Source organism: Notothenia rossii (genome assembly GCF_949606895.1).
Source record: "Notothenia rossii genome assembly, chromosome: 9".
Classification (NCBI taxonomy): domain Eukaryota; kingdom Metazoa; phylum Chordata; class Actinopteri; order Perciformes; family Nototheniidae; genus Notothenia; species Notothenia rossii.
Window position 1 is genome coordinate 65,064,990 of NC_136907.1, and position 288,358 is coordinate 65,353,347.

The 288,358-nt window shown below is 41.2% G+C and overlaps 9 protein-coding genes across 26 annotated transcripts in view; 4 read left to right on the top strand and 5 right to left on the bottom strand.

Moving 5' to 3' along the window:
• LOC307018977 (laminin subunit alpha-3-like) overlaps positions 1–29,461 on the top strand; it is a 63,368-nt gene extending 33,907 nt beyond the window's left edge. For 3 of the 7 annotated variants that reach the window (XM_079649559.1, XM_079649555.1, XM_079649556.1), the window contains 57 exons: positions 48–204; positions 470–617; positions 1,135–1,277; positions 1,750–1,853; positions 2,252–2,408; positions 2,932–3,095; positions 3,234–3,342; positions 3,428–3,525; positions 4,467–4,665; positions 4,810–4,936; positions 5,208–5,356; positions 5,869–5,984; positions 6,254–6,465; positions 6,565–6,769; positions 7,828–7,972; positions 8,072–8,212; positions 8,535–8,696; positions 9,733–9,834; positions 9,927–10,010; positions 10,811–11,041; positions 14,016–14,129; positions 14,754–14,866; positions 14,957–15,037; positions 15,134–15,228; positions 15,356–15,409; positions 15,521–15,672; positions 16,239–16,349; positions 16,452–16,563; positions 16,734–16,901; positions 17,055–17,251; positions 17,544–17,660; positions 17,959–18,113; positions 18,318–18,459; positions 18,559–18,658; positions 18,751–18,867; positions 18,986–19,156; positions 19,314–19,465; positions 19,563–19,757; positions 19,844–19,992; positions 20,154–20,316; positions 20,405–20,532; positions 20,932–21,076; positions 21,191–21,286; positions 21,414–21,568; positions 21,680–21,797; positions 21,902–22,042; positions 22,147–22,277; positions 22,507–22,641; positions 22,746–22,866; positions 25,409–25,542; positions 25,724–25,904; positions 26,055–26,213; positions 26,293–26,458; positions 27,173–27,327; positions 27,537–27,630; positions 27,761–27,880; positions 27,981–29,461. In XM_079649559.1, coding sequence (XP_079505685.1) covers positions 48–204; positions 470–617; positions 1,135–1,277; positions 1,750–1,853; positions 2,252–2,408; positions 2,932–3,095; positions 3,234–3,342; positions 3,428–3,525; positions 4,467–4,665; positions 4,810–4,936; positions 5,208–5,356; positions 5,869–5,984; positions 6,254–6,465; positions 6,565–6,769; positions 7,828–7,972; positions 8,072–8,212; positions 8,535–8,696; positions 9,733–9,834; positions 9,927–10,010; positions 10,811–11,041; positions 14,016–14,129; positions 14,754–14,866; positions 14,957–15,037; positions 15,134–15,228; positions 15,356–15,409; positions 15,521–15,672; positions 16,239–16,349; positions 16,452–16,563; positions 16,734–16,901; positions 17,055–17,251; positions 17,544–17,660; positions 17,959–18,113; positions 18,318–18,459; positions 18,559–18,658; positions 18,751–18,867; positions 18,986–19,156; positions 19,314–19,465; positions 19,563–19,757; positions 19,844–19,992; positions 20,154–20,316; positions 20,405–20,532; positions 20,932–21,076; positions 21,191–21,286; positions 21,414–21,568; positions 21,680–21,797; positions 21,902–22,042; positions 22,147–22,277; positions 22,507–22,641; positions 22,746–22,866; positions 25,409–25,542; positions 25,724–25,904; positions 26,055–26,213; positions 26,293–26,458; positions 27,173–27,327; positions 27,537–27,630; positions 27,761–27,880; positions 27,981–28,123 — 7,933 coding nt within the window. In that variant the 3' untranslated portion in view covers positions 28,124–29,461. Of the gene's footprint in view, positions 1–47; positions 205–469; positions 618–808; positions 948–1,134; positions 1,278–1,749; positions 1,854–2,251; positions 2,409–2,931; positions 3,096–3,233; positions 3,343–3,427; positions 3,526–4,466; positions 4,666–4,809; positions 4,937–5,207; positions 5,357–5,868; positions 5,985–6,253; positions 6,466–6,564; positions 6,770–7,827; positions 7,973–8,071; positions 8,213–8,534; positions 8,697–9,732; positions 9,835–9,926; positions 10,011–10,810; positions 11,042–14,015; positions 14,130–14,753; positions 14,867–14,956; positions 15,038–15,133; positions 15,229–15,355; positions 15,410–15,520; positions 15,673–16,238; positions 16,350–16,451; positions 16,564–16,733; positions 16,902–17,054; positions 17,252–17,543; positions 17,661–17,958; positions 18,114–18,317; positions 18,460–18,558; positions 18,659–18,750; positions 18,868–18,985; positions 19,157–19,313; positions 19,466–19,562; positions 19,758–19,843; positions 19,993–20,153; positions 20,317–20,404; positions 20,533–20,931; positions 21,077–21,190; positions 21,287–21,413; positions 21,569–21,679; positions 21,798–21,901; positions 22,043–22,146; positions 22,278–22,506; positions 22,642–22,745; positions 22,867–23,182; positions 23,431–25,408; positions 25,543–25,723; positions 25,905–26,054; positions 26,214–26,292; positions 26,459–27,172; positions 27,328–27,536; positions 27,631–27,760; positions 27,881–27,980 lie in introns of those variants that run through there. The other 4 variants (XM_079649557.1, XM_079649561.1, XM_079649558.1 and 1 more) reach the window with 3 other exon arrangements.
• Positions 29,462–30,271: 810 nt separating this feature from the next.
• Positions 30,272–39,781, top strand: LOC307019530 (tetratricopeptide repeat protein 39C-like). 2 transcript variants are annotated; one of them, XM_079650526.1, is made up of 14 exons: positions 30,272–30,729; positions 32,517–32,565; positions 33,429–33,557; positions 33,727–33,841; positions 34,527–34,929; positions 35,155–35,323; positions 35,442–35,535; positions 35,617–35,724; positions 35,814–35,923; positions 36,011–36,134; positions 36,243–36,340; positions 36,480–36,584; positions 36,686–36,724; positions 39,033–39,781. In XM_079650526.1, exons 1-14 carry the CDS (start codon positions 30,584–30,586, stop codon positions 39,123–39,125), a joined length of 1,782 nt encoding a protein of 593 aa, XP_079506652.1. In that variant the 5' UTR covers positions 30,272–30,583; the 3' UTR covers positions 39,126–39,781. The 2 variants fall into 2 exon arrangements, with proteins under 2 accessions (XP_079506652.1, XP_079506653.1); XM_079650527.1 differs by lacking the exon at positions 30,272–30,729 and adding an exon at positions 30,744–32,394.
• Positions 39,782–40,278: 497 nt separating this feature from the next.
• Positions 40,279–62,925, bottom strand: LOC307019529 (oxysterol-binding protein-related protein 1-like). 4 transcript variants are annotated; one of them, XM_079650523.1, is made up of 27 exons: positions 62,350–62,925; positions 62,166–62,251; positions 61,476–61,550; positions 61,192–61,303; positions 61,026–61,105; positions 60,426–60,570; positions 60,179–60,246; positions 59,367–59,411; positions 58,855–58,928; positions 58,436–58,499; positions 58,201–58,302; positions 57,491–57,616; positions 57,288–57,366; positions 56,511–56,617; positions 49,022–49,190; positions 47,432–47,618; positions 45,661–45,736; positions 44,857–44,991; positions 44,594–44,691; positions 44,297–44,479; positions 44,102–44,209; positions 43,727–43,816; positions 43,393–43,519; positions 43,184–43,300; positions 42,662–42,785; positions 42,472–42,562; positions 40,279–42,054 (listed from the first exon to the last, which is right to left on the bottom strand). In XM_079650523.1, exons 1-27 carry the CDS (start codon positions 62,474–62,476, stop codon positions 41,952–41,954), a joined length of 2,898 nt encoding a protein of 965 aa, XP_079506649.1. In that variant the 5' UTR covers positions 62,477–62,925; the 3' UTR covers positions 40,279–41,951. The 4 variants fall into 4 exon arrangements, with proteins under 4 accessions (XP_079506649.1, XP_079506648.1, XP_079506650.1 ...); XM_079650522.1 differs by having other exon boundaries at positions 61,026–61,111; XM_079650524.1 differs by having other exon boundaries at positions 61,026–61,111; positions 62,166–62,247; positions 62,350–62,481.
• Positions 62,926–73,309: 10,384 nt separating this feature from the next.
• LOC307019607 (histamine H3 receptor-like) lies at positions 73,310–79,602 on the top strand. The gene is made up of 3 exons (XM_079650608.1): positions 73,310–73,481; positions 74,061–74,227; positions 78,806–79,602. The coding sequence occupies exons 1-3, from the start codon at positions 73,328–73,330 to the stop codon at positions 79,556–79,558; spliced, it is 1,074 nt and encodes a 357-aa protein (XP_079506734.1). The 5' UTR covers positions 73,310–73,327; the 3' UTR covers positions 79,559–79,602.
• An 8,110-nt stretch (positions 79,603–87,712) lies between these two features.
• LOC307017877 (zinc finger protein 521-like) lies at positions 87,713–175,864 on the bottom strand. Of its 5 annotated transcripts, none has more exons than XM_079647770.1 (9): positions 175,187–175,864; positions 168,238–168,294; positions 161,399–161,599; positions 134,176–137,681; positions 133,923–134,004; positions 133,526–133,558; positions 105,669–105,800; positions 99,785–99,900; positions 87,713–89,163 (listed from the first exon to the last, which is right to left on the bottom strand). In XM_079647770.1, exons 1-9 carry the CDS (start codon positions 175,224–175,226, stop codon positions 89,134–89,136), a joined length of 4,197 nt encoding a protein of 1,398 aa, XP_079503896.1. In that variant the 5' UTR covers positions 175,227–175,864; the 3' UTR covers positions 87,713–89,133. The 5 variants fall into 5 exon arrangements, with proteins under 5 accessions (XP_079503896.1, XP_079503895.1, XP_079503894.1 ...); XM_079647769.1 differs by having other exon boundaries at positions 133,923–134,007; positions 168,238–168,291; positions 175,187–175,863; XM_079647768.1 differs by having other exon boundaries at positions 133,923–134,007; positions 175,187–175,863.
• Positions 175,865–199,447: 23,583 nt separating this feature from the next.
• Positions 199,448–208,698, bottom strand: ss18 (SS18 subunit of BAF chromatin remodeling complex). 3 transcript variants are annotated; one of them, XM_079648526.1, is made up of 11 exons: positions 208,515–208,698; positions 207,958–208,034; positions 207,774–207,858; positions 206,779–206,935; positions 205,769–205,993; positions 205,435–205,605; positions 205,046–205,123; positions 204,104–204,226; positions 202,126–202,256; positions 201,636–201,698; positions 199,448–200,944 (listed from the first exon to the last, which is right to left on the bottom strand). In XM_079648526.1, the coding sequence occupies exons 1-10, from the start codon at positions 208,581–208,583 to the stop codon at positions 201,681–201,683; spliced, it is 1,134 nt and encodes a 377-aa protein (XP_079504652.1). In that variant the 5' UTR covers positions 208,584–208,698; the 3' UTR covers positions 199,448–200,944; positions 201,636–201,680. The 3 variants fall into 3 exon arrangements, 1 of the variants encoding a protein (XP_079504652.1); XR_013802412.1 differs by having other exon boundaries at positions 201,636–202,256; XR_013802413.1 differs by lacking the exon at positions 205,046–205,123 and having other exon boundaries at positions 201,636–202,256; positions 208,515–208,696.
• A 570-nt stretch (positions 208,699–209,268) lies between these two features.
• On the top strand, positions 209,269–212,514 carry psma8 (proteasome 20S subunit alpha 8). The gene is made up of 7 exons (XM_079648527.1): positions 209,269–209,467; positions 210,373–210,499; positions 210,704–210,828; positions 211,024–211,146; positions 211,257–211,376; positions 211,865–211,927; positions 212,018–212,514. Exons 1-7 carry the CDS (start codon positions 209,366–209,368, stop codon positions 212,114–212,116), a joined length of 759 nt encoding a protein of 252 aa, XP_079504653.1. The 5' UTR covers positions 209,269–209,365; the 3' UTR covers positions 212,117–212,514.
• A 21,085-nt stretch (positions 212,515–233,599) lies between these two features.
• On the bottom strand, positions 233,600–241,502 carry LOC307018232 (BTB/POZ domain-containing protein KCTD1-like). Its single transcript, XM_079648370.1, is given in 6 exon segments — positions 233,600–234,814; positions 236,833–237,138; positions 238,642–238,786; positions 239,805–239,983; positions 240,773–241,099; positions 241,102–241,502. Coding segments are annotated over 6 exon segments (1,338 nt in total). The 5' UTR covers positions 241,321–241,502; the 3' UTR covers positions 233,600–234,652.
• An 11,099-nt stretch (positions 241,503–252,601) lies between these two features.
• LOC307020481 (aquaporin-4-like) lies at positions 252,602–257,032 on the bottom strand. 2 transcript variants are annotated; one of them, XM_079651860.1, is made up of 5 exons: positions 256,888–257,032; positions 255,878–256,295; positions 255,637–255,801; positions 254,752–254,832; positions 252,602–253,728 (listed from the first exon to the last, which is right to left on the bottom strand). In XM_079651860.1, exons 1-5 carry the CDS (start codon positions 256,959–256,961, stop codon positions 253,477–253,479), a joined length of 990 nt encoding a protein of 329 aa, XP_079507986.1. In that variant the 5' UTR covers positions 256,962–257,032; the 3' UTR covers positions 252,602–253,476. The 2 variants fall into 2 exon arrangements, with proteins under 2 accessions (XP_079507986.1, XP_079507987.1); XM_079651861.1 differs by lacking the exon at positions 256,888–257,032 and adding an exon at positions 256,739–256,881.
• Positions 257,033–288,358: the final 31,326 nt, after the last annotated feature.

Sequence of the window (288,358 nt, forward strand, 5' to 3'; positions counted from 1 at the left end):
ACTGTAAATGTAACAGTTTGAATGTAAGTCTTCCTGCACCTTGTTAGGCCAGCACCAAGCTACTACTTCCCCTCTCTGCACCAACTAAAGTTTGAGCTCGAGGATGGCACCACGCCAAATGCCAGACCAGTGCGCTTTGGTTTTAACCCCAATGAGTTCCCAGATTTCAGCTGGAGAGGTTATGCTGTAATGTCTCCTGCACAGGTTAGTACATATTCACAACAATACCTTGATATATTGGATACACTAATGTGATTGTTCTTATAAATAACAGTATGAGCAGTCTATACTTGGATCTATCTGCTGCTTCAATCAACTTCTATAGCTTCCTTTTTCAGTCTATCCTGATGATTGTTTTGCTTTTACCTCTGCATTGATACTCCTATTTGAGGAACACACTCTCTATTATATCATGGCTGCTGGAGAAGTGGACACCAGCTCTCTTTGAACTAACACCATCTCTCTTCAGCCGGAGGTGATCCTCTCGCTTACCCTTGGCTTTCCTGGCTCTTTCCATATTGTAATGCACTACTCCACCCCTAAAAGAAAAGGAAGAGCACGAGTGAGAGCAAGGATCTTGGTGGTGGATGAAGCTGATTTTCATTCTTGCTGTGACTGTAAGTGAAGGGGCTGCCTTCATTCGGCTGTGTTTTCCTCTCTTCATCTTGCTTGCTGTCTGTTGATTAACCCTCTCACTGCTAAAGATCTCTGCCCATCTGACACTATTTTAACCTTTAACATTAAACCCTCATTGTCTACTCAAAGCCATGCAGATTTAGTCAGCTGTGTGTCACTCTCCTCCCCGCAGAGTGAAGTCAGAGTAACAGTGCATGTTGACCCAAAAGATGAGAAGCAGCACTTATACCGTGTGGTTCTGCGGTTCACTAACCCGAAAGGCACCAGTGTGACCGGTAGCATCAAGGCTACCAATAACAGAGGCACTCAAGGTGAGGCTGCCTCTGATTCAGCTCTTATATTTAATATCATCCTAACTCATCATTGAATACATACAATAAATAACTAATTTCCTGTATTTCATTCATATTCAAGCCCGAGTGTCATTCTTATGCTGATGTCCCAATCGTCAACTGTAGATGTGTCGCATTTAAAACATCCGTGCTTGCTGTTTTCAAGGGTCTGATCAGAGTAAGGAAGTAATATTCCCTGAGAGTCCCTCCCCATCCTTCCTCACCGTCCCAGGAGAGGGCTTCGCTGAGCCCTTTGCAATGACCCCTGGGACATGGACCATTCACATAAGGGCGGAGGGGGTCCTGCTGGTGAGTTTATGAGAAACATCTACAAAAGAAATAGGGATAGTGGTGGTCTATGGATATTGAGGTGCGCTGAAGATCGGAAGGTTGTTAGTTCAAAACCTGCCAGGAACACCACCACTAATGTGCCCTTGAGCAAGGCACTTAGCCCTTAGTTACTCCAGGGAGAATGTCCCTGTAATTCGTCATTGTAAGACGCTTTGGATAAAAGCGTCAGCTAAATGTAATGTAATGTAATGTAGGGCTGTCACAATATTAGATTTTCACTACACAATTGTTGGGTCCAAAATAAGACATAATAGCACTGTTATGGCAATATATTTGAATACAATTGAAAAAATAGTGAGAATGCTTTCAGGTCAAATCAGTTATTTTGTTGTTTTTGGGCATATTGCCTTCTTTATGCTAAATTAAGTCCACCTAAAAAATACTACTGCAATGCACTAAATAGCGTACACATATCTCTCTCCCTCTCTAGGACTATTTAATGCTGCTGCCCCGGGATTACTATGAGGCTCCTCTGCTGCAGGAGAAGATCACCCAGCCCTGCACTTATTTACTCCCTGCAGACAAGGATACAAAGTAAGTCTTTAGATAGTCTGTGACTATAACTTATACCTCCTGCATGGGATAGGAATGTTTTGTTTTTATAGCCATACATCATTTTCTATATACCGCACAAACAGTTCATACAGATAATGGATGGTTCCTAACTTAACACAGGTGTTTTTTTTGGCTAGAATGAACCATAAAATATATATGATTTGCTACACGCCAAAGGAAAAGAAGAAAAATGAACAACTTTTTCAAAACTATGCAGAGGGTATACAAAGCAATCAGTTCCAACATTTTCCTTACGATAACTAGTATGCTAAGCAGTGTTTTGTATATGTTACATTTTCTTTCTTCGAAAACAGCATGATTATATAGATATATTTCATCTCTCCTGCTCACTGCCTCTGCCTGTATGTCTCTCTCAGCTGTCTGCTGTATAAGCATGTGTCCATGGATGGCTTCAGCTCTGCTCTGGGATCACAGGGAATCTTCTCCAGCCGCAACGGGCGCAGGAGGAGGCAGGCTCGTGTGCGCCGTCCCACCCCAGCTCACCCTGAGATGGCCGTTCTCAATGGCCGACAGGTAGGAAAGACTTGATTTACGTACAAGCCCATACAGTACTACAGAGAGTTTTACCCAATCACTTTTGGAGTCCTTATTTTGTTCCAAAATGTTACCTTTAAATCAGGAGTAGGTGGAATACAAAGCTATAAAATAGACTGAGGTAATTTGGCCGGATCTTATTTGTCGTTTCAAAGTCCAGAATAATAGTTGGCTATTGAACATACCATTATAATCTTTACTGATTGCTTTTATGCCTCCCTTAAGCAGTTTTTCTTTTATTGGAGCTGCATAAAGGAATACTTCACACCCAGTGACCTTATCTATATCAATAAACGACCCTGTGTTACAATTCATTTTTATTTGATTGTGTTGTTATTGCATGCCTCTTTGGTGAACAGGTACCTATTTAAGTTTATTTAGTGAGCATATAAATGGATAGCTAGAACTATGAGTAAAACAATGATATACACAGGATCATTTTGGGAGTAAAGTATCTCCTTTAAATTCACTAAACTGACTTTGTATGACCTCTGTCCTGTAGTCTCAGCTCCAACTCAGTCTACGTGTGCCTCGTCCTGGTCAGTACGCTCTTGTCCTGGAGTATGCCAGCGAGGTGGACACTGTCCAAAATGTCAACATACTCATCAGTGGCGAGTCAAGGGGCCAGATCCCAGCCAGGACTAACATTTACAGTTGTGCGTACAGGTGAGTCTGAATTTGTATTTGTTGCTTCACCTTCCCAAACAATTGATGTACAAGTTGTTTTTTGAGCTATGGCTTTGGACACAAAATAAGTGTTTCAAAGCTGGAAGTATATTTTCAACTGTTGTGTGTCGTTTGCAGCTTTTTGTGCCGGAGTGTTGCAGTGGACAGCAGTAATAAGGTGACAGTGGTGCAGCTGGATCATAAGACGGAGGTTCTTCTGCAAACCCCCACTACATCATTCCTGCTGGTGAGGGAAATATTTTCACAAAAGAGTTATAATAGCTCTTGATAGCAGCATGTAATTTAAATGAATATTTGTTTTCTTTCTGTAGTATAAAGTGTATGCAGTCCCTATAGAGGAGTTCTCCCTGGAGTATGTGGATCCAAAGGTGTTGTGTGTCTCCACTCATGGCTACTTTACTGAAGACAGGTAGGTCACCTTGAATAAACTCCATTGCATGCTTTTAATAACAACACTTGTGAAGTAATTTTGGACTAGACATCTGTATTGTGTTGTTGTTCTGGAGCGTGGAGACACACACCTGTTTTCCAGCTGCTGTTGCACACATTCTTCCAGCTGTTTAAGGTCATTTAACTGAGTTGGAACTGAGGGTCAAACTTTCTCTTACTCTCGCTGTCACACTCAATGTACGCTAAAGACTAGGTCACAGTTACAAATGTGTTAACAGCTGTCAGTGTGCAGTCCCGTTATTTTCTACAAGTATGTAGTAATTCACCATGAACAGTGTGGAAAAAAAGCCACCTCAAAAGGGAAACATGTCACAAATGAAATTGTGGGAATTGATTAGAAAATAAAGATACATTTTTCAATTGAACTTACACACAAATAGACATGCAATGATGGCAAAAAGAATGCAATAAACACACTTTATGTTCATGGTTTTGAAACCATTTTTGTTTCTGTGCTTTTGATTAATTTATCTCATGGGTTATTTAAATACTTTGAGTTACATTTCCTATTGTTCAACCATTTCCAATACTTGTTATTGGATCATTTCCAATAACAAGTTCCATATTTACAGAATATTAAATATTCTTTGAAAAGTAGAGAGAAAAAATAGGAAATGTTGTGTTTGTGCAAATTTAATACAACATCTTGAAAGAAAATTGCACACAGGGATATATTATATTATTTATATTACACTATATTTAGTGTGTGATGTCAGGATATCTGCACATTGATAACCAGAGGATTTCAAGATTTAAAAAAGGATTATTGGAGATTATTGTTGTTTCACTAGCAACTAGCACATCTCCTAACAAGTGACATTGTTCTGCTACAATAGCGCTTGGCCAATCCTATCAACAGGCTTTCAGTAACAACCTCTTGTTGCTGTTTACTGTTTCCAGTCGGGACTGTGTTCTGAGGCAATTCGACAAGCCAGCCTCAGCTTTGATACTGTACGCTGCCACTGATGGACAGCTCTCTTCAGCACCGGCTGTTTCTCCCCGACAAGGAGAGAATGAGGATTGGAGATGGAGACGACAGACCGGGGTCTTCCCTGTCTGTGAACCTAACAGTGATGGGATTTTGCTTAAATTCCCTCAGGTAAAAAACCTTGTTGAATAATTTGAGCTTTTCTGGACTGCTGGGAGCTGGAGGAGTTCAATGAGCCACCTCTGCCGTGACATTAATTTTCAATTACACTACGACTGTTTGATACTGAAGCTTCCTTCTTTTTTCCTTCCACAGACGGAGATCAGTTTCACTCCCAATGTGCCCCTCCCGGGCAGGTATGTGGTGGTTGTCCATTATCACCAGCCTGAACATACCTCCTTCCCCGTAGAGGTTCAAGTGAACGCAGGGCGGGAATGGAAGGGTGAGTGTGTGGGAGGAAGTCTTAGGTGGACTCCTGTTAAATGAAATATAATTAAATTATTTATCGGCTCCCATTGGATAGAAGTGTGGTTACTCACAGGGGAATAGGAAAGCCTTCTCAGTGAGGGGGTTTTCCTTCATAAAAGTAGATTAAGTCTCTTGGAGGATCAAAGGACCCGGACACACTTCCCTATATGGCTTTAGTTGCGGGACGGATTATTGTGCATCATCCTCTTTCTCTACTTAACTTAATCTTTGCTTTTCTATTACAGGTTCAATAAATGCCTCTTTCTGCCCCGCGGTCTCAGGCTGCAGGGCGGTTGTGATCGCTGATGGTCGCATTGCCCTTGACTTTGAGCCAAATCCTTGGCAGCAGCCCACCATCTCTGTGATTGTGCCACCTAAGAAGACACTTACTCTGGTCCGTGGTTGAGTCAAACACAGTTCAAATGATTTTTCCCTCCAAAATTAAAGAAATGAATAAAGAAAAAAGAAATAGCAAGACATACTTCTGTGCAAGTCTACAGGTTTGAGGGACAAGTCTGTGTTTTGCCCTTGAGTAGATGCTGTAGAGAGCACTTGGCAATATGCTTAGGTCCTCTTTCCTCAGTGTTGTTCCATATCCCAACAAAAACAATGAAGTGACTGTATTCCACCTGGCAGCCCCTCTCTGCTTTCTTAAAGCTACTCTTCCAACCTCTGTAAAACAGGCGCAGGTTGGGCTGTAGTTGCCTGTTGTTCACTTGCTGTTCTTTCCCTTTGGATAAAATAAAAGACTCATATGTGGCTGCAGGTGAAATCATCTGTTTATCATCTTCTGCACACTGATCCTCACACTGATGTGAATACATAAAGCACATAACAAACAAACTTGAAGTTACTGGTGAGATCTTTTTAAATCATTTGTTGTGCCTTTTTTTTCCTTCTGTGCAGGATTATATCATGTTGGTTCCTGATAGCAGTTACACCCCAGATCTCCTGAAAGAGAAGCCACTGAATAAATCTGCAGATTTCGTACAGCAGTGTCGAGGAGAAGGGTTCTATATTGAGTAAGTATCCACCATGTCTGTATTACAAGCGTGACTCAAATCAATTTCAAATCTAAACATTTAACCCGTTTTTTATTTATCTTTATCTTATCTTACTTTTGATATGCTCTTCTGTCTTTATCTAAGCTTGTGTTGTTCTTTTAGTGCATTTAATTGTTTGGCAGTGCTGCAGTTTCACAATCATAAACAGTACAGTGGAAGTGTTTGAAAATGGTGCCCTCTAGCTGTAAGAGTAGAGGTTAAAACCACATACTCTTTTCTCCCCTCAGCCCGAATACTTCTCCACAGTTCTGCAGAGACGCGGCCCGTTCTCTTGTAGCAGCCTTTAATGACGGAGCCCTGCCTTGCAACTGTGATAAGTCTGGCTCTACACGCACCACCTGTGAGCCAATTGGAGGACAGTGTCCCTGCAGGCAGCATGTCATTGGTCGTCAGTGCACAAAGTGTGCCACGGGATACTACGGCTTCCCCTACTGCAGACGTGAGTCAACGGTTACTTCTGACTTCTGAATGTGAGACTATCTACATGAACCTAAATAGTTTTTAAATGTAATTGAAATCCCTTCTGTCCTTTCTCCAGCATGTGAGTGTGGCCGCCGCCTGTGCGATGAGGTGACAGGAAGCTGTATCTGCCCTCCTCAGACAGTCAAACCTTCCTGTGATGTGTGCCAGAGTCAGACTTTCAGCTATCACCCGTTGCTAGGCTGCGAGGGCTGTGAGTGCTCTCCAAATGGCATTCAAGCAAACGCAGGGCCTGACTGTGACCGAACCACAGGACAGTGCAGGTGAGGGGGAAACATACTTAAAACAAAGCTGTGCACTTATTAAGAGTAATGGTTTGGCTTTCAATAGATACAAAGGTTAATTAAAGAGTGTTCACAATATGTTTGATCTTAATTCCTGCATATAATACAAGGGAATATAATTGGACATGTTTCAGAATTTCTCAATTTACCTAACCTAATGCTTTTATACTGTTTCTGTGCTATTTCATTAATTTATCTCATGGGTTATTTAAATACTTTGAGTCACATTTCCTATTGTTCAACAATTTCCAATATTTGTTATTGGATCATTTCCAATAACAAGTTCCATATTTACAGGATAAATATTTTTTCGGAAAGAGACAAAAAGGAGGAAATATTGTGTTTGTGCCTGTTTTTGTGCGAATGAAATACCAAATCTTGAAAGAAAAGGGCACACAGGGAGGCAGACCAGAAGAAAGTTAGCATGCAACCTGAGTGAATAAAAAAAACCACATTACTTTAAAACTCAATAACCACATGCAATGTTTCTGTTATGTGTGCCTTTTTTTATGTTAACTATAGATTTGCTTTAGTCTACTCCTGGTTGTGTTGTCACTTTATTACAAAAGTTGTATTATTTTATTTCACTTCTTAATTTCTATGACTTATATGATGTGTATATATATATATTTATCTGTAATTTACAATACTTAGTAAACAGCGGCACACAAATTGATTGTCCCTTTCATGCTCTCACTTTTGAGTTACGGGAAAGCTGGAATGTGAGGCCTGAAGCCTCTAACAAAAAGCGTGCACCTTAAAGTTATTAATGAGTGGATCCGTTCACAGACTAGTTATGTTGATCATATTTTCTGTCATATAGATTTGCGGTCTTTAAATCTTTGTTAATAAAGAAACAATGGAAAGCATTCCCAATCAGCATCTTAAAGCAATATACTGTACAGGAATGCATAATGGGATTATATTTAAGGCTATTCAATATAGACTTAAATACTTTTTAAATCTATGAATCATGTTGGTCTGGTTTATCATCCAGATTTTGACTAAAAATAATGTGCATGTGTATTTTTCTGTAGTTGCAAGCCTAGGATTGCTGGCCGGCAGTGTGATCGCTGCGCTGCAGGTTACTATCGCTTCCCTGACTGTGTACCATGTAACTGTAAAGAAGATGGCGTCACAGCCGACATCTGCCACCCAGACACAGGGAGGTGTCTTTGCAAGGTGAGTTCATCCAATTAGCTGATTCAAAAACTCTCTATCGCTTATTATTAGTCTTTCCTTGCTCTGACCTTCTCTTCATTATTGGTGCCATGTTGGTAGAGAAATGTTGCAGGCGTCAAGTGCGAAACCTGTCGGGAAGGTTCCTTCTATTTTGACCCCTCCAACCCTCACGGCTGTACTAGCTGCTTCTGCTTCGGGGCGACTGACCTGTGTCAGAGCTCCAGCAAACGCAGGGGGAAGGTGCGTTTGCTTTTCGTACCCATGCATGTCTATAAATGCCTTTGGAAATGTTGTGCCCTGCGGAGCTTTCTGGCTGATAGCGGTTATATGGTGAAAGTAATTTATTTAATGAAAAGCTAAGCATACAGATGTTCAGTTAAGAATCGACAATTGCATGGTGGTGATTTCTTTGGGATCTGGGTACATTCTGGGATTCATCTCTTGTTGTTTGTAACATGTCTATATGTATAAGATAGAAGACAGCTATCATTTGTTAATCGTGAATACAGTGAGATTTTAGGATGGATTTTTCAATTTACGCCCAAACTCTCCCCGTTATAAGTTTGTTGGGATGCGAGGCTGGCGTTTGGAAAGTCCCGACCAGGAGAAGGTTACCTCTGTCCTGAACACAGCCAGCAATACAGTAGTGGCAGACATCCAGGAGCTTCCCCCAACAGCTCAAACTCTACACTGGGTGGCACCATCGTCCTACTTGGGAGACAGGGTGAGTGATGGAAGGAAGATACCATGACGGAAGAATGAAAATAAATGAGTAACTAAGGTTTAGGTAGGGAAACAGATACAGTATTTCCAGAGTTAGAGCTTTAAAGTAATGTTATGGACCCATCAAAAGAAAAATATAAAAACAATAAATAGTTGTATTATTTTATTTGAGTTCTGGTGTTTCAATAGTTTTCAGAAATCTTACCGACTTAAAAACTAAACTTGTTATTTAAATGAATCATTTTGAAGTTGGATTTTTGTACCGCATCACATCAAATACCCTTGTTCATAGGGATCAAGTTTTGTCAATGCAGTAGAGCATTCTAATGGACACCTCAGTTAACCACCATCCTCCTGTCACACCTTTCACATGTGTTTTCACTTCCTTAGTTATAGGACTCCATTTTAAGAAATGTTGCAATGTTCATAAAATCTTTATATAACATATCATATATTTATATTATTAGATACAATTCTATCATAAATGATAAAAATGTATAATAATGATGGTATTCTTCCTAGTTGTGATATAAGACCCAGGTTATATACTCTAGATCAGGGGTGTCAAACTCAATTTCACCGCGGGCCACAGTCACATAAAGGTTGCACTCAAAGGGCCGGTTGTAACTATATAAATATATAATATATATATAAAATAACGTATTATATTACATTATTGCCTCTGAATTGGATTATTATCGGATAGGATAATAACTTAGTAATTAACTATGTCTGAAGGCAAAAGTCTAGGGCAAATAATTGCAAGTCTCTTCAGTGCGCATTTCACAAAACAAGATGCATTGTGGGACATGTAGTTTATGGGCAACCTGCTTCTGTAAAGTGGCATGTAACCATATAATAAACTTATTATATTCTTTGCAAGCTCTTGCGGGACCACATAAAATGAAGTTGCGGGTCGGATTTGGCCCCGGGCCTTGAGTTTGAGACCCCTGCCCTATATACATACTTTTTCTTTAAACCAATTTCTGTTATTTCAGATTAGCTGACAGATGTGTATTTATGTGTCTTTCTCTTAGGTTTCATCTTATGGTGGATTCCTGACCTATCAGTCCAAATCCTTTGGGATTCCCTCTGAGGGGATGACCTTCATGGACAGGAGACCTGATGTTGTGCTGACTGTGCGTAGTGCTACTGGTTTCTCACTCACAAACCTCTTATTTTGTTATCACTGGCTTATTTATCCATCCTATTCTCCCCCCCCCCCTCTTAGGGTCAAGATATGACCCTGATCCACATGGCTCAACAAGTCCCACTCCCAGACAAGCCGTATCAGGGCAGAGTCCAGCTCTTAGAGGTAAAGTACAAACCAGTTCCTCCATTCTGTTAAAAATAGTGAGCATTTAAAAAATGTATTCATTAAAAAAAAGTTATTTTTATTCAATGGGAATCTAGCTATTATATTTCAAAATGTGTTTTTGTAACTTGTCTGATGTAGATATTGAAAGTGACACTATTTGAATTATTTAATTGAAAAAGGCTTAATCATCTGTGGAGTTTAAATGTGTTAGCGGGAAGTTTACAGCAATTTTGATGAGTGTTCTTACAAATGTTTTAAACTGAGAAAAAAGCTGAACGATCATAAAAAAGGGAAGTTAAATCTTACAAAAGCACTCCCCACTGATTGCCTTCAAACCTTTTTTTTTTTTTTAAATCTTCAATTTAACTTTAAGATCGGAAAAGAGAAACAAATAAACTAATGTTTTGTTCTTCATATGTTTCAATGTAACTCCTTTCACCAACATTTTGATTAGTATTTGTAATTTGAATAAAACATATCTCTCTCTCAGTGACTGTAATTATTTTCAATAACATTAATTTTGTTATTTAATGTTTATTGCTTTTATTTTTTATTCTTATTATCCCTCATTTGTACTATCTGTGTTTCTCACTTATTCTGTTGCTGCTATAACAACTTAATTTCCCTACAGGGATCAATTTGAGGCCCATCTTATCTTATCTTATAAAACGTATACATTATTCTCAAAACACTGTGTATAATATTGTGTACTTATTATGATGTGGAATCCAATGTAATATAATTCTTTGAAATGCAGATTTCTCAGCATTCATCACTAACTGACCTTTGCTGTGCAGGGGAACTGGCGCCATGCGGTCAGCAGCAGGCCTGTCTCCAGAGAGGAGCTGATGACGGTCCTGGCTGCTCTCGCTGGCCTGAGGATCCGAGCCTTGTACTTTACTCAGACCCAGCGACTCAGCCTGGGGGAGGTGGGCCTGGAGGGGGCCACAGAGACGGGGACTGGGGGTCCTGGAAACACTGTGGAGGATTGTTCCTGCCCCTCTGAGTACGCTGGAGACTCCTGTCAGGTGAGGAGTTAAAAGACAGTCAAATATCCCTCAATACTGCTTCCTCTTTATTGGTTCTTGAATAAAAGGTGTAACGGTGTAGATAAATGTTAAATGATTTACACTTCATGTAATTTTCAAATAAGATAACTGTATAGGTTTTAAACACAATAAGGACAAATTAGTAAAACAATATTTAAAGCAACAAACAAATGCAGAGTATTTTTAAAGCGCAGCATGTTTTGAATACTGTCTTGGATGTAGCCAAACCTTAGGAAGGAATTTCTCTTAATTTATTTTTCCGTACTGTAAAAAACTTCCTTACCAATAAAATACTTAAGTGTGTCAACGAACTAGACAGGGGGAATCTTTGATATTTTGTTAAGGTCTGAGAAACAGTAGACATAACAAGCAGGGTGGAGCACAATGTTCATTAAAATGGCATCTTGTCATCTTTGAGGAGCTGGGCCTCCTCCTCATATTTTTGAGGGTGTCCTGACACGCCTGAACCAAGTACCACACCCTTTTCTAAGAGAAATATTCATCAGCGGAGGAGCTTTGTTTGTAATGTACTGGAAAATACCAGCCGTGGATCTTCACAGCCAAATTGTGTAGCCCCAGGCTGGGGAGATGATGCACAATCACGCAGACATGATATCAGTGATTATAAAGCTATAATCACTGGCATAGCTACGGCTCACAGGAACATAGTGCAAACAACGTTGATGTAGTTGGTCAGGAAAGGCTTTACTTGAATTCCCTTTTATCCTGGGAATGATGCTGACTTGACTTGAGTGTGTGCTTCTCAGATCTTTGTATACAGATAAAGAGAAGCAGTTTTACCCACAGAGACTAATTAAAAATGAGTTAGGAGCAAACTGTAATTAACGGGGATTTTATTTTCATGTAACAGACAGCGTTTGTTAGTGTTACTGTGTTGGAATACTGTTGCCATAGATGTGGTTACTTACCTGTGTGTGAATATGAGCAATAGCCTGATCGGGAGTGTTTAGAAGAAGTCGATAATATGTGCCTTGAGGCTATATGACAAGGAACCTTGCCTTGAAACATGGGGTGCGGCATTTGGCAACACACTGTTACTCATAAACACAAGTGCGTTCACCTGAGTGTACGTATGTGTGCCCGGAAGACCCGACACACCTAGTTGTGGTGATGTGTGTTTGAGTAACGTGATTCAGGTGTGAGTTTGTTGTCTGTGTTGTCTGAGGTTGTCTGACTTTCCTTTCAGTCATACAGTATATGCTTGCACAAACTCCGTTATAAACCACACACACTCACACACATTAATAGAATTGAACATGAATTGATGTTTAAGTTGCTTTTTTTAGCAGAGGTTTTATTACCACACCCTTACAGCTATAAGTAAATACAGCAGCATATCTTTTTTGTGACGGTTATTTTCTCTATTATTCAGTAATGCTAATAGTGGATTTCCTGTGTGCGCATGAAAGTACCCAACTGTTATTGATTGTATGTATCTAAAGCAATTGTGTGTGTGTGTGTGTGTGTGTGTGTGTGTGTGTGTGTGTGTGTGTGTGTGTGTGTGTGTGTGTGTGTGTGTGTGTGTGTGTGTGTGTGTGTGTGTGTGTGTGTGTGTGTGTGTGTGTGTGTGTGTGTGTGTGTGTGTGTGTGTGTGTGTGTGTGTGTGTGTGTGTGTGTGTGTGTGTGTGTGTGTGTGTGTGTGTGTGTGTGTGTGTGTGGAGAGAGAGAGGGGGGGGGCACTTGCATGTGTGGGCTTGTGTGTCTATATCCACTCATGCTGATCTGCAAGGCTGACTCAGGTAGGAGGTGGGGCGTTTCCTGTGTGTGTGTGTGTGTGTGTGACTGTATGTATTTAAGAAGCTGAGGCAGGGGAGAGAGCATTATTTCACACGGACTAAACGTTAGGAATGTCAGATACTTGTATGGATAAGCAACGGCGCACAGGGCTTTTGTTACAGACCCTACTATGTTGGACTTTGATTGGACTTTGCTGTGCTGGCCACAGACCCCGAGAGAGAGGGGAGCGAACCCGCTACGCCAGGCATCATGAGAGATGGACTCAGAGGATAGAGTTCCCTTCACTAAACGACCAGGGGACTCAGCGGATAGAGTTCCCTTCACTAAACGACCAGGGGACTCAGCGGATAGAGTTCCCTTCACTAAACGACCAGGGGACTCAGCGGATAGAGTATCCATCTTTGAATGATGAAGGGACCCAAGGGGTACAGGGGAGAGGACAGGCTGTTGTCTTTCCTAATGTTAATGACGGTTCTGCCAATTATGAGAATGAGGTAAAAATCTGGAAATAGTTTTTTTGTTCCTGAAGGGAGGTTTTAGCTTCGCTGTAGGATACACTTCTCAATGCCTCAGGGTGGGTTGACCTAAATATGTTATCTCTGAAAGCAAAGGGCATGCTTTGGGGCTTCTTGAGTTCATTGCTAATCAAACTAAACTCAGTTCAAGTTCATTGCTGTGTGCTCTGTAAATGATCTCACTTCTTAGCAAAGCAAACAGGTGCCGTCTGGGACAGTGTTTTTATTAATCCTCTGCTACGTTAAGTCAAAATTAGAAAGAAATATTGGTATGATATTTACATTACATTTGGAAATGTGTTAGAATTCGTAGGCTTATGAGAAATGTGTTTACATTTGAACTGATGATAATTGTAGTTACAGGCAATGTTGCAAATCATAAGCAGGAGCGCTTTTTTACCAATATTACATTTGCAGGATTTCTACAACATTTTGACATTTTCATTTAAAAAAAAAAAAAAATTGTAAATCAATGATTTGCCAGCAATAGACACTCCTTTCAGGTTATGTATTCTATAAGAAATGTTTTCAATTGAATTGAAAGAAAATACACTCAATATCCAAATAGAGAATCTTAAGTATTTTGCCATTTGCATCAACGAGGTTTGACTAGCTAGCCAGGATTTAACAATTGCCATTTGAAGTTGGTTAATCATGTCTTTATATATTTTTTTTTCCAGAAATGTGCTCCTGGTTACTACAGAGAAGGCAGTGGGTATTTCCTGGGTCGCTGTGTGCGCTGTGAGTGCAACGGTCTGGCTGACGAGTGTGAAGACAAGACAGGGAAGTGCAGGGTAAGAAACACACAACCCTCAAATCTTGATTCATGACCACAGGCGTACAATACACAGACACCATAGATGTCATACAGGAAGTGGACCTAGTCTACGTGACGGCACCCATTTTTGCACCGTTTTGAAGCCTTGAGTTTGGACTTTTGGCCATTACAATCATGTTTTTCTCTTATCAGAAGTGTTGCACTAATAACCACGCAATTCGGAACTAAATATCTTTAGGCCAACAACATGTTACAATGAACTTTCTTGAACTGAAAACTAACTGTAAAAGTATCTAAGACTTGAGCTAATTATTTAGCCCAGCCTCCTACAGTATGGCTCCTTATTCTCCAGGCATGGGGCCCTCCTCACTCAATATTCCACTTGATGGGAGAATGAGCCTTTGTGCAATTTAAAATCCAGCCGTCTCTCTCTGTATTGTTATGCAAGCAATCAAGACCGGGCCTGTATGTGAAAAATATGCAAGGATCCACACCCTAGCAGCTTTAAAGCCAGATGGACACAGATGGTTGAATTACTACTTGAGGTGTTCTTTAATACTTCGACTGCCAGGTATTTTGCTTCTCAACATTTAGTTTCCAAGTGGTAATAATGTAATTAAATATATTATGTCTTTTTCAGAACTGTCAGTATAACACGGCTGGGGACAGATGTGAACGCTGCAAAGAAGGTTACTATGGAAACGCAGCTCTGAGGACATGCAAAATGTGTCCGTGCCCATCCAGCACAAACAGGTGTGGGGAAAAAAATAAAACTCATGTACTCTAAATAAATGTTATTATATATTTCAAGAATTTAATCATGATCTCCTTATCAATTTGCAGTTTTGCAATCGGTTGCAAAGAGGTGTTTGGAGGCTTGGAGTGTATATGCAGAGTCGGCTACAGTGGAGACAAGTGTGAGAGGTAAGTGTCTGTATGGAAATGCAATGATTTTAAAATCCTTTGCAGATACCTTGTAGTGTGCAATACTTGACGTTTTCTCATTTCTCATTCCCTTAGTTGTGCTCCTGGTTTCTATGGTGCTCCACTGACGCTAGGAGGAAGTTGTCAGCCCTGTTTTTGCAACGGCAACAACTGCGATTCCAGGACTGGAGGTGAGATTGTGAACTCCCATTTTGAAACAATTAATTTGTTTACTATTTTATTCTTCACAGTGCTAGCTCATGTTGTTCTATAGATACAGTTCATTTACATTTCCTTTTCTTTTTTCCTTTTCTCCAGTTTGCAAGAACACCCTTGAGCCAAAAGACACAAACACAGATGAGCCCTGCCAAGGTGAATCAACAATAAGAACTGAAGTTTGACGCTGTGACATTGCAGTTTAAAATAATTAGAGTAATTAGAGGGGGGATGCCTTGGCTAATCCAATCCTCTTTTGTGTTTCAGAGTGTGATAATTGTGCCCAGACTTTACTCAATGATCTGGAGAAGCTGGATGATGAGATAGGAAGGATTAAGACTCTACTGGACAACGCTTCTGCCGGTTCCTCGTCTCAGGACAGGCTGAAGAAGCTGGAAAAGCTTGTGGCTGACACCAAGGTAACACGTCATGCAGGCTGTAACCCAGCACTGTCACTCTGAAGGCTACAGACACAGCTGAAGATGAGCAGTAGAACACTAAAAGATATTGGAAAGAGTCATAGATTATGTTCCTGACGCCAAATGCATCATCACAAAACATTAAGATCCATAGTTTTTTTTTTTTTTTTTTTGCATTTTGCACATGTCAGTTATTTTTCACAGAAATACACACGTTTGATAGCACAAGATGGGTGTGCTTGTTCAAACATTCAGGATTCCTGCTGATTAGCAATCTCAGTGTATTTCGTCACACAGATTGAGTGTCAACATGAGTTAGCGACCACACCACCGAATGCCAGTGCTTGCTGCGCCGACTTTTCCTTCCTTGTTTTTTCATAATCTCAGTGTTACATCCGCTTTGTTTGAGTGTGCATCCTTTCTGCATTAACTGAGACACAAGTGAATAGGCACAGCACAATTTAAAAAAACAGCCTCTATCAGCCTCAAGCAATCACTCTGCATACAGCATCTGTATTCTCCTTTATGCAGCTTCATTTACATTCCTGCTACTGTGCTCTCTGCAGATTACTGTCAACAACTTTAACTCTGCCATCAAAAAACAAAAGCCCAAAGTGAACCAGCTTGAAGAAGATGAGAGCAATCTCTCAGATGACATCGACTCCCTGAGAGACAAGGTAGAGTGATGGAGACCGGGCCTACAGTAGCATTTTATAAAAAATATAAGCATGCAATAATACGTGTGAAAATGTTTATGGTCGGTATGTATTTTTATATAGGCAGATAAGCGGGCTACTGATGCTGAGATGGCCATTGCAGATGTTGATAAAACTGACAAGAGGGCTAAAGATCTGGACGCAGAGATTCAAAACATGATGAAGAAAATTCAAGGTAAAAGGAACAAAAATGCACTAACTTTGTCTGTTCTGCCTGTGTCTTAATTTCTTCTTTTTAATATACTAAAGTTTATATTTACAAGTAGTAAAATACTTTCTAATACAATTCACTGGAAATCAGTTCCTAAATATTTGCTTGACTGGTTGTTTTTTGTGTGTTTAAAGCTCTGCTGGAACAACTCAAGGATACAGGCACCAGTGGTGATAAGCCACCAAATGAAGACCTGAGCCAAATGCTAAAAGATGCTCAGCGCATGGTGAAGGAGATGCAGGACAGGAACTTTACTCCTCAGAAGACCGCCGCTGAGAAAGAAAAAGATGCGGCCAAGAAATGTACGAGTCTTACTACATAGTTAGATAGTGGAAAAATCTTTCAAACCGCTCCAAAACTGCGTTATTAAAGCACTGATGTGGTTGTTGAAAAGTTAAACATCACTGCAGATTAAAAATAAAAAATCTAATAACATATTCTATTCCATTTTCTAGTGCTAGAAAACATCAAGACTGATGTAAGCAAGCAGTGTGACCAGAACGAGGTTGCAGCGGAGAAGCTTCGGGATGACTTGAAGGGTTTCGGGGCCAAGCTGAAGGACCTGGACAAGGCTCTGAAGGAGGCAGTGGACTTGCTGAAAAAAACCAATTCCCAGAACGGGCTCAATGCTGAGGCACTGGCAGATCTGAAGGTAATAACTCAAAAGTCAACTAGTAAATCAGTGAAATAACACATGATCTTGATGCTTAATGGGTATTCAGAAAATAAATTGTAATGAAGATATTTGTAACCATACAATTTAGCATTTGTTTCATAACCAATCAACACATAAATAAGGATAGGGGATGTGCTGCTTAGTGGTTTATAACATAAAAGACTGTTTTACATTCATTTGTGTAAGTTATTTGAAGGGAAAGCCCTTTAGGTTGTTATTCTATTGATGGTCATTCTGTACAACTAACTGACTTGTGTGCTCCTTACAGAAACGCATTAACGACATTCAAACAGAGCGTGAGACTGTTAAGGACCAAATGACCATGGCGGAAAATGAGCTGCAGAAGACCGAGGATTTGGTGGAAATGCTATATGACAGCAAAACAGTATGTTGAACAAATTGTTTCCCGCATGTTCTTTTCCTGAAATACTCTCTGTACCTGCATATCTCTTACAGAATGTGTCCCACTTCAGCGTGAGCCAACACATTTTTGACACACTGTAGCTATGTTAAAATAAAATTCCTTTTCTTCGATCTCAATTGAGCAAGAGGTCAGGTCCCAACATGCTTTTCACTCAGATAATGATCAGGGTTTTCGTTTGCTGCGCTTGGAGGCAAGTTAGATGGCATTTCCTGCTGTTGCGAAAAGCTTGTAACCATTCACGTGTCCTTCTCCTCTGTAGGAATATGAACAGCTGGCAGCACAGCTGGATGGGGCCAAAACTGACTTGAATAAGAAAGTGAATGACATTACCAAGGCTGCAAACAAGGAGGACCTTGTGGTGAGAGCAGAGGATCATGCAAAGAAAATGGCAAAGACAGCAAAGGAACTTGAGGAGTAAGACTTTTCTTCATACATTAAAGACCGTTGATCTCATTTGAACCTGAAATGTCATGAATGGATTTAAGTTAAATAATGTCAGATGTATTTTGCTATAAAAGATGTCTGTTTTAGTGCACAGTCTGCTTAGTTGTGTATCATTTGCATTATTCTGTTTCTTTCTTGGGATTCATTTTGTTCCCTTGTTATCCTGCATCCCAGTACGGTGAAGAGCGCAAGTGGACTTACTGAGGTGCGTGATGCCAAGGACGCTATTGACGCTTACAAGAACATCACAGATGCAATTAATGCTGCTGAGACTGCAGCCAAAGAGGCCAAAAGTGCTGCCGACAACGCTTTGAATGTAAGAAACACCCTTGGTACCTTCTAATATTAAGCATCCGTTCGAACCTCTTGGAATTATAGGACAATCCTGCAACCATTTTTTTAACCTTCCGTTTAGAATGTGAAAAAAGAAAACCTCAAAGAAAGAGCAAAAGACCTAATGCAGAATGGTGAGGAACTGCTGAATGATGGAAAGGCGGCTGAGACAGACCTTCAAGGTATTTAGCGCTACTTTCAAAATGTGGTTTTAAAAAGAAAAAAGGAAAGAAAAGAAAAACTGAAGTTATGAATTCTTGTTTTTCTGTAATAGGTGTCAAAGAAGACATCACTGACCTGAAGAAGCGCTTGGCAAAGGCTGACACGAAGAAGAAAACTCTGGCGAAAGACCTGCTTGATGCGCAAAACCAATTAAACGGCATCAAAAGAGGTAATACAAGTCGAGGCTTTAAAGCAATAGCATAGCGCTGTTTTAACTCAAAGCGTCTGAGTGTATTGGCAAACAAAAGATGTATCCTCATTTCTACCACTTCAAATCTTCAAATCAGATGATATTGGTCGAATGATTGAAGAAGCCAAGAGGAAGGCAGCATTAGCCAATGACACGGCCAGCAACACTATGGACACGTTGAATGGCATTAAAGAGGAAATGAAAAGGATCAGTGTCATGCCTGTGGACTCCAACCTGGGCAGTGTGTTGGATGATGTGAGCAAGTCAGGTGAGATTTTGAAAAGATACACATTAGGGTATACCTATTTTTTTATTCTTTATGGTTCGAAATAATACATATTTATATTACTAATGGGAATAATAGAAAAGGATGCTTAATTTTTTTTACACATATCAATTTTCTTTCTCTCATCTTCTACTTCCAGTGAATGACTTGATGAAAACCATCCCATCTCTTAAAGACAAGATCTCCGAAGTGGAAGACCTGACCTCTCAGTTCTCACCCATTAGCAACATTTCTGAGAACATCAAGAATATCAAAAATCTCATTGAACTAGCCCGGGACGCAGCTAACAGGGTGAGCTCCCTCGCTGTTAAAGCATAGCCAAGCACTAATGGATTCCCCTTATTTTTCCTTGACGGGTCTGGTTTTCGTTTTTCATAATTTTCTCCAGATTACTATCCCGATGATGTTTAAAGGCAATGGCCACGTGGAGCTGCGTGCGCCAAATAATCTGGACGATCTGAAGGCCTACACCGCCCTTTCTCTGAAGCTGCAGAGACCTTTAGGCAGGGGAGATGGAGCACGCAGACGTAGACAATCCATCGACAACGGAGACATGTTTGTGATGTACCTTGGCAATAAAGATGTAAGTTACTCCACATTGATATCAATAGTTTAATATAAACATTTTGTTAATGAATATACACAAGGTACTAACAAACTGTCTTGTAGTCTTCTAAGAACTACATCGGAATGTACCTGAAGAGCAACCAGCTGTACGGTGTGTACAAGCTCAATGGTGTCACGCATAAGATAGAAACGGACTTCATCACCACGTCCACGTCTGAACCGGCCAAGTTTGATCAAGTTGATCTACGCAGGTACATTTACATGATAATTATTTTGTATTTCTCCAGTTTTTTCCTCCAATTATAGCATACCTTTTTACATTGTATTTAAAGTAAATCACTACAAAATACCAAGGAAGTTTGTGAAGATGGTGAATGTTGATGTGGATATTTGCACCCTCTTCCGAATATAGGATTTATCAAGATGTAGAGATGTCCTTCACCAAAGAAGTCACGGCAAGACCACCCGGTCCAAAAAAAGAGTACCAGAACAAAGGAGAAGAGGACAAAAACCTTCTGGACATCAGTGCCGATGATTTTGTATTCTACGTTGGAGGCTACCCTGACACTTTCACTGTAAGAACATAAGAAGAGAAATGCCTTTCTTCATTTTTAATTAACATAGATTTGTATTAATATATTTTTATGATTTGCTTCTCCTCAGCCACCACCATCTCTCAACCACCCCAAGTACACAGGCTGCATAGAGTTCTCCTCTTTTAACGACAAAATCGCCAGTCTCTACAATTTCCAAAACGCAGTGGATATTAATAAAGATTCTCCATGCAAGAGGTACACAGTATGAGTAGTATGATTAGTGTTGAGAATCACTCAACTCTTGATGTTTTTGAACTATTAACAGAAACTATTAACATTTCTTATGGTGAAGAGAAACCGTAAGAAATGTGGAAAATATCTTCTGGTATTATTGATTTCTTTGTCTTGATGCCTTGTTTATTAATGACATGTTAACCTGTGACATAATGAGCTCTTTTTACCTGCCTCTTCAGTGGATGTGTAAGTATGCACCAGAACCACTGTGACCCTTAATATGTGGGTTAGAAATGGAAAACATATTTTGTTGTTTGACAGACAGATGAGCAAAGCCTATTTATCCGTAACATCAGACATTCATTCAAGAATCCCATTTTGTAAATACTATTTTCTGACTTATTTATCTTGTCTATCCAGATATGTACCTCCTGTGGTGTCTTTCTACTATGAAGGCAGTGGATATGGAAAAGCGATTATAAAATCAGTCTCGGCAGTCCTCAGGATAAAGATGGATGTCTTCATTCGTTCAGAAAACAGTCTGCTCTTTTTCATAGAGGCAGAGGTAAATAATGTTCATATGGCTACTCTATCATTCTTCTGTATTGATGAATTTGGAATATAATTATGTACGCTATTTGCAAGAATTTGATGATGCTGTTTTTCCCCCACCTAAAAGGGCAATTACTTCACCGTGACGGTAGAAAATGGCATAGTTTTCCTGAATACTAATTTGCCAAATAAACTTGAAACAACAAGCAAAAAACTCTTCCCGGTAAGAGCCATTTTTCGTTTTCTTGCATTAACTCAAATTTTTCTTGACAATTACCATTAAATAACCGGATAACATTTGTTAAGAATCACTAATTCAACTGCATTTTGCTCTGCTTTCCTTTCTTCAGGTAAGTGACTGGGTAGAGTTTTTCCTCATTTTTAAAGCCGGTGAAATCGAGGTCCGCATGGCCAAAGAAGAAGCGGTCAGTGTCGAATGTACTTACAACCACAAGGCATTTAAAGAATTCTACATTGGTGGTGCCCCAACAGAATTGAGGGAGAAGTATGTGGTTATCAATTTTCCTCTTAATTATTGTGTGTTGTGAGTAAATTGGTCAAACTTTCTTCTCCTTTTTATTGATAATAACTTGATAACTGCTTTTACTCTTCACAGATATAACATCACCATGCAGCCCTTCAAAGGATGCATGAGGAACTTAAAGATTGGGTCGGAAAATGAACATCTTGAAGAGCAAGTGGGCATCAGCAACGGTTGTCCACAGGAGTCCTTGGTAGGACATTAACATATGAATATATCACACGTCAAACCAAACGTATAGGCTTACTGTATATGTCAACTAATTAACTGATGCATAATGATCTTGTTCTTTTTTAGGTTTCTCGCAAAGCAGAGTTCAATTTGAAAAGCTCCCTGTCAGCTACCCTTCAAGGTTTCAGTCTGGCTGATGATGTTACTGTTTCCCTCGGATTCAAGAGCACAGAAAACCAGGGTCTCATTCTGCAGGACAAACAGTTGGTCAGTCATTACATACATTTTTAAATATGATGTTCAAATTGTGACTTTTATTAAAGAAGAACTTGGTCAGATTTAAAAAACCTTTTTTTCATTCTGTTTTCCAGGCTAATGAGATGAATCTTAAGTTGGAAAATGGCCATGTGATTCTCAATTTCAACAACAAGATCTGGAAATCAAACAAAGTATATAACGATGGCCTGTGGCATTATTTGACTGTTACCAGTAGAAGTGGAAGGTATGAAAAAGGAAATCATTTTAAATTCAAACACATCCATAACATTGTTTAGACAACTGCACACTTTAGTCTTTGGTTTGATTTAAATGTGTATGCCAAGCAAATTAGTTACACAAACATAATAAATAAACACTTTTAGTGACACCAGTTGCCCAGAAGATACATCTGTTAAATACCCTGCAATCTAAAGTTAGTATACCTAATATACTATGATGTTTTTTCCAAACAGTATTAAGCTTGTTATTGATGACGAGGACAAGGGTCTGGAACAAAGTGGCAGCTCTCCCATACCCAACACACGTGGCGCCATTTTTCTGGGAAAAGACACGTTCAAAGGCTGCATTTCTAACCTCTACACAAGACGGTAATGTTATGCATCATTTTATACAGCTTGTTTGCACACCAAAAATCTCTGTTATTTGATGTATGGTGTTTTAAATTATATTGGTAAATGTTCTCTGTTTGCAGGCCAACAAATCTGTTCAAGGCTGAGGACCTCAGCACCTTCATGCCATCTGGAAATGTAAAGATTGATGTGTGTACTGCTGACACACTCGCTCAACTGATGATGGACCGTGCCTCTAAGAAGGTGAGAGTTTGTTTATTGATTTCTGTAGATAAGTGAAAAAACATTTGGATGAAATAATTTAAACTTCTTTCCAAAGTAAATCCATCTTTATTCTTGAACGACTAGAGCAATCCATCTTATGTTAAGCTTTAAAAACTAGCCTGTTTCTTATAAACATGTTTGATGATTGATTCCACTCTCTATAAGTAAGTCATACCCATCTTCTTAATTCATGTATACAGTGGAGCCATGTTGTAATGCTACTGTTGAAAGCTAATTAAAAATCCCAGTCTTATGTTGACATTGTTTACATTCTACTTTGCTGCCTTATTTCCAGAGATGAAGAAGAAGGAGCCCTGCCTGAGGATGCTGACAAGAATCTAATACTGAAATAAAAACTGTCAGTTTGCACCATAATGTTCTGTTGCTTATGCACAAGCTCATTCATCTGCAGTGTACTTAAATAAACAAGTTGCATGAACAATTCCAATAATCATGAGTTATAAAATGTAATGTATCTATGTCTAATCTATTCAAAATCCATTAATTACAAACAAAACCTTGTGAATAACAAGCTTGAAATCAGTTCATGTCTCTTTCATTCTTTTCATTCTTTCATCTCACTCAGTACTGAAAAAATGTACTAATAGTCATTCACAAGCACGTGACCTCTCACTATTGTCATAACTATTGGAAACACAAAACATGCTTGATTACAAAATGATATACCTTTTAACCTCACTGTAAAATAACATGACTAATCATTAAAGTTAATGCACAACACATTCAAAAGGATCTGCCTCCAAGTTCCCATCATAATTGACTAAGCTCCATGCATTTGATTTGTAGCATGTGATTAACAGACACCATATCAACAAAACAACCTCTTCTTCAGCAGAAATATTGTTGATATAATTATAGCACACTGTTCTATTTTACTTTTTGAGTAAATTATCTCACACATTGTGTCAAAAAGACACAAATTATATTTTAAAGGGTTTGATAAAAAATGTAGTTTTGGGGTAGTAAAGCCTTTCTAAGTAAACTCTTAGAACTGAATGGGATCCCAGCATAAAGGTTGAGAAACACTATCCTACATTGTATTACACTTTGTAGCCAATGGGACATTGGGAAGCATTTCCTAAGACGAAATGTTGGTATTTCAAAGCTAAGCCAGACTTCATGTTGAAATATGTGAGGCGTAGTGGGGCTGACTGTGTTTAGACACATTATCAAAGCATGATTACTTCATTTCTTCAAACACTAGTTCTTGCATGCCCATCATAAATGACTAAGCTCCATTTGATTTGGAGCATGTGATTAACAGACACCATATCAACACAACAACCTATTCTCCAGCAACCCACAGTCCACTGATCCATGCCTTCATGCCGCTGCAATAATCAGTTGATACTACAGTCTGGGTTTAGTGGAAGCATCAAAGCTAAAACATAAGAAAGGTTTTCTTTTTTATTCTGTCATGAAATCTTTTTACACTGTGTAATGAGATTCTTTTCGGTGGTGTTTTGTATATAATAGGAGTCATATAGGACTAAATGAGTCATTTAAAAAAAAACATTTGAGTCTGTTAAAAGTAAAACAAATATCTTCAACTTGCAACTAGCGGTTTGTCCTTGTTATCTTTGAGTGTATGCCAAATTGAATAACCCGAATCCTACAAGCATGTACTTTCCTGCATGCTGCACCGAATAAGGACAATACAAAATTCCTAACTATGTTGAAACCATCCACAGCCTTGAGTAAACAGGAGGTTAATGTGGGTGGTGCTGATACAGGAAACTATGCCTGACCTCAGTGTCACCAAAATAAAGAATCTGATGTGTGTCATTTTGTAACTGTGAATACAAGATTCACTCTGACCAACTTGTAATAACTACTTACTACTTGGGTGATGAAATCATTACTACCATGCATGCTAGACTTGGCTTCTTATCTAAACTATGAAAGGCTGGTTATTAAGTCTCTTCGGGAGAAATGTGTTATGCGTAGAAGCCCGAGTCGATTAATCACAATAGTAGATCCACAGTCATCTGCATTATTTTGATTTGTGTCATTTAAATGCAAGACAACATTTTCAAGCTTCTCAGTTAGACAGGTTTGCTGTTTTTGTTCTTAGATTCTATGATTACTAATTATATTGGGGTTTTGGACTATTGGATGGACATTTTCTGACTGACTGAAATTGTATTTTTAGTCAACCTACACAAAGATTGACAGATGAGTAAAAAATGAAAATAACCAATGGTTAAAGCCCTCCATTTATTTATTCAGTGTGTCCTTGGTGTTGTCACCTGCGGAAAAACTATTTTGTTTCACTATCTGTGAGTGGAGCCATAAAAAAAGCCTATTTATAATATTTGATATACTAACCACAATTGTAGTCATGTTTAGGCTACCGCTAACATTGCCATACCCTCCCATCTTTATTTACTTACAGGGTGGAACCACATTGGAGACTTCCCCAAATGTGAGTTAGCAAACAATAATTGCTAACTTTGAACCCTGTGCTGTGTTTCTCTCTTGTTTGTCTGTGCTCTTTTAGGATTTTGTGATGCAGGCGATAAATGAGAGTCTATCAGCGTGCCGATTACCAACCATGGTTCAAAATGCTTATCGCCTGGGAGGCCCTGTGAGCAGCCTGAGCTACAGTCTTCCACTTCAGGTCCTGCAGCCCAGGTGAGAAACCTGTCCCACGCCACCATTGCACAATACACATACATGTACACACATGTAGTGGTTGATTTTTGGTATAAATATTGTGCTAGGATGAGTCTGTCATCTCAAGAACTATGCCGCAGTTATATTCAAGCCAACAAAAACAAACACTAAAAATGTGGCCTTTGTTCATCCTCCCCAGGCCCCACTTCTCTCTGGATATCAGGACTCGAGCTGGTGAAGGCCTGCTGTTCTTTGCTGCTACCAGAGGGGGGCGCTCTCATCTCGCTTTATACATATCCAAGGGCAGGATTAGACTGTCTGTAGGCAAACAGAAGGAGATCTTCAACAGGGAGAAGTACAATGATGGAAAGTGGCACTCGGTCAGTGGATTTATATCATACTAATTGCAAAATATCATACTAACCACATAATATGTTGCTACTACCACTCAGTCCAGATTATAAAGCAAGGGTCTTGTTTAATAAGTGTTTAATTATTCTTTATGTCTATGGTGACAATATTGCCTGCAGGTCATGTTCAGTTTGGAGAAGAAGAAATTTCGATTGGTCGTGGATGGGATCAGAGCCCAGGATGGTCAGCTGACCACTGCTGAGTTGAATTCCATGCAGCAGTTTGTGTCACCTGTGCACCTGGGCAGTGCTCCAGAGTCCCTTCACAAAGAGCTTAAGGTAAAATGAAATGAAATAAAATGAAGTACTCACTGACCGATTCACACACATATTCAATTTTATTTTTCGTTCTTTTAAGTTGAAGGCTCTTCCAAGACAAAGTGTATCCGGGTGTATCCGCAATTTTAAAATGAATGGATCACCAATGTCAAATCCAACCTCCAACCACGGCGCGGGCCCCTGCTTTGAGGGACAGACACAAAGAGGGGCTTATTTCTCAGGGAATGGAGCACATGTCGTTATCAGTGAGTAAACCTTTCTGTAGAAGTTTTCTGAAGAAGCATTGCTCATCCCAATAATGATCTCCATCAGGTTCTGTTGGAGATACAGTAAGAAGGAATTGCAACCACCCCCACACAATTTGGCTTCTCAACAAGTCAAAACTAATTTTACATGGATAACCGAAAATATATTGTTTTACAGGTCTAGGGATTATTTAATTTTGCCTAGTTGGCATACTTACACAATATTTAAATATAATTCAATTTAACATTTAATATATTTATTTGACTGGGAGAAACCTGGGAATTAGTTAGAACAATTGGCGATGTTATAAAATCATAAACTCATCAATATAATATTAACATACATTTAAGAAAAGATACATTAAACCAAAGTAATGTTTTTTTTTTAAATAATAAATGTACAAATTGACTAAATTCCCTTTTTTTTTTTTTTGTTTCTGCATGTTCAATTTACATTCCGTGCATTGAGTAAATCTTTATATTATACATTACTTGGAATGGATTTATTCATGAAACCATTTAATTGTCTTTAAAGTTATTAATCAAATTAGATTTGAAGACACTTTGTTGGATTTAGATGTTTTTATTTAATTAGATTCCACTTTATTTCATTGCACAGTCTCCTCATTATTCTGATATGCCATGTCCAAATTATGTAATCTATAACAATACCAATGCTACCAAACATGGTGGTATATGTTTTCTGCATTTCAGATGACTCTTTTGTTGTGGGCTCAGACTTTGAGCTGCTGTTTAATATACGTCCACGGAATCAAACTGGACTCCTGCTACATGTTGGTGCTTCCAGCATGAACCAGTATGGGCCTGCAGAGGGTCACTACCTCACTGTGTACATGCTCAGAGGAGAGGTGAGTTCTCTTTAATGCTACCAAACCAGATACTCCTAGCAAAAAAACATGTTTTTTTCTGGAAAATAGACTAAAGATTCAGTTGAACTGGGTCTGAAATAAAAATAAAATTATTTTATTCCTGTTTTGGGGACTTACATTCTATATTTAAGTGTGTTCCCTGACATTGTGACTAAAAGCACTATGTTTGGATATGCTCCCATTTTTAGGTTGTGGCACAAGCAAACAATGGCAAAGGGGAATTCATGGTGTCAGTGAAGCCAAAAGCTTCTTTATGTGATGGAATGTTTCATAAAATTTCAGGTAAATTGCACACAGTCACTTGATGAAAGACATATTTCAAGAAAAACTAAACTGCTTTTAGAATCTTATTAGGACACTGATATACAGTAAATCACCTTTCATGTTGAGTCACTGTCTGCTTGTCTTGTAGTAATCAAAAGGAAAAATGTTGTGCAACTGCACGTGGACACAATGGACAATTACAAGATTGGACCACCATCTTCCACTACAACTTTGACCAAAGACTCTGTGTATGTGGGTGGCATTCCTCGTGAGTATTAATCTGTTCATCTGAGAGTTAATGTACTATGATTTCAGTGAATCTTATTCACACATATCAGGTATTCACCACGTGCTCCTTTCTGCTGCAGAGATGTCAATGCAACAGACGCTCCCAGTCACATCGTCCTTTGTGGGATGCATTCAGGACATGAGGATCAACGGCGAGTCCATCTCTTTCGACAGGTTGTCTGGTGCGTTTGGACCGGTCAATCTCAAAGAATGTCCAGGCTGAACGTCTCCATGCATCATCGTTAAAACAAACCATGGGACCACGTCCACCGCCAACCATGTGCAATCTGTTACCCAGACAGAGAATGTGTTTGTGTGTAAGAATGTATATTTTATGAGGAGTGTGTTTCAATGTGAATGAGTGTGTGAGAGTCTGCATGTAAAATAGAAATATGAGCAGCCGCTTACAGGTTCATATTATTTGCTGCTCGGTTAAGTATTTCTGTATTTATTTTGTGATAAAAAAAAAAGAATCATGTATCAGGGCACCAATTCACACATTTCAACAGTTCTTTTACAGTCTGATGTGTTGGTCCATTCATTTTGATAAATGTTGACAATCAAATGCTACTGAATATGCTTGTGATTGGTGAGGGCTGCAGCAGGAGCAACCCAGCACTTTAAGAAAACAAATAATGCCTTTTGTGATGGTGCTTTAATGGAAATCAACATTATTAGTGGATTTTCTTTGTTTGTTTGTTGAAAGGTTTTTACTAGAAATATTACATTTACACCAAGGGTGCTCGTTTTATTGATTTTTAAGGGGCTGTTTTAATTTCATATCCAAATGCCAGCATGTAGAATCTACATTTGACCTGGTTTAGTAGAGTTTTCAAACAGGCCATGAAATCAAATGGTTTCCCCCTAAACTGTACACGTATTGTTGTGAATCAATTTTCCAGTTTGCATTCCTTTTTCATGCATGGGGATGTTCTGTGTGGCTGTCAATATCAGTTACACAAGAAAACAGCATGTACTGAAGTTTGTGTAGCATTTTCTACGATTTAAAAAACAATATAAATGCAATTACCTTCAAATAAGTCTCACAAGTAATGTTTGGGACCATTTAGTCCATATTACTATAATGCTGTGTGTAACATAACAAAAAACATCAACATGCACATGATGTATTTAAACCCCCAGCAAGTGTTTACCTACTTGTGTTGTACATTTGTGTAAAACAATTGTGATATGAGGAAAAATATGCATGATGATTGGACATGGGGATTGTTATATGCATTCCTGTCTTGTGACCACTGATTTGTAAGCCATTTTGTAATCACTATTCTTTATAAATACTTGTCAGTGCCATACTGTAGGTCTTGATTTGTGATCATGTTGATAGCTGAAACTATTATGGACTGAACCATGCTTTTTCATCACAGAAATGTGGGATTAGTTGTTGAATTGATTGTACGGTTACAGAAATGTAATTAGCAAATAATTATATTTTTTGTAATGCTTTGTATGAATACAGTACATAATGGTAATGTATCTCAGTGTGCCTACTTTTTGAGAGTAGAGTGGCTCAGCTAAATATATAAATATATATATAAATGTATGTCTTGTGTGGAGCAGGCATTGACTCTGATTTAATTTGACATCAGTATTTCCAAAACCATATCTCAGGCCCTAACATCTATCGATCTGGTTGACTACAGCCCTCAATCACAAACCACCACGCCTACTCTGATGCTGCCTTCACGGACTTGGTGAACTCAAGACTTAAAGCTGCAATGTCTTGTAAAAAGGTGCTTCACCAAATGATGTGACCCAATTCAATTGTTTAGCTCATAGGTTTAGCTATAAGCAAATGCCAAAGAAAATGTAACAAATGACGATGCTTCCAAAATATTGAATTGTGTCATTTGAATAATAATTGTTCACATTATGATAGCTGTAATACCCCAATTATTGGAGACGCAAGAATAAACAGTTCGGTAACAGCTATCAATATAAAGTTTGCAATAAAATATGACAGAAAGCGTGCTGTTCTGGTGAAATATCAAAGGGCAAACATTTGATGGGTCAAACATTTTTCATGTGACCTTATTACTCCAAATCAATGCAGCATTGTATTACTTACACATGCCACATTGATGTTAACATTATTGTTATGTAATATTAATATATATGCTCTAGTTGTATGACAAAACTAGCTGATATAGAATACAACAGGTATTAAATACATTAATTAAAATAACAGTGCAGTGTAAGATATGAATGGTTAAATTAAGGGGTGGCAAAAAGAAAAGTATTTAGCCAGGATTTAAAGAGTAAGATTTGCAGCGGACCTGCAGGTTTCTGGGAGTTTGTTCCGAATATATGGAGCATACTAACCGAACGCTTCGGTTGCGATAGTTACGATAGCACCCAAAGGCAGCACATTTCCTGTACACACCGTGCTCACTAACCAGCGTTCACAACACGGAACAGAGACACAACGCTGGGTCAACGGCGAGCACAGACACACACACATATGCATGTAGTTTGTTATTTTAACCTGTTCGTTTATCAGTCTCCTCATGTACCAATGCGAATATGACTGCGTTTGCTAAAAACTGCGTCACTGTGTGAGACTACTCTGCCTGTTAGTAAACTACCGATACCGCTCCCTCCCTCCCTCCTCCTCCTCTCCTCGGTCCTCTCCTCGGCCGCGTTCAGCACCTCACCTCCGGTCTCAATGGCGGACCCCGTAGAACCAGCACCGGGCAACATACAGGATGAGAAGAAAGAGGGTATCAACGACGCAGAGCTGGCACTGAAAGGAATAAACATGCTGCTCAACAATGGATTCAAGGAGAGCGACGAGCTCTTCAAATTATACAGGTCTGTGAGTGTCTGTTAGGCAGACTATAAACACTCTTTCTGTCTATGTTGGTGAAGGGTGGATACTGTGTTCTCTGCAGGGTGTGTTGTTAAATGTTAACTGTTGCTAATGTGTCCAAACTGCTGAGGTTAACCAGCACAAGTGGAAGCTTTTAACCATAGCTTTTAACACATGTTTTCCTTTCAGCAATGTCTTCTTTGCTTTGCTTGCAAAACAAAACCTCAACATCCTTGTCAAGCTTGTCTACTGAGGCACCATTATGATCATATCACAAGCAAATGGTGTTGTAATACCTTGGGCAAATATCCACACCCAATGTAACTTGTGATGCTTAAACAGTCAACATACTTTATTATTAATGTAATATTGCTCCCTTTATATGTTAATAGGATACCTAAAGTGTTGAGAATATAATTTAGAGTCAATATAACAATGGTTAAAGAAGAAAAAATGCTTAACAGGTTAGCATTTATGTAGTACAAGTAGTTGTCTTTGAATATATTTGAGTTAAATCTCTCATTTTAGCCAAGCTAGTGTGTTCATATCACACAACCTTATGTCAATTGTTGGTAGGTGGCACCTGTGTCTAGGCTTCTTTTGCAAAACCAAGTTGACCCAGTAATTTAAATGTAAGCATTACACTTGCAAATTGTTCACTCGTACAGTAGATTCTTCCTATCCTGTGAGCTCATTCTGAAGGGATACAATATACATTTTTTTTTTACTTTAAAGGAAAGCTAAAATAAACCACAATCCTTCGCTTAATAATATTTGCAATATTAATTGCTGCAATTTACAACTATGTTTTATTGTTGATTTATCTGCAGATTATTCACTACTCCAAAGTCTTTAAATACCTTGTTGTGCTTTCTTTGGATTTTCTAAAGATATTCAGAAAAGTAGAATATCTCCATATTTTCTTGCCATTATTGCATGAAGATTACCTAATTTGACTGGTAGCATTATTATTCTTATTTTCTTCCTTCAAAGCTTTCTATAAATAGTCCAATACTCTAAACCTGAATTGTTTTGTTCATGATAATTGTATACTAAAATGTTGATATTGTTACATCCCTATATTGAATTTATTTTGGTTGACCTTCTATAAGCACTATTAAATAAAAAGGAAGCCAAACACTGGTTTAATTAACTTCATAAAGCCTGTCAAGGGTCACTCACTGCACCATAGTACGCTCATTGTTGCCGCATTTGTTATACATTCAATCGTCCTGTGCTGTTATTATAAGGCCTTATCATCTCTAAGAAAGGTTTGCTTTCAACTCGAATGCTGATTCCACAGAAGGTCACGCTCTATGTGTCCTAACCCCTGGTGAAAGCTTAAATGTCACCCTATCCACTAATTACATTTAGCACTAGGGATTATCCTGTTTGATTGCATCAGCAAAAATGATGGAAGGAAGTGAAATATGTGTAATACAGAAACTGAGAATGGGCTTGTGACTGTCTGTATTAACCACTTCCCTCATAAGGTTCCCCTGGCTCTCTGACCCTTGGCATTTTGTGTTGCATTATGGGTATAGGAGAGTAGGTAAACGGGTTCAGTAAGCCTTTCCACATTCCTAATGAATCCAGTTGCTCTTACTGTCATCGTGTGCTTTATGTTGTTCATGTTTTCAGTGTCCTCAATCCAGTGCCTGAGGCAGGTAACCGGCTGAACACATTTTTGTCACTCCACCCATGAACTTTTCATATGACCTTTTTAACCTCTTCCCGCAGTACGTCATTCACTGACTTGTCACCTATTTGTTCTTCGTCCTCTTTTCAGGAACCACAGTCCTTTGATGAGTTTCGGGGCCAGTTTTGTGAGTTTTCTGGTGAGCCTAGAGTACTCTACTGTTTACATTTAAGAAACATTTATATTTGATGAAAGGGTTCAAGGAATACCCCCGGTTTTTCCTATGAGGCGCAATGCAAGACTTTCTTAAATTATTTTTCTGGCACACAAGTAGGTTTCTATTGTGTCTGAGTTAATTGATGCCCTTAGTTGCAATACATACTCAATAGTCACAACATCAACTGTAAGTGCAACCCACATAAAAACAACTAAAAGAAAGTTAAGAGATAAACATAAACTACACATTTGAGCCAGAATTGTTAGCCATGGAAACAGGAGTCAACAGTACAATCTTACTTGCTTTTCCCTTTTAAAAAAAAACGTGTGCTTATTATATTCTACATTACAATACACATGTTTCCTATTTTAACATTTACAGCTCCATTCTGTGGTCATCTACATTTTAGAAACACATCTTTTTAATTTAGCTATGTACAAGCACTGGTCACCTAAAGATTAAATTAAGCTACTTTTTCAGATGGCAAGTTGCCAAGCTGATCCCAAATATATTAAAGGGAAAGACTGGTTTGTTCGTATTAAAGTAAGAAGACTGATTAGTGCAGTTTCATTTTGTTTTTCTGCTTCCTAGTTTAATCCAGGATTAGACGTTTTGCTTAACTTGTAAATCACCAGCATTCATTTTGGAACAGTTGTATTCCGGGTTAAAAATTAACAATCTGTCCGACAACCAAATGGCTTTTGAACGTTTTTACCAGCAACTAAATATGTGACCATAGTTCTTTAGGCTGGTGGGTGACACATGTGTTGCCACTTGCATATTTTACCAGCATTCGGTTGGCAAATGTAAATAAAAGGATTATTTATCTGGCTTCCTTTTTGTAGAATGCCATGATGACGTTTGAGGAGGAGAAAATGCAGATGGCCTTTGAGGATCTCAAAGCTACAGAGCGACTGTGCGAGAGTGAAAACACTGGTGTCATTGAGACCATTAAAAACAAGCTCAAGAGGAGTGTGAGTATCCATTTCAACACTTCATTTAATTGAATGTTTATGAGATAGATAGAACACATTTTATTTGCCTGAAAAGAGAGAACATTTCAGGTTGCACCACAGTCAGGTTTGCTGTTTGTGAGCGTGCCTGTCACACCAGTCTGAAAGAGTGAGGTGTTTGTGTGGGCAGATGCACTCCCAGAGGTCGGGGGTGGCTGCAGTGGACCGGCTCCAGAGGCAGATCATCATCGCTGACTGCCAGGTTTACCTTGCAGTGCTGTCTTTCATCAAACAAGAGCTGTCGTGTAAGGGGACCTTTTTAATACCTGCTGTCAAACTATGAACGCTGCACATTTATCTGTGTGAAAAGAAAATATTGAATTCAGCAGAGGTGGGAAGTACTTACGTTACGTTACTGTACTTAAGTACATTTTTCTGGTATCAGTACTTCACTGCACTACTTATTTTTCTGACGACTTTTTAATTATACTTCTTACATTTTGAACACAAATACCTGTACTTTATACTTCTTACATTTTCAAAACAGGCTCGTTACTTTATTTTTAATCTGCGTTTGGTGGCGTGATCATTATTAGGCATTGCAATGCGTGCCTATTGATTGATCCGTGTATCCATCATTTCCTGGTCTTCTCTAAAGAAGAGCGACCAATGAAAACGTTGTAATCTTTGCCGTTGTTCAGCATCGAAACATTCATTAGCTAACAATTATTGTTCTATTAATATAAAATGAGGTCAGTTACTCTTTAAAACAGACGGTAGTTATGGGTACTTTTTACTTAAGTACATTTCGAAGCCAATACTTCTTTCCTTTTACTTGAGTAAAGAAGTTTAGTCAGTATTTTTAAACACGAGTATCTGTACTTCTACTTGAGTAAAGGATGTGTGTACTTTTGCCATCTCTGCAGTTGTGTAATCTGATTTAATATTGGACCATATGCATATTTCTTTGTTTATTCAATCTCCTGACAGCATACATCAAAGGGGGCTGGATCCTCCGTAAAGCCTGGAAGATGTACAACAAATGTTACAGCGACATCACACACCTGCAGGAGGGCAGCAGAAGAAGAGCCTCCCAGCAGCAAGCGGCGGGGCCTCCATCTCTGTCCTCATCTGACGCGTCACACCACAGCCGCTCCTCCTCCCCTGGGCCGAGCCCCTCCCTCAGACCGGACGGCATCAGCCCCGAGGCTCTGGACCGACTTAAAGGTTCCGTCAGCTTCGGTTATGGCCTCTTCCACCTCTGCATCTCCATGGTGCCCCCCCACCTCCTGAAGATCGTCAACCTGCTGGGCTTCCCTGGCGACCGCCTGCAAGGCCTGTCAGCGCTCACGTACGCCAGTGAAAGTACGGACATGAAGGCCCCTTTAGCTACGTGAGTATGTGAGTGAGTATGTCTGGTTCTGTATTCTGTCTGGAACTGAAACTTGTCTAGTTGATGTACAGAAAAATGGTAGATAATGCTGTTTAGTGATTTTTCAATATGGTTAATCACACTTAATCAACCTGTTAGTTAACAATCATTACAGATTGATCTAATTTCATACCAGATGGTGTTGTCTTTACACTCACTCAGTCTGTGCCCCCCCCCCCCTCACAGCCTGGCCCTCCTGTGGTACCACACAGTAGTGCAGCCCTTCTTTGCTCTCGATGGCTCAGACACACAGGCAGGTCTGATGGAAGCCAAATCCATTCTCCAACAAAGAGAGGCTATCTATCCAAACTCCTCCCTCTTCATGTTTTTCAAAGGCAGAGTCCAACGCCTCGAGGTGAATTTGAAGAAAGAACCCTATGTGTCCTGCTATGTGTCCTTTTCTCCTGCCTTAGTAAATATCATGCATTGCCAATATTGTCTCGTTACTCGGATAACAAAGTTCTTCTCTCCAGTGCCAGATCAGTAGTGCCTTGACGTCCTTCCGTGATGCCTTAGAATTGGCTTCTGATCAGAGGGAGATTCAGCACGTGTGTTTGTATGAAATAGGTACTATATTCCCTCTCAGATTTAAAACCACATTGCTCAGCGCTAGTCTGCATCATAAACATTGATCGTTTAACCTTTTAGGTTGGTGCAGCATGATCGAGCTGAGCTACACAGAAGCCTACAGGGCCTTTGAGCGACTGAAGACGGAGTCTCGCTGGTCCCAGTGCTATTACGCCTATTTAACTGGAGGTGGTAACAGTACAAACAAAGATGGCTTTAATCGCACATCTAAGAGATTGCTATTAGCTCCTAATTCTTATATTGTATGTGTTGATTAGCGTGCCGAGGAGCCACAGGTGATCTAGAGGGAGCTATCACTGTCTTCAAGGATGTGGAAACATTTTTCAAACGCAAGAATAATCAGATAGAGCTGTTCGCTATGAAGAGGGTTAGTATATATCCAGCATATTTTCTGTTTAATATCTCAGGTGCAAAATACAGTGAGATTAAGCATGTATGCACACATTTATAACAGGCTGAGAAGCTACGGACCCCCAGTCTATCCAAAGAGCTCTGCATCCTGTCTGTGATTGAGATTCTTTATCTGTGGAAAGCTCTGCCAAACTGCTCCACCGCCAAGCTTCAGACAATGTCACAAGGTACTCCAATTTTAAAACGTTTCAACCACCAAACTAGTTCCTCTGTGTTGTCTTGCAGATTGTTGTTGTGTCTTCAGGGGTAGCTTCATTGTTATCTTCTTGTTCTAGTGCTGCAGGGGATTGATGACGCCTCATGTGAAGGCCTGAAAAACCTGCTTCTCGGTTCCATAAACAGATGTCTTCATAACACAAACGATGCCATTCAGGTACTCCTACGTCATATTCCTAATAAAATGTATTAAAGTGTGGAATATGAAGCATTGCAGGGTGCTTGTAAAACGGTGTATTATTCACACAGAAGTCAGTACTGTGCTGATAATAGTCTTTTTTCTGCCTGTTTTGCAGTTTTTCCAACTGGCTGCAAGGGATGAGGTTGGCCACCTGAGCAACTCTTATGTGCAGCCCTACTCCTGCTATGAACTGGCCTGTGTGCTGCTAAACACCCCAGAGGCAAGTGTGTGTGTGCGTGCGTGTTAGAAAGAGAGACTGTTTCCTAATCTGAGATGGTGGAAAAGTCATAGTCTAAATAATTTATTGTGTTTTCTTTCCAGTCTGCCGGGAAGGGCAGAATGCTGATGCTCCAGGCTAAGGTACAGTAGCTTTCCTCATTGCATGAGATTTGTGTAATTTGCATAAGTAGATTTTAGCAAGCTTTATCAATACATCTCCTCTAAGATCTGTGATCAAATCGTTTTTTCCACTTATTTTTTGAAATAAGACAATGTTTGTCTTATTTCTGCCCATAGTCAACACTTTGCATCAAGGTCTTGTACGTTTTAAGGATGTTTTCACCCTCCGACAGATCAATACACTCGCTGCCTGATCAGCATTTCAAATAAAGGAGCGGCAGGCTAAATGCTTTAGAGTTAAAGTGGTGTTTTTTTTAATAGTGAAAAAAATGGCAACCAACAAACTCCAAAAGGCCACGGTTATAGATTCTTATTTCTTTTGTCCAAGAGAGGCTTGTCATCCCCTGCTAAGCCCTCATACATGAGGCACAGACCAACAAAATAACTCCCTGAGAAGGAAACCTGTGCAGCAGCTCTGAGAGAGGCAGACGTGTCCACCTTGTAGCTCATTTGAAGGGACAAGGACAGGCAACATTGCCATTGGAGCAGTCAGAGTGACTGGCTGAAGCTATGCCAGGTTCCCATCACTACGTCAATTAGACTTATGCTGTTATGCTGCCCTATGTTGAGGAAATCAGGAATGCTGTGCACCATGAGAGGAGAGTGAGACCTCCTAGCGCCGTGTTGGTTTAGGCTGGAGTATTTGCTTTTTCTAATCTCACTGTGAACAGGAAACAGCAAACCATTCCACACTGAGCTGAGAGTAATCAGGGAGGCATCTGCACATCTTTGGTAATAAGGAAAAATTGTGACAAAACAGATGTTGCGAAAGCAGTTCCTATACGGCTTACAACAGTTTGTTGCTATCTAGTACAGTTTGTGGTTGCATTAACCCAGTGGTTCTCAAACCTTTTCTGTCATTCCCCACTTTGAACAGGTGGGCCTTTTCAAGCCCCACCTGTTCCTCATCGCTCCAATAAAATGGTAGCCCAAGCTTAAAATTGTCAAATGTATCGTTCTATAACAGGGGTCTCCAACCTTTTTTAGGATGAGAGCTACTTTCAAAAAATAAAACAAGTCGTGAGCTACTTTTACTCCTCTTTTTTAGTTTTTTTGCACTGTATATATTTAGCACATTTGAACCTTATTATATGCTGACCTTTAACCTTTGTGTGCTGTTTGGGTCTGTGGGACCCGTTTTCAATGTTTACTAAAAGAAAATGTATGCAATTAGGGGGGTCCGGGGGCATGCACCCCCGGGAAGAGTTTTTTTTTAATGTTGAAGTGAAATGCCTCAATCTGGTGCACTTTGAGCAAAAAATGAATTTATGGATACAGCTCTCAACACACTGAAAGGGAGCTGTATACTTTTCAATAATCCAAACATCTTTAGAATATGATCAAAACCAATAACAAATCATTTAAACTTGTTCATTTTTATCTTACCTAGTTAGCATTTTTTCTTTTTATTTATGCATATTTTACGAATCACTCCCCTTTTAAAACTTTTTTTTTTTTTTTTACTGTCCTATAGTAAACATTGGAATGATTTCTTACTTTATTTTTTACACCTAGGCTATATTAAATAGATAAATGTGTGCTCTCTCTAGCTCTCTCTCTCTGTCTCGCTCGCTCACAGAGGCTGTGTGGCGATGACGGCTTGCGTTAAAAAATTATAATAAACATAGGCCTATTTGTAAAGTGGGGGGACACAAACGGGATTTCGAAAAGTGTCACGGTTAAACTCCTTGTGAAGTGGTGAGGTGCCGCTCCACATTGCTTTTCTTCCCGACTGCAACGCTGTAAATGATTTTGGTTTCAGTTGTGTGAGCAGGCTCGGATTGGCCATTGGGAGATTCGGGACTTTTCCCGGTGGGCCGCTGCCTTTGGTGGGCCGCTGGCTCTGACATATGTGGGCCGTGGACTTTCACAGCGCCGGTACCGCACCCGCCGCCGCAAACACCCGCCGTTGTGAGGCTCCGGCGCTGTGAAAGTCCACCGCCGCTGCGAGTCCCCGGCTGTAACAGTCCACTAACGCCCGCGAGGACCCAGGTTCGATTCCGGCCTGAGGTCCAAAAAAAAAAAAAAAAAACTATTAAAAACTCCCGTTCATCGCGTCCATTAGCGCCCCAACAGTGGGGCGCGCGCCACACTTTGAGAAACGCTGCATTAACCACAGATCATTGTTGTAGGTGTTCTTATAAATAACATTTGTGGGCAGCGAGGGTATCGATATGTCTGAGAGTGCTGACCCCAATGCTTTTTAGAAGGCCTATCTATATATAACTTTTATTTGATTCATTAATTTGCTTTCTCCTTCACCACGCAGGAGGACTTTGCAGGCTATGACTTTGAGAACAGGCTCCATGTCCGTATTCATTCAGCTCTCGCCTCCATGACGGCTGCTGCAGCCCAGCCTTGACATTTTATCCACACCTCAGAAAGAACTGGACGAAGTGTATTTTTAAAAAGCCAAAATACCTTTGGAATCACTAATGTTACACTGTCAGGATTTATTTATTTTTATTTTTCTATTTCCATATTCTGAGCCAATGCATAATTTTAAAGTGTGCAATATGCTGTATACAGTAGGGGTTATAGGAGAACAGTCAAAAGGTATATTATTCATGTTACCGTTTTTTGTACATGTGCAAATCAAAATGCAAGTCGAATCAGATGACAATCTTTAAATACAATTGTGAAAAGCATCAGGCATTGATCCACAGAGGGACTACTTTTCCTCTGATTAGGAGAAAAGTCAGGTTAAATAGGGCAATGGCACAAAGCGTTGACTGACAAAGCAATCAAATTAATGACTCAGCCACCTCAGTGTTGTTTGACAATGTTACATTTGTGATGTAAATGCTTTGCTAATCCATAGGCATGAGTACTAAATGATTTTTTAGCGTAGCCTCTTTTTTACCGGACTTGTTTTTATCAGTGTAAATATGTCTCGCACACAGGTTTTAATAGTTGTGCCAACATCATGTGAGAGGCCTAGGTGCAGCATGCTACTGTAGGCCATACAATGGTCTTTATTTATATGGTTTTAAGATAAAATAAATATTGTAAAATGGATTATGGTTGTACCCTCTTCACTTGATTAGGCATACATTACATGATTAATGCACATACAACAAAGAACTGATGGCAAACTTTATTTTTGTCATCAATTATAAATGAACAACAAGGTGTATCTGGTGCATTCATTAAATACTTTTAATGGGGTTAGTTTAACCTCAATGCTATAATGTCGATGCATAAAATATTAGAACGCCTAAACATGGAAACAAAAATAAATCTTAAGAAAGGGGCTAATTACTGCCAATGATTTTCAAACTTGTTTTTTTTTCTTTCAAGTCCTTTAGGGGTCTAAGGATAAATTGTGAAAGCATTAAGCATTATTTGGTTGTAAATCACCAAAACAGGAAGGCCAAGACAAATGTCATGATTGGTCACCTGGGGCGTAATAAGTAGGATATGGCCAATGGTAGGCCAGACAGTGGGGTTGACACTACCTTGTAAAATATGTCAACGCTTAGCAAGCATGAGAAGAATAGCACAAACCAAAAAAGTTCAATCAACAATAAGCTTTTATTTAGCAACAATAGAAATTCTGTTCTGATACCCAAAAGAGCGATAACAGAATAGAACCTACAGCATCTATCTACAACTTTAGAAAGGGAATATTCAGTGCTTGATTGTGAGGGTAAGGCTTGCACAGTTATAGTGATGCACATGCGTTTATTGTCATAGTTTCATTTTAAATAGATATAGCTAAATATAATCAACTATGGCAAGACTTTAACAAACAAACACATTTCATAAGTGCAGAGCCAGCGTCCCTGCTTTAGTATAGTTAGAAAAAAGTTCTACTGTGTCCAGAGTCAGGTAGACTTATGTGCAACGCTTGTAGTCTCTATACAGTACATAGTTAAGGACTTAATGACATTATATTTAAACATTTATTTAATTGAAAAAGCTTTGTTGTGGTAGTGGATATGATTCTTGTAGGATGTGGTGACAATTTCCTTGCTATTAAATTCACAGAGAAACGGATAGACAGATCTACAACTGATTGCAGGACAACCGAAAAACAATCTGTTAAATTAGTCAAATTACATGCACCATTAATTTAGCTACAAATTGAAAACATAGGGAATGTTTCCAAATTGCCTATTTGCAAACCTCATTGCACTATATAGTATGCAAGCAGTGTCCGAGTTATATCAACTCTTATCAGTGTGCTCAAAATGCATCGTGCGCTGAAGGAAAATGTTTCCAATACCAGCAGGGGTTATCCACAAACAACAAAAAATTAAGGTTGCACTCCATCTATCTTAACACATACATATTTCTAAAATACATTCTAGTTTTTCCAATACATGCCTCTACCATACTCAAGTGGACATGAACCACAATAAATAAGAAAAGGTTGTTGTGCTTCATTGTTCACACATTGAAGAATGTCTCTGGTTTTCAGTCAGTGTTGCCTTCAGACTTTTAAAGCATATTTGTTTAACCCTACCTGGTGTTCTGCAAGAGCTCCATGATATTAAAGTGGTGCAGGGACGACGCATTTTTTTAGGCCGACCTGGAAGTTAGCACTGCATTGGTTCCCATAACAAGAAGTCAATAGGATGTTTCTATCAGGCTTTGGATTAGACTCTTAACTATCTCAATGACAAACAAAAGGTTAAGTACACGTATTGTTCAGAAAGACAATCTTAACAACTTAAAGCCACATCTATTATTGAGGCATACATTCAACCGCCAGGAGACCATAGCTAACTTAAGGCTATAAACAATCTACACAGTTGCATAGCTGAGGTCACCACCACTATGCTAAAGGCAGACTAGTGTTTGGCGTGATGCTGTTTAGTAGTTTAATTTAGCCACTTGTTAGCAACCACCTATTTAAAGACAGGTAAAAGCTTAAAGCGTAGTATTTATGTAGAGCAACAGAACAGTACTATATCTTAAACTAGTGTTAATCACCAACCTCAGTTATTTATATCAAAAGCAAGTCACCAAAAGCATATTAAAAAAAATACATATTGACTTTATCACAAAGGATCCGGAAGTGTTAAATGCTAACTTATTTACAGATTTAAGGATTCATTCCTGCACCACTCTATAGTTGCATCTCCTATGGAGCCCTTGCATGAACCCCAGTAAAGCAGTTAAAGTTCAAAGGTGGTAAAAGAAGACATCCGTTTGTATGCAATTTGTGTGTATTTTCTACATATTAGTAGATTTCAGTTAGATTAGTGTAGTTTCTCCCCCAGTAGCCTTTCGAGTAGAGCCAGTCCTGAGCTTTGGTGTGAGGGTTGGGTCCTTGTTGAAACCACCTGCAGAGTTTTAACAATGATAAACGTCTACTTAATAAGAGTAAAGCACTTTGAGGTAGCAAATAGATTTAAAAGTCACAGACGAAATTAAAAACACACAAATATCACAACACTACAAACATTATACTAGTCCTCCTTGTTCAAACTAAATTCCAATGAAATGTATGAGTGTCTTGTCAAATCCATCAATAACACACAGCTGTAGTTGCATATTTTATCCTGGGGAGGGTGGTGTAGTGCAGCACTTCACATAAGCAAAAAGCAAAGCTTAAAACCAAACCTTGGACCAATAGCAGCGCTCCTTCTCAATTATTATACAGGGTTGGCATAATTGATAACACAAGACAACAGGGAGGCAATTAGTGTAACAAATAGCAATGGGGCAATGAGCGCACAGCATCATATTTACTAACTAACCTGTTTTTCCATTCATCTGTTGATTTGGTGTGATTTTTCCGGGCCATTCTCTGTTTTTCCTCAAGTCTCTTCTTCTCTGCACTTGCCAGATCTATAAAAAAAAGTTATAGATTTAGAAACATGAATACCACCAGGGAAGGTATTTAAGCAGATGTAGTAATGTGGCCTCATTCTAGGTTATACAATGTACCTATATCTCCATTCTCCATGGCGCATATATCAGGTCTGAAGCGACTGTCTGTTTGGGGAATCACTCCCTCCATGCTCTTCTCCAACTCATTAAGGTGCAATGCGAAGGAAGAGAATGCATAGAACTGCAAGACAGAATATATTACCACAACATTTCAACTGTCAGAGGATGTGCAGCAACATACAGGGTTTCCTCACATTTCACATTTCCGGACTTTTCAATAGATTTTCTACTTTTATCTTTTCGTTATGGAAAACAATACTTTTCTTTTTTTGCAATACTCTTTTTTCAAGACATGAAAATCACAAAACATCTAATTCAATACTTCATATAGGATTCCACATCATACAAAAGTCCTAACATTATAGTTTCACTATGTAAAGAAAGCCATAAAAAAGTATAACAAAAAAGACTTCAAGAAGTCCAAGTTGTTATAAAAAGGTCAAAAGTCAAATATTATTATTTATCAGAAAAAAGTCATAACAAGTCAGAGTAGTGTTGTTGTTGTCCTGTCTCCGGTACCTTGGCGGAGTTGTCTGGCCGTGGCGTTATCTTCCAGATGAGCTCGCTGCCGGGGATCACCGTCACCGTCTCAGGGTCAGGTGGAGGAACCTCCTCCGGCTCCTCGTCCACACTGCTCTGGGGTAACGGAGACACACAGACATACTGAACGTTTTACCCAGAAAAAGAGGCAGAACACAGTAGACTTTTAAAGCAATACAACGTAATACCTGTTTATTCCCCTTCTTTTCATCCAGATTCTTTTTGTCACTCTTTTTGTGGGCATCAAAGGCAGCGGGGTCTACTGTGTAAAGGCAATCAGTCCATTTGCCATATATTGCACAGAGCTTCTTTTTGCTGCAAACGTACGAAGAAGAAATGCTATAAAAACACAGCTTTGGATGCCTTTGATATTTCAGTGTAACTGTTCTGAAAGCTTGAGGAGTAAAACTGATATGACAAACTGATTAAATCACATAAGACACAACTGTCATATTCACGTTGCTTTCAGGCAATACTAAACATCAGAAATTCTAAAAAGGTAATCACAAATAAGGAAGATACCTTTTATCCAAGATGAATCCCTCCACTTTATGTAGCTCTTTCCCAAAGAGGCCACATGGTTTGAACGTCATGCTGCATCTCTCTCCGGTCCTGCCACAGAATGACAGACTGTTTACCAATTCTCTTTCACTTTTCTCCTTCTGCACGCTGAGGCTCTCAAACATTCATTATCCTGCTCCTCTATTCTTATGGCAAGTGTCCCAGTTCTGCTTCCATGATCAATAAACTGAATCTCAAAGTAGACCAACACCCCACTGTAGAGCGCAGAGAGAAGAATATTCTCATGCACCCCGGTCTCTGTGCATGCAAATTCACCAGGCGAGAACGCATTTGCAGACAAACAGAGAAGCACAAAGAGAAGGGAATCATTCTTACTTGTGATTTATCACTTCCACACTGCCATACTGCTCAATCCAAAGCTGACCGACAATGATGTTATGGACACAGCAGGTGGGGTTTGTCCAGGTGTAGCTTTCATTATATCTGCAAAAAAGGTAACGATAAAAGACGACGGTTATTCAAAAAGGAGTCAGGGCAGACCTGTAAAGCCGTTTTAAACTGTGCACTCACTTGGGCAGCTCCAGTGTGATGAGTCCTTTGGGCTCAGCTTCTATACTTTTACCCCAAAACTTGAGTTTGGGGTAGATTGAGCCGTGGAAGACAAAATCCTCTTTGAGGCCCTCAGCATGAAAGGCACTGACTGGAGGGTGGTGGCTTACCTGCTCCGACACCCACCTGAAGCCCAGATCGTCTCTGATGGAGAAGAGGGAGGAGTTTGTTATGTTATAAATCTTCAATTCATGTTCAGTTTAATATGACCCATAAAACATTTGTGCATTGAAGGTACCAATGACTCCATTGTCTCACCTGATGAGCTCATAGGTCTCCCCCAGCAGAGGGTTGAAGGGTTTCCCAGTCCTGTCCCACTGCGACGCTACTGCCGACACAGCAAACGCTGCAACACACTACAGAGCACTGGTGTATTATAACCAAATTACAAGTGACTTATTCCATTTTTGATAATGACAACAAATATACTAGGAAAAGAGCTAAAACATAACTTTAATGATAAGCGACAGATGACACTATTTTTTGTGGGGTTTTTTTGTGTAAACTTTGAAGTGCAGTACCTTCATCCTCTCAACGGAGTCTGTAGCTGTGTTGGCCTGGTGGATGAGGTAGGTGTGCTCCATGTACTCTGATAACCGCTGGAGGAAACTCAGAGGCTCATTGAATATCACAGGCATGGCAATCTTTGACAACTCCTGAAAAATATGTTGGAGAAGACAGGATCATTGAAATGTGGAAATACTGTTAAATACAACCATTTTATGACCAACAAATGTAGGTTTTTTAAGATCTGGATGTATGTACTCATAAAATCCACAGTTATATTACATGTTTTGGTTGTGTTGCAAACTGACTCTTTTCTATCTATTCAAACACTCAACTGCAACAACTATGCTTTATCCGACACACACAAACCAAATGCAGTGATTTCAAACAAGGAAAGGAAAAAGTGGTAAAACAATGAATAATTAACTTATTTCTACACAACAAGCACATGATTGCACTCTTTCACAAACTCAATGCGTACCCCATGTCTGTATATCTATCTGTCTGCCCTCTGAATTGCGTATTCATGAATCATTAGCCACATTTAATTGGGGAATAACACATTAATAGACAATATTAAATGTAATTAACTTCAGGCAGGCGCTGGGTGAGGACTAAGCTCCCTTAGGACTTGAAGACACTGATATTAATGACTATGTTCCCAAAGCCATAAATTAGGGAGGAAGTACAAGAGCAATTTATCACAACCCAACAACTTTGAGCAAGGTACATTTCACAAGCCTACTTTGCCCAACAGTAAAGTGAAGCACAACAAATAAAAAGGGTAAATCTGCCTAAGGAAAATAGTCTGTTCTCACCATGCCAATGCATTTTTTCAGGATATTCCAGAGGCTGACGTCATTCCTGGAGAACATGGGAGCCGGCAGTGATGTTCTGTAAAGAGAGGGAGAATAAAGTCAACCTTGAGAGAAAATGTCATTAACGAAGAAGATTGTTTGTTTACTTTTTTGTGTAAAATTCAAACAGCAAAAACTGGCATCTGAGGATAGGACATCTGGTCTCCTCCAAACTCAAAAACAATTGACTTCCATTGCAACAATAATATTTTGCTTGCACTATTTAAAAGCAGACACCACAGCTTGAACCGATGTTTGGATACACAGTCACCTGACACCTGTAAGCTATTGAGCTCTCAGCCGGCCTTTTCAAGCCTCATGCAATACACATGAGTGGATTTACAACTGCATGTGTTGGTTTACAAGACCGGTTATAAGGTACACTCCTTAAATTGGTATTTCATGAAACTTGGCTCAAAACTTGGCTCAAAAACATCAACATTTGCATTTCTTTAGATTCATTGTGGTTGAGCGTTTTAACTCACGCAGTATACACCCAACTGCTTGTCTACTCCCTCTCATATGAAGCCTTTGCTCCTGCACTAAATCCCCTTTGTGTTGTTGTTGAGTTTATCTTCCAGCCTTGCTAACAGCTGTAGTGAGGAGTGTTTTACAGGTATGCTTGCAGATGGTGCCCTTGTTTAAAAGTGTGTGGAAGCAACTACACAAATAAAAGCCATTACTTCAGCTAAATAAACAGAGAGGTTAGGAGTGGGGGTTTGCTCCATCTGTGGGATGAGCAGCGCGGTGATGCATGGCAGACTTTACGTCTGGCCTAGTTTGTGTTCCTCTGCCCAAAACATTTGAAACTGAAACACAGGCCAACTTAAAGTGAGAAAGGACTTTCTATACACGTGGACATGCTATATCCAAATGTTAAGCATTTAGATCTTACCGCCAAAGAGCCAACTGATAAATGCAGACCAATGATCCATTATCCTAAAGAGTGTACAGTATACTGTAGTAAGCAGTCCTTGTAATACAGAAAAGGGAGAGCAGAGAGATGTTGTACAACCCATCTTCAGGCAAACAGGGACAGCTGTATCTTTGAATGACAGGAGCAATTCCAAATAAACAGACACCTCATAAATCCTTAATGCACAACACACACAAGCATACACGTATGCACACAGAGCTAGACAGCCAGTCCCCTTTCCTCCAACTCTGAGCCAGCACTTGTTGAATTATTCATGAATCACTTGTTGGATTAAGGAAGAGAGGCCGAGCCAGAATCAGCATCCACGGAAATGAAAGAGATTGTCGAATCTTCACGGGAATATGAAAAAGAAAACCAGCGCCAATCACCAAGCACTACGTTGATTATTCGCCTGGAGAGTTGGATCTGTCAGGAAAAACAAACCCGGCTATTCTCTGTGGATTGGGTGCTCAAACAAAAACACCTGAATTGAAAAACAGAGCGGCGTGTAAAGCCGGTTTCTCATTACACCGACTGTGCCTTTGTACCTGCCTATCCTCCTGCTTACTGAGATCTGCAACCAGTCATCAGGCACACATACTAAAAAGTCACATTTATGATATTCAATTTAGTTTCAATTCAAAGTTATACACTACTAAATCCAGCCACCAGTAGTGAATATCATCTTAAACAAAGCCTTGCACATAATAAACAGTGAATGGGCTGTATGAAGAGCATTCTGTATTTCCACTTGTCCCTTAGCCATCTTTTAAATCCAGAAAACAAGCATGACATCATAACTGGAGCACATCCCACCTTTGATTCTCCACTCCGTTCTGCTGGGCGGGTTGGTTGCCATGGTTACCCTCCCCTGACATTCCGGTAGGCCCCCTGAGTGCGCTGGGACGGCGGAGACTGCTGCGAAGAGGGGCGTCTCTGCCCTCGTCCTCTTCACAGGAAGGACTGGCCACAGACAGGAAGCCGCTCACCGAGAGCTCCGACTCTGTGGGATGATGAGAGGGGGCAGATGCCAGGTCATGCCAAACACACACACGGACACGGACTCGAGTGGCCGGCTCGGAAAGCTGCACTACACTGTCTGCGAAATAAGCACTTGTGCTCGAGTTCCTCTCTAACTTCCTCCTCCCTGCTGCCAGCCAAACCCCACCTGAGGATTGTGTTCCAATGAGAGGCCACACAGAGGCTTCATTTCCTCCAACATTGTTTGCTCTGTGCTCTCTGGATGCTACTTCTCCCCCATCAGGGACATTACAGGTACTGTCAGTGACACAAAGGGGAGGAGAGGATAGTGTGTACAGTCTAAAGACACAACAGCTGCATGTCTGTGGTCTCTAAACAGTCATCAAGGTTTTATATCTTTACATGTGAAAATATAAATGAGCACAGTTTAGTGTACAGTCAGTGTATCTGGCTAGAGGATAACTCGGGAGACATCTATAAATAATGCAATGATTCCTGACTGGTCAGTGCAGAAACATCATGTAGAAGGAAGTCTAGTGTAAATAATCACCATGGGGAGAAGCTATCTTTGTAGAATCCATTAGAGATGTTGCTGATGTATATGCACATGGTAAACATGCTAGCACTGTACATTTGTTTTGAAAATGATTCACTAAAAGTACTTATGTTGAAAACTAAAGCAGTAAGGCTAATCACCAGCTCATAAGCTCTCAGTAGAAGAGAAGAGGATATTGGCAGTGTTGTCTTGGCAATTTCGGAGACAGATAAGGTGCCAAAGGAGTGTCATTGGGTTCAACCAAATACACACACTAACACAAAAGCACAGTGAAGCTTAATTTCTTAACAGCCTATTATTGTTGTATTTAAGTGAGAATGAAACACTGAAGAAGTTCAAAGCAAGAACAACATGCATTGCTGGAGGTACATGTATGTCAAACTCAATACACAATTACAGTTACAATTCTTAAAGTCACCCTGTGGGGCTTCTTTTTTTTTTTTTATAACCATACAAATGTCCTTTTCTAATAGTTTTCACTGACACACTTATTAAATGCCTTCTTCATTAAAGAATTGCAGAGCAGATTATTTATTTTTTAATGTGCATTGTTTACATCGATGTTTGCAAACCAGCACTCTTCATCCCTGTCCTACTTCTCTGCGCTGTACCGCCTAACTGCTGACAGTTGTCAAACAGCAGAAAAGGGAGAAACCATCGGCAGAAATGTGTGTCCTTTTCCTGAATAAACAAAACAGGGACCCACTAAGAAAACCCTTGTTTTAAGGGAGCTTTACAATCAGAGAATGAGCACGACGTGGCCATGCAACTGTATGAAGAACAAGATATACTATACTAAAGTTCTGATCTAGTTTAACTCCAGTAGTGATATTCACTCCTTTACTTCAGTAACACTCCAGGTATCTCACCTGACACAGCGTCATAGAAGTCATCTTCAGTGAGGGTACTGAGGGTGGACGACCTCCTGCTCTTACTCAGGGACTGCTTGAGTTCGTAGTGGTCGGTTGATAAGGTCTCCAGAGCCTCTGTCAGAGCTTTGTTCTTCTCCTCCTCTTGCTCCAACTGCAGGCTCCACACCTGAAAACACAGGACCACCAAACAGATGAAACGTACACAGACACACATTCAATATATTATGCTTATTTATATATCGCTCTAACATGTGAGCAGTGTATTTGTCATGGAAAATCTGGCAGATTTGTGACTGACTGGTGGTTTGATTGATATGAAGGTATTGATCTGCTTATCTAGCTGCCAGTGTGTGCGTCTTTGTGGTTCTCATGGCAGGTCATTGTTCTGACCCTGCCCACATATCTGGTTTCCTCCAGTCGGAACCAAACACCCCAGTCTCGGACAGCTCTGAAGCCCAGGATTGAGTGTCCCTTCATGGCAACCTGAGCCAGGCCACTGAGGGGCAGACCAGCTGAGTGTTTCCTATTGTCTAACGCTGCCGTTGTACGTCCTTTGCTAACCAAACAGAAGACGGGAAAGTCAACCAAAATCCACAGATGCTCGCATAAATTACATAACATTTGATAATCGCTATAACCACACCTTTTGTTAAATAATTCCAATTAATATAAAAGGAGAGAAAAAATATTCTCAAAGTCAAGAAAGCAATAATTTATGCTCGTAAAGATAGAGGAAAGCCTCCACGGTTTATAAACATTCAGAATCACCTTGGGGAAGGCAGCTGAGAGAAACAGGAGCTTGTAAATCACACTGTAAATCTGAGAATGCAAAGCAGAGCAAACGTCTTCTTTTGAAGACCAGAAGTTTATCCTCATCTCTTATACTGCCTGAATTACTATCAGCTGTGTGCACAGCCATGCAAAGAGAAACACCTGCCAGTGCATCTGCTCGAGGGTAGGGTTAGAATTCATGCCCGTTACTCTAACTCACTGATTTCCTTTTCAGATATTTGGTTTAAACCATCATGGGGGAGACAATGTTTAGGTTATCACCTTCCTCCTTATCACTATAGACAAGATTGTATGTGATCAACAAGGTCCCACAGATCATTTCTAAGATATTAACTGTGATATTCCCATAAAAAGAGTACATCAAATGGCCCTGAGTGACTGTCAGCAGCTCAAACTGTATTTCAGGAACATTAATAGCTCCAGACTCTTGTGGTCGAGATCAGGCCACATGATGGATGAGGAAGTGAAAACTCTGAGGGGCATATCAACCAATTTGCTGATTGTTTTTTTTCTTCAAGGCTGACGATCTAGCTTTTGGTCATAAATATTGATCGGTTTAAATGCACGCATTGTTGATCCGAGTCACACAAATACAAGCTAAGGGTTTATCATGTAAACACTTTCCTGAAATACATTCTGTAGACCTGATTCCTTTTGTGCCGTAGACTTCACTCAGCACAACTTCATCATAGATACAGTAAACAAAGGTGAGAATGACTCATGTGCCACAATACACAGATCATAATTCAGCAACAGAGAATAAAACAGCTCTGGTCCATGGGCTAAAGTTGATATTAATATAAAGCTGAATATCGGAATGTATCCAAAAACACATACTCACAGTTATCCAAGTCCATGCTAAAAAGAATAGACTTAACGTCGCAATAAGATCTTTGCTGTAACTGTGAGAGAAGCTCATTAGCAGCTTCATAAACACGAGACTCAACAGCTGGCTGGCACCTGCAGTCCAGGAGAAACTTCACTGTTGCAGTCATGTCCACAAAAAAATGTATTTTTCCTCCAACTGTGAGATATGTCCTACACACAGCTATATAAAAAGTATGGACACTAATTGGATTTTTATCATGAGGAAAAAATACATCTAGGGAAAAGCAGTATTATCATACCGTTCTAAGTCGTTGCGCAAGTCTTCAAGGAACAAGCTCTTGCTAATGAGACACATTTCACAAAATAGAATGCCCTTGCAAGCCTCCCCAATAACTAAATTCTCTTTTTTTTTTTTAAACGTATGGTTGTAAAGTAAATGAGTCTGCTGTTAGGGAGCTGGTGTTAACACTTCCTGTCCCAGGCACTTGGCTTAAAAGCCCATCCAGAAACAGAACACTTTGTTGTGTAACTATCCCAGCCAGCTCTTTCATTCTCCCAGCATCCTCTCGCCTGAACACAAACAGCGCTATTTTAAGCCCTGCTGAGCCCGGGAGGGAAGCTTCTCCTTGGCCAACACCCCACAGGGGAGAGCATTGTCTTTGTTTTATAAAATGTAACTTTCTCTACTGAGAGGGGAAGCACATTATTATAGCTTTACACACTAAAATATGTAACTGTTTGTTAAACTGTACTTGACTATATGTCGCCTGGAAGCAACTACAACTATTTTAAATCGAGAAATACAGTACCAATTACACAGAAAAACTCTGTATCCCAAGTTTCTCTCTGTACATCCACACCATTGGCTTTAAAAGGTCAGATTCTGATATGAGTTGAGATACGGTTGAATAAACACTTCCAGATGTCGTATGATCTGGATAAGAAGAAGGGCGGTGCCAGGACCAACAGGAACATTTATCTGTGCCCGGTGAAGTCTATCCTGGGGGAGAGATGACACTCAGCAGGTCAGATACCCATGTGGCGATACTTGTTGATGTTAAGGTCAAACGGTACTTTGTGCTTTTTCAAATCCCCAAGGTGTTGTAGGGTGTTTTACAGACTGTTGACAGAAAGCTATGACATACAGCTTAGAAAAAAAATGTTCTGCCAATCTCCTGGCTTCAGAGCAATATAAACTGACAGATACAGTATGTGCATCTTCGTGTCATCACTAAGTGGTTTCACGCTGGAAGCCCCCATTTGTTTTCTTGACAGGTGTGGAAGCCTGCTGCCTGATAAACACTAAGAAAGGATGGGCTTACAAATCTGCGTTGTGTGCATAAAAGTTAACAGCAGAGATTTCTCCACTTTACATTTCGTACAGTCACCAACCAGTCAGTCAAACTGTGCCCAGTATGCACTGTATAAATGTGGCACTCTCACTGGCACTTTTTTCCCCTGCAGCTGCTGCTGAAATGGGTCAGACCACAGATACTCACCGAAGGAGAACACTGCATTTGCTTTGAAACATGCTTCTTTATATCACATATGCCCGGACATCATAGTACATCTGTACTGTACATTACGTACTGTGTAGACAACACATTTCAGTCTAAGTGGCAGCATCAGAAAGGATCTGTGGCAGACAATGCTAATGGGGGATTAGAGTTAACACTGCCTAATACAGCCAATCACAGCAGTGTAGAAAATATAATCCAATAAGTACATCTAGTAGAACCAGTTTAGCATGAGATCACTAGTGGATATAGCGTGCTTGTTAAGACATTTCCTTTTCATTATAATAATCTGGTTGTCAGAAATTAATTGTCTGTCCATAGTTATGATACTTCTTGGATGATGAAGGCTGCCATAAATGTTCTCAGCCTCCCTGTTATAACAGTGCCGAGTTATTCCTTGTGACAGGACAGCAGCTGTTGCCAATTCATACTCACATAATGTGGTTTGGCAATGTACACATCACTGTGTAAACATGCTGCATTTGGGCATTGTTGTGCGATGTTATATCCAGCTGATCCAAAGCAGCATTTGACTGTGTCTGAGGGACATTATGATATCTTCACCTTATAATACAAATACACACACCTGTAGATATGAGAATCCATACACTTATAATCCAAATTGCTGTTTTGCTAGTAGTTTTTTTCAAAGTACACATCATACATTACAGTGAAACACAAAAGACAGCCGCTGTGTTATAATGATTTACAGCCTGGCTAGAAGTGTTACTTTAAATAACACAATATATCCCTCTTTATGCTTTTGTTTTGACAGAAATCATTACACAATGAGAAGATCTCAGTAAAAAGACTCAATGAGAAGTGTAATGCTCAGTACCACTTTAAAAGTGCTCAATTTAACGCTCAGAATTCAGATCATTACATACCTGATAATGACTTCCGCATATTGATGAATACCATACGCATAATATGCCAACGCTCAACAATCAGCCAATTGATTAAAAAGCCACTAAAAACATCAGAATCAATCAATTCAAACACTTCACGCTACAGTGAGGCATCAGGGACCAGCCCATTGCAAGCACAGCCAGTTGCTTAGCCAACAATGAAAAACAACAGATTAGATACAAGAAGAACACCTTTTTGGTTTGTACCTGTGCAGATACTGGATGAGAGTGCCGTCACTGTCTCCTCTTGCTCCTCAGCTTGGATGCTCTGGAATGTGAAAGTGTTCCTGCAAGCGTGTATTTTCACTGAGTGAGGGTGAAAGCATGTATCTCCAGCTGAGCCTGTGAATATGCACGCGCTTCAGTTCCCCCGCTCAATGCACAGCCTTTCCCTAGAGCGGGAGTGTGTATCAACACTGATCTGCAAGCTGAATGCATTGCCAAGCATAAAAGCGGATCTCGCCGGTGTCCTTCCTAGAGTCATGCCACTGATTACCTCACTGTTCCATTACTCTACAGCAAGGACACAGCCCAGCCAATGGGACAGCTGGACAGGGACACACACAAACTTCAAGCCTGCTCCGTATGAGGGAGATAACACTAAAAGGGAGAAGCTTGAGGATTTTGTAATCATTCAATATAATTTACTCAGCCAATAGGAACCGAGCACGTTGGTGAGTATATGGGTATCAATGAGATCTGCATCTAGACCGGGTGAGGACACTATCTAGACCGGGTGAGGACACTACCTATTGACTCAGCAATCATTGTAAGTTATATTCTTGTTTAAATAGACTTCTCTGTTTCATTTATTCCACTCTGTATAATTGTTCTGTAGTTATTGTAGCTAAAACTGCGCTTTTGAGAGATTTTAAATCGCAGATCTGCTCAACTGAACCTGTTACACAGGTCTCAGTGGGTCACGCGCCTCAACCCTGCATTACAATAGGCAGGAACACTCTGCTGTCGCCCATCCGCTGAAAAGAGTGAACTAATTAGAGGGGCGTGGCCCCACCGCTGTGAGAACTCAGCAATCAGGTGTCCATCTTAGGTGGCTCTTTCCTGGAGCGTCAGCTTCAGACTGACAAAGACATTGGAGTCCTGCGGGAGTAAGACTGACAAAGACAATGGAGTCCTGTGGGAGTCACGAGGGAGGCAAAGAGGTGGCAAATCCTACTTTGATTGAGCTAAGTGGTGTTTTATTTTTATTTTATTTGGTTTTCTAGCCCCTCATGCTATAATCATGTGTATTTTCTCCATTCCTGTTTATGTGTCTTCTCGCAATTATCACTGGACCCGTGTATCTCCTAATCAATATAACCGGCCTGCTCTTGTCTATCCCACATGCTCCACTGAGATCCAACATCTCGTTTCAGGGGGCTTGTGGAACTGCCAGTCAGCTGTTCCTCAGGCTGACTTTATCTCTGGCGTGGCTACGCTTCCCTGCAGTCTCTGGATTTCCTTGCCCTCACGGAGACCTGCATTACTCCATCCAACACATCCACCCCAGCAGCTCTCTCCACAGCATATTCCTTCTCCCATACACCCAGACCCTCTGGCAGAGGAGGTGGCACTGGTCTCCTGCTCTTTCCCAACTGGAGCTTTTCCCTCTTCAAGCTACCTAACTTCACTCCTTCCACCTTTGAATTCCATGTCGTCACAGTAACCCATCCTATACAATTAACCATTGTTGTTCTCTACCGTCCACCAGGCGCCTTGGGAGACTTCCTGGAGGAATTAGACAATCTCCTCTCACACATCCCTGAAACTGCCCCTCCCGCTGCACTTCTCGGAGACTTCAATCTCCAGACAGGGAAGATAGCTGAACTAACATCTCTTTTAACCACCTTTGCTTTCTCACTGTCTCCATCCCCACCAACTCATAACGCTGGCAATGTCCTAGATCTCATATTCTCAAGGAACTGCACTACTTCTAACCTCTCTGTAAACCCGCTCCACACATCCAATCACTTCTTCATTTCATTCTCTCTACCCCTTTCCAAACATAACAAACTAATCTCTTCTCATCCTGCACCTGTCCGCCGAAACCTCCGTTCCCTCTCCCCCTCTACTGGTCTCTGTTCTTGGTCCCCTCCTCTTCTCCTTGTACACAAACTCGCTCGGATCAGTCATTAGCCCGCATGGTTTTTCATACCACTGCTACGCTGACGACACCCAATTAATTCTGTCCTTTCCCCGCTCAGAGACCCAGGTCGTCCCACGCATCTCTGCTTGTCTAGCAGCCATCTCTCAATGGATGTCTGCTCATCACCTCAAGCTCAACCTTGACAAGACTGAACTGCTTTTCCTTCCGGGAAAAGATTGTCCCACTCTTGAATCAACATCGGCCCCTCTGTTGTTTCCCCGACTCAGACTGCAAGGAATCTGGGTGTGACCCTAGATAACAAACTGTCCTTCACTGCAAACATTGCTGCTACAATCCACTGCTGCAGATACACTCTGTACAACACCAGGAGGATACGTCCCCAGCTGACCCAGAAAGCGACGCAGGTTCTGGTCCAGGCTCTCGTCATCTCACGCCTAGACTACTGCAACTCCCTCCTGGCTGGTCTACCTGCATGTGCCATCCGACCTCTGCAGCTCATCCAGAATGCAGCGGCTCGTCTGGTCTTCAACCTTCCAAAATTCTCCCACACCAAGCCGCTCCTCTGCTCCCTTCACTGGCTTCTGGTAACTGCTAGAATCCACTTCAAGACACTGGTACTTGCGTACCATGCTGCGAATGGTTCTGGCCCTTCCTACATCCAGGACATGGTTAAACCGTACACCCCAGCACGTGCACTCCGTTCTGCATCAGCCAAACAGCTCGCTGCACCCACACTGCGAGGGGGACCCAAGTTCCCATCAGCAAAAACACGCGGGTTTGCTATCCTGGCTCCAAAATGGTGGAATGAGCTCCCCATTGAAATCAGGACAGCAGATAGCCTCCACATCTTCCGGCGCAGACTGAAAACTCATCTTTTTCGACTCCACTTCGAGAGATAGAATTACTAACAAAGCACTTATATACTAATAAAGGACTGGCTTATCTAAAGCCAGTTGTGTAGCACTTGAAATGTTTGGCTCTATGAAACCTGATGTACTTCTATGATTCTGTTTTCTTCAAGGTCGTATCTTCCTGGTCGATTGTACTTATTGTAAGTCGCTTTGGATAAAAGTGTCAGCTAAATGCCATGTAATGAAAATGAAGCTGAGTGGACTGCAAATTGTCACATTTCTGCATCACAAGGATAACACTGTTTCACGTGCATAAAAACAATAATTACAACAATACACCATATTAGACTAACCTTTGTTTAAATGGCTGCATTTCTTTGTGTGTCAGGAATGGTATGACCCCAAAGGAAACTGTAATCTGTGGAGTCTGTTAGTTCACATGCTGATGCAGGCTAGTTTAGAAAAATGGAAGGTTTCCTATACCTCCTCCTGGTTTGACAGCAGTTCAAGGCACAGATGGAGAGCAGCACAGGTTTCACTGGAGAGCTCACTGGTCTCTTTGGCTTTCAGTAGAAGTGGGGCAGGCAGTGCTGTTTCAAAAACAAAATAAAAATACATATTCAGCGCAGATAAATTGGGCTACAACTGAGTTAGCATTGATTAATTTGTTGTTTTTGTCACGATATGTCAGAAAATAGGGTTAAAGAAATCACAGTGGTGTCTACAAGGCCAACAATCAACACGCTAAAGATTTGCTCATTCAATAAAACAGATTTATGTTTTATGTGTCCATGCTAAAAGATACATTAAAGAGTGAGGGGTTAGGTCACTGTGTCAACTAGCAAAAGGCTAAACGACTCGTGACATTTTATATCCATGCCTATTTGTGACCCCGTCATAAAGGTTGAGCATGTTTATAAACTCAGAAGGTCAAGCGCTGTGGTTCTCAACCTTATCGAGTTTCACCTCCCCCGCAAACAATGATTAGATAAAAGTTGGAAAAAACGTCACTAAAATGTTACCTTCTTTATCGTTCTTTCCACTCACATTTATCCTAAAGCCCCTTGAAAGGACCCGACACCCAGGTAAGTAAATCGCAAGGTTAAGGTTTGGTCTAACAAAATTGTTTTTAAATTCGTTTTTCTATCCATTTACTAAATAATTAATTATCAAATCATTTCAGCACTAGGATGAAATTAACAGAAATAAAAGGACACTGAATTAACAACAATAATACGGGAACAATTCCAGGACTCCTACCACTGTTCTCCTCATTCTTCACCATTGAGAGAAATATTGACACTTCACTCTCCAATTTCTGCTGGGAAGCGTTGGCTGCCTGCAAGAGCAGAAGACAAAAGGGACACTCACTTATTGGAATCCTCCTCCTTAAAAATAGCACTTCCTTCCCACTGCCACCTTATAAAACACCTGATTAAAAAAAGGTCTGACATTTATTTTACCTGAAGGGCTTGTGACAGATTCCTCACTGTTTCTTCAGCACAACCATTGGCATCGATGATCAATTCCTCTTGGGTGCAGTGGCGAGTGCTGTAGGATGAATGTGCCTCAAATGCATCTAACCATCTCTAAGTGCACAAATATCAGAAATATTTACAAATGTCCACCCTTTCGGATTCACTTAGACCAGGGGTGTTCAAACTACGGCCCGGGGGCCAAATGCGGTCTGCGGACCATTTTGATTCGGCCCTCAGCAAATTAAAAAGGTATAATGAAATATGGCCCACAAAGGAAACTTGTGCTTGTCTTATATTACACAGTAGTATTCACATGTTAATAAGACCACTTTTCAAATAAATTCAGTCAATTAAAGTTGGAAACATTTTCTAACATATCTTAGTTGATAAGAATAAAGCCCAATAACTTATTTACATAACAAGCTTGAAATACACCCTTCCTATTTCTCCTTTTTATAATCAATCTGAGGCTTCTGTTTTAAGGGATGAGCTGCCAACACTCACAAACATAATTTTGCTAACTTATAACTGAACTTATGAGGCAATATACCTCTAGTGAGTGGCCCAGCCCTTCGTATATTTTTCTGTATGTGTCCCTCGGTGAAAAAGGTTTGGACACAACTGACTTAGACAAATCAGTCAGATTGTTCAGAGAAGAGATATTGCATTAGCACAGAAGGTGAATATCAACTCACTTTTCTTGTTGCCACTGAATTAGTCTTTGAGGAGACTTTGAAATAATGTACAGTGTCATCAAAACACTTAAGCATGAAGAAACAATGATCCCATGGTTTGACCTAGAATGACACAATTAAATTACTTAGAATCACGCTTGCTGCACGATCTGTCAAACATCACCATGTCATCACAACGGAAACATCCAAGGGGCATTCTTGTATAGTCATGAATGTTCAATCAATTACTACTTACCATGCAGTAGGCTTTTGTTAGAGATTTACACCCTTGTTTTCTGACACCAGCCAGGGCATCAGCCCTGAAAAAAAGAAACAAATGAAAGAGCACATAGACACACTGTATAATAAAACTGCACTAATTGACCAACAGTACACATGTAGAAGCTGTTTAAAGTTCCAGTTTCCCTGAATGCTTTGGGAGCTACTGATGTCGGCATCTCCAAAGATATTTATTTGGAGAAAATTGGATTTACTTTTATTACAGCCACTGCAGGCAACGTCTGGTTAAATGTAGCTTAAAAAACAGAGCCAATCAAGGATAGCAGGAGCAGCTAGAGAGAAACTTCTACCATGACAAACAGTAGGATACATAATGTAATAAAAAACTATATATTTGTTATCTAAACAATTGGCATACAAGTTACTGTATCTCACTTTCTGGGATACCAGGAGAGCGTTCCATCCTCAATGACCACCCAGTGGGATCGCCATCCAAGAAAGCGGGAACTCTATCAGAGACATGTGGAGTAAAATCAGAAACTGTTTTGCAAAAGAAGAAGATATAAATGGTTCAATATATTATAGAACATATAGGTTTGAATATATTTTTAAATCCGTTTTGATAATATTCAAAATAAACTAAGTCATTATATACAAAACAAAGAATAAAAAGGATTTTGAGAAATGTCTTAAATATATAATAATGCTATCGTGTGGCATCATTTATTGTCTTCTGTTTGCGATTGTAGTAATGTGTTATTTATTATTTGCATGTACAGCACTTTGGCTCGACCAAAAATCGTTTTTAAAGTGTGCTATATAAATAAAACCTGATTTGATTTGATAATAAGAAAAAAGTAAAGTCTATACCATCAAATGTGTTTGAAAAAGAATCATTGCCTGACATATTGGAAGTAGAAAAAGAATACACTTCAACATCTGGGTACCTTCCAAAGAGGGCCTTCAATCTTCTTCACCCCACTGCTCTCATCCTTTGTGGAGAACAAAATAATAATTCTCAGACTTGTGTACAGACCACGGTACAGACACAGGCTGATTGAAAGGCTTGAAGAGGTTTTGTTTAGACCAGACACACTCAACTCAGTTTTCCTTTTGTACAGTATTACAGTAAAACCTGCATTGTGTCAGAAGTATATACATTTAAATGTTCTTAGTAGACAAGCACTTGTTTTTTCTTCATCACAATGACTAAGCAATGTTCTGCAGTGAAGATGTGCCAATTACAGTATATTACACATTGAAGCAAAAACAAGGTCGGCTGACTTGCAAGGCTTTGCTCCACAGCCACCAAACCTCAAGTTAACACATTTAGAAATATATGAAAGAGGAGAGTGAACAAATATAGTTGTGTAGACCTTTATCTTGGCCCAGAGTAAGATAGCAATAAGGAGAAAAATACAAACACCTAATAAGGTGCTAGAAATAATTAATTTTGACTCATAGTCAGAAATTACCTCGTGGATAACCCAATTTGGAAATGTTTAATCTACTGGGAGATGTGAAGGAACTTAGTTATTTTTACTGGATATTTGTTTATTAAACTGAGATTTTTCCTAGCTAGATTTTGTCAAATGGTTGTGAAATAGGAGATGCCAGAGGATCACAACAATTCCCTGCTCCTATTAAATGTAAGGGGTGAGAAATGCACTACCTTAACCTTTATATTTTTTTTCCTTATTTTCTTTCAAAAGGAAAACTTCATTACCTTAAAACTGAAAAACGACTTATCTTCACCTACCTTGACTTGATAGGCTGCTAGAATCAGTCTCAGTTCATCACTGCGGGTCAGGTCTAAAGCAGTCTGGTCTGCAAAAGTTAGCCATGCAATAAATTACGTTGCAATACCCAAGCACAAAACTAATAGAACCTACTGTAGTATTTACACAAATGTATATTTAAAAAAAAAGAAATATTAACTTCAAAATGACCAGATTAAACATTATGCACTAAAAATTCATTAGTAAGAGTATAAAGAGATGAATTACCATGGGTGTTTTTAATACTGGGGCTGGCTCCAGAGTTGAGCAGCTTTATAATGCACTGCTTCTGCCCCCTGTAGGCGGCACAGTGTAAGGGAGTGTTCCCCACAGAGTCCCTGCAGTGAATATCTGGAGGTTCTTCTCTACTGAGCTGAAGAACAGAAGACAGGGGGAACAGCAGAAAGCAATTTAACAAAGCATAAAACGCTGACATATACTTATTCAACATGTAGAACTGAGTGTCCACCTTAAGCCAGTGATACAAAACACAGAAAGAAAAGTAAAATGATTTCCCTGATTTGGTTTTCTGGAGAATCTGCTTAGGTCTGCTAAACAATTCAGTAAAGAATGCACATGATATATTGTTTTAGTTGTCTATGATTCAATCTTTTACCTTTCTTCCAAAGCATCAGACATTATTATATTAAAATGTTGGATTTTTGTGACCAGTATCTGGAATGTTAATGTAAACCTGTAGCATAACCCATTCAATCTCAAAACACAGCAAAACCTGTGCAAGGCAGTGGTTTAATGTGAAACGTTCTTTGAGCAAGAAAGAGGCTTTCAAGACTAATATATTCTGCAAAATTATTAGAAAGGTCAGACCAGTTTAGACAGAGTGGAGATGTCCCCCTCTCTGGCTGCTTCCAGAAGCTTCTCCTCCCACCGCCTTGTCTCTCTCCTCTCTGCAGCTGCACAAATCAAACACCATTTGAGAACAAAAGGCAGATGATCCACAGTAATGAGAAGCAATCAGCCTTTAAAAAATTACCCTCCAGCATTGTAATGATTTCATCATCCTCTGTCACATCTTTAGGGATTTGAGCTGTTCCATTGATTATGTTGGAACAGGCATCATACCGCAGCAGCAAGAGAACAATCTCCTTTAAGCAGAGAATAAAAAAAAAAAAATCTGACCATCATTTGTCATCATTTAAAAGTTTGAATAATATCTGGTGGTGTCTGAGACAGTGAATTCAGCTCACAAGTTATAAAGCAGGGCACACCTATATAGTAATGGGCAGGCAAGGCACTCAATGTTATTATTTTTCTTACCTTTCTCCCAGTAAACGCTGCTTTGTGTAGAGGTGTGTCACCCATGTTATTCTGCAAATTTGCATCAGCACCTGCCTGCAAATATGGTAAATGTAGTAAATACAACTGGCTGCAAATACTTACTGCAGATAATATATTTATCTTTTTTTTTTTTTTAATTCTACTAATTCTATATTATAACATACAATCAATGAAACAGACAATCAAAAACAAAATAAGAAGAAATGGGAGGGCAGAAAGCAGAGCTAATTAAGAAAATAGTCCTCCCATTACTCATCCAGTTTTTAACTATTTTGGTCAAGGATCCAAATATTACGGCATAGGTTGGTTTCCATGTATGCAAGTAAAAACACACATAAATAAACAAAATGTTATGTATACAAACACATACTATGTACATGTACTACACACATAGGCCTACTTCAGGTTTCAAAGTATGATTTAAAAAGGTCATTTCCAGGGCAAAAAGGAAATACAATACAAAAATAATGAAAAGAAAAATGAAAAAGAAAGTAGGATAAAGGTTGTTTTTTTTAATCTTAAAGTTTATACTAATCCATGAACATATTACAATACAGTTGAATTTATTATCCTTTTTTTTCTTTTCTTTTTTTAAAAAGGTAAACCAAAACACAAAGACAACACAAAACAAGAAACAAACAAAAGGAGCGTTATATGAACACATCTCACCTTAAGCAGCTCCTGCACAGCTTCCATGTGTCCAGAGCAGCAGGCCAGGTGGAGGGGGGTCCATCCTAAACTGGCTTTAGATCTGGCTTTACAGACACAGAGGAAGTGAGGAACATGATCTTCATACCTGAAGAAGAACATCAGTGCTAGTCGACGGCTAATGGCTAATCTCCTCTATACTTACATCTGCAGTTGATGTTCAGAGAGCTGCTTTGGTTGATTCTCGACTGAAGGAGGCTCTGAATATGAGAACAACTGCCGTCTTTAGCGTAGAGGAGAAGCTTTTCCTCAAGTGTGTTTGCCTCCATCATCACTTCCTTTGGCCCAATAGCAAAGCTAATGCAAATGTTACGGTTGTTACAGATATTGGAGACCAAAAAACCGTTTGATAACTGATGCTAACACAACCAGTAAAGGTGAACAAAGCTTCTGAGTGAAACATTAACACATACAGTCAGTAGCCAACTTAATTTAACGTAGCTTGCTTTCTTTTAGCTTGTGGAGGGAATGTTTAAAACAACAACAAATGTACCCCAAAGGCTAAGGTACAACACGAACAACTTAGCTTGTTGCCTAATGAAATACACGCTTTAGACTTACAGGGAAAGATTTTAAACTCCTACTTTAATCAACTTTCGCGAGTGTGTTTGAGGGTTCAAGCCACAGTTTAAAGATCAACCAACACTACTCGAAATTTGATCATGTCAATCAGCTGACAGCTGTTGGGTCGTCATGTGACCAGGCTGCATGTGTGTGTGTGTGTGTGTGTGTGTCGGTATGTGTGCGAGTGTGGACCAGGGTAAGACAATTCATAAGATATAGAGGTAGGCCTATGCATTAAATAAAAAGTAATGGTAGACTATTGAATGCCATGCATGGAAAAGTGTAGTATCTAATAAAAACATACAAATTAATACAAATGTTCTGAAATATATAAAGTATTACAAGTCCTAGTAAAGTTCATATAATCACTAACAGACATGTTATAGTAGGCCATAATGAATAAGAGGAATTAATTGAAAAAGTCCTAGTATTTTATGTCATAAAAGCATCTTATTATAGTATAAAGTCATAGTGTGCCATAATTAATTTCATTTAGTAATTCTGGTGAACATTTTTTGTATTTTACTTTGTTTTTACTTACTCCTTTACACATCTGAGTAAAGGAATGGTTCATCCTGTTAAGTCATTTGAATGCTTGTATTGCTTGTGCCATAAATGATCACTTCAGATTGAATCTAGCAATGTGTCTTTGTGTCCATATGTCAACATACTACACTGGTTAGAACACTGTATTACTGTATTGATTTTATAGTGTTTATGAAGCCCTCAGAAGACGGAAATTCTTCTTTTGTACACTAGATGGAAGTATTTGCTGCACCAGGTGAGGCCCACACAGGTTAATGATCTGTTTATTTCCTGAGCTCCTGTCAAAGAGACTTGTTCAGGAAAAACATAAAGAAACGTTCACATCGCAGCCACATTTCCATACATACTTTTTCTTTGCATTGAAGGTCAATCCTGACTGAGTGTGTGGCTTTGATGGCCCTGCTTACTTTAAGCATTTAGGTCCCCTGGGATTGACAGAGTGGGTGAGTGAGAGTCATGCTGTAATGAGGGTACAGTAGTGTGAGGGACGACTTCAAAGACCACCTGTGAAAGGAAAGGTGTCTTTTTGAGAGGCTTTTAAACCAGGAACTTCAGTCACAGGCTAGGCTAATAGTCCAGCAGCAAGTCCTCAAACAAGGCTTTAGTTTTCGAGATACCCCTACCCGAGGTAGAACAAATGACAACAATGATTTTTCTTATCTTTAGGGTCTCCCATTAATGAAATTGATTGTTGTCAAATTTTATTTTGGGGGAAAAAATGTTTTTTTGGTTGTTCTTTAGAACTACCCCAATCCCTGAAAGAGAGCCAAATTAGACCTGGCCGAATATGGGAAAGGTGACAAAAAAGCCCATAACTTGAGAATGGCAACTCTATTCCTCTTCAGATTTGCTGAGGTATGAACCAGGTGGCTGTCCTACATCACCAAATGGTCAGACAATTATTTAACTAAAAAAATACTGAATTATAGTCCTGTAAACTTAGCTTTAGTTTAGACGGAAATTGTACTTGGTTGGTGATAGGAACATAGGACTCAATCAATTTTCTCTCACTTATCAGAAAAACAGTAATCCCTAAAAAATATACCATTATTGAATTGTCAAGGGTGCTATTGAACACTAACCAGTAGTTGTATGGAAATATCTGGTACAGTTCTATTGTAAATGAGATTTCTTTAGACATAGGCCTACCTCTTCTCTGATACAGTCAAATTCTGAATGGGGGAGAAGTGGCACAATAGCCAATAAGTTAAGAATGCTCACTCTGATGGTCATTATATTTGGAGAGGGAAATACCAGGTGGCTGAACTACATCACAGAATAGTCAGAATAAGAGTAACCCAATACAATAAAGTGTATTAGTTCTAAATGGCAAGCCTCTAAAACATAGGTGTAAATACAGTAGTACGGGTTTTATTGAAACTGGAACCTTAATTCAAAGTACAGTATACAAATCATCAAATAATTCTGTGAGAGGTCAAGTATATAGATACTAGAATATAATGTTAAATGTCAGGTTCCTCAGAAACGTTAGGGGACACATGTTGACATTCTGCACAGCAGGTGCAGAACTCCGTACAGGGAAGGCCAACAGAGAGGCACTGGCACTTTCCACTCTCTCCACACTTTGCATCTTTGTAATTCAAGTGAGTAATGTCTCTTACTTCGGTGCTGGATTTTTTGTAAATAGCACTGGTTGAATGGCCCCATCTCTGACAATCCACCCCTTGCCAATAGGACTCCATAACAAGGGATTGGGTTTGGCCTTTGACACCATATCGCTGTCGTAAACATTGCATGACCATCAGAGTGAGCATTCTTAACATAGGCTATTATGCCACTAATCCCCCATTCGGAATTTGACTGTATCAGAGAAGAGGTAGGCCTATGTCTAAAGAAATCTCATTTACAATAGAACTGTACCAGATATTTCCATACAACTACTCGTTAGTGTTCAATAGCACCCTAGACAATTCAGTAATGGTATATCTTTTAGGGATTACTGTTTTTCTGATAAATGAGAGAAAAGTGATTGAGTCCTATGTTCCTATCACCAAAAAGTACAATTTCCGTCTAAACTAAAGCTAAGTTTACAGGATTATAATTCAGTATTTTTTTAGTTAAATAATTGTCTGACTATTTAGTGATGTAGGACAGCCACCTGGTTCATACCTCAGCAAATCTGAAGAGGAAAAGAGTGATCATTCTCAAGTTATGGTCTTTTTTGTCACCTTTCCCATATTCAGCATGGTTTAATTTGGCTCTTTTTCAGGGATTGGGGTAGTTCTAAAGAACAACCCAAAAAAACTTTTTTCCCCCAAAATAAAATTTGAGAACAATCAATTTAATTAATGGGAGACCCTAAAGATAAGAAAAATCATTGTTGCCATTTGTTCTACCTCGGGAATCTCAAAATCTGAGGGCCCTTCCTGCTAGACTACTGTATAATACCCAGTAGAGCTGCAAGGGATAGACAAAATAAGATGAACACCCTGTGGGATAGTGCTTAAACACTGAAGCAACTACATCACTTCCACAAACATTACCACAGAGGATTGGGTTTGGAAAGTAAACAAGGCTTGCAGCTGTTAAATTTGTTTAAATCAGCCCTATGTTATACGAATGTTGAAAGTACCACGAGATAACCAGCACAGCTCCAAAGACGCCAACACAGCAGTGCCTCAAAACACACAAGGAATTCAGGGTGTACACAATCATGATGTTTAGGCCAAACAAAGACAAATTGCTCTGACAGAGTTTTTATATCTGGTTGTTGGTTCTAATTACTGCAATGCTCTAGCGCTAATGCTTTGGATAGGAGAACTCTCTTGCATCAATGGAGAAATGGGCAATGTGTCAAAGGTGGTCTTCTCAAGTCATTATGTATAATATGTTTATTTTCATTTTCATTAATTTCTTACTTCATAGTTTATATGACCCGATATGCATATATGCTCATTTAAATTAATTTCTTATTCAGTTTTTCGTTATTTTTATTTGTATCTTTCATTTTATAAACCTGTGTGAATCTGTGCTGTCCTGTTTTTCATCCTTACCCTGTTGCTGTTTGAACTACTGAATTTCCCCATGGGGATTAATAAAAGTCAATTTGATCTCATCTTATTATGCTTAAACTGATCCTAATTTGCTTTATACTCTTGTTGTTTGTACTGATCATGTTTGTATTGATCTTTCAAAAATAATGCTCCTGCACTAGTCCAACACCTAAATAAACCCTATAGGACTTAATACAATTCTGAATAATAGATTACAAGTACGACTACATTATTGGTTTTATATTTAATTATAATATCTGGGAAGTTATGGAAATACAGACATTAATCATAGCATATTCATCAAATCAGGTCTGGTGAGGGAAAGAAGCACACTGGGCTAGTTCTTGCTAATTAGCATGGCAATTATTGTAAGCTGTCACAGTTCTTAAGCAACAGGGTGGACTGTGTGTGCTCCAGAGCGTAATCCCTCACAAATTACAAGATAATAGAGGCAAAGAGAGACCTTCGCTTCAAAAGAAACCAGGAGATAAAATCCCCAGCAGGGACATTTTAGGGACAGTCATGGAGAGAGACGGCGAGTGAGGAAAAGGTAAGGGAAAGAAGGACGGCATGTATTCCCTTCACATAGAGCTGTCTGAATAAGACATGGTTATTTGATTGTGTAGTGAATTGAATGGCTTCAAATGAATCAAATCTGATACGTTTTTCTGCATTTGACACATTATGCTTTTTCTTTCATTGTAATTTACATATTTTAAAGATGATATCTGTCAATATATCCCTTTTAATTCTACTTCATTTCATGTTGTACAGCATCATTTCGCCTAATAACCACAGATCAATAGTCCTCTCTCCTTGTCGCTTGCGGTGCAAAACACATTTTTCAAAGCTCCCTCGAAACATGGATTCAGCTGCTTCTCTTGTCAAGAAGTAAGAAAAAGATAATTGTATAGAAGGAAGGCAGCACTTTGCAGGACAACAGTATGCTGCAGCACAGTATACATTGCTGCCCCATATACAGTTTAACATATGTGGTTTATTTAGCTGTGTCCTACCTTGACTCCCTGCACAGCTACACACCTGCCGTGATCATGAGGTCACCAACCTTCATTAGAAGGATCCAGGTATGGCCTTTCAAAACTGGTAGGTCAGTCAGATTAAGGTCAATCAAGCACCGTCAGTACACACCCACATGGTCCAGACGAGCTCCAATCAGAAAGTGTGGATGGGCCATACTGTATGTGTATCGGGGCACAGTAATAAACATATATAACAAGCACACGGAATGAGTTGTTTTCTGTGTCCTTAAAGTTTTTTTATAGATGGAAATGAAAGTTTATAGTGTTTAATTAACTAACTTTGACATCAAATATGACTCATCTACAGACATCGGCATTGTTTTTCTAAAATGCTCTCAAATGTATTATTTCCTCCTCGAATGAACCCCAGTGGATCTTAATGGTAAGCTATTATTCTAGCAGGTGTGTTGCAACAGCACAGATAGACTTTAGACACTAAATAACTTATTCATGGGGGATAACCATTTAAAAAAATTGCTCTACTGTCTTGAAACAGCAGGATAGATGTGACCACTGTTCTGGGATAGATTACCTCTGGTTGTTTGTCTGCTCAACGTTAGCAAGGCTATTGAAGTAAACAACCTGTTTTCCATGGCATTATTATTGCATTGTTATCACCACAATAGCTGAAATGTATTCAAAAATAAATGAAATAAATGGAAGCAGCAAGTATTCCTAAAACGTCTCCAACGAACCAACCAGAGCTGTGTACATGGTGAAAACAAAATATAAGATATATAGTGTTAATCCATGATTAAATAATAAAATACCACATGTCTTTATTTTACAATACACAGCAGCTCTAAACACGCCTGATACATTTTTTTTCTCTTAGCCTAAACAGGATAAAATAATACATACTTATTACAGTAATAATAACTGCACTGGGATGTTAACAATAATAACCTGCTCCAACTATAAATGTTGCTATAAGGGTGGATACATGGATTACCCAGCTTGGAGCTTTTGAAAACGAAATGAAATATTTAACAAGTCAAAAATACTGTGACGAAGAGGCACACCCAATGCATCTCAATGAGCTTCTGTGGATAGAGCAAAAGGTAAATGCCAACACCCTTCATCTCGCTGCAGCTCTGCTTAAAGGACTGCGACGCTGTGAATCTATCTGACTATGAGTTCAGTTCTCTCCTTTATAATTAGCATTTATTATGTAAACGGAACAGCTCTGATTTGATGTGGAGATGAAGACTACCAGGGGATGTTTCTGTATAGTTCAAATTGCAATTAGCCCATACCCCAGCATATAAAAGCATATTACTCAAATATCACAAGTCAATTCTCCCTCATCCATGATGATGCAGCATTATGTAATGACAATATAAGGCCTTTTTGCCCCAAATAATAAAATTGCATTACCAAAATGATCAAAACTCAAACCTAAAGGGCAGCCTGGTTTCACACATCTTACCGTGGATTTAAAAAAATGCAAATCGAGTCCAGACAGCTTGCTAGCTCACACACAGAATGGGAATCTGCACTGCACACCTAACCTGCTCAACATTCATGCTTAAGGGAGTCTTCTTCTCTTAGTTATTTTTTTAATGTTGTTTTTCCATCATCCACCAGCAAAAGTGTTATTGACAAAATTGTGGGAGCATTTCCTGATTACCAAATCATACTTTTAGTATTTATCAGAGAATTGCTGTAAGTATGGTTGTTAAACAATCAACAAGTTAGGAGGTTTGTTTTTCACCTGTGTTGCCTGACTTGAAGGTCAAGTGTCTAACAAGGACCAGCATTGAAAAAAGCTAGAATAAAAAATTGTATTAGTATGCCAGGAATGTTTTTTTGCAGTCTTGTTTAGCACACATATCTTTCCCTAAATCCTAAAAAGAAAACCTTGATAAAAGAAAATTGTCAGGTTAACAATATAATAGATATCATGAAATACAATGCATCAATTATCGTTATACGTCAAAATACAGTATCTTCCTCAGATATGAAGACAATTTGAAACGTTTTGTACCAAGAATGATGAATACGGCCATGGATATTAAGGATTGAAGGGAGGAACAGGATATTGTCATGTATGTGTTAACATTTAACTTAAGCTGTGATTACTGTGGATAGGCACACTGTTACAGTATGATAGCATCAGTTCTCCAGCCCAGCATCCAAACACAAACACTTCAGTACTAGAGTAATGGAGAGCCGCAGCAGGGCACAGTATAATCAGCAACACTAGAGCCTCTGTGTACCCTCTGTGGCACTGCTTTGTTTCTGAGTGCCCTCCATTTTCAGATGAGTCCCTGCACTTGTATTACCAAATCCAGCGACAATGCACCTGCCAAATTCATTGCTTGCCTGACACACTTTCCTTGCATTCTGTTTAATATGTATGCAGTACATTAACATATTTTACAAAAGGAAATATAATATATTTTGATGATGAACATTGAGCTGTAGATACCATGCTCGACATTTCCCTGTAGCTCTCAGTATGGTATAAAGATCGACTTAAGAATGACCTTTGCAGTAATGATCTAATATTAATGTTGGGTTGGTTGACACACCTGCATGATCTTTATATTATGGCATATATTATTTATTGTTTGTGAACATTTTCAGTCTGGTAGAGGCAAATCAAAATCAAAAGCAAAATCCTTGCTTTACTTATGATGAGGATTTTTCTTGTGAGTTGCACCTCATGATGGCATACATTTGTTTTTTTGGAAAGCATTTGTAAAGCACTGGTGTAAACCTTTATTTGTGTGCATTAGTTTCCATGACGGCACAGCGTGAGTTTCCATGACTACTCTGAGCCTTTGTTGTCCACGACACAATTCAAATATAAAAACCGTGTTTTTCAGTCATCCTGTAGAGAAAAGCAGTTAATCATGCTATTTATGTATCTAGTACACTAAGCTACTACTTTATAAAGTATTTAAAACCAAACTGTATTTCTTAAACTGCCCTTTAACAATCAATAACAAATGTTCTAACATTTGCCGTTGATCAAACACATCTTCTAAATATCAATTTCTAACCATTACTGCCAAAGCTCGACTTCTTCTAGTTCTTTTATGGTTTTTGTATGTTGTTTTCCCATTCGCAATCTGCCAGATAAGGTCTTATAACACAACAACATTGTACATTATGCAGTTCTTGGTTACGTAGTCAACAATTTCAGTATTTACCAGAAATTGCCTTCGGGATGGTTTGTGAATAATTCATCTTATTTTGTAGTTGTATGTTTTTCACCTGTCATGACTGACCTGGTTATCTGTCATGTTAGCCTCTCTCTCTGACAAGGGGCAATATTTAAAAAAAGGTTGTTATTTATATTTAACAAAAATGTTGAATTTGATCATCATTCCCATTTCTCCCATTATAAAAGCACAGAGTCATTTTTATTTTATCAAAAGGAAGAATGAAGATTGCCATGGGTCAGACTCTAAAAAGCGGATTTGAGTTTTCATAATGTAAACCACATTGGTGGATCTGAATTGAAACTCCTACAGTTGCTGTGTGCCTTTTCCTGCACTGGTTCCTCTGGTGCAACTGTGACGTGGCTAACTCTGTAAAATTGCGGTGGCTCCATTTGTGAGAAAATAACAGTAATTCAAGCTGGGCTCCTTTTGTCACTTCTACTATTCTGTAGTGTTTCTCATTTCTCTGGACCACAGCTGGGGGACTGCCAGGATAGTATCAGAATGCAAATAAGGTCTACGGCTTCTTCCACTGTGTGCCACTGGGAGGTTATACACCCACAAGTACCTAAAAGAGTACATGCAATACATACATTCACACATATTGGAGGTTTATAAGGGGCCAAAGGTAAGACTCTTACTGTGATAAACTGTGAATCTAACAAGGAGTATTGATGAGAGTTTCAGTGAGATACATCCAGTATGTGCCTCACACTCACTCCTGTTTTGTCTACCATGCTGTTGCTCTCTTCTTTAGCTTTAAATGTCTGTCAGATTAAAGAAATAAGAGGAAAATACAATATTTATTAGGTGAGAAATATGTCTCTAACTCATCATAAAAATCACAAAAATGGATACAATCTTGAATTTTGATGAAACAAAGCCTTCTCCAATTTCCACGGACTGCAGGAGAGGCAACAACATAATACACAAAGTCTGCTGCACTGTAGGGGATCATAATACCCTGTACAGCGTATACGGATGAGGTTAAAGGGTCATCCCAGCATGCATCATATCTTCTACACCCACGTAATGCTCGGTCATTCTACAGAAAAGGTGGAAGTGCTGTCACTTACTTTTGCAGACACCAAGATACATGACGTTGACCTAATACTCAAATTCATTATATATGTTGAATAAATTGAGATTGTCTTTGCAATGGTACTAAATAAAAAAATGAAAAAAATAGTTTTATATATAAATTGCAATTTATTTAAAATGCCAAGTTCAAGGAACTGCCTTGTCAATTTGATCATACATGGAAGTGGAGCCTATAGTTTTCATTTAAAATATATATTTTTTCAATAAATAAATCTCATTCATATTTACATAACATTACATACATTAAATATAACACTGAAATGGTAAAAAAAAGAAAAGAAAATTATTATTAATAATATCCAATAAATGTCAGTCACCCAAAATTACGTCATTGGTGTTACTGCTACACAAAACGCTTTTTTTTGTTGAAGTAATGTAATGTCTCTGAAGTGCCTCCTGTAACAAGACAAAGACATAAGGAAAGTCAGATACTTCTTACTTTGTTTGTTAATGGTGTCATTGTATCTTCAAATTGTACGTGCGTCTTTCAAGTCTGTCATTAGTGTTACTAATTTCATAGCCCTAGGGGTGAACATTTGAATGGGAAAATGTATTGTGTTGAAGAATTAAACGATTTTGATATTGACTGAAGCCATATTTGGTCTGACACATGGCAGCAATTTTGTTAAAATGGTAGTGTTTTCTCCAAATTGTCACTGGTGTTACCGTCCCTGGTGTTACTTTTCTTCCTGGTAACACGTAACACCAGTGACGTTCCTATGTAAATAAGCTTTGTATAATGTATACAAATAATAAAAATACTTTAAGCTCTACTTGTTGTGGATTAATCAAGTTAAGAGTTAGTTATTGCTATTTAACAAGTTTTAGATGTGTTTAGAAGGAATATATTCCAGCAGATTTGTATCACCCAGATTCCACCTTTTCTGTAGAATGACTGCTTGTCTGGTGATGTGCATATGCAAGCCAATTGTGTGTGTCTGTGGGAATCAAATGAGGATCAGTTAATGGATAATGGCAGGGGAAAATCCCATGGATCAGTTTACCCTGCTGACAGCATTGAGAAAAAAGAAAGAGAGAGAGAATGAAATTCACTCTGACATTTAAAAAAAAGTGCAAATATTAGTGCAAATAATTTCAATCATGAACTTCCAAAACCTATTTTTTTCACCCTGTTGCTTTAATACGACAACTAACTTGTTGATTGTGCAGAAGAGAACACAACTTTTCTGTGGCGTTTTATATTGTAAATCTCTTCGAGCCAGTTGATTATCTCGACAATACACATCGTGTCAGTGTTTGGAATTACTTGACAGCCATAAGATGGCATTACATACAATGTGTGCTAAATTCAGATATTCTTCGCTTGAAGAAGTACATTAACGCTGTACCTTACCTTTCGCTATAAAATGCGTAATTCATCAAGTGTCCAGACAGCGTTTTTTGAAGCGCGTTGTGCGCTCTCTCTTGGATTTTCTTGAACATTGTGCTCAGTTTGAACAGGAAAGCGCAGATCTCAGAGCATGCATGGGGGTGTTGGATGCAGTGTCTATTCGCCTGGCACCTGTTGCAGGCTTACTATTATCAGCGCTGGTCTACTGAGGATATAACGACAGCAGCCTCACCATTATATCAGGACCATGGTGGAACAAACTGAATCCAACTTCAGCGGGTACTATTTCGACAACACCTCAACTAGAGTCCAGAGCAGCTTCGTTTTTTCAGGACCTATGTTTGTCATTTTGATGGTAATGATGGTGACTTTGGACGTTGTGATAGTTTTGGGCAACGCACTGGTCATTTTCGCTTTTAAAGTGGACAAGAGTTTGAGGACACAATGTAATTACTACTTCCTGAATTTGGCAATATCAGATTTTCTTGTAGGTAAGTCAAGCATTTGTTTTTCTGTAGAGACCGGATATTGAGTGAAGTTTAATGCATGCATAATTAGCTATTTCTGAAATAAATACTATTTTCATGATTTGCTATGATGTACCCATGTTGATATATGCCTGATTACTGACTGATTATGCCTGCCTTGGTCCTCCCTGTAGTCTAAATGTGTATACTACTAAGTATAGCTGAGTAGGACTTAATTCATGAATTAGGCAGCTGTTAATTAGTTTAACAGATGGAACCAATATAATAAGTGGAAAGTCTTGGAAACACTTTCCATTGTAAAGCGTCCTTGGGTTTCGTGAAAGGCGCTATAGAAATTGAAATTATTATTATTATTACTTCTTCTCTCTTTCCTTATTTACACATTTTGTAATGCAATATTTCTATGACCTTTCGCATTCACTCACCTTATTCCCTTTAGTTCATAAAGGTAAACCTATTTTAAGGTATCACTTTACTTAAAGGCCCCCCACCACCCCATCCCCATTAAACATTTTTAATGTGCATAATTGAAGACGTTCTGTGTGTATGCCTTGAAATCCCTCACACTAATTGTTTCTGTAGGGGCATTCTGCATCCCAGTGTACATGCCTTACATCCTCACAGGAAAGTGGACACTCGGCCGCGGACTGTGCAAGCTGTGGCTGGTCATGGACTACCTCCTTTGTTCTGCATCTGTCTTCAACATTGTCCTCATCAGCTACGACCGCTTCCTGTCCGTCACCAGAGCAGTGAGTGGAATATCCTGCGCCTCACATCTGTACTGCACACAGCCATTAAAAGTAATTCAGGATTGTGACTCCTGGCGCACTTACCGGCCATATTTATTAAACAATCTGAAATTATGTCATAGTCACATTAAGGTAAACTTACTTGACTTTCCTCGTCTCAGACCGTAATAAATTGCCTTTTTCTTTATATGAGTAAAGGATTCATTCAAAGCATAATATCAAATGTTGAACAGTCCTTTTCTTTGAGCCATATAAATGTTTATTGCTTGTGGCCTGTGGCTTAATTTCTGACTGGTGACCCAGCTAGAAATGTTTGGTTCTAAAAACATTCAGAATGTTACCATTCTCTGTTCTAGGAATGTTTTCAACGGGAAGTTTTCTTTTGGTTCCCAGCGTGTTCTTCTGAAAGGTAGGATAACGTTCTCTAAAAACATCCTTAACATTTTTGGTGATAACTTTCTTAAGATGATTTTGATAACCTTCTTAAGATGTTTTTGATAACATTGTTCAAACATTATGCCCTACTGTTCTTTTCAGCTGGATGTTTTTTGGTTTTTTGGTTCCCAGAATGTTCTTCTGAAAGGTATGATAACTTTCTCTAAAAACATTCTTTTTTTTAAAATGCGACCAGCAGCTAGTACAAGTCTAATGTACTGGAGGGGACCCAGAATCAGCCTCGGAATCAGCTGGTGAAAGTAACATTTGTTTATTAGAAAGGGGAGCTGGGAGTGGAGGTTGGTTATGGCGGCAGTGGGAAACAGTTGTTCCAGGGTGGGTAGAGAGGCCTGGCTGGTCTTAGGAGTGTGGTAGGCCTTGGATTCCTTCTGGGAGAGATATACCAATTAGAGTGAGGCAAAAGCAGTCAAAGTTGTCAAAGAATATGCTGTTAAAAAGCTAGTGCGGCACGCAACAAACCGTTCACGGCAACAATCCGGAAGGGAATGAGTGCAGGCGGCAGGCTTTCAAAGTGTGGCTAATGAGCAGGTTGCAGGTTCATTGGAGATAGCTCACAGCTGTGTAGAGCAGACCAGCGGGCAGGGGGGGGGGTAACGATTTTTATCCACTATGCATAAACAGTGGACACTGTTTATACGCAGCCCTCACAAACCACAAACGGACATATAGCTTATCTAACAGTTAGAACCTACATACGAGACACAACCTTTATAGTCAGAAATAAAGTGTGATTATTTTCTGATATTTTACAAATATGATATTATGAATACTGTGGGCCTACATACCTTAGTGTGATTATAAGTGCATGTGAGTGAATATTGGCTTGGAAATTCGTGTTTATACGTCCTATTCATTATCTCAATGCACTCATACATCTTAAGAAAGTTATCACCAAATATGTTAAGAATGTTTTTAGAGAACGTTATCCTACCTTTCAGAAGAACATTCTGGGAACCAAAATAAAACGTCCCGCTGAAAACGTTTTAAGAACAGTAGGGCATAATGTTCTAACAATGTGATCAAAAACATCTTAAGAAGGTTTTCAAAAACATCTTAAGAAGGTTTTCAAAAACACCTTAAGAGGGTTATCACCAAACATTTCAAGAATGTTTTTAAAGAACGTTATCCTACCTTTCAGAAGAACATTCTGGGAACCAAAATAAAACTTCCTGCTGAAAACATTCCTAGAACAATGAATGATAACATTCTCAGAATGTTTTTAAAACCAAAAATGTCTAGCTGCGAACTCACACATGCCACCACAAACATGCAATATCTGTTTACAGCTTATCATCAATTACATGCTTGTTGTTTTTTTTCAAAAGGAAAATGTGGTGACATCAGATTTTTTAAAACATCCTTTTCAAATGCCACAAGTTTGTTTTTTAAAGCGCTCTAGAAATAAATCTTACGTTGACCATGACTGTGTTAATATTTTTTCATCACAGGAACGTTTTATAAAAAAAGAATAACCTCCTGAAAACATTATCCAAATGTTGCTTTGAAAATGTTCTTCTTTTGTTATCATGTAATATTGAGGGAATGTTTATCCTCAACAACGTCAAAAAAACATCCTCAGAATGTTGCAGGCAAAACGTTCCACCTTTGTTAATACATCACATTAAAGGAACGTTTTATAAAAAACTTTCTGTCATCTCAGGCCTCAATAACATCTTCAAAACATCCTCTGAATGTTGCAGTTAAAACGTTATCTCATAGTTCACCTTAAACCTTATAGGAACATTATTTGAAATAATAAACATCCTAAAAAGGTTCTTTGAACATCAGATTAAAACGTTTCTTTAAAACATTATTAGAACCTGTAGTTAACGTTAGCCAAAGTTGTGAGAACGTTCCCTGCTAGCTGGGGAGCAGGTCATTGGTAGGGGCAGAACCACCTCATTTTCCCAAAAGTGCCCATCTGCAGAGGTTAATCATTCCTGACCCATTCAGGCCCAGTGCCACCCCTAATTATAGCCCTTCCCCATGACGAAGATGAAAAAAGTCACATTTTGACTTTGGACTGCACTATGGCTTACCAGAAAATACGCAGGACGCCAATGGTGTAATATGTATACTAAACTTAAAGGCACAATGAGTACGATTTTCCTAAAAACAATGTGTAGATTAAAAAAACAATACCTCACAACTTTTGTACTTCAGGAAACATAGCAATGAGTGAGGCCGAACATATTTTGTTAAAGGTATAATGGAGCCTTTCTCTAAATCAATAAGCAGTAGAAGTTTGTGGTGGTGTCCGTGATCTCACCTTCTGCCTGTATTTTTTCTTTTCATTTGGTAATATGTGGGATGTGTCTGAGCTTCAACCTCTATAATCAGATGCCACGTCATAAGTATGCATCTAAACTACGAAAATGGGACCGTTCAAAGAACATACAAACATAACAAGACAAAATGACAAAGCTTGTAAAATACGAGAGTAAATCTGACTTGTGATGGGGGCAACTTTGAATGTTGTGTTGACAAACTCAAAATAAAAAAAACTTCTTTTGTGCCTTAAATTACTTATTATTACCGCCTCAGTTGATTCAAATCATTTAATCGATGTCTGTGCAACGCTCCTCCGCGCCATACTTTTTCTGAAGCCCAATTAAATAGCATCAGTTATTATCATTTTCTATTTGCTGCCCGTCTTGGCACATATCTAGTGATTAGCAAACATGTCCAAAACTCTGCAGCTGTTAGCACCTCTCGTTGGGGCTTGTCTGTGCATTAGCTGACTGACTGCATCCTACACACGTGTGTAAACCCAAAGGTGGGATGAGGCTTGGCATGGGAGACAAAGAGAGTGTTCTGTTTCCTTTCACAAGCAAACACTTAACATCAGAGCAATGAATACAAATAACACCAGAGAGATGGAAGCCTCTTCTTTAATTAGCTAGCTTTGATCATAGAGATCCTCGTCCGTGCCATGGTCCTTCCAACCTGGAGAGATCAATCACAGCAGAAACAGGCCACCGGCTGCCAAGCAGCATTTTCCTAAAAGCATTCTCTCTGAACAATGAAAGACAAAGGATCGCCAACAACCACATGACACAAAGTTATGCTTTTGACAGAAAAGACAGAGTCATATTATATGCATATGTTTGTCCATTTATGTCAGCCCATTAACAAACTACACAGTATTATAAAATATATTGTGTATCTCACAATTATAGGATGGGGCTAAAATTAATCCCTATAAGCTCTCAGGAGGAGTCTATATTTTCCTATCCATCTTTTATTATATTCATTTTATAAAGGAACATCTATCTCGAAAATCAATGTCCCCCAAGGATGATTAAAGTACTTCTGATTCTGATGAGCACACCTGATTCTTGTCCATTCAGGGCAACATAACCACATGAACCAGGGGCAATAATGACTGTATACCAATTAATTTATACAAACATAAGTGGAACCATTTTCCATCTTCTTTGTTGGAACTGCACTTCATTTTTTGTCATTCAGAACAGGGGCATAAATTCAAAGCTGGAGAGGGGTGAAGTACGCTGCCCGTTGAACAAGAATGTGGACAGGGACATAGGATGTGACACTAATTCAGACAAGTGTTCATAAGAGGTGTACCATTGACTTAGTACTAATTTAAACACTTTTCTTTAGTGCATGAAGTCAGGATGTTGGAAAGTTCACTTGTTCTGTTTCACAACATGCTATGTGGTTCCACAAACAGATCATTATATTGTGAAACTCTCAGATCAACTTTCTGCTATTTGAGGAAATGTAAGACTTTTACTCCCATGCATTTATCTGCCAGTTACAGTTACACCACTACTTATCATGCTTACAAATTAATGCATCACTATGCGTTTCAAATTTTAGACTGAATTATATTACTACTTTTATCACTTTATTTAAGACAGTCATATTTTGCTGGATACAAATGCACCTTTTTATACTGTTTAACTCCCCTTTTAATTTGAATACCTCTTCAATCGCTGCTGTTAAATGAACATTGTCTACCTTTTTATGGCTAAACACATTGTTATTTTCCCCCATTTCTACAATAATGGTAGGATGCAGCAATAACTAATACAATTGTGGGACCCCCTGGCGGTACCTCTCAGCATATTTTCTTATTTCTCCTTATATTTACTGCAGGTAAGTTACCGTGCACGACAGGGCATGACTCACCAAGCCATAATCAAGATGATTGCTGTCTGGGTGCTAGCCTTTGTCCTGTATGGCCCAGCTATCATATTCTGGGAGCTGGTGGTGGGCAGAAGCAGCGTTCCAAAGGATGAGTGTTTTGCGGAGTTCTATTACTCTTGGTACTTCCTGCTGAGTGCCTCCATGCTGGAGTTTTTCTCTCCTTTCATCTCTGTGGCTTTCTTCAACCTCAGCATTTACCTCAGCATTCGCAAGAGGAGGTTCCACAGCAGGGAGGCCCAGCTCCACCTTCAACTGAGCAAAACTGCCTCTGCCCAGGGGAAAGGTATCCCCCTGTCCCACAACTCCGAGGTTGGGATGAAACTGGCTGTAAGAGGCTCTATCCACTCCCAGTCCTCCTCTCCCAGCTTGGGTAAACTAGATCACTCGACCAGCAGGGCTGCCCATCCTAGCCGCCTGTCCAGGGACAAGAAAATTGCTAAGTCCCTGGCCATCATAGTGTGTGTGTTTGCCATCTGCTGGGCACCGTACACCCTACTGATGATCATCCGTGCTGCCTGCAGAGGGCGGTGCATCCAGCATCATTGGTACGAGGTCACCTTCTGGCTCCTGTGGCTCAACTCTGCTATTAACCCGTGCCTGTACCCACTTTGCCACAGTAGCTTCCGCAGGGCCTTTAGCAGGATTCTCTGCCCAAAGAGGCATAATACTCCCCAATCATCTGTCCTTCGTCTTGGCCAGTGACACGCAGATACCCACAGAAGCATGGGGAATAACAATGTGCCAGAACCAACCATGGAAATATTCTACATCCAAACCCATAAATTACAACGTTCCAGCAGATGCAGATAAACTGTGCATCATAATTTGTCATAATATTTAGTTGACAATTGTGCTTTTCAGTGTTTAAATGTATAAAAGGTTGATGTTGTACAGTAGTGTATGTATTTACTGTGTTTACGTATACAATGTGTAACAGCATGAAAGTAAGTAACTGTCTAGAAATCTGAACACAATAACAAACATATGGTGATTATTAGTGCAGTAGAGTTTTAACATGTGAGAAAAAGTTCTAGATTTGGCATTTGTCTTGATTGAGTGCAATACAGGCTAGATAGTGTCACTTTATTTATGTTGTTGAGTTTATGTTATGCTGCATGTACCTTGTAATTGAAATATATATATATTTAGGATTTGTGTTCATTAAAAGATCTCACTAATACAACCTTGATTCATCGTAACTAAAATAGATCGCTATCACCCTCTACTGTTAGAACGTTTACTATTGATATTACAGAAGCACTGTGATGAAAACAAAAAGTGCAATTAAGTATAAATGTACGTAAATCAAAGTGTTTAATGAAACCTTATATTTCTCTATGTTTGGGGCACATTATTATACAGTAGATAAATAATGGATTTCTCTACAAACTGAGTACTGTCTGCTCTTTAATAATAAACAAATGGATTGGTTGCTGTTCTGTAAAAAAAAACTACATCAATGTAAAAATGTTTATTTTAATGTTTTTTTTCATTCTTTAAGTATGTTTAATAGAAAGTATTAGGCTTTAAATGAGAGAAGTCAAATGTTTACAAACTATTTCAAAATACAATTTACTGTGATCAGCGGATGCATGTTTAAGTATGTGCCACTAGATGTCACCATTAACCTGTACAGCTTCCTGTGTGCGCAGTGCCTGAGCCTGTCTCCAACGCTACATGGAGTGAAGTCAATCTTCGAGATTGGCCACGGTTTCCATGAACAGTTTTACTTTATTGTATTTAATTGAATCGCCAGTTTAATGTGTGTTATATTTCTGCACTAGGACCTTGACTGACTACAATTGTAAAGCATAATGTTATAATATACCTATAAAAAGGGATCATGCTCCCTAACCCATATCCACATTGACAATTTCTCTATCACATACTGTAACTTACTTACTTGAACAGGGACTGTAATTAAAATGCTTTAACAAATTATTTACCTCAAGTGCTGTTATTTTACATATATCTTTGGTACCTGTTGTAACTTAAATATAACGGAAGCGGCATGAATGCTTTCATCTTGATTCAGAGAAAAACTAAACTATAATGTATAATGTGAATATAGTTTTGCCTATTTTAAGTGTATTATACCATGATTAAAAAGATAAAAACATTTTTGTTACTGCTTTAGGATCTTAATGCACATAATAAATAAACAATTTAATCTCTCTGATGTATTTTAAATGTAGATGCTGTCTACCTGATGGCTAATTGGGTCAGTGCCAAGTGCAGAGTAGCTTTTGTTTGATGTGCAGATGAAATGCTGAGAGAGCAATAGCATTTTTAAGTATTGTTCCCTAGTCTGGGTTGGTTTGATTTGATAGATTCGATGAGTTATTTCCAGATGTAGACTTGTTAGACCTCTAATTACGCCATCATGTTAGATAGTGGGGTTATATTTGCAGGTGCCTGGGTCCCACAGGGGACTTACATTGCTCACATTTTTGCTGTTGCCCGTGTGCACATCTGGGCCCCTGGTCAGGTGCGGGGAATAAGGGCACAGCTGCAGGGACAGGCCTCTGCTCCCCCTCCCTCTCTGCCTGTGGCGAGGTGGGGGGACAGAAGCACACTTTGACCAGAGGGATGCAAGCACATTTCCCTCGGGACGATGGAACTGCATTTATCAGCAGAATGGCGAGCCTGGGTTTACTCCCTGTGTATCTAAATGCGACAGCAAGAGCCGTATCACTGTGAGGAAGGCTTGCACTGTGTGCAGTTATGTTAGAGGGACTACTGCAATTGATTTTGTTGATAGATTGAAATGTCATGGCATGCCAGGCTGATGTGGCTGCTGACTGAATATGTTCGGGATCATGCCAACTTAAATTGGTCTTTGATGAGTTGCACTAGGAAAAATACAGATGTGATTTTAATAATGTGCGGTTGCAGAAGTGTGCATTTAAAAAAAAATCCTATTCAGTGTGTAAACGTGAATGTATTTATGGGGGGGTTGGATGTCTGTGACCCCAAGCAATGTATCTAAAAGCTGTGACCCCAAATTGAGCGCACCTGTGCCCCTTAAGTTTATAGAGTCCCATTAGCAGAGACTCAGTCAGTGATCAGAGGGGGGAGAGGGCCTATATAACTTCCCCATGAGATTCTCTGAATAGTTAAACTCTTGGAATTTGCACTTAAGCACTTTGTTAGGAGGACTTAATGCTGAATAACATCTCTGATCCACCCAATGGACAATAAAAGGTGTAATGATGCCACAGTAATATTTGGAATAAGGACAAACTGAAACTACATTTTCACAAACCAGTACACTTTGCAACAGCATATGTTACACAAGTATTTTCAGGTTATGTTGGAATATAAAAGTGAACACAGAGACAAGTCCAAACCACTTTAGTCAGCAGATACAGGTCAAAACAGTGACCTCTTTTCAAGTTGCAGCATCACTTAGTGTACGCCTTTCCCCCGCATAGACTGTTCACTTTCTCAGCTAACTAAATGTAAACCACAGTTTAATATTTGATGAGGTACTCCAAAGAAAAAGAGACTATTTCTGCTTCATTTTTGCCTTTTTCTGTTCTTCCGTTTTTCCCTCTGCTTTTTCCTGCAGTGTACTTCCTGACTAGAGATTAAATAATTCCATTGGAATCCTCTTAGGATGGGTTCCCAGCACTTGGCAATTAAACAATTACATTTAATCAGCATGGGGCGACGCTTCAAGTCACCCTCATTTCAGACGTTGATTAAAAGCAATTCTGCAGTGGTTATTGCTGTCGACTTTGGAAACTGTGGTTCACTTAGGTTTACTGCATCTGTGGGGTCAGGTTGGACAGCAATATGGCAGGTTCAATGATGGTCGAGAGCTGTATCTGCCTGCGGTGGGTAAAACAGTAATCATACTGTAGAACTCATGGCAGACCTAATATTGTCCCTTAAGTCAGAGCTAGTTAGATTACTTAGAGACATGTTGACCCTTCAGCAAAGAAGACTCAACGAACAATAGAGAGGAGAGGGACATTGAGTTACGCATGTGGGGGTCCAGATGTGTGAGCGTGTGTGTGTGCAAATCTTTTCTATGTGCATTTGACTGTGTCCATACACAGCATTTTTTTCTGCATCTACATTTAGGTGCATCTGCAGAGAATGAAATGCACCTTGACATACGCAATTTCATCATGCCATGCAATAACACATCCCTGTGTGATGGCAAACAAGCTGCGAGAGAGCACAGGGGCAGGAAGGCTTTTGTGTGAGCCGTATTTGACATTATGCTTGAGTGAAAGAGTGCTACGTGGCAACGCGCTGGAGCAGACTACAGCCAACCCCCGTGCAACGCAGATGAGTTGTGATGGATACCCGGCCCCCTCTTGTGAAACCCAGGTGCCCCTGTTTCATAAGGCCCCCCACTGGCTCCCCAGCCCTCTTAATTAGCCGCTTCCGTCAGCTGGCACCCAGGCCTTCAAGCACCAGCCACTGGCCTCTGCTGCTGAAACCAGTTCAGTCCAGATCTTCACCTCTTCTAACAGATGGATACATGGGCGGGCTGAGGCATCAAGGTTCTCGCAAACTTGTAAATTATCTGTGAATTTCCAGATCAGATGCAAGAATAAAAGGAGGAGAAAAGGCAGTGGAATGTTTCAGTCAGTGTGTTTCTTTGTATTAATAAATATGGGTGAATGCAGAGCATGGGCCATGGGTTTGAGTCTGCTTACAAGACATGATGATTTTTATATGATAAAGTCAAATATAGATAAAAGGTTTCACCAGGACTGGAATCTAGCCTTTTACCCAGTGCAAAATCACAGCAGCTCAGTAACAATCATCTCTTCTAATGACATTCCCCAAGTAACTTCTTGCCTCTACAAATCCCACGGGGGAAGCGCTACAAAAAGTGATAATTACATGAAATATACATAGAGAATAAAGGGAGCATGTTTACATAACCAGGCCCATAAATATCTGACGGAGAAGACATTGTTCTCCGACTCCTTTTAAGCTGATCTCCCAGGGATGCCATTTTAATGACATGATGGTTTAAAGAGATGCTGCTCCATCTCGTTCCATATTTAATTAACTTTTGCTTTTCTGACGCAGAGGAAAAACAGAATAAAGAACGCTTGATAGAGACAAACACACGATAGCGGGGAGACAATAACAAATAGCTGGGAGAACAGAGAGAGAGGCAGGGGGAACATGTGCAGAGACCTTGTCATGCTTTTGTGAGCTGTTTACAATACAAGAAGATGCAAAGGGGGGAGGGGGGAGGGGGGGGTTGGAAAAACGACAGGGAGAACTAAACTGACATGGGTGAGTGGATGGTATTGAAGGGTGAAAAGACAGGACAAGAATGAACAGGAAATCATGGATTTCTTGAAAAAGAAAGATTACATTTTTAAAAAGGAGAAAAAGAAGAGACGAGAAAGAGAGGAACACCTCAGTGTACGATGCACTAGTTCCCCCATGGGGCTCCATTATGAAGCATGTTTTAGTTCACCACCAATGACAAGGAAATACATGTAAAACCTACAGTGTGTTAAAATGAACTCTAAGATTCACTGAAAAGAAATGCAATACACAATGAAAATGAAATGAAATCTAAAACAAAGCCCTGTTTTTTATTCCACTTTGGCATCCTTCCCCACATTTTCGGCAGCACAGAGCCGTGTTGATCTGCCACGTGTTCATTAAGTAAACACGTGGCAGATGGAAGTGAGCAAAGATTCATCAGTGTTAATAAGTAGATCTGTATACTGAGATACTGAGATTTCTAAACACATTGAAAGCATCGAATTTTGGAGAAAAAGTAGACTGTTCTGCATATTATGGGGTGACTGAAACTAATAGTGCTGAAACACATACATTGGTTTCAGCAGTCACGGTGAACTCAAATCATCTAACCAATGAATTCATGTTCAGCCCAGAATTTCGGTGTGCCCTTCCCCTCTCTCAGACAGTGTGTTTTCCATTTTGACTGTCAGCTGTGTATGTTGTGCGCTGCATTATTGATACTTTCTTTCCCTTTTCTCTCCTCTTGTTAGACTCTTCCCTTGTCCTCATATCATCACATTGGCCACATTGCCTGCAGAGCCTGGAGAGTTGCAGTGAATTTGACCCCACCTGGTCTATATTTTATTGCTTGGTGTTTAATACATTTTTGAAAACCCTCCCACCTCCCATCTACAAAAGAAAAGAATAATCCTGTGCCTTGTCTATTTCAAGTGTTTGTCTTGGTGAGGCAGAGGAAGATGACTGGAGGGGGATACTCACCTTCAGCTCGCCTAGTTCAGCAGACAGGGGGGTTCATTATGAGAGGCTACAGAGGAGGGAAGAGTGGGAATGTGTTTGTCTGTATGTGTTTTAGTATGGTGATGGACTGACGATTCGTTCAGGCTTGTCCAATGTATGCTGGGATTGGCAGATGGGAAGTCCCCTTTGACCCTGAAGATGTTTAGAAAATGTGGGGAGGGATGAAAGACACATTTTCCCTGTATCAAAATAATACAATGCATGTACTAACATTTTCCAGTTTTACAGCTTGAAGTGTAGGATGAAGATGGATATCCTTTGAAGGCGATAATCTCTTCTGTAGATACTTTTATAACTATAACCGGAAAACTGTCTTTTCCATTCAAATATTTGCAGAAAAAGTTTCAGTAAAGTAACTTCGCTCTGATGAGGACTATTTGGGAAACAGCTTTTACAAACTTTTTATAAAAACCCTAACCGTAACCCTTGTTTTTGACATTCCTACAATGACATTTTCAAAAACACAGAAACAGTTTGTATACAAAATTACTCAGGATATAAACAAAAGACAATAGCGAAGGCCCTTAGTGTGCTTCTCCATAAACACTGTGGCAGGGCTACATACTGAGGTTGAGGCGTCCATTTTGCTGACACAGTTCTGAAGTGAAAAGATGGCTCTTTGGATGTGGAGTGCCAGTGTGAGAGATTGGGTTACCCCAGACACTCCCAACGGATCTCCCGGCCAAATGGATCTGGATCTCACGCTTGGGCGCACATATTGAATGCCATAAGAGGTCTCTGAGGTCTCCTTCAAGGGGAGGAATGCACAGCCTAACAATGTGGAGTTTTCACCAAACTACATTTTGCACCAAAGAAAAGTGATAGCAAGGACACTGGATCACAAGGGACAAAACACCGAATGCATACCTACATTACTTCAGGTTGTTCATACCGTATAATGTGGCACACTTTCAGCCTTGTGGGAAGCAACATACTGCACAGGTTGGATCTCATAATTCTTTAATAAAGTCTTAACACAGGCTGCCACATTTCCTCAGGGGGACTGTGGGTATTAGGCTGTCAAATGAAAAAAGCCAAAATGCCATTTCACACACATCCTGAAAAGAACAATGGCATTTCAGCTACTCCCAAACATCTGGCCCGGCTGCCCAGTTTCACCAAGGACTGGCCGGGCTCTTAGTAGCATTGAGTGCCACTCGCATCGAGGTTACGATCACGCGACGACACCGCAGAGGATCAGCCAAGCTAAGTTATCTCTGAACAAGCCATCCATTCTGCTGCTTTCTGATGGAAGAATACTTGGGGGCTGTGTAATTATATTGCTTTAAATGAACCCCTGAGAACGCCCCTGCCAAAGCGCCCACAAAGTCTCACACTTGGGCGAGTGTCAGAAACACATCGCTTGTGTATGCACTCGTGTGTAGCTGTGTGTGTGTTTTGCTGCTTAGGCTGGCGTTAAAAGCGAGGCCACAGTGGTTCTGATACGCCTCACAAGTGAATTTAATTAAATCATAAATATGAGCTGGAGGCCGCCACCCAATTTAATGTAATGGATGATGTGGGCCAGTCCATCTCTGGCAAAGCAAAGTTCTGGACCCATTCAAATGCCCTTGAAGCTTATTAAAAGTGGTTGGCACAGGGAGATGCTAGCAAAGTTGTTTAATGGATGCCCAGCTTGCATTAAGTATGACAGTTAATACTGGGTCGTACCATCTCTGCTTTGGACGAGGGGTTGTGCCTTCACTGTGGAAGACTGTCATAGTAAGATGCCCCCTCCATTCCTCATCAGATCCTTATTATAGTGGTGTTATAAAAGCAAATAGATGACAGGCAACATTCACATTTGATGTTGCACTTAAAATTAGAAACATTGAATAAGAGAAGCTTTAGAAACTCTGATGTTTGACATTTTGTGATGTTAAATGGTCTTTAATAATAACATCCAGTGGGGTCAAATTTATATCGCGCATAACAAATCAAAATGATGGGAATATTATTGTGTCTCTTAGTATTCTCATTTATGACTCAATATTCAAACATAATTGATATTATGCAGTATTTTATATATTATGAAATACAGTATCTTCTGCGTATTTAAAATTAGTAATGAGTTCACAGTAATTTGTTGTTCACAGTACTTACAAGAGCTGCAGCGCTGAGCTTTTTTAAAAACAAAACTGAAAGCTTCGAAAAATGTTATGCTGCTTGCATGTCACCGTTGATGAATCATTTGCTGGGACAGACAGATGTTGTTTCGTGGATTTCGTCCCATCCCGCAAAGGCAGAAGAATCTTTTTCTCCGTCTCCCGGAGTGCTGGATTCTCCCTAAATAGACCTAGCGCAAGGGTGTGTAGAATGGGACCGCACAGGGTGATGGGTAATGGAGTCATTAATAACACAGACCTCCCTTAAGATGCTCAGATGTTTGTTAGCGAGAGCCACAAGGGAGCGAGGAAAAATAGGATCCAATTTGATAAAAAGAAAAAAAGCAGTGTAAGCTTTTGATGATGATCGTGTTTGTGCTGTCAAAGGTCTTGTCTGATGGGTTAATTATGTTCACACACACACGTTTACACACAGATACACATATTTTATACAAAGCAGATAATGAAAGGACAATGAAGCCAGTTCTTCATACAGTTTTTAATATTTCCATCACATGTGCAACACAAAAAAAATGAGGTCTGCCAAATACAGAACTCAATACATTTTAATAACATCTGAGATAACTGTCCTTTTGCTGCAGGAGATGGTGATTTCCTGTAAACTGTGTACGAACAATTCTCAATCAAAATGTCAAAACATTAAAGTTTTATACAAAAGTGCATCTCAGGTTCAATGAATGCAAAACATTTACATAACAGAATGTTTTAAAGTTTCATATGATGCCACAGTGGCTTCCAGCTTGAGCATAGAGCAATGGGACACTGCAAAGAAACAAGGAGTACTCGGGCACTCTCCAGGAGAGCCAGGGACAGAGTTTTGTAATTACATTATATCCCCAGAACAGACTGAAATTATGCTCAGTCTTCATGACCCCCAAATCCAAATGGATTTACTCCCCTACTGCGAAAAATATGTATAGATAACAAAACATAAAAGGGAAAATAATTCCAGTAATCTCCAGGCTTCAACGAGCAGTAAACATTGACAACAGAAATGTACAGGTTGAGTCAGTGGGCCGGAGATTTTCCCCATGCTCTGAGAGCCACATGGGAGCTTCACGCCTCTGTTCACGAGCCAACCAGAGGAACTAGCCTTTTCCAAATCTGTGTCACTGCGTTTGCATATATCAGCATCCTGTCCTGTTTTTCTGTGTTCTTTTTTCTCTCTTTCTTGTATTTGTATTTTTTTGCCTCTCATCTGAACTCCAGCGCAGGCAGTGCAGATTAGTCGCACCACCGTTCTCAGCTGGTCCTCTGGCAGCCACGAAACGACGGACACACAGTCAAGATCTCAGCTTATGCTGGTGAATCGAGCTTTTCTACCCCGTAATGATTGACCATGTTAGGATACATAGTGACATACTGCGCAGTAGGAGTGTCGCTGATGAAAAGAGTCCTCCTGACAACACTTGCGGGATCCTACAGCTTCCTACGCTCTCAGTGGCACCCTGTTTCTCCTTTACACAACTGTGAGTCCCATCTGGTCTGATTGACAATGTCATTGATATTTTTTTCCCCTTCTCTTTTTTTTGGATAAACATTTTTGAACTGTACATTGGCAAATACTGTATAAGATTGCAATATAGCTGTAGTTAAGCAACACATGAAGAATTCTATGTACAAACAAGTTGGCTTTTTCTTTATTTTTGAAATAATGGTTAGTAAAGAACCGGGAGGGTTATTTGATGTTCTTTCCCTCTCTTTCTTTTATTTTCTTAGCTTTTCTTTTTTCTTGCTGTGGCGTGGTTCCTTGTGGTGAAACTGAATCGAAAGTTCAGTGCAAGACAGTCAGTGGGAAACTGCACTGACGGTAATTGGCGGTCCGACATTATTCTCTGCGTCATGTGATCCTTGTTTTCGGCCACGGCGCTGATCTTTGCCATGTTAGCTGCTGTGCTGAGTCAACGAGTGGTTCTGCAAGGACACACAAAGAAACAGGGGAAACATTATGATCACATACAACAAACGCATCTTTCATCATCCTATCCTTTCATTAAAAGTACATTGGGAACAGTATTCATCTTCCATACCAAGGACACTATTGCTTTGCACCTTGAAATGTGTTATAAATGTTATGATAGGCAAGCACTTTTGATTCTGTTGACATTTGAACGTTGCCATTATTAGGCTTTCATTATCCGGATCCAATTAACTTGCACAGGAGTCAAACCTGTGTGCATCAATATCAGCTGGTGTTAGGATTAGGCCTAGATAAATCGTGGTCTAACACAAAGGCACACGACCACTGACAGATAACATTCTGCCTTCCGATCAAAGACTGTGTCCATGGAAACAAATCCATAAAAAGGCACTGGTACACCTGAAGGAATATCATCCTTAGAGTCTTGTTTATTCAGAGTCTACATTTATAGAATCTGCTGCAAACGGACAGTGCAGGGAGGGAAGTTCAGAAATACTTTATGTGCAGGTGAGGCCGTTGACGATTTGATCCTCCACACTTCTGTAAATATGTAACGGTGCACAATTCCCCGTGACAGGATAACAAGCTGACAATATCACTCCGTTTTGCTGTATCTCCCAAATATATGCAGGCACACACACACACACAGGCCGTTGAGAGTGGTTGTAGTGGGGCAGCTGTGCCAGGTTCTTTAAAGGGAGTGTGGACCAGGGGGTGTGTAACTGGTGTCCCTGGTGGGCTGAATCCAGGTCATCTTTTGAAGTGACTGCTAATCCCTTTAATGCAAACTACATGCCCCACTTGCTGTGCTCTGTTTAAAACACGGCCTTGGACTCTCTAAACTGGCATGGACTAGAGACACACCTGTCATGGAGTCATCAACACACACACAAGCACCTCAGTGCACACACACATACACTTTGTTCTGTACACCGACACAGCATTAGGTGCACAAGGTTGCAAAATGACATTTGTACTGCTTAACTAGTTTCAAAATAAAATGGGGGGAGGAGGGGACAAACAATTATTACTGCAACCTCAGTGACAAGGTTTACCAAAGCAGTCACCTTCAGTCCTGTAGGTGCAGAATCCCTCAGGCAGTAGCTGGGCGATGACTATTAGCCCCCCCTTGCATTCATTCCTTCCCTTTTACCCTTTCAGCTGCCTCCATATAAAGCATTTAAACACCTCGACAGCTTTCCTTTCAGCTAGGGCGATTACTTCCCGACAGGTGGGGTAATAAGCTGTTTGACGGGGAGCAGGAGTGTGACCCCTGTAAGGGTTAGCGTGGCTCGTCTGGGCCCTGCTCTCTCTTTTTTAAAGAGGCGGCCCCGGACAGCTCCTCTGCTTCCCTCTCTCCTCTCTCGCTAAAATAAAGCTCCTTTAAGTGAGTCTGGGAGGAGACTCCCCACGGGACGCTCTCTTTCTCTCTCTCTCGCCCCAACTCACCTCCTCCCCCTCCTCACACTCCACCAACCCCCTACCCCCCCGGTGAAGACATCCTTGGTGTTGCTGAGGAGGGACAGGAGCACGGCAACCTTATTAATGAATGCGGCCCATTACTCGTCAGCCCGGCTCCTCGGCGACTCCCAGAAGCCCCTGCAGTACGTGACTTCAAATGGCAGGATATTGACACGAGGAGAGCAAAGCGGCTAGGACTGAGTGTGTGTGCCCGTGTGTGTATGTGTATGTGTATGTGTGTGTGTGTGTGTGTGTGTGTGTGTGTGTGTGTGTGTGTGTGTGTGTGTGTGTGTGTGTGTGTGTGTGTGTGTGTGTGTGTGTGTGTAAAAAGAGAAACAGAGAGAAGAATTGTGTTCAACTGAGTGTGCATGCCTTTGTGTAAGTGTGCCAGTGCGTCTAGGTGTGTGTGTGTGTGTGTGTGTGTGTGTGTGTGTGTGTGTGTGTGTGTGTGTGTGTGTGTGTGTGTCTTTGTGTCTGTGTGTCTGTGGACCCCAAAGGAACGTAGCTCCTTGGATATAATGTAGGGCTCGTAACAGCTATTAGAGGGGAAAATAACCTCTCTGGGGAATGGCTCCCCCCTCTGCTCGTCCCAGCTCTGTCTGACACACACTGCATTCTACCTTTTCCTTAAACATGCCAGGAGTTTTCTCACTGAGGGCTTTCTCAAGGACGGTGTTAAACGACTTCAGTGGCTGTGGCAGCCATGCAGACGAAAGGGAAATAAAGGAAAAGAGGGGGGTAAAAAAAAAAAACGTTAAAGAAAATGAAACTGATACTTTTATCTCTGTGGATACTGAACTCCTCAGAGAAGCTATAAACTGTTCTTTGTATGAGTATTGAAGGGAGGGTGGGGGGGAATTCACTTTCCAATCTTCATCCTTGTCAAGTTCTTCAAGTACCTCTGCAGCGGCGCTGTGTAAGTTAAATACTTATAGTTACCCAACCACAAATGTCAAATTAGAAGTGAAACACATAATTCTCATCTTGTGCGAGAAAATGACTGAAATGTCCAGTGCCCCGGTAAAGAGGATGTCACTAATGGTGTCACACCAGAATCACTGCAATTTAGGATTAGATGCCCTCCATTAAGCCTTTTAGCTCCCATCCTAACTCCCTCCTTCAATGCCATCCTATTCCCCCAGAAACTCTGCCATTCCTCTTATCATCCATTTCCTTCCCTTCTATCCAACCCTTAATCTCCTCCTCGATCCTTTCAACCACCTGCTGGCCACACTGGCCTGCTGCAGGGCCCGGCTACCAGCAGTGTTCAGGTAAACCATTGGAGTCGATTCTTCACTAAATTAAATTTTGCTCTGATCAATAATGCGCACCCGCTTCTCTCTTGAAGACTGGCTGCATTGGCTCGGAGCGATCCTCCTCTTCCATTATCTCACCGGCTTTGTGCCACAGTTAAAACCACCACTTTCATCTGATTACATCACCCTGCTGCAACGCCCTCAGGGGTAGTGGGAGAGGAGGGGGAACATCCGGCAGGGGTCTTGTGTACCCATGCAAACAGGTGCAACACGTCTTAGGAATTAAACATTGCTGCAGAGAGTGAGAGGTAGAGAAAAAAATGGGGAACGATTGGAGAAGAGCAGAGAGCGAGAAACAGCAAGTAGGCTGGGGAGTTGATTTATTAACTAATCATTCTTTATGTCGTTCCCCATTGCTCTGGTCTCCATCGATAGCACCCGGTCTCCAGTGAGGCAACAGAGGTGCATCTCTTACATCAGCTCTGCAAAAGAAGTCCAGCAGACTAGCACACACATTCTCCCTTTCATCTGATCCCGCTGCATTAAAGACAATCTTCACATTGTCCAAGATCACAGAGGAAGGATGTAAAGCTTAATCGCAACTCTAACAATGTTTGATTAGCATGATGTTAATACCTGCAGAGCACATGTTAAGTAGGCTACAATGTGTCTGCACATCTACCTGGTGTTATGCAGCATGTAACATTAAACCCCGGCTTTATCGAGTTGTCAGGCAGCTGAGTGAGCATTAACGACTTCTTAAGCCATGGCCTATTCAAAGCTCCACAATCAAAGCAGTATGCTCTTCGTCTAGAGCTGACCACTGAATTGAACATAATGGTTCACATTAGGTAGCCCTCAAATTCAGTGATGCATCTTTAAATTATAGCAACCCCATATTATAATGATTCATTCATAATACCTGCTAAAATGTATAAAAAGCCAGGCAGGAAGAACTGCAACTATAAGCCAGTTTATTAGCAGTGCGGTGGTACATTTGACAAAAAGATAACTTATGATAAAATATAAAAAAAATACAATTTGGTTAATTATTTTATAAAGTATCATGACATGTCTGTGTGTCTGTTGAAATGCTAGTTCAACAGTAAAGCAATGATTTGATAGTGTGAGTCAAGTTAGTCTTAGTTACAGAAAAGACGCTCATTAAAGAAACTATTTAATTAGAAGAGTTAAGCACATTTATTTTAACCCCTGCAGCTAAAGTGTCTTATTCAGTTTATCTATAATCCAAAAATTGAAGGAACAGTTAAAACTGTAAACATCCCCCTCTAAGCTATGATTAAAATTCTTATCAGTGTGTGTGCCGAGTTTCTCTATTTCGCTGCATGGCTGGCATACGGTACGTCTGCATCTGGAGCACGGGGAGTGTGCACAAAACCATTGAGACCTGTGCATACCCGTAGTCATCACTCAGGAATTTAATTAACACATAAGTCATCAAATGATACTAAAACAGGCTTAGAACCCTTGTATCTTTTTAAGGCTCCAGTCTGCAAGGTGACTTAAAGTAATGACTTGGATATTTAAGCTTATTTATGTTTTTGTGTAATGATTTAAATATAAACTGCGGACAGTAAGGAGCACATTGTTTAATTTTGTGATTAAGAGTTTGAAATGCTTTCTTATCGCTAACACTGCCGTGGCGAAAGACTAGAGTGCTGTATTCAGTCCTGATCTTTAATGGTGTGTTGAACCTGGTCCAGTATTGACTCAGTTTTCCCTTTGTGCCTTCCCTACTGTTGACCGGTCCTCTGAGGGAGTAATCCTTTCCTGCTCTGACCTCAGGCCAGGCTTACTGCTGGCTAGTTTAGCCAATGAAGAACACAATCAAATAAATAAATAAATAAATAATACAGCAGGCGGCATTCTCCACAGTCATCACTTATCAGGCCGTGGGGAAGGTTGACCCCAAACACAGTTGTGCCACTACCGTCCTGGTCACCATGGTAACAGACTGTCTTATTTGAAGTGAGGTGTCCGGGGAGTCGTGGTCATACAGTAACAGCGCTAGGTTAGGGTGGAGTTGACAACAACGATGGATTTCAATGTCTTCCATGTGTGTCGTTTTGCGTCCGGTGATTTGCGCACTGAAAGCTGGTAAGAAATATATAATAAATCCACAAAGCTTGAAAAGCTTTGATTAGATGTCTAACTACCCCAAGCAAATGCTTCTGAGGTGTAACCGGAGATGACGGACCACCCTTTTTGTGGGCCGGTGCTTTGTAGCTCCAAATGATACTCATTACCCTGTCTAAGTAGACAAGTGAATGGTACTAGAAACACACTATGCAGTGATCCCGCTGTTTGACTGAGGTAGCAAAACAACTGCACAACTGCTGTGTTATTATGGGGCCTCATTAAGTGAGGAGAGAGTGGGAGAAGGGGAGAGGGAGCGAGGGAAAGCAATAGAGAGAGGGCCGGTGAGAGGAAGAAAAAAAAGAGAGGTAGAAAAAAAGCAACACAAGAGAGCGATACAAACTGTATTCTGAGGTGATAGCAACACACGGATGCCTTTCCAGCCAAAATGAAGACTATGACTAAAGAACCCAATTAAGGGCTTTCTTAGGGGAGCCATCTTGGGAGGGGGATGGGTCTTCCTGGGACATGAGCCCTGGGCTACATCCTCTAATTAGACAGAGCGAGGGGGGAGGAACTCTGCCTGTCACTGGGAGGGAGATGGGGTCCATGGGGTTCCACATGTCAGTCCCAGAAACAAAACACAATTACTCTCACATTTAACCACTTCAGTCAGGGACAGACTTTGACTAGGGATGCTACAGAGCGTCGCCCCCCCCCCCCTCCCTCTGCTGTGCTGCTAGATATGCCACTTCACAAATACAGAGATTTTTGAGGACTACATTTTCTCCTGCATTTCCACGCTTCTGTGGGAATGTTTTCCGATCGAAATTGAAGAGCGAAACAGAAAATGAGCTTTTAATTGACCAGTATCATTTTATAATACTGAAGAGTTAAATTACTTCCGTGGTGCGATGTGTGAATATGAAATTCGAGAGGGACTAATTGTTCTAATGCTGTTTATTTTGGCCTCTGCTGCATTTTGTTAACATCAACAGCATAATAGACACTTGAAAATCAAATCACTACAGGCAGTAAATTAAGCCTGTAGTGGATTTCCTGAGATGCGCTTAAAATGGCATTTATCAAAGTGGTTGGAAAAGTCAACTAAGAAAAGTAAGAGAGACATGTGTGAGGGAGAGATCTAGAGATGGATTCCAGCACAGCACACCAAGCGTCTCCTCTTTGTTTGGATTTAACTTTCCCCAGTGGTGCAACACAGGCAAAAGAAAAAAAGAACAGCTCAAAGGCTTCTGGGAGTTTTTGTCATGTCTCCCTCCAGACAATGTGTTTGCATGCACATATCAGACCCTGGGAGGGAAAGACACAAAGACAAACACATACAGCACACACACAGATGTGTACACACACACACACACACACACACACACACACACACACACACACACACACACACACACACACACACACACACACACACACACACACACACACACACACACACACACACACACACACACACACACACACACACACACACACACACACACACACACACACACACACACACACACACACACACACACACACACACACACACACACACACACACACACACACACAGTGAGAAATAGAGAATATCCTCCCAGGATCATTAGGTCTGTCATGCTGTCTAATTCTGATCCACCTACAAAACTAGAACACCACTATTGTGATACATCACTAGTCATCTAAGGGTGTTTATGTCCCCATTTACAGTGTGTGTACAGTGTTGAACATAATTATAAATAAGCTTAAATATTAATGATGGCGCTTCACAAGCAGCTGTTTTTTTTTCCTAATGCATTGTTCTTTTATTTTGTAGTGCAACTTTTTGAAATAGTGACAGAATTCTGAGCACCTGGGGTGATGAAGAAGAAAACAAGTTGTCATATAAAAGGAAAAATAAATATATATACAGCTTTCAAAAGCGTTAGGAGCTGTCATACTTGGCAGATCAAGATATTCAGAGAAAATGGGGTGTTTGAGAGTCGCTTAGGGACAAACACATGAAGCTTTGCTTTTGTGAGACACTTTTGGGACGCAGGGCAGTTGGGGCGTTTTTCGGGGCATATTTTAAAATTCATAACAAAATAAAACAAAAAAAGGAAGGTAAACTTCTGGGGAATTAAGTCTCTGTGCTTCATACTGAAGAGTGCCATTCATAAGATCTCATGAAAAGCAAGGGCGGAAAATAAATGTCTAGGATATAGTTTTGAAGAGCCATCATTCACAGAACTTTAGTTATTCCATGCATTATGATATGGATACACACTTTGGATACATTTAACCCATTTCATGGTCTTTCTTCCCTACGCCCTCCAATTCTGCAACTGTCCATCTCTAATTTGTTCTGCCTATTTTCTGGTTAAGATGGACGCCGTGACATGCATAGCTGTTTACACCTGGTGACCGTGAAGCCTATAAATATGCTTAATTAAAACAGTGGAATTGGTCACAGCTTGGCAATAATGGCTATCACACGGGGAGAGGAGAATCTCATTTGTGTGGGGAAGTAGAACATGATGCAGATGTGCTCTTGTCACTTTCAGCACTCATTAAGGCCAGGGATCTCTGGATTGTCTTTGAAGGAATCCTTTTAAAAGACACTCCAATTAAGGTACGTGTCCTGCGGGCATCTGAGGAGAGGGAGAAGTCGTACAGTACCCCAGTCCTTCCACTCCTCTGTCTATCACGGCACAACTTAACACATGGCTTACAATCTTGTGTCACTTCCAAGGAATGATAATGAAATTGGAGGGTGGAGGAGGAGAAAAAAAGACAGCCCAGCTTAAAAGGACCAAGGGAATCCGGTGCGGAAAATGTCATCTTCACTGTTGTGTAACTTCAATCTCATTGTCTTGTCTTTAGAGGCGTTGGGATCATTGGGAGAGATACCTCAGATTGCAGCCCTCCGGTACGCGGCGTCGCTGGAGGAGCTGAACTTGTGTTTTTTTTCAAATGAACTGCACTTGGAGAAATGTCAGATTTAAGCTGTGGCTAATATACTGCGCATCCATCAGTTAATGAATCTGTCTAATTAATCCAGCCTCGCAGCATTGTCAGAGGCTCAGTTCCCCTCGCATTGTTAAAAAGCTACTGTATCTGAAGCCGCCACCGCAGAGGGAAGAGGAAGTTTATTATCAAGTTTCACATTGCAATGTGGCCTTTGCTAGAACCCAGGGACTTTTTTTTTCTCATAAGGGCCAGCTGCTTTAAAAATGACAGGACAGTGGGTATTATTTTGGAGAGAAGATATAGTGAAGCCATGTCTCCCAGTTGCTCAAGGGGTGGGCAGTAGATGAGGGTCAGAAAAAGAGCTGCACAGCCAGCCTACTTGCCCTCCCCATCAGCACCTCATGAAATATCTAGTCTTTGCTCCATATTTTAATGGGGTGAGGGAGAGGGATGCGCAGGGTGGAGGCTGCGTGAGTGTGTGATGGTGGAGGGGAGTCCTCTGGAGAGTTTCGAGGGGAATGGTGGTCTATGTATCTCAGTGCTTTTTTTTTTTTGGTTGTGAAAGAAAGAGGAAAAAGGGAGAGAAAGGGAGAGCAAGAGAGATTATTCTCCTTTGGAATCTGGATTCTGGGGCACACAGGCCCAGGAGTCAGTCAATCTGACCAGTCTGAGGGGGGCGGCTGGGCGGGGGGTCCTAGGAGGGCTGATTAGACGGATGCTCTCCCATCATCCATCTCGACAGGCTGGCGAAAATTGGCTAGCCCCTTGCAGGGTAGAGTTCACGGGGGGGAGGCGGTGGGGGAGGATGTGGTGTGGTGCACTGGATACCTGTCACAGCCTTTGGTCTGTTTCAGGATCTCAGCAGCAAATTAATAAAATATCGTTCCTGCTTCCCTTTACCTGCCGTGGCAGCTCTCCCTCTTGCTGCTCCTTCTCCCAGCTTGCACTGGCCCTTTGACCCCTCCGACTACTGTGAGAGATGAGGAGCCCAGGCAGCCTGCGAGTGGGCCAGAGAGTCAGGGAGAAACGGGGAGAAACTCCAAACTCCAGACCTGGCAAAGAGAGAGAGCCTCCACTTCTCTCGCTGCTGGAAGACAGCTCCACTTCACACAGACTGACAAACGACTGCCCCATGTCAGCGAGACATTTTGAAGTGTGATGCATAGAAAATGGCAACTGCAAACAAACAACAACTGAAAACAAGAGTCCAACGTTCACTCTTTGTTGAAGGATTCAACCATAGACAAGGCAAATCTACCATTACAAAGTAGAGACGTTGCATCTCAAGATAAAGGAAGAAAAAAGAACATGATAAATCTTTGAGTTGGTCACAGTCTAAATAAACGTTGACATGTATTTCTGTGTGAATATAAGGAAGAAAATGTATGCACGGGTTTCTATAAGCTACACATGTGTAAGAGTGAGTGTGAGCATGCACTCACATGGGACTGCCTTTAGAGGATGGCACAGGTTGAGTGTAATGATTGTTTTTATCCCCCGAGCTCATTCCTGCTCTCCTTTCATAACCCCCTGTTTCACAACAAGCCATAGGTCTTTCATGTTTTACTCTTTTCTGTTCAGTGTAAAACAATATAATCATGCATGAAACAACACCGCTGGGAGGGGGAGAATGCTTCAGTCCAAAAAATGTCAAACAAAGAAAGTAGGAAAATATCCCCAGGTTATTTGAGATTGTTTGCAGGCACCTCCAACAACCCGTTCTTTATAGAGAACACTGGTACCAATGAGAGAGGAGCATGCGATAACTATGAGGCCTTGTCATGAATGAAAAGACTCCATGGTGGTAGTTGGTTGAAGGATGAGTGTTGTTAAATAACCTTCTTTGTGGTGGAGTTGCATGTAGGTGGATCAGGACTTGTTTTATTCATGGATGCTGTGCTCAAATGACTAGCAGATAATGATCATATTCACCTTCCTCCTGGCATACAGACGCCTCTGTGTTTACAACCTGAATCTCAATATGAAAATCGTTGCGGATCAATGAGCTGGCCAAGCCCTGGATACTTCCTCTAGCTACCTGCTTATACATAGACCTGCTAATCCTAAATTTCAGAAATGTTGTACTTTGAAGATGTGGTGAGGAGCCTTCGGTTTCTCTATGCGCTTTAAGGTAATTTAGGATTAATTTCAGTGATTGGACTGAACACCACGGTTTAAGACTTAATGTTTTAATGATTCAGTTTCTTAAGGTAAATAGAAAAAAGAAATCTGGATATGAGATGTGCGCCATGTGTATGGAAGAGAATCCCCCAAACAAAACAAAGCTGCTTGAAAACACCACCACAGTGAAATAATATAATAAGGTCTGTTTCATTTTTTCAGGTTCTCCAAGGACTGGAGAAAAAGATTGCTTGAAAATGGATTATCTCTCTAACGTTGCGAGTTCATAAGTCCAACTACTAACTTTGTTGAAGGGCAGATACGGTCTCCCAGAGGACAGAGCTCATATTTAGCCATGAGGCATCCTCTGTGATTAGGAGGGCAGATGCAGGCATATTGACTCAACTGTGTTTTTGCCTCTGCACTGTATGTAATTACCTCTTCAAAAACGCACATTCCACTAATCCTCTAATTCCAGATATTTTAGTGCTCTGCTGGTCTAATAAGCAAATCATATCATATCTGCACATCACAAATGAGTTTTGGAAACGGACTGAAATAATTCCTTCTGAGTCTCTTCTCCCAGCCGAGATGGAGAAGATAGATGGAGAGGATAGACGGAGAGCAGTGAGCTGTGTTTAGTGTTTGTTAAGCTCTCATGTGTGATTAGCGGTCGCAGCTTTTGCTGGTGGCCCTTTTGCTCCGCCAGCCCGAGGCTCACCTGTAACTCTGTCTGGAAGAAGAACTTCTGTGGGCACTGCGAGCAGTCGTAGATCTTATCCTCTTGGCCGTGTGTGGAGAAGATGTGCTGCTGGAGCTTATTGGCCTGGACGAATACTACGAGGAAAGGAGACAAGGCAGAAGAGAAGACATTTATGAAATGTTGTGCAAGACTTTTTAAAAGTGTTTGATACCGCACAAATAGTTTTGATTGTATAACATTGGTACTCTTTGCCTCCCATTGTTGACTGTGGTAAATTAGAGTAGAGCCTTGTTGCATGCATTAAGGGAACAAAGGCAAAATCATAATCGCATCTGCCTGAGTAAAAATTAAAAACAGACTATGTCAAATGGCAAAGGAAATTACTTAATTACAAACAAATGAATGCACTATCAACAATAAAAAAACAACGTTATGAGCTGTATAATTGGAAGAAAAAAAAACAGAACAATTTAGATGTTAACAGTGAAGCTAGAGTGGTCATATTCATGGCACTAGAGCTAGCGCATTCATAATATTTTGGGAATAATTATGGTCTTTATTTAGCACAACTTTAGGGACAACAAGCTAGAAAATAAACAACCACAAAAAACTGGCATGGCTTCAAGTGCAAAACATGGCCTCCATTAGTCTACATCGCTAATTATATTGACAATATAAATATTCATGTTGTTGCACTACTTATTCATGCAGACTGAGACTACACTCACCATCATATAAACACACAACTCGCTGGCACTTAAAACATATACCATACATTTGTGCTTTAATTAAGCCAAAGTCCACACTGGAAAAGACTAAGGGGGAGGCAATTGTGCGTCTTGGGTGAATGTGTCTTGCATGTGTGTGTGTGTCTGCAGTCTCCAAGGAGCACTTCAAACATGCCGTTTGTTATCCCAGACCCTTGTGCTTTAAGGATGGCTGTCTAATCTCAAAGGTCTGGATGCTCTGGAAAAGTTAGCATGTGGGGGCTTCATTTGAATTTCTTAGCTTAAAATAACTTTTTCTTTTAATGCATGCACCGTGGGCCACAAGGAGAGGGAGGAACAACGCACAGCCACAAAAGGTGAGGTTTGTGTCGGAGATGGCTTAGGGGTCGCTGCAGCCCCGTGGCGGGGCTCTGCAACATTAACGTGTCCCAATTTGAGCTCACCTGGGAGAGCGGTTATTAATTATTGAGCTGCGTACACTTGAGACACACTCTGCTTCATTGAATGTCACACTCCTGACCTGGGAAATAAAAGTTAGATTCAAAACAGACACTGCAGTGGTGCTTTCAGACTGCTAATGCCAGGGTGACAGCTGTCTCTGGAACATGTAAGCATGTTAACCCGAAATGAACAAACCTCCTCTAATGAACAAACAACAACTCTATGGTCCATTTCTGAAACTAATGACCACAACAATCTGAAGGCAAACATAATAGCAGATAGATGGCTGGTTTTACAGTTTGCTACAAAACATTGCGCTCAAGGTTAAGGCCTGGGCCATCATGCACAATTGTGTCTCTGTTATGCTCCAAAAACGATGACAATTTTCTTTGTGGGGAATACATGCTCTGAAAGACAAAATGCGCTGATAAACAATAGGTTTTTTCTTTGGCTGCGTTTTGTCTGCATATACTGTACAGAAGCAGGTCACAGCAGCCGCAGGAAGCCTTCATTATGTCTTTGGCTAGCGGAAGAAAAAGTCAATACAGCAAAAATAAAAATGGATTTGAGACTTGGGGGGCCTTCAAATGCTGTACAATAGGGCCAAACACAACTGAGATGTCAAGTTAGCTGATGCTCGCTGTTTACATGGATATTTGGTCCACTTCCAGTAAGAGACACATTTAATCAGCTATGCATTTATCAATTTATAGTGGAAAATGACAGCTTAGTAAAAGGCCCAGATCCTAAAGTGCCAGAGCCTAGAACCCACTAATGGCACTTAGAAATCTCCTGTAAGAAGAATAAATTGTAAATGGACGTATGACATTTGAGGCAAAGATGCAAATGGAATCTCAACTACTTTTTCAGTTATTTATATAGTTGAGTTTTTACATTTTTACAGGCTTGGTTGTATTTATAATTGCTATAGATGACATTTTTAGTTAGTGTTTGCTAATACAAACTGTTGTAGCCTTTTAATTAGTGGTACACATTTCAGTAAAGCCTCTTTTTGTGTCTTGAAGCAACATGTAATAAAATGATAAGCTGCATTGGGCAATGAGGGGACATTGTATTGGTATTTGGCAGAGTGAGTCACATATGAAACATGCCATTGCAATGCCCATTTAGAGGAGGAACAGAGGCATTTCTTCCAAGAGGGTTAAAATGAGGACATAGAGAAATGGGGAAAGAAATAATCCAAAACCACATCCAAACAGGATCAGTGGCTGGCCATTGTGTCTCTCCCTGCTGAGAATGAAAGAGAATAAGGGAGGGAGAGAGAGAGAGAGACACAGAGAGTGGGAACTTTGTGGAGTTTGTTGGCTGTAGAGCCAGAGCAGAGCGGAGCTGAACAGAGCGCTGAGCCGGGTTGGGCGTCAGGGGTGTCAGGGCTGAGGGGGCTGAGGGGCCAAGGTCTCCTCGCTGTGGGGGATATTAAGCCCTCTGATTAGATCTCGGGGGCCGCCCATGGCAGACGTCTCCTTTACTACAGGCCCCAGCTCATCTTTATTTTGGCAGGGTGGTGCTCTCTGCAGGCTGCACTGCACCAATACTAAGCTGTTTGTGAAGGGAGGAAAAAAAGTTTATCCTTTTTTCCCCCTTTCTCCTTTTCATTTATTTATTCGTCTAGCCTACATGTGTTTGCTTCTGCTTAATCCAAGAGTTCACAATGCAGAGGCTGATCCCAGTGTTCTGAGGCACAACACAAACAAGTCGACTGCGAGAGTTGATTTGGAGCCTTCAAGTGATAATTACTAATTTTGAGTCCGTGCTAAGTCTACGTTGTTGTTGTTGTTGTTGTTGTTGTTGTTGCTGCTGCTGCTTTTGGATGTAAGATGTCATAATGGTAACATGCAGCAGCAGATCCGGGCAGCAACGAAACAAAAAGCCAATTAAACCACTGTATTTGTCAAACTCTTGTGGATTTGCATCCTGTAGTTTTTCAAGTTTGTGCTTCACGCTGTGACATAAGTAAAAGAGGAAGCGCACACACAGAGACACACACTTACGACTTTCATCAGGAACACTTTCTTCTGTTTTGTTTGTCTTAAGCACATATTCCCAATCACAATTTCCACACCAGCCCTCACTACTGTTCCTAAGGGTGCAGGCAGACACTTCTAGCTGCAGGCTCCCCCACTTCTGAAACCTGTCAAATCTGTCCTGGGAGAGTCAGCCTCCCTCTCATCATCCAGGGGCTTATGGACCTCTCTCCATTTACCCTCCCTCCCCTACACAGTTCTCTTTTCCTCCTTCTCTTCCCCGCTTTCATCTCACATCCAAACTTGCCAGTTGCAACCTTCTCAGCTTCCACCAAGTTTTGTCTCCTTTTCTCCTCTATTTTGTCTCCCCTCATCTACAACTCACTTTTCCGCATTCTTCCCTCCGCTCTGTTTTTGTTTGGTTTGGTTTGTCCTTTTCTCGTTCCCTTCGGGGCAGATTGAGGATAATCAGGTATGTCAAAGAATGACAATCACCTCCTGCCTCCCACCAAGTTTACTGGGTCGCAGGGGGGTTTATCAAACTAAAATATGGGCATCAAGGGGGGATGATCTTTTGAACAAAGAGTAACCTTGGTAATCAAGTGAACACAATGACCCAGCCATTATTAGTTGCACCACCTAGTTTGATCAAAGTCTTTATAATCAGACTCATCATGTCTGTATGTGTGTCAAAGGGACTCTTTTTCTAAATAATACAAAAAAAGGGTTCTGGAAAAATCAAAGTAACTATTAAAGTAGTACCTTTACTCCTCCCCTAATTTTATATTTTTATACTTTTATATATTGTTCTGGTCAAATGTATTGTATACACACTTTAACTTCGACTCGGACTACTCTATATGTTTTGCCAGTTAAACGTTAAAGGTTTACCAAAGGTTCACATCCTAAGTCCCCTGTGTGGTTAGGTTAACATAACAAACCCACTAGGGTTAATTAAAGATCATGGTTTCGGGTGAATGCAAATAAAATACATCCCGTCTTGTGCACTCTTGACTTTTTCACAATTTATCCGAGACCATATTCGTTCCATAAACTTAACTAATTAGTGTGAGTGCCTGAACTTAACAATTAGAACATTCTTCTGAAGCATTTAGTATCATGTTTGTATAAATTGCCTTCAAATAAATGTGCGTTTGCAAAATAGAGATTTATAAAAGTAATATCCTATCCTATACTAGGAGATATATATTTATATATATATATGAGAAATATATGAGGTACTTTTTATTAAATGTTGGAACTTTGTTTCATTGCTACTTGAACTGATGTTGAATAACTGGATTGTGCTGCTGTATAAGAGAAATTGAACTGATCATAACAAATAAGCCTGCTAACACAACTTATATTTATTGAACAATATACTGTAAGTAAGTGTATGTTTAGCTGTAAAAGTATTGTCTTTTCACTACTTTTCTCTAGGCTTAACTTGAAGAAATATATTCAGAGACAGCTGTCGGCCAAAGTCTCAGTTCCTCCTTTTCCTCCGAGTGCTCTGACTTCAGTCTGCCTGTCCCCTGCATCCCCAACAGAGGGAGGCCTTTCAGCCCATGCAAACTCTCCACAGCCTGCCTGCCCCGCCACACTAGGCCTTCACCCATCTGTCTGTCTGCTCTGCGACCACTGTCCTGAGGGTGTACTCTGTCTCTCCCTCCTCCTCCCCTTCTCCCTCCCAGCATCCTTCTCTCTCATGCGCCGTGATCGATATGGACGCGGAGGGAGAAGGGGGACCTGTCTGTCAAAGCCGGCGGTGGAAAATGAAGGCTCAGATGAAGGAGGCATGCTCTGTATATTAAATGCCCAGACCCCTGCGAGGGGTGGAGGGGGGTTCGGGGTGGGGATATATCAATAGGCTTCTGCTAAAAGAGAGATAAGGCCAAAACAGCTATGAGAGAAGTAGAGCGGAGTAGCGGGAGGTGAGAGGAGAGAAACAGAGATGAGGAAAATGAATAAGGAGCTGAGCTGATGAAGAGGTAAGAAAAACATATATTGACACAAAATCAAAAATGTGAGCGAATGATGTTAATTGGTGTAGAAAATGAAGAAAAGACAAATTCATTTTTTAGGGCGATGGGTGTATTAGGAGGAAGAGGAAGGGGTGCAGGAAGCGCCAAAGAGAGAAATGAGCTGAGGACCCAAAAATTGTGAGGAAGAGTAAAGAGCTGAGAAAGGAGAAAGAGTGAAGAGCTGAAGTTAACGACTTTGCAGATTTCATTATAGAGATAGTTAACCCTGTTGACACTGAAGGAGGGCGCTATCCTCTCAGGAGGAGTCCGGTCCTTCCACCTCCACGCACAGAGACAGATGAGATCATTACAGCTATCAGCACCAGTGCCATCCACAATTAGCACATCTTCTTTTCTTTCAACACTCCTCCATCCCCCCCATCTCCCCTCAGCTCACACTGCCTTCCCCCCTGCTCTCGCCCTCCATCGCCCACCCTACCCACCCTCACCTCGCGAACCTTCTTTGGCCTTGATTTGGAAGCAATTTGACTAAATAAAAAGCCACATGCAGCAAACTGTTCTAAGCGTTAGCAGAGCTGCCGGCTTGACCTCTCCCAACTCATTTAGAACCCATTTGGCAAAAAAAAATGCAAAGCTATGCATTTTTAAATGTAAATGTGAAAATGCATGTAAAGAACAACTTCACCTTCGTATCAGTCAGTTGGGCTAAGAATCAATGACACACACACACACACACTGTAATACACACACACACGATACATACCTGTAAAGCAGACCGGACACTTGAAGGTTCCCCCCATGCCCTCGAAGCTGTGCTCAATCAGGTGGCATTGAAGCTTCGCCGGTGAGTCGAATGACTGACTACAGAGCTTGCATTCATGGTTCAATCCTTCCTCTGCAGAGAAGAAACAACAAAAACAGATAGAAAACTGTAAGAAATCAAAATAAGCAGAGCGTAAATGCCAGAAGTCTCACTCTGCCTTGTTTTTTTTTGTGTTTTCTTTTCTCTCACATTACAGTTTTATTCGACACATTTTTGGCAAAGACCCCTGTCTGTGATTTTCATGAGACAGGAAGTAATATAAAGTGTGATCTGTTCCCATCAGGCATCATTTAGCTGACCAGCCGGGATTCTAACGGCTCAGACGAGGCCTTGCACTTTGAACATGGTGAGCGTCATCTTTTTGATTAACTTGCATGTACAATCATTATTTTTAGAATCTGCAATTTAAAATAGAATTTGAAGGGAGTCTTAATGAAGGAAACATCCAGGTGTGATTTGAAAGGTGATTTAAAAAGTAATAATAGAGAAAGAGTGTTATTACTTAAACTGCAAGGACAAAGGAATATTAAAGAATAGTTTCCGAAACCTTCAGTTTATGTCACAAAATTATCTTAGCACTTCTCCAGTGTGCAATGCCTTTAAGAAGGCCCCAAAACAACTCTCCTTTATAACATGCTCACCTGTCCACATTTCTAATACAGTGATTTGCTGGTATTTAAAGAGCAGGACAGATTCTCAGTTTATCTGCTAGGCTTAGAATTCCCTACACGTCTATCTAAACATTACACTTCCTCAGCCCAGGCCACTGATAGCTTAAATAAATGTCGTTCAGACTGTCAACCTGGACAGTCATTTGCAGCACAGCAATCTGCTGACTCAGGCTTCCAGAAAACTGCCCATCTCCTGTGCGTCAATAAAAGGCCTATACACTCTGCCATGGGGCCAGACTGGTGCTCTATCAAACCCCTGCCAACCCTGACATTAAGCCAGCTTCTGCAGGGGGCAGGGGTACAGTACACTGGGGACTGATCTAGGGTTTATCCCCAGGTCTCTATACAGGCCAGCGCCCACTACATAGGCCCTGGGTACCAGAAGCACAAACACAAAATACCGCTCAGCAGCTGTGCCCGGATCGAGCTATGCCAGGTGGAGGGTTAATCAAAGGCGCTTTAGGCGAATCTGGCAAAATATGTATGTGTGTAAACTGAAACGCAGTGAATATAAATAGGCACTTCTTACTTTGTACGTAGTTACATTGTACAGAGGTATTTGTTTATTAACCACTAAAAGTCAACATAAAACTAACCTTGTGTTTCAAGTAATGTTTATATGTAGGGCAACTGCTTTGTAACTCATGTTTGTTTTGTTTTTTTGGTCTAATTTTCCAGTTTTTAGCAAAAAGCTCACGTTATAAAGGGTTTATTAAAAAAAACATTGATTCTGACTCATAGTGACAACTGCACCCCAATGACCCCTGATGTTCTTAGGAAGGGAGGGAAATGGAAAAATCTCCTTCATTGCCAAAATAAACAGTGTAGGCAAATTGAGTTTTCTCCTGTAACATATTACCACATGTCCTTTTAAAATCTTTTCTCAATAACATACACATATGGCAATGCATATTGCATAATGTGGTGTCTACAGCATCAAGATAAGTAAGTTTTGCATCAGCACAAGCTGACAGACTATGTTCCCCAATGACTGTCTAGTAAAAGCTAAAGGCCGATCAAAGCAGCTTTGAAAGGGACTGAGTTGATGATGTGTTCTGCAATCATGCATTTGACAGATGAGATATTCTGTAGCCTACATGTGCGTCTGAGTGTAGCAGCAGGCATCAGCAAAGAGGGGGAGGAGGGTGGCACGAACGCATCCACGCAGACATGCAGGAAGATCACTACCCTTTTTGATCACCATTCAGCCTGCTATCTGTGTGAGGGTGTACACTAAGGTCAAGCTTTCTGCAGGGTTCATAGATCTGTTTTTCTGCCATATGTGCAGCCCTCATTTGACCCAAGAGTACAACGCTGTCCCTTTGGAGACCTGGCCTGCTTCATTATGCAGATAACTCTGCACCTGCCTGACTGACCTTGTGTGCATACATGTGTGTGTTTAGTTTGTGAGCAGGTGCACCAAGGGAAAATGGCAAAGATATATTTATACAAATCACATTTGAAAAATAAGGCTGGTGTAATCCTTTGTTTTCTTTATTGTCATCATATACGGACAAAGATGGATTCAAATGTGTTTATCTGTCTCTACTTCCCTACCCTGTATATGGCGCTTGTTCCCAAATGTATTCATTCCTACTGCAGAAGTACACTTTTAACAACAATTGCACATTTGAAAAGGCTTCGTGATGTCCTAAAACAATTGGGCATTTTATCTTTTACCAAACATCACTAAAACAGGACAGAACTAAGCATTTGCTGGGCTGGGCCTTTTCGTGTACTGAAACACATTTGTTGTGCAAGTAGGGTGGTGTGTATCTGGGATTGGCTCAAATTAAACTACAGTGCTCATGTTCATTGTAACGTAGGAACATCTCAACCAGTGCACAGGTGTGGCCAAGTGATGCGTTATAATAACTTATGGACTACTGAGGTAGCACAGAGCAATGAGCTACAGTATTTGGCTACATACACACAACTTGTTAGGAGGATTAATTCATGTTTTTAGTCTTGTACTGGGACTCTGAAAGAGTGCCATGTGATGTATGGACAAATCTAGACATACGAGGAGAAAAGAGGCTGAGCGAGCGGTAGAGTGTGACTGTGTGTCTGTTATGAGTAGATTGAGCTCTGTTAGCCTCTGTAATGCAGCCTGTGTAGGCCTGGCTTTGTATTCGGCAGAGTAACAGGGGTTGAATCAAACTGGCAGCCTGTTTCTTAGTGAGAGCCAGGGGAGGAAGTCAGCTCGATCGCCCCTATGGCTGCCTCATTGGGCTGAGGTCACTTCCTGTCGCTCCCCCAGCCCTTCTCCAGGGCTGCCCAATCAGCACGGCCCTGCATGGGCCCCCACCCCTCCCCACGCACTGAGTAGGCTCTGGATATAGTTACAGAGCCACAGGGGACTGTCAGCTCTCTCTCTCTATGCTCTTCTCTTTCTCTCTCCCTCCTCTGTCTCTCTATTTCCGAGTCTCCTGAGTGTTCTCCGCTGCCACCACCCTGTCCCTCTGCACTCCTAAGAAAATCCTTTAGATGAGAACTGCTCCTGTGCTTGCTCCCTCTAAGCATCCCTGACACCAGCAAAGTAAGCCCATCTGCATATCCACAGGGCCTCGCGTTCCTGTGGCTCATGGTTTATGTATTTCGCAGCTCCTTAAAACACAAACGCCTAATATTTCTCCCATGTGGAGGACAGGAGAGGGAGAGGGAGAAAGGAAAAAACTACTCTCAAAAAGAATGGTCTTTATTTCTCCGCACTGTTTACGTTTTTATCCGGGCTGAAGTTCCTGTGCTGCTGAAGGTTGTTTAGGACACTGTGGCTTGCGGGTCTGGCATGCATAGTTTAGTGAAACCTTTATGTAACAACACAGCTGCAGCATATTGAATTCTGTATGTTTAAAGCAGTGGGAAAGATGTCTGTGAATTTGATGGAGACGTCTTGGTTTGCCAACAGTGTAAATGCAGAGCTGACAGTGAGTAAAACACTGAAACTTAAGTAACTAAAGACAGTCTAACGTTCTGGTAATAGTGTGTAGTTAAGTATAACACAGGGCTTTGCTTAATTAAAAACTCTCCCTTAGCTTATTCCTTTTCAACACCACCACCACCCCCCACCACCACTGCCCCTTACCCTATTTAAACAATTCTGCCGAGGAGCAGTTTGAATTGTAGGGGAATTCAGGACCACTTTTAGCATTTGGCTTTAGAAGAGAAAAATCTGATACTTAGATTTACACTCCTCTCTGGGGCATAGTGAATGGTTCTCTGAAGCTCACTCTTAGAGGGACCCATGCTGCTGGTGTCGCCAAAGCAGCACACTCTAACAAATGATATTAAGGACATCAATCAAGGCACTTCCTTGCTGAAAGTAATGAGTAAACAAGAGGGAGAACAAATTGAGAATATTTAGTAGGCAGGAATGGGTTGTTTTGGAAAAGCAGGAAACAGAACAACCGTAGTAATCAAAGTTAGGTCAATGCGATTCAAAGTTCCTTAACTGCCAAACCTTGCCATAAAGCCAGAATTACCTGCATGCAATGATTTTGTTTATGAGGAATATCACCTTCAGCAAGAGTTAGCTTTCCGTTCTACCATCTGTTTCACAATATTCAGCCTGATGTTGGAGTTGCGTGTTAATAAAGCAGGAAGATTTGGTTTTCAGCGGACCCACTGCTGTATATACAACCCACTACGGGATTGTGGATGGTAGCAGAGTAGACAGCTTCAGGCCTGTAAACAGTAGGTGGGTTTACTTCTCTCTTCTCTCCGCGGGAACTATCCATTAACAGATAATGGGGGGGAAATCAGAGTGATTAAGGCCCAGGGAATTATGGGTGAATATAAATTGACTCCACCTCCGTGTGGTGTGCTCTCTTGAGGTGGAAGCACTGCTCATAAGGAACAAACTCATTTCTGAAGTACTACAAGGCCCATTAAGGCCTGGAGAATGCTGCAGACGGGGGTGGGAAGGTGGTAGGTGGGAGCGCAAAGGGATGGACTCCCCCTGGACAAGAGCTGATTGGAGAACTGGCGCCTGGGGGGAACATTACTAATATCTATTTCCTGCCTCCTCAGTTTGAGAAGGACAGAGTGAATCAAGTGCAACATGTCAAAATTAAAGTACAAGAATTAATCATAGCACCTTGGAAAATTCACCTCATTCTATCAAAGAGTTAATGTATTACACGGATAGTGATGGAAGTGTGAGTGCTATAAAATCAGAGAGATTGGAAAACTACCGCAGCATGAAAGGAGAGGCTGTACTCCAGTTTGCCTGTAGCGAAGTGGGCACGTAAAAGACAAAGTCTGGTTCTGCAAGTGAAAAGCGAAAAGGGGGAGATGAGCTAAGCGAAGCCCTCGTGTTAGGGTCCAAGTTCGGTGCATGCCTAATGCTGTTTTCCAACCTTCCAGAGGGAGAAGGAGGGGTGAGGTGTTGGCTGTGACATGTCAGTGGTGGTGACGCCCTCGCACAGCAAGAGCAAAGGATTCTGGGGGAACATGTCTCTGGGAGAATGTCAGCTCTGATGCATGGCAGCTCGTTGGAGGTGCTAATCAGAGCAGGGCTAGGCTCCTGCTAGGATCAGCCACTCTGCGCCTACATTAACCGCCTCACAGCTCCCCTGGCTACCAGGCCAGAGGTAGGAACACCAAACTGACAGGTTTTTGTGTCGAGATAAACATGCGTAACGCTTGAATGGATGTTACAAAAGGTTTAGCAGACTAGAACACCTTTGGAAGTTCACAAAACATGAGGGACAAAAACATAAGGACCCTTCTACTTCTCCCTTACATAAACATACTGAGCAGACATTTCCACTTGAGTTATTTGCCAAGAGCCCCTGTGCATGTGTTTAGCGATACTCAGATGTTTTAACCCTGTAGCAGCAAATAAAGAATCTAAAGCCAAAAGTCATTTTTTCTGCATTCATTTTAGACAAAATGGTTTAGCATATTATTTAATATTATTATTCCTGAGACTAGAGTAGAAGCCTGAACATTTATAAAGAACGTGAAGGGCTTTGTGTTTCTCTATGCATTGTGTTTACAAGCTTTTATGAAAAATGTGGCATAAAATCAAAGAGGAAAATAGATTTCCTCTTTAGTATCACCGTTACGTCTCATTCAATATGATTTATAGATTGCAGTTCTCACTCTACAGGCATATTTAATTAATTATAGCACAAGTATCACAGGCACACAGTGTCATTTAAATCCTTAAGTAAAACAGTAAGAACTAAAAAAACGAAAAGTTAGTCGGACACAAAATATTTCAAGATGTATACTGTATGAATCTTATTTTTTGGGGGTGGGTGGGTTAACAGGCTGTGGTTTTTGTGCATAACTATAACTGAAGCTAATGTTTGAGCCTGCAGCCGGCCAACAGGAATTGAAGGTAAAACCAGTTGAAGCTGTTGTTTCAGCAGCACTATTTTACGCTTTGAATGATACTCTGCCATTTTGTGCTTCGTCTGGACCACATTGGCAGCTATTCTTACAGCTGCAACCAACAATGGCTAAAACTCGGTCAAATGAACAGTGTGTAGGTCACAGAGGTAGAAGAATAGAAAAAACAGAGAGGAGAGAAATCCACAACAACAAAGGCAAGAGCCGAATACTTGTTAACGAATGATGTGTAGGCGCTGCAGCTGCAGGCAGGTATGGAGGTCCGTTGGGGACAAACAGTGCAGGCTGCTGAGATGGATTGCAAAGGAGCGCCGGACCCCCTGCAGCCACACAAACACCACTCTGTGCTGAAATGCTCTAATTTACTTTATACATGCCTATTCTAAACTGTTTTTTTGTTAGAAGGAAATAAAGGTCAAGTGGTTACGCCCTGACTTTCGAAGTGATTTGTACTTAATGAAAGTTGCTGTGAAAAGGGAGGAAATACAACAAAAAAAAAAACTGGGAAAGAAAAACTTTGTGTAAAGCCAAGTCAACAGAAGAAACAAGGTTTAAATCAAACCAGAATCTCTTTCAGTTCTCAAAAGATTAAGTGGCCTGAATGTAAAAAGTTAATTACTGGCACATGCCCGGCTTTTTTTGCTAGCCTCACTGTGGCATTGTCAGGCTGAGGTATGTGGCTCTATGGGGTCTGTGGTCCACACAAAGGAGCAGGGAAGAGAGCGTAGCGGAGAGGCCCCTTGGCTGGGCTCACGGCATGGAACACTGTACAATTAGCCAGCCCCTGCGTTCTGCCGGCTTATAATTATCAGTGCTCGCCTTAATTGACTCCCTTAGCCTGCTGCAGAGGGACCCCCCCCCCCCCCCTTTACCCCTTCCCCCCTGCTCGACGCAGGCCGCCGAGTGCCACGCCGGGCTCTCCAAAGTCATTTAGAAAAGCGCTCATATTTTCGACACAAAAAAAGGGGAACATTTGGTGAGAGAGAATTCATCATCAGGTGTCTAGAGGTTTTCCTTAATAGAAAAGCTGAGTCCCACTGAGCGCGCTCCGTGTAGCGGCCAGCCACGCATGCTCAGGACCAGCAAGCCGCCATTCGCAGCGGGCCACGAGACATTAGCATAATTTTATATAACACAGGCACCCGCGCTGGAAATTTAATACATCTCAGCAAATACGAGACAGGCGTTTTGCATAATTTTTTTCCTATTCTCCACCTAGCTTCCTCCCTCCGTTCTATTGCTCTGTCCTCGCACCATGTCTCTCTCCTGTCTCGCCTTCGTCTTGCCTCGATCACTCTCTCTATTGCTGCCAGTCTCCTTTGCCCCTGCCCTCCCCCCTCTCCTTACACAACCACCCCTCTCTCCTCACCCCACGGTGCTGCTCTCACTAGGAGAGGGGAAGTTCATTACCTCAGCTAAATCAGAATTAGTCCCTTCATTTTGACGGGGCGAACTTCATTAGAAAGGCCCTTCCTTAATCCAGCAGGGAGAACTGATGAATCTACATGGGGGCAATAATTTGCTTCACACAGCACATTCAGCCACTTCCTCCACACTGTTTTCCCCTTCCTTTTCTCCTTGTATTTGGCTTTATGTACTTATGGTTACATTTTTATTAGATCTAAAGCAAAAAAAAAACCTGAGAAAGGAAAACACCTGCATATAATTAACTAATGGCAGTGCTGAGGGTGTAAAGAATGAGTTATGCTGTTTGGAATGTCCCGTCTCCCCAACAGGCTTCCGGGCCTCTGGAGCAGCCATGGCTGACTTGGCCGGCACTCACACACAGGCTGAGTGAGCCCGGCCGACAGCAGACTGAGGTAATATTCAAGATTTTACAATGCCATGATTAATTTCTAGTTTGTTTGAAATCTTTCCTGTACATGTGTGTAGGTATATTGGAACACAAACAGACATAAGGATGCATCATATGCTGTTAGGAAAGTTAGTATCTTTTGTATTTAGGTTCTATTTTTTCTGAAACCTACACACATAGGTGGAAGAATTACTCCGATCTTGTACTTAAGTGAAAGTAGATATACCAAAGTGTAAATACTGTTACAAGTACAGTAAAAGTCCCAGAAGCAAAATAGTACTCAAGTAAAAATACAAATGTATTAGCATAATAATGTAAGTACTCATTATGCAAATTAGCCAATTTCAGAATTATATATATCATATGTTTTGATTACAATTATTGATGCATTCAAGTGTTATCAAAGCTGGTAAAGGTGCAGTTAATTGTATTTACATTGTAAACTGCAGGGTAGCTTGGGAATTTGACTCCAGGTGTAACTAAAATCGTATTTAAGTGTTGATTATATTCATCATTATTATCATCATCATTAATCCAATTCTAAGTAACTAAATGTACTAAATAAATGTAGTGGAGTAAAAGTACACAAATTAATTATAGTGAGGGATACGTACAAAGAAGCAGAACATTGAGATCATTGAGTAAAGTCTCTAAAAATGTACTTTAGTACAGTAGTTGAATAAATGTACTTATTTACTTTACACCACTGCCTACACAAGACACATTTTTGCCAAGATGACTAAAGAAAGTTGTCCAGATCCTTAGAATAAACTAGGGAGTGAAGAGATATGAATCAGGACAGACAGCCCCTGACTGCCATACCACAGCGCCTGGTGTCAAACAGATGTGCATCTTGGCAGCTACGCTCCCCGGAAAACAGAGAGCCCACGGATTCTAGGGCGGAGTTGAGTCGTGCGGCCCTCCCCCCTCTCACCACTCCCCCGTCCCCCAACAGTCCCAACTACCCCACACTGTGCCCCGGCAGTCTCCCTCCCTCATCACCTCCACACAGGGGTCCCCTGACTGGTAATCTTGTCCCTCGAATGTGAAATCTCCGACAGCGATGCCCCGCGTTTTTACCCCCTACCTCCTTGGCTGATGGGTAAATTGGAATGGCGCTCCCTGCTGGCGCCAAGAGCTCTGAACAGACAGCAGTACACACATGCTGAGGCACCCCTCGCACGCTCTGTCTAATATAGTGGACATGCACACTCTCTCCAAGCTGCAATATCCATGCACAGACACACGTCCACATACAGATGTAGACATGGGAACAAACACACGTACACACAGTCACACGTACACAAAAGCTTCAGGTAAACCGCATACACAGCCTCATAAACACACACACACACGGATGCAAGGTAAGTGCTCCATGCATGATCTGTTCGCTCTCATCTGCATAAAGATTGAATGTATGATAAATAAACAGATACTAGGAACTGAGTCAATATATGTTCAAATTTAAATGTGCATCATCTGGAATGGCTCAGCTTGGGTCCATTTGCAGAAACCACACCTGACTTCTGTTGCCATAGTTTCTATTATGAGCACAATATAAGACAGGACACACATATCAGACAATCTGTGCTCCGCTGAGAGAAAAAAGCATATATTAAAGTCTACAGTGTGGTTTATAAGCACTGCCAATGCTGTGTTTCAATAAGTATATTGGAAAACTAATAACGACAATCAGTGTAGAGGCTATTTGTCCATTTTTTTATTTTTTTTTGCGGCCAGGCATCGTGGTAGGATTTCCCAGAGGGCTGGTTTATCTGTCCGAGGCTTCCACTCCATCTGTCTATTTTTCTTCCACAGTCAATGCTCTGAAGCATGCGTGAATGGTTGAGTCCACCCTCAAATCGCAGGGACGTCCTGAAATAGTCAATGGGACCTGAAGGGGCTAAAGATCACTGCAGAAGAAGCCACTGAGGCCTTCCTGTCAAAGGCAGTGCTTTCAGGGGGCCAGGGGTGATAGGGAGCCAGAGGGAGAGAGCCAGAGACATGACACACATTTCATTACACTTAAACCAACTGTGGGTTCAACTTGGAGCCCTGGATTTCCAATGGTGTCTCAAAGGATGGAGTAAGTGGAGGTATAAGAGAATGGTTTCCACAAAGAACACAATGGGTAGGTGGACAAAGGCAGGCAGCCGGACTAATTGCTTTGGGGCTAATAGGAATATTTTCACAAGTACTTCTGTTTAAATCTCAATTTAGTGGCGTACATTACTCTGGTGAACATAAAATGTAAATCTGCTCACTCCAGCTTCAATTAAAAATGATATTATGATTAAGAATTATGTTTCACCATATTTGCATAAATGTGTAATTTATCTTTTTGTAATTGTATCTAAATAGGTGTAGTTTCTGTCTTAGCGATGTACTGTAAAGACAAACTTCCTATCATCATTGCTTTAATATGGAAAATATAATTTACAGTCTAACCTACTTTGCTTTACAAAGAAATGTTTATTTAAAATTCCTTGGAGTGTTATCAAAAGAGCTATAGAATTACAAAACGCTATTATTATTGCTCGCTTGGGGGGAGCCCTCGCTCATTAAGCTTCTAAGATGTCGTGGGTTTTGATTATTCTATCAGCTTCATTCTCTCACTATAGTGACAAACTCCTGCTATTGTGTTGCCAATCTCCTTCCAGCTGTCATATCTTTTGAAAGATCACAAAAAACCTTCAAACACAGTTGTGATATGTCTTCAAATTCACCAGACGTCCCTTGATTCCCCCATTGAATTTGTTGGATTAACTTGAGGAAGAAACGTCTCATATTTCTTAACCGGTTGCTACGTCTGACATCAGAGTGTATGAGATTCTAGCATACTGCTATTGTCCAGGGGAGGGAACCCTCACTCTAACCGTCAGCGCTTCTCCAAGTGGGACAGAGATGATTAAAACACACCATGTCTGTGACTGACAGACTCCCCACCGCTTCTAGAAGATGACATGTCTCTAAGTCACACGGAGAAGCAACTCCTCTAATTTTAACTTCGACTACAACACCGACCCCCTCTGTCAAAACCCACAAACAAAACAGCCATGCTGAGAATGTTAACCACAATAAAAGTGATAACAACTAAACAGAGAAATAAGTTTAAAAACAACAATGGGGAGGGGTGGAGACAAAAGGGGTGAGAAGGCGCTATTTCCCTCAGGTGCACACAAACAGCAGGAACCTGTGAGCTTGTGACAACACCTTCAAACATTTCTGTTACTTTCACAGAAATATCTGATGCTGATGCTACGACGTGATGCTTCCGCAGCAGTCTTCTCCCAGTGCACATTCGACTTGGCAAGCTCTTGGTTACCAAAAAGAAAAAGCACTCTCCTAACGGACTGTGTTTGACATTTGTCATGACAGGAATACAGTGAGGGGGAAAAAAGGAAAAGAGGAGTGAGGGAAGGGAGGGGCAGAGGAAAATGGAGGAGGGGAAGAGGGTGATCGATGTGTGAAACTGTATCTGTGAAAGAAATAATTCAGCATTCTTTGGGTTTGTTGCAATTTTCATTTTGCCACGATAAGGAGGACAGAGGGGGGTTTCCTGTTATTGTCACGTTGTGTAGAGAGCTCAGGGTCGCGTACTAAATGATTCACAGAAAACGGAATCTTTTACATTGGCGTCAGCAATTCAGCCAGGCGCCCTTGTGGGGGAATTCTTTTTGTGTGTTTTTATTGAAGTCTGCACTGAGCGCGCCCAAAAGCTCTGACAGGGGGCCCCCGAGGGCGCTTGTCTTCACCTCCAAATCATAAGATGGAGAGACGAAGCTCCCTCTGTGCTCTCAATTATACCCCTCAACACCCCCTCTCACACTCGCAAACCCGCCCTGCCCACCCAAAAAAAATAAAACAGAGGCAGAGAAGAAAAGCCTTCAGTAATACAGTCCCAGTGGAGGCCTGCAGGATCGCTCTGCGCTGCTGGAACAGCTGACAGGCTCGATGCAGCGGGTCCAATCCCTGCGGTCTGTCAGAGTTGGTGCTACAGCATGACGGTTAGTACTTCTCCGGGGACGTGTCTCCTTTCTGCCCCTACGTGCCCCTCACATGACAGGCCCCTGCTCTGACCCATGGAAGCACCTTGGCTTTGCCGCAATTGCTGCTGCGGGTAGGTGTAACTCTGGGTTACGTGCCCCCTCATGTCTCGTCACCTCGGCCATTTTCCCCAGTGAACGGGAGACCCATCTGAGGCTCCTGGCACGAGTGTCGGGGTGGGGGGGGGGAGACCGGAAAAAGGGGCAGAAGGAGGTGTGGATATTGCAAGAGCGATGGTGTAATTTGATCAGGGGGCACAGCTGCATAAACAGGGGTATCAAGGAATTTTTGTATGCTTGATGGAATTGCCTTTGCATGAATGGCCCCTCTTTTCCCCCTGTAATGGGCCATTTTCCACATGTCTCAGTCAATATGAGCGTAATACTGGAGCTGCAACACTAGCTATGGGTAGCTTGAGTCTTTTTTCGAGCTGTGAAATTCTCCCTCTCTGGCTGTCTTTGCTAAAGACCTCATCCAAGTCCTGCTGCCTGACCTGTCAAAAGCAGCCCCATCCTCTCTAAAAAGCCCAAACTAAATAAACCAACAACCGCTGGCAGGGTCAGAGGGCAGCTGCTCTGGGTGCCTGGACTCTGGCGGGCCCTCTGATTGGTGGAAAGGGCAGTGAGTAAAAGGGAATCTTTTCAAAGTGAAATCTCCAGCTGATGGCTTAGAGCTCCACACCCCACAGTTTGTTTCTCTTGCTGCTGTCAGGAGTTTTGCCTGAGCCATTTGGAAGGATTAGAAAAAGAGGGGGAAGAAAAAACTCAACTGGGCAGATCGTGTGTTATGTAGGGTCTGAGTGATGGATCCAGGACCCCTCGGAGAGTGATAAACCTTTGACCTTGACAGCCCCCTGTGGTGACCTCTGACCTCTGGCTTTGTGCCACAGGCTCAGTGAGACAGGTGCAGGCAGGAGAGTGACCACACTCCCACTGTCCAGACAAAATCTCTCTCATCTGACCTACCTGTCCTGATCGTCTCGACTCTCAAAAGATGTAGAGAAAAAAATCAACAAACAGGTACAACAGCTATTTGCAATGAAAGAATGCAAATACTATATTGCTGTACTGTAGCAGTCTACATAACCCTAAAACCAATTCTACGCTATTTATTTCAATAGATAATAGATGAAACAGCTAAAAGGGAAACAGGAGAGACAGGAAGTAACTCCGGTACTTGTATGGAAGCTCTTAGTGAAAGCTGTGGTTTACAAATGGATTAACTTCCAATTTTTAAAAGGCACTTTATCAAATGATACACAATGTTATGTAAGAAATAAAAAATGTGAATATTATTAGAGTGGAGGTGAGTGGTAAGTGAAGGCTCCATGAGACGCTGCGCGGCCTCGTTTTCTACTACGCAGCGGGCACTAGCTCCAAGGTCGCACCAGTCGGCGCCAGGCTTTCTGCAGATCCATTTCCTCTCCCTAGGCTCTTCCCTCATGTTGTTGGCCCAGTGATTCAGTGCCTTGCATTAAGAGCAATTCACCTGCCTCCGGCGTCCCAGCGGCACAGGTCCCCTGGGGAAACCAGGTGGAGCATAAAAAAGTTCCACATATGGTAAAGTCAAGCTGCTCTGAGGCTGCCGAGTATCTGCTGTGGGGATAGAGGCTCCTAAAAGGCCCAGCTGGTACTTGGAAAAGGGCTTCTGCATTACTACACCTCAGTGTCTGTTTGGGCTCCCTTTTGGAAAGTGTTGGCCGGCGCACATGACCAGCCATTTTAGATTTCTCCCTCTACCCTGCCTCATCCCTCGCTCCCGCCCGCCTTCCAACTGGTTCTGTATCCAATTGAACATTTGGTCCTCCACTGCTGGTTAATCAAATTCCTCCATCTGGCCCCCCTATCCCTGTGGAACACAAAAGGTGCAGCCTGAGCCCGGGTCCAAGTGCATATTGGGAGGGAGGAGGGGGATAGAGACAGGGACTGCCTACCTAACTTACACAGCCCAGTCAACTAGATCAGGTAGAGAGCACGAGACCAGGCCTGATCGTTTTGGGCAAACAGGAACAGCTTGGGACTAAGTATCAGAGCCCTGCTGTTCATATAGAGCTCAGGGACGGCAGTGGGTTCATATGACAGTAGGAGGGTTTTATGAGCTAATACCTCCACATACACTGTAGAATACAGAGTAGAGTGGAGCCTAAGTACTACTGGCTTCAACAGAAGGGAAGCACTGCCCTGACACTCTGATGTTATTTAATTTCAGAAGCAGTAGAGGGCACTGCTCATGGAAAACTCTATCCAGGAACAAAGAAGAAAGGGAGAAAAGGGGCAACAAGACATTTATGTTAAACTTGCAGATGTTGCTTCCTTGAGTGCAGATAACCAGTTTGTCAGTGTCTAAGCCCGTACTCTGATAAAAAAAAGCTATCTTAAGATATCACAGACAGCCAGCAGTGATCTTTTTATTCCCCAGAGATACTGTGTAGCCTTCACAAAATATCACCCTTAACTACGTATTTATTAAAAGAGACCTTTCAAAAAGCAGTCCTGCCGTACAAAGTTAAACAGGATTTTAGAGCGCAGTCACTTTCACAAAATGCTTCCTTCACAACTGTGACATATCCAGCTGATCACGTCTGCTCTCTGCTCTGATTCAGCAGCAGAACCTGAGGCGAGGTGAAGACGGGGACATGAAATGAGTCACGGATACAGAAACACATGGCATCTCAAGTGCTAGCTCCACCCGTCCATAACATCTATTGTATGATTTCTATTCATGTCCAACCATCCTTCCCCCTGCCAGGTGGCAAAACATGTGTCAATAATTAAACTGCTTTTACATAACAGGATACAGGAACACAATGCAATTTGCTTCCCATATTTCATTGGGCCTTTATGAAAGCACATGAGAGAGTGTAATTAATCAAACCACTGGAATATGTGAACGGCAATTTCCACTTAATGGCACTTACAGGGATTGGGTCCCTTAAGCACCACGTTCTGTCTACCAAACGAGCGGGATTCATTTTCATCTTCATAGTTCAGACAATAAAACCTGGTTTGGATGTTAAACAACACCCATTTTAAATTAGGATGTCTGAAAAACAACATCAGATTTGGTCCATGAGGCCTGATCCCATGCTTTTGGACACACCATAACTGCGATATGCTCTGCTCAAGTTAAGGATGAATTGATGGCCATATCCTTATTACTGATAGGCTTGGTCTTCAGATATTAATATCATTTTTAATGATCTTGCCTTGACCTCAAACCTGAGTGTAAGTTGTATTCGCTTAACCACAAGAGGCTAACCGCTTCCCAGCCAGGGACAGGAAAAGGATCATTCACTGCTTTTAGTGGCTTTCTGTGAGAAGATGGTCCTAGTCTAAATGGCACCCATGTCCCTAAAAGTGTTTCTCTCTCCCTCACATCTCTTTCTCTCTCCCTCTGCCTCTCCAAAGACTCCTCTAAGTGCAGCATCTTGTTTCAGTAATTCAGCCAGGGCAGAGACAGTGGAGAGAGGAAAGTAATCGATTTCTCTCTCATTTGGTTCCTCCTAGACTTGCTGTAAGGCCTCTTGGGGAGTTCTGGACTATTGGACAGGACAATGTTATGGGAAAGAGTGTCATTGCGTTTAAGGTCATCGTTACACCAAGGTTTCATTTTAAGTGTATTTTTATTGGTGTGCGGAACACAGTAGACAAACAAACAATGCTGCTGCCATTTCCAGGATGGCAGACATCAAGATATGCCCTCCCTTTTCATAACGGCATTCTGAATGATAAGAGAGAGATATCATGCACTCCAGCAATATGATCTACTGCAGAGATACACTGTGAAAACTGCTGCTGGGTACCAAGCTTTTAGTAAGGGCCATAGGTAAACATTGTGTCTATAAAAAGGCACTGTTACTGAATAATTCACAGAAAATGCCTTTACTGCACGATTACTATTTCTGCTTCATGCTTCATGTCATCTTTCCCAAAGAATGACTAAATAAAAAAGGAGAGTGGAAAGAGAGAACTGGATTGGGGCTGGATATTGTGCCTTGGAGTTTCACTACAATATTACACATCCACCATTTGTTTAATATTAAATGTTAGCATTGAAGTTCATCACGTCATTCATTATTATTGGGTTTGTTTCAATTACTGTAATATGGCTGCTTAGAAATGACTTGTTTTCTAAAAATCAGATTTATGTTTATAATAAATAATAAAACCAAGATAAAACCTGATGTGTTTATAAAACCATGATATATTAATAATTTCCAAGGCCCATAACTTTGACCCAGTTTATCAGTTCATACTGTCCTGACTGAGCACACGCACCTGTAACCTTGGCTGCTGTGCTCTCAGTGTTTTGTCTCCCTGTTCCTGCCTGTTGGCGTCAGCTGATGGAGGTGTTATGCTTCTATCTTGTTATGCAGCATGTTGATTATTCTCTCTGAACTAGCTAAATACACGGGTCTGGGGTAGAGTTCTTCAGAATTGATTGTGGCATCTCAACCGTGTGGCCAACCCGTGGCCAACCCGTGGCCCGTGAGGACCGTGACATGTCTTGTGGATTCTCCGGCCGAAGCTCCAAATAAACCGCCAGTGTTTGCCATCAAAGCTCCAGCTCTCCTCGTGTCTCTCTGAGTCCTGACTCCAATTGCTTCAGAAGTTTCCCCCACAATTACTATGTCTCAAACTGCCTTTAAATACTTATCCTTATTAGAGAATGTCCGTAAAGTCTTTCCTATGCTGTTCAGCCTCCACACCTTGATGCATCAACAGGTTTGGGGTGTTTTAGCCCCTGCCTGCAGTTAGCGTCTCCCTTATCATTCATTCTGTGTTTTAACTCCACACCAGCCTTCTAAATTCTTAATACCTGTCAGTAACCCTCAGGTTGAGTTTCAATTCATTTACATCTGATTGAGATATTCTTGCACAGACCAATTAAATATGCAATACAACTACCTGCAGATCTTGGCATGTATTATTTTCAAAATAGAGACCAATCTCATGTGTCATTAAGAGAGCAGCAGCTGCAATACAAACAAGACAAATCTATCTATTGTTTATTACCTCCTCGGGCTTTTTACCCAGAGGGCAGAATAAGAGAGGGAGGGGCAGAGGTCAGCGTAATTACCATTCACTCCCTCCTTGGAGTCAGACAGTGCTAAGACATGCATTGGCAAATTCCATGGCAGCATCGTATATCACATTACCATAATGCCCCAAAGAGCTAACCTTTGTTCAATTCCATTTGATTCTAAGAGAGGAAAACAGTCACACTGACAGCCTCGTGCACTCTCCGTGTTTCATGAGTTCAGTTGTTTGTCTTTCAGTCTTGTGACTGCTCTTGCTAAAGATGTGCTATTCCTAAAATAAAGTGTCAGGGGACATGGGGGATCATTGAATCATCCTGGGTAGAATATCACATCATCTGGAGAGCTTCGAGGTTCAATCTCAAACTACGCCTGAGAAAAAAAGAAAATAATACACCATGTTTCGCTCCAAGCCACTCTATATACATGGTCTAATTCAATAATTATGCATTGCTATGGTTGCTCACATTCTGATTAACAATTACATTGATTTATATTTTATTCTGGGATACTTAATAGTGTGCTCCTGGTATTATAGAATTCACCTGGAAGCACTTTCCATGTTGACCAACAACAAAGCGCTTGCATTTGCAGCATCAGTACACTCTAATATGCCTGTTGACTGAAAATGAGAGCACCAGTGCTGACAGAATGTGAAATACTGTTACTGAGCAGAGAAGGCTTAGTCGCAATGTCTTCAGTCATGCTTAAAACCAATGGCTTTGGCTCTCAGTGACAATCTCTATGCACTATGAAAGGACAGACCTCGCTACAGAAGATGAAGGAAATGTAAAGATGAGAAGGGGGCAAGTAAGCAGACATATAGACAAAAACGCACAGACGTGAGAAATTTAGACAAAATAAACCAAAAAAATAAAAACACAGGATTGGGCCAAGAAAGCAAAAAAAGAGGAAAGGGGGAATAGGAAAGAAAGACATAAAGAAAGGAAGGAAGAAAGAAAGAAGTAAAGAAAGAAAGAAAGAAAGAAAGAAAGAAAGAAAAGAGAGAGAGATCTGTGAATTTCCCCTTCCTCCCCTGAGACTTCCCTTGATGCCAAGCATTCATCATCCAGCCTCTAATATCAGTTATTCTGTGGCTCCTCTGCTTACAGCAGAATTAATTTCTGCTTTAATTACTCTCATCGGCGGAATGCTGATGAAGGAGAGGGACGAGGCATTCTGGGACTCGGGCCTCATTCCACCGCTTTAATTTGAATGAATTCCACCCGGAGACGCTGGCAAACAACTGGCAGCCGAGCCCGGGGAGCCACTCTGGGACTGCGCAGAAGAGCTGCAGCCATGGCCCCCACCAACCTAGCTACCGTGTGTGTATATGCTTGTGTTCGTTTTTCTTGTGTGTATTATGTGGAGCAGGTTGATTGTGCGAGGCTGAGCGTTGAAGTGAAAAGGTAGGGAGAAAGAACACACAAGACGAGCTGAGGCAGAGGAAACAGATTGATGGATTAAGGGATGAGTGTGTGTACAGTATGTGGGCATGTTTACAGGGTATGTGTGTGGGTGGGCATGCGTGTGCCTTAGTGCGCAGTGTATGCATCTTTGCATTCATATCACTGTATTCAGGGATATGGGGTGAAACAGAAACAGTATAGTAACTATTAACTGTTTCTTACAGATGCAGACAGTGAGAACAGATCTATATGGATACGAAACATATGAAATATGAACAACATCACTGACTGCAGCCCACTGTGTAACACAAGTGTTGGTTGGAGAGCAAAAATCATTAATAGTTAATTTGATTATTCCAGATATGGCACATCATACTCCCCAACAAACCCCAGTCTGTGTATCATACAAGAACTAGCAGTGTAAAAAAGAGAACTATAACTGGATGAATATAGGATAAGGTTGTGGATGCACACAGTCCGTGTTTGCATAATGAAAACAACGGCAGAAACAGTATAATATCACAGCAACCCCGGCAGAGGAGCAGAGAGAGGGGCCATAATTGACTTTTCTCCAAGCCAGCTTGGTAGTTACAGAATGTAGCATATTGGATAAGGATTGTGATTGATTATGTGGGTCTGCCATACCGATTCGTTTGATTAAATGTAACCATGGGTTTCTTTTCCAAGCCCTAATGAAGCAGCAATTTAAAACTGAGCAACTGGAAGAGGCAGAGCCAGGCTGCCTTCAGCCCCATGCTGTCTATCTGTGTGTATATGAGGTTTCAAAACAGGAGACTTAACACGACATCCTGCCACTGTATCTTTAATATTGCAGTTTTGATTAAATCAATTAAGAAAACTTATTTACCAATCTCTGTTTTAATGCAAAAAAAAGTCTGTAATGTTCTTCTGCCCGAATAGCCTGAAATAATAGCAAGATTGAAATGTAATGAATAATTATGTGGCATAAATCTCTGCAGGGAAAACACGCACTTCCCCTCACAGCAGAGTAACATGACCATAATTAATATGTATGCTGAAATTGTATAGGAGGAAGGTGCTTACAATCCAAGTTGAGTTGTTAAAAATTACATGAATTTGCTCAATAGCTGCTTTTTAACTTCATCCCACACAACATCATTTATCTCCTCCAATTTTATGTTCTGAGCCATCCCTCCTCCAGTTCAGCAGAGGGCAAGGAGGTAGGTGGGTGTGACCTCCACTGACCCTGAAACCTCTGGACAGGTGGGCGGTGGCCTACGTGCACTGTCCGTTTTGGCAGGAACTCTCTTCCACTCCCTGGCAGGGAGCTCAGGCCATGATGAGCAGCTGGGTCGCAAACACTAAGCACATTAATATCTTCTTAATGATAATAATCATTATGGCATAAGCACCTTCCCCAAAGTGGGAAGGCTCGCGGAATGTGCCAGAGTAGCATCGTCGTTAAGGTAAAAAAAAAACGGAGATGAAATGACTCTTTTAATGGGCAGCAACTTACAGCCACCAGTATAATGCAGACACTAATGTAATAATGTGATAATGAGATACGCCGAAGACATTAGGGAGCCCAAAAACTCAATGAAACCAGAGTGAATAAATAAATAAGATCTGTACTTGAAATCGGGGTTGACGCAATTAGCACTGCAGATATACATTATATGATACATATTCTGCATGCTAATATAGACTTGACGGTATTACATTTAGATGTTTTAATTAGTACAAACTATCTCCAAGATTTCCACGTACTTAAGGCCCTTCTTGAGTTACAGGAGTACTTCACGACCTTGTGTCCTCGTGCCTTTGAGTGCTACAGCATTTCCCATATACGCGCCTCATTTAATATAACTGTCAGTATTCACCTATCATAGGCCATTATCTGTCTCATCCGCGTTCATTATTGAAGCTAATGATCTGTTGTCCTCTCTGCCCCCCATTGAAGGAAGACTACATTAAAAGTCTCTTACTAACTTAATTAGTAATTATAAATGTTAAAGATTAATCAGAGAGTGAGTGGCTTAAGGTTTGCGTCTCTAGGCAGTGGTGGGACAAATGGAGAGACAAAAAATCCATGTCGCTTCAGTGTTCACACTCCACTGTAATGCTGGAAATGGAACAAGACATATGAAAGGAGTGGAAGTGTTACAATTTTACATTTAATAAATGTCACGAGTGTTTTAGCTCATAATTGCATTTGCACATGAGTAGACATGCACACACAAAACTAGAACAACATATTTTAAATCGAAAATATCTCTTACAGTGAGGGCTTGCATGCTCGAAGCTGTCTTTAATTCTTCCAGTCTAATATAGATTGTTGTTTGCTTTTCTATCATATAAAGCACTGCTGCAGTAGATGTACAGTAAGGCTGTGACAAGAAGCAGCATTTAATATGGTAACCTACGATGCATGCAGCACTCACATTATCTCTTTCTAACAAGATGGAAATAGATCCCCTTAATTAAATCCTGGGTGTACACTAATTCCTTACTAAATCTGAACCTCTCTGACAATTCCACATCAGGACCACCACCATGCACTCCAGTAAACATACAAGCACTGATATCAACATTAAACCTTAATAACTAATAAAGCTTTCATCCAGGGAGTTCCTGTGTGATTTCCATTAATGTGGGGGGAATCGCCCAGGACCATCTCCCTGTTTTCCGGAGCATGTTGACGCTCCAGCCGGGGGGTCGGTACACTCGGTGCGGGAGGGAAAACAAGCAGGAACTTTAGCTGTGCTGAGTTGTGGGATAGAAGAGATGCAAATTGCATCCGCTTGAACTTCAACCATATGTGAAAACCATTCAGTTCGAGGATATGCACAAATTTAAAGTAAACTGAAGAAGTAAACAACAACTGAATATTGCAAAAACGAGCAAAGATTATAAAGTAAACAACGATGGGTATCCATTTCGTGGCTCTGCCCTCTCTCTTTTAGAGGAGAAATGGCGGTGCTTTGACTGTTGAGCAGGGAGTCCTATCACACAAGACACACAGAGTGGGGTGATGGTGGGGGGCTGGCCGGTGGCCCGCAGCACCTGAAACCTATTAGAGAGCTTTGGAACATTCCACAGGGTTCTTCCACATTGGCCAGAGGGCATTGTAAAGGTCCGCACAGAGAGGGTCGGTGAGACTCAGACACCGACAAAGAGCCAGCAAGGTGAAACACTAAAACTAAAGTTTGATATCTAGGAGCAACGGGTCTGAGTTTATATATATATATATATATATATATATATATATATATAAAGAGAGAGAGAGCGAGAAAGGGTAAATTTAATGTTAGTGTTTTTAATGTCAGAAAAACACATTTTGGTTCCACCAGTTTCTAATTTGCCTTTGGTCCCTGCTGAAATTCAAAATATGGTCTTAAAGCAATAACATTTTCTGCACTTAGATTCACAAGTAGTTTGTCTTCATAAAGGCCCTATGATTAAAGCATTTACCGTTGGCAAGCCAAGCTGAACTTTTATCAACTTTTTATCAAATGGTTTGCCATCTGGACTTAAAACAGTAGGGGCCCAATAGTGCGCTGACACTAAAAACAAACACGCATAAACACACGCAACCTGCTGCCAAATTTCTTGGAGATAGCCTTATCTTCTCCGCTATGTGTGTGTGTTATATGTGTTTTAGTGGTACCAAGGCCCAGCTCTTTGGCTGGATCTGTGTCGATGCCTCAGTGTTATGCTCACTGGGTTTTGCTCTATGGGTGTCTGTGGCCTCTCCTCTGGCCGCCCGTGTCCATTTGCTCTGCGGGTATGGCAGGCCTGAGCTGACAGATGGCCGCCCCTCTCCATTCCGCTCCAGAGTAACACAGTAACTGGTTTTTCCTCCGCCGTTGACCTTGCCACAGCCAGCCAGCAATCCAGGCTGGCACTCGGCCTGTCGAACAGGAGGGTAATGAAGTCCAGCGCTGCTCACATGATTATTAAGGCTTTGACGCTGGGGGGCCTTTCAGAACCCTATCCCCCTCCCCTGTCTGCCATTCACACAGCCAAAGTTCAATGAGGATAGTAATTCGTTACATGGTACTTTGTTAAACCACTGTTGTGCACCATAAAGAGGGCTAAAACTTTTTGGGGTGTTCTTTTGAATTCTGTTTGTACTCTAAAACAAACCTCTCTGCCCCTATGAAGCGTACTTAACAACAATTTTGAGAACGACATTGAGACTCTTTCCTATTCAGTAGGATATGATAGCTACTGGTGTCCCAGCGTGCATGTCATTCCAAAAACGTGCCAAGTAAGAGCCACTACACAAAGTTAGATCAAATCTGTCACACTAAAATTGGTGCTGACAACCTCTGAAAGCAATGCAGTTCAGCGGCCGCGCACCACTTCACTCTCACTGTAATTCCCCCTTACCACAAGCATCTCTAGGCATGCTTGGAACCCCGGTCCCATCAGGGCCAGGCTGGGATTTGAGAGGTGTAGGTTGCAGCTCTGACCTTTACTAAGGCAGGGCTGTCTGTTTGCACTTCTCCCATAAGCCCCCCTCCAGTCAGACTGCTAAGCAACCCCTTCAGACCAAGGGTGCGCATGCACCTACGGCCTTGGTGACATCTCAGAGACCATAGGGAGGCAGAGAAATGCAGAGGTTAATTCTGATCATCCAGTATTTATGGGCTTCATTTCAGAACAAGGGTTGGCATTAACACTCTAAAGGAGACATCCCTCCTGTATATCAATAAAACATAGCCAGAAGCACAGGAAGAGCCTACCTTTTATTCAGGTCGCCCAAGTCCCCGAGTAGACTTGCATAGGAGGTTTCTAAAAGTACATGCCCTTATTAGATGATTTCTTTAAATTCAAAGAGAAAAATTATGACTTCATACAAATGTGTATTTTTGTATCTAGTTTGTAATGTATGTATTAGAATAATAGGCCCAGGTCAGCCAATCTCTGAAAGGAATTGGCCCTGAGTCACCATGGTGATATCAACCCACCGATTGCAATGCAGTAAGGGGCAGCAAGTGTTCGCTCAGAGTTTGTACAAACAGGCTGTATGAACTGAGAGCATCAGATATTTTCTCACATGTTGGCCTAGTCTGTGAAGTGTGGGGAAATGTCAGGAAAATCAATAGATAAGGACCACATCAGCCAGAGCTTGTCTGGCCTAGCAACAGAGCATCCCCATGGTGATGTCAATTACCTCTGCTTTACAACAAAAACACCAGGAAGAGCAAAACAGTCTCTGCAATGCTGTAAAACTTTTAATGCAGTCTCCTGGTTACATTGAGGAATTTGTAAGACACTTTTTTGTTTCTTGTTTCCACCCAGACAGGTAGGTAACACCATGGATGTGAGAATCTTATTGATAGTTTTTTTTTCTTTTTCGCAGCTCACTCTGTTTTCTATTCTCCTCATGGACGCCACATTAGTCAGGGAGAGGTATAATGTAACGAGCAGTAAGGTGCGCATAATTGCATATTAGCAGCAACACACTTGGCTGCACGGGAGGTGACTGCGCTAACGAACAGAGAGGCGTTATTAATCACCAATTAATAAAAGCAGCCAGATATCACACTCAGTATATGGCACGCATGGATTCCTTTGTTTCCAATGGCTGGTCCAGGCCTGTTCTCTTATTTATTTCATAAGATTGATCCTGTTCCTGTGCGGTGTTGTCTATTGAGTTCTGACTCTGATCAGGCCCCCTAGGAGTCAAATGAGAAATGTTTGGCCATGTTTGTTAGCAGATAACATGTGTGTGTTGTATATGAATGAGTCCCAGAAATTGAGGGAACAATAACAGATGTACGTAATCAAGGAGAATAATAATAGGAAAATAAAAATCCCAAATTCTGTATATGTAGCAGAAGAAGAGTAAAACATAAGTACTTAATTGAGTTGTTAATGTTTTGCCACAAGGACAGAGACAGTAAAGGAGACCATGTAATCATCATACACTGGCCAAGTAAGTCTAGGGGCCAAAGACAAGAGGATATGTGTCAAGGATAATTTGCCGCTCTCTGCAAGAAAACAAAACAAGCCTTCCAGCTTTGAATGTTGTTACAGTGTGCATCCTGTCCGTTCCCCTACTGACAGCCAACGCAGTATGTTTTGCCAGGTTGGAGCATGGGTAATATGAATATGTGAAAGCTACATAGTAAGGAAGAGGAAAAATAGAGAGATGGTGGACTGCAAGAGGGGTAAGGAGAAAGAGAGAACAGAAAGGAGGAGGAGAAACTAGAGGAGAGCTAAATGCCTCTCACTCGCTCTGCTCTCCAGGTCTGTAACGGCCCACAGTGCCCGCTTCACACAGAGCGGCCAGCTGTACAGCAAATGTGCCTTTCCCTCTCCGCCCCCGAACCTTTCCACCCCTCCAGTGCCCCCCTCTGCCAGGGCCGTCCAGGCCACCGGCTCCTCTCTGTGAGAGAAGGCTCCTCCCTTACTTGGCTTCAAGCTCAGTGCTGTCACCAACCCAACAAAATCTGTAGAGGTGACCCCGAAAACACTTTTCTGGGATGTGGTTTGGTGTGTTTGTTTACAATTGTCCTTGTGAGCACTGCCACCTTGGCATTAGCTGCTTGGAATGGACAGGAGTGATATGACCATTGGATTGAAAGCAGATATAATGGAAAAGCACAAACCCTTTTCACCTTTTAAAACCCTTTAAGACAGAGTGTGTGCTTCAAAACATGTCACCGCTCTGAAAATCCACACAGGGACATTTGAAACACTGCGATAAATGGGCCAAACGTGCCCCCCATGAGGCTCCAAATGTCATAGTTTACAGTGGGGTCAAAGTGAAGCAATGGGGTGGCATGATGGCATGCTGATAAAACCAAACAGGCTTTTGTGTCAATGAAAGACCTTCAAACATTCTCCTAAAAAAAAAAAATGACAACTTTGTAAAAAGCACTCTGATTATACATATTTGTTCCAGAGCAATAACTACAGATCAAGATGGCAAATTGAACTGTAGGACAGATTTGTTTTCTCACCTCAAAGAAAAATAGAAATAAAAGGTTTGATAGTGACTGCAGCAGCTGAAAGCTGTATAAATCTGTGTGTCTCTAGAGAAAAATCGGACACCCTCAATTCTGTAAGTGAGCCATGCCAAAAAAACTCTAAACTAAAGAGTGGCCAGCTGTCTTCTGGCTTGCTATTAAATTGCTCCTTGGATGGTGGCGATATCATTTTTTTCTCCATAGGAGGATCACACCAGGTCCCCAAACAGAGCGACCAGCTGTACAGCAAATGTGTACTGATCCATCTGGGCCCTAGCAGGCTGCGGCCTCCATCTTAAAACACGTGGGGCCGTTCACAGGCTTGGCTGGGGTTGGTCTTCAACACACCCCTCTGCACCCATGGCCACCTCCTTCCCTTTCATTTACCTCCATTATCATACTAAATGTTGAGTAGCTGGGCACCAGAGCTGCGCTTTATATCTGAAGCAGGACCGCCATCGTTGCAGTGTAATATCCGTGCATCAAAATGTGCTGGCAGTCGTACAGAAGAGGCAGCCACGAGCACTTTGGACCGATGGGAGGAGGTGAGGGTGGAGACTGAGTGCACTTGGTTTAGAGAGACTATTGTATTACAAAGGCAGCTAATATGGACTTGCCTGGGTGAGACAGTCTCAGGTTTTGTTGTTCCATATACTTAGCACTATGCTTATGTCAAGGCACATCACTATATATAGAGTTATCAGTGTGAATTGACACCATGGAGCGGGGCATGGATGAAAACAACACCCCTATGAATCCAGCGTCTGCTCCATTACCTACGCTAATAACGCTGACAGCTGAGCGGAGATGACCCCAGCCCCCTGTTTCCCCTCTCCTGTGCAGATGGCCATTAAAAGGAGAAAGTGTCCCCTTTTCAGTAGAGAAGGTATTTAGAGCTTTTTCAAATTAGTGTTTTTTTTCCTGTGTTTTTGGCCCAAATTGGCTTTGCAGTGATTACAGGCTGGATTGAATGTAACCTCATCCTGCACTACAAGGGGCCTATTCTCCAGAAGATATATAAAACCAAGAGATCAATGTTAGTGGCGTGAACTCATGCATATGTTTTCCCATATACCTCTTGTGTGAAATACATTTCCTTTATTCAATTCCCTTTTTGTTTGTCGGTTTCACAAAATGCAGTCCTTTCCCGACAACACACTACCAAATTGTCATTACAATGAGTTTTCTTATCTCCATAATTTCGAGATCACAAAACCAATGCATGTGACAGAAACCCTTTTGAGGAGTCTGATGAAACCCGTGATCATGTAGAATACAAAGCAACAGCATATCAGAGAAGTGAGACATCAGACAATAACCCAATCACCTATCCTCCTGTTATCTTAAGCTGTCTGAATTCCACTATTATGGGGGAACTGTGTGCTTGTGCGCCTGACAGACATAAAATAACCAGTAGGGGGGTTTGTTTTCTACCCTCCCAGTGTGCTCCGTGCCTGCCTTTGCGAGAGAAAGGACTAATGCTGGCATGGTACTGTATTAGGCACCCCCAGTAGAATAGTGGGTGAGCAGATCGCAAAGATGAATACAAAATACACACCTACACACTCTCAGCTCGTCTCTCTCTTTTGCAAATACACCGAAGCATCAAAATCACAAATCACATGCTTCTGATTGTTTATGCACAAACAGTGGGTCCCTGATAGAATTGCCTACCGGTCCTGATAGAATTGCCCACCGTGTTTAAATTCACCTGCGCCTAGAAGCGTGTCCCAAACAGAGAGGCGGTTTGGTTCCAGATCAATGAGTCTCTCTCCCACTGAAGACAACAGATAATGCAGTGTAATGAAAGAGCCGCCAAACGAGCTGAATAAATGAATGAATAAAGGAACGTGAGACCGGAATTCAGACGCCTACTTACTGCAGGCAAGAAAAACCTGTTTTCCAATTGTCTGTTCTCTACAAATTATTCTGCCTGCATACAAATGAAAACCAAAAGTAAATACGTTTTGAAAATGGCGAGGTTAGTATTACACCAGCAGTCTTTGTTTAGGAATCTTATGAAAGATAACTTGAAATTTGGAAAATAATGTGTGATACACAATGTGATAAAAATCAAATATCCATTTGTTCAGTTGATTTGACGTCGATAGAGCATGAATGTATTCTACCAAATGTTGTTTTCAGATCTCACTCAACTGAACATACTACTTAAGTGAGGAGGAGCAATAAACAAACAAAAATAATGTACAGTTGCAATGTGGAGATTTTTAACAAAATTGTGGAATAATATTTGGATTTTTTAACAGTTCCAATCAAATCTGTTTTGGCATTTTTTTTAATTTAAATAATCTGTATATTTCTACTACTTCAAACTGTCTCCATACAGAGTGGTTTGAAGTGAAGAGATTCTGCTCCACAGGCATGCACACGTACTATAGTATACCATTCACATGCATGGGGAAATGAAGATGGTGGGTTTAAAAATGCACAACACTGGGGATGCAGTTGATGGTCAAAATATTAAAATAATTCCACCTATTTGGTGATGTGATCCAGATACTTGTGAGCCTGAGTGAGACAGGGTCAAATATTTTATTACATATCACATCAGTTCTGAGTATGTGATTCAGCTTTTGAAAAAATATGATCACACTGCCTAAAATGTATTTCAATGAATCAAATACTTGATGTGAAATTTGGTGAATTTTCCTTAATGAAGTATTCCTTCTAACATAATATTGCACACCTAAAAGCTGTGTTGATTAAATGTAAGCTACAATTTAAAAAATACATATTTTCCTAGATATTACACACTGTTTGGATGACTTTGTTCCAGGAGTTAATATCAAAAGTGGCTGATGGGAAAATGTTATGTGGCCTCGTTAGTGTTAGTGTTGCCTGAATGAATACAACAAAAAGAGTTATCTCCTACCCAGCATGTGGTTGGCCACATGGACTTGGATGTCCCATTCACTGTAGAACACCATCTGACATTTGATGCACTGATAGGTCTTCTTCTGAAAAGAAAAACAAGAGGAAACGGATAAATAAAGGGATTTTAGTGAAGAACTACGTTGCACATTAGGTATCAGTTTTGTTCATGCATAGCAATGCAAAATATATTGTGAGGCTCGAGATGTTTTAACTGTTGTATTCATTCAGTATAACAATAGCGAAAACAATACCTCGTCAGTTTGTGAGGGACTGGCTCTTGGCATGGGGGACACCTGGGGGGTCTTGAGCTGTCCGCCGTTGCTGTCCCCAGCCTGGTCCCGATGCACTGTCTGGATATGGTTTTGTAACTCAGCTTCAGACTCAAACTTCACATTACAGCTGGAGCATCTTGTCTTGGCAGCAGATAATGAAGATGTAGAAGAAGCTGAGGATGATGAAGATACCACTTTGCCTTTCGCGTCTCCAGGGCTGAGCCTCTCCCCCTGGATCCATGCAGCATTGGTTGTTGCTGGAGTGGTTGCTCCACCATGTTGCTGCAGTTGCCTTCCTCCGTTCACTGTTGGACTGGAGCTCTTGGAGCCAGCTTGTGTCACGCACGACGCACACAGTCCGTAAGGCAGTCCGTTGATGTCCAGTTTCACCAGGTCCTGTTTGGACCGGAAATCTTTCAGGCAAGAGGCGCACTTGAAAGGTTTTTGGGTATGGTGTAGCTGCTGGTGGTGAGCAATGATATTGTTGCGAGCAATAGTTGGGTAGTTGCCGGACATAGTGCCTGTCTTTTGCATATGGAAAGTACCATGGATTTTGAGCTCCAATGTGGAGGTGACGGTCTGCATGCACACCACACAGCGGAAACCTGTCAGGGAGTTCCTCAGGTCAGGGTGCATCTGGCAATGCTCCAGGAAGTCCTCCTCACTGTGCAGTGGCATCTTACAAATTCGGCAGCTACCTGTGTCCAGACTCTTGCTATGGGTGACCTTGTGCTCAGTCAGCGTGAGCAAGGAAGGGAAGCGCTCCCCACAGATGGGGCACATATAGTGTTTGACAGGCCCAAGGTGGGTCTGCATATGTTCCCTTAGCCCAGGCTCAGAGAAGAAGGTGCGCGAGCAGACATTGCACTTGTGGGTGCCCTTTATCATATCAGCTTTCCTTTTCATCATGGCACTCTCACCAGGGCGTATATTGTGGTCCCTCAACTGGTGGTTAGTGAGGAGTGAATCCATGGTGTAAGATGCTCCACAGATGTCACACGTAAACAAGGGATCTGCAGTGTCCAGCTCTTCCTCACTTCCATCGCGGCTGTTATGGGTATCGACCACAGTTCCTAATGTTGTTCCTGGACCGTGGCTGTTTGTTAGGAGACTATGCAGCTCGACATCTTCTTTAGGCTGGCCATCCCCTACAGTAGAGCCATTAGCACCACAGTTCTGTGCCTTTCCCTCAAACACGCAGTGTTTCTCCCTCAAATGCTTCTCCAAAAGGACGATGGCATGGAAGGCCTTGCTGCAGAAGCGGCAGTTAAATTTCTTGCTGTGGGTAGTGATGTGGCACTGCAGCTCCACCTCTGTGCCAAAGGACTCACCACAGAAAATGCATCGGTGGGAACGGCCCTGGTTTTCAAGATGGCTGTGTTTTACATGTAACTGTAGGTCAGTCTCATGCCTGAAGTCCCAGTTGCAGGAAGTGCAGCGAAATACCTTTTTCTCATTACTGTGCTTAACAGCCAGGTGGAGCTGGGTTGACACCTTCGAGTCAAACACCTCCTGACAGAGGGTGCAACGAAAGAACACAAAGGTATGCATGTCGAGAAGGTGCTTCTGCAAGTCATCCACTGAAGTAAACTGCTTGTCACAGCTCTCACAGATGTAATACGTGGAAGTTATAGTGAAGTGAATTGTCACATGCTTCAACAGGGACTCTTGGTTGGGGAACTCTTTGTTGCACTGTGGGCAGGTGAGTTGGGGCTGCATGCCATCCAGATGAGTTTTTAGGTGAGTCTGGAAAAGGTCTAGACTGGTATACTTGGCTCCACACTGGTTACATATGAACTCACTGGTAGTGCGTGAGACAGAGCTTCCTTGTTTCAGCATGGTATGTTCCACAGATATTGGAGAAGAAGGGCTGAGAGTCCGCAGGGATTTCTTTCCATTGTTGATGTAGTTCAGTGCAAGTGGAATGTTCTTGTGATTCTCCTTGATGTGCTTGTTGAGCTTCAGAACACTGTTGAATATGGGTGAATTGGTGCAGTACGAACAGGAGTACACCTCTACTATAGACTCCTTGGGAGTTAAAGCCATGGGGGAGTCAAAACGCAGGCTTCCCCCGTCACAGTGAGTCTGACGAACATGCTCCTCCAAGGTAGTCTCCGTCAAGAACCCCATGAAGCATTGAGGGCAGAAGAAGGCATTGCTCTCCTTTGCCACAGGACTTGGAAAGCCATGGGAGCAACGGATGTGTTCCTGGAGGGCGTTGAGGTCACTCAATACCTCAGTGCAGAAATTACACTGAAGGAGGGCATCAGGCAAGCTGGCTAACAGGACAGCGTGGTCTTCTGCATTGTGGACCTGCCTAAGATGTTCATTTAGATTGAGTAAAGACGGCAGAACCTCCAAACAAAACTGGCAAGTATGAGCCTGCTCTGGCTTGTCCAGATGCATGGTTCGCAGGTGAATTTGAAGCACAGCCAAACTGGAGAATACTTGCTTGTTGCAGTACATGCAACTGTAGGAGACTTTGGGCTGCTTGGAGGAACGTCCTCCCATGTCTGATGTGTTCTGAGCAGCCCTCTTTCTCCTCCCCCTCGCCTTGGGCACAGGTGGGGCAGTTTCCACCATTGTTGAGCTGTCGACAGAGAGGTTAGAGTCAGGAGTGGTGCTAGAGACAGAGGTGTAGCCCACGGTCAGCAAAGAAGGGCTGTTGCTATGGTTACTAGATTCGGGGAGCTGGTGGATGTCCATGTGAGCGTAGAGGTCCTCTACTGACAGAAAGTGCTCAGGGCAGATAGTACAGGTGTGTCCCTTCCTGTCTCGGCTGTGTGACTGGTCGATGTGAGTCAGAAGGGTGCCCTCATCACTGAAGGGCTCATGGCAGTAAATGCACTGTAGGGTGGCCCCCAGGCCTCCGTCCTCTGATGGAGAGCATTCAGGGTGGCACTCAGCGATGTGCCTCTGGAGCTCCTCTGGGACATCAAAACCCTCCTCACAACGGCTGCATTTGCGAGTTTCTTTCAGCTTCCATTCGTCACCTCTGGAAAGGCTTGCACTGCTTCCATCCTTGCCTCTTTCGTGTACTTGCATGTGGCCGTGGAGAGAGCTGGAGGAAAGGAAGCCTCGGCGGCACACAGGGCACTTGTGGGGTTTGTTAGAGGCGTGAGTTTTCATGTGGATTTTGAGGTGGTCACTGCGGGAAAAGGCAGAGTCACACTCTCCACAGTGGTACTTCTTATCACCGGTGTGAAGCTTCACGTGTCTATCTCGACTGCGCTTGTGCTTAAACAAGCGGCTGCAAAAGGTACAGCTGAAAGGGAGTTTATCCCCGTGGCTCTGTTCGTGGCGCTTGAGGAAGCTTAAGCGGCTGAAGGACTTGTCACAGAACTGGCATGGGTATGGCAGGCCGGGGCCCCCTTCATCTTCGCCAAAATCATAGTCCTCGCAGTGTCCTGGAGAGGTCTGGTCTTTACTGGAGGGAGACGATGCAGGCCAAGAACCAGATGGGTCATCTTCAAGATCAGCACCGTCTGAGAGAAAGGAGAAAAGAGGGTATATGGGGTAGGAAGGGAAAAGATGGAAAGAGAAGGAGAGAGTGAGTTAGAGAGGTGTATACTGTATTAGCAACTCATTGGTCTCACTCTGGTGTAGAAAGGGTGGGCCACTGTGGTGTTATTTGTCATGGTAATTATAAGGTTGTGGTGTATGAATTTAGAATTTGCCACTAAGAACATTTCTTCTTCAGTGGAAACAATACTGTACCTCTCCTTTGGTGTTAGCTAAAAAGTTACACTTATATGCAATTTAAAATATAATTAGAGAAGAGAATAAGTGGAAATGCTTTTACCACAATTAACCTTGTATGTGGCCATGTAATGGCTTAGCCCACTGTGACTTCAAACACAATCTCTTTGACATTTAAAGCCAACACAAGACAATGAGTGTACTTTAGGATGTAAGCCCGGCATGAGGTAAATTAGAACATTTCTATTATTCCTGAAAAAGTACTTGAATATTTTTAAAGAAACAAGAGCCCTTGAAATGACCTTAAGACAAGAAAAAAACAAAATAAGGAAAAGCAGCTCTCAAGAGTGAAAGAAAAGATTAAATACGCAATTTCGACCATAGCTATGCAAAGCCTTTAGGAAGCCTCCCCTGCAAAACAGATGATTTTCATGAAACATGGGCATCTCAGAACATCAGTCAATAGATATCAGATTATAGAATAGGCATTATTATCATATTTGTCTGTGTGGTCTGTGCTAAGCCGTAAGGCAACTGATACAGGATGGATGAATGCGCAGGGATGCAGAGAGGGGCAAGGAGGGGACAAGGAAACGGATAGGGGAAGACAAACGAGAGGCTAAATATCTCATTCAAGGACAAGCAGGTGCAGAAAATGACCAGGGAACACCAGTCAACTGACAATGCGGCCCCCATTTTTTTTAACAATTACTTTAATGTGTCCCTTTTCAAATCGCTTCTTTGCCGACATTCTATTCCCCCGGTTCACTGTGCACATATGAATGGAAAACACTGAGCACCACTTTCCACAAGTTCAAAAGGTTACAGGCCACTTCTTCCCGCTGCCGATTCCAAGTGCTGTGAACTTCCTTACCTAAATAAAACAACGTAATCTCAACCCCCTTCAGAAAAGAAAAAAAACTGGAATGGGAAATGGGGAAAAACAAGAGGAAACGGCAAAGATTTATGAGAGGGACGGAGGAAAAGCACAAGCTCTTTCCAGGATCCAACCTCTGTACTCTCCTTCAGCTGACAATCTAAGTCTCGCTCTCTCTCTCTCCCTTGTTCTGTTGTTTTTGCTGGGAGATCTGCCCTTTGTCAGGATATCATGCCCTCTCTGAGCACTTACCCCCATCAGGGCCTATCTTCAGGAAACAGATGGGGTCGGAGGCCATTCCCTTGCCCCTCCAAACTGCTGAAAGCGGCATATTGAGAGCCCACCTCCACACCGTGGCCCTCCCGGAAACCTCCCACCCCTGGCAAGGCGCCCACTCTGCACACATACATCTCACTCAAGGAGCAAACCTCGCCTGATTTACTTGCTTTATCTCTCAAACACGTCTCAATGTTTTCTCTCTCTCTCTCTCTCTCTCTCCCTCTCTCTCTCTCTCTCTCTCTCTCTCTCTCTCTGGTTTGAGGGAGGATGGGTGACTCAGTGCAATGCCCTCCTCCACAGAGGGGGCGGATCTGCCCTCACTCATGCTGCCTCCCAGGGTATAGGAGAAGAACAGTGCAAGAAGAATGACCCCAGCCAATGCCTTACAGTCAAACATATTGGCTGGGAGACAATAGCATAAAACAAACAAATAAATGGGCCTGTATACAAGGCTAAATTAAATTCCACTGTCTTAAATGAGGATGCCTTTGCCTTGAGACATTACTAAGCTGTCAGTACTACCTCATTGCAAGTTTTTGTTTGTTTACTTGATGTATATTATTTATATAGTGCATAAGCTCTAATAACACAGATGCATAAAGCTGTATCTGTGGGGGACATGTGGACAGTCAGAGACATTGCTTCATGTCAAATAGCAGTAGCAATAGCATAACATGTTTAGATGGACAAACGCTATGTTGATAATATGTTTGTGAGATATTACAGAAGCTGCTGAAGACTAAAATAACACCATAAAATACATTTTTCTAATTAATTAATGAACAGAATAATAATGTATTAAGTCACATGGTTTGTACTACTTAAGGTATCACCATAGAAATCTGACTGGAAGAGTTTTTAAAGTAACATCAGTTGCTGGGGCTTATGTCTTACTGTGACGGCCATTAAAATGTCTGATAGAAAAAGAGGATGAATATTGTAACCGTTTTATAGCATTTGGAGGTGAAGCTGTACTTTTTTCAATACAATTGACCCTCATAACGAGGCTTACTACAGTTCTACTCTATCAGTCACACACTCAGTAATACACACATGAATTCACACACTACTCACTCACTCACTAACAAACATATAGATGTGCAGACATATATGTACACATAGAATTCACAGATAAAGGCGCAATGGCCGAAACAAGTGTGTGAACAACTGTAGATGAAAGAGCAATATTCCTCAGGAGACCTCAGAGAGGAAACAGAGAGTGAGACTTGTTTTTTTCCTTCTTCACCCAGACAAGAAATGCCCAGGTCTCAGCAGCAGCCTGAGTAAATAAAAGAGCGGGCCTTACTTCCCTGTCTCTCGGGCCGGGGGCCTGTGCACGCCAGCACTCTCTGTGCTGCTGCCAAAGGGGATGCTGGGGCCTGAAAAACTACACCCTGCAGCTGAAGGGCTGTCTTTGTTGGTCTGCCAAGGCCTTCCTGAGCATCCTCCAGCCAACAGCCTGTCACGTCCTGGGAGGAAGACCTCCATCTTAAGGCCTGTCCCTCTCGGGGTGTTCTGTCCCTACCCCCTACCCCCCCTACCTCTTTCTCTCCTAAATGTCTTCTATATGGAACAAAACTTCATTTTGGGAGCTCCTATAGAGGGATGGCATTAAATGTGCCAAAGCCATATTTTCTATTTTACATGAAGACTTTTTTTAAGAACATAAAAAAGCACATCCTGTCCAATTTGAGAAAACAAGAAAATGGCAGGATAATTTAAAACAGCTCTACAGAAATTAGTGTTTCTTTTTTTCTTTTACTGTAAAAGTAACCACAGAAATTCTCTCCTTCACACGAAAGTCTCAGTTTCCTCTTAGCCAGTCTGAAGTGCTCTTTGTGCACCACTTCCTCTATGTTCATTTATAGCACCCTTTCCCAGAGTAAATACTCCTGTTCAAATAAGATCCTTAATGCTGGGAACAGGTAGGTTGGCCATTACTGTGCACAGCGGCACAGCTTTCAAAGCAACTAAAGAATGTTTTGTAGTTATATGTTTTTGAGAATTAGCATGATATATGAACATTTTTGATAATAGACATAATATAAGACTTTTTTCCTTTTGGACTTCAATACATAAAAGGTGGATAAAAATGTCTCTAAATTTGAAATACTAAATACAGTTATACAAATCAGAAAAAAGGCTACACATTATTTAAGCACTGATCCTTTACATTTTCGCTGGTTGTGTAACACAAATTAATTCAATAGTTGGGTTGGTGAAACTACATTTTTACTAATAGAATTTAAAGAAACCTGAAATAGACACACAAAATGTATAATTAGTGCTCATGTTAAATTATTTCAGGTTAAAGCTTGGATGTTTGGTTTTACATTTTGTGGAGGAAATTAAATAGTTTTTGAAGGAGAAATGGCCTTTTGCCAATACACCATTTGAAATGTGTAGAGGTTAATCTGTTACTCTTGAATGGAGAAACATCTCTGTCTTGCTATTTTTAAATGTTGTGAACATATTTTAAAAACTTTTCACTGTCAAATTCCTCTTAAAAAATACATCTACATTTCAAATCAACATTTTAATTGCAATAAATTAAGTGCAAAAATATATATTGTTCTTAACATTTGTTAAAGTTCTTGAATACAAATAACAAAGACTGTCCCTAGACTACTCTAGATTATTTGTATTGTGAAGCTATTTGTAACCCATAAAGTACACAAATTACATAAATCAATAGTTTATTTACATAATTACTCATCTACTTTTTTCATCAGAGACTTTGATATTCATGTGCAGCTTCTACCAAAAGCTCACTCTTAAATACAGCATTTGTAAACAGGAATTTGTGATTCCATTGTTTTTATCCAGTAATACACCCTCCTCAAACCTTTCGGGAACCACGGTTTGGGAATAACTCTGCTGGCGCCTGGACCTCCGTATCTGAGGTCCTGGAAGCAGTTCAAGATGGCTTATCACTGCCTAACAGCAACAGAGTAAACCTCTTCTATTTAGGAAGCCAAACTCTTATCCAGGTCCAGGACCTTATCTTATCAGAAAAGTGTTTTTGCTATCACTCATCTGCCACTTCTATAGCAAGCTAGACTTTGTTCAAAAGCCATTCTAGTGAAGCAAAGCATGGCCATGTTTTCAGTCGCCAAACCTTATCTTCCTGTGTGTTGTATCAGAGATCTGTACGTAGTGGTTGTCATAAGAGATGTGTTTGTGTGAGTGTATTTGTGGCACATGGGGGATTGGGGATTCAATGAATAAACAAAAAGCTGACAACTTGTCTGATGTAACACCATGACCCCACTTCATATTCAGAGATGGGATCTTTTTACAGTTACTGGGAAAAGTAGTGAGCCTCTCCCATGAGACAATGCATGTGTCATCTCAACACTTTTCCTGTTCTGATGCCCAAATAGCAACGTGTGTCTGAACAACACAATTTCATGTACGGCCCTGTTTGTGACACAACCACTTAAGATCTAATAGAGAAGGTTGTGAGAGACATTTTTACATTAGCTAAGCCTCCAATCTCCACAACTGAGAGGGAGAGGGGTGGTCGATTTTTTTGGGACTAATTCCAGTCAGACAAACAAATCACTCAGTTGATTCAGGACCGAGAGCTCAGAGGACACAGAGCTGCTGGAAGAGGCCCAGGGCTGGGCTTTACTCGCAGTAGTCCTGCTACATCCATGCTTTAAGACCTCAAATCCAGTCAAAATGAAACACTGATAATTCCCAGTAGCTGTCAACAAAAGTGCCAGGTGGCTAGCCAGGCTTTTTGCATTATGATTAACACACACAATTAGAGGTATTTAAAGAGCTGCGATTCTCCGAAGAAGTAGTGTCTATGCGTGCACGTGTGTGCATTCAGCCCGTTTTTATTTTTTCTTGGCAAACACAATATGTTTTTACACATCACTGGGAAATGTCAGCTCACTCCCCTCTTGCTACAGATCAATCAAATACACTATACTACAGGATGAGAAAGAGGGGTTGTGTGAGACGACTGTGAGGAGCAGCAAACAACTATGCTATCTTTTACCGAACAAGGTAGAAAAACAGTAGATGAAATAAGAATTCACTTCCTGGGGTTTCATCAGTGCCCTAGCAGCGAGTTAGTCTCGCCTAACATCATGTACACAACACATCTCCACACACACACAAATGCACACAACTGAAGTCTATGGGGATTTTTTTCACACAGGGCCTGACACAAAGAGCTGGAACATCAAGCACTGTCCTGACTCTGTGGTCTGGGTGTCCATTATTCTGGCTCTCATGGCTCTGTCTCTCAACCATGGGGAAGCAGCAAACTGTCAACTACTTTGTCCACATTACCCACGTCCCCCAGCTCAGACAGGAGCACTTGGTCACTGTCCCAGAAATCACAGTGCCCCAGTGGCTTCGCAGGAAAGTTAGACAAATGGAAGGCCAGAGGAGGAAAAGTAGGGCGGCCAGTCATCCTTTACTACGCTTTTTCCTTCCATGATAGTGAGACACAATGAAAAGTGGAATTCCATTACTTATCCTGGGGAAGTGTCCCTGCTATGCTGATGTCTTTTCACTAACATCGGAAAACTGAAATCAATACTTGATGATGACGATCGATAGTAATGTTTCTTGAGATAATGCCAGGCCTCTGAAATGACCCGGGGATGTTTGTGCTTTAAGCAGGATCCGCCTCAGATTTTCCTGTGAAAATCTGCATCATGTATCAATCCATAACCGCAGTGATTGAACTTGAAAGCATGCCAAGGATGACTTACTGCCATGTCATATCCTCCATAACAACTGCATACAATTACATGGAGGTCACTAAGGTCAGAAACACTTAAACACTGCCAGAAGACAGATGACCAGGGCTTTAAAAATGCTGTTATTATTATACAATGTTTTACTGTTCGATAAATATTATCAACATTTCACTTGGACAAAGGCCTAACATTAAAATGGTAATTTATACAACTGGTTTAAAGGTTGTCTTTTGTGTATTTACTTTTTTTTTGTTAAACGAAAAAGATTAAATGAGGGCAGGGCAAAGCCACAGAGAAAGGGTTAACAAGAAATTAAATTATCAAGAGTGCCTTGTTTTGTTTTTTTAAATACAAAAACAAATTATTCATGAAAGTTGATATGAGTTTCGTAATTCGTTACTTAGAAAAGCAGTGGGTTGGATCGAAGGCTATTGCTAATATCTTATTGTTTCAGTTGGACAGTGTTTTTACATTACAAATAAAAAAATATTTTTCCATGCTGACTATTACTGTGGCAAAACTAAATTTTAGTAAAGGGGAATGAATTAAACAGTCAGTATGTTATTGAGCATTTCTTCATAGGATTCAAACTGGCAGCCGTATCGAGCTTTGGCGATGAGTGATAAGACCTTAAGGTGCTGTGATGCAACATAGTCAGAGGATGTGTTTAGGATGTAGGTGGAGCATTTTGTGTGTGGGAGAGCGATGGTGGATATGGTGTCATCTCCTGTAGAACTGAGCTGCAGGTGGTGTGAAGAGGAAGGACAGTTGACCACTTCAGGTAAGCTACAGCACGAACAGGAAGAAGGCTGTTCCCCAGGTCTTGGCTGGACCAGCAGCCACAGTGAGCCTCCCAGGGGGAGAAAGGAGGACGACAATCTGTCCCCCAGCATGCCCCTTTACCGCCTGCCTCACTGCACTGGCTCTAAGGGAGAGCTGGGCCAGGCGGGACCGGGCTGGGCAGGGCTTCAATCAGCAGGGGAGCGTGTGTGTGTGTGTGTGTGACACGTACGTGTGTGTGTGTGTGTGTGTGTGTGTGTGTGTGTGTGTGTGTGTGTGTGTGTGTGTGTGTGTGTACTCCCTCAACACTGCGGCAGACCACGCGCAGGACCTAGTGGACAGTCAGTAGCCGGTCAGTCAGTCGGCCACAGTGAGAGATGCTGCAGCACAGTGCTGTTATATGCCATGACTCTATTAATGTTTCCCTACTGCGCAGGAGTTTACTTGGATGCTATTTTATTTTTCCCCACTCTTAGTTACTCACAGAAATTTGATTTATGTGATGATCTTGGAGAAGAAAAAAATGTTGTGCGTAAATAAATATGCTGAGTTACTGTATGTTTGCTTCATTAAAATAGGGTTTGGTCTGCAACTTTCAAGAGGCGCTATCCATTACTTAAAACCACACACAGCGCACACTGAATTCAGAAAATAGGATCTTATTCTATTTCATCAAACTACCTCACAGTGACCCACAAAACGTAAGCTAGACTTCAACTCACAATTATTTCTCTGTTTGAGGATAACTTCAGACACTTGGATCTACATTTCAGTACACTGGGAATATTTTGAAAAGGGTAGGTTGTCTGCCAAATGCCCTTAAAACATTTCTTACATCAACACCTCTTTTTCTACAGAGGACAGCAACACTCCCATGCATATGGACAGACAAGATGCATGTGTTAGCTTTAGCATTAGCATTTATCAGAAAAGCATGACCCTGCCTCTTGACCCATGCCCTTCGTTTAATACACTGTGGCTCTATTTGATATCTCTTCAACGCCATCCCAGCTTGTCAGTGGTAAAACAACTGGAGACAGGCCGGGAGGGAGAAGAAAACATGCGTCTTGGAGGGGAGAGCAGGAGGGGAAGAAAAACAAGCACCAACTCAAGCAAGACGATGTATTTTCATGCATCCCTGTCTTAAATGTCAAGATTTCTTAACCCTCAGTGACTGCAGCGCTGACACCTCTCCAAGGTTCAACAGAAACCGCATTCATTAATAATTAGCTTAGCAGTGAGAAGAGGGAGTGACACTGAGAATGAAAGAGGCAGTGAAACGGCAAAAATGTAAACTTCTGTCCTTTCCCGAGAGAATCAAATTTCACTACAAGTTTTTTCATTCTTCTTCATTTCTTGTTTTCCTGGTGTGTTGGCCAGAATCCCGCAGGCGGCCCATGAACGAGCGATGCAGACGTCGCATCAGCCTCGCTACTCCCTCCTCTCCTTAATCATGGCTCTAATACCCTCCAGATGAATAAACATCTTCATCCCCTCTCTGTTAAAGCCAGAAGGCTCCTCCACTCTCGAATCCAAGAAAGAAAGAGAGAAAGATAGAGATTTGAAGAAGGAGAGTAGGAAAAGGATGACAGATGGAAGGGTGGATCAATGTTGAAATGCACCAACAGCAAAGTAACAAAGCCACGGCAAGATTTTCTGGTTCTTCCCATAATTCGTCTGATCTATTTCCCCCTTGACACAATTATCACAGTCCTCCTAATTATTTTTTCTTCTTTAACAGATTTCTAATGGCAGGCTGTGTTTTTTATGATCATGTTGGTAAAGTGGAGGTTTTGCGAGCTGTTGTGCAACCTTGTCGCCTCAGACTGTGTCCACAGACTGCACAGGAAGGGGGAAGGGGGCGGAGAGGCAGGAGGCGGGGGGTTGTCTCTGGAGAATGGGCCAGGCCCCAGACCAGCATTTCCCTGGCCCAGTAACTGTGCCAGAATACTCATGACATGTGTGTACAGTATGTGAGCGCAAATGGCAGACAGATTTAGGGGTTTGCTTTGTTTCCCTTTCTATTGTTTTTCTGCCGGTATCCAGGCAGCTCATCATCATATCTTAACACCACACACACACACACACACACACACACACACACACACACACACACACACACACACACACACACACACACACACACACACACACACACACACACACACACACACACACACACACACACACACACACACACACACACACACACACACACACACACACACACACACACACACACACACACACACACACACACACACACACACACACACACACACACACACACACACACACACACACACACACACACACACACTGCCCTCACCCTCATCTTCATTTGCAGAACAAGGTTGGAATATGAGGCCTGAACACAACCAGACAAATGACTACAGGGCATTTTACTTATTCATTCATCACTTCACATTGATTTATTCCTGTTTATCTATTTATCGGATGGAAAAAAAACTTTCCACTGGATTGTTTTGCTTAAAGTTTGCATGCACACGTACTTAGTGGAAAACTTTCAGGGTCACTGTAAAATCCCTATGAGACATTATTAAGGTTCATCCTCTCCTTGAATACCCTCCTCTCACTCCAACACCTCAATGGATACTTCTCCTCTCCCTATTTGCATTGGACCAACACTTCTTGGCTTAGTAATCATTTACTTAGTTACACACCACCACCTGGGAGGCTATTTATGTCTCTCTCAGGAGAGGAACTCGGTATGACTGCCAACCGACACCCCCGTATGAATTATCATCCATTCAATGGTAAACTTCAGAAAAGAATCTCAGGTGCTCAATATGACTGGATTCATTCAAGATTGAACGAATACATCAACAATAAGAATTGAGTCACGTGGTATAAAACACAAAGACTACATTGCATTAGATGTTTATTTGTTTTTGTAGCTAATGTGACCGTTCATTTAGGTTTATGCGATTCTCCTGCAGTAATAACACATTTTCCTTCTTATACGTGATAATCTCTGACGTCTATCTTTATGTGCAGCTCACTGTGCTGAACCCATTTCAAGGATCATCATTCCAGAGAGTGAATGTAATAGTTCCCCCAATATCAGTTATCACTGACAGCAACATCCATATCAGCTAATTACTTTTCATTGGGCTTGTAGACGAGAGGACATCAGCCTTTATCAGTATATGAAAGGAGAAGACATTACTATTATGCTATTACTGTGAAAGAACTGGTGTAGCTGTATATCTATATAGAAACGGCATACAATAAGGTGGTAATAAAATCTGCATCACTCCTCTAGGCGGCTATCTTTCTTGGCTACATTAAATATCAAGAGAATATAGGTGACCTTTAATTACATTTGGCATGCAAATAAGTCGACGACTCAGGAAAGAGAGAAATACATGTTCTAAGATAAGCCACATAGCACATAACACATAGCGCATACTGTAACTCGCCTAGAATCAGGATCCATGCTGCTCTTTTTTGTCTTCAACCAGCATACTTCCAGAGTAAACAGATGAAGCCAATAGGTCGAAGCCGTGCTTTCTCCCTCCCTTAATTTGTATTTTCCTTAGCGTTCTTGGGTTAGTGAGGTGACTGTCATCTCTGCAGCTGTTCATTGTCTGAGGGAGGAGTTGAAGTTGGGGAATATAATCCCACGCACTATGCATACAGCAGGGAGGAAATATGGGCACTGAGGTGGTGCATAACCCCCTGGGTAATTTGTAAAACATGAGCCATGGCACCCGAGCGCCATGCTGATGCTTGGGTCAGGTGACTCAGTCACAGGTGCATCATGGGAGGATCTCTGGTGAGGAGGCACACCTCCCACAACACTGCACTTTGGGCAACATAATGTTTTCTAAACATGGCTCTCTCTAGGAAGTTGCCTCTGTCTTTATTTTTAGTAATGTGAAAAACATTGAAATGTAGCAGAGGAGGTAGCTGGATTGTTCTTTTTTGTAGCTGGATGATCAAGTTGAATCTACGACTGAAGCTGAGATCGCACACATTTAGAAACACAATAGCACAACACACCGCAAATGGATGTGCCCACACATGTCACTTTAATAAGAAGTCTTGATTAGGATTCGGCAGACACAACATCCCGCATGCACGGTCTCTGCTTTGCTAGGCCTCAGATAACCTTTATCCTATAGGGTTTAATTAATGTCAGCCAGTCTGCTCTGCCTTTCAGAAGGAAACGACTTATTTTTCTGCCCTCATGAAGCTCAAATCCCTCTGTTTCACTGGTGAGGCCGGCTGTCTTGTTTATCCCAACTACAGGTACTGCTCCCTATTAAGGCCAGCACTTGTTAAGGGGAAAAGGTTGAATTATTTACCAACAGTAGAGGGGGAGGAAGTGAGAGGGAAAAAGAAACGGAGGGAGAGGCCTTTCATACATGGGATTTTTATGTTATTTTTCTATGTTATGAAGAAGGCAAGTTTAATGATCCATGGATATAAGATAGAGGTGCTGATTAATAAGGAAAGTGGCCTCCTGGCATACAATAATGAGGAAATAAGGCCATACAGGGATGATTAAACTACCGTGAAAACATACATTTAATTTATTTTATGAAAAACACCCTTTACACTGCCAGAAGTCAGAGTTTTATACATTTGGTTATGTGTAAATAGATGAATGTGTTTTGTTTAATAGATACCAAGGGTGTGTGTGCACACTCTTCACCCAGGGCAAACTGTCTGCATTCTATCTGCATCTCAGCTTCTCTGCACAATACAACAAAACATACAGAAAACAAAAGGGAGCACAGAGGGGAAAACGAAGAAACAGACCAAACAATAAACTCAACCACCAGAGACAGAGTTTGACTCTGTGTGTGTGTGTGTGTGTGTGTGTGTGTGTGTGTGTGTGTGTGTGTGTGTGTGTGTGTGTGTGTGTGTGTGTGTGTGTGTGTGTGTGTGTGTGTGTGTGTGTGTGTGTGTGTGTGTGTGTGTGTGTGTGTGTGTGTGTGTGTGTGTGTGTTTGTGTGTGTGTGTGTGTGGAAGAGGGAGACAGAAAGGGAGAGGAGGACGAGGGAGATGAAGACAAATGTAGAAAGGGAGAGAGACAGAGGGCGGCAGAGAAAACGAAAGACAGAGGGAGAAATCAAATTTGCAAGAACATAACAAAAAGCTGTATCTCCGACAAAAGAGAACACACAAGGGTATTTGTCTAGCTGTCTGCACCAGCAGGATCCTCTGAAAGTTTATTAAACTAGAACCCTTCAAGAGAAGGCAGAGAGTAGTAAACTATACTACTGGGGAGGAAAAGAGAGGGAGAGGGAATGGGAGCTGGGGGGGGGGGGGGGTTGAAAGGGAAAAAAGCTTGCTTTTCAGCCTCTGTCTCAGAAATTCTTTTATTTCAGCCATGCATTAAGTAACCTCCCCACTGAGTTCTGCTCCCCTTCCTGGTGTGGATAAAGCCGTCCCTCGGGGGAGCCGCTGGTAATTTCCAGCTTCGCCAGAAACTCAGGTATTAGAAAAGACCGCTTGGGGACCTGCCACAATATACCTTCACAATTTCATACGCTCTGAAAAAGAGGCAGCCCCTCCTTCCCAGCCCACCCCCACCCTCCCAGTAAACCCCCTCGAGGGTCCCCAGTTCAAATTTCTGAAGTGCAGACAACGGGTGTATGTGTGGGGGAGGGGAGGGTGGTGGTGGGGGGCCCGTGGGACTGAGCACCAGCAATAGAAAATCCACTGCATAGAGGAGAAAAAAGCATTTCCTCTCTGGTCTGGCAGGAGTGCCTTTTTTCCCCTGGCTCCCACCAGAGGCTTTTTACAAAACATGTGTTGCTGACATGTTGACAGATTGCTCAGTGAAGTGTTAGGCGCATGCACACGGCTGGCCATTTAGGGGGACATGGCTTCCTACCCAACATCCTTTACCTGAGGCACCATGTTTTATACATCATCCCCCAAAGAAAAAAAGGAAACAATAAAAGGTAAGGGAGTTGCTTCCTTTGTGAGGAAAGCAGAATATCAGAGAGCGGAGAGAGACTGCGTATAATGCTGCCTTAGCTGAACTGCGGTGATGGGGAGGAGCAACGGAAGTGAGAATAAGGGAGGGAAATGGTTTCAGGCAGGAAAGGAGATAACGCGGAGAGGTGGGAAAAAAGAGCTCGAGGATGCATGGTTTGCTTATGTACAGCAGGTGAGCCTGTCAAACCAATAAGAAGCCCAAAACACCTCCTCTTTGTCCTCCTGTATGAAGCCACCAATAGCAGGCAGGACTGTGGAATCTGATCAAAGGCCAGCTTCCAGATCCAACTTTTGCTCCTATCAGGGTATCGACAGCACACGTCTTAATCGCCCTGCGGCTCCAAAAGTGCTGCCGTGGCAACAGGATGGAAATGGGGATCATAATGTATTCATGGTGCCGGCGACCTGGGGGCTGCGGAGCGCGCTCTCTGGGGACCGCACTTTACCCAGAGCCAGACGTGTCTGGGCAAAATCACTCCACACAAGACAGCAGTAGAATACTGAGGAGCCACGACAGGATGGAGGGAGGGAGGGATAGAAAGAAAGAAAAAGGAGAGGCAACGGAGACAGCCACGGATAGAAATGGGAGATGATAATCGAAAAAAAAGACAAAGAAGGGTAAGGACATTAGAGGTAAACAATATAGGTTGAATGAATCCTAGTTTGAAGAAAAGAAAAGAGGAAAGGTTGCATCACTCCAGTTCTGAACTGAAACTTCAAACACAAAAGATCTGAGGCTTTCGGAGGAAAAAACAGGATGTGATTGGTGGAAATGGGCTTGCTGGGATGAGTGGCTCTACCTTGAGAAGCCTGATGCTGCTTGACCAGGTGGGTGGTTGGCTGGGAAATAAATTGCAGAGGAAATTGGTCTAGATTATCAGGGCCACAAAGAGACATGGCCCTTTGGCCACGGGCAAGGATGGATAAATGCCTGAATGAGAAAATGAACAGAGGGATAGAGAGGGGGAAGATTGATGGTTGAGCAGATGGATGGTTAGTTGGATTGAGAGTCCAGTTACCCACAACAACCCACCAATCCTATCTGCTCCTGAAAAATAAATGCTTACATTGAAGATTCATATGGCTTTTTTTCTTGGCTGAATGTAATGTGGCCTCTGACCCTTTCCATCCTAATGATCTCCCCTCCTCCTCAAAAACACATTCTCAAACTCATGCACACCCACAAAAAAGGCTCACATGCACAAACAAACAAAAAGCTATAGCCTGACCTGCTTTTCCTCAACAGGAGGGCAGCTACAACAGGCACCATGCCAGGTAAACATCCTCAAGCCTTGTGCACTCACTGCAGAGGGTAAAGCTCAATGCTGGAAACACTCTCTAAAATACAAGCAATAGTCAATTATGTTTAGGACTGCGCAGACATTCTTAGAATATATATTCCTCTAACATGGCCCTCCTGCTGTATTTAGAAATACAGAATAAAAAATAAATAAATGTTACTGCATTTATATCAAGGTTTATTCCGTAAAGGAAGTCATAACACCCCCCCCTAGAGGTGATGATTCAAATGCATTAAGTCTCCCAAAATGAGAGGATTCACCTGCGGACTGCGGCGCATCCTACTGCACTAACTATCCTCCACACGTAGTACACCCTCAGGCATTCAACCTAGGGCCAAAGACAGCTCTCCTGTCTGTCTCTCCTCCTTCCCTTTAGCTGACAGATTCTTCGACTGCTAAGCTCCAACACGGACTTCTGTGTTTGAGATGACTGTGCAGAACAATCAAGGGAGAGACAGAAAGAAAGAAAGCAAGAGAAGGAATGATGAACAGGGGTGAGCGATGGATCGCGGGCGAAGAAGAGGTAGAGAGAAACAAGGACATCAACAACTTGTTCTCACAGAGAGATGACCCCTGGCCATCCCGAGGCATCTGGTTTATCTAGCTGTCTGAGTAAGCCACGCACACACCTAATGACTCCAGCCTGGACCATGTCCCATAGGTTTTTTTATCCCGGATTACGGATGGGGAATGACAATGGGCTGGTAAACTACTGTGCCTCACGTCTAGGAGCTCATATCCGACAAGGAGTTGTCCATGATGAAAAGACAGGAGTGAGTTGAGAACAAGGTTCAAAGTTACTGAGAAGTTATGGAGTTAGCTTCTGAATAATATTTATGTAAGATTCATGTATCCTTAGGTTTAGGACACCTATATTTTTGTAATGGTGCAGTACTGCTGATTTGTATGCATCATAAACGCGGGTAGTATATCTCAAACTGAAGCTCAAATATACCCATAACTCTGAGTTGCGCATTATGTAGGGGGCCAATATGGAGATGTAGTTTGGACTCTAGCCTCCATCTTTTTTTTCTCTCATGATGCATGGCATTGCTGAACAGTCCTCAATCTACTTATGTGGTGGAGATTAGTAATCATCTAGGGTCTTCATATTGATGGCCAGGCTCAGCTTGTTTGCATATTTACTGGCCTTAGAGCCCAGTCGCCTGAGGTGAGAAGCAAATTACATTTCTGCTTACCCCTACGCTCACAACTCTCTAACACTCTTTCGATCCGTCGTTTTCACCTCCTTTTTTTTTTTTTTAACCCAACCTCGTTTCTCTTAACATGCTGATCAGTCATCTTGCGGTAAGCATCCTTGCCTGCCCTGGTTGCATCCGTATAGCGGTCTCATTTGGCTAACATCATCACAGCGTAATCTTGTTGGAGAGAGCAATCAGTTTACTTTGGAATTAGGTATTCCGTTGGCGGGCCCGGAGAGAGGGAAGGCTCATAGGGTTTAAAGGATGCAAACGAAAGCATGCTCTCCAGAATACAGTCCCGAGCCTGATTTGGTGATAACAACCCACACAGGCTCCATGTGAGAGTAATGAATGGCCAATGGGAGGCCTGAATAATAATGCAATTGGATTAAAATCCAATCACACGATGGTTTTGTATGTTGACTTTGTTTGTGGGGTATGTTTTACAAACCAAGTTCATGATGAGAAAGATGCATCATGCTTTGACTGGGGGCACATAATCTCCTAATATACACATTACTACTCTTTTTGCTATGGCCCAATATCTCTTGGCTGTCAGTCCAGCAGTTTGTTGATCTGATTTTGGTGCACATGCATTGCATATAGAATAAGCCGGATAGCATGATGAAGTGATTGTAACAGTTGCATGTTCTTTGTGGTTTTAAAATCAGTAGCTTATTTAGAAAATGGTTACCACAGGTGGCATGTTACTATTTAAGGCCCTCAGGGATTTTAATCTCTCGTTTATCGCGGAGACACGTACCAAGCTGGCATGCTCGCAGCCTTTCACAGAATCCAAGCCACTCGTTGGGAGGCCATCTCTTAGGAGAGGCTCTCTGATCAAATCGATTGACTCCTCCAGGATGATCGATCAGCCTGGCAGGTTGGAGGTGGAATAGATTAGATGACCTTTACATTCTCAGTGGTGTGGACCCCCCACTGTCCACTGCTCTTAACATTAAGAGGAAATCTCAGTTTTACCTGACAGCACGGCTTTACGGTCAAACCATTACGTTCTGTACCGACACACAATGTTCCCTCTGCCAAAGCATAGTCCAGCTGGTGGCCTTGGAGACCTTAAACGACACCCATCCTGCCCATAAAACTAAATTTATGAACCCACCTTCGAGTCCGAAAATGGCAATTAGCACTAAAGAACAAGTGTGTTACTTCACATGATATTTGAGAATCCCTGTCCGTGTGGGTGGTTCGACTCCCTGTATCCTGAAGTATAGGAGCGGCTGTTCCACAGAACCCTATAGTAGCCCCCACCCGAACACTACCCCCTGGCCAACAAAAACAACCCCTGGGAGGGGTAGAGGAAAGGGGCGCGTAATGTTGAGTCAGTGATAGTGTAGCCCCAAAGTTTCTTAACCACAGTGGCTAGCAGGATGCCGTCACAGCTGGCTCCGCTCCTTCCTGTGGGCCCGCTCCATGGAGCTCAGCCTTCTGGGAGACATAAACCTGTCGGACTGGTCACTCTTTCCACCGCCCTCCATCTCCCTCCTTCCTTTCCTCCCATTACAGGCAAGTTGGGCAAAAGCCATCGAAGGAAAAAATCCTTTGGGGATCAATGTGCAGAACATTTCCACACAGACATAAAGTAAATCCTATGACCTTTTCATTAGGGAGTATTGACATGATTCAAAGGCCCTTAGGTATGTCTTCAAGGTGTCTTTGAATGAGGTACATCTTGATTGGTGAACTTTTCTTTGTCTCATAGCCATGTTACATCCTGTAGGGGCCTGGTCTGAATTATCCTAGGGAATCATTCCATTGAAAAGCTCTTTGGCATTTGATATGCTAATACCGAGTGTTAATTACAAAGCAAGTGTTTTTTCGTGTTAAGCATTTCATGCAATTGTTTATCAAATCAATCCAGTGCAAGTGAATGCTCATTTGCAACATAACACACCAGACAGGTGTTAAGGTGCTGTGTGATCAAAGAAGTTGGATTACTGCAAACAAAAGAGAGAAAAAAACCTTATGAGTATTCATATATTATATTACTTAAAGAAAAGTTCCAAATGAACCAACCCAAACACACCTGACTGAGTCCAGAATGTCCATAAAGTTTTTCAAATAGATTTTTGCCTTTTCTTTGTGCCTAGTTATGTTTCTCTGTATTTGCTTCATCATTATTCTGGTGAGCAGTCCCACGTTTGAAAAAGAAAAAAGAAAATCATTTGAATTCTGGGGACCCAGAGGAGAGTGAGCAAAACCCAGAGGTAAGATCCAAGCTCGCTCTCCGTGCCCTTCTGTTAGCTGCCTACCTGGTAAACATCTCCACGAGCTCCTTGCTTTCAAAACACGTCAACCGGTGCCCTATGTACTTTAGACTGGCCGGCCAAGCAGGAATTGAGACTTTATTTGTTTTTTTTACTTTTCCCTGTCTCTCTTCCGAACCACCGCACATAACCTGTCTGGCATTAATGATGTTGTTAATAAAATGCGGCAGGTCTGTGGGTGGATTTGCCTGGCAGGCCTGGTGCCTGTCCTTCTCAGAGATAAGCCCTGCTGGCCTTATCTACCTCCCACAGCCCCACCCAGCAGTGCCGTGCACTGGACACACAACCAGTCAACTCATCACTGGCTAATTACCACCTCTGACTGCCTTACAAAGCAGGCCTGGGCTCACATCGCTGCTGCGGCTGCTAAGATTGGCTCTCTCCTACCTTGACTGTGTCTCTCTCCACTTCTTTGTCTTTTACCCTTCCCCCTTTCTATCTCTCCTCTTCCTATGTCTCTATATATTTCACTTGTCTCTCTTGGCTAGTTTTGTCCTCTTATACTCTATTCTATTTCCTCAGCCAACAGGCTATTCAAATATAAGTGCTGAGTTTTATGGCATAGTATTTTTCAACTGTCACTGAAAAAGAAAAATGCAACAGCTACATTGTGGGTTGTCAGGTAAATCCTGTGTCTACCTTCCAGTGTATGCCCTTCTCTTTGCAAAGGACTAATGGCATGTATGATACAGTTTCTAAGCAAGGGCTTACGCCATATGTGAGCTGCAGTCGGTTCAGTCTCATAGCTTGAGCAGGGCAGCCGAAGTCACTTGTGTTACAGAGGGAGGGAGCGGTTTCTTTTATTCAATTGTTTTCCACTTCCACGAGCGTGTGCCAAGGGGGAGGAAAGCGCCGGCTTAACACGCTCTGCAATTCAACACGGCCAGACGCAGTCCTATTAAGATTTAATGTGCCATTCTTCTGCTTGTGCCGCTGAAAAAGACTTGCAGGCTGAGGAAGAGAGTGAACAAAGAGCAGGCAGAGCCAGGGCCAGGGAGAGATGAAGAGAGTAAGAGATGCCGAGACAACTGCTCCACGCCAGGTCTTTGTCACTCGACTGAAGTCAGTAGTTTCAAAGGGATGCTACATAGTGTTGGGGGAAAATAACAACAATGTTGTTGATTTCGTTTTTCGCCCAGTCCTTGTAGTTGCAGGTGAGAACATGAGAGTATCTCTGTTTTGTCCATGTCACCCCTGCTATTGTGGCTACCTACTTAAGAAAGAGGTCGACTGGATGAAGTCACAGCATGTGTTTACCCTCTTGGGCGATGAATTATGTGTTGTCTAAGATACAAAGTGCAAGCACGCAGGTGCTGTGAGAGAGTGTGCACATGTGCCCGATATCATGTGTCTGTGTGTTTGCGGATGACTGATAGAGCAAGCAAGTACATGAGAGACGGAGTGTCTTAAAACTGGTTAATAACGAAAATTAAGGAGATGTAGTGTTGGCCAACATCAACTCTGCCATTAACACACAAACACAAGCAAACACACGGGCCCCTCTATTCTTATTTTTGATTGTATTTCTGCATAAAATGCAGTCCTCGTCTGACAAAGACCAATAAATACTTTATACAGTGCATAATGTGTGCGGTGTGAGCACAAGGGAGAGAGAAAGAGGGCGTCCTCACGAGGGCATATGCTTTGAATTCCTAATGACACTCCTGTTAACGTTACTGGCACTGTCACACAGAGAGAAAACGCACAGGGATGATACGCCGTGGAGTCAAACATCTACTTTAATACTCCCTTTCTTTCTCTGCTTCTCTTCCCGTCTCTACCTATTGCTCTCTTTCCCATAGACACTCACATACAACATGCCCCCCACACATACACATACACACAGGAAAGACTGAAGTCCAATTCTGAGAGCTCACTCTAGCATGAGGTCTCTTTTCAGTGGCTGCGTTGTGCCAGAAGTAGCTATTCTCCCCTGACCGCCTCTCCTCCTTTCAAAGCCTTGTAATCAGTGTGCTGCTCTTTGTACCAGGATGTCGCAAGACGCCCCGGCAAAAACACAGCAGAATTTCTGATGAACAGCAGTGGCTCAGAGTTCGGCTAATCAGGTCTTGCTCATGTCGCTTTCCTCTTATGTGAGCCCTTTTGAAGCGAATAAAGTCTTTGCAGTTTGGCACGTTCTTCTTGGCAGCCACAAAGCAGCTGTTGGATCAATACACAAAGTTAGATGAAAAAACCCTGTACAACCAATAGGAGCCCGTTGGAAACAGTTAGTAGAAAACATGGACTGCCAGGAGCCTGTTCATAGTTGAGGGTATGACTGAATGTTTCCATGCTGCTGACCCAACGACTTGATGCAAATTAATTCCTACACTTCAAACAAACATGCTGTGGTTTGGAATGGAAAGGGGAAACATATCAGTGGCTTTAAAGAAATTGTCTGGTTCCCAATCGCAGACAAATACTTCATATTAGAAATGTCTCTAAACTATTTCTATCATATTACCAACCTCTTCATTGCGGGGGGGGGGGGGTCTTATTGTTTTTCACAGATATTAATATTTCATTTGTATTTTTCTCATAAATCTGAAATGTATTTTATTGAAGCCGAGTGCATTTTGCTATGTCTACAGGGAAGAAGAAGGGGGAAATCTACATAATATAAATCCATATATGGCCCAGTTATCGCTCCCTCTTTTTCAGTTGCACCCTCTCTGATTGATTCCTTTATCTGAGGGAAGCAGAAGACATGCTCTGTTTGCTCGCACAGTGGCCGGCAGGAAAACAGAGAAAGACACTTATTAAAAAGGTCATCTCACAGAGGGTTAAAATAGCAGGGCACGGAGCTCTCCGGGGGGAGCAGCCATGCCCCTCCTCTAGTGAAGGACACAAGAAAAAAAGGTGTTGCTCAAGGGAGCCGGACCCGTAATGAAAGAATGGCCACCAGGCTGACAGCCCATGTGTGCACTGGCCTATTCAAATACCTTCAGAGACACAGAATTGGAAAACAGACTGTGAAAGGCTTTGTGAAAATGCAATCTTTTGAAATAAACTCTCGGCTAGGTGTGTTATTTGTTTACAGTGTGGGCCAGCTAGTAAACACAAGTTAAAATGAGCTGAGGAGCAAGGTTGGCGAGTAATTCTGAGGGCATGTTTCCTTGCCTGCTATTGCAATCTCATCTCAAGCAGATGAACGCGTCTTGTGCCAACTGAGAACAAAAGTCAAACTGTAGACACCGTTTCTCTTTCTCCATGAACGATCAGTAACAACAACACGAGGGTGCACAGACATTACAGTGAGATAGTGAGACAAAGCATTCGTGAAGTGTTTTTTGGAAAGGCCTATGGAATAGCAGTGCCTCCAGCCTCCTGTCTCCTCCCCAGGGCAGCCTAAAGCCCTGTCGGCAGGATGCTGATCCCCACACGGAAACCTGATCCCAGCCATCCTGGAGCCGGAGGGGGGACGGGGGAGTGCTCTCCCCCCGTGGAGCCCCTCCACTTCTGCTCCAGAGTTAAAGGGGTGCTCTGGGGGAACATTCCTCTAGCCCTGCCCCAGCCAGCCTCCACTCTCAACTCTCTAGAGGAGCATTCTTCCAGCCCTGCCCTAGCCTTCACTGGGATCTCCTGGGGAGCATTCCTGAAGCCCTGCCCCAGCCCAAGACGGGCTCTCTGGGGACGCATTCCTGCAGCACTCTCTCTTTCTCTCTCCCCATCTCCCTCGCTCCCTTTCTCAGACTCTCGCCTTCCTCCGCAGTCCAGCATTAGCGCGATCAATAGCACCGATCGCATCAGGGACACGAGGCAATCCATACCCATGCGCTCCCTTAGCGCACTGCAGTGGTCACGACTTAAGTGCATGGAAAGGTGTTATACCTCTGCCAGACGGGGGGAGACAATGGCGGCCATTGATCGCAGTGACATGCAACATCTTTCTCTTTTCTCTCTGTCCATCGGGCGTGGTCGACATGCAGCTAGAATCTGTTTAGACTTTCTGTGGTGACATTTGCGTTTTACAGTAGACGCAATGAGGCCCAGAATAAACATGTGAAGCAGTGCGTTTATATGGCCATGTCTGGGTCTGGTAATACAGTATATAAATGCTTTTGGGATATCGGCTGGGGGGAAAAGAGCTGAATTCTGACAAGAAACACGTCCATGTGAATTGGTTTCAGTCAAGCTCTGCAATTTGTTTACCAAAAATAAAACATTTGAAATTGTAGAAATGCAGGGTTTAGCAGGTGCTGGTGGTTGATTAGAAACTGGTTCTAATAAAGGATCCATCTGTGAGCAGAGAATTGATGTAAGGCAGATTAATTGGTCATGGATGTCTACATAATGCCACATAGGAAATCTCCTCCCATATTCCAGAGAATACACAAACACACACACTCACACATTCAAAGTACTTAGTATGCCATCTAGAAGTTTCTTTTCTCTCACTGTGTTTGAATACTAATAGTGTTTCTGCGCAATCACAATACCCTAATGGCAATTAGATTCTTTTGTTTAGTTTCCACGGGGGCTCTTATCCAAACTGTGTTTTTTTCATCATTGAGCAATTAAGAGTTATTTGTCCGTAAGATTGACATTTATAAAAGCCAGGCTTAATTATTGAAAACATATGGCTGAGTCAGTCATGACCACATTACAGCGGTGCTGAACATAAAGAAGTTATCCCGAATCAAACACTCAACAGGTTGTCTTTAAAAATAAATATAATGTTAAGCACTGTTAGATCACCCTAAAAGTAAAATAATAGCCTTTGTGTTTTTATTTCTTCCCAAACAGACTGTCCACATTTTTGTGCTGGCTTGATGGAATTAGGTGTTACATTTTAAAAAAAAAAGGGTGACAGAAGGTGCTGCACTTAGTTTTGTTCAGACCAATGAATGCTTTTTTTGGATGACAGTAATGTGAAAGTGAACATTGCAATGATTTTCACACCTTGTGTAGACTGAGCGTCACTTTGAATTTGCACACACATGAGCAAACCGGAGGAACACATACATGTTAACAAGCATGCATGCACATACAGTCTCTTTTACAATGGGCATGCAGGCATTACTGCTTAAATGAACACCAAGACGGACAGAGTTCTGATTTGCACACTTATATACACACAGACAAACAAACATAGGACTTTGTTCCTAGGATTGTCTTACAGTTAATGGAAACTCTTTGTAAAACTCCTGGGATATCTACCCTATTATTTGTGGCTTGCTGATTGTGGGTTGTAAAATATGAAGCTGGGCTTGAATGTAAACAGAAAAGAGACTTGCCTAGATTTCCCATAACCAATGTTTAGGATTTGCTTTGAATAGCTTCTGTACTACATCAGAAACAGGATCGTTACATCGTAGCCTGTTCATATTCTGTTTCTAAACAACATAGTAAGTTATATGCCCACGTGCAACATTTGGAAATGTGTGTCAGGTGGTGTTTCCGAATGCGGGCCCATGAGGACGTGCAAAGGAGGACAGCAAGTCCAGGAGAAGCACATGGAAACCTTCAGTTCACATCATTAGTTCCGTCTGCCACCTTGTCATGATATTTATAGCACTATTCATCCATCAACAGTTCAATGACACAGTCTGCCAATGGCATCCTTCTCTTTCAGTCCCACTAGGTAATACTACTGCAGCTAGCTAACATTGGGACCAGTGAGGGACTTTCCTGGAGCGAGGATCTGTTTCCAGTTGGTGGTCTGGTTACTGTGGGACCTCGTAGCCACAAGTTACACTCGAGTGAAATGTTAGAATTAGTATAGCGCTTTGTAAAATGTTAAACTGAAACAGGCAAGGACAAAATGCACAAACTATAAATACACACACGGTAGCCTACAGTGATGTATTATAAGGACACATGGAGGCACGTCACGCCTGTAGATATTGATGTACATCACGTATAAATACTGTTCTATGTGTGTGAGGCCTGCATGTGTGTCTGTGATGCTGGAAATCTACCAAGGAAGCTGGTAGTCTGGTGTTGTGCTCCCCTTGGTGCAGTGTACTAACACATAGTGTGGCATATTTTCTGGTGAAGGCATAGAGTGAGAGTGGGAGTGGGAGAAGAGCTGAGTGGCAGAGTGGAGGGGAGGCTCGGTGGGCTGAACGTTGTTTACCTGTCAGCTGGCATTGATTAATCTTGTGTTCGGTGAGATCGCTCAGCGACTCGAACACCTGCCGGCAGCTGTCGCAGCTGTGCAGCGCGGGCTCCTCGTCGTCCTCCTCTCCCTCTTCTCCTTCCTCTGGAGAGAGCAACCTCTTCCTCAGACGCCCGGTCTCACCATCCTCCGCCGCCCTCTCGAGGGCGCACTCTGGATCTGCCGAGACACAGGAAATGAGAGCACCACACAGTCAGAGGGGTGACCCACACAGTGAGGTACTACAGCTTCCTCTGGGTGACAATAAAATTGATTTCTAGACTCTGGATTTAATAAAAACAATAATAAAAGCTGTAATAAAAATGCAGGTTCAATTTGGGCTGCTGTAACTCAACCACTCATACCATAACAGAAGTGTTGGGCAGGTGAGGGTGAGATATACACACACACACACACACACACACACACACACACACACACACACACACACACACACACACACACACACACACACACACACACACACACACACACACACACACACACACACACACACACACACACACACACACACACACACACACACACACACACACACACACACACACACACACACACACGATGCTCACACACACAGTAATCCAATCCACACATGCACACACACACCTTTGTTATTAGAAATGGTTTTACGTTGTGTTTGCCCTGCTTCACCCAAGCAAAACTTCAGTATATGAAACTAGACTGATGGGAATATGTGTAGTTAATAAATCCTGGATTGCAGTTTTGGCTCGACCAAAGAAATATGAAATCCTGCCAGTGAGTGCTGAATTGCATCAGTCAGCGTCTATCAAAGGAGACGGACCTTGCCATATTATCCAGACATCTAGCCCAGAACAGTGGATGTATGGAGCGTAGCACAGTAAGACACACGAAAATGAGATTGGTGTGTGTTAGGCTGCCGTCACGACACACTTCCCTAAATTATTCAGCCTTGCTTGCAGGCAGCCGCGGGTCGCACACATCAATATTCTTCAATCCATCTGCAGTTTTGTCTCTTGTTGGCTTTGTGCTGCAGCAGTGCCAGGGGTGGGCGACTGAACCAGGACTAGGAATCATCTTTCAAGATAATCTGAAGTTCTTCACATGATGCTTAAATATTCGGACAACAAATCAAACCTTGCATTGTTCACTCACAGCACACCATTGACATCTTCACTCAGAAGCATGGTAAACGTGGCTTGCAACAGCATCTTAGAAATAAGCAGCATGGCCTGCAGCCCTCTTTCTCCCCTGCTGTGACCATTACACTTCACAATAAGACTGATTAAAAAGCCATACTTACAATCAAACAATCATGTCACCCTGGTTTAGGCTTTGTGGGGGAGAAAAGCCTGTGCACTTTCCTGGCAGCCATTTTAAGCCCCACTGATGCAAGTGTTCCTCAGCTCGTCCTGAAACTCCGGAGGGGAATGGTAACAGGAAGCTTGTTTTTTTTTCGCCTGGCACACAGTTAACAGTGCTTTAGGAAAAAGGTGTGTGTGGCACCGATGCGCGCAGGTGTGCGTATAAACTGGGTGTCTATACAAAGGGGCGGCCATTTTAAGTCTTCCTTCAGTAGGGTGCTCTTAAACTGTGAAATTCCTTGAGGAAAGATGTTCCAGAACTCATCAAGGCCACCCAGGATTTTTTATTTTCCCCACTTGCGCCAAGTATTGATGTAACATCACACCCTCCATTGTCCTTCCCTCTTGGCGACTGAGGCTCTCGGAACATGCCCTCTAAAAATATCTGCACTGTGGTCCCCAGTGGGATCATGCAGAACAGAACAGAAGGTGTTTCAAGAAAATGAAAATCCCAACCCAATCCTCACAGATGCAGGCCTTTCCTGCTCTGGGGGGGAAACACTTCTGTCTGAGGCCAAAAGCCACACAATATAAACTAATGATGATTCATCCACAGACACAGAATTCACAATATGCACGTTTTTTTGCAGGTTGCCTGTAGAGGATGTTAAGACTTTGATATTTTTTTTCCCAATGGCCTTTATGAATCATTCATTTCTCTAATATTACAGCTCAGACCTGTCAGGATAACTAACTGATGGCTACATTTAAGCATTTAATGTTTTTGTCTGCAATAAAATATGCATTTACCAGTGCAGAATGCAGAAGCATTGTAATCTGTTATATTAGGTATTTTCAAATGTTTTCAGAGAAATTAAATTCAACCAAAAATAAACGTTCTCACTTGTCTCTTAATTCATCTGACAAGTTTCCGCTGCAATTTACTGTACACTAAATTCAAGCCGGGTCAGGGCTCCCTCCGAGCCCAGTGACCTCCTGTGCACCACAGTGATGCAGCGCTGGAAGTGTAAACTACTAGATGTTTGGGAGGGTTGAGGCAGAATAAGCATGGAGTGGGGGCTTGACACAGCAAGGTCACGTCCAACCCTGGGATTAAAGAGCCACGTCAATACTGAGGTTCCTGCGCCTCTGGGCCTCATACAGTAATCCATCAGATCAGGACATCCTCTTCTACCAGTCTCTACAGGCTGGACAGCAGATCAATACCAGCATGCTCGGAATGGCTGACAATCACATATGGAATATGGGGGAAAGATGTGTGGCATCTTGAGATTTTTTTATCATGCCTGACGTCCTTGTTAATTTTCTTAAAATCAGCTTGACAATATCGGTATGGCAGGTAAAGACAAGAGGGACCGCTGATCCATATTCTGATAAGGTCAGCTCGAAGTGAGATGATCGTAGCTCAGACTGAGAAATTATTCATAAGGGGAATAGGATGATGATGATGATCTGACTGAAAGGACACATTTTTAATCTTTATGGTACTAAAACTGCATTAGTTTTGAACTAATAAAATGTGGATATCTGAAGGGTGATTGACATCTTTATAGCCAAGTAATATCTGTCCGAGACCAAGTCCATCCATCATACACACACAGTGCAGTGACATTTATCATGCCACAACTTTCATCTTAGGAGTTGAAGAGTCCCCTGGACCCCCCACCCTTATATTATTGAATATTTCTGCTCTTAAATATTTATAACCTTTTAATTGATATTCTCCTCTCAGCTCCCTCAGCCCCACCAGGGACCCGTGGTCCCTACCAGGGAAGCTACTTGTCCCCCCACTGTCTGGCCCACACACTGAGATAGGAGGAGACACTTGACCACAGGGAGAGGAGGAAGAGCATGGACGTAAAGGAATATTCAAAGAAAGAAAGTGGGAAAATTAAGGGGTAAAGCGCAAAGTCTGGCCATGCAGCAAAGCCAGAATTTAATAGAATAATGACCTTTGCAGTTAACGCTTACCATTAACCCGCTTTAACATTGCTGGAGGTTGTATGTCAAACATTAAGCTTGAAAATAAAATATTGATTTTCTAGGGGGCAAAGTGGTTGTTGGGTACTGAGATATTTGTTTTTGAATGCACCATGTGATGGGTGTCATGTGTTTTAAGCTGAAATGTATTACCATCTAACCCCATAGTCAACCCAAAAACCTTTTGGTCGGGCTTGAAAGCACTGAGGGCGAAGTTCTCACTTGCCTGTAGAAACAAACTGCCTGAGTCTTTCGCTTGTGCAAAGAAAGACCTTGGTGTCAAAAACATCATTACCAACTCACCATCTCCTCATTTCTCCATCATTTCCCAGAGATCCTTATTCTAAGAAGCCCCCCTCCCCGGCAACCCAGCCTACAACCACCCACCCCCAAGTTCGAATTAAGAATTTATTTTAACCAGCAAGCAGCTTCTGTCGACACATGTTGGCGGGCCTGATCAAAGGTGAGTACGCTCTTTTATCAGAGTGAGGGAGGCTGTCAGAAATAGGAGGACATTAAGATTGAATAACCTTCACACGGTTGCCGGCACCTCATTATTTAAAAATCTAAAACTTCTGCAGAGCACCCGCCATATATAGGTCACACTACATTCTAATGCCACATGTGCCTCCGAGTGTATCCTCCTCTGTGTGGATGGGATTTGGGGCTCTCCACTTAGACCGTCACATCCACTGATCCCCCATCATTAAAGATTGTCATGATCTGACAACGTGGCTGTGCACTTGACACTTGCCAGATTGTTAACAATCCTCGTGAATTTGCATTGGGGGAGTCTGTGTTCATATGGTCGGTGTTATCTGATTCATGTCCCCCTGATTCCTATTAGGAAATAATTGCTGTTTAGTATTAGGGTGCATTGAAAGTAGTTTAGTAGAAGTATTAGTCATAAGTCATTTCAGTCATTACAAGCTCAAAGTGATGACAAATGTTTCACACCATGTTGTATGCATTATAATAATGAATATGTTATAATGCATGCTGAGATAAAAAATAAGAGCAGCACAGAGAAAGGAAAGGTGCTACACAATTACAGGTGGAGGAACAAACAATGACAACACGGAGAGCTCAACTTGAACGAAACAACACATATAATCACAGGAACGCAGTCAGTATCATCCAACATTAAAATGTCTACACCAAAAAGAGATATGAGCATGCAAAGGAGAATGGGAATCAAAGCGGTTGAATGAGAAACAACATTTGAACATACCAAATGTTCTCCTTCTATTTCTATGTCTCACTCGCGCTCTCACAGGGAGTGATAATATTGAACGGAGCGCCTTGCTATGCCATTAGTGCAGTAAAACATCAAAGGAAATGAATAATAGAGAATATGATTTTCTGAAGTGGAGGAGTGAAAGAGTCCTTTCCTCTTCCGGCTGTAGTGAGCCCTGCAGTACATTGATCTGCGGGCAGCCTCAGCCAGAGCCGGGCACGGCACCACTGCTATACACTACCCTACACTACGGCACCTTGCCACCCAGACGCTCCTTCAGATCTCTCGAACACTTCTATTTGCCTCAGTCCACTCCACTTTGACAGAGCTGACACCCTCGACCAAAAAAAGAAAACAGCCTCAATCTGACATAGCCGTGAGCAAAAAAGAAAGGGATGTATATATAAGAGAGAAGAAAAAGCACGGAGCATGTGGTTATAATTACACACAAGCAGCGCAGTGGTAAAGCCAAGCTGCAGATCTTAAGCCTGCTCGACACACTCTGGGTAAAAAAGCGCACTGCCTCATTAAATCTCAGATATCACACTGTTCCTGCCCCTCTATACTATGCATAATACTGTCTATCTTTTAGAGGGCCTCTTTTGTTAGTATTTCTCCTTTGCCTTTGCTACATATCAAACATGAATGAGAAACAGGATGCTGGGCCTGCAGAACACTTGCAGAGTCACAGAAGAGCACAACTGGGGGTCTACTTATGTGGCTGATCTTGACACCATGTCTGATTAAGCCCTCGGCTTGTCAGGAGTCTAATGGCTGTTGTGGCCATGTCCGTCAAATGCATGAAAAGCAGGTAAGCTGTTCCGCTGCCTCTCAATTTGACATTAAAAGGGTCTTGTTTGGGTAGTGGTTTGACTAGGAGGAGGAATTACTACTAGTTACGATTAGGAAAGTTGGAGGAGAATGATTGGAAAAAAGCAAGAGAAATCTCCCAGCATCTTAAGAGTGTACAGGCCACAAACAACACTTTTCACATTGACCATTCGACAAGCTGCATCCTGAGCGGGGGTTAAAAAATAAATCAGTCAGACGAAGTCAAATGAGGAAAGTGAGAAATTAATTTGTGCGCCCTCCTGATTTCTCCACAGGCAGACATCGATCATGTGGCGGCTGTCTCCCCTCACTCTGGAGATAGAGGCGGTGCAGGTATGGGGAGAGGGGAGATTCGTGTGTCTGAGGGGGTCGTTGTAATCAGGCACACTCATTAGCTCTACTTTGGCTCTGGATGACAGGAGGTCTCCGAGGCAAGTCTGCCTTTTATGCCCAGTCCTTCATCCCTTGGGCTGGGGTTAGAGGGGCAAAGGAGACTGTTTCTTTCCACAGAACCACCCACCATTGCCTATCAATACACATTAACTCAACTGCAGATAGATATCTACTTTTTAAAGAGATGAATGAAAATGTTAAAAAAAGAAATTACAGGCATATCGCATCAATTGGCACACCAAAGTGTGCATCGGTAAAACACGAGATGTATAATGGATAGCACCAGAGATCCGAAACTCTAAGAGGCCCGCAATTTAAGAATCTCAAATCCATATTTAAGTGTATGTCTGCAGAGAGTTCACAAACAAATACTGAAAGAATAATGCTGTAGTCATACGAAAAACCCAGACTTATTGTAGTGGTGCATGCTCCTGCATTTTGCACAGGAACACTGCGAAAGCAATGGGTAAATGCTGGACTAATGTGGCAGCCTAGGAATATCCAGGGTCCCCAGCCTGCTGGGCAAAACCATCCATATCGGGTTTAAAATAACCACGCCTGAGACTTAACCTTTACCAGAGACAAATGAAATGAAAATATACAGTGTGGTGCATCAGGAGCAGGCTTCATTCATAGGGGGCTTTCTGCTAGCCTGACCTGAATTACCGCTCCATTCCTGGAGGGCCACTGTGAATGGCACGCGTGGAGACAGGACACATTCATCTGGGTAGCTCTATTCTACATCATACAGACGGTTGGGAAACAAAGAGTCTAAAAAAAAAGGCAGAACACAGGGACAGCTTTAAGCACACCTGCATGTATGCATGCATGCAAACACACAAACAAAGAAGAGCTGCACCACTGTGCCCTTCGCGTAAACAAACACATGCAACCATGCCGTTTACAGTATGAAAACCTCAAAAACAGGAAATGCATCGTTTGTTTCATTCTAAACCCAACGGAAAATGTGCAGACAGACAGACACGCACACAGATCTAGAAACATGATCCACTTTCCAGCCGAAAATGATGAAATATGAAATGGAGCATTACCGCTTGGAATGGCAGTCTGCCCAGGACTTTGCTGGTCCTCTGTCACATTGTCTTCTACTGCCAGAAAAAGAGAAGGGGGAGAAAAAGAAGGAAAGAAACAGTTAACTGTGAAAAACAAGTTAGACACATTGAGATTTCCTTCTTTTTTATTATTTACGGTTGAGATTTTCTGTATGGAAAATCCAAGAGATTTCAACAGCTTTCGACAGCTCAACCTGTGGTTTGGGAATCCACACAAGCCTTTCATATGTATGAGGTTTGGCAACAAGGCAAACAGCCACCCACGTAAATAACATATTGGACTGGGTAATGACGTGATGAATTATGAACGTCTCCCATGAAACGTCCTCCCAACATCAACAGTGACCAAGGAAAAACACCTTGATGACTGCATGTGTAAGAATGTTGTTTAGTCTGCCTAGGTTGGATTAATTAGGTGGGTATCAAAAACACGATTTGTAGATTCCAATATAAATATGGACCTTCTTAAAGATGACTGTGATCCAATCTTAATACCAAAAAAATACATAAATTTGAGAAATATATATATATTCATATTACGTGTTGTAATAACCAAAGTGACTGCAAAGTGCTTTTTCTCCTTAACGGATGGCTGACAAAATAGTGACAGCCTGATCGGCACTGAAATCCGCTCATTAGGCGCATGGCAACTAAACCACTTTTGACTTTTTGACAACAGCATGGCCTTGAAAAACAAGACTTCTGTTTAGTAAAAGGAAAGAACCTTTTACATTGGAGTCTTTTTGGAAATGTTGAGAGTTCCTTGTGGCATGTCAAGTACGAGAAATGAAATGGATTTTAACAGCGGGAAGAGAACAAAAGAGTCTCCCACCTGTTCCATGTAAAATGAGGGTCTCACTGAGGACTTCTTACGCCTCTGCGTTCCACCCCTGCAGTTGAAATGCATTCTCCATTATGTCTTTTCTTTCTAGCCTTTCATTTTCCTGGGCAAAGAGGAAGGGGGAGTCTGACAGGACCTCCCAGTAGGGGAGTGTGGCAGTGACTGCCAAAGCAGAAACTGGCGCACTTTTAAAATCGCACAAAATATCCTGTACTTTGCATAATTAAGGCTGGATCCTATGGTGGCAGAAGCCCCCTCAGGGGAGTAAGAGTCAGTGTCAAGCAGGGTGTCAAACCTCAGTGAAAAATGAAGAGGAAAGTGTTGAGCTGTTTCTTATGAAGATTGAAAACGACGGAGGCACTATGTTTCGATGTCAGGCCTTGTCCAGCCAAAACCAATTTCCAAGGAAATTTGTATGAAAAGCTTTTATTCAAAATAACCATTGTAAATAAACTATTCACTCAATTCATATGAGAATGTCTCCGAATGGAAATATTTCCCTTAGAAACTATTATAATTGATGTACACAAAATATATGCTAAACAAACTTTCATGGGTCTGGCAATTAATTAACAAAATCAATTAAAAAAAGTGATGGAATAGACATAGTCGGACGGCATGGAGTCATATCCCTCGGAGCCACCATAGAGAACTGCATTAGCCAACACAGAATCATTGTCCTTTTTAAAGGAGGCCTTAGTGACTGACGCCCTGAGAGTTTAATGAGTTTCTCCAGCACTGTTGAGCGCCTTGCATCTAGGATCATTTAAATGGGCTAGGGATGGGGGTCCTAATAAATCCCCCATGGTTCCATCAGAGATTGGTGGGGGGAGCTGGAGTTTTTGTTTTGATTACCGTCCCTGTTGGTGAGATGAGGGAGTTCATGCAGAAAATTCTATTTCACAATGCCATAAGAACTTAAACATTACAGCCGTTTGCAATGATTTGTCACCACTGTGAACTTATTAAAAGTTTCGTCGTTTAAAGTAAACAACTTCCATCACAGCGCAAAAAATCCTTTCATTTGCACCCGTCTTCTAGATAATTAATAGCTACCTAGGAGCGATCATAGAGGGTGAGCTGTCAAGTAAGGGCAGACTCCTGTGATGTCTCATACTGGCTGGACATTTGATCAACAATCAGCACAGTGAAAATCAAATAGCTGGACAGTTTTAATTAAAAACAAATCTGAAGCTGCGTGCACTGCTTAATGACAATGACTTCAAGTGAATATAACTCAGTCCACATTGTTGTTAATGCATCACTGCTATCAGTTAATTAATGTTTGACAAGGTACGCTATATCACTCAGTCAGTGACAAACTGTAATCACGCTGCTAGGTTTTGTTGATACAATACCAAACACACATGGGAGCATTTCAGCACTGCTCCTTTGATTTTCAAAACGCGGAGCAGCAAAGACATAATCCCACAACAAGTGGCAGAGCATTAAAAAGGCCACTAATTAACACACTGGCCACACACAAACCTAAACGTAGAGTAACCGTCATTATTTAGAGATTGACAATCCCCAAGACAGGACATTTCCTTTTTAGGGATGAATTCATTTTCTACAGATAAGGGAGCAAAAGAAAACAAGACGCGAGTAAAAAAACTAAATAATATGAAATTACGAAAAACAAAAACAGATTGATCTCCACAAGCACAGCCAGTGATACATCACACCTGCATACGACTAATGATTTAATAGACATGAATAAGCAAAACATGACAAACTCTCAGCAGCTTGGACCTTTCCTAATCCATCAAATGAATTCCTGCTGTGTAGGAGAATGGAGTGAAGAGCGTGTATATGTACGTGCGTGTACAATTACTGTACATTCTTGGGGTTTTATTTGTGGATCGCTACGTGATTCTGCGTGCGTGCACACATGTGTGTGTGTGTGAGTATTTCGCAGCACTTTTCCGACATAAAAAAAAAAGCCCTGAGTGTGTTCCTGGATATGCTTGACTCATCTGCTTGGTTACAGCCAGCTTGGACGATACAGTGCCGAACACAATGGCTGTGTAATCCGCCCTGACTGACCGAGAAGGAGACGCTCGCCACAGGGACTACAACTCAATTTAGCTCAGGTCAAGAGGTCAACCCTCCTCAATTAGGGCCGGGAAGGGAGGGAGGAGGACACACACTGCACATGAATAACTTTCTTAATGAGCATTATTTGAACTGGTGATTAGTGTCATAAATAATTTGCAATAAAAGGGGGCATGTTAATCACGTTGCATAATATTATTCATGCTACAAATATAGCCTTGTACTATAAGCAAATCATAAGAGCAAAGAAATGAACTAGTAGCAATCAAGAAATTGTCATGAATCAATAATCTCATTATGCGATTATTGCAAATATAGCTTCCAAAAATTATGAATGCTATTCATACAGGAAAATGGGACAGATTAAATAAGCCTAGCAACATATCATTTTATTTGCAGCAGTGGTGGAAATCAATCATCGTCTCTGAATCAGAACTGTTTCTCCATGTGGCAGACAATCCATGACAACAAGAGAGACACATGCCATGGAGTAAGGAGAGATATCGGCCAGCTCCCGCGACACCCAGTCCAACACACTGAGCGGCATGTCAAGAGCACTGACAGCCGTGCTAATGGGATTTTTCCATGGCTCCATCATAATTTCCTTAATGATAATACTAACCATATTTTTGTGTCACATTAGAAAAGTGTTAATGGGTGTTATGCCACAGATCATTAATTGTGAACAGACTGGAATACTGCAGCTTCCAATAAACTAAGATGACGCAACTGTTAATAGACATTTTAACAGGGGAGAAAAAAATAGAGCTGGATGTAATATGTTCATGCGTTTTAATCGTTCAAATTAACAAGAGGACTTTATTACATTTATCATTAAACAAACTCTTGTGTTTATTTAAAATAAGGAGTCAAATTAGTTTTTGAGTAGTTCTTTGAAAGAAATATTTGCTCTTAAAAGTATCCATCACTTTTTTTTGTTTCACAGGCCTATGCTTAAAAAGAGTTAAGAGAAAGCAGTTGTGTATCTGTGGGCGTAACTTAGACTGTTTATTTTCGACAAGATAAAAACCTTCAAATTATGGGGAAAAATATATATTTATACATTTTATTTTTATCATATTTAAAAAGCTGTTTTATTCACCAGATACGAAAGGGAAAAAAACATCTAATCTATTTATGTATGAGCAGAGGAATTTTAACATAACAGACTATCGGGTTAACTTAATTTTTTTAAAGGCCTTACCCATATTTCATAAATAAACAGAGATTTTTTTATATTTTTAAGTTTATATAAAAATTCCTTTCAAGTTTTTAGCCAAGCAAAACTCACTCATATGGCGACAAATTGCAGCTCCTCAAAAACATTAAATATTTAAGGTGTACATGACACAGCGCTGATTTCCTGACAACCTCTATACTTAAAGTAAATGGCGCAGAAAATATATTTATATATGCGAATGACAGATCTGGAAACGTCCTGCACAGCCAATAAACACATCAGGTTTAAGACTGTCATTTGTGCTCCAAATGAAAATATCAACCCAGCCTCACATTATTCAGGAAGTGCTGTAGGACAGGCAACGTGGCAGTCATCACACACATACAGTACATGCAGGATTTGGAGAGAGATCCTCCTTTCTCGCTGCTCACCACTGACTGAGGCAATGTGCTGACCCAAAGCCTCAGCACATCAAAACAAAATTACAATGTGCCTACAGTTGAGAAATGTAGAAGGCTCAGGATTGAGTAAATGTCAGTGGCTAGGGTGAAGTGTTTGCATATAAGCGAATGATGTATGGTCTTGTCCTGTGCCATTTATTCCCCCAAGCAATAACGTAGCCGGATCTGTCTCTCAGACTTAATTGAAACGGGACTTGTAATGTTGCCCTTTTCCTCGATGGGACCAAAAACATAACCTCTGACTCCCACAAGCAGCCAATACGGAGGAAGTGGGTGTGTTGGGGTACACAAGGGGAAAAGAGTGCCAACTGTCACAGCATTATTTTCTCATCTCCTCTGCATACACTCCATGTCTCAACTATCCACACCAGTCCCTAAAACGCTGCCCGTTCTCTACCTTCCCTCTATTTTTTTAATCAGCACCACTCTTTATGTTCCCCTTCCGCAGAACAACGTGTTCTTTTCGCACAAAGAAAAACACAGTCCACATTGACCATTGCCTCTAGTCAGCAGACGACAACCTATAAAAGTGAAATCTGAACTCTGCAACTGTGTTCTGTTTGTGAAAACATACAATATGTGCAGACACAGGCTCACATGAGGAACACTGTAAAAATGTTCTGCCACAAATGTAGAGATATCACTTTTGTATCAACTAAATATATATGTTTTTTAATTTACAAATAGATTGAAAACTCCAATCTTTTGCAAGCAATAGTGGAGAATCAAGTGTCAAGCAACTTCTTTTGCTTTTTTAATTACAAGGAAAGTTATTGTGGACATCTGTATAAGTGTAATTCTGTCCCAGAGGAAAGAGATAGACAAAGAACAATAAATAACATCTGTTTGGCCTTCCTTGGGTCTGATCCAAAACAGGGAAATATCTATGACGTATCTGCATTTCTGCTCCGCTTCGGCAATGGGTATGAGGACATAAAAGTCGGAGTGTTTTGTGCATCATATTTTTCCAATTTAAAATTTTACTGACAATAACAAAACAAACAATGTCATCACACTGACTTGATTTGCATGCTGATTTTCTCTCTGTCTTTCCCTCTCTCTCGCTCACAAAGATATACACAAATCTTGACAGATGTTCCTCTGAATTCACACACACACACTTGTAGCATGTAGGTCTACTTACAGGAGACGATTATATCTAAGTGATGCGTCTTTTGAGAATAGCAATTGTCACACTAACGAACTAACAAAAAAAGCAGTCAATGCCAATCTGGTCTAAGAAAATAAGGAGTCTATGTATAGAGCTGTTTACTGTGAAAAGAGCAGTGCCGGTGTGGAAACAGAAAGTGACAATTTTGAGATGTGCATCCACTCACATTTCCACCCTCTCCTGGGTATTGATTTAAAATGGTGGCTGCATGAATGTACTACCGCAGACCATGTAATCTTCCTTTGAGATGAAGACTTCCGAGAACGAAAGGGGAGAGAGAAAAGGGGTCCACAGACCACAAGCTGGGAATGTGAAATTGTGGACAATTATTTGCTGAGCAAAATACAATGCCTGCCAGATGAACTGGAGCTCAACCTCCAAACCCCAGCAGCTCCCCCACCAAAATGCTACGGAGAAAAGTAGTGTGTGAATATGTGTGCGCTCATGCATGTTGCTCTGTCTCAATTTCTCACTCCCTCCCCCCTCTCATACACACATGTACCCTCAGACACAATTGCATGGTCGAATTACCAGCAGTCAAACTATTTCAAAAATGACAGAAAAAGTAACAAAGAAAAGGAGAAAAACAACAACAAACATCCACATTTTCTGCTCTGCATATCCTGACATGCTGTACTGAGATTTGATATGAGATATACAAATGATAAAGTTCCGTTTTTCTCAAGCTTTAACTGACAAATGCAGACGTTTACAACTTTTTAATGAACGTGTCCAATTAGCACTCAACATAACCACTCATTTCTCTTTTAACTATTGTTCACAGACATATCACAGCCCTCCCTTTCCCCAACATATAAAATGTTTCCTCCTTAGTTTCTCAGACAGGGGGATCACGTGATTCTGCACCCCATTCCATCAGACGGCTTAAGTTCCGACTAGGAGCGTCTTTAACACATCCAGATGTTTGCCAGCGTCGCGCTGCACTGTTGCTCTCTAAATTATCCATGCCCTGCCCTTACACTTTAACTATCATTACAATACAGTCTGAACTGTAACCGACCAGCATTCCCCCGGTGCCATGTACGTAAATGCAGTCGATCTCATGCGCAACATTAGAAGAAGAACACTTCGAAATGCGTTTTCTTTTCAAAAACAGTTTCATTTCAGTGAGCGATAAGTTCAGTTCATGATCGTCTAGACTTGTCATCACCTTAAAATAAAATGTTCTGAGAGCCACCAAACATAGGCTTATCACTTACCTTTCAGTGATCTTGGTTTAGCTTGCTTGCGGCGCGACATCCTATAGAAAACGCTGAAGTTGCTCAGTTTCTGTCTGATAATATGTGCACGGGATAGTCTAAAGATGTAGTCTCTCTAAATTCCACTGACCAAAATCGCGGCTGCCTTTTTACCATTACAGAAAGATGCAACTTAGCCCTTGCCGTGCGCTCTAAACACGAGTTTGCTGTTATTTAGTGATGAGTAGGTGGATGTTATAAAATCCAATTACCCCGATCGGTATAGACGACTCTATTTAGTTGAGCTGGGTATCGGGAAAAGTGTGAGAATACAGTAATCCCCGTCATGCGCTTCCATCTCCGGGAAAACACACACGCGTGTAGGCATGTTCGTTTAGAAATAAAAGCGTAATATTTGCCTTTCGCATCTCATCTCAAATGCATCCGCGTGAGAAAGACATCAGCAAAACGCCTCCTGTGAGAGTGCAAAAAAATTGCAACAAAACCAAAAAAAAGGAGGAAAAATGATAATAACACTTTTCACTTCATATCCACCTAACAGCAACAAAACTATTATAGACTGTTCCCTTTCTCACTCCAGTCAGCTAATCATGAATTAGGTTCGGAATCTGATCTAAGTCTACGTCTAAATTGCTCTTAAAAGAGGATGAAGAAGCAGAGAGAAGATGGAAGCTCCCTCCTCATCACAAACCTGCAAGGTCTTGGACTGCGCTGTCGCTCCGGTAGTCCACATAATAATGGAAAATGGAAGCAAGGCCCCCAAAGCCATCAGGATGGCTCCAGAGGGGGCCCCTACCCCGCAGGGACTCGCTCTGTACGTAATCACTGAGGAAATCATTGTCAGCCTGCCTGCACTCACACACAGACAGAGAGGCATGATTAAAATCCTAGGGATCACGGCAAGATGCGGAATGCTGGATCTGCTGGTCCCCGGATCCGGAGTCGAACTCTAAACCCAAAGCCGGCTTGCTCACCCTGGCGTCTCTGCCTCAGCTCGCCGACGGCCACTCTCCGTCTACGGCAGACGGACTGGTCCCCCTTCTGGTAGAAATGGTTAAGCAGAAATACGTTTTCTGTGTGACTGTTGACATATGTGACATGCAATGGCACGCATAGAATTTTAAATGAAATGTATTTTTTTAAAGACGGAGGTTTCTTCTTTTCATGATTATTGTTCACTGTGAAATAGATTGCTATATTGTATGATCTTAATTATTTCAATACTTAGTATAATAATTACTTTTTATAAAAAAATATCATATTTTTTACGATTGGAAATTATATATTGATTATTTGTGGATCTGTCAAACAATGCCTCTTTCTCTTTGATATTATTATTATGTTGGATTATTATAATTTGTTTCAATTATTATTATATTTTCTTGTTTTTATTTTATAAAGTCAGTACTAATCATTCGAAATATAGTTTAGGTTAATGCAATTTGATACACTTCAGCCTGCAACTTATGAATTCATTTCATTAGAACACATATTATTAGGTAAAAAAATTAACAAATAAATAAAAACAAGTTTTTCCGGCTCTCTCTCTCTTACACACAACGGTGCATTGGAATACACTGTCACCTGCACAGAGATATCCAGACCCCATGCTGCCCCTGCTATGTGAAAATGAGAGGAGTCCTGCGGTGGACTTCTCACTCTGCACTCTGCCCCTCCGAAGCCTGGAGGTAGCCCCATCTAAAAATCACAGTCACGAAACAGCTTCTCCCACTTCCAATGCATTTCTATTCTCTGATTCACAGAGACAAATGTAGGAGGTGATTTTTTTTTTGCTGCACACCTTTAGGGAAGGAGAGAAACAGTCGATAGGGCAACTCCCAAACACAGGCTAGTGTGGAAGGAGAAAATTAACAAGAACCTTTGATAGCCTTTACTGGAGCTGAATTTAACTTTGCTAAAGAAAATTCTCCACAGAAGTTAACCAAAACTATAAAAGTTAATGATGTGAGTATATAATAAAGCTGCTCTTATTCTATAGGGTATTCCAATCTTTTACTTTGGAGTTCATAATGAGGCCATATAGACATCCAAGGTAATCACCTACAGAAGTACCAAGTAATAAATGTAATAGAAAATTCTAGAAAGCTACAGAAGAGGCATCTATTAGCTGACGGTCATACTTAACCTCTTATTTTAAAGAGGGCTTGTTATTTTGCCTCTTCTGTCTCTGATCAGTGGCAGATGTGAGACTTAAACTTAATAAAGGAGAACTTATGACCTACATATGATGTCAAGGCTTCAATTCTGTTTCCTCAATTTGGATCCCGTAAATGTATCTACACTCTTGCTTTTCAAATTATTTCCCCACCCACAAGCTGCCAGAAAAATGTGTGGAAAAGATCAATAAAACCAAGTATGACACAGATTGACATGATGTGCTTTGGTAAATTCAAAGCCATCACAAACTACAGTAAAGTTGGTAAACACACACATATGAAACATCTATTTGTAGGTGCTTGGAATCTGTCAGGAGGTCCCAGCTGCTTTAAAACTTCAATCTTAACAAAGCTCTAAAGTTCTCCCTCTCTGTCTCAGCACTCTGTCAGGCGGCTCTCCCAAAGTTTTACCACCTTGCCTCCCCTCCGTACCTCTCGATTGCTCTCTCAAACACAAACAAACAGTGCTCTTCAGTCCTCCAGGGCTCTTTGCTACTTTCATTAGTGACAAAGTAACTGGGAAAAGGCTTGACTTGACTCGGTGCTTGCACAGTTCAGTCTCTTAAGTTACAGTACACTCAGAAGTTGTTGTTTTTTTTCCTTCAAGTGGAAGAAGCCTCATGTGAGGAATGCTGCGCATGGTGCTCCAAAAACTGTCTGACACGGCTTGTCCCTGAGGGATAACATTATAAATATGGAAAGGAGAATCAAATATACATTTTTTGGAGCAAATCGGCACAATGAAAATCAACAAAAATGTTTTTGTTTCAAGTCTCACCTCTGAGCGTGAGGGAAAGGAAATCAAACAAATATAAATACAGAAATGTGACATGTTTGTCAAAAAAACAATGCCTGCCAGGGAAATTTCTATTCAGCATGTACCTATATGATAAGGCATATTTACGAAATTAAATAATGGGTGTATGCCTACAAGGTGCATCTTCATATTAAGTCACAGTAATCTATTCTTTTTCACTTTTAATTCCCGTGTATATTCCATGTGTAATATCTATGTTTCTTTTTGTTCCGGGAGTGCCATGACATGTGAATTTCGCAACGGGGATGAATTAAGGTCCATTTTATCTTATCTAATCTTAATTGTCCTTGAAAAAAATGCTACATTAAGACTAGCCTTAAACTTCTATCAAACACACAAAGGCACAGCTTGTTTTCAGATGCTTCACAGTATTTGTAGTAAAACTGAGCAGTTGTGTGGAGATTTTTTTCCCCACCCATAGCTTTTAGTTAGACATTGAGACGCCACAGTAAGTGTGTGTGCCGCAGCATTAGAGATTTCACTCTGCCTCTCAGCAGGGTGAAACGTTCCCTGTGGAATCTGCGTGGTGGGATCTTTCAGCAGATCTTCCTGACCTGTGGCCTCCTCACCCTCTGTCCATTTGGCTCCTACTGCACATTGTCCAAAAGAAAATCCAAGTAGCAACTCAACTTTGAAACTCAGAGAAAGTTTTAATCCCAATGAAGTATCTCCTGTAGAAATAATAATCACTGAAGGCTATTTAGGAGAAATACTCGCACAAATGGTGAAAAACTACGGCTTAAAAGCACAGTTGGTCAATTACACTCGTTAGAACAGGGCAGATACACAGACATGCATGTACACCAACCACATACACACTCTTGACTTGCCTCATTAAAACCCATCCAGCTACTAGAACTCAGAGATGTGAATGTTTCCCTTGAGGAGAGGGGCACGTTCATTTTGAGAAAGGCAGAAGATTCAACTTTTTTCTTACTTGCTTATAATTACAGAGATTGCTGGAATGCATGACCCTGAGAATAAGGCTGAGTCCTGGGAGAGTCCACCAGAAGCATCACCATCTTCAGTATTGCTCTCTATTGTGTGTCTCCCTAGTTAGATGCCACCCACACCAGGCATGAGTGAGGTCGAGACAGTGCCCCCATCACCAGAGGAGTGCTCCCAGGGGACTGCGCCAACTAGCCAAACTCCTGAGGCTGAAAAAAAAAAGTCAAGATAGCGAGGGACTGAAAACATTGGCCTCTCTGAGCACCGAGACATACTTCCGCTCTAAACTGATTAAAAAAAGAACAAAAACAACACAGAGAGCTAACAATCAGATGGCTTCAGATTTGGCAAGCAAGTGTGAGTGCTGCTTTCCAACTTCAGTGTTATCCAAATTGCTGGGCAATTAAACACTGGAGCAAAAATGGATCATATGTATGCAGTTCACATAACACTGTGTCTTTCTCCACCAAGAACTGGTGCATATATTTACAAGAAGAGGGTGGAACTCACAGAAGAATATTCAGGATTTGCCTCTCAGTGAATAGCCACGCCTGTTTCAATAAAAGGTCAGTGACGGCCTACATGTCTCAACATCCTTGCAGACTGAGGGATGTCAGCAAAGTAGAGGGGAAGTTGAGTGAATGGTGCTCGTCAACAGTGACCTTCCAGCTGGATTTATCCGAAACTTCCATCTTCCCAAGCCAAGGAGCCCCGTGAAGCAACTCCCAAACCGGGTCATTAGCACAGTGGTGTCACCAGACAGCAGATCACGGGCCAGAGAGGGAGCAAGAGGGGGACTCCTGGCACTGCAGCGGCTGCTGTGCGGTTTGACATTCAGGGCTGGCTGATCTATGGGGCTGGGGAGACAGTGCCCTTGCTCTGGGTCTTCATGAGGAGAAGTTCCTGGCAGTTTTCCCCTTACTTACTCCATCAAAAAACTGAGTTCACGAGATGTTAGTCGTAGCTCTGACTTGCAACATCACGACCCGAGCTGTAGGGTGTTACCATGACTTTAGTGACAATATTATCACCTGGATCCAGCACCAAGTAAATGCACACCATTATAGCTAACTGATATGTAGCATAATGACATTCCTAGACAAACGTATACATCAATCACTCACCAGCTAGCTTTATAACTACTATGTTCAGAATATACACCTATGGAATGTGGAGTTATTCTCTTAGACCAATTTTAAACTGCTTGTCATGACAAGAATCTCCACAAAGATGTGTTATTGGCATGAAGAATACCGTTTAACCACAGTGGGACGGTTTCATAGTGTGATCAAAAATCATTCTAGGGGTTTTATGTCCTTCTCAAATGGCTTTGACCTCCACAGCCCGTCTCGAGCAAATGGTGACCACTATGGCCATGCCAAGAAAGAGATTCCCCTGGGTGCATTACCATGAGCCAAGACGAACATAAAAAATCTCTCAGTGAAGGATGGACCTTTTCCACTTGGCACCGCCACAAAAGATGAAAAGAAAAGATAGCAAACCCTTTTTTTTTTTACTGAAATGAGAATGATTTTTGTTGCTCATTACCACTCTCTCATTAGGAGATCTTCACTGTAAGATGAGATCAAGCCCACTCACCCCTCCATATTCTAGTAGTTAACAAAGTGTGCTACAGAGCCCCTTATCATACAGAACATTTTACACATCACCCAGACTCACCTCAGACTGTTACCGGATGTCTGATTACCAGGTTCAATGGATGTCAAACTGAATTGAAGAATTCAGGCAAGCATATTCTTTTCCAAATGTACAAATATTTCAAGGCCAAAAATAGTAGCTACTGTTTTGGGTTATATTGATGAGTAAACTCCATGTGAGATCCAGAACGAACACAAACGTTGATCTTAACCTAACCCAGTGAATTGGCCTTTGTGAGCTTTTACAAAAGTCCACAATTGCGTAGTCAATGACTAGAGGCCGGATTAAACCTTTTTGACTCTCTTGCAGAGTAATGAGCTGTGGTGCAAATTAAGAGAGGCCATTTCAACATGTCCAATTTAGTTTGGGATTGTCCCTGGAAAATAGGCAGATGCGTGGAATGACTGGTGTGTTCTAGTTGTGTAGAGGCATGTGGATAGAAAAGGCTCTGAAGGATTAGAAGAACCCTCACTCCCAGGCCATGCACACATTATTCATCCCCTCCTCCTCCTCCTCCTCCTCCTCCTCCTCCTCCTCTACCCTCTCACCTTCATCCCTACCGCCCGCCCACCACCTCTCTTGCTCCCCTATGACTCTCCCACTTCCCTGACAGTTGCATAAACCCAGAGAACCTCTCTCCGGACCTCGGTGGGGGGAGTCGGGAGTTGGGAGTTGGAACAGTGTTAATTAAAAGAAAAGGTTAAAACACACGGGGGTGGCAGAAGGCGCGTTCAGGAAGCCCCCATGGTAGAGCAGCTGCTCACTGTTCCCTCCCTCAGGGGCCCCAATGAAGGGACCAGGGATGGAAGCCAGGTGATTGGGGACACCAGGATGAAGGAGTGACTGGGCCATAAAGGATGGAGCAGATTTGACCCTCACGCAAAGGAGCAGCCAGTGGGGGGTAGCGAGTGGTTCCTCTCACCTGTCCAGTGCCTCCCTGCCCGGGCCTTGGTTTGGAGCTGATTAGTGTGTCCCAGAGAAGGTCTCACCTCCCTAAACACCACCCACAGACAATACCTTCGTAGTGGGAGGCATGCCAGGCCCATTTAGAGGAGTATGCCATGGAGGTAAGGAGAAACAGACAAAGTGTGGGACGAAGCAGAGAGGTATACAGTAATGGCCTTTCAGAGAAGAAAAAGTCAGACTGGACATCACAGAAGAGGTCAAAGGGTTTTGTGGGACAAAACAGGCAGAAGTTTAGTTTCTGAGAATTAGCCCATCAAGATCCTGCACAGCTGTTGTCGCTGACTGCACCATGTGTGATGTACTGTCTGTGGGAAGTCATTAAATAATGATAAATTATCACTTCATGTTGCTCAAATATGCTGCATTATTTTTGGAAAAAAGGATATTCATCCGGGAAAATTATTGGCCTAGTTTACGAAAGCCAACATTCAGGTAGGTGTTTTGCATCAATTGGGAATAAATGATAAATGGTCACACTTAGCAGCAATACTAAAAAGATGATTCATTAAAGTAAATGAAGTACAAACTAGTTTAATATCCCTAAAATAAGACAATACAACCATGTTCTTTGTTTTCCTTGCGAACACGACCACGCACAATCATCCCCTCTTTGTAAATTCTCTCACAATTGGTTCACAATATTATCTATCTTATGTCAATATACATTGTAAAATCAAACATAGCACACTGATTGCCACTTCAATTAATTCCAATAAATACTCATGAGCTTTTAAGACAAACAAGAGGGATTGAAACAGTTTTTCCTTCCTTTTCCCCCCAAAAAAGCAGAGATAATTAAACGTCTATCCGCAGAGAAGAAGTGTTCCCACTGGAAGGTTGTTTGGTTTAAGGATTTGCTCAGTGGTTTGACTCGCCAGGGACTCTCCATTTGAGTCTCAAGGTTTTATATCTCTAACAAGGCTTTAATTGCCAAGGTAACAGACCACCTGATTAAGCCTGACAATAAGTCTGCTTTATGTGTGGGGTAGGAGCGAGTCGAATAGACTGCAGGGATGAGGATGAATATTGTAATTCAGCTATCAGCGTGTCATGTATTCATGCTCAATAACGTTGATAGTTTTAAATAGCCAACAAGAATTGACATAATATTGTGTGGTCATGCACCTCAGCATTGTGTATTTGCCTCCTAAATTACATTTACTTCAGGTCAACTTTGGAAATGCACAGCACTTGCAGGAAAGATCCTTATTCTGCTGAGAGTGTGGAGGAGGCGGCACTCAAAGCCCAGGTCCCATGCCATGTGCCCTCCTTATTGTAACGAGTGCATTTCTCTCCTCAAACTCTGACTGGTGAGCGAGTTGAGGAGGGGGGGTATTCTTCAGAGGAGACGGGGAGCGTCTGGTGTTGAAAAACTCTGTGTTAAAGTCCCATCTCTCCTGTCAGAGGGCTGACACAGGGCATCCAGGGATGCGGGGCCTTTGGTGCTCTGAGTCTGGACACTGGCCTAGATTTCCCCCTCTACTCCCATCCACAAACCCACCACCAACCCCTCCTATAACATCCCATCTACAAAATACTTCTCAGGCGCCCCATCTCATCTGTTCTTTACTGTCAACCTGACCTCAATGAACTGCCCTCCTCCTCAAGCAACTACTCCCCATCCCATCACTCTGCCCTGTATGACTTTCTTTCTTGCTTTCACCTTTAGGCAAACCTGTTTATATTTTATTTAAGAATTCACTTTGAAAATATAATTAATGTCCTTTTAACAATAGCGAGGCCTACCGTATAGCTTTGTTAACACTTGAATAGGTGTTAGTAAGTATTGGAATATTTTTACTCAATTAAGGTTATTTTACTTTAATTACATAAGTAAGCCTAGGCATGTTGAACTCTGAGTAAACATACCTGCATTACATTTTAAAGGGGATTTGGAGGGGGTAGGATGAGGATATAGAGTTAAATTAACAGCTTTAGGCTAGGCTTAAAAAATAAATAGCAACACATGTCGATGTAGGCTATACACTTATGCCAAAACCAACAGTAAATTCCTTTTATAGACAACACTTTGAAGCCCACAATTGATTATCATTTATAAAACTGCCTTCCTGTGCAGGCTTATGGACTCAGTAGAACTCACCATAAAAGAAGAAAAAAACTCAAATAACTAAAAAAAGAATGACAGTAAGAGAGAACCAGTAAAAGGAACCAGTAAAAGGCCACATAAATTAAATAACTTGAATTTTCAGCAGAAAAAAAGACATTATCGAGGCAGGCAAAGCAGATGTAGATGTGTTAACAACGTTGAGGCAATGCAATAGATGTTGTCATTCTGATCTAGAGTTTGTTGTACTCACCTCTCTGTACAGCAGTCTGCGAAGGAAGTTCTCCACTTCCAGGCTCAGGTTCAACTTTTCTGCTCGTTCATCTCAAAGCATTATACAAACAGTCCAGTCGTCCTCGCTCTCCCACTGCGCCTCTCCAATCAATTTAGAACGTTTGCAAATTGAGGCACCGCCGTCAGATCTGGGAGTAACAGTGAAAAACAACCGGAAGCCCTCACACAGGTCACTAAAAGGTAAAAGTTGTTTAGTGACCGTTTACATCACCACTGGACGATCAACAACGATGACAGCATGTAGCATGTTAGCCACACTCGACACCTGTTGGTGATGCAGAATCGTGGGCGTGTCTGATTAGCTGCTGGAGTGGTGGTGATTTATTTTATTACGATAATAAGGTAAGTTAAGCAAATAATGCCAATCATGCCACAACCAAACCCAATGATGAAGCGGTCCTTAATTTGACTGCATTGTTTTTGCAATTTCGTACTGTTCACTAATTGCTTTCCCCGGCTCTGTTTTTTACCGCGGTTCCGCTCGGCAGATTTACGCACAGGTGACACATACAACGTGTTTCTCTTCCGGAGTAACAGCTGGGTGTGACCTCTCTGGGGCTCCGATAAACTCTTCTCTTGCGGCTGCTGAAAAACTGTTGATTAACATTTTTTGTTGTTATATTCTGACACTGTTTGTCATTCCCCTTTTTTTCCCAATAATGTCTTTTGTTTTTCCTCATTAATGGATGCGACTTGAAATGTAGCCAAGTGCTTACAATAGGCTAGGTTACTAACGATAAACCACTTACCCATTGATCACACATTTTTAATAATATTAATTTGAAGGTAATATAAAATGATGTTTCCTAAGTGTATGGGATTAGTGCTAATTGGGTCTAATGCGTAACACTAACTAAGTTACTTTTGGTATAGGCTAACTAGTAGGGCCTAGGCTACAATGTATTTTTTTTTTTTTTTTTTTAAATGAAGCAACTAAATTAATGGGGGAGACTGCAGGAATTATGAAACAAATCTGACCCCTGCAGCACTATTTCTATTGCTATTTTTGTTTAATTGAGTGGGTTTTAAGTTGTGATTTAGTAGAAACTAATCCGGCAATACTGCTATAGTTTACAGGAGGATATGTTTTGCACATGACAATTTTGTATAGCTTATATTGCTGAGTAGAATCAATTCAGTGGTGTAATTGTGATCATGTTGAGGAAATTATGTGAGAGTAACTAATTATTTGCAGTATATTGTAGAAAACTGCCTTCTTCTGCATCAGGGTAAAACAATTTCATTTCATTTTACTTTGAATCAGGGTCTACCAGTGCTGTCAACTGCTTCACAGGGTCTCTCAATGAAGACTGTAAGATATAGTTAACAATTAAATTGAACCTTGAATGAAGATTATTTTATAAAATGTGTTGTTTCTTTAATTAAAGAAGATTTACCTTTATGAAAGCATATCTTTCAGTGTTTAAAATATGTTCTGAATGGATGTTTACTATTCATTGCTGTATGTTTGCTGTTCAGTTTCTCCCATGAGTCCAGTGACAATTTTCTTCTCTTAGTTTCATTATGCTGTAACATTTTAGCACTGTTGCTATTCAATGCCAAAAACATTGAGAAAAAGCTTAAAGCCATCTTCCACTATTGACTATTTTGTCAAATTGCTGATGCACTCAAATGTTTCGGTCCCAGATCATAGAATTCCCTTTTCAAAGCTTTGCATGTGTGACATTATAAAACTGCTGCTGTATACAAATGATTTATCTTATCAACCTAAAAACAACACTCAAAGCACCTCTGTCATGTGAACATCTTGTAAATGTCAGTGAAATTCAGTCTGACATGAAGTGTCAACTCTTGCACTTCACCTTATGCTGTTGCGTATGTGGTTATGGAAATGTTCCATGTCAGGGTGATGTTCTCTTTCTCTCTGGCAGGTGTAAATGGTGCAAGTTTCTGTCTTGTTCAACACCCATGCTAGTTTGATGTGTTGGCAATCCTTTTGCCAGACCAATAACTCCCTCACACCAACACTACTCTTTCATGCTGCATGCTTTATTCTCATTCTTGGGGGAATCCTCTCGAGATACATAGTGTGCCTCTTAATTTCCCCAGGGATGCATGCAGGAGGCATACACTAGTGATTTTTCCAGGGATGAAACACTGGGAAAACATTACAGTGAGATATATCATGACATCCGCTGCAGCTAGGTCAGATAACAAGTTAAATGGGTTCCATAACTTGTCACAACTCCATGTTTTGCATTTCTCCTCTTTGTTTGGCTCCCATTTTAGTTTGCTCTTTTGTTTTCCAGGTTCAGGGTGGAATTATTCTGAACGGCGTAGCATTGAGAAACATGCAGCCAGTCAGCGCAGCATAGTAAGGTAGAATCCCAGGAGACGAAGTGGCCCGGTGGGTTTGGTTTGTACATCCGTCACACACTTCTGAGGGGTGACGTGCATCACTGCTCCACTGAGGGAGAGCCTCTGCCATGTTTACTGTCATGTTCCAAGGTATGCTACTTGGCTTCAAACACATCAAACACATCTACAGGAATACTGATATTAGGAATGCCATAGGGAGCCAAACAAAAGGTACAGACATACTCCTGAAAACACAAATGCCCACAACTGTTCCATGAGCACTATCAAACCAGATACATCTATATTTCTAAAATGCTGTTTTCATGTATTATCACATGTTCCATTATTGTAAATCATTTATTTATATAGACACATTGTTGCAAAGTCAGGTCAAATACTATATTTAGCTACCATAAGACACCTTTGTATTTGATAGTGTCTCAATCATGCCGACAATACTGTATCTATATTTGCCAATATGCCATTTTCTCTGTACAGTCGTTTCCATAGTAACAATGCCAACAGTAGCACCTATGATGTGAAAGGAGAGAGCCAGGGGAATCTTTGTGCAGTTTGTGTGTGCTGATTGGAAACAAAAATGATTAAAATTGTCTGCAATACTTTACTTGCCATACTAAAACAATGCAGTATGATTAAAACACAAAAGTTAATCGTTTTTTGTCAATCTGGTATGGGATATAAAAAGATGCAATACTTTCTAAAATGATGTCAGCACATTGTCAAAAACCTGTTGTCTTTCATGGACAATGGGGGGGTGAGGGGTGCCGTCACACGGTTGTACTTGATTTATGAAGAATGGCCAGGACTGATTTGACTAGCAAAGTGGTCCCCTCCCGGCCTGCTGTGTGCAGTGTTGACGAGGGCTGAGTTGTTTGCTGTGCCTCTAGGCGTGAGGATGAGGGGGAGCAGCCTGGAGTTCCTGCCTGGCTCAGGGGGAGGTTGGACTGGATTAGACGGCTGACAGCTGGGCCACATCTCTGGAGGCGCAGGGCGGAGAGGCCCCCTGTCTGCCTGCCTCTGCACCAAGTGTCAATTTGAGCATGAAGGAAGGATGGAGTGAGCCAAAGAGTAAGTAAGTGAGCGAAGTGGGGCCACTGGTAGTCCTGGGTGGATTGACATCAGTGGTGCATGGGCCGTGCACACCGTTAAGCATCAGGAAACACACTGTTTATTTAGTGAGTTCTGACTTGGGGGCATAAACGTGTGAACACTCGGACAGACACACCAACACAAGAAAAAACACTCTTACAAGGTTGTAGCTCTTGACCTCTTTAGTTTGGATATTGATGTTCATAGTCAGCGGTACATGGTATCAGGGAAGCAAATAAATCAGGCTTAGCTGTGTGGCTTCAAAATACAAGTGTTACTATTAATTGCATTTCTTTCATAATCAAAGCACAATCTTTCCTTTGCGGAATCAAAGCTTTTCAATAATGCACAAATGGCAGTGAAACTATCTCGCCTCAGGTGGTATCCTGTACAATTATGTGCAATCAAGATTACAAACTACTTCAAAATCAAACGCAATCCTATTTTACTTCTATTTGCGGTGATGCGATATGTAATTAAATCTGACTTCTCTAAGTGGTTACATTATTTGATAGGCCGACTTTCAACATTTGTTCTAACTTCCATAAGAGATTTCTTGATTTATCTTTTGATTGTACCAAGCACAACAACTGGCATAATTTGCTTGAACAGCACAGTGTTAATATGAGGAATGTTGCAGGGCCATATGAACATTTTCTGTAATAGGTTTTCTCTAATCCTGAGAGACTGCTTTGTGTTTCCTGCACTGAGACTTGGCTATCGCTGGGACGTGGGATGTGGGCCGGAGTCGACTTTATTAGCTGGTGATGTTATAATGTGATTTATTTTTATAAATGAGAATGGGGTGGGAATGAAAGTGGGGGTGGAGGCCAGTATGCAAATATGGACCCTCATTAAACACCACCACCACACAACATTATCTGCTGCTCCTCAGATTGCTTGTGTGCATTAATGACGTGCAACCAAGTCTGCTACCTAATGGCATTGTAATGATCACAGCATTCATGATAAAGTCATCAGAAAGCATGACATTTACACATTAGATGTAATAAGAGGATCACTACCACCCATTCACTCACGTGAACCCCAGGTTACCCCCGTGAATTCATCCACAGAAGTGATTAACATGTTTCATTTAAAGTTGGTAACCTTCAGTGACAACACAGAATTTATCTTATATTCAGTTCTAACAAAAACTTTGTATCTTTGGTTTAAGGGAGACTTATTTAGGGTTATACGTTTTCCAGAAGGTAAAATAAAATGGTGACCTTTTTGCGCAGCTTAAACCCTATGCTTAAACCTTTTAAAACATTCAAAAGAATGTATATTTAATGAAGCTCAATTACAAATAGCCTCTTTTACTTAACACCTCTATAGTATATACAGTGGGGCAAAAAAGTATTTAGTCAGCCACCAATTGTGCAAGTTCTCCCACTTAAAAAGATGAGAGAGGCCTGTAATTTTCATCCTAGGTATACCTCAACTATGAGAGACAGAATGAGAAAAAAATATCCAGAAAATCACCAAAGAGCTGTCAAAGGACACCAGAAACAAAATTGTAGACCTGCACCAGGCTGGGAAGACTGAATCTGCAATAGGTAAGCAGCTTGGTGTGAAGAAATCAACTGTGGGAGCAATTATTAGAAAATGGAAGACATACAAGACCACTGATAATCTCCCTCGATCTGGGGCTCCACGCAAGATCTCACCCCGTGGGGTCAAAATGATCACAAGAACGGTGAGCAAAAAACGGGGGGACCTAGTCAATGACCTGCAGAGAGCTGGGACCAAAGTAACAAAAGCTACCATCAGTAACACACTACGCAGCCAGGGACTCAAATCCTGCAGTGCCAGACGTGTCCCCCTGCTTAAGCCAGTACATTTCCAGGCCCGTCTGAAGTTTGCTAGAGAGCATTTAGATGATCCAGAAGAGGACTGGGAGAATGTCATATGGTCAGATCAAACCAAAATAGAACTTTTTGGTAAAAACTCAACTAGACGTGTTTGGAGGAGAAAGAATGCTGAGTTACATCCAAAGAACAACATACCTACTGTGAAACATGGGGGTGGAAACATCATGCTTTGGGGAGGTTTTTCTACAAAGGGACCAGAACGACTGATCCGTGTAAAGGACAGAATGGATGGGGCCATGTATCTTGAGATTTTAAGTGACAACCTCCTTCCATCAGCAAGGGCATTGAAGATGAAACGTGGCTGGGTCTTTCAGCATGACAATGATCCCAAACACACCGCCCGGGCAACGAAGGAGTGGCTTCGTAAGAAGCATTTCAAGGTCCTGGAGTGGCCTAGCCAGTCTCCAGATCTCAACCCCATAGAAAATCTTTGGAGGGAGTTGAAAGTCCGTGTTGCCCATCGACAGCCCCAAAACATCACTGCTCTCGAGGAGATCTGCATGGAGGAATGGGCCAAAATACCAGCAACAGTGTGTGAAAACCTTGTGAAGACTTACAGAAAACGTTTGACCTCTGTCATTGCCAACAAAGGGTATATAACAAAGTATTGAGATGAACTTTTGTTATTGACCAAATACTTATTTTCCACCATCATTTGCAAATAAATTCTTTAAAAATCAGACAATGTGATTTTCTGGATTTTTTTTTCTCATTTTGTCTCTCATAGTTGAGGTATACCTAGGATGGAAATTACAGGCCTCTCTCATCTTTTTAAGTGGGAGAACTTGCACAATTTGTGGCTGACTAAATACTTTTTTGCCCCACTGTATGTTCTGTAATGAATAGATACTTCAGTATATTAAGAATTGTTTTGCTACAAGTAAATACAAATACAATTAACACTTTGTTGTGGTGCAAATATATAATTTGTTATTCAATACTGTATAACAAAGAATCAAATGTTTGAATGTATTTATTTTTTCTTAGTTATATCTTTGCATAGTATATGCAGCTTGACCAACGCAGCAGTTTTATTTTTGTTCCTTCAAACTTTCATATGAAGTTGGGATGCATTTCTCTGGGGATTTTCACGGGCCCATTTCTGTGTAGAGATATTTATCTTTATGGCTTTCGCGAGAATGAGGAGATTAACCCCATAACAAGCAGACATCTTCTAGTTGATCTGAGCATCATTAGTCCACATTAATAACCCATGGAATGGCAAATGGGCTTTTTTTTATCATCTTAATTACATGACATCTGAGCTCTCTATCTAAAGATGACTCTCTTTAGAGATGAGACGGGCTCCGTCACTTTGAGGTACTTGTTCTTGTGTTCACATCTCATAAAAAAAGAAACTGGTGCTAAAGAACACACAAACACACACCCTCACAGACACAAACACTCTCTCTCACACACACACACACACACACACACACACACACACACACACACACACACACACACACACACAAAGCCATCTAAACTAAAAAAGGATGCCATTGCCCATTAGAGAGATGGATTGACAGGAGTGCAGAATAAATCTTTGTGGCAGTGAGTCAGAAATATAAATAGAGCACCTAAGATAGATTTGTCTCCGGTGTTGATGAAGTTACCTTTGGGGGTAGAGCTCTATCTTTTTAGTAATGAGGACAACCACAAACAGTTTGGTCTCCTAATGAGAAATGATAGTTTCAGATGTGCCATACAAAAATGCTATAGAATAACACCTCATTTATGCATTTTGTACTGTGTTTCTAGAAACAATGCCAGAAGAGGGATTCATTTGTGAAAGAATCAGCCCCACCTGGTGGTTTTGATACACTATACAGTCCATATGAAGAAAAATAAATGTTTTTCCTTTATATCAGTAATCCACAAGACTTCTGTATAATTGCAATACCTTTACGGAGATATTTTATACATGTTTTTTTCAGCATCACAAGCTGATAGCAGTTAATAGAACAAACGGAAGCAGGCACAAGGAATCTACCTTTAAATTAAATGTGCTGTGCGCAGTGTGTCTGTTCACATGTCTCATCTTTTAAGTGTCTGTAATCAAAACTTCCTTTCCATAACGAAAAAAACACACCATTAACAGCGGAATTATTTTAATTAGATCAATAAACGCTGGTAAAATCAGGTAGGCAGGGGAAGGAAGGAATGCTCTATTACCCATTTTATCATCAAAGTGAGTGCTGTGCTAATTATGCTAGCAGCACCCAGTCAGAGCAGCCCACCAGAGACAGATAACAGAGGACTGCCCAGGGTTACAGTGATTGCACACCATCAACTCCCTCTACGCCGTCTCATTTAACGTGTTGGGTTGCTAATATTCATGCAAAAAATAGGCTGCATAATGATATAGAAAAGCACTAAGAAGGTGTGGTACACAATGTTTTTTTTATTTTTAACCTGAGTTTGAGAGCTGGCATCCCATTAGAGCTCTATTGCTAATCAATGTGAGGCATTATAGGTTGTATAAATCACACTCTGACACCTGCTGTATCGGTCGTTAACAGAGAACTCACTAGGGAGGACGAGACAGAGCAAAAATGAAGACACAGAGCAGAAATATCTGAAGCTCAGGCTGAAGCATTAATACCAAAGCACTATTATTGTGATCAAGGAGCTGATCAATGGAAAGATCTGCTACAACTTAGTGAGGTCGTACCCTGAACGACTATAGGCACTTCTCATTTAGTAAAGCAAATATTGGTTTTGCTCCTCCATGAAGATACACTCACAGTCTCACCGCTTTCTAATAGCGCTATGTAATCTAGGCTCGAATGATTATTTGCAATTTGTGCACCAAACATCCACAGACCACCGGAGGTGTTTCTCAAATATTAAGAGGCAAGAAAAAGAGGTTCCTGTGAAAATTTTTTAATTGAGGATGTAGTTATTCTGCCCGAAAAGGCATGCAGGAAAGTGCACACGGAGGCATTTGTAACCTGAGTGTGGTACAGAGGGGGACCATCTGAAGACTCGCAGGCCCTTTGATGTCTTCTGAATACGGGCATAATGCATGTGTAATTAATAAGCCATTTGCATATGATGAACTAGGGCACTTAGTCAATGTTCTCGGGATACAAATACCTGAGGAAAACAATAACAACGGAGAACATTAAAAAAGGAGTCTACGCAAAAAAAGACAAATCTATGGCCCTTTTCGGATTAGAAATACATTAGCAGCTAATTATGTCCTAATTGCCAATATTTTAGCAGGTGCTTGTACTTAACCAGTGGTAATGCCCTCCTGGAACAAGCTCATCAGGGTTATTCTCTGGTGAATTTTCTGCAGTCCTGGATGATTAGGATGCGACAAGATGGACTCATGGTCAAACAACATGGAAGATAATGAGGCTGCTGAATAGGATAGCAATAACAACAACAAAAACACAACAGCATCCACAAAATTATGATAATACAAACACAAATGTTAGTTAAATGTATCTAGAAAGAAGAATTGGAGAAAAAGTAAAGAACAAAATGTGACTGTGACAATTATACACTTGTGCTAAAATATTAGTGGTGAGAGCACACGGTTCAAAGAGGAGTATTAATTTTTTGGGCTAAATATTTTCAAAGCAATCAAAGACTCTGGGAGGTGGAATTCTCTTACCTAATCAAACAGCAAATGTAATCCAGCGCTTGATTAAATATTGAGTTTAGGAGTTTCAGATATCTTTTTTCATTTGGCCTGCTGGCATTTGGCAGCGAGGGAGCATCAAACTCCCATATGTCCCTGGAGTTGGTCCACTCTTGAAAAGTGCTGAGCTAGCAGATCAAACTGTAGAAATGTCATGGAGTGAGAGGAAATGGACCTCAAGCATACATCAATTGAGACTCTTCTTCACGTCTGACATTTAAGTTCTTGATGAGATACCAATGAGTGATACTGTGGAAAGTAAACTTTGGTTGTACGTGTTGAATCACAGAATGATGATGTGTTCAGCTAGTGTTAAAGTTATGCTGTAAAACACCATTTACCATTTGTCACATTAGGGAAAAGATTAGTATTAATAATAATATGTTGGCTAGATTCCATTTAGCTGCTTCAGTCACAGCTTACTAGAAACATTTGAATCGAACAATGATTAAGGTGTAATAATACAAATAATACATGTTATTTATATAGCGCTTTTCCCGGAGCTCAAATCGCTTAAATCTCGCAAGTGATTATAATAACATGATTCTCATGAAATCTTATAATGATTCATATAAATATTATGGTAGCCCTTTTTCAGCAATAGTCATTCATTGTATTCTATAATATCCTCTCATATGAGTAGGCTTGTTTTATTGTAGGTGGCAGAGTTTGCTTTAACCGCCCTGGTTTTCAAATGACTGCACAGGGAATTTGCAAGAAACTAAGTAGCATGTAATCCAGTCCAAATGTTATCTCATTGATTGTAACAGTTCACCCCTGTCTATGCAAGCATCACATTTTCTTTATATGCTGCTTAATATTAAAAGTAATCCACTGGTGAAAAAATAAGGTGGCTTTTACTGTGAATCAGAAACAAGAAACACAATGTGTATGTCATTGATGTTGTGCTGAAACTGGTTGTTTGAGAAAAAAGGAGTCTCATAAACAAGAAAGTATCATTTGGTTGCACTGTAGATAGTTACTACTTTGTTATATTTCTGAAAAAGTTACTTTGGAAATATTTGTTCCACCGAGTTCCACCGAGAACCACAGCTGTGGCCAATTAAACCAGGACCGACATTTTAATGATTATAACATCGATGTTATTCGTATTCCATGTGTGCTGTAAGATAGTTGTTTGTTTGATTGCACCCTCTCATATCTAAGTTCAGCTTGTGTCCATGGAAATCATCTTTATTCTAATGTCATCTGAGAGTTTAAATTTCACTTTTGCCTCTTAGTTCCACAAGTCTGGACGTTTTCCAGTTCCTGACTTAATATCCAGTGTACATCAAATATCTGTTCAACTTTTTCTTCCATCTTTTTTTGTTCCACACTTACCATTGTATTGTTCGACCTTGAGTGAGATGCTGTCAGGCGCTTTTTAGAACATAAGCGTTGCAGTTCCCCATAATCCACTGGGAGTGTTGAGGTGAGAGCTGTGGCCCACTAGCACTCTGAGTGGCTGGCAGCGGATCAAAAGCAAACGAGGTTCCTGAGCTCATTCCAATTATAACAGCACACACTATCAACTACAAATACAAACAGCACGTAAGTGATAGCGCTGGTGGCCTGGAGGACTGCTGCCAGAGAGCAGGCAGCATGCTAATCAGGATACCTCTTGCCATGGGCTATTTAGGGAATAGCCTCTTATCCCACCAATTCCCCATGCCTTAGCCAGGGAAACGAAAGAGAAAAGGGGGAGTGAATTCCCCGAGTGCACAATCCAAGGACAAAATATAGAAAATGGATCTTTATCTTTGCTGTCGGCCAATATCCATATTAATTACAAAAAAACACACCGCATATGTACTGAATAAAATATAAAGGGATTTGTCAAACATATACAGCTACAAATTATGACCACCCTCTATAATTCCCCTTACTTATGTTAATTTTCTAATCAAACAAAAGTTGAATAATGTATTTTTATCTAACATGGCTTTTGTTAACTTCACTGAACTGGCATCACACACACTACACCGTTTAACCTTTGCAAAGCAGGATGTGGAAGAACAACATCCTCCGTCATTTGCACATCACTTCACACTGTTTATTGCAATTACACTGATTATTCATAACAACATCTTCCCAAGCTTCCCATTGTAGTGGGCCAATCCAGGAGAGTGATTTATATCCGGTCGACCGTCTTGGGGGAAGGAAGTGAGATGTTTGGAGCGGTTCTGTGGTAACGTGCTCGCTCCCCCACTCGCACGGACAACCCCTCAGAGTTTGGCAAGTCTCCAGAGCCATGCAGGGGCGGCGGAGTACAGCGGGAGCCTGAGTGAGAAGCACACATTGTGCACCACGGGACCCCACCCGCCCCGGCCCGAAGGCACAACTCTCAAGGACATAGAGAACTGGGGCAGAGAACTTCCAGGCATCCCACTGGTAGGGCAGGCGGAGAAAAAAAGAGAAGGAAAGTTTCCAAAGTGTCTCTGTGTGAGCATAGCTGGTGAAATGTGTTGTTAGAAGAGATACATGGATTCTCTTGATCAGTAAACACTAATCATGCTAATGTTTCTTACACAAAAAAAAAAGCTCTTAGGGTTCCAATGACATTTAAATGTGGTGTACAAGTAAAATGAAACTCCAAAATTCATATTTAATCGAATTTTGTGTTAAAGGAAAGGGGTCAGGCCGGGGTCAAATGTCATACAGGTGGGTTGATGGTGGTTTGAATAAAGGAATACGAATCAAAAAGGTCTTTACTAAAACTATGTCAGTGCACGTAGATGCATAACTGTGTTTGTGTTTTGATCTCTGTGTATCCAGTATCTGATCTACTAGTCAAATATAATTACTGATTTCTCTGACACACAGCAAGTGATACATTTGAATCAATGGCTCGGATGGCCTCATAGTGTCCATGGAGGGAAGTGTAATTCAAGGTTTTGCAGACAAATGTTATCTAAATATGGAAATTGCAGCTTACTTTTGTACTAAATCCTGCTACATAATACTTCAAACAAGATGGATATTTACTGTTTGCATTGTGATTTATAGGGAATGTGCATGGAAATCTCAAACTGAATACGGTAGTATGTATATTCTGTCTTTTGATATTTTGATATCAAATTGTGCAAAGGTCTTTGACATCGTTCGAGCATTTGAAGCAGCAGCTTTTCATTGTCCTTCCAGTCAGGAGCTTAGGTTTACTGTGGGTCAGCCCCCTCTCTCTCTACATCAGGGGGAAGGAACCACACTGATCTAAGATGGAGTACCCCCAACCAACCCTTACCACATCGACCCATGCCACCATCCTGGGCCTCTAATGGAAGTCCTGGGCATCCAGACACCTCCCCCGCTCCGACAAGGACGTCAAGTAGCGCACTACTCATCATTGGAAGCAGCAGGCCTCACAGCCCTCCTTTTCTCTCCCTGGGACTGGCTTTTTTGGAACATTGCAGGCAGATGTGTCCAGATGAGCACGTTCTAATTTTTCGGCCCTGGTTAATGCTCCACCAGAGGCCCCGGAGGATCAATAGCTTTATTTCCCTAAAACGCCAACATGGCGAGAACCAGCTCACGGGGTTCTTTTAATACCGCCACAGTTCCAGTGGTTACCGGGCTGTATTGATTGTGCCCATGTGGAACTACGTGCACCTTCTGGGGAAGGATCTATTTGTGTCACCCTGGGCTGGGATGGGGGCTCCACTGGAGGAGTGGAGAGCTCAGCCAATGGAGGATGCCAAAAACATCAAAACAGCCATGTTTACAGATTACCCAAAGGGAAAGCAAATTACAGCAATTATGCAGGCTGTGGGAATACTGATATCAGCATACCTGCTATTTCACTCAGAGACTACTTTTATGAGGCTAGAAGACATACAAAACATCACACTCAATTTGATTTGATGGCTAAACCCTTAACAAACGATGGGATTTAAACAAAGCATTGCACATCAGATGCATGCAAAACACTGTCTTTCTAGGGGATCACCCTGTTTGTATATGTCAGGTCCAAAAAATATTCTCAGTCGTTCAAAACTGGATATGATGGTTTACACAAATATCTGTGAGGGAAGTATGTATCTGGCAGGCATAATAATGAACGTGTAATATCGAACATCTCTATGTCTCTATACCTTAGTTTTTTTCTCTCCAAACAATGGCAATTAATCATTCTTTGTAAACACTGCAAATTGCTTTACAGAAAACTAATTTACCCCTGCAGCATTTATCTCATATATCAGCGCAGAGACAACATACAGAGGGGTCTTATCCAAATCACGGGCCTTTGTTTGCAGCTGTCGTGACATATTCATGACTGGGGCCATAATAGTCAGATTCCTGTTACATTCCCCGGGGAGAGCAGAGAGAATGGTGTCACATCCAATTACTGCGGCACACTGTAGAGGTAAATCAAAACTCATGCCATGAACTCTGGAATCTAAGGTGCACATACACACACATCGGCTGGATGAGCATAGCGAGACAACAGTTATATCAACATTGATAGAATATTGGAAAACACATCTCCTGGCAACTTGGAGGTCATGTATGGATTACACAGGAAAATGGGATTGGCTGGAGGCTCTTGGCTGCTGTCTTCTCAAAACATAAATTGACATGCATAAGATCTTGGAGCAAGTGAGGCAGACAGCATTTGCTGGAGATTTTACAATTATGGATTTGTTCACCAGTGTGCAGAAATTGAAATTGCAGATGAGGACCATGATTTGACCCTCATTGGAGGAGAAACAATGGGGTCACCAAGTTCACCCACACCTTCTCTTCAGCACCAATAAGAGGATTTTCTGCAGAGTTAAAATAATTTCTTTGTCTTTTTCCTCCACAGTAGTCTTCTGGAGGCCTGGTGGTTTGGTGGTTGGAGGGTATCTCAGCAGTGCATAGCCCCGGTTCACCCTAGAGCGGTGCAAAGCTCCTGCCCAATAAAACAGGCTGCCTCCCCAGGGCCCCTCCCTCAAGCCTCCAGTCAGCGCTTGTTTTTGCACCATTTATTTAGTGTGACACATCTCCAATTAAACTGTGGAGGCTGCTGCATTCCCCCCATAACTACCTCTTATACCTCCCCATAGACTTTCTGTCACACTGAGAGTGTGGGTATGAGAGAGTGAAAGGGAGAGAGAGAGAGACATAGAGAGGAGAGAGACATATAGAGAGAGAGAGAGAGAGAGAGCGAGAGAGAGAGAGAGAGAGAGAGAGAGAGATCACATCTTGCCTGCCAGCTATGATCACAATGTCATTTTCTCCTCAGTGGTTAGGAGCCTCCTCTGAAAGGTGCCCTGAATTATAATTATCAAAATATTGAACAAGATAATCATCCTCTCAAATGATGTAATGCAATGCTGTCCTGTATCTCTCCGAATAACTCATTTAGAAGAACACAGCCCAAGTCATGTTTTCTGTGCGGGACTACACTAACGCTAATCATTTAGAGAAATTCTTGAGCAGAATTCCTCCTATACCTCACTTTTGGTTCTGTGTCCATCCATTTAAATTCATGAGCGTTTAAATGAGATCTTTCATAGGAGGTAAGAGTCTCCTTGCCACCTCTTCATCCTCCCCCAATGGCCTCAGACACAGTCACAGGAGGAGTGACTTTGTCCGACCCCAATACCGTCTGCGAGAGCGCAGCTGAGGGCAGCAGCTGCCAGGGAGGACTGGTGGGGGAGCGCCCAAAACGCCAGCTCTGCCAGGCAAAGGGGCCGGGGGGAGCCCCAGTGGCAGCTGGGAAGGGTGGGGCGGCCAGCTGTGGAGCAGCAGGATGGCGGGGTGATAGGAGATGCCACTAAACCTGACCAGGGATACACAAATGCACATATACATTTTATACGTAGGCATGCTCAAAAGGTTCACACTGCCCTTCTGCTGCAAGCACCTGCATCCCCACACACACACACACACACACACACACACACACACACACACACACACACACACACACACACACACACACACACACACACACACACTCATCATCCGCACCAAGGCAACCCAAGCAGTCTGTGGCCCTCTTAACACCAACACCACTCTCCCATCATGTGCTTCGGCCACACATCTGGTGTACCATCTGTATCACTCCCCCCAATGTGACAGGTAGTCCCTCTCCCTCTCTGGAGGGAGCAGAGGGGGAAGGAGGGACACGGAAGGTAATTTTGGGTGTAAATGTGCTCTGGACCTCTCTGGATGCATCTGGACAAGGCAGACATGCTGCTGAGCGGTGCAGGGTCATTATCAGTAGGAAGCTGATTACCAGATACCAGATGAAGACATAACAATTATATCATACTGTCACATTATGACAGCACCAATAGTGCACATCTTTTGTATGTATGTTGTCCTCAGGATGAATGATTTAGCACTTCACAGTTAATCTCAATATAAGGTCAAATGCTATAAATAACAAGTCATGGTGTATTAAAGATTCTTCCAATTTATTGTAATGTACAGTTATACATTGCCATGACACAAATGTAACCACTTGGATGGGGTGCAGAATGCCAAATATTAAAACAGCCATATAAACAATATCGGAGGACAGTGAATTCCTCTTCTTCACACCGCTGTACAGATGGGATCAATAAAGTATGCACCATGAAACAGATATCAAGCCAGTGATATAAAACTGCACAACAAGTCTTTACTGTGAAACTAAGGAATCCATTTGAGAACATTATTTTCACATCTTATGTTACATATTTGACAGTAACAATCTCTATTATTCACACACAACACTATTTGAATGACATCAACTCAGACGTTTATTCAAAGGGAAAAGGGGATTCCAGCATTAGCAAGACTAACAAAACAAAATGTACTTACAGAAATATTTGTGGTGCTTTTATGAAGAGAAAAGGCTCAGAGAGAATGGACTTACAATTTGCAGTGGCATCTGCTACATTTCACCTATGAGGGCATGATAGTCAAATAAAGGCCTGTTGCATTTATTCTGTCAGGTATGAGGAACAAAGTAAAAATCTTTTCATGACCAACATTTGATATTGACTGTTTTCAGACTTAAATACCTAGCTTAACACAGAATCCACCAAGTCCATGAGCTGCCAGATATTAAGCATTTTATAATTCCAGGGATGATGTTTGTATTTTTCCTTCACGGATTTTCTGTTCATGTCATTTAATGTTTCATTTTTACACAAATAATTCATACAGCGCACACGTCACTGACGTAGCAGATCCAATTGAATAGGAATACAACTCAACATAAAAAAACTAAATGTGCTGGATGGCATCATCATTAAAAAAACATTGACACATACACTTCATGAAATAAACAACACAGCTTTAGTACTAGTTCCCAATGTCTTATACAAAGTTAGCTTGATCTAAAAAGCATAAAATATATTTATACATCATCACATACATCAAGACACGTACCATGGCCTAGCGGGAAGTTCATCTGGTGCAATATTTCATCTTCAAGCCCCCACACACTTTTCCCTACTGCTGGCATTATTGCTTCTTATAAACATCGAGCTAAAAGGATAGAGAAACAATGCACCACAGTAGATTGAAACTGTTCATTTAAATTGTCTCTGATATCGAAAATGTTGTCAGTCCGTTTCACAATCTGCAATGCTAAAGGATAAGGCAGTTCCATTTTTTAAGGCATTGCTGCTGAGACATACTGGACCGGAGGGTGAATCGCGGACTTTGACATTATCAAGTCAATGTACATGATAAAAAGAATACATCTTATAGGCAAAGAGATGGGAAAACGTATCTTGTATTTTTGAGTGTTGTATGTTCATGTCAGAGAGAATCTCAGCGAGCTACAACCATCATTTGAGTCTGCTTTGCAGTTGACCAGAGGTCAAAGCTCAGACAGATCAGAGCAGAGCGGTGTGGGTTGCTGGGACCATCTCTCATTGCTGGTAATTTCCATACTGGCCCTGTGGAGAAAATGTGAAAGACTTGTGTTACTGGTCTGTTAAAAAAACAGATATTAAAAGCTTATATTTACAAATGTTCTCAAAAGGGTGCATCTGCTGGTTTTGACCAGCAGGTGGCAGGATGGACTCACAACTTGAGAGCTCTTAATTCTATATGTTTACTTCAGGCTTCTGCAGCAACATGGCTGAGGACCCAGGATAGTCCCATTTAGAAAGTGGACACTTGTTTAAGTGAGACAGTGTAAGGGTAAGAGTAGTATCAGATGCATTCTTAAAACAGGGGTCGAAGTATGTGTTTGGCATTGATGGAAATGACAATGGACACCAATTTTGAAAACAAACTTATTTAAAAAAAGGCATTTATACAAAACATTTTAATTCCAATATGCATCATGTAATCCTAAGCACAGTCATCCTTAAAACCAGTGTTGTAGATAGCAGAGTTTAAGGACACAGCCAAAGCAGTAAGCTTTCCGCTGTCTCCCTGCAGACTAAGCATGCTGTGTTTCTGACCTCATAACTTACAATTCGACCCCTGGTTAATAACAAAAGAAAAAAGAAACTTAAAAAGAGGAAGATAGAATAAAGATAAAGACAAAAGAGGGATAGAAGAAACATAACAAATGCAAATTAAAAAGCTAGGTGGTCAAACGTCTAGATTTGACGTTGAGGTCTTCACAGCAACCATTACCTTTGCTTCTTACAGAGCTAGTCAGGGGTTCAAATCCCCGGGTCTTTATTTCCTCATGTGCCCCTGAATATTCAAAGATACAAATATCAAAGTATAGCTGTGGTCCCCACATAAGACCACAGGAAATACAGGGCAACAAATGGATCTCCCTTTAAACACTGGAGCAGTCTGCATCAAGTTTAAGGAAGAATTCTCTTAAAGACCTCGTATTTCACTGAAATGGCATTCCTTATAAGCCATGATATATAACTAAGACTCAATAAACAAGACAAAAGTAACACATACACTCTTTTGGGGAGAACAGGTTCAACCCCACAATATGATGAGCATGCAAAACATCCTACTTTTAATATTTACCTTTTAACACATTGGTCTCTGGTCTCACTAAACAAAATATACAACTAAGTCTGGAATACACATAATACGGGACGAACTAAGAGCGATGTGGCAACTAGTCGCTGTGACTGTCCGGTGTTGTGGGAATACTCACCTGGTCATAGCCATAAGGGCGTTGTTGCTGGCCCTGTGGGGGTCCAGGCTGGGGGGGGCGGTACCCTCCATACTGCTGCCCCTGCCCCTGAGGATAGTTAGGATACTGTCCTGGGGCACTTTGGGAAGGACCTACAACAAACATTGAAAAATCAATTTGACAGAAAATGCGTGAGTCGACAAAATTAAGTGTAGTCGGTCCTTAGTTTCTTTTAAATAAGCAGAGTGCTATTTTTAATACCAACTTAAAATGAGATGGACAACAACTGAACCGGCCCAAGTTTTGCTCATTAACTGTTTCCATGTCCTACTTGTTACTCTGAGAACTCTAGGGAATCCCTCAGTATACTATTACTAATGGGCTGCAATAAAAAAGGCTGATGGATGTCAAAGACAGGATGGTGGGTATGTCAGGCCCATTTGTTTAGGCTGCCTCCACGTCTGACTCGGTAATGATTGAAAATGGGTGAGTCAGGTTGGAGCCGGGTGGTGGCTCCCTGATGCAAGAAGACATCAAGGAGATTCTGTTGGTCTTCATTAAAAAAAAAAAGGAAGGAAAAATAAAAATCCCTTCATCAGCCCACATACACTGTAGCTATCTATGCAGGTGCCGTGGAGGAGCACGCAAAGCCTGACTGTGGCTGAAGTCAAATGAGACCCACGCAGCATCGTTAGGAGCCCATAATGTCTTCTGCTGTAGAGCATAACCTTGTGGGGGCCTGCGAGAGGAAGCATGCGTGTGTGCCAGATGGATCTCACCTCACAGCCTCTGCCTCTCCACCAGCTCATTACTAACAGGAGCTCGGGCTCAGACAGACAGTGACTGATGGAAAGTTCCGGAGAAAAATGGGATGATGAAGGAAAAATACCAAATAGCTGCAAGAGCCCAAATAGCTACATTGCAAGTGGAATCCTTTTGTTAGAACTTATTTATGTTGGTTCAATGTGAATAATCTAAAGTTGAACATATACATATGGAATCACTATAACTCAACTCTTACTTAAGACTCCCAGACATTCACCTATTCATGATTTTTATCCAATCCACTTTATTTCTATAGCACATTTTAAAAACAGAGGGTTTGCCAAAGTGCTTTACAAAGAACATAACATTATAACATATAGTATTACAAGAATAGATCAAAGGCACACATAAGAATAGATACAAGGCACACATAAAGGCTATGGACAGACAATAAAGCATACAAATAGGTAGAGCATAGCTCAGACTGACTCAAAAGCGAGGGAAAGAGGTGGATCTTAAGGCGGGACTTAAAAGTTTGAAGAGTGGGGGACCATTTGACATGGGGGGGGGGGGGGCCGACCTCAAAGCCCTTGAGGGGGTGTACACCTGTAGGAGGTCGGAGATGTACTGAGGGGCCAGCCCATTAAGCCATTTAAAAACAAACAATAGAATGTATGTGTTAAGATCTCCATGACTGTCCAATTATTAAGAGTTAAGCCATAACCAGTCAAAGTTACAATCTTCTGTCATATACCTTACACATTTTTTAATATGATTTCTTGTTCATTTTAGGATATGTACTGGTTACATGTTGCTTTACTTCTTATCCAAAATGCTAGGAGTTCAAAATGTTTGGCTGGCAGTCAACACACACTTTGCCTAATGTCTGTACCCATCAGCCAAAGCTGCTCTCCCACTCCCTCAGAACAGTGTGTCATATCAAACTGAAGCACCAGGAGAAATGCAAATGTGGTGCCAGCCACCACTATACTGATTACATTTCTCTTCCACCAAGCTCCAATCCCCAACCATTCATTAAGGTGCTTCTTTAATTCCCTGCTTTTGATGATGTCTTGACATGCATTTGGCACAGCTACATGTCCAAGGGGCAGTAACCAGCAACTTACCAAGGAGGAATTAGTATTCAACAGATGAACAAAAAGGTACATAAAGAGAGACGATACTGCCTCCTGCAGGACAGAAATGTGCTCCTATTCCAGAGAAGGCAACTCACCGTAACCCTGCTGCTGTGGGGGGTAGCCCTGCTGCCCTGGGTACTGCTGCTGAGGGGGGTAGCCCTGCTGCTGGGGGGGGCCTTGCTGGTAGGCTTCCTGCTGTTGGCCATACTGGGCATTACCTTCAAGAGGCAACAGCACGCCATGTGAGAAACACGTTTACAACTACAGAGCAACAGCAAAGAAAACAGCCACTCATAAACCAGCCGTGTATTAGTAACATGCGTATTGTTTTTGAAATGGCTGGACTTGAAAGAAAAAACACATGTAAAAGGTAAAGGTAAAAAAAAGAAAAGGGCAGTCAGTGTAGAGAAAAAATAAAGGAAACAATTAAGTAAATGTTAATTGAACAAAGAAAGAGAAGGAGTTGTTGGTTTGAATCTGTAATATGTCACCCCATAAACACACCACCATGGAGAACATTGGAAGTACATCAAGTGTTGTGTCTGTATTTAGAATATACGGTAGTGTTTGCCTGTTTCTAAAAAACTATTTTTTATTTATTTTTTACAAGTCACTAGCTCTTCTGCAAATCAGTTTGCAATCTTTATTCAATGACAATCTGAAGAATTAACCTTTTACTTAAAACACAACTTTTGCCATTGAGGCTCACACAAGACTCTGTCCCTGACTTTCCTTTCAAAGCAACAGGTGGAGCAACAGCCACAGTAGGGGGAGACGGAAGACACTGGGTAGTTGCTAACTTATCTAATGACTGCAGCATCTTTTGGAAAGTGCACTCTGGCATGTGGGTGTTTTCTCAAAATTAGAGGCCATATTATTTTTTCTTTGATTGAGCCCAAAGTCACTTTTGATTTCCCAGAAAATAATGAAGAAACTGAAACATTGTCGCAGTCTCTTTGCATCATTTGTGTTTTAACACAACACCTGGGTTTTATTTGGTTGTTGGTTTTCTCCAAATGACTGGAGGGTTCTCCTACCTTCTGAGGCTCCCTGTCCTGCGTGACTGTACTGGTCCCCATAGTAGTCTTCCTGCCCTGGGTACTGCTGAGGGGGTCCTACATACACATACACACAACATACACACAAGTAGATTCAAGGTGTTGTTGGATCGGTCGTGTGAGGGGAAGAGTGGAGAGGATGGATTCCTTGTCGCTAGTTCTTGTTTGAAGGTTTACTTTTGATCCCTTGACTAATTTTATAATTGGACCCTTTGGGTTACATGTTTAGTCATCAAGATGTCTGTGAGCTGCAGAAGTGGAAATTGAGGAAATTGAGAAGAACAAGAGTAAAAAAAGGGAGGGTTAGGGAGAAGAAAGGCCGACACTCACAACTTGCACGCTTCACAGACACACTTTGACGGGTATACCTTGCTGTGGGGGTCTGTAGGGAGGCATTGGCCTCTGCCCCATGACATGGTTCCCTTGATTGACCTGTCCCATCATAGCCATTGGGTTCTGCTGTCCTTGGTAGTGCTGTCCACCGCCACCAGGAGGCATGTTATACTGCTGAGAGGGAGGCTGCTGATGCATCATGGGGCCTATGGAACAACAATAACAGTTAACCCTGAAACTACACAAACGGAAAAAAACATGCAAGCAGTTTATCGCTTCTCACATGCAGTTAAATGATGTGCGGGACATACCAATAAGAAAGATGATAAAGTAGAAAACAAGGGGAAACAAACAAATTGGGTATTTTACCTTGAGTGGGCTGCATGTTCATGTTTGGCCGGGGCCCGTAGTTACCCATGGGCTGGCCCTGGGTCATGTTCATTTGGCTCTGGGCTGGTATGCCCTGGGATGAAGGGACAGTGTGGTTGTAACCACCCATCGAGCCATGGCCGCTGGGGGGCATATTCATAGAGCCACTGGGTATGTTCGGGGGCTGGTTGGGACCGGGACCTTGCATGGGCATGTGATTGGGCCCTGGAAAACAAAGATGATTCATGACTCTCGACATACATATTTACTGAAATAATATTGTGTTCATTTCCATAACACTGTTGCTCTGTAAATGACTGTTAGCTGAGGCTCTGTTTTTATATCACAGAAAATGCTTTTTTTAAATAAATAGAAATGACCTTGGAGACATGTTGGAGGTTTGGGGTTCACCAAAGCTGTGAGTAACTTATGAATCACCTGCACCTCTGTTTAAACAGTTCATTTGTGTTGGGTTATCTCTTCGGCCATTCCTCTCTTTCAGCAATGTTAAAGCTGGTGACAAAAGTCAACGCTAAATGTAACACCTTATATTAACAAATGAAACAACTTCCATTAGACTTTTTCATGGTGCAGGAGCTAAAAAAAGATCATCCCTGTTGTGAGCATTTAATGGAAATCCAGGAAACAGCATGGCACTGAATGACTGAACAGTGAACACACTACCAGTGGAAAACCAACTCTATAGCATTAAGTCCAGTCAAAGAAAAAAAGCTGAAGCTCTTTCTTTACAATTGCAAACATACAAAACAGATGCTGAAACAAAAGCATGATATTTGAGAAAATGGAGGGAAAACCATGATCAAATGAAGGACAAGTCCAAGACCACCAGCACTGGCAAAAAGGTGACATCATCCTTCAGCAGAGCAACCTCCCTCACAGTTCTATGGTGTTGCTAGGCAACCCAAGAGAGACAGGGACTGAGGGAGAAGAAGGGCAAAGAGAGAAGAGAGAAAGACGAGGGAGGGGAGATGAGGGGGGGGGTCACTTACCAGGCATCTGTCCATTCATCTGGTTCTGCATGTGAGGGGCTGTAGGGCCACCGCTGACCATTCCTTCCGAGGGCATATTGTGACCATGAGGAGGCTGAGGGGGGACTCCACTTTGGTTCATCCCACCAGGGCCCATGGGCATGTTTTGAGTGGGCGGCTGCAGGCCGAAAAAAAACACACATCAGCTGACTCAAAACACATCTGAGCCTGATCCGCTGGAAAGAGAAAACTCAAGGAGAAAAGCAGATAAAAGATCTCTGCAACAAAGTATCGTGGAGTTTAACTGATGACTTCAATTAATCAATGATGATTGACTACAAAAAAGCATGTATGTGTATTTTCTAAATATTAAATTAATCTTAGCAAACCCGGATAAGTATATTTTACAAATTGAAGTGCACACAACACGTCCAAACTGGTGCTTCATTCATAAATATGATCCGAGATATTTCAATACCAAACATTAATACTTGAGGAGCACTTTAATGCATCTAGCTTTTAAACTCCATTGTATGGGTCAAGCTTAAAAATGTGGAATTCAACTCTTTCCATAACTTTGACATCCCTGGGGTTATTTTTTCAAACATTGGAAAACTCCACTGAGAAGAACAGAACTCATTATACAACTGTTTTCACAGGCTCTGTAGTACTCATGACAAGCAAACTGATATCAAAGTGTTAAACAGATATCTTGTTACAAGAGTCAGACTGGGGGCAAAACGATGAAAATAATCAGGACCATGATACATTTTAAACAGTTTAGTTTTTAAATATGATTTAGTGTGGGACATTATACATTTGGAATGACTCATGTCAGATGATCAATACGTGTAACATGACAGCTTCTTAATACATTTGATTTGATATTTTTGTATTTTACCTGAACCAATTCCTAAAGTTTTTGCTAAAACAAGAGCTCAACATTACCTTGTGATGCAGAGAGGTTATACAGTTGTTCATTCATTCAAAAACAAACAGCAAGGACCAATACTCACAGCAGGGAGGAGAGACTGCATGTTCTGATTGGAGTCTGCTATCGTGGCCAGGTACACTAGATTTCTGTGAAGCATCTGTTGATACCTGGGCAGGGCAGGTGGAGAGTCATCCATATAGGTTATAAGTCAAGGTTAACTTAAAAATACTGCAACAAGCAGGTAAGAAGGGATTTTCATAACTTACTGTGAACATTCTGCTGTTTTGCCTTTACTCTGGAAGTCCATTATACACTGGATAAGCTGGTTGTTTTCGTCTAATAACTGGAATAGCAAATGCAGAGATTCATTAAGGTTACGCGTAATTACACAACATTTACAATGAGTAAGACGGCGTAATTTTGTATTTTAAGCACTCTTATTTCTGGTGGGTTTTCCGCTCTAATTTGAAAAACAATTGGGAGGATGGGGGCGTTTTGTTATATGCGAGTGTGCATTTCTAGCTAACAATAGACGCATCTTGTTAGCTAATGTTAGCTGTCCTTGGCTAACAAAACGACAGGCCCTCATTCAATTCAAGTACATTTACACATTAGTCCAGTAAATCGACCTAAAACCCCTCGTCGACACGTGGCGCACTGACTCCAGAGAGGTTCATATTCACCGCGCTTTGACCCTGCACATTTGTTCCCGATGTATTCACAGTTGGACATGGATGGGCACTGCTACATATATTAGCTCAAAGTCTAGCACCGTCTGATACCATTGCCTCCATCCCGAAACGCGCTAAAAAATATGAATTACCTTTTGTATTCCAGCGGGTGTTATATCACCCTTTCCACGCTGCCTGTGAGGTGCAAACGCCACCGACATGGTGATACTCTAGGAAGTTAGAGGGGAACCAGAGCATAAAATTCAAAAGAAGCTAACACGTTTAACAAATCGGTAGAGCTCAAACAGTTCAGAAAAGGATTCCATTTTGTAATGCAGTGGTCCGTTTTGGGGGGGAGTTGGTCACATTTGAAAACATATTCGATGCTATTTTTTTTGTTCGAGAACAACGATATTAGTTTCGGTTACGATTCAATACAAAAAAATACAATACTTCAACATATTTAATTATGTAGTCAAAAGCATACATATTGTGGCTTAATTGAATTACACGTTCACCTATTTTCCTTATAGTGGAACAGTCTAGATCTAGTCCCAGTGGCCACCGGAAATGGACTGCTCAACAAAAAGGGGAACAGTCAGATCATAAATATGTTTCTGACTATTATAAATGCTAGTGCAGGAGGTTTGAGCCAATCATAGCTTGTAAAACTGTTTATTAGGCTTATGATTTTTGTTCACACAATGCATCCTCGTTCCACATTACCTGACGAACCACACATGTAATAAAACATTGCATTTTGTATTACAACTTTCAGATGAAAACATTGTTCCGCAGAGCAAATCAAATAGTGACTATTATTATCAAAGTGTATGTACAACTTTCCTTTAGCAAACCCCCACTGTTGGTATCGCCCCAGTTCAGAGGTCGTGCGCATGCCCAGTTTTCAACACACGGCGGGCGGCTTCACAAATTGCTAACTAGCTGAATCATTTGGTGGAAGTCTCCTTGTTTCTCGTGATTGTATTTGTGTTGCAGTGCAATGGCGGCAAGATACGACAGAGCTATTACTGTCTTCTCTCCAGATGGTCATCTCTTCCAAGTGGAGTATGCACAGGAAGCTGTAAAGAAAGGTTCCACAGCTGTAAGTCCGAAAATGAAACAAGTGCTTAAGCTAACGTTAGCATGTCAGTTAGCCATCAAGCTAAGCTAGCGAGTAGCAAGCTCTCTTGTTAGTCTTGTATTTAGTTATCTAATTTTGTTGTTTAACAACATCTCTTTCACTCAGATGTTGTGATTTTTAACAACCGTGTCGGACTGCTCATCTTTAACTTCCTTATGTAACTAACACAATAAGAAATGAGAGTTACTGAAGATGAGAACTAGCCAACATTTTGTCGCTGTGTCACTCTGACAGTAGTTTCAGTTTCATTGTGATAATGAAAAACTAAGAGTATTTCACCGTTTACACAAACATTATTTTATGACTTGGTCCATTAAATACTATTTTGATACTCCAATTGCGTAACGTTAAACAATACAATGTAAGTGAGTTTTGTGTCTGCTTGCTAATTTCCATGTATATGCACTTGGCGGCCTCCTAGTTGCACTAAATTAAACGGAAGGTCTGTTAACTAAGTCTAACTTTAGTCTTTAATACACTGAGTTGCCTATTCATCGTTTAGAGATAACTTGTGCAGTTATTTGTGTAACTGTATAGCTTCTCTAGGAAGTTCTGGAAGAATCAATGTATTATCCAAATGTCTAATACGTCTATTGAATCCTGATTTATTCACGGTTTACCCTTTGACCCCCAGAAGTGTAGCTTGCAGCTTAATAGTGTGATAGAAATCTCCATAATGGAAAGACGATTTTGTTGAAAAGACTCGATATAATACTTGGGCCTCAGTGTAACAATTGTGTGGGATGGGAATCTAAACCATTAAATACCCTTTTTTTTAACTCTAAGTCTGAAAGTGGTCACTGTGGTCAAAGAAGGCATCGTGAAGACTGGTTATTTGTTTGACTGTTTGATTTATTTTTCCGCAGGTGGGAATCAGAGGTAAAGACATTGTTGTCCTTGGTGTCGAGAAGAAATCTGTGGCAAAGCTGCAGGAAGAAAGGACTGTCCGTAAGATATGTGCCCTGGACGAGCATGTCTGCATGGCTTTTGCAGGTAACTGAAACAACAAAACCTTGAAAATGTTCAAAACTGAATATTCCTTTCTCATTTAACATGGCACAGTGGACAAATGGACTAATATAAGTTATCATTTCCACTACGTTATTACAGATGTATATACCAGATATTAGGTTTTTGTCTCTGTTGTATTTTACCTGTATTTTGTACATACAACTAACCTCTTTTAATTTCTTAAAGGTCTGACAGCAGATGCCCGTATCGTGATAAACAGAGCTCGGGTTGAGTGCCAGAGCCACAGGCTAACTGTAGAGGACCCAGTCACAGTGGAATACATCACACGCTACATTGCCACACTGAAACAGGTACCTTACCATCTTCATTTATTGTTTACTATCAGTTTACTAAAAGACAATATTCAGTGGGCGTGATCATAAAATAGCTTCAGTTTGTGTGCTCTAAGAATAGTTCAGAAAACTGAAACCATACGCTATTTGATTGTTAAAAAGGTGTGTTAGAATGACCAATCACATCTGTCTTTACATCGATCATATCTGTAGCGCTACACTCAAAGCAATGGGCGCAGGCCATTTGGGATCTCTGCGTTAATTGTTGGCTTTGACGACGATGGAACCCCCAGGCTGTACCAGACGGATCCTTCAGGAACCTACCATGCCTGGAAGGTCAGTGAGCTTGCTCTTCATTTTGATTTGGGTTCGACTTGTACAACAAGTCAAGTACACGGTTTATATGAAATTCATTTTAAATCTGTTTTTTTACTTGAAAAAAACAGGCAAATGCCATCGGTCGTAGTGCAAAAACTGTAAGGGAGTTCCTGGAGAAGAATTACACAGATGAAGCCATTGCTGGGGACAATGAAACAATCAAGCTGACTATCAAAGCCTTGCTCGAGGTAAGGTTAAAAATTAGTACTGACCTATATTTGAATTAAGTCACTTTATCTTTGCCAGAGTAATCCTATTGTAAAGCATTCTAGTAATATTTCCATTTAAATATACTGTATGTAGCTAATGTTTCCAGATGTGAGCATGTTACAAATGATAAGATAATTTCCAAAGTATTTTTATGTACCACTTTAGTAATTTAATACTGTCCTGTCTTTGTCAAAGAGTATTACCTTCTGCCAGAATCTAATCCTCCATTCCATAAAACCGCCTTTTTTGCACATTGTTAAATCTGTACATTTTATTTTTCCATGATAACTTAAGTGTTATTCAAATATTTTATTTTTAAAGCTAAATGAAACGCTTACCGAGATAGTCCCAATAGTTTAGCATTGTCTTTTGTGTTTAACCGTAATATTAACTTGAGTCCAATGCTACAAGAGTTAATGTCTGTGATTTATTTGGATATTTAATTCAACGTATATGTTCGTTACAGGTTGTCCAGTCAGGAGGGAAAAATATTGAACTTGCTATTATCAGACGAAACAAGCCACTCAAGGTGAGCCACCCGCAAATGAGAATTGGCTTTTGTATTTTTATAAATCTTTAATTTATTTGCTAATAATGGCTTTTTCTTATACATTTGCAGATTTTGGAAGCCAAGGAAATTGAGAGCCTGGTGGCTGAGATTGAGAAGGAAAAAGAGGAAGAGGCAGAGAAGAAGAAGCAGAAAGGCAAATCCACTTGAAGCAATCAACTGAGACCTTTTCTTCATTGCACTTGAATGACAATAGAATATTTGGGTTGCAGATATTAGTAAGTTTTAGAGGGTTTACTTCTCTCACAAATTTCATTGTGCAGAGCTAAATCATAACTTGAGATCTGTTCATGTTGTTCAAATGTTTTGCGTGTCATCTGCAAAGAACATCAATTACCCATAATTTCACTTATTGAGTTGACAGATATTTAAAAAGCAAATGCATAGATCTCAAGTTAGGGATTAGTTCTTAAACCACGCTTACAGGATGTTTTATATCATACACCAAACAGCTCCGATGGGATAACTCAAATGTTGAAATAAACCAGTTTGTAACATTCAGAAACATGAAAACGAAATGCTCAATAAAAGCTGACTTGTTTGTAAAATGGTTTAAGTGATTTCAAAATCCAATTTCAAACAGTTTGTTATGCCTCATGGCTTTTCTAGATAGTGTATAAGGCTGAATAATATGGTCTTAACTATTGGTGCAGTGACCGCTTTCTTTAAGAGAGAAAAGGGGACTTTTTAAAAAATAAATAAAAAAAAGGCAGAAGAATGGGTCCCACCTCTATATTGATTATCCTACTGCAAAGCAAGTACTGCGATAAAGATAACTACAGTTTAAAACACTACTAGCGGCAGTATACCGTGTGGCTGTAAAGTGCAATGGTTTTCATTTATCAGCATTCTGTCACACAGACCTGGAAGATGGGGAAAAAAGGTAGCTCAGATTGCTTTATAAAGTGCTCACCTCTCCCTCAGTCATTTAAAACAAATTAGTGATGAGCGAATGAAGTGTCTAATGGCGGCCCAACGAGACTCCCTTTTTGCCTCTCCTTTTTAATTTCACCCTAAATTCGCTTATCAAGCAACCGCTGCTCTGAATTCTCAACGACACAATTATGGCCGGCGGTGTGGTAGGGCTGCTTAATGGGATCCTGGCCTCAGACCCCAGTGGGAACTTTCAGTGACTTTAATCTGGAGCCCTTTGAAAAGTTGTACCGTGCTGTGCTGAAGAGCCCCAGGGGTTCCCTCTGACTCTCACCAAAGACATAATGGTGAATGGTAAAGTCCTTCATTTAGAGTCATCTCCCCAAGCCAGGATTTCCTGAGTGGGTGCCCTGGATGCCTTGACTAGAGAAATTGCACTTTGTCTGCAATTTGTCTTGTTTGTGAGTCTTATAGGTCGTTGTTTAGGTTGATGTCAGAGCATCAATTAAGCATCTGATATTACTTGTCATTCCTAATGTCATCAAATCCCAGGAGGGCAATTAAAATGGAGTTTGTTTGACTTACAGCCATTTCATCCGTACACTAATTGCCCTACTAATGCATTTCAAGTCAGAGTTTTGCTAAGATTACTGTCACAGGCACTGGTTTGGTGATGCTCAGGTTGCAGACAAAGAGGTGCTGAATCCACCAGACAAAACAAGCTTAAGGTAAACTTTAATAAAGTTTATTATAGGTAATCCTCTAGCTACAGAGGTTATCTGATCCATCTTGTCAATAGTGCAAGGGCAGCTTATTTTGTGCTGCTGCTAGGACTCCTTCTTTTGAAATGCTTCTGGGAAGAGTTTTCTTTTTCTTTCTTTTTTTTGTTGTCGGCATTGTTGTTGCCCATAATCAGCGCTACTGTGCCTCGGGACAAAGTCCATCTCTCTCATCGCTGGCTGCTGCTCATCATTAATGCAGAAAATAATGGCTTCACCAGAGGTCATCGGCGGAACGAGGCCTGAGGACATGTACTCTCCGAGCAAGAATGCACAGTGCTGCGGGCTGTCGACTGAGTGCATTGTTTGTATGCACACACACACACGGCTTAGAGGCCAATTGCACATACACATGGCAAACACTATTAATGTGAACACACAACAGATTTTTTTTTTAAAACTGCCCACATCTCCTTTTCTCTTGATCTGTCATGCAATTGCACTCTAGGCAAAGTGTGTTCTTACGTTGTAGTGCGAACATACACGGGGGGGAAAACATTCCATGTGTTATATCTGGATTTTAGTGTTTGGATGCATCTAACACCAATAGTCTGACCCTCTTAAAATATCCAATACTCTTCTCTCTAGCTTATTTCCATGTCACAGGCACATTTCACTTTGAGGATCTACATTTTTTGTCATTCTAATGTGCCACCCTGTGGCCATATTTCACAATACGCCCCTCCTGGGATGTTTAAAATTTGTCAGTGCAGAATGTCCTTAGGTCCAAATAAGGCAACTGCTTCAAGGGTAAAAGCACACAGACATTTGCATCCCTGTGGAACCGAGGTTACATTAGTCTTCTGTTAAGACTGTCTCACTGCTGCTGCTGAATTACTCTTCTCACCTTCTACCAGCAGAGCGCAGTGTTGCATAAAAGCAGTGTTCCTATCATATCGCTTACACTTTCATCTCATTTTTCGTCCTAGAGATTGACAGTATGACTCTTGTAGCTAACAGCGAACAGAATCAGTGGACTGCTGACATGTTTTCGTCTCTCTGCTTTACCACACAGCCACAAAGGCTCTCTGAACAATTGAATCCATGGAAGCAGAGTTGTTTTGCTTTAAATTGTCATATGAAAAAGCAACATTGCTTTTGTCCTCGAGCGATGGCCAAGCTGTCAAAGTGTGTTGGGTCATAAAAGGCTACGCTCTCAACACTGTCCCTTTTCTGCTTGTCACATGTCGACAGTTACACACATTGTGTATAGCGGATTGGCCCGCCTTCCCTTTTGCCCTTTAGGGCTCGGCAGCAATATAAAGTAAAGTTTGGGTATATTGGTGTGCTGGCTTACATATCCATAAGCGATCAAACTATGTTCTCTTTTAATGTCCTCTTTTAACTTCTAGCTCCAGGGATACATTTTGAATATCATTCTATTATCTCATATCACACATCTTATCTTCTCTGTCCTTAAATCTGTTTTCCTTTCTCTCTCCCTCTCCCTCATACACATGCACAGCACATTTAGATTTCCAACAGTTATTTTTTTGCCTATTTCTTATCATTACACAGAGCAACATATACCGTTGAGTAACAGATACCACAGACAGCTTTGGTAGTATTTTACCTTTGTGTCCCATGAAAGGTGTTGGGATACTAACAGGTTGTGTGCAGAGACTAAAGGCATGGTCTGGAGTTACCCTTCAAGAGTCACCTGTCAGGGGTTTTGTCTCACAGGAGAATAAAAGTGCATTCTCCTCTAATTGAAAGTAGACACCAATGGGCCAGAAACAGGCAGAACAGGAGAGAATGAGACGAAGAGGCAAAAAGGAGCAGACAGAGCTAAAATAAACAATTCCCAGGATGCTGCAGGCCAAAAGCACATGGCCCCGGGGCCCCATGGCCTCTCAGGGCCGTGGCAGAAGCCAGTCACACACATCACATAGCATTACACGGGATGGGGTTACAGGAAAATGTCAGCCGACGCATAAGGAGGAACCATCAGCCCATAGGATAATTCGATTGCCTGAGGGAGGTGCAATCTTGCATTCCCACGATTCCTCTCTTTCCACCCACACCCTCTTTCATTGTATTTCAGAATCCATTTTTCTTTCTCATTCATTTAATGTTTTCAATTGTGTTGTTTGCTCTGGTAGCCATGTATGTTTACCAATGTACTGTATCATTATAAAAGGAGGTAACTTGCAATTGGTTCTCTACAGTAAGATGTCTGTGCAGCGTCCAATTCTACTATCCTCATGGGAATGTTATGGGCCATTGGGTTGTAGCGTGGTCTCTGATATCTTGATTTACAACCTGATCTTTGTCAGAAAATCTCCTCCCACTCGCCCTCCACTCAGTGTTTGTGGTTACATGTTGTGTCACTGGTCACGGAGCGAATCATGTCCATCACACTAGTCTAGCCTCTTTGGAAGATCAAGAGGCAATATGGTAATGTAGAAATCATGTAGTGTGTTTTCAAATGTGCTGTTTTACATTACCCGTTATAGAAATGGTGCCCTACCTTGTCATTTTATGCTATACTTAGAGGACACAGTATTGTTGTTAGCGCATGGAAATACAGCTGCATATATGCATGTGCATTAGATAAAGACGGAGAGAAGGATGGAGAGAGCAAAAGAAAAGAGACAGCGAGAGTTCAGCGCAGATATGTGAGTGCGTCTGACAGAGAGGACAGCCCTGAAGGCAGGTCCCAGCCCTTCAGCACCGAAAATGACACATGACTGCTTTGACTTTTGTCATCCCCTGTCTCCCTCCGCCCCCAAACCCAAGCCTCCAACAAACACTGAGGCTAGCATAGAGAGAGACACACACACACACACACACACACACACACACACACACACACACACACACACACACACACACACACACACACACACACACACACACACACACACACACACACACACACACACACTCTCAAAGACACAGTCACACACTGTATACTGCTTAGATTACATTATCTTTATCCCCAGGACATGAGCCCTCCTTGTTGGATGACATTTGGGCTTGTGCAGCACTAAGGTTACCTTTCTTTGCCCCTGAGTTAAAGATGCCTGTCTGCAGCATGCATTTGAAATGAAGGACAGGAAAAAAATCAGATGAGAAAGATTTCCAAAAGCACTTTGATCAGAGGCATCAACAGTCACGCACAAACTTGTTAAGCAGTATGTAAATTTGGGCTGATACTGAATAAAGTTGCCAGAATGGCATGAATCCATTGTGCTGCGATGATCAAAATAAAAGAGGGCTTCATATGCTCGAGGGCAAGAAAGTCACAGACATGAAGGTTTTTTTCCTTCCTCTTTTTTTTCTACAAAGGGCTGATGGGATGCAGAGAGGAGAGAAGGAGGGGAGCGAAATGAAAGATATGGGAAAGCCTGGAAGGATCTCAATCTAAATTAGCCGAGTAGAAGGAAGACAGTGCTGAGTGAGACATATAATTAAAACCAAAGTGATGAAAACATCAGTACTCATTCAGTCACTCGCCAGATGAATTTCTAAAATTGCCACCACCATGATCAGAAGATGTTTCAAAGCTGAAGGTGAATCTAGCCTATTGTCAAAGCACACCAACCTCCCATTTACTCTTTCTCTCACATCTCTCTCATCCACCTCCACTCTGTTTCTTTATCCCTCCCTCGTTCCCTCTTTTTCTCTCCGTCTGACACCCTGAGATGAATAGATGCTGTCACTGAGACTCTTGTAGCCTGTCAGCTTTTAAACAAACAGTTTGCAAAAGGATCACTTTCACAGGAAACCTCCCAGTCTGAGGTGAAGATATCAGCGTGTCCTCTACACACAATAACCTACCCTATGATTGAAGAAAGAAAACATGACCTCACACAGTCCAACACCTCATGCTACAGAACATTCAAACGAAGTAATACTTTGAATAATTGTACTAAGATTGTTTTAGTAGCATGCTAGCGCTGTCCTGCATCTGTCCTCCATGCTGAAGATGTTATTTGCTCTTGCAGCCTGCGTCTGTAACCAAATGTCTCTCGCCGTTAGAGGCAAAGCATTCTAACTGAGGGCGTGTTCCCTCCCTCCAGTGTAGTGTACCTCCAGTAAATCTGTCCTTCCAACAACAAATGTCCCTGCACCTAAAAGGCCCCTCAAAAAACAAGCCTGACTTTTGTGAGTAAAAAAAAAAAAACTCAAACCCCTTAGGTGTGTTCCCTCTCACTCTTCCTCTGCACCTGCACTGAGTCTCTCAAGTCCTCCATGTGTTTCTCCACCCAATGACGACAGTGCATAGCCTCTGGCGCCTCTCTCCAGCTGAGAGCCACCTCTCTCCAGAGGAGAGGAAAACTGCTAGCACTAACAACTGATCCTGGCAGATAAAGAAGAAGATAGCGCGAGGAGAGAGAGCCTTGGACAAACCTCGCCTTGCTCTGGTGGCCAGTGATGCTTCCTTTAGCTTAGAGACAATGCCAATAACAACTGAAAAAAGACTGTGGTTAACGAGGAAGTTGACAAACGAGCGATCATTTTCTAGTTTGTATTTACATATTAATTCCAATTTGTCCGCCATGTGCTTTTATTTAACATACAGATGTTTAACTTTGGAAAATCCCACAATATGATTTAATTTCTGACCTAAACTGTATCAGATACGATAAATAGCATCAGCCAGACCAGAAGCACTTGGCTGCTTGGGCCTTTATTTAATGTGCTGTATTGTTGTAGTCCCAGGCAGGATGACCTAGCACCAGATCACTGTACCACTCACGCTCCTGAGGGGAGCTGACTGGAGCAGCAGTTAGGCGAGACGACGGTATAGGTCGCTGGGGCCACAGCTGGGAAGCCCTAGGCCCAAGTGTTGACCTGATGCGATTAAGTGTACATCCAGCTGCATGGATAGAGAATGCATTGGAATAGTGTTACACCTGGAACGTTTTATGTTTGCATTAGAAAAAAACATATAACGTGTTTTGTGTCTGAATCCACAAAGAAAATAGGCTATTTTACTGTTTTATGAGCGCTGGTTTGGGTGGATTTGCATACATTTTTCTTTCCTAATTTCTCCTGCTGACCCAGTCCAATGTGTGTGTGGTCTTTAAGAGCCAAGCTCCCGGTATTTGTCCTGAGAAAGACCTTGATAGGAATGGGGTCTGAGTGAGAGTGCTTATTTTATTCTCTCCCATGCTGCTGCAGGCTATGGCTGTATTAATGCAATGGCAGGGATCTTTGAAGTTGTGACTTTATGAGACAAAAGCTAATTTCCTTTCCTTTGTTCATTATCGGGAGAGACTTCCAGCCGGGCGGAAAGCATGCTGTGCTAATTATTCCATTCTCGAGTCGTCTCTAAAGTATGTAATGGATTTCACTGGGCTTTTCACAGGTAAGCAGGGTGATGCGGCAAACACTTCTCTGTCAACACGCTGGTTTACAGCGATTATGTGTTTGAAATGTATTTAATCCTCACTGGATAAAGATCATGACATTCTCATATGTTTAAACACAGCATTTACTATAAGCAAAATTGAATAATAACTTCAGGTGTCCAGCTTGATAGTTGGGTTACAAAGTTAACTCAAAATCCTCTGCACATTCCCTTGCCTCCCCAAATATATCCTCTGCAGACTTATAAGACCAAAAGCCACTTTGCAACTCATTAAGACCTGAACTAAATTTCACAAATGAGTTTCAGAGTTTGTAGGGCCAAGTTAGGCTTCTGACATAATGGGATTTCCATCTTTCCCTGAAACACAACTTGGCAGAGCATGAAGGGAGATATTTCACATTCCATCTTCGCAGCGTTTCCAGGATGCCACCCACAACACCTGAACACTCTCAATCAGAGAGATGTGTGTGACCCGCCGTGGATGTGCGGTGTATCCTGCCACTCATAGTCACATCAGACAGCAACGGAAAAAAAGGGGTGTAGCGGTGATTCAAGTAAAGCCATATACCTTTCTCCACTGCTGCCTCACATCCCTCCTCCTCCTCCTCTCTCCCCTGCTTTGTTTGTGCTCATTTCATTCCGTGTGCAGCCTCCTGGCAGGCAGGTCAAGGTTTACCCTCGCACCACACACCATTTCCCTCATACACCGCCCGGGGGAGGAACACTAGCAGCCCGAGGCAAGGGCAAGCCCAAACAGCTCTCACAACATTGCCGCCATCACCACCTCTAACCATACTGATAGGAGGACAGAAATACTGAGCTCAGAATCACACAGTTGGAGCTTTGTCTTTTCTTTTCCTTTTCTTTCACCAATTATACCTTTTTGTTTTTTCTCTCGCTTTCTTCCATGCCCTTTATCTTATTGTACATTATTGATTTCTGTCAGTAGTAAGGTATATGTCTATTAACCGGCAGATTTAATAGAGCGACAATAGAAAGCTACTCATTTGTTCCCCCCGTAGTGTAAGTGTTCATTTTGAGAGTCTGATACTAACCCTGGCTAGGAGCTAGTGCTGGATTTTTTGCTGTAAATGGAAAACGCCTGTGGGCTTTTCATTTTCTGGGCCCAGACGTTCCCTTCATGGTGTCGGAGCCCTTGTGTTCACAGAGTTCATGTTTTGCTGCAGGGCTTTTTTTTATTTTGTTTTATCTCATAGCTTAGACTAGCAGGGCTTTAACTCCCAGAGGACTCCTGCGTAGCAACAGCAGAGATCAACAAAGTAAGTTTGTTTATGTTGGCTGTGTCCGCATGTTGTCGACTTATACATTTCTCAGTCTCCATTTCCTGCCTCTCCTTGCCCCAGGGGAAAGGAGCCCTCTAATTGGATCTTGTTCTAATTGAGCCTAATACTGGAGCTAACCGGAGTTAGGCCCTGTGGCAAATGAAGAGCTGAATCAAAACTAAGCACTAAAACTTTGGATGTGTATGCCTGTGTTTTTTGCTCTACATTCTATCTTGAATGCATCATTACTCCGTTTGGTTCAGTCTTTGCTTTTTACCTTATTTTGCGCACAGATAATATGCCTTCTTGAACAGGCGGTGGTTGTTTGTGAGTCTATTTGCCCAGAAGTTCTCCATTTATTTTTTGTTAAGGACCCCTACCAGACAGAGTATATAACAGGGACCCTTCATGTATAGTTGCAAGAAAAAGTATGTGAACCCTTTGGAATTACCTGGATTTCTGCATAAGTTGGTCATAAAATGGAGGAAGCCACTGCTGTCCAGAAAAAACATTGCTGCACCTTTGAAGTTTGCAAAAGAGCACCTGGATGTTCCACAGCACTACTGGCAAAATATTCTGTGGACAGATGAAACCAAAGTTGAGTTGTTTGGAAGGAACACACAACGCTATGTGTGGAGAAAAAAAGGAACAGCACACCAACATCAAAACCTCATCCCAACTGTGAAGTATGGTGGAGGGAGCATCATGGTTTGGGGCTGCTTTGCTGCCTCAGGGCCTGGACAGATTGCCATCATCGACGGAAAAATGAATTCTCAAGTTTATCAAGACATTTTGCTGGAGAACTTAAGGCCATCTGTCCACCAATTGAAGCTCAACAGAAGATGGGTGATGCAACAGGACAACGACCCAAAGCACAGAAGTAAATCAACAACAGAATGGCTTCAACAGAAGAAAATAGGCCTTCTGGAGGGGCCCAGTCAGAGTCCTGACCTCAACCCAATTGAGATGCTTTGACATGACCTCAAGAGAGAGATTCACACCAGACATCCCAAGAGTATTGCTGAACTGAAACAGTTTTGTAAAGAGGAATGGTCCAAAATTCCTCCTGACCTTTGTGCAGGTCTGATATGCAACTATAGGAAACGTTTGGTTGAGGTTATTGCTGCCAAAGGAGGGTCAACCAGATATTAAATCCAAGGGTTCACATACTTTTTCCACCCTGCACTGTGAATGTTTACATGGTGTGTTCAATAAAAACATATTGTTTGTGTGGTTTTAGCTTAAGCAGACTGTGTTTGTCTATTGTTGTGACTTAGATGAAGATCAGAACACATTTTATGACCAATTTATGCAGAAATCCAGGTAGTTCCAAAGGGTTCACATATTTTTTCTTGCAACTGTATGTCCCATTGAATAATTTGACCTTGCCTTTTTTCCACTTATATAGTCTTAGTTATGTGAAATAACAACACAAAACCAATGTAGTAGTATGTTATTAGATGTATTCTACCAGAAAAGGTGTTATTTTATAACTATTAAACAATTTGTTAAAGAATATTTGATACTAATATAAATGAAGGACTTTTTATTGAACCAATGAGTGCCAATCCTGGGTGCCTCTGGACCCTACTTTACTTTTTGTAACTTACACAATTATATCGGTCCACATGCCATGCCATTAGCACAAGCCGCACAATTAAATCTACATGTACAGTAGACAATTTACAGCCAAATAAATCAAAGCAATTGTAGCTAAATAAATGTGCACTTTTGGTTCCCTCGTCTCAAAATTGGTTTTTAGAACTAGTTTTTTTCTCCAACATGAATTATGTCAATAAACACCCTGCTCAGTATTTTCGGACACATTTATGCATCTCACATGAAGGAAATGTCAAGTGGCTAAATGGGACTACTAAACATCAATACACCATTGTCAAGTCTTAGCATTGGTGACGTGAAGTCATGTGACTATGTTTTTGTTTGTTCATCGCCAAATGTTAGCTATTTACATGATGCCATTGCATTTATGCTCAAAAAACTTAAATGAGGTATGGATATTGTCCCGCTTAATAAAACGTGTACATTTCATAATTGTTGTTTGCAACAGGGTATCACACATCCTTTACATATGATTGCTGGATTGGATAGGTCAAACTGCCAATGTAAATCTATGATGCTATCTGTTCCTAGTTTCTGTTTCTTTGCGGCATCACCACTTTGTGCTTTTGTTCTTAAATTAACCACAACACCAGACACTATATCTCTGATAAAAAATATATATATTTTCAAAGGATTGATTTTTCCCTTTATTTTATTTTCCTCTGTCTGACCGAATATATAAAATGAAACAAACCCAGCACAAGCTGCAGTTTTAACGGTCGCATAGACAACAGAGCAATGAAAACAAATGACGCCATGGTTTGTTGCTAGAGGGCTACAAAATAAATGACTTTTCATTTGCCTCCAGCTTAGAGCCTTTAAAAACAATTATTATGTACCTATCTGCAAATCTTCTTCCCTCTTAACATGAGAACAGACCTGTCTAAAATGTGTGTAAATATACCACATTTTCATCATACATATTTGTTATTTAATCAAACTCTTCAACATAAGAACTTTGATATCAATCTTCCTGGTGGTTTTAATGTTGTTTGCATCACATACCCAATGACTAAAATGATCAAATATTGTAAACCAGCATCAGCAACTAGCTATTTATTATGAACACTTTTAGACAAAAGAGAGGGTGATATCCTAAAATTGAGTGAAAATTGGAAGTGGATAGCCTAGTGAAAACTAAATTTGACAATTTTTCTGTTACAACACGAATAGATTGTAGCCTGTGCAGCACCTGGCACATATACTGTAGACAGCCCCACAACATATGGCTCAATGTTAGTCTTACTTTTTAATTAGCAATCTACTAAGCTGTCTTAGTTATTATGATTACAAGTACATTTTACACCTTCTTTGCATGGATCTTGTAAGTTATTTTAAGCAATATTAGCTGGCAAGAGGTGCTAGCTGCAGGTGTAGCTGCTTCTGCTGTTACTGAGTTGGTACCAGAAATAAACATGGGAATAGTAAGTTGTGCACTTAGAGCAAACAGTTCAACTTCTTTTTACCCAGCATCTTATTTCTGCTTTTAAAACCTAGTATGTATATCATATAGTAATCATATAGTAACAGCGCAACAAGGTGTTTGGAAGCTGGCATTATTCAATCTTGATCTCTAGATTGTGATGTATTTCTGTTGCTGTGTTTTAGAAGCCTGCGAGGCACACAAATGCTGCACAGTGTTGGTGACTACCACCAGAGGGGGGTAGGGTGGAGACACAGCACTCCAGGTGGGCCGAGTTGCACCCCCCTTCAGACACTCTTCCATGTCTTGAAGGGAGGAGGGTACGGTAAATGGTTCCAGAGCAAATATAGCCTTCCTAACCTCCTGCCTCAAGGATGTAGCCCAAAGGCCAATAGGAAGATTTGAAACAGATGAAAGAAAGAAACTTTTGTGGGGCTCGTGGTGAAACCCTGCTGGATGAAAGCGTTTTCCGTAGCGTGTAGCAGACATTTTTTTTGTTTCTTTTTTGGGTATGAACATTTGAACATGTATAGACCTGAGAGTAAACATTGGTGTGTTTCATACTCATTCAATAGTGGGATTGCATTGCCTGAATACCCCTCCAGCTCTTGTCTTGTTTGTTGACAGTATTAAACAAATGGTCAGAAAGCCCATTACTCAGGGGGGAATGAAGTGAAACGCTATGTGCATGTGTGTTGATATTATGTGTGTGTGCTGTGTGCATGGCCCCTCCCTGGCCCTGCAGCTTTCTCTAGGGTTTCTTGTCACCCTGTGTCTCGGAGGTGAGAGTGCGGGTGATAATTGAACACTCCCCGCACTTTTAACAAATGTATTGAAAGAAGGAATCGAAAAACCTGTTAATGAGATTTCCCTCCCCAGGCAGTGCTCAGGGTTATTATTCTTGTAATTTTCCTAATCTAATGAGTTACTCAAAGTTTATTTTCAAATGTATTCCTTCCATTCGCCCTATAGGGCTCCCGTTTTATTAGCCACTGCTCCTCAGTAGCAAACAAACTTTATTAATAAATCCATTTACAATACTTTTGAGGAAGCCCCTACTGAGACTTGAGCAGTACGGATATTTTAAACCACACAAATTGTAAGACAGGAACTCATGGAGTACAGTGTAAAAGATGTAGCAGGACTGGCCCCTTACCAAGCTGCACATCTTTGTGCTTGAGTTTTTTTATTTACCTCACAAGATGGCTCCTGGCTTAGGGAATGGACCATGAAAATGGCTGCTCTCTTGTGCCTACAGGGCTCTATATAGATTGGAGTGTTTCATGTGGCAGTTGGGCTGCTGGGATAAACACCCCAGGGGATGTGCTCTCATTAAGGACAGTAGCCCTGGGCACTTTTGCTCTGCTTCCTGTGGCCACTGACCTCCTTTTCACCCGTGGGCTTGCAGCTCCACCACAGCTCTGCTTCTTGGTCTCCCTGTCACTCCCAACAATGCCCTGGGGTTGTCACATGACTCGAGTGACTCCTGACCTGCTTGGCCTCCTGAAACCCCTCCCCTCCTGTCGGCGAGTCCGTTAGAATGATCACAAACAGCGTAAGGGTCACATTTGCCCCCCCCAAAATGGCGACCATGTCCTTGGGCTTTTGAAGGAAGAATTTTCCGAGTTGACTGTGTCAAAACATCATGTCAGAAATGGCCTGCCTTATGTGTCATCTTAAAGCAGTACAGCTGCAATATTATTCATGTGGAAAAAGTTTGAGCAATACAGTAAAACTAAGCACGCCATCTATCATTTAATAGTCACTGAGAGCAAATTAATGATAGAAGGCACCTGTCGTATTGGACCTTTACCTTGAGTTCAAGCAAATACTTGCTGCTTGAATAGACACGAGCAGAATAATAACATTGCTTCGTCACCTTCCTCCCTAAGCCATTTCTGCAGCCATTTCCTCCATGTGGTGGCTCATTTTGGCCACAAGACAAACTAGCTTGTGAGAAGCACCTAAAGGTGATCTACGATCCAGACTGAGGTAGTTAATCATTGATCAAAAAACATTACTGTGGACTTGGGGCATTATGGTTCTGTGCCTGAAGTGCGCAGAGAAATATCAATAAAAATCCCCCTGATCTTTTTTTTAATTAAAGGCTAAAAGCCTGGTGCTCTCCGTTGCTGTTGTACTTCAACACAGACTTTAAAGCATTCTCATTTTCATTGTCCATTTAAGAAAATGAAATTAACAACAATTTGTCCCATTTTATAAGCAAAACATTGTAGTCTTACATTTGCAGTGTCAGTACGTGAAATATATGTTTTCAAGAGGTTGACTGGGGATGGGCCCTGCATAGCTGATTGGTGGATTGAGAAATCAGACCAGTTCTCATCAGCACTATCCATACTTACACCTGCAGGCAAAACAATTTTGTCCTCCACTAGTAAGCAATTAAATTATATTCAAACACACATACACACAGAGAGTCGCAACAAAACTCTATACTCCCTTTACAGCATTCTCCCTTCCTCCGTATGACACTTGCTTCCTCCATATGTGTGAGTTTTTGTTAACAGAAGGATGTGAGCAGACACACATACAGTAGATACACATACACACCCTGTAGGTATAAGGTTCCAGTTGGTATATCTCTGTCTCTAAGCCCTAGTTTGATGCCCTAGTCTCATGGTATCCACAACCCCCACTCGTTCTGCATCCCCTCAGGCTTCTATGTGTGTGTTATATGGCTACTGAACCAAGAGGGCATTGTTTCTCTCCAGCGGGGTTTCATAATTGAACGTTCACATTTATGCACTCATTCAAATGGATACTAAAAGTAAAAGTGAAGCGCGTAACCACGTTCTACAAAAATGAGACTCAAGACAGAACTGGAGATGGGGATTTTTGTCTAAAGGTATCATGCATGCTAAAAACCTTTGTTGGTGAATGCACGTGTAGCACATAATAACATATGCAGTGATTTGCAGGATTTACACAGGAGGTGCAACCTCCAGTCAGCCTGCATCAGGTTGGGTGTTTCTTGGGCACATGTGTGTAAGTGAAACAGGGAAGAGAAAAGACAGCGGGCAGCAGGGACAAACCCGTCAGCCACTCAGATCACATCAGGTCTGTCGGGACACATTGGAGCACAGCGAGCCTGATGGGAAATGCCCCCAAGGGGTGCGAAGCAGGCCAGATGACATACAGACACAGGGGCAGGCAAAGAAGGAAGGAAGAATAGAGGATGGCACATCCTGCCTTTAACGCACAATATGTTCGAATAACATGCATGCAATTGTGAATGGTAACTGTGACTACATTATGTACTAATTATACAGTAACACCATAGCTTCACTGGCGCACACTAACATACAATCCTTCATACTTCCACCCCCAACACACACAAATGCATGCATGCTCAGTGATATCGCCATAAACATGTAGCCTAGATCTTACACCAGATAACCTACATCTTAAACACCATGGCACATATGCTAATGTGAAACGTGAAGGCATGATGTTTATGAGTTGCACACGATGCATATGCTCCTGCGTGTGGGTAAATGCACAGACACGCTTGGGTACATATGTCCGCGGGGGCAAAATGGGAAATAGACACTTCTCTTCATGCCTGTTTTTTAATTGGGGCATTTATTGTTTTGTGGTGGTGTTTACTTCATTAAATTAAGGCACATTTAAAAAAATGCAGCATGTTTCAAGGTTTATATAAGCAAAATGATGCTTTCAGCCATTAAGTTGCAAATTAACATATCTTTATGACTGTGGGATATGCCAGTTGAAGATGCTTTTACATTTTCACACTAATCAACTTGACTTTAACATGTTGGGCTTCAGTTTGATTTGCTTTCATCACACATATTGTTTCCCCCCCTGGCTGTGTGTGTCTGCATGTGTATTTCAGTGGAGCTGCCTTAGTGTATGTGTCCATGTGGCTGTGTGTTCACTTGTGTGCTACTGTTAGTTGTCCATGGTGCCGTCATGTCACCCGAACTGTTCTCTTTCTTAGTAAATCACAATGCTTGTGTGTGTGAGTGAGTGAGTGTGTGTGAGATAGAGCGGAGGGGGCTGCTACAAGGACAAAATGAACTAATGTTGAATATTCCGTATTGGTTTTACTGTAATTCTTTTCTAATTCTTAGTTTATTCAATTTCATCTCCTTGAGGCTGGTAGGTATGGAAATGAGGTCTCTTCTTTTTTTTCCCCTTTTCTTTTTTTTCTTTTTTGCCTGTGTAAATTGCAACTATCACCTCAAGCCTTTTGAACAAGATTACCCAGATGGCCTTGCGTGGTGTGCCTGAAGTTTTATTTTCCTCCTTTGCCTGCTTTTCCTTCTAGGCTGCAGGGGAAAGGAGAGGGAGTTGGGAAGCCTCCTGAAGACTCTGGGCGAGGCCAGGAGGCAGCAGCTGTGGCAAAGAGAGATCTGGGGGAAGAAGAAGAGCTGGGGAGGGAACGCTTGGGGGTGGATGAGGCTGGTGCAGGGGGCGTTGTTGTGTGTATGTGTGTGTGAAAGGAAGGGGCACTAAAAACTAAAGATGAGAACACCAGCTATTATGAACACTACCCCCTACCTGGCTTAGCTGTCAAGGGGACCGGAATAACCCTTGGAGTACTCAAAGAAGAGGGGGCTGGTGTAGTGGGTACATTCTGGATGGGAATAGGATGAACTTGGGGGGTGCGTACCTGAACATGTGTCTGGAGAAAGGTGTTGTTTGCAGATACAGCCAACTGTGTTCCAGTGTAAACATGACATTACCACATCACCAGTCACTTTAGCAATACTTACAATTCAGAGAGCTAGAATCATACCCTCATATTCCAGGGTGTTGGTGAAAAGCATGATAAATAGCAACCTCCTGCCCAGGTGATCATTGTTGTGCGGATGGTCGGATTTGTCATTTGGTTTCCCCTCACCGTGCCCTGGACATAATCTGCTACTGGTTTTCTGTCCCGAGGCAGAATATGATTTTAATACATTAAGGTGGCGCAGAGATAGAAAATTATGCAGAGTTAAAGTGTTCACCTGTTTATTATTCTAACATGCAACAGCCTCCATCCACACTAATCTCTAAAAGAACACACCAACACCCAGATTGCTGATCTTGGCTTGGAGGCAAGAGTGAGAGGAGATTCTCACCTGAGATAAGGTGAGGAGCGGAGCAGGAGGGGGAGGTGCTGCATATATCACTTAAATATATTTAGAAAAGTATGATATTGGTATAGGAAAACTGATGGAAGACAGTGATCTTCCACTCCTTCCTTCAAACACAACCATCCAGAAGATCTGCCTTTTATTCAGGGCACACACAGGTGTGGTGATTTGGAATAGTTGTTTACAGGTCTGATATACAACAAATGGCTCAGCATTTAACCCTTATGGCCAGCTTTTTACTAACATTGAAGTGTGTTGTTGGATGAAAATCCCTGCGTTTTATTTACCCAACAGCTTTTCAGATGTTGCTGCCAAAGTGTCAATAGTCGCCTATCACTGTTTGTCTTCACTCCCTCCATGTGTTTGTTTTGTTAAGGTTTTGCTTTCCATCATAATGAATCACTTTTTTTTTTCATCTTGTTCTTATTTATTCTCATGGCTGGAGGTAGAATGTGGTGGTTGATGAGGGGCTGAAATGAACTGAGCCTTAGCCTTAGCCCGGGGGCTGGCGCATATCTTAGCATAAGTGATGGCCGACCTGAGGGCTTGAGCCTAGCTGAGAGCGCCCTCAGGACAGCAACTCTGACAGATCATGTATTTATAGGTCTGTTGAAAGACCTCTATTGTGTCCCACATAGCCTCAGAGCATGTCTGTCCTCTGTATTATAATAAAGCCGCTGGCCTTACCACTATGATGGATGGGTGGCCCTCGAATGGCAAGCTCCAGAATCATTAGAGCACTCCTAACATGCAGGTCTGCCCATGTGAAAGGCTGGAGAAGGGAGGGGCACTACCGGTGAGCAACACAGTATACAGTTGAGACCTTTTAATCAAGGATAGGTAGCCCTTATTAATTCTCGGCCAAGAGAGGGAGGGAGTAAAAGAAAGGAGGAAGGGAGGGAGGGGGCAAGTTTGCTGATGTGTTTGCCAAAGGACACATTTGCAATTATCTCAATGGCTTAAAACGCCCTCCAGGCTTTTTCAATACAGGTTACAATGAGGCACCTATAGCATTTACAGGCAGCTCCACTGGTCAGATTGCAATGCTGCATTTCAGTAAAGCCTGCATTCCATCACAGCTCCACCGAGCCGTTCAGAGTCAATGTAAAATGTGCCACAATGAAAGTAAAACTGAGCACCACATGTATATATAAGGATGTTTTTTGGAGAAACTATTTAAAAAAAAAACAGAAAAGAAAAACAGAACTTACTTGAATATGCTCTGCAGCCCTCCCCCAAAAAACTACTTGACTTTTCTGTGCCTTAAGCCTCACAAGCAGAGTGGTGTTTGAGCTGTTTCCCAATCTCATGTTCTACTGTTACCTCTGGAGTAGAATATAAATGATTCCCTCTCAGTGTACAGTGTATGCCAAGGGGCCTGCAGCGACCATAGTCCGGTCTAAAATTCCTCACTGCAAGCACACCATAACTCAAGGCCTGACTGATAAATAAACAACGGAAACTGCAGCATATTGTGCAGCACTACCACAAATCCTCCACTTGGAGCACTCTCACATATTACAGCCCAATCACCACGAGGTGAGTACAGCATTTGATGAAGTTTGGTGTAAAACTTTTGACAAAAGAGGCAAGTAAAGTGTAGCCGTTCTGCTCCATGGTGCATGATACATGTACTTAATTAAAAGTAAAGATTTACATTGCAACTGGGGTGTATAACCATCAAATTCTCTTTTACTTTCTTTTTTACACAAGGGGCATGTCATTTTCGAGCCTGAGACCTTAAAAAACAGGCTTGGGGTCTAACAGGTTAAAGTCCTGAGTACCTGTTAAGCCCCGAGCCTGTTTTCCAGGTCTCAGGGTCGAAAATGACATTCCTAGAACAAATGACCATAACTACACTTCTAAAAGGGGAAATAAAGAATCTTTTTTCTCACAGCAATGATAAACCTGTGAGTTGGATGTAGAAAAGTCAGAATCAATATAGATTTATTTTTATTTTAAAGTAAATTCAGATTGAACATAGTAAAAAAATGTAAATTATTGTGTCCGTCCAAAAGAAAAACATTACTTATAGTGAAAACCACCCTTGAATGATGGGATGGTAGACTAAAAGCTTTAAGAATTCAAACTATAACATATAATAAGTACCCAGTATCAAGATTGATGCAAAACAAGTGAAATTTGACCTTTTTAGAGAGATTTAGCAAATAAAACCCACTTCTGGGGTAATTTGGGTGGATTTGACCTATCCATAAGGTGAGCATATCTCCGTGTTTTGCTATCTAAAGCTACGTCGTGTGTTGTCTGTATTTGCTTCCCCTGTCGCGAGTTCTAATCGCTCAGTGATGATACTTATATTTCTATAATCTGTGGAATCTCAGGATGTTAGCTAAGCTTGTTTGTGCAGATCCAATAATTATATTGATTGGTATAGAGTTCTACTCTGCGTTAGCATGTTTTCGCTCAGGGCTCATTTAGACCCTTCTTGTGAGACTTGTCTTTTTGTTTCAGTAAAAATGGTTCGTGTCATCAGTTAGCTGAGTTTCTTCCCGTCAGGAGGGTATGACACATTCATAGTTTTTTTTAATATTAAGAGGCACAGTGACACAGTGTCGTGAAAAAAAAAAAGACCCGCCGAAGGGGTCTTTGGGGCTTAACATGTTAAAAATCCTTAAAAGTGGTATGGAGGTACTATTTAGGAGTCCCAGAAACTATATTAGAAAATTAGGAGATACATGGGGTGACTGTCAGAAGGTAGTTCTCAGCTTTTTTAATGTTCTAATTTGATCATTTAGCCTTCCACTTCTATTCTCACTATGTGTGTGCTGCTCCCAGAATATCTTGTAAGGCCACGCTGACAAAACCACCATCAAAGCTTACTGGGTTACAATCTGTTAAACATTAAAAGTGGATTATTACAAGTTGCCTTGGGCTCCTACAAAATAAAAAACTTGGGGGACGTTAAGGATTATGTGTTAATGTGGTACTGCAGAAACAAAAGCAAAAGGGATTTTTCTACAGCCGTCTCCTTAAGTAAGTTCAAGCCCTAGAACCCATCAATACAGGTTACACTTTTTATATTAAGACATTATTCTATAAATCAAGCAAAGCCACTGTGACATATTATTCTACTAACAAGTGTCCATTTGAGATATTATCCTACCAGCAATTGTCCATCTAAGAACATTTAAATCCCCAATGACTGTGCAGGCATTCATCATACAGATTAACTAATTTCTCCACTAGGAATAATGGCTAGAAATATGTGGCCATTATATTATAATAAAGGTATTTATGAGCCTTCAATCTCACAGCCTCACTATGAGATATCTTTGAACATTTGAAATCAGCTCCCGAGGCTTTGGGAGGGGGAGGAATGGAAGAGAGAGAGGGTGAGAGGGAGAGAGACAGAGAGCGGGTGAGAAAGAGAGAGAGAAATGGCAAGGGAGAGATGTGGGAGTTGTGTTTTGCTTTTTTGCCACGGGTTACATTTATAATTATCTTGCTGGCATAAAATGGCCAAGGGGCTTTTTCAATAAAGGTAGGAGGCACCTACAGTACAGAATATTACCTACAGATCAACACAGAACAAGAGAGGGGACTGCAGAGAGAATAGGACTAAATCCAGAGGATAAAGTGTATCATCTTATAAGTGTATTTAGTTAGGACATTCATTAGGAACAGGAGCCACTGCTTGCACGGCGCTGTAAAGAAGCGAGCATTGTGAGGGCTGATGATTTGAAGACGAGGTGAATGAGTCCATCCGCTGACCTTCACTAGTGGTGAGTAAGCAGAGCCTGAGGAGCGAGGGAAAGATGGCCACGGCCACTTTCTCCAGGCCCTACTCTGCCTTTTGATGACTGGAAATAATCACTAGCGAGAAAGCGAGTGAGAGAGACATGATCACAGACACACCAGAGAAAAGAGGAGGATCTCAAATTACTTTATTCTCCTCAAAACCCCCTGTCCTCTAAAGGACTGGAAGTCAGCCTCTTAATGCCATTCATCTTTTCTCCAACAGGCTGTGACCGCAGAGGAGGATATCTCTAATTCCTTTTCAAGTTACTGTGAATCCAGGAAGTGAGAAGAGATAGGGCTGGACAGAGTCTCATTATATCAGGCTGCCCCACAGGTAACACACTTAAAAATCACCAAGGGTGCACAAAAAGTAGCTGCATTTTCAACTAAACACATGTTCATTCTCTCTCTTACACCACCCTTAACAGTATTTTATTTTAGGAAAGCAATGCTTATTTTTTATGGACAACCATTGGGGAACTTTCTACCCTGATACACTATATCTTCATTCTTACATAAATGTCATTGATATGTATTATAGGAATTTTGGTAATACCGCGTATTTGCTTTCATGCTGAGAGTTGATGTGATTAAAGGATTGTTATCACTTTCAAGTGTAAATTATATCATCTCCCTATTTAACTCTTGGCAAGAGAAATTATATTTTCTCATACAATTCCTATAAAGTCTTTGCAAATGATTAACTAGCCTTTCATATGTTGCTCATTTAAAATAATCAATAGTCAAAGAATTTGTGGAATGATTGTTTCTACTTGTTTTTAAATACCCATCAGTGATATACCGCCTTCAACAACTGAGTCCTGAGTTGAACTTTTTTGAGTCTTCAAATATTTTTAGCTGAGTGTTGATGTGTTGGATGCTTGCTCCATGAATACTTTGATTTTATGATTGAGAGCAAAGCATTGCCGTGTACCACTCACAGTTGCACCTCTAGCCTATGAGAATAACAGTCAGTCAAAAGGGAATCTGGGGCAGAGAGGCCTGAAAGGGAGACATATAGCATAAACCGTAGATAGCCAAAGAAAGTGGAGATTCTGCCAAAAGGGATGAAGACAAGACGACAGGGCTCCGTGTGGGATTTCACTTTGGATTTTGGCCCTGCAGGGATATGTGGAAGCACAACTGACAGGACTTGCGTGGAAAAGTCGGCTCTATTCAATATAACTAAGTAAAGAATGCCCCATGTAGTCACTGCTGCACCAGCATAAATCCTCCAAGGTGAAGTGCTTTGGTAAAGTTAGCCCTACCTTTTTGTAGGGAGCTAACATACTACATTATGTAAAAGCAGTTTTTTGCCACTGAACACACTTAGGATGCTAAAAAGGATTTTAAGATGTAGGATAAATTCAAATTTAAGGAATAATTATCTAACCATGCAGACTTGTTAAAGCATTCCCTACAGCGATGTAAAACAGCGAACAAACACCATGACAACTGTAGTTGAGATTTATTTCACATTTTGTGCTACATTCCTCTTTACTCAAATCTAGGGAGCGTAGGTGGGTCAGTCATCTTAGAAATACTTTATATCCAACTTCATATCAATATGTGCTACGAGTAAAAGTGATCTTGGAGTGGGTAGTACAATACGCTTTAATCTGTTCAGTCTTGTCCAGGCAACACATTTGTTTTTAAAAAGATTAAATGTAAAAAACACAAACACATACAATGAAGAGTTTACAGGTCATGACTCAGAGGAATATTATGATCCAATTAAATGATCCCCAAAGTAGCACATGGGGGCTAGTATTCATACTCCCCAATGAGGCCAATGCTGTGATATTATAATTTACTAAATTATTTTCTTTTCTGCGTATAGAAACGTATCTTAGAGGTTTAACTTTGATGGCACTAATGTCAACTATGTCATGGCATAATCAAAGAAATAACTTTCAAGTAAAAAAAAAAAACACTTCATTGGTATCACAATATTCAACATCATGTGATTTGTGAAAAATTATGCTTTGTTGAAACTAACTGTTTATGACAACTGAGACATTCTGTACTGTCACATATTAGTGACCTTTTTACAGCAAGGGATAAAAACAGACTCAGCCAATTTGCCAGTGAGACATCAAAACCAAGTCACTGGTGACACGTAATGTCACATACTACATAAGAAATAAAAGCCTTTTTAAAATTTATATGGGTATAATAGAAATCATATTCAACCTAATGTAGGCTCCAAGTTTTAAAACAAACTTTGTTTTGGGATCTACCGTAAATAAATCCCTTTTTAAATTGGTTTATGGGGGGCTAGACATTCAAAAATGTCCTTGCAATCTCAAACTTATCAAATGTCTTGTCTCTTCTTATGGCAAAAAATCTCCTGTTGCATTTCATTTTTATTTTAGATGGTTCTCAAGTTTAAGAAAACAAAAACATCAACAAGGAAACGAAGAAAAAGTGAGTCCTCAGAGCTCTGCAGCTTCAAGCGTTTGGCTGCCACAGAAAAGTCTAGCACCTCCTGCTGCTCGGGAAGTTTCTAGTCCAGCTGCTCCTGCTTTATCCTGTTTGAATTGGATCCTCGCTGACTCGTCCTCCTCAGTTCCCTCCTCAGGACGTACTCACTGAATTGGGATGAATCAACGCCGCCGCCACAGGAGCCGGCGATATCGAAACCACGTTGTTGGAGACGCTCTAGAACCTGAAAAAGGTAGAAAGAAGAATGTGTCAGAAGCAATACATCAATCACGAAGGAAAATGCTTCATAAGAATACTTTTTCAACACTCTTGTGACAGGAAGTGCTTACTCCTATCTTTGATAATCACTGCCAACCTGGAAAATCCTTCATTGAGGTCGGTCACTTTCCATAAAATGTGGTGCTAAGACATTTAACTTTAGTTTACTACTGCAAAACAGGAACCTACAAAACGATCCCAAACTTTTACACACTGCTCAGAAACAGCTTTAGGAGTAAGTTGCATCATACGGCCGGCGACGGGAATTTGGATGAGACGTTCACAAAACTAAGAGCCTCTCGTTTGCCTCATGCCTCCTTTTCATTGTTTTCTGGTGTACACGTGTGTTTGTCTGCGTGTGTGTGTGTAGCTGTTCCTGATCTCGCAGCCTTGCAGACATCTACAGACGTGTCCGGGGGGCCAGTAGGATCACATTCCATCGAAGAGGCCCCAGGGAGCAGTGAGGCTTTCTCTCTGCCACTTGGCTCAGTGTGGGCCGCTCAGCAAAACCCCCTCTCCCCATGTCTCCCCTAGCCCCCAGGCTCAAGCCTCCGCCAAAACTACAAAGGTCCCCCTACTGCTGGCAGCTCTCTCTGCCCCCCTTCCTTCTCTCAAAACCCCCGCCCTGCCTCCATTAGCCGCAGATACAGCATCCACCGCCGGCGTGCTTTAATAACCAAACAGGATTATGGGCCCTGCCTGGGGACAACCTGCCAGGGAGCATGCTCACTCTCTTGCTTGCTCTCCACGACTCACACACTTCAGAGACGGGTTTGTTTGTGTGTTTTTTGGGAGGGAGATGGAGATTTGACTTTCTCAGATGGAGACACAGTCCAAGTTATTGTGAAATCTTTTCAATTATGCCTCTCCTCCATTGTTTATTGATGCGCTTTTGGAGATGTTAACATCAATGAATGAGTGGAATATCAATATATAACCGGGGAACTACAATATTGCCAAATACATGCTGAAAGTAAAAGATGAATTCAACATAATTTAAGTAATGTAGAACTTTGTTTAAGTCTTACAAGTATGGAATCATATTAAATCCTATGAACAGTATATAGAAGAACATATCTTTGAATTGTTATGATAAAGTCATTTGCTGGAGGTTTGCTTCCATAGAAAATAACCTCATATGGCCTGCACAGCCTCAAAGAATTGTTGGTATTCAATTACTTGCATCTGCCGGCAGTGTGGGACCAGAGTCTTCTGGATCTGCGTAACTACTATTTGGTAAGAGATCTTAGAAAAAATGTGTTCTGCTGATTTGTTTCTTGGATGTAACAAACACAAATATGTGAAGTTGCTTGGCTTTAATTAAAAAATGAGCATAAATCCAACAACCCTCTAAAACGCTCGGGGGAATCATCTCAAGTCTACTTAAGAGTGTCACTGCAAACTGAATTGCCCACTTCCTCTTACTGTGAGCCAGTTTTCCCTAAGTTTGCACATTCATGTAACTCTCCACCCAATTCAAGGTGTCAGCCATTTCTTTACTAAATGGGTTGAAATCCACCATTTACCAATTTGCTGCTTTAAAGGGAAACTTTGATGAAAGCTGGATGAGACGAGGACCATAAGTGCTACAATGGTATGTATGATATTAAAGCATGCGTTCCACCATCTCGAGAGCCAATCTCCAAATGATTATTCCGGTCAGATCTTAAAAAAGTAAAGATGGTGGTAGACTTGTGTAATGATGGCTTGCTAAATTGATGCTTTGATGAACTCATCAAAGAACTAGTTTTTCGCAAGGCTGTTCTTGTGACTCGATTAGATTAAATAAAGATAAGATGTTGCAATCAGACATCAGGAACATTCCTTAAAGTCTACATTATAACAGCAGATGAAAAAACTTTAATGATCATCATCTCAGTCAATCCCTTGGGCCTTTAACTCAATCGGAAAAAATTGAAAAACAAACCTAACGAACATTTGAATGGGAATACACCCACAGTATAGCGCTATGTTTCCCATTACCTGCACAGAGTTGAGGTGGCAGTATCCATTAAGTGGGAATCGGATGACGTGCGTGGAGTCATGGTTCCAGCCAGCATTCACGGAGTTGCACATGACGTCACCAATTTCCGGAAACACGTCTTCAATCAGGGCTTTGTCACCGCTGAGCGTGATCCTCTCGCCCAGGTCAGGTGCAACTCGCACCACCAAACACTCGCAGGGGCGTGACACCCGGCTCAGATCCTGATCATGGCGCCAGTTGTCCAACTCAGCAAGCATGGGCTGCAGCTGGAAGTACCGGGCCTCCTCATACAGCAGAGTGAAGTCCTGCAGGAGACGGGCACAGGGTGCTCACAAATTAGTATATTATGTTTATTATCTAACACGTGCTGTTTTATATTGCAATTTTGTCAACTCTTACTTTGCTAGGTTAACCAACAACATCAAGTTTTGTCATACCATTAGTTTTCTTTAAGGTAGACTTGGGGCAAATAGGTTTAAACCACTCACAATATAGTTTACTATTGAAAATGTCCTGTCAGCTCTTCACTGTTTCCTTTCTTGTAATACTTGAAAAGGGTTACAAAAATGTAATTTAATATGAGTTTATTATTCTCAGAAACTGTAAAGTTGTCAGGTTAAAAGGCAGTCAGAAATCTTGCATACTGTATAAACAATTTTAAAAAAAGAACAAGGTGAGACCAGTAAGTGACTTGGCTTGTTTTTGTAATTTGTAGAAAAGTGTTATTAGATTAAAAGCTTTTTATTTACAGATACCTAATATCCCAAAAGCATATAATCTCTTCTCTGTTCTTTCATTCATTGAAAAAATAAATAAAGCTTACTAATAGAAGGACAGTCTTCTCCAGTAGACTACACTGAGTGGGCTAAGGCCGGTAGCCAAAATGCAATTTTGCTATACTGGAGAGCCAAATAACCTAGAAACAGAATAAGATAGTCCGTTTACGGTAGTGTTTTTCTTTCTAATGTGGATTTGAACCAAATAAGAGACAACAAGGAAGTTTGAAAACCACTGTTCTACATGAACGAGCAATAAAGCCTTGCAAAGACACCATTCAGCTAAAATTACAAAAGATCCAGTGTAGAGGAGATGTAGTGCGACATGTAACACAGGGTTGCATGGGGTAGAGGAGCAGATCCTTTACCCGCAGGACTGCAAGGCCTAAATCTCACCACATTCAAGTTTTCTCATGCTCCTCTCTAAATCTACTCAACGTGAACATAGCCTGAGCTTGAACTCAAGTCTGTCTTTTGTCTTTGCTTATTTTAACTGACATACTTTCTACTGATTGAGTCACACTGTGGACAGTCCATCAGATAATGTGGTTATTTGTTTTCTCCCAGGGCAAGTTAAGTAATTACGGACTAAATGACACATAAGAGTAAAAAAAAAAGAAAGAAGGAATGCTAATGTGTCACATACAGTGAGACTCACCCTGGATGGACACTTGGCTTGAGATCACAGAGCGCTGATGAAATCTAGCACATGCAATGTGGTCGTGGGCGCCAGAGCATTTATTTATTTGTCTTGATGCAAGCTTATTGTTTTCCTCGTATATATCAAAACATCTTTGGACAATGAGAGCTGGAGGGGACCAAATCTCATCCCGTGATGAGTAAAGGCATTATGATTGAGCTTTGTTTGCCCTGATATTTTGTCCCCGGCATGGAAAACATTTTCTGCAATTCAAAGAGGACCAACAACCAAAGGCATTCCACGGCCTTAGCATTCATTGTGTGTGCTAAGTTGTAGGACTGCTGACTGGCTGATGGGACTTTACAGTTTTTTTAGATGGCCATCCAACTCACTTTGAAGTCTTCTGGGATGAGGAGCTTGGACGTCCTGAGGAAGTTGAGGATGTAGCGGAACATGTGTCCATCCCTGTCAATGAAGTAGTGCTGCTTCAGGCTGTCCAGGACTATAGGCTCTGTGCCATCAAAGAGACGACCGATTCTACCCACAGAGAAGGAAGGGGGGGCAGAAAAGGAGGGAGGGAGGGAGGGAGGGAGGGAGGGAGGGAGGGGGACAAAATGTCAACATTAACAATCTTACATTCAAGATGTTTGCAAGCAGAAGTCTATAGAATCAGCATTTTCAGTATATTTCTCTTTAGCTTGTGTTTTTTGCACCTTGCATTGTGGGAGAGAAGAGAGGGTAAACGGAAGATAGAGAGGCAAGAATCATACAGTTAAGCAAGAACATCTGCAAAGGGCTCTGACTCATTCAATTTCCCAAGCTCTGAAATGTTTTTCCCACTTTTGCACAGACATGAACACATGAACAGATTAGCAAGCTTTATACAACCATCCACCATGAGAAAAGAAGGAAAGAATAAGGAGAAAGAAAGGAAGAAAGGAAGAAAGGAAGAGAGAAAGAAAGAAAGATTAAAAACAGAGGTGGTCTGAAAAGGTCAGGGCCAGCTGGTGATTGGTTGCCTGAGGCAGGGTGCCAGTCACCCCCGGGCCCTGGCTGGGAGCGACAGTGAGGCCTCGCAGCCTCCAGATGGCCCCATGCCCTTTGGCCCTTTACTGCTGCTGTGACATCTGTCAGAATAACCAAGTTGCTTTTGTCTGTGCACTGCATTCTGAACTCCTAAATTGTATACCCCCTAAATAACTGTTTTCTTAACTTAAGACGGGGGAAACATTTTGTGATACTGCCTGATTTAAAAAGCAACTGATGCTGCAAATGTGTTGGATATGCAGTAAACATTTCCTTTATACTCCGTTTTTGCACCAAGTGCACCCATGAGATATTTCTGTGATTTGATGTGATGTGACATTTGGCTGTTTAATGTCACAGGATGACATTCTAACGCTGATACATCCGGCTTTAAAAAGAAAATGTGTAAGATGCTGCGCCTTCCACAATATGCTCTCCTGTTTCAAGCAAAATACTAGACACAAAAATAAAAACACTAACATTATCTCCATCACACTTTAAATACAGGTGCATGGTATAGCAGACTCACCGGGATTCTGGGAATTTGGTTAAGGTGGCCAGACTGCTGGTGTACATGTGTCCGCCCACATCAATGTGCACAGGCGCATTGGATTTGGTGAGCTGTGCAGGTGCTGGGATGCCCTGGTTGCTCAAGGGAGACACCGGTGATCGTGTGATCATGGGCCTGGACATACTGCAGCGATTATCCTGCAAAACATGTAACAAAAGAGAAAACGTTAAGACAGATAGATGTATGCAATTCAGTTTTTCTCCTGCATATCAAGATGTACTATAAAAAACACAACCACAGGGGACTTGATAAGTATGGTTTAAATTGGAAAAAATAATTAGACTCAACAATTCCTGTAACAAAACACACTTCACAGTCACGAGTGAAGATATTATTCTCTGCAAGTTAGAGCAGCCTGACCTTGACCTGAATGCTGCCACAGCCCGCAAGCATCCACTCCTGTGGGCCATAATCTCAAAAACCAAATTAATTTGGAGCATCAATCTCATAGTCTTGGAAATTAGCAATAATGACTCTTGATTTGAACAGGGTAATAGGATTTGGTGAAATTGTCGCCTGTTAACCTACAAACACCATTAGGAGACAATTTCTGTCAGGGCTCTGAGGAGAAAATTACTTTACCCCTCAAAAGTTTAAGACCTTGGGTGGAGATGGAAGAAAATACTAGTCTGTGACATCTCTATCACTTAGGGTGATTAAATATAACATATTTCAAAAACATTTAAAGAAAATTATTTTAAAAGGGTTTAATGTAAATGAAAACAGGAAACGGGACTGGGGGTGCGTGACAATAGTGCGCACTCCACATTTAAGGACAGCAGGAAGACAATGTATTCACATACTGCATTCAATACAACCAACGTGTCGCTCCTCAAGCAGAAGTGACACTACGACCCCAGACACTTTCTACCCCAATAATGTCCTCTTTTTTTCTCTCTTGCAATTTCAGACTTTTACGCGTTTACCTGCGGCGGCATCACTGTGTTTGGAGAGGAAGTCAACGAGTGGTCATTTTGTTTGAGAGATGCTCCGTGGACCGGCTCTCCTCTGTACATCAGAGAGGGCTCCCTGCACTCCGACGCTCGGATCGGGAGCCGTTTGAGGGGAGCGTGCATGGACTCGTCCACAGAACTGATTGGACGCGGGCGCTTTCTCGCTTTCTGGTGCGTTAAATCCATGATGTCCGTTTCGTCCATTACAGCGCAGGCGTTGAGGTTAAGAGATAGGACGCGGTCGGCTTTTTCAAACGCACCTGCCAAATGTGGAGAGGCGTAAAAAGCGGGGTAGCGATCACCGGGGGAAGAGCGGCGCCGTTGCTGTCACACAGAGCAGCTTCTGTGCAATGGCTGGGAGAAGTCAAAGCCCCCGACAACATTAGCATTGTAGCGCCCGGGGCTCTATTGGGCTGCCGCTGTTTCAGTAGCAGGTATGTGCGTCGCATTTTCAGGATAAAACAAATCCTACTCAACAAGAAAGTATAGTCTGGTTTTGCGATGTGGGTCCACGCGCACATCTGGACCTGTCACTGCTGGCCTTTGCCCTTTTGGAGCAGAGTTTCTGCGCGCATCACACTCCTCCTGATGTTGCTGCCCATTGTTCAGCAGGTCATCCCTCCTTCAACACAACACACTCACAAAGTCCAAAGTGGTGACCAGCCCACTCAACTACCTGAACATAAATGTCCCCACAACACCCTCCACCCACACACACACATCACTAAGAAGCACCTGACTGATCATGAGTTTTCTAATCATACAAAAGCAGCTTGTTATAGCGTTTAGTTTTTTGTGCATTTTTTTGCATTTTTTATTAAAGTGCATACACACTCTTTAAATTGCAGAATTAAAAAGAATAAATGTAGTGCCTTTTTTGCACATAAGAAGAACATCACTGCTAAAGTACCAGCTCACATTGCTTAAAAACAGAACTATGTCCCTCCCTTTCTTATTGGCTAAATGCCTGATTAACATCAATGTAACTGCAGGATGTCTGTGGTGTGTAAACAACGCCTCCGCTGACCACATCAGCATTGCAAAACCACCACACAAATGACATCATGGATTATAAAACCAGTCTCCAATATGTCCAATTGTTGTTAAAAGTACTGCCACAGCACTCTCCTGGGCTGTTTTCTTCATAGAAAATGCAGGGAATCCAAACATTTTAATAACATTCAGATTAAAATTAATTAGTTCAACCACTGGCCTTAAAACATCCATATTCCTGCTTCTCATTGGCAGTGTGAGTTTCACACCTAGATACCCAATTAGCAATTAAGCTTGCCTTTGAGTGTAGGCCTCCAATGCGGTGTGTGATCCTGGTCTGATTTGCATGCCGCTTGTGCACACGCTGATAAGCGCAGGCAGCAGCCATACATAGTTTTAAAATTCAACTCCAGAATCCCTCGCAGAAGGCAAAGGGGCCTGCAGGGCAAAAGAGAGAGAAATCACATGGCTGCTCTTCAAAAGGGGACCTGTGTAAGGCAGCCGGCAAAGTGCGTGGGATCACACTCAGAATGCAGGTAATTTGTTCCCTGACTAATTTGTGGAGATGGTTGTGTGTATGTGAGTGAGTGTGAGAGTGAGTGTGTGCCTGTGGAGAGTAAGTTCTGAAAACAGCTTGGTGGAATTGGATTTCCTCAAAGCCTTGTCATCGCAAAGGTGGATTGAGTGTAAAATCTGTAAGGCATTATGGAAAATTGCAGGGGAGAGAGAAGAGAGAGTGAAAGAAAACGGGTGCATGGGTAGGTGGTAGGTGGAGGGGGGGCCCCGGGTTGTGGTAATACTCTTATATCACAAAATCATACTGCGTTGTAACTAAAGGTACATGTGTTGTCAACCTTTTTTTGGACTGATGTCCACATCGCATTTCTGTCTTTTAAACTTCAATCTCAAGGACAGTTCAAAGGTCACCAATCCATCAGTAAGGCTGATGGACAGCTGATCAGTGATGTTTATATATCAACCGAGATGTGCAATGTCGATTTTCCACAACAGCACTTTCTCCTACCTGTTGCCATTTTGAATAAGCAGAGTGCTACAAAAATCTCTCATATGGGGGTTTTTGTAGACGCGTTCCCAAAGTTTTGTAAAACAAGTAAAATGCAGGGAATTTGCTCGTTTATCCAGCTTGTGTCATTTTGTTGCACCACAATATGCACAAATAAATCTAAAACAGGCACAGGGCATCAAAGCCTGAAGTAGTTGGGCTGCTCCAGTTACTCCTGTTGTTTTTCCATCGCTGGCGTTGAGTCTTTCAAGCCTTTTATGCAAAATCATGATTTTAACATCTTCTTTACATCTCAGGGAACAGACACTATAGTACTGTTGCATTTTAGTAAGCCAATGCACGGTGTTATCCACAAATGTTCCTAAATCTTAGGAAGCAATTGCCTGCCTGCTATTGCAAATAATCAAAGGGCCTGATCAACATCAGTAACAAACCAGCTTTCAATTTTCCATCCCACAATGCAGCTCTTCACTGTTTCGACATATCGCACAAGACACAATTAGCATTTCAGATCAGAGTATTAACATTCAGTTCCAGGCAGGCAGGCTGGTATTTACATAATCTGGATGGGTTGTCTCTGCTTTGGTGCCCATGGCCATTTGTTTCAAATGTCCACACACAGACAAATACAGACTTTAGGTTCAGTTCAGCCACTACCGAGTGTTGAGGCAAAAAAAAAAAAAATTATGTGTAGAGGGTGTTGTGACAAAATGCTTTGTAAATATTGTAGGCAGGCTGTCTGGTCAGGTGTGTATCACTTTGGACTTTATAAATGGTCGTAAGGCATTATAAGGACGACTTTTACATAAAATGTAAAACATTATCTTCACTAAAGATATTTTATACGATATATACACATAGTCCTTTAGTTTGCGTCATGTCAACCTCACACATCATAACTTAAAGCTGACTTTATTTTTTTTCTTATTAGGAAAAGTAGCTCTGCATATTTGTGGCGAAAAATGCCGAAAGGTTTTCAGTGTGAAAACTACTTTGCTGTTTAGGGAAAGGATGTAGAGTTTGCCTATAGCGGGAAAAAAAGTTACCATCGGAAACCGACTTTGCTGACCTGCTCCTGAGGTATACGATACATTTGATTTTCTGGATAGACCACTTTTTAAGCCTGAAAAGCAAAGGTGCCAAACAAGGTAAATTATCATTTACAATGCCTCTGGGTCATGGTTGTTCAGTCTGTGTTTGAAGATCTACAGAATCAACAATGTTGTAAAACCCAAGCCACTCCATTAACAATGACTAAAGGGCAATAGGGACGGACACAACTTTTTACATTGTACATCCAATTTCACAGCAGCAACATAAACGCATTATTACCCATAACAAGCTGGGCATCTTTTCTACTTCAACATCATTCTTTGTGGAGTTATTGTAGCAATGCATGAGCATAACAACACAGATGAGGAAGTGTGATCAGCTTTGTTTTGCTGCAGGCTGTTGGAGACAGTGGTGCATGTTCACTGGCACAGACCAAAGTGTCCCAAGGCACAGGAGTGGCAGTGCTATAATGTGAAATATAATCTCAGCATTTTTTCCCAAGAGTTTCCAATTAAGCAGGAAAAGCACCCATGTCGGACTAAAGTGCAGACTGACTGACTTGCTTTTTAAATATTTATCTTCCACCAGATTCTGTGTGTTTGTTAAGTGTCATTGTACCGGGACACAGATGTACAGATGCTGTACATAAGAATCGTGTTGTTACTACAGCGCCATCAAGTGATCAGTCCTGGCAACCAAACATCTCAATCTCATTCTGTTTATTCATCACTCTCTTAAACTGGGAGAATTTACTTTCATTGCAGGTGACTTAAACTTAGAGGTTTCTTTAAAATGTCACATTTAATACATGGCATTTAATGTCTCCTCCTCCCTACAGTATAGTGAGATACATTTAAGTAACCAGATATAATGTGTTTGTATGTTAGGGTTGTAACATATTAATATTCCAGTAAAAGCTTTGTGAACCTTAGTAGATCGTTATTTTCACAAAACATGCACAAATGGGAAAAACGGGTCCAGATTATTACTTATTAAACTATATTTTCAGTCGGACCTTGGAGTTGATTACGCACGGCGCGGTCAGAGAGCCAGGAGAGGACAGGACAGGACATAATTCGCTCCTATTTTTATCTGCGTATCCATAAATATGATTTTCTTAGCACGACCACGGTTTGAATTAAAGCATGATTCACATACACTGCATTGACGTGTGTAAAAGGTACATCCTGTTTACAGAATAAGAAAAACGCCTGCGGCAAAATTACTCCACAATGGCGTCTTTCATTAGAAGATCTGCGGCAGCCAGGAAATAGAAATGTTTCACGACAAAACTGACTTCAAAAATACTTAATGAAAACGACAAACATACATTTGAGTAAGTTATGAGCAAGTTGTAAAGCAACAGCGACACGGAGACGGCGATGTGTTAGGACCTGAAACGCGCCAGAAGCGAATTCACACGGTGGACAAGTAGAGTGTTTGCTCGACAAGATCGCAGTCTAATCCGCTGTTCGTTTACACCAGATGTATCGAAGCCTCGTATATCGCAGTCACGCGCATACATTTGCACAGTAACTAAGAAACAATTGCCAGGAAGTGGTTAAATATTTTTTAAAGAAGTGTACCGCTCGAATCGCTTGGCACATGCGTAAAAGCTGCTGTGCCTCAATGTCCCAGTCCACCCAGCCTCGGAAATAATAGCAAACCAAATAAATCTCCGCTTACCTGATACATAGAGAGGCATAAAGTATCTTTTTGTGCACCTTTTCCGTCCGATTTGGCCCACGAGCTGCTTCTCTTCCTACACCCGTGAGAAATGCAATAGCTTGGCTAAGGTAGACAGAACAAAATACAGAGAATACTTGCTCCAGGGCTCCGAAACCCCTCAAGGCAAAGATCAGGATACAATTAGCTCATGTCTCTGCCCCAGTCTAAACCAATCTGCAGGATAGAACTCCAAGCAAGGGAACAGATCACAGCAGCAGTAGGCTACCTCAGTGTTTGTTGAGTTTATGTTTTTATAAAATAAAATAAAGAAATCTTTTTTTTCTGCATTTACAACACCCTCACTCCTCCTGCCTCTAACTTGCCTATTGCCTCCCTCTCGCAGAGAAGCTGATTTTAATCGTTATGATTAGTTTTGATGTAACATTCCCCCGGGCGATTGCTACAAATGGATGGAGTGTTTCTTTGCCAGGGAGGAAAAGCAGCAGATGATGATAATTATATAGATTGTTGGTGGAGTCCTTTGATTTTTTTTTTCCTACTCTCAAACATCTAATCTGGTGTGCTCCTTTAACACATGCCATCCACGCAGCATCAGGCAACTTGTTGATTAGCCTGGAATCAACTTATTAATTTAATGGAATGTGGTAAATGAAATTCTCACTCCTTTGTAATCTTTTCATTCTCTTTCCTCCCTTTGGACAACCTCCAAATGACGTAGTTGTAGTTGTATAAATAAGCATTTGCAGCTTGCCTTGCCCCAATCAAGTCGAAATCAGTGCCTGAGGGTGATGTGCGAGCTCATTTCAAATGTTCAACCATGCATGATTTCAGGAAGATTGAGGCACTTCTGAGGCTTTCAGATTTACTTGGCGAATGCAGTCAGCAAAGGAAGCACATTTTTAACGTCAGTCCTTTGTAAAATTCCTCCATGGGAACATGCATAATTATTCTGTCTGAGTCAACAGTGTTACTCCGTGCACATCTGGACTCGACATTTATTTACATTTTCAACAGTTATCCTCTTCATACACAGTGAAATAAGGATGAAATACCTGCTCGTGCGCCCCCTACTGTTGAGACTTTTTCAACTGCAGCTCTTTGAGCAAATCAATTTTGAAATTTGAACCCAACTTTAAAAGCAGGAAAAAACAGAAAAGAAAGTACATTCATTTGACATAAATATTTACTAACATTCTGTGTGCTTTAATGTTCAGCCAGACAGAAAACTGAATCCAAGCTTGTTCTCAAGTTTAGGCAGCATTGGAACAACAAAACCACGTCAAGGAACCAGTAACTGATGGATGCAAGTATACAAACAAAAACATTTTCCAGTTCTTTTGATCAAAAGATTTTCCCTCTCACAGCATCTTTGTGGATGATAAACAGAATCGCTTTTGATCGAAGGCCAGCTATCCCTTGCTCATTCTATCCAAGGACCATTAAACTTTCCACTTTTTGACCTGCATGTCCCACAGGAAAACCAACACAGGATTAAAGTGTTACAAATGAAGTTATGTGCCCCTGAGGTTACTGGCTGGCGCATGATACACCAAGCCTCAACTATCATCCCACACACACACACGCACACACACACATTTTTATGCCATTAGTCTGACAAACTGTAGTGAACGGAGAACGCCCCAGGCCTTAAAATCCCATGCGTTATCCATTTTCCACACAAATGGAGTCCATTCATAATGGGATACTTTAACTTTAGTATTCAAAATATGCATCAGATGTTTTTGAAGCTAACCAGTGGAGATCTTTGAACATGTGGTGGTTGATACCAAAAAACAAAGCAATTGTTCTAAAGCTGCTCTGGAAGCGACACTTTTTCCTTAGATCAAGACCTAACTACAACAGCAGACGAGCTCTGGCTGGCTGCGCCATATTTTGGTGGACAAATTATCCAGATTGGTTACAGATGTGAGTTTTCCCCAAACAGAAACTGCCTTGCCTGAATGACATCATAGGGATATTAATGCATACACATGAGAGAGAAGCTCTGGAAAACCTATTATGCTTAAGGGAATTTTGGAACGGACACAACAAAAGCTAGTTAGTTTGGTGATCTATATTTTTTGTCATATTTTAAACACTTGAAGCAAGAATATGTAACATAATATTGCTCTTATAAATAAAAAGTTCCTAAAACATAAACACTTTCCCAACTCACTGCACTATTTCCAGCTACAGCCTAACTTGGTGATGTATGATCTGTAGCTTATGGTGGCTAATGTTAGCAAACATGAAATATATCAATATATATTTATTTGCAAAAATAGAAATCTCTGTAATGTACTTCATGTTTGTTTGACTGTTTAATCCAGGCATTATCAATCAAACTGGTGTTGGTTCATCCAATAAATAAGAATGATGTGTACCTGTTTTTGCTATTGAACTCTTATTATGTTGGTGTCACAACCGAGACACAGTCAGACACAACTGAGTTTTGACTCTTCTTTACTTGTTCTACAATTACACTGCATTTTAGCATTTAAAATGAACTTGTACAATTTACCAAGGTGGCTGCAGATAAACTTTAGTTTCAAAGTTTGAATATGACACAATTTCAACAGTAAAATAAGCACCTGTTTCATCATTATCAATTTAACAATAAAATTGTCTAGATGTTCTGATATCTAGTTATGCATTTTAACAGCTAGAAGAATAGATAATTATTTGATCTATGACCTTACATTTCTAGTGTTAAAGTGTGAATAACCATGGCATATACGGATAGACATCAGCCTTCCTTTTTTCTCACAGAGTAGTCAGCATGGGCTAAGAGAGATGTTGGTTCCACCTCAGTCCATGTTAACAACTGCGTCTATACTCGCCACACCCCTCTAATGGCCTGTGGTTATGTAAGGGAGTGGGATGTATAGTGCTGAAGCTGCTCCCGAGCCTGACTCAATATGCCCTGCAGGGTTGCACAATTTTAGGCCAGAACTATTCATCAAACATTATCTTTGGCACAATGAAATGGAGCTCTAGAGAATGAGTCCAATGGAGCCCATACAATCAAGCCTGTCATTTAAAGGCTACACATTAATAATGGTAATCATTTTATGACAGAGGAGCTCCTTTGTTAATTTTAGAAAACGGTATACTGTGCACTTGTGTCTTTGTTCATGCTTGTTATATGCAAACTCTGTGGAGCTGTGCATGTACATGTCTCTGACTCACTCTTACAATGGGGTTATTACCACTTACAGAGCAAGCAAGGCACACCCGTCAGAGTCCATTGTGCTCATGAAATAGTTTCTTTTTTTTTACAAAAGAAATCAAGATGTTGTACTGAAAAGTCACTTCTTTCTGTAACTTAGAAAAAGATGGGGATGCCCTTTGTTTGGGATTACTTACATCCCCTTTCTTTGACTTACCTTTCAGCCCCGAATCCACCGGTCCCACCCACAGTGGACAGAGAAGTCGGTGACACTACCATGAGGTGAAGAGAGACAAGAGGAGGGGGCTGCTTGGGTAATGCTGGGAGGCTCTAATAAAATGTAATCCTATTATATGGTTCCCACTAGAGGGCAACAATAATAAAGGTTTCCCTAATAACACGAGCAGACCAAACTCAAATGGAAAACAGCTCCTCCGGTCAAGTCCCACACTTGTACATATATCCTCTCATTAACCCAATTGCTGTTGGGCCACATTACACCGACAGGCCTTCGAGATTTAGCTGTGATGGCGAGGCAAGAGTTAAGTCAAACAAATGTGTTTCATCAAACTGCAGTTTGGGCTTCTCTGCATAAAGGAATTGAAAGGGGGAGGAGGAGTGAGGGAATGTGTGCGGGTGGGAAGTTGGAAGGAGGCCCCGAGGAAACCAATCAGAGCTTATCCACCCGCCCCTCCTGAGTCAAAGCCACCGGGGTCTCAGGTGTGTGTTACATGAGCTAATACCTTCCAAACTTGATTGTTTGTGTTAGAGTAATCAGAGTTTGGCAAATTACAATTTTGGAAATGATAGTCCTATCATTGGTGAACAAAATCACGGTACAATAGAGGAACACCACAAACTTGAAATAAGACTTTATAGTTTAGCAAACTTACAAATGATGATGAAGTTTAATATTTCCTCGTGGGCCTGAGCTAAATGAAATTTGTCTGAGTAGTAAAGTTACAAAAAGCTGGAATTTTATCATATCAGCTTCTTTACGAGCTGTTTCGAAGTGACTTTCTTTCACTAATGTTAACAAGAAATGGCAATATACCTAGTGGAAAAAGACATAAACACAAACTCTCATATTTATATAATTTGATAATGTAATGAATGAGTTATTCCACTTTCTAGCTATCTTGCATAAATGCAGTGAAATATTTATCATAAGTGACAAGGTGAGTGAGAATATCAATCATATTCTCGAGACAGCTTGAGTTATTAATTGAGCAATGTAATAGTATTACAAAACCAAGAATAACAAAGTTATTTATCTCTCTTTCTCTGTGTGTGTGTGTGTGTGTGTGTGTGTGTGTGTGTGTGTGTGTGTGCGTGTGTGTGTGTGTGTGTGTGTGTGTGTGTGTGTGTGTGTGTGTGTGTGTATGTTTACGTGTCTACGTGTCTGACAGCATCAGACAGAGAGAGAGAGTGTCGCATGCCTTCCTGTTCCTGTACCACCCTCCAACCCCAGAGCCGCAGACTCAAGGCAGTTTCCAGAATCAAACAATTTCACGCAGCTACTGGAGGAGGAAATGAACTGAGCCCAGAGCAATAATAAAATTATACAAATGTTATTACAGACTCGCCTGCTACTGTCCTACTTTAATTCAAATTTGGGCACTGCAGGCGGTGCTGGTGGCAGAGACCTTCCTGAATAAATCAACATTAGCTTACGTCTAAATTATTAAGGAAGTGGGAGACTTTCTTGTTTATAGTATGAATTATTAAACAAGTGTTTAACGCTGTTTTTCTTCATGAATCCCCAAATATTAATTGCTAATGATCTTTAAGGTGTGTGTTTTATCTTTTACCCCTTCTGTTGTATGCTGGGAATTGAAAATCTGAATGTTCAAGTCACAAGAAATCTGCTGTTAGTTAGATAAGCATGAGATGCACTTCAAGATATACTTTGCTGGCATCTGTAAGATGTGCAAATGAAGCCCAAGTCATAACAATAATCCCATCATATAGGCATTGTTGGTATTTGCAATGACTGTGAATGTAGATTTATGAATTATGGAGGCAGCAACTTTGAAGGCTGTCCATGGATTATCAGTTTTCTGCTCAACCTCTCACTGATAAGCCACAATGTTAACAAACGGACAGCTTAAAAAAGTGATGGTCTATCATTTGCTGTCACATTTTATTTGCCTTGTCCTAATTGACATGTCTGCAGCAAGCCTTTGGACGTTTGTCACAGAGAGGACATTTTTCTCATAACATTTTAGGATATGATTGGCACTTTGCTCGTTTATGCAAGAATATGAAAATGCATTACATGGAATTTCACCAATGTCTATCTCCGTATGAACACAGACGCATACAAATATTTGTATTCTCAGTCACTAATATGACATTCATAACAAAACCTAATTTCAAATCCAACAGGGACTGCTCTCCTCACCTGCCTTCCCTTATTTTAATCTTCAGATGAGCAAAGGCTAATAAATCAAAACAGAGTGAGCCCATTCACCATCCTCTGTCCCAAGAGGAAATAGCTAATGCATTAAGCATCAGATTTATGTACTCATTTATTTGGGCTATAAAGATGATTAAAGGGAGCTGAGAAGTTGTTGGCCTTGAGCCACTGAAGCCTTGAGCGATATAAGTAGCCTGCCTGCAGGTAAAGGACAGTGCTGCGTAGAAACATAGTGATGTCCATTTTGAACCCCAGTAGGCCGTGAAGAACAGAATGTGTTAACAGAAACAATCTCACACCACTATTATTCAAGAGTTAAATCTGTGAAAAACAGTCAGGATCCATTTCAAGTAAAAAAAGGGTCAACATTTCTAATATGTCCAAGGTTGAGTTAAAAAACTATTTCACTATGAGTTTGGGCTTCATTGAAGTATTGGGGTAATGTTAGGGAGGCGTGTGGTGCAGTGGGTTGAGCGTTGGTGTTCGGATCAAGGGGTCACAGGTTCAAACCCCACTGCAGTCAGCGTGTCCCTGGGCAAGACACTTCACCCCAAATTGCTCCTGTGGGGATTGTCCACAGTATTGAGTATGTTAGTGGCTTTGGATAAAAGCGTCTAACATGTAATGTTATATACGTATCATTTCTTTGTAGTTCTGAATAAAAAAACGTTGACAATTTCAAATGAAATGTGGCTAAGACTTAAGAATACAACTGACTTATGTCTTCCCATGGTTGCAGTGAGACCTGTACATCCAAGGCTCTTGGGTGCCCTCCCCTGGAGAAATACAAATAGGAACATTATTCCAGAGCAGGTGGTTCACACTGTGGCCAGTAGGTGATGCTGTTGTCACACAAAAAGACTGCACTTACATAGGGAGAAAGGTGAAATAGGGGAAGTGAATCAATGTAGGAGGAAAAACAATTTTGATTCAGTATCTGAAATGTACTGGCGTTGTGGCCTTGAAAACCCAATATAGTTGCAGCATGTAGACAACACCAGTTGATGCAGTAGGGTCAGTGAAGCTGATCATTTCCTCTACATTACAGAAAAATAAATTGAATTGCACATGTTCTTTCAGAAAAGGAAATAAACCTCAGACAAAACAGATTGCTTCTATTTCAGATCACAAAGTGGTATCATTTCCTGTGCTATCTGCTGATGGAATGAGATTACATGAAGCTATTCTCAGAGACTTAACTCACAAGGATCACACATCCTGGACATTTATCTGGCCATAGGGAGACATCATCTAAGGTAAATGAGCCAATCCATCATTGATCTGAACATTTCCGCTCCCCAGTGCCCAGCTCCTACGATCAGCAACAAGTAGCTCAGGTGAAAAGCCTTTTGGGGATGGCCACTAGATTTATTTTTGATTGTAAGGAAGATGTATTTCTACAACTATCCTGTTTACATAACCCCAAAAGTGATCATTAATGATATGACGAGGAGATAAACAAAAGGAACTTTATTAATACTACTTAAGATCTTTTATGTATTCTAGCAATTCAAGTGTGTGAGCTTAAAACAAGAACCTAGCTAAATGCAAAATCATAAAGACATCAGACAAACATCTCAATAACAAGTTAAAACTTGTGTTTGAAATAAAGTGAAATATGAAATGTGAAATGTACTAAAGGAAGATAGGTCTATACAATAACAACAGCTAACAATCACATTTCTTACGATATTGAAAAAATAAAATTATCATTTATCAATAATCATAATAAACATCAAAAAGTGTTTCTATGTCCATGCACTACTTTTTTCCCTGACTAATGCACTGAAAATAGAGAGCACTGTAATAAAAACCCCTGGTAATAAAGTTTGTCAGAACTGCTTACGTTGCTTGGGACCTGTAATGTGCTTAATGATTAGAAGAAAATGCTCTCCTGTTATTAAATATAAAGTACATGGACCAAATGTGACACTAATTCAAAAATAACAAGCCTGCATTTTCTTCTTCACATCTCCAATTCAGCGTGATGACCCCACATAATTGGTTGACCTCACACATATTTGTCTTCCACAATGTATTGCGGACCGTCTTTCTGCAGCGTTCAATGTGCGCCACATGCCAACACAGCTACAAAAAATCATTAAAGGAGGGCTTCAGGAGGAGTATTGAACAGTTTTTAGATGTTTGTGGGATTGAGCCATAACATCATATTCGTTTTATGACAATGAGAATCATTTAGACTTGCTGTAAGGCCTCATTGACAGAAATTATTTTCTGCTTTGTAGGGGGACAAGCTCAAGATGGATCCTCCAAAGTTTGATTGTCATTGTGCTCTACAGATTGGTCTCCATTTCCAGTGCACGTGATAGTCATACTGAAGACAGCACTTCTCCCGTTGAGTTCAGGAAAGGATCCTTTTTCTCAGATTTCTCCAGATCAATAGTGTGGATAGATTCCGGCTTGATGGCAATGTCCTCTGTCTCCACCTCCCTGTATATTCCTGATGGGTCCTTCTGGAAGACCTGCTTCAGCCTCTTCTTCGTCTCAGGGTCAGGGCAGTACAGGTACTCATACAGGCCAGCAGCAAGTATGGCACCCAGTATGGGTCCCACCCAGTACACCTGCAATAACAAACACCTCAATTAGCCAGCTGTTAAATTTCTACCCATGGGAGATGATTTATTAAAATCTATAAAAAGCGGCACTGGTATCGCTATTAAAACTGCCTTCGGTACGCTACAGATTTGGAAAAACAGGGTCAACCTGCATAAGAAGCAGGTAGATCAGTATCTGCAGCTTCCTGCGTTTGTCTCCAAGAAAGGACACTTCTGAATATGATACCAGCCACAGTGACAGTTACTGCCAGTGTTAAAGCACATCACCTTACACACACACACAAACACACATACACACACACACACACACACACACACACACACACACACACACACACGCACGCACGCGCACACGCACACGCACACGCACACACACACACACACACACACACACACACACACACACACACACACACACACACACACACACACACACACACACACACACACACACACACACACACATCATTGACACCATGTTGTCTGCAAATAGCTCAGTGGAAATAATTGCCAGGATACAAAAATTCAGCGCTAATGCTATTTTACACCTCTTTCAGTGACATCTCATTATGTAGCTGGAGGATGAAAATGCTGTAAGTTTGTGAGATTCGTTGGCACTTTCTTCATTAGGTGAAGTCAAATATTAAAGGGCCATATGTTCCATTTTTTCCAGATTTTCTCTTTGCATTCGGTGATATAAGTGTAATACCATTCTTTGATTATATTTTTAGGTGACAGCTGTTTTTACTGTCCTGGCAATGGTGCTGGAAATGCGACCTTACCAGGTTTCAAAATTGTTAGCCTACTGTAGAGCTTACTCTCTGCAGGTCATCATCATGTTATACTCTCAATCATTTAAGAGCATTTTGACATGTTACCATCACATAAAATGATCAGTGAACTGATATATTATACTTGAGTACTACATTAAATAAATGGCAAGCCGAACTTACGCAGACACTATCTGGGTACATTTCGCCATGCAGACTACTGGACGAAATATAATCCTTTCAAGCAAGTATCTCTTACCCAGTGGTTCTCAAAGTTAAGAGTGACCAGTGCAGGCGCGAAAGATCGAGCAGGGTTCATGCTGGCTCCTGTAAAAGGGATCTAGAAGACACATAACAGCATTGGTTTAAGTGCAATTGATCAAACATCATAACATAACATTATCAGATATTTTTTTAGGTATGATGCTGTGCTACTTTGATTTACAGAACATGTCTAATACTGCAAAATATATGCAACACAGGACAGTATTCTGTATGTATGTATATATATATGTATTTGCTAAACAGACCCGGGGAGAAATCCGTAGAGCAGTGCAAGAGATAACATCTATTTCCCTGTGCATTCATTTGCTCTGCAGGGTTCAGGGAGCCCCCAGAGATTGGTTGCTATGCGATGGCAGCCTCCAATAAAGATGTGCACGTGGGTGTGAATCAGCGAGAAGCGTACAATATCACACAAAGAAGAAGAGATGCTTTGATGCGCCTGCTCTTTCTCAAGAAGCATCTTTTTCCAGCTTTCAGCATGCTAAAGAGGCTTGCACTTGTAACTAGTCTTGTATTCTTTAAAGTGGTGTGATGAATTTGTTTTTCAGATGAATCTTTGAATCATTGTTCCAGGATTTGGAGCACAGGATGTGTCAGCTGATAGTAGATGTGGTTGCATAAAATGTCTAAGTTTGGTGTATTGTAGGTTTTAATATAATTGTAGGAATATACATTTTGGGTAAGTACTTCAGGGTTTCTATGTAATTTAGATGCTGGAGGTATAAGAATTTTCGAACATAACAATATCGTAAGAGGCCAAATATGAACTTCTATAACAATCACTGCAACAGTAGAAATATTCACCTTTCTTTCTTACCTCGTTCAAGATGTCTTATCTGACTGACTGGAAGGTACTTACTGCAAATAAGTGACCGATAGCTACAGCAAAGCCAATGGAAAGGCTAGCAGAGCCTCCGAGGTCAGAGCGTTTAGGGTCACAGGTGGCGAACACAGTGAAGACCAGTTCGAATGTGATTAGGAGCTCCACAAGAAGAGCGTGTCCCAATGAGATGTTGGGGTTCACCTTGGAAACAGAACATTTACCTCATGAACTTTAACTGTAAAGTTATACACACAAATAGAAATGGTCAGGTTCTTACCGAGGTCACACCGAAGGACCCTCTGACAGCAGCAGGTGTGACTAGGTAGAGGATCGCAGCTCCTGTGACACCCCCGAGGCACTGAGCCAGCACATAGAATAACGCCTTGGCCAGGCTCAGCTTTCTAGTAACAACCATCGCTGCTGTGACCGCAGGGTTAATGTGTCCGCCACTTATATGACCAAAACATTGCACCATAGTGGCGATGCTCAGGCCAAAGCACAGGGAGATAAGGACTAGGTCAGCCGGGGGAGGCTTCTCCTCCCCTGCAGCCCAATTAATGGTGGAGCCCAGACCGAGAAGGACAAAGATGAGAGTGGCCAGGTATTCTCCAGACACAGCCCTCCAGAAGTCCTTGGTCCAGATCCCTTTAAATGCCACCATTATGCTCTGACAGTTACACCAGGACAGGAACCTCCTGGCGAAAAGAATAATGAGCAAAATGATTAACCTACTTATGTATTCCTGGTGTGTGCATTTGGCTGGAAATGTACTGAACCCTATCAGCATGCCTCTGGGCACAACATGTATAACTCCACTTGGGATATATAAGCCAGTGACTTTCCATCACAAAATGCCATACAAAGCATTCTTTAAACATTGTGTACAGGGGCAAATGATCGCACTTACAGTCAAAGCATACACTGTTTAATTGCTGTCAATAATTGAACTTTAACCAGGATGGATTATTTTTCACTATCAAGGATAAGGAGAACGTCATTAGCATACATTTGTGCATCTGCTCGGTTAATGTACATTCAGATAATTGTTTAAAACAATGAAATATCAGCATACCTCCAAGGCAAAAAAGTTTGATATCTTTAGTTATTTGTTTTCCCAGGTCAAAAGGCTAAAACTCACCCAATGCAATTTGTTCTCACTCTCTCTGTCCTGTATGTGTGTGCTGTGTACTCTGTCATAAGTCCTGGTGAGTTATTCAAGCAGCCGAGACATCTTTCCCTTGATCACATCTGAAAGTTGAAACGGCTGTGTGATCCTCTAGTACTTACAGAAAAGCAGCAGGCTGTGTGAGAGCAGGATTGGAGAAGAGAGCAGGTCTGTCAGATGAACATGATCCACACATTGTGCCCCGGGATTGAATCCAGCAGCTTTATTAAGTTACTAGCAAGCAGGGCATCAACTCACGGGAATTAAACAGCCTGCACAGGGGGAGGAGCCATGAGATCGGCTTGCTGTGCAAACAGTTTCGCCGTTGCACAAAGTGAGATAGTAACTCAGTCAGCCTCAGCATCATATCAGAGCTTAGATAACACGCTGGAGCATGCACAATATTATTTAGAAAACCACTGCACAACTCCGCATTAAATTATTATGCGGTCGTTTAATAGACTTGTTAACTATCTTATCGTATATTATATTACTTACCCCATTCAAAAATTATTATCCTAGTGCACTTTTAGAAGATACAAGAGGATATTATTGAAGATGCAACATACCTTGTGTTAGTATCAGCGGAAATCTCAGCAACTATTCAAGTACAATTATTAACTGTATGATGTTATGCTACTTTACATTTCTACCTCTCTACATTCCAGTTGAAAAATATTTTTTATTCATTTCATTTATCATTGTTAGATATATTTACTGTACAAACACATATAACCACAACATATCATCATTACAAATGATGAGGCATTGTAATAAAGTAGTAAACAACATAGTATTTGACTTGTGACTTGTTATGGTGCTTCCTGTCAGAACCATCGTTGTTAGCTTTAATAATCAGAGTTAGCATGCACTTAACAATGTAAATGCAATCATGCCAGATCCCAATCTTAAATAAACTGGATGCAATTTGTCATGTAAATACTCTTTGCAACTAAAACATCTATGCTCATTCTGGCTTTTACTGGAGAATCTTAAACTATAAAATCATTAAGTGAAATATGTATAATCAATCGTCAATTTAATTGTCAGTCAGAGAGAAATATTCTATGGCCAAAATCAATCTCTCTTTAGAGATGCTTGAGGTACTGAGGGAATACTTTTAAATGTAAAGCCAGTGACCCATGCAGCACATGTACGAAGAAACACAATGCATATTTACTTTGTGTGACCAAACCTAATGATGCATTCAATGAAATCTGTAAGTGACCTTGCTCTGAAGGAACAGTCCCTGGAGTTTTCATGCAGTCATTTGTTTCATGAGTTAATATTTGCCTTAAAAATCCTTCATGCGCCTTTAGGCCATCACAAGGCCAACACGAGCTATGTGCACCAACAAACAACAAGAAGGTCAAGAGGAAAGTGAAGGTGATTTTGATCAAATTAAAGGTGTGCTGGAAAAATAACTACTTGCGCTTCTTATCTTTAGCAAAATGCATTAAATGGGGTTTTCTTTTTGGAAATAGTTAAATAGATTGAACATAAACTTCTTTATATTCCTTATTTTTAAGTCTTTTTTTCTTATCTGTATTAACCATTGACGTGAATAAAATACAAATGTTTGCCCTACATGTGAGCAAAAGATAACATAGACATACACACACGGACACACACACATAGCAAACGTTTAATATGTGTAGAATCTGAACTTTATTGAACATGCTGTACATAAATGAATGATTTGTTGTGCTGCCAGTACTTAACCTTTGCTCCTAGAGATGGCCATGTGGGTGGTAGACGTAAACCTCTAGAATTTCAACACCTAGAGGGGCTGTGAGGATATCATGAGTGCATACCGCAAACAACTGTGCATCACTATTAGAGTGACATGATCCTCCCTGTGATAGGAGTCATCATTTTTTACATTTCAAGATGAGTTTTTTTAGTTTCTATACGGATGTAAAGGACATGGGAGGAAGATATATCGTCGTCACTTGTCAGTCTTCACCAATGCCAACTTGTATCCTCTTGCACATCCAGCAAAAGCAAGAGCAAAGGGCGGCATCGTTTTCATGTTAAGAGAATCTTATATTCTAACATCCGCTTTACGGGGCCAGCTTAAGGTTGGGGAAATATAGTTTTACTTTATAAAAATGAGGTATCCAAGGTCAAAAGTTCTCTTCCAATGTCAGTGCGCCTTAGCTTTGACTTTCAATTAAAAAAGCAAACAATAAGTCAACAGCATGGAAAAGAGAGCAAGCAGTGGCACCTTATACTCACCATACAATTAGATACAACATGCACCATATGCATAATATCAGAATTATGCATGAGATCTGGTTTTATTTACAATGGTAAATATGGCCACTAGGCTTGCTCATTTTACATTGAAATTAAAATATGCACACTATGCAAACATGCATATTAATGAACCACATTAGTAATTATAAAACAGTTTCTCAGTATCGTGCAGAGTTCTTTTCCTTTATCCTGTTTCTATAGCTCCTCCAGGCGTCACACACATCAGAGGAGTCACTTCTTTACTAATTAAAAGCTTGCCTTAATTCTACAGACTTGCATGCATTTAAATTACACTTGAGTCAATTAGTGTTTGTTGATACAGTGTGATATCTGTTTGATTAGAGAGCTGTCCTCCAGATAAGGTTACGTTGTTATTTGTTAAAGCGCAATTCTTAATTTTGGTAAAGTGATCTGTTAATATGGCACTGCTGCACAGCTTCGTAAAGCATTTTGAATTCTGTGCAATTTAAGTGAGTGGAGAACAACATCAATTTGCTACTGATCAACCAGAGTGTTTGTTCTTATCACTCAAATTATGTAAAGAAGCTATCGTACAATTGAATCATGTGCATACATTCTAACATAACAAATTATGAAACAGGTCAAATCAGTGTAATTCAAAACATATCTTTTTTTTATAAATATTTCAGACTGCCACCGTGGGGATTTACCAAAGGCAGCATAAGCAGAGTGTCTCTGGTAGAAAAAATGTTTTCCTTGCTGAGTTAATAACGCCATGCTTCGTTAGACACAAGCTATCGCCTTTGTTAGCTCAGCACCGTGCCAAGTTTTCGACATGCCAGAGTGAAGAGAATCCCAACATTGTTATATAATCTATAGGCTTGACAGGGAGCCAAATCAGGGACCTCCTATTGAAAGACAGGACATGTTAAAGGTTTGATTCTTATTGAAGTAAATGAACCAAAGGGGAATCTGCCCCCATGCTCGTTTAACCTTTGACACAGAGAGAAAAACAAGCTGTTAACTGTAAGATCTGGTAATCCTGCAATCATGCAAGAGGATGGCACAGTTAGCATGTGCACGCATCCAGCACACATGCAACCAGAATAGTTTACCAGGGATAGTGAAGATGATTTATTCTTACAAGGCACATGGAGAAAACTTCCAGTGATTAGACTTCTCTATACAGTTAACGGCTGCATCTTCTCTCACTTCCTCGTGATTATGTAAAATAGATATAGCAGCAAAGAAAATCAAATAGATGCAGAGCCATTGGACTGAATGGGATTATGATACATGCACATGCAATGTACTCTAAAGCAGTGGTTCTCAACTGGTCAGGCCTCGGGACCCACTTTTTTCCTTGTCAATAAATCGCGACCTACAATCTTGAATCGCTCAAATCTATTCAATAAAAAATCAGCATACAATTGTAATTAAAGTGAAGTACAGTGCATATATCCTTATATCCCTTCAAAGAACCAAAGTATGCTTTTAAAGAAAGTTTAATCTGATGGTGGTCATTAAGTTTATCAAAGTTGAACTGTATAACAAAAAAGGCACACTTTTATTCAATAAAAAGGCAGACTTGGAGCCAATCCTGCAAATTCACCATACCATACGTGAAAACGTGTCATGCTGAAAACCCAACCCCAGCAGGGGGTATGGGGGATTGTCCCCCCAGGAGATTTTTTGAAATACTAACATATAAACTACACATTCTGGTACACTGAGAATAAAATAACTAAATCTATTAATACCCGACATATTTAATAATATTTGATGCCATTGTTTGTTTTTCACTTTGTTCTGACAGCTGAACCTGCTGCTCCACACAGCGAGAAGAGTAGCCTAAAGAGGAGATAGTCTGTGTGAATTACTTTATGGGTAAGGGTAGATAACCCCCATTGTTCTGTGACCTGTCAATCATCAAACCGGGGGTCATATTTCATTACGTGTTAATTTGTATCTGAATATGTACCCATGGATGTGTAAAGAGTAGTTCTACCTCAAAGCAGCGCCATATAGATAGAAGTCTATCAGTCTATATGGCGCTGCCTCAAAGTTATTCTCCGTGGGGACTTCCGGCAACAATCTTGATTCTGATTGGCCAAAAGACTCAAAAAAACATCAGCAAAGATGTTTTATTGAGAAGATGATCACTACGTGACAGAAGTTTTCAAAACCGTTGATATTCTCCGGCATTTCCATCCAACGCCTACTGCATGCGCAGCGTTAAAAAATGTTAACAGAGATCAGTAAAGGAACCTAACGAACAGCAACAAAAACATGCTCTTGTAATGTTTATAGTCAAAGTGTGTGTACCGCAAAGTTATTTGCATCTGCTCCAACATTAAATGGGTTTTTCTTCAGCCAACGCTACACTCTTTAACCACGTTTTATATAATGTAAATTGAGCCAGTGATTTTCCCATAAACGTGCCAATAAAACAAATAAACAAACAAACAATAAATGTATAGATGTATTTGAACCTCCACCATGGAGCTCATGTTTTTAGTTTCTTTGTTGATCTCATCAAGGAAAGTCAGGGGATTATTACTTAGTTCAACCAGGATCTTACAGTGTCATATTGTAGGCCAAAAGTAATTCCAGTGGATTTTCTGAAAAGCTGAGAAGCCTTTTTTGAACTTTTGTGTTAGTGGGATTGACTCACTGCAACATATAATCAATGTAGTCTTGAAAAAAGAGTTGGCTGGCAAGGCTCTGCTCACTCTTATTGTCAGTTATACACTTCCCACTGCAAGCATCAGTGCACTCGGTTGCTGCTCCTGTAGTATTTAATCAGCCCCACCTCTAGGCCAAGGCTTTTAAGTTTTACTGCAGGGAAATACTTTGTTATAGTCCTTCCCAATCTCCCTGTGTGCAGCCTCGAGTGAACGCTGCAGGGTGTGATGACACAGGGCCTAAATGCTAAACATTAACTGCTAATACTCAGTTTGCACATATCAATAAAAGTTTTCCCTGTGAGTCCACAGACGAAAATGTAATTAGTTCCAGTAGCTGGCAGTCTGAGACGATCCTATGCTCCATAAACACACTACACTTTCTCTTTCCTGCACTCTCCCTTTCTCTCTCTGTTTCTCCCTGTCTGTCTCTCAGAAGCATTCAAAAGACCTTGAGGTTATAGTGCTGTTGGACAAAAACAACTTGACAAGATCCCAATGTTTTCTGCTGTGGGGAGAGGGCACATTCCATGTAAGCTTCATTACTCCTATTCAATCATCCAGAGAGGATATAGATGTTCTACTTGGGCTAACTTGAGCAAAAAGCATCATTGCTGTGGAACGAATATAGAGCTAAAAAAAAAATATATATATCTTTTGAATTCAAGTAACTTTTCACCCTTTTTTTTCAAGACTTTTAGTCATTTTTATAAAAGAACATAACATTTACCTTAACATATCATAACTAAATGGGAAAAATTCATTCACAGTGCGTTCAGCTCACTAATTAAAATAAATACTATGACTACATTTGACCCGTCAGTGTGTTATGGCAGCTTCTATGAGTGAGGGTAGCCTACTTTGCCTTCACCCATCTTACCACAGAGCCAGGGAGTCCCCCCCTAGTGGAGAATGCTGGTCCTAAATCATCCTGCCATTCAGTGCCACTTCATTCTCAGTAGATGAAAAACAGTGTGACCATTGTGCCCCTTGATTGGGGCCGCCATCATAGGTTTGGAAAGGCTCAACCTAATTTACAAAGCATTAAAATGCCTAGTGTACACAGACATAACCATTGATGGCCAAGAGGGGTTTTCCTGTAACCCCACACAGAACAGATAACTATTGTCCTGCATTGTTGTTTTGTGGTCGTCCCCATGTTCGCGACATGCAGGGCAGGAAATGTTAATAAACCATTACAGAAAATGTCCCTGCTGGAAGTTAGCAGAATTCGCACCATGAAAGCACAGAACATCTATTTTCATTTAAAGAGACACACATTATTTTCAGGTATATTCCCCTTATGGATCACCTAGCTTGGATAACACTCCACACTCATTCCATGTGACGGTGCCTCATGTCATGAGGGGCTTTTACGAGAAAATCGCATCATCTTCGGCACAAGTCATCACCTGCTGGGGATTTAGTTTAAAGACCTCTCTCTTTCGCTCTTGCTCTGTCTCGCTCATTCATTTTGACTTCAAAGAGATTTAGTGGCTTGATAAGATTTTCCATTGCTAATACTGGTATAAAGCTCCAGAAATAATAAAAATGTATGTGAGCATTCAGACTACAAATAAACTGGACTCTCTAACAAACACACTTTTCTCCATAGTTGCACATTTGACAAGATAGTACAAACATGCATAGTGGCATTGTGAGTTTGTCCTGTCAACAGAATTTAATTGCAGGGCCGCTTGGACACTTCTATTCCTGGAAAAACCCTTCTTGCTAAGCTTGTCCTGTTCTCTCAAGATCAGTTTGTTATACCGCCCAGTGAGCAAAGATCATAAATATCTTGCTTTCACAGCAACTAAGCACTGTTGAGTGATTTTGTCTACATCTTTCCCTTTTTGATTTCCGCAAAGGGCAGGCGCATTAGAGGGGAATAAATTGTTCTCTTTTGTGGGAGGGCTGGTGTGAGTAAACATTGATACTCTAGTTTCCTAGGCTTTCAGACAGTATCCACATATTGCTCATAGACTGTATCATATCAGCTTCGGAGCCTCTTGTTACATTCAAGGAATTTGAGGTTCTAACTTTCCAGTTTGACACTTTTTGTGATTGTTTATTTCTAAATGAGTACATGTCACAACTAGAGACTGTAAGTCCATGTTTTTCCTCAGTAACAAATACCAATTTGCACCAAAAGATTGTGTTGGGAGGGGCTAGCTTTTTGACATTTCTATAATAAACTGTCTAAAACGAAGTGGTGGGAGGTGTATAGAGATCCTTGTACTTAATCAAAAGGACCACACTGAAAATGAACTCCAATACAGGAAAAAGTTCTGCTATCTATCAGTAATGGTGTAGGAAAGGAAGCAAAGTTCTGCAACATACATTTGGAATCATCTAAAATCTTTATATATGTTTTTAAATATTGAAGAGTTTCACCTCTTTGAGCCTTTTGTGGTTGTTTTCAGCTAGCTTTATCATTTTTCTGCTCCTTCATGTGCGTGTGAATGTTTCTGCTTTGTCCTTGTGTTAAAATTAAAAATTAAAAGTTTGCAACAACTTGTTCTCTTTGAGAGCGCTGACTAATTAAAAGGCTTTCTGCCGGTTAAGGCCAACTAAGGACAGAGCCAATGAATGAACAGTGCTACACAGTCTCTCAGCCTTTATTGAAAAGCAGCCTCGAGGCCATGTGCATTTTGAAATCCATCTTGAAGCACAAGCAAAATAAAAAGTAGACCTTTGTTGTTGTTGTTTCGTGACCTGTCAGGTTTTAAATGATGTATAATGGTAAGATGGGGGTTGAGATTAGGTAAAAAACATGAAAAACATGTCTATGCCTGCTCAGGGTCCTTTTTCTTCTTCTTTCTCTCCTCTGCTTCTAAAAAACAGCATTGCTGGATTCACATTGATATTCACAATTTGTAGGTGTGATGATTACACAATTTATGGTAAAGCATTATGAGACTGCTAACACTCTCCCTTATATTGACCTTGTGTTTCAAAGCTTTCCTTACAGACATGACAAAAACAATAAGATTTGCCTTTGTAATGTCTTGGTTCTCTCTATGCATAGCGTTAAAACTTTGAATTCAACATCACTATGGTTGCTTGCCTTTCCTTTAAACCCATAACCCCAACATAGTACCACATGGAGTTGTTGTGTGGCTTTTGTACTACACTTTTTTCACATGCAGATGGGATTGTAGACCTCAAAGCTGCTGATCAAAACTTTAAACTTAAACAAATAGATTTTGTAGATCAATGGCTGGATTTTCTTACTCGTGTTTCGTTGCTATACTTGTCAAGCATGGCTTAAGAAAAACCATAGTGTACACAATCTCCTAAAACACTTGTGTATGTGTCATTTTGACACATGTAGACAGAATGAACACAGTCTCTCTCATTACCAAGCCTTGGTGGAGACAAGCTGTCAGGTTGAAACCCACAGGAGCCTACTGCAGATGCTGCAAACCATCAGCCTCAACTCTCAAAGCACAGGAAATGGGATGTCTGCAAGCATCAGCATTAGAGGGAAAAGAAAAATATTTACAGGGAAAGCATTCAAACTGAATTTTTGATTATAAACCAACTCTTCAGTTTTCAATCTGTCACTGGTGCCAGTGGAGTGATTTAACCACCTCACTAATATTGTTTAACTCAAAACGAGATTTCTAGATGTCTCAATAGCACAATCATCAATTTGGATCGTGACTGTTCAATGTGGGAAAAAACAAGATTGGTGTGATACACATATTGTAGAAAATAACGAGAGAGAGCAGGAGGGATAGAGAAATCCACCAAGATGTCCACTGACAACGCATGTATTGACCATTATGCTCAATATGTTGGCCATTATTATGAGTTATAGAGCTTGCCTCGCTGTATTGATCGAGTTGTCAAGATGCTCTTGTTTAGTCCAAGGCCATCCAATTATATTCAAATCCCTGTGAATATTGTTGAAATGTGACAATACAGAAACAAGAGCTATGCAATCTACCGAATATAATGTTCACTCAGAAGCATTAATCACAATAAATCAACCCAAAAACATCCACACCTTTCATGACAGCCGAGTAGATATAAACAACATTACTATACTAATACTCATGCCAAATATAGGTTTTTATGGATAATTAATGTGTAACTCTATAAAAGATATTACTTTATACAGTTTGTCAATGACAAGAGACACAACGTTTTTTATTCTGCTGGCCTAATAGTGATTTGTAATTGTTATTGCAATTTTTAGTTCCTACCCGTGGTTCCTACCTGTAACAAAAAGCCATACCTGAGGGCGGAACTAATGATGCTGATCTAGTTTTCCGCACGTCATAGTTATTGAACACCTTACAAACAAATGGATAACGCAGCATGGCACAATATGAGCAGTCTAAGTTTACAAACATGTTAATAAACATATTATAACTTACATTAGAAGAAAGAAGACAAGAACAAAGTCATCATGTTTTAGTAAGGACCAAACGGGTATGTTTGATTACATTTCCATTTGTTAAAAGTACACACCCTAGCCTAGCCATTAGCCACAAGTAAATTAGCTTATTTATCTTTTTTATTAGGTTGAACTAGAATTATCTTTTATATTATTGTGAGTATAATATTACGATTTCTTTAAAATAGGATACAGTGCCTACATAGTATGTGAGTAAATAAAGCTACGTGTTTATAAGTAAACAAACTTCTAACTGTTTAGCTGCATGTTGTGCTGTCACATGTGTGTTAGCTTATGCTGTGTTATTTAGGGTTGTATGCTATAATGCCTAATGTATTAGCTCAATATGCTACCTACTGTTTAGCTATATGGAGCATGAATGGTACATAATGCGTACATGCATTTTGTTTTATTGATCGTTTTCTTCTATTTTAACCCAGATCTTACACTCTTACTAGGCTATATTCTCCATCGAGAATGAATGAGAGTAGAGAAGCTGAGTCTGGAGCCTATTGAAGAGGAATAGACTTTGAGGTGCACAAGACTAGCAGATCCACTAATGGTGAGTCCACAAACTAATAATGCGACTATGCTCTGGGCCTAACTTTGTGCATCGAACGATCGAACCATCAGCCTCAACTTTCGAAGTGCAATTTTCTCTCTGCTGTTGTATCATAGTTTCCGGCTGCAGCTGATGTGGAGTTTATTGTGTTTTACTCCAGTGTTGTTTGAATTGGTGATGATTTATGTTGTAGTTGATTTAATGGGAAGTGGCTATTTAATATGTGGCTTATTATATAATATGCTTGTTGCAGCTACTGTGTTGACAGTAGCATTTTATTTCAATGGTGGTCAGTTTAATTATTGTCTGAGATTTATTGTCTTTGCTGGTTGTATATTCCTAATTGATAATCAGTTGCATTATGGGTTGATACATGGGGATTGGTAGAATGATGCTGTTTTACTTCACTGTTTAACTATTTGTTACTTTTGTCTAAGAAGCTACATTTTGAGACAAATAGCTCTCTTTTCAAAACAGTACCCTTACATACTTACTCAGCAAGTGTGGCTCAAGGTTGGTGGTGAAATGGCATCATCAGTGAATTAATTTGTGTAATTGAGAAATTAAATATAAATTGCTATATCCATTATTATAGAAATGTGTAGTATAAATGCAGTATTCTTGCTATTTACTTAAGAATAATATTCTAGTACACGTTCTATCTCTGCTCATAAGGTGCAATGCATCTATAAGGGCATCAGAGTTTAAAGGGAATACAGTGACTTGTTTAAACCAGAAGTGTTGCGAGGTAGCACTGCGTCAAAGCCCCAAACCCTCTCATTATTCATCTGAAATGTCACACAAGCTCTCAAATGACCAAGGCCAGCTGATAGAGGAAATCCCACACACCCTTTAGTGTTATCCACACTCTCTGCTCCATTGCTCCATCCTGCTGTGCTGGTCACTGGGGTAAATGGAACCCTCATCACCTTCTTGTTTCAGAGCTGAATCACAAATCACGGATACAACAGAGCACCATCTAATGATACTTTCAATGGATTCTGGTTAGGTCTTGTATGATGATGGGTCTTCCAGAATGGCAAATCCTATATGGCGCTGCAATAAAAATGGGGAAAACCAAAGTACTTATTACACAGAACAGTTACCATTCAAACTGATTGGATAGATCACAATCAGCCGAGGCTGCAGGACAATGAATAAGGCCATACACGTTAGACAATGTGTTTACAGAGATAGATACTTTTATCTGCCTTTTGTTTTAAAGGTTCTTCCCCTTCTTTTATTTCACTTTAATAATGGTTTCCATAGCAAGACAGGAATAGAGCACATTTTTGAACTTTTCCGGTAGCTTCTGTTCCGAGCAATTCATTGAACATGTCATATTTAATAGGCCCTATGCTTTTTGTGGATTTCCTTTTCCTTTAGTGTGCTATATAGGTTGTTCGGCATGTATATCCCAAAGCTCCCTCCAGAGGGAGTCCTTTGTTTACTTCTGTAACATAATTAATATTATATTATTAATTATATTATACAATATTCATAATAAAACATCACTATGTTACACTTGCACTTCTATTGGCTAGCACTCACACACATTGTACGTGATATTCTAAGGGGTGGGACAAGCGGGTGACAAATCACAACAGAGCCGGCCAGCTAACCAATCAGAGCAGACTGGGCTCTCGTTTCAGACACAGGGTAAAAAGAGGTGCTGCAGCACAGGCAGTATGAGACATAGACCTTTTTGAACATGTAAACATGTCAACATGTCAACATGTCACAGTAAAGGAATAACTTACAAATATCAACCTGAACATTTGCATTATAAGTCCTTTTGAATATTTCAAGTTACTCTAGATCGTACTCATTAATGCAGCCCTATAGAGGCTTGATATACTTAAACAACTAATAGGATCTGGGGAAGAGCCGTTCTTTAGCCTCAGTACCAAGCACGTACTTTCCTTTGCACTCTACGCACCTGTGCACTCTTAGATAGACTCTCAGTTGCCAGCACTCTGCTGGTAACATTTTATCCCAATTCATTTTCTAAAAATAGACTGACATTGGAGGCCCACCAAAATGAAACGTATCTCTTGCTTATTTCATCTATCACCTTGCTGACAGTATGTTAAGCTGCATGGTGGTCTAAAATACAGACGAAGGCTTAGCATGAACTGCCCACAGGGCAACAGATGTCCTGAGCTCCAACCTATCAAGCTAATCATTAAACAACAGGAACCCCAAAGGCAAACTAACTACAAAGACTAAGAAAATTGATCACACCACATCTGTTGGTTAATTGGGAATTCGACAGATTTGACACAGATAATGTAGATCAGTTTACTCATCATGGGTTGTATTGCTCTATCTGTGAACACAGTAATACAATGCCTTCTGTGGGATATTTAAAAAGTCTGAGAAAACAACTCTGATGATGTTATGTGATGTATCGTAAAATCTGAGAAAGAGCCTGTGTGCCTATTGTGTAGGATGTACTGTATGTAGAACTTGACCCATACCAGGGACTTAAAATGAGGGATAACTCAGCCTCTGCAAATCAATTTTGACCACTGGTTTGTCTTGTATTCAAGAAACAAAAATTGTAAAAACTTGCAAAGAAAAGCAAACGAAATAAGAATCAGTCTCTCAGCATAATTATTATTTAATCATATTTTAACACTTGGCATACTATAGGAGACTGGAGACACATGCTCTGCACTATGTGTGAGTGCATAGATTCTCACTTTATCTTATTTCTAAAGAATTACCAGTTGATGTGTATTCCATGGAGTATGGAGGGTTTCTGTGTGCATGCATTGTTAATGTTTACAGTATAGATTTATAGCCGCAGGTTCGGAAACAGCAGCTACACTTGTAGAAAAATACAATCACGGCCACACATCTATTGTTATACAGTCGGAATCTAGTATCATTGTTTGAATCACTTGACTTAAAACCTTTATCCTCTGGTGCAGCAAAATTGTTCTCCACTGCCTCGGTTTATCCAGTTCTTTAGTATCTTTTCCTCTACATCTATTAATCTCCTCGAGCTGTTTCAGAGTGTCTCTCGGATTTCCTTTCTGGTTCCATGTTCTATTGTTTGCCTGGATTATAAAAAACTCCTAAAATGTCAATAATGTTGTATTTAAGCCGCGATTAAAAGGTCCATCATCATGACAGATATTAAATACCTTGGCGTAGGCTGTAAAATGTTTTGTATTTTATGAAAAGAGTGTGGTGAAAAATCCAACTGTCAATATAAATGGAATAACAGTCAACTATATTCAAATAAGTATTTCATATTTCATAATCAGTAAGTCTCAAACAAGTTATTTTTTTTTTTTTGTCCTTTACATACAGTATATGAGCATTTTCCCCATTTGTGCTACAACAAGCCTGAAGAATACATTGTTAACATGATGCAGATGCTGTGTGAAGCCTCAGGATGGCGCCAGTGTGCTTTGAAACACCAAGAGCTCCGCCACCTACAGATTCCACACAGACCCACACAGCTTTACACGCTGAGTGACAACTCCAGTGGCATGATATAATATTAACTTAATGTGTATGTGCTGTCACAGTACAAGCTCCCTGCCTGCTTTCTAAAGCTATTCATATTTGTATCTCTCTTTTCCCTCCATTACCAGGATGATAGCTTTGCAGTTGTGCCAATATCTCGTCCTGTGATATACTTCAGACAGTCATTGTTGCACACGAGTGTATTCTAATGCGTAAAATAAGCACTTGAGAGTGATAATAGTTGAGCAAACTTTAAAAGCTTCAAAGACGTAACTCTTAACCCCACTTTACATTCACCTCTCGTGTAGCTTTAAAAAGTGAGGTCAATGTTAATCTAACAAGCTGTTGGTTTGAGGCATTGTTAGGTAGCTAACTGGGACACATACAAATGTAATTAAGAAACCTTTTCCTTATTCAAGGCCACCACTATTTGATGTTTGGTGAATTATGCTTTTCCGTTTCTTGCTGAGAGTTGGAAAAAAAAGAAGAAATCTCAACACTCAGGATGGTAGATGTGAAGCGACAGTTGGTCCACTTACCCTGGAAACAAGGGAAAACAACACCATTTCCTATGTGTTAGGGTACAAAAACAAATCAAAATGTTATCAAAATGGCAAAATGGAATACTACAATATCCTAAATGCAGGAGGTGCAATATTTGTCAATATATATAATATATTTTTATTGATTACTTCAACAGCAAAACAAACAATTACCATTTATTTTGAGTCGATGAATGATTAAATGATACTAAGTCTCAATCATAAGCCTTACTATACGATTTAATCACCTTTATACCCTTTAATATAGACCATAATCAAAAAGGATGCTACCTATTTAACATGGCTCCTTTATGCCTGAGAACTGCATAATTGGTATCCTTAAGTGAATATTTTACAGAGAGCATGCAAAGGAGGAATATTTCCCTGTGGTGACATATATTTGACGCAGAACAAAAATGACATTTTCTTCCCCACATGGTTCAACTGCCAAATATGAAGCGCAGAAAATAACTTTCCTCGCTGAGACGGCTCTCTCAGCATAGATCCTAACACAAAGGTCTTCACACTGTTTTTTATACAGCATCGACACACATATAGCGTACCGAGGCTACTCGCAGTGTGTGTATTCACGGTCAAAAGCCAAAATATCCTCCAGCATGGAGACGTGCATCTGTGCCAGTTTTATTTCAGCAAATTTCAATCCTCTCCAGCAGTAAGACTTCCCAATGGACTTTACAGGGTATTGATATTTTGTTGGGGATATTTGTGAACACAGGAGGCATGCTGTATGTGCTTGCGTGCTGCTGAGATGTGGGAGGTTGGATTGTGATTTTGAAATGGTGGAACTGTAAGAGTGGTCTGCTTTTTGAAGTAGGTGCAAGGTAGTGTGTTTGTAGAAAGGGGGACTGAGGGATCGTTCCCTGGTGTAAGTAGATGTGACAGCTCCTCACCCAGGAGAGCACTTGTACTGAGCACACACTGGAGGCCAGCAGGGCCACCTGTCACACAGATCTGTGACTAAAGAACTCTATTAGCGAACAAGCACCCTGGGGTAACACACACACACACACACACACACACACACACACACACACACACACACACACACACACACACACACACACACATACATACACACACACACACACACACACACACACACACACGCACACGAATGCACACACATGCACGGCACGCACACAATCACTACGGAAATGACTGAAAGGAGCTATAAATGTGGAGTGGTAAGAATACAGTAAATATGGCGAAGGATAAGACAAGAAAAAGATTGACGGTCCCATTAGATATTAATGCTCATTTTTAATGATCCCATTCTCCAGATTATGTCCTCTTTGTCACTTCGGCCTGCAATATCATTGCTCAAAAAAGAAAATGTTCACTTTGCGTGATTTAAAGTACATGGAGGGTGTGAATGCCGATTAAATTACATTTTCTTCTCAGGACACGGTAGGTGGTGTATGACCATGTGTCACTCTGCACACACTCAACTCAGTGGATGGCAATTATCAAGATGGATTTGCACTAAACCATGTGTACTGCAATGAACGCACTGTATATTTGAAAGATAAGTGAGGCTTAGTGTTGAAATAAAACTGATTTATATTTCAAATGAGCATCAAGGCACACAGCAGGCTTGATTTGCCCTTTGTGCTCACATGCATGCAACTATTTCCTTTCCTTTTCATTGTCTGAAATAATTACATGTCAAAACATGTTTATAGATAATATAGGTTACTTAATGTGGAGAGATACCCTTCTGGAATAGAATAGCCAGAGGAATCTTCCACGCTGTCACTCTGTTGCGTTCAGAAAAAATAATCATATTTGACACTGCCGCATCCTCTGAAAATAAAATACGACAAGTTAGGCTTTGAGGGCTGTTTTGCCTTGTTCTTGTCCTTGAAGCCTTTTCATTTTTCCACTTCTTGCTTTCTCCCTTTCGGAGGCAGTATTGGTGATGTTGGATTTTTTTTAAATGGCTGCTGGAATAATATCCATGAAATCAGGGTTGATCCTTGCTGTCTCTCAAACCACTACCTCCCCCATTACCTCCCAATTGCAGGCTCTCACGTGACGCTGTCTAGCTGATCCTTGGAGAGAAATTCATTGGAACAGGTGGAGCTGTGGACCATATCCCATTAGTGAGCCTGCCAAAGGCCGGTCCCTGTAGGAGTAAACCCTCCTCTTCATGCACCATAGGCACAAGCTACTGTATATAGACTTCAATTTATGGGCTAAAACCTGCTTCTCAGGCAAAAATAGGGAGGGAATGATGAGCATATAGATCACAGAATTCATTACCTTTTCATAAATCTGTGAAATACATGATATAAAACCCTTATTCTGTGAGAAATGTACCTAGCCTGGAAACATTCAGAGAGCAGTCGTTTGCAATGAAAGTCACTGGCTGAAAATGTACTGTAGGCTTCTTGATGTGTTTATTGGGGAATGCATGTGAAGGGCGGACATGGCTCTGACTTTGGCTTTGACTGGCTCGGCTGTTAGCCTCTGGCTTCATGACTCTTCCCACATGGCGACACATTATTGCAACACTCTCCATCCTATACATAGTGCATGCAGTAATGTCAAAACAAATAACTAGTTGAAGGCAGTGATCTGTTTTCTATTTACTTTTTTTATGTTAGCAGAAAATGAAACCGACACTTTGCACTATAACAAATAAAGATACTGCAATTAAATTATAAGGATAACATGTGTGCATTTGATGAGATGTGACCTCTATAATGAACTTGCTTTGCTCAAATTAGTAAATAAAAGCGGCAGGCAACATTTTTGTGTAAAGACTACAATTTAATTGACACTACAACATGTAACAGGGCAATTAATAAGCAAATGTCATGTTTATCTTGAGTGGATTTATTAAAGTAACTTTTATTCTATGTGAATTAAATCCATAAACTCTAATTAATTGCATTTCACTAAGCATGTTACTCAAAAAATAATGTGACTAACCTTTTAATGTTAAATAGTCTATAAAAATCAGATATACAGTATGTTACGAGTTGCAGTCACTTTTTTGGCTTCTATTTTTTACGAATAGAGGTGAAAGGTGAACAAAACACTCTAATGGATATTTTGTTGTTGAAGTGGAGAGTAAAGAGAGCTGGCTAATGTTCACTGTGGAAATGAAAGCACAAAAGAACATAGCACACAAGCTGCACCTTAGTGAGACAGTTGAATTTAAAACATTTTTGCAATACAAAACTATTTGTATATACACCTGATTGTACAACAGCTGACTCCATACACTATGACCTGCGTTCATTGTTACATGGTAACATCGCATTGTAATTCACCTGTAAATATCTAGACACCAAGTTCACACTGCAGTATTTTAAGTGTGATTCTTGCCCTTCTGCTGTTTGGCTGTCGTAGCATCTAGTACCTAAACTCACTCTTTCCCGAGGTAATTTGACAACTTGCAGAGAGAGACAGTGGAGTGAGTCGAGAGGCGAAAGGATCACAGATAAAGCAAACAGACGGGTTGCCATGGCACAAAATGGTTTGAGTAGAGGATCCTTTCTCTTCAGGAAAAACAATATCTGAGAGCTGCAGCACATTCTGTCCTTCTGTTGGGTTTTACACGACACACTGATGCTGTTTCTTTTTTGTTTGATAAGTATCCTGTCCCTCTTTTGTCAGTGTTCTACTGGCTGGAATTGGATGCTGCTGAAAGGCAATGAAAAATGTATCCAAGTTAGACTCTCTGGGTCTCACGCTGAGCTGGAAAGACGATTGAAGAATTAGCAGTATAATTATCCTCATCAAGGGAAGAGCCTGCTCTGTATTTATATTCCAAAAAGCAGTCTCACTAAGCAGCCACCAATAATCCTTCTTTTCCCTTGATGTTGTCTTCTTCTGTCTTTAAACTCAACATCTAAAAGGAGAGCTACTTTCATCTTAAGTATCCAGTTTGAGTTTTCCACCTACACATTGGAGTTTATGATTTTGTAATTGTTACCATAATAACTACCTCAATTCTCAGGCAAATGGGATGGAGTGTCCTTGAAGCACTTATGAAGTCTTGCATTACTCTCTAGAGTGTAGTAAGGACAAAGGCTTCAGTTCATGACTCTGAACGAAATGGGGAATGTCAGTATTATAATAAGCAAGTTCCATCTCATTTTGTTTGACCTTTTGTTTGAATACTCCCTCTGAGTGTGTGTTTTACAGCAAAATCAATATCTGCATCATGGTGCTCTTTGTTCCTCATGCAGAACAACGGCCACTGGCTACAAGATGTGCTTAGCATATTATGATCTAAACTTCACTCATCTTGTACATCTGCAGCAAACAATAGTTATAGAATTAAATGGTAATTTAAGCTAATTAAAACTAGGAAGTAAATCAATAAAGCTCCCAAATGTACCATAACTGCTTGATGTTCATATATTATATTAAGAAGACCTTAGCTAACTGTGCTCTGAGGGACATCTTGTGAATAAGGTACACACTTTACATTGTTGTTAGTATGTTTACATCTAGAATAGGGCTGCTCGATTATGGCAAAAATCATAATCTCGATTATTTGGGTCAATAATTGATATTACGATTATTAAAACATGAATTTATTGGAGAAAAAATGTTTGAACAGTATGATTTTAACAGTTGATTACCCTGAACTTTAAGTATAACTCAACTGGAAAAACCAAAAAAAAAAAAAAAATTTTTTTTTTTTTAAAATCGTTATATTTCGATTACGTTATTTTCGTAATCGTTGCAAGCCATAATCGTAATTGCGATTAAAATACGATTAATTGAGCAGCCCTAATCTAGAACCAAAGAAAGGTTATCTGCTATTTTCAGTTCTGAGTTGTTGCAATCATTCTGTTTAAAAACAACATGAAATCACTTTTTGAAAGTGTACAGTCGTGCTATTTCAAGTAGTGTCTTATTATACCGTAAATACTTAAGGCTTCTCCGATCTGTTACATCCCTTGTAGACGTTGACAAGTCAAGCGTCATTGATTTGCGCTGAATATTCCCTCAGTTTATTTTTGATTTAGAATGCACTTCCTGAACCTACTCAAACATGGCAGTGCTGCTTTCCAGCTCTTTTTGCTGACTGACCCAAAGCAGCGCTACAATTGCAGTTCAAAAGTGAGAACATCTCAGACAGCATTGGCCTCCTCTCATCCCAAGCCTTAACATGCTGCTCTTCTGAGACTCCCCCCCCCCCCCCCACACCCTTCAGCCCTCACATACTGTACACAGAACGGTTTTGAAGCTGCATATAAGACTGCAGTTTCAACATGCACACTCAGCTTCTCCAGATCATGACTGGCCGGTAAGAAAACATGCATATGTACTTAATAAACTTGTGACATAGCAGATTATTAGAAACCATTTCTGTCCCCTTTTTGTGGAATGTGTCTTCCGTGGATTTTTTCTCTTCCTGGCACTCTATCCTATGGATCCCATATGCTTTGCATCAAATTGCCTAATCCATATAAACCCCCACATGCATCCGGCTAAATTCCTCCTAGATTAACATGTTTTCAGTTACAAGCCTTTCTGTCTTTACGGTATGTTTTCTTTGTCTCATAAAGGTTTTAACATACCCCTCCCTCAGAAGTACATTAATAGCTTATGTCTCTCATGCTCATATATCACTTTTAAGCAGCCCATGCACATTCATTCCTTTTTTATGCTGCCTTGAACATCATTAACATGAATTTTGCAGAACCAACTCTATGTAGCCTCGCATGCATTTGTGTTGTGAGGTCATTTCTCCAGTTTTAAACATGCATGAGCATTAAAAGATCTGTAGTGCTTCTGAATGAGCCAGTCACAGGCAATAGGGTGAGTTGAAACCTGTTGTAGGCGGATAGAGTGCCACGATAAAGTAGGCTATATGAGCTGAGACACGGAAAGAACATTAGTAAGATCCATATTAATAAACTAAACTCTAGGGCTTTGAGTAGTTTTGGACAGTTAATCGTATTTTAATCGCGATTACGAGTATGGCTTGCAACGATTACGAAAACAACGTAATCGAAATAATACGATTATTATTTTATTATTACTTTTTTTTTTTTTTTTTAATACTTTTTGGGGTTTTCAGTTGAATTATACTTAAAATTCAGGGTAATGTTAAAAACATACTGTTCAAAAAAAAATTCTCCAATAAATGGATGTTTTCAAAAGTCAATGAATAATCGCATTTAATAATCGCAATTACAATTATTGACCCAAATAATCGGGATTATGATTTTTGCCATAATCGAGCAGCCCTACTCTCTGGGGAAAGAAACAGAAAATCAAAAGGATGAAGATAAGTATGGTAATTAGTCTACCTTCATGCCGATCTAGATCCCTCCGCTTCGCGTCGGGCTCCTGATCAGCCTGTCGGTGTTCTTTTCCCCATAATGACCACGTCGCTGCACATTATCCCGCTTATTACATGGCCACATTCTCAACAAAGTAATATTATGACTCCCACTATTAATTGAAAGGATTTTATGGATTTAGAAAATGATTTTATTGATTTAAAAAATAGTTGTATTGATTTAAATTGACATGCATCCGCGAAGAAAAATAGTCCGTTGTTGCTGTTTGAACTAACGTAGTCGGCAGGAACTGCTTCGATAGCGTTTCTAGGAGCTTTTTGATTACAGATTTGAAAACATCGCTGCTTGCTTTAAAAGTAGCACAATTCATTATGTCAAACCTTGGAAAGTATATAGATATCCCTGCCCTAATGCCAAAGTAACTGCACACTGAATATGTGTCACCGTCTGATGTCTATGTCTGGACCGCTGCGTAAAAGGAGGGTTTTTGCCCGTTATTTCTCCGCTGTTTTCTTGTCGCTCTTGTCTTGTCAGTTAGAAAAGCAAACTGCATATGCAGTTTGCTTTTCGCCCAAACTGTATACAGTTAAATCGAATGGACTTCTTTCTGCAGATGTGAGCGTCCTTAACAACGGTCAATAAGTGCTTGACAGCGGTCTGTCTGTTCGGTATTAACAACGTGTCACGTGTTCTGAATTGACCAATCAGAATCGAGTATTCAACAAAGCCATGTAATAATAAGCTATGAAGTATGCTTATCATTGTGTTTTGTAATTTTCCCCTTTTTTCAAAACAAAGTCTGAATCGTTCTGTATTTTTAGGGTATTTTTCTTTCCAGTTTTATTAAATAACTGCAAAGTAGGTAGACTAACATTAAGGAGGAACGAGTTGTGCAGTCACTTTAGGTTTAAGCATTTTTCTTTTTCTTTTATTACTCTCGAATGTTGGCCTGCAGAAGCGCACTGAGGGAAAAATAAGTTACTGCTCTTCAACTTCTTCCTCCAGTGTTTTAAATCAAGAGATAGGTCAGTTATCTCAGATGAAGTCCTCTCAAGTGCAGCCAAGAAAAATGCTTTGATTTCACTCCTCTCACAAATGGGCAGGGAGTTCATGGATCTACCAACGCTGCTGTGGACAAAGCCTGAAAATATCCTTTTATTTCCAAAGTGGTGCAGAGTAGACTTAATACCAGCCAGATGGACAAAGAAACTGAACAAATATAAACAGATATGTTTTATAAGTTTAGGAAAACAATAAATAACAGTTTTCCTTCTTTATCATGTATCGCATTGGACACATATAGTGCTATAAGTTGCATTATAAAACGGACAAGTCAAATCATGCAATCTGATTGGTTCTTAGCCGTGATATACTGAGCGTATACCACGGGTAGAATTGTAAGTTACTTTTCACAACAAGTCAGTATCCCTCCGCGTCTGAGAAAAACAGTATACCGTATACCGTATACCGTTGGGCTGAAAAGCAAACTGCCTGCAGTGACACGTTGTTAATACCGAACAGACAGACCGCTGTCAAGCACTTATTGATCGTTGTTAAGGACGCTCACATCTGCACAAACAAGTCCGTTCGATTTAACTGTATACAGTTTGGCTGAAAAGCAAACTGCATGCAGTTTGCTTTTCTAACTGACAAGACAAGAGCGACAAGAAAACAGCGAAGAAGTAACTGGCAGAAATCCTCCTTTTACGCAGCGGTCCACACATAGGCATCAAACGGTGACACATATTGAGTTGCCAGTTACTTTGGCATTAGGTCAGGGATATCTAGATACTTTCCAAGGTTTGACATAATGAATTGTGCTACTTTTAAAGCAAGCAGCGATGTTTTCAAATCTGTAATTAAAAAGCTCCTCAAAAACGCTATCGAAGCAGTTCCTGCCGTTGCTACGTTAGTTCAAACGGTAACAAAGGACTATTTGTCTTAGCGGATGCATGTCAATTTAAATCAATACATACAACTATTTTTTAAATCAATAAAATCATTTTCTAAATCCACAAAAGCATTTCAATTAATATTGGGAGTCATAACGTTACTTTGTTGAGAATGTGGCCATGTAATAAGCGGGATAATGTGCAGCGATTTGGTCATTATGGGGAAAAGAACACCTTCATGCCGATCTAGATCCCTCCGCTTCGCGTTGGGCTCCTGATCAGCCTGTCGGTGTTCTTTTCCCCATAATGACCGCGCCGCAGCACATTATCCCTTACTTAAATGTCAACTAGTATAGATTTTGCATGGTACAAATTACATAAAAAGAGGGAGAAAGGACGAACCAGACTTATCAAAATGCAAACTCTACAGGCAGAATGGTCCAGATCTTGGCTGAGCGCTCCGCAGGAGGTCAGAGGAGCCAGCTACAGTGGATTGAATTATGGGATGAAAGGTGCAGCTGGCGTGTTGGCGGGATTTACGGCGAGCAACACATAGGATAGGAAAAAGTTTCTGAAACAAAATGAAAGTAGAGGTAAACATTGAACCTGGCGAATCGATGGATGAGATAACATGGGAGGGCCATTATGATGACAGACTGCAGGCTGGAGAGCAGATGTACCCATGCATCACTGTTGGTCGTCAGTAAACGATCAAAAAAATCAAAGAATTCCGATTTTTCTGGGGGGGGGGGAAGGCTGCAGTGTACTACAACACCATTGCTGGCAAACAGATCTGCTATGGCAATGACACCAGGTCAAGAGACAGCATTGCGTCTCAGAAGAGGAACAGAGTAGGAATCCAGGAGTCTGGTCTTAATAATTCTTCTTCTGTCTAAAAGAAGTGAATTTAATTGGAAAAGTTGTTCTTATTTGCAGGTTTCAGTCATATAGGGTCGTTTTCTACATCATCAAACAAATCTAATCATCGACTCCAATATCAAACTTTAAATCAAAATAACTGTGTAGCTGAAGTCATTTATCACCCCCGCAGGTCCGTCTGCAGGTTAGATGGTAGCTGCCGGAGGCCTCGCTAGAGTCGTATACTTATCAAGGTCATATAGAGGTCTGAAAAGTATTGCACAGTGGTCATAATAACGCTTCTTAGATCCTTAAGCTTTGACCAGAAGTACTTTTCCCCCACTTCAAATATTTCTCAGGAGAATTTAGCTTTTATAAAACTTTCCAACCTTTTATTTTTCTTTCCCCTTTCTAGAATCCATACTTCTTCTTCTGCATGGTAAAATAAGTGAAATAATAGACAGCATTAACAACCCAGCATTAGAGAAGTGCAAACACCACATTTCGTACACATGGTAGATTGAATGCTCCATTAAATGCCGTAGACGTCAGTCACAATGAATCTGATGAGCAGCTAGTCAGGGAGTGCCTCTACTTTCATCTTGCATAAAGCACACAGGCCTCAACGTGGAAGACGGACTAGCTGTGCTTATTGGGGAAGACAAGTCGGGTTCACTTTAATTTTCGCATGCCTTTGTCAAGACGCTAGGGTACGTTCAAAAGGGAATTCTGTTTCTTTTTTCTTTCTTTATCCTCCGAAATATAGAGAATAATTTATTGGGAGTATTCAGGAAATCTGTTTGTCAACAGAAGACTGAAAAGATGTATTCATAACAGAGATTGATGGCAGTACCGTGTAATGAAGAAATGTCAGTTCTGCTGTATTCTAAATGTCCTGTAACAAAAAGCCCCTACCTGTCACACCTATCATTATCATATTGATAGAATAGCATTCAGAAAGCTGTGAATAGGCCTTGATATCCAAGAAAATCCAGCACTGTATTTGATCAAAATGTGAGTGAAAAAACAATATTGTTTTTAATGGAGCATTTCTACAATTGGTTCCCAAACAAACAACAGCTAGGCCTACTAATTGAAAACATTGGTGTTCATGAAATGCAAATCAAACTGGCCAGCCACCATAAATGTTAATACAAATATGTTCTAATAATGGACTGAAAATCACAGACTGAATCCTTTTCAGAATATTTAAATCATTTCCATACAAGCAAACCGCTTGGCTTGATGTAAATGCAACACGTGCAGTACAGTATGTGTTGTAAAAATGATTAGGATTCCTAAGGCAGATTTGTACTGGGCTTCAGGAAGATTGGATCATACTGAGACATAATCTCATCTGTATCTGTGCTTGACAGTCCGTCATTTCAGTTCTGTCTCAATACACAAACCGCTTTGTGGGATATTCATGCTCTAAACCAGTGGTTCTCGAATGGGGGTACGCAGACCCCTAGGGGTACGTTGGAGTACTGCAGGGGGTACGTGAGATTTATTTATGTTAATAAAAAATAAAAAATAGATAAATATACACATTTTAGGAAAAGTAACGAAGTTTGAGCTGTGTGGGTTTTATATTAAGAGAGTTACACATATTTCAAAACGCGAAGTGTAATAACTGCAGTTGCCTCATGTCAGAATGACAAAGCTCCTCAGTGAAGCACAAGCCCATATTTCTCACTAAATTGTAAGTATACAACTCCCTCCTGGCTGGTCTACCTGCATGTGCCATCCGACCTCTGCAGCTCATCCAGAATGCAGCGGCTCGTCTGGTCTTCAACCTTCCTAAATTCTCCCACACCACGCCGCTCCTCCGCTCCCTTCACTGGCTTCCGGTAACTGCTAGAATTCACTTCAAGACACTGGTACTTGCGCACCATGCTGCGAATGGATCTGGCAAGTACCATTGTCTTGAAGTGGATTCTAGCAGTTACCGGAAGCCAGTGAAGGGAGCGGAGGAGCGGCGTGGTGTGGGAGAATTTTGGAAGGTTGAAGACCAGACAAGCCGCTGCATTCTGGATGAGCTGCAGAGGTCGGATGGCACATGCAGGTAGACCAGCCAGGAGGGAGTTGCAGTAGTCTACGCGTGAGATGACGAGAGCCTGGACCAGAACCTGTGCTGTTTTCTGGGTCAGCTGGGGATGTATCCTCCTGATGTTGTAAAGCGTGTATCTGCAGCAGCGGGTTGTAGCAGCAATGTAATGTAATATAGGCTTTTTTCCCCTAACAAATAGTTTTTGCGCTGATCAGGGAGTAATTGTGAAGTCCACTGAGACAAATGTAACATTTGTGATATTGGGCTATATAAATAAACATTGATTGATTGATTGAATTGGCTGACTCTTTTTTTCAAAGGGGGTACATTATTGAAAAAAGATTGAGAACCACTGCTCTAAACATTCAGTTTCACCTCATGCCAACGGTGGTGTATTGGTTGAGATTTGGAGAGCAAGCTGGCAACACGGATGTTTCTGGAACTGTCTTAATATGATATGACACATTGTACAGATAGAATAATTCATCTAAAAGAAGGGTAGGCTTAGGACATGAAACGATATATTTTGTCAGAAGTGTTTAGGTACGCTGTGTCCTTGAAATGAAACTCAGTTGGCACCAAAAAGACCCATGTGCATCACTAGAGACAGCCTGTACAGCCTCCATATAGGATGGATGGACCCATGCAGTTTATGCTAAACTATCACTCTGCTGTGACCATGTTGCAACACAAACCGTGATCCTTTTAGACTAAGAAGCTTCTTGTCATTCGTTTTGAGCTGAGGGAGAGGAACCTGGCATGGGGTTATGCTTCTGTGGTCCATCCATTTTAGGATTTGATCAGTCGCCTGACTTTAGATGCCCTCCTGCACACCGCTGTGGTACTGAGCTGTTACTTGCATTTTTGTAGACCATCTGTCAGCTTGAACAAATCTTGTCATTCAACTGTGACCTCTCCTGGCAACAAGGCGTTTATGTCCACAAACATGTCACTGTCTGAGAGCTTTCTTATTTGTTTGTTCATATGTTTGGCTTCTGGCAGCAGTCTGATTACACTAGAGTCACTGTAGTGAGCGAACTGCCCAGAATAGTGAATGTGTTTATATTGGAATTAGCACATCTCGGATCAAACATCACACCACATGTATTTAAAGTTGCTTGGATCACATCCTTTCCATTCTTCCATTTAGTTGGTAGCCAAGAGTTTCGGCACCTCTCAACCCTGTTTGCATGATTTACACTCATGCATTATTTATATACACTATGACTTGCTGTCTGGAGGAGCAAGCTGTTTGTGTAAATGAGTGTATACTTGATAAAGTGGGTAGCTAGTGTAATGTGGATCCTTTTTTAGAAAATGACTGTTTTAAAAGATCAAGTCGCTTACTGTTTTACATTTTACCTTTGGGCTTCACCTTTTTAAAGGATTAAAGTATTTGGCTTTACTGTTAATCCTTAATGCTCAAAATGAATTACAAATTAAAAAGCTGAAAATAAAATAAGAAAAGTACCGGAAGAACAATGCTTACAGTCCAAAAGAAGCACGGTAAGCAACTTTCATTGCAAAAAGGGATACATATACTTTGAAAATCAAAACAATCAGCATGAAGGAACCTTCTTTAAGCCACCACTTTGGTCCAGACTTCAATGTTTTAACAACTGTTGGATGGATTGCCATGACATTTTGGACAGACATCAGTGGTCTGGAGAAGATGAATCTGAATAACAGTCTGACTCTGCAGCTAGCACCACCAGCAGCTCAAAGTTAGCGAGTGGAATCTCTTAACATTTCCATCACGGATTGGCACAAAATACAGATAGTCATTTTTACCCGGCTCCGAATCCTATTGACATTAATGATCCCATGACCTTTCCTCTAAAGCCACCAGCAGGTTGACATTTTTGGATGTGAGAGAAATGTCTCGACAACTATTGGAGGGATTGCTATGAAAATTGTGATGGACATTGATGTGTCCCTCAGGATGAATTTTAAAAACGTTAGTATACTGTACCTCTATCTTCTAGAACCATATAGCTCAACATGTAATTAGAAAAACTAACGGCATTCCCATTAGTCTCAGTTGTATTTTGCCAACAATCAGTGTTTAATTCTAATTAGGTCAGGTTGTTATGATTACTCAAACAGAGAATTTTCTTTTCCAAGTAAGTAGCCAGCTACACTAGATCCTCAAGATGCCAAATCTAGCTAAAAGTTGCCAAGATGGCAACACTATCAGCCCGTTTATTCAAGCTTCCCTCCAAGAAAGATTTTTATATACGTACAGTAAACATATCACAATGCATGGCCATTAAAGACTACGATGATAAGTTGGTAGTGCTTGTTACTGTCCTGTGTAAGCCACAGATACTAGATTTGTATCTTTCTTTTTGTTTTAAGCATTTAATTTATTGTTTGGGATATACATGTATTTCAACAAATATAATCAAAAAGGTTCCTTAAATAAATTAGCCACTTTATTTTTTTACATCCAATGACAAGGCAATGACATTCAGGCAACTCAAATTGGTGGGACATGCCGGGAAAAGACCAACTACTTCATGGTGTCAGTGTCCGGATGTCAGCAGTGGGCCTTGAAACAGAGGCGCTGACTCACCCAATGATCCCGCTGAACGTGACATCCAAACAAACAGACAGAGGAAATAAGCCGTGGCATTGAATCAACAAACAGCTGTCAACCATCCCTGCGTTACATGACGGGCTCGACCGCGGTGAGAACAACGGAGCGTAAATAGGAAGGGACACATGGACACGCTCGGTTTGGGTGACAGACTGCAGAGCCCGGGGAAAGGTGTGGGACGGACAGCTTCTTAGAAAGAAATATGTGACACTGTAGTCGCTTGCTGCAAAACCACTGCAGTGTGCCTGAAGAGGGTTTGTCACTCTGGTGTTGGTGATAAAACATTGTCCAACACATTTCCAAACAGGACGTTTTTTTCCAACGTGTGAATTTGTTGATCTAATCAGGCTTAATAATCAAAGCTGCAAATAACCGTTCTTCATGGTTTAAACTTTTTATCATCTTCAATTTGTCTCTTCAATTGTATCGTAATAGATGCATTGTAATAAGGGTTTTGAATGGGCTCAATTATAATGTGAATACAAAGTAATCAAACTGAATTGCACTGGTGAGGTTGTTGCAAAAACATGAATTCTACCAGTCCCTCGACAATATAGAGGCGATGATTGCAAGTTTTTTCTGTAATGACAGCGGTACCAATGCAGTCTCCAGGCAGACTCGACATCACTTTAATTCAGATATTGCCACAAAGCAACAGTCATCCTTGTGTTTTTATCCAAAGTTTCACACAAAACTCTGATTACAGAAAAAGATATTGAAAATCAATTCATATTAAGAGTGCTTTCCCATTATCTCCAAGAATGTTAAAATGCGGATTTGAACATCGTTTACGTCTTTGGGGAATAGCATTGTGTATTCTCCGTCTCCCTCAACACTATACATCTTAAATTCTGTGGCTTGTATTCTTATTTTGAAATGCACAACAATATGTAAACGCTTCTGGGAAAACAGATGCAGACTGTCTAGTCTGGGAAATCAATTTGAGTGAAATTATATATTTTCTTAATAGCAATGCCACTCGCACATCTCTGAAATGAGGGATCTGGGATGAACTTTGATTCTGGAGCTGTCAGGAGCCTCCAGAGACGTTCGTGTTGCTGGTTTTCCCCTCAGTTGTGTAAACAAATGTGGGCCACAGATTTTAAAAGAAATATTTGATGTTTTGTGTAATGTTGGAGGAGCAAATACACACAACTGAACAGGCAACAATATGAAAAACGACAAAGACACTCCATTCTACAATATACAGTACATTTTATGTTGCTTTGTTGTTGCTGTGTGTGAGATTAAAGGAAGGGTTATGGCGGCGAATGTTTAAATTCCATGTTGGAAAGTACAAAGGAAGAACCTGCAAAGATTACACAGCTGTTCAAGCAAGACTAAAACATTTATAGTGTATACAAATGGATAGGTCCAACAAACATGAAAACATTGTTGCATCGTATCATAATGTGTCCCTGGTGAGCAGAAATTTTGCTTTTAGATGTGATACCACTGGATAATGGATCTGACATAGTTGTTGTTATGAAAACACAAAATATCCTGGTTATGTATTGTTAACATATCCTTAATTTTTGCTGTAAATAACCCAGCACACCTTGTATTCTGGAGATTGGAATTCAATCAGGAGAGACGTGATGTATGGAATACATGTTTATTATCGGGTCACGTTATATAAATGAAACATAATGATGACATTTATAACAAGTGAATGAAATGGTGTTTGGCAGTTAGGCCCAGGTTTTGTAGGATGTCATTCGGGAAGGGAAGAACTGTTTCCGATGAACCCCCCCGGGTCTAGACACTGGTGGTGGTGATGAGTGGTTAGGTCCGGTTGGAAGGGAGAAGGTTAAGCTTGGCCCTGAGTTGGAAGTAGGAGGCGAAGGGGTGGAGGAGGGTTGCGCGTTGACACCTGGAAGACAGCTGATGGAAAAGGGGAGAGCATATATAGAGGGATTCAGTGTTTCCCCCAAGGATGGAGTCATAGCAGCGGTGCTAAGGCACGTGGTCCCAGCATAATGTGAGCGCGGAGCGCGTGGAATTTTTTAGTGTGTGCGCGTGCAAAGTGCGCTCGGCCAATTAGTTTCTATGTGTCAGCACAAGAAAGGCTCTTGAGGCCTAGTACCAGGGCCGGATCTAGACAATTTGCTGCCCTAGGTGAGATTTTAGGCGACATTTTATATAAAGAATAAATGAAAAATCTCTACAAAAGACAAATACACTGCAAAAACAGAAACTTATTGACATAGGTAATATAAGTCAAAATGGCTTCAAATGTATTCAGTATTGTATGAAGATGTTTGAATTGGGGGTTGGACGTCACATCCTCTAGGGCAGTGTTTCTCAAACTTTTTCATACCAAGGACCACTTGACCAATAAAAAAAAATCGCGGACCACCTAACTCCACAAATATCCAAAAACACATCGTTTTTCTAGAATAGATTACAAATCGCCTGAAAATGGTACAAACAATTGGCAACATGTGTGATGAAGGTGTTGCGCTGAAACTTAAGCTCGCTCCATTGCAGAGATATTCCTGCGAGAGTGCGGAAAACTTAAATTTATTTATTTATTTCAAATGTGAAATGTTACCAATATACTCACGGACCACTAGGGGGCGCTCACTGACCACCAGTGGTCCGCGGACCACACTTTGAGAAGCACTGCTCTAGGGGGTCCGGTGGTATGCCCCCCAGGAAGATTTTTTTTTGAACATTTTACAGTAAAATGCTTCAATCTGGTGCAGTTTGAGCACACAATTACTAGAGACTGATCTAGGGGGCACAACTCTAAAACACCCATATGAAAAAGATCGGTTTACATTTTAATAATCAAATAAGTATGTGAACATAACCAATAACCTACCATAGCCAATAACAAATAAATGTAGCTTATTTTATTTTTGTTGTTCATTTATATCTTATTTGACCTAGTTAACATTTATTTATTGAAGCATATTTTTGTATCTCTCCAACTTTAAACGATATTTTTGGTTTACTATCCTATAGTTTACATTGGAATGATTTCAAACCTGTTTTTATTTATCCTAATAATTATAAAGGAGGGCCTTGGAAATGTGTGTTTACATAATTTGTGGTCAAAACGTTTGAGACCCACTGAGATAACTTAGACTAAAATTAACAATCTAAACACTCAGTCCTTTACCTCACTGTGCCTCTCAGTCTGACTGGAGAGTTCTCCTCCACCCTGGTTGTAGAAACATCTACTTCTTATATCCGTTAGCGCAGCTAGCACCAGATGCTAATAACAACAGCGCCGGTACCGGTGCGCCCTCTCCCTTGCTCGCTCTCTTGCTACCACGCTCGCACTTTGGCTGTGAGCTGCGGGCGCCTGATAAGCCAACATCCCCCACTTTCATCACTTACAGCGCCCACCGTACAGGGCAAATGAAACGTGTAACCGGGGTGAAAAGGGTGTTACATTTACTTAATTATGAATGTTGTTACATCAAGGCCGAACATTTGGATGAGCGCCAACGGTCAAAAATGTTTTTTCCCTCCCAGAGCTACCAGCGCAGCGCCCCCCAGATCTGGCGCCCTAGGCGACCGCCTGTGCTAGAAATCGGCCCTGCCTAGTACATAAAGTGGCAATATCTCAAGATTTAGCAAAAATAAACCTTTACTGAACATACAGTAACACAAATACTACAAATCCACATAACAAACAATGAAAAATGAAAAAGGGTCACCACTTATTATTATTTTAAGAAAAAAAAAAAAGTTAGAAGCGGCGCTCATATTTCAGCAGCGGCGCTGCGAAGCCACTATTTGTATATAGTAGGGATGTAACGATACCAAAAACTCACGGTACGATAATATCGCGATAACAAGTCCACGGTACGGTATTTATCGCGATATTGAATAATAAAGGGAAGAAAAAAAAAATCATAAATTTTTTTTTTTCAATAAAACATTTTTTTATTCGGAAAATATTTCTTTATTACATAATAAATCTGATTTTTACAGCCTTTTTGTAGGATAGCAGTATTTTAAAGTGTCAAAAACAAAGTGACAGTAACAGACTGG

What these genes read in the sequence shown, in the direction of transcription:
- LOC307019530 (XM_079650526.1), top strand. Translation starts at nt 30,584, where the DNA reads ATGGCGGACCCCGTAGAACCAGCACCGGGCAACATACAGGATGAGAAG. An exon ending in GCAGAGTCCAACGCCTCGAG is followed by an intron (nt 35,324 to 35,441) that starts GTGAATTTGAAG and finishes TCTTCTCTCCAG; the next exon opens with TGCCAGATCAGTAGTGCCTT. An exon ending in TGCTGATGCTCCAGGCTAAG is followed by an intron (nt 36,725 to 39,032) that starts GTACAGTAGCTT and finishes TTCACCACGCAG; the next exon opens with GAGGACTTTGCAGGCTATGA.
- LOC307019529 (XM_079650522.1), bottom strand. Translation starts at nt 62,476, where the DNA reads ATGATGGAGGCAAACACACTTGAGGAAAAGCTTCTCCTCTACGCTAAA. An exon ending in TAACAAAAGCCTACTGCATG is followed by an intron (nt 58,303 to 58,435) that starts GTAAGTAGTAAT and finishes GTGTCATTCTAG; the next exon opens with GTCAAACCATGGGATCATTG. An exon ending in TGAAAAAATGCATTGGCATG is followed by an intron (nt 44,992 to 45,660) that starts GTGAGAACAGAC and finishes CATATTTTTCAG; the next exon opens with GAGTTGTCAAAGATTGCCAT.
- LOC307019607 (XM_079650608.1), top strand. Translation starts at nt 73,328, where the DNA reads ATGTTTGTCATTTTGATGGTAATGATGGTGACTTTGGACGTTGTGATA. An exon ending in AATATCAGATTTTCTTGTAG is followed by an intron (nt 73,482 to 74,060) that starts GTAAGTCAAGCA and finishes TTGTTTCTGTAG; the next exon opens with GGGCATTCTGCATCCCAGTG. An exon ending in TCCTGTCCGTCACCAGAGCA is followed by an intron (nt 74,228 to 78,805) that starts GTGAGTGGAATA and finishes TATTTACTGCAG; the next exon opens with GTAAGTTACCGTGCACGACA.
- LOC307017877 (XM_079647768.1), bottom strand. Translation starts at nt 175,226, where the DNA reads ATGTCGCGCCGCAAGCAAGCTAAACCAAGATCACTGAAAG. An exon ending in GTCCCTCACAAACTGACGAG is followed by an intron (nt 134,008 to 134,175) that starts GTATTGTTTTCG and finishes TTTTCTTTTCAG; the next exon opens with AAGAAGACCTATCAGTGCAT. An exon ending in TCTTCCAGACAGAGTTACAG is followed by an intron (nt 89,164 to 99,784) that starts GTGAGCCTCGGG and finishes GTGTCCTTGCAG; the next exon opens with AACCACTCGTTGACTCAGCA.
- ss18 (XM_079648526.1), bottom strand. Translation starts at nt 208,583, where the DNA reads ATGTCGGTGGCGTTTGCACCTCACAGGCAGCGTGGAAAGGGTGATATA. An exon ending in GAACATGCAGCCCACTCAAG is followed by an intron (nt 205,606 to 205,768) that starts GTAAAATACCCA and finishes GTTGTTCCATAG; the next exon opens with GCCCCATGATGCATCAGCAG. An exon ending in AGGACAGGGAGCCTCAGAAG is followed by an intron (nt 204,227 to 205,045) that starts GTAGGAGAACCC and finishes TGCCTCTTGAAG; the next exon opens with GTAATGCCCAGTATGGCCAA.
- psma8 (XM_079648527.1), top strand. Translation starts at nt 209,366, where the DNA reads ATGGCGGCAAGATACGACAGAGCTATTACTGTCTTCTCTCCAGATGGT. An exon ending in ACATTGCCACACTGAAACAG is followed by an intron (nt 210,829 to 211,023) that starts GTACCTTACCAT and finishes TCATATCTGTAG; the next exon opens with CGCTACACTCAAAGCAATGG. An exon ending in GAACCTACCATGCCTGGAAG is followed by an intron (nt 211,147 to 211,256) that starts GTCAGTGAGCTT and finishes TGAAAAAAACAG; the next exon opens with GCAAATGCCATCGGTCGTAG.
- LOC307020481 (XM_079651860.1), bottom strand. Translation starts at nt 256,961, where the DNA reads ATGTGTGGATCATGTTCATCTGACAGACCTGCTCTCTTCTCCAATCCT. An exon ending in CTATCGGTCACTTATTTGCA is followed by an intron (nt 254,833 to 255,636) that starts GTAAGTACCTTC and finishes TGTGTCTTCTAG; the next exon opens with ATCCCTTTTACAGGAGCCAG. An exon ending in TTAACTTTGAGAACCACTGG is followed by an intron (nt 253,729 to 254,751) that starts GTAAGAGATACT and finishes TTGTTATTGCAG; the next exon opens with GTGTACTGGGTGGGACCCAT.